The 242,203-nt window shown below is 44.4% G+C and overlaps 1 protein-coding gene across 3 annotated transcripts; it reads right to left on the bottom strand.

The window, feature by feature from the left end:
• Positions 1 to 66,040: 66,040 nt before the first annotated feature.
• Positions 66,041 to 213,478, bottom strand: ccdc50a (coiled-coil domain containing 50a). Of its 3 annotated transcripts, XM_073041727.1 has the most exons (13): positions 213,383 to 213,478; positions 174,530 to 174,592; positions 153,697 to 153,826; positions 144,738 to 144,828; positions 141,565 to 141,664; positions 137,895 to 138,458; positions 111,651 to 111,775; positions 104,065 to 104,109; positions 103,737 to 103,874; positions 101,441 to 101,515; positions 93,052 to 93,131; positions 77,447 to 77,547; positions 66,041 to 70,991 (listed from the first exon to the last, which is right to left on the bottom strand). In XM_073041727.1, the coding sequence occupies exons 1-13, from the start codon at positions 213,429 to 213,431 to the stop codon at positions 70,972 to 70,974; spliced, it is 1,581 nt and encodes a 526-aa protein (XP_072897828.1). In that variant the 5' UTR covers positions 213,432 to 213,478; the 3' UTR covers positions 66,041 to 70,971. The 3 variants fall into 3 exon arrangements, with proteins under 3 accessions (XP_072897828.1, XP_072897829.1, XP_072897830.1); XM_073041728.1 differs by lacking the exon at positions 101,441 to 101,515; XM_073041729.1 differs by lacking the exon at positions 137,895 to 138,458.
• Between the last annotated feature and the right edge of the window lie 28,725 nt (positions 213,479 to 242,203).

The raw sequence follows: 242,203 nt of genomic DNA, 5'->3' as shown, positions 1-242,203 counted from the left end.
GAGGTATCGTTGGAGAATTTACATATGGAGCGCTGCCCAGCCACAGTCATGTGTTTGGAGGTAGCGCGGGGGAGAGGCACACGGCCTCAGGTTCAGACCTGACGGTGAGTCCAACCCTGACAGAGATATTAGATAACACAGTGCCGAGGGAGGGACCACAATCCTACCCTACATTCCTCCCTCCCTCCCCTTCCCTCCTACCACATATCACACTCCGTTTCTCCTCCCCCTCAACAGTCCCTCCCTTCCTCCCCATTGCTCCCTCCCTCCTCATTTCCCCTTCCAGCTCCTCCTCCTGCCCTCCCTATTTCCGATCTCCCCTTCCCCTCTCCCTCATCTCCCGATCCGTCCTCCCTCAGCATTTTCCCTTTCACTCTCCTCTCTCCCTCCAGCCTCCCCTCCCCCTCACCTATCTGCTCTCCCCTACCACCCTCTCCCACTCTTCCTCTCTCCCTTTCTCCCTCTCATTCCCACCCTCACACCCTGTCTACTGCTCCCAACCCATCACCCTCCTTCCCTCCACATTCGTCTTCACCTCTACTCCCTCCATCCTCTTCCCCTCTTTGTCCCTTCCTCTTCCCTCCCGACCTCCCCCTTCCCTCCCCTTTCTCCCCCTCCCTGTTCCCCTACCCTCTACCCCTCTGCTTCCCCTACCCTCTACCCCTCTGCTTCCCCTCAACACCCTCCCCTCCCCTCTCTCGCCCACCCCTCTCCTTCCTCCCCTGCCCCTCCACTCCCCCTTCCCCTCCCCTCCTCACCTCTCTCCCTTTAACCACCACTCACTCTCCAAACCCCTCTCCCCATTCCCCTACCCTCTCCAACTCTGTTTCCCTCCCTCTCCTCCCCTCCACCCCCCCACTCTCCCCTCAACACCCTCCCTTCCCATCATCACTCTCCCTTCCCCTCCCGCCCTCCACTCCACTGCCCCTCCAATCCCCTCACCTTCCCCCTCTCCCCTCACACTTCCTCACCCCTTAACTCACTCTCTCTGACCTCATCTCACCTCACATCCTCCCCTTCACATCTGCAGCCTCCTCTCTCCTTCTCCAGCATGTCCTTTCTCCCCTTCCCTCTCCCCTCCCCTCCTCCACACTCACCTGCCCAATCCCTCCTCCCCTCCCCTCCACTCATGCCCTCCCCCTCTCCCCATTACTTTCCCCACCTGATCCCCTTCCCCACCTGCTCTTCCCCATTACCTTCCCTCCCTTTCCTTCGCCCCTCCCCTCCACTCTCTCCAACTCAGCCCTCACCTCACCCCATCCCCCTTACCTCATTCCCCCACTGACCCTCTCTCCAACCCCTTCACTCTCCTAACCCCACTCCTCTGTACTCCCCACCCCCCTCTCCTCATACCCGCCCTCCCCCTCCCCTCCCTTCCCCTTTCCTCCCCTCCTTTCCCCCTTCCCTGACCTCCACTCCTCAAACCCCATCTCACCCTGGCCCCTCCCTTCACCCCTACCCACTACCCACTTTCCTCCCCTGAACCCTTACCCTCCTTTTCCCTTCCTTCCCTCCCCCCTCCCCACTCCCTTCCACCTCCGCTGCCCCATACCTTCCCCTACCCACTTCCTTCTTCCCTCCCCTAAACCCCTTTACTCCCCAACCCCCTCCCTTCCCCCAACCCCTCAATTCACACTCCCTCCTGATCTCACCTCACCCCTCTTGCCCATCTCCTCATGCCCTCCCTTCTGCCTCTCCCCACCCTCCCCTTCACACCTCCTGCTCTTCTCTCCTCCTCTGCTTCTCCCCCTCCCCTCCTTTTCCTTTTGCCCCACCCCAGTCCCCTCCCTTTCCCCCTTTCCCCAACCCACTGCCCTACCCAACCCCTTTCCCTCTCACCCTGCCCCCTTCTCAGTCCCCTCTCCCCTTCCCTCCCCAAACCCCTCGACACCTTTCTCTTCCTCTTCTTACTCTTCTGTCCCCTTTCACTCACCCTGCCCCTCCCTTTCCCCTTCCCAATTCCTCTTCCCCTTCCCGCCCACCCTCCTCTCTACCCTCAGCCCACCCCATTCCCTTCTGCTCTCTCCCATTCTCCTCCACCATTCCCCAACCCCTCCTCTTCTTCCTCCCCTCCCCCCACACCACCGTTTCCCTTCTCATACTTCAATCTCCCCATACCCTCTTCCCACTGATCACCTCCCCTCCCCTCCTCTCTCTCTGCTCACCATCCCCCTTCCCTCATCTCACCCCAATCCCCTCCCCTCCTCCTTCTCTGCTCACCATCCCCCTTCCCTCATCTCACCCCAATCCCCTCCCCTCCTCCTTCTCTGCTCACCATCCCCCTTCCCTCATCTCACCCCAATCCCCTCCCCTCCTCCTCCTCAGCTCACCATCCCCCTTCCCTCATCTCACCCCAATCCCCTCCCCTCCTCCTTCTCTGCTCACCATCCCCCTTCCCTCATCTCACCCCAATCCCCTTCTCTCCTCCTCCTCTGCTCACCATCCCCCTTCCCTCATCTCTCCTCAATCCCCTCCCCTCCTCCTTCTCTGCTCACCATCCCCTTCCCTCATCTCTACCCAATCCCCTCCCCTCCTCCTTCTCTGCTCACCATCCCCCTTCCCTCATCTCTCCCCAATCCCCTTCTCTCCTCCTCCTCTGCTCACCATCCCCCTTCCCTCATCTCTCCTCAATCCCCTCCCCTCCTCCTTCTCTGCTCACCATCCCCTTCCCTCATCTCTACCCAATCCCCTCCCCTCCTCCTTCTCTGCTCACCATCCCCCTTCCCTCATCTCACCCCAATCCCCTTCTCTCCTCCTCCTCTGCTCACCATCCCCCTTCCCTCATCTCTCCTCAATCCCCTCCCCTCCTCCTTCTCTGCTCACCATCCCCTTCCCTCATCTCTACCCAATCCCCTCCCCTCCTCCTTCTCTGCTCACCATCCCCTTCCCTCATCTCTACCCAATCCCCTCCCCTCCTCCTCCTCTGCTCACCATCCCCTTCCCTCATCTCTCCCCAATCCCCTCCCCTCCTCCTCCTCTGCTCACCATCCCCCTTCCCTCATCTCTCCCCAATCCCCTCCCCTCCTCCTTCTCAGCTCACCATCCCCCTTCCCTCATCTCTCCCCAATCCCCTCCCCTCCTCCTCCTCTGCTCACCATCCCCCTTCCCTCATCTCACCCCAATCCCCTCCCCTCCTCCTTCTCTGCTCTCTGTTGCTTGGATTTCCAACATCTGCAGATCTTCTCTTGTTCGTGATTAAAATCCATCAGCTCATTTTTTTCAGCTGATGCAAATCCCACTGCAAACCACAACAGCCTTCCTTGCTGTCCATTACACCCCCAATCTTGGTGACATCCGCTAATTTGCCGATTCAGTTCACCACATTATCATCCAGATCATTGATACAGATGACAAACAAAGGACCCAGCATCGAACCCTGTGGCACAGGCCTCCAGTCAGAGAGGCAGCCATCTACTACCACTCTCAGGCTTCTCCCACAAGCCAATGTCTATTTTAATTTACCAATTCTCCTTCATCTGTCCTGCTTATTATTTCTTAAAGAATTCCAACAGATTTGTCAGGCAACATTATCCCTTGAGGAAGCCATGCTGACTACGGCCTATTTTATCCTGGGCCTCCAAGTACCCTGAAACCACATCACCTGGTCCTGATGACTTACCACTTTTCCGTTTCCCAAGAACCTCCTCTCTAGTTCTGGTAACCTCACACACTTCATGCCCCCGACACCTGGAATTTTCACCAAAATGCTCGTGTCTTCCACAGTGAAGTCTGATGTGAAATGGTTATGCAGTTCACCCACCAGTTCCTAGCCCACCTCCCCTTTACTGCCTCTTCAGCATAATTTTCCAGTGGTCAGATATCCACTCTCGCCTCTCTTTTACACTTTCTTTATCTGAAGAAACTTTTGGTATCCTCCTTAACACATAAACACTCCCTCTCTATTTCCCTTATCCCTCCCTCCATCCATCCCCAGCACAGAGCATCTCTGTTATCTATGATGTGTGGATCCTTGCCCCAGTTATTCAAGCAGAACCTCCTCTATCCATTACCTCTATGCCATATAAACCATTAGACCATAAGACATAGGAGCAGAAATAGGCCATTCAGCCCATCGAGTCTTCTCCACCATTCCACCATGCCTGATTTATTATTCCTCTCAATCCCATTCTCCTGCCTTCTCCCGGTAACCTTTGACACCCCGACAATAGACAATAGGTGCAGGAGTAAGCCATTCGGCCCTTCGAAACAGCACCACCATTCACTGTGATCATGGCTGATCATCCACAGTCAGTAATCTGTTTCTGCCTTCTCCCCATATCCCTTGACTCTGCTATCTTTAAGGGCTCTATCTAACTCTTTCTTGAAAGCATCCAGAGAATTGGCCTCCACTGCCTTCTGAGGCAGAGCATTCCATAGATCCACAACTCTCTGGGTGAAAAAGTTTATCCTCAACTCCATTCTAAATGGCCTACCCTTTATTCTTAAACTGTGGCCTCTGGTTCTGGACTCCCCTTTACATTGGGAACATGTTTCCTGCCTCTAGCATGTCCAATCCTTTAATAATCTTACACATTTCAATCAGATCCCCTCTCATCCTTCTAAATTCCAGTGTATACAGGCCCAGTTGCTCCAATCTTGCAACATATGACAGTCCCGCCAATCCGGGAATTAACCTTGTGAACCTACACTGCACTCCCTCAATAGCAAGAATGTCCTTCCTCAAATTTGGAGACCGAAACTGCACACAATACTCTAGATGTGGTCTCACCAGGGCCCTGTACAGCTGCAGAAGGACCTCTTTACTCCTATACTCAATTCCTCTTGTTATAAAGGCCAGCATGCCATTAGCTTTCTTCACTGCCTGCTGTACCTGCATGCTTACTTTCAGTGACTGATGAACAAGAACATCTAGATCTCATTGTACTTCCCCTTTTCCTAACTTGACACCTTTCAGATAGTAATCTGCCTTCCTGTTCTTGCCACCAAAGTGGATAACCTCACATTTATCCACATTAAACTGTCATAAGGTGGGCATAGACAGCGGACCCAAATGCAAGACACAGACACTGAAGTACTAGGAACAGGTCTAGGTGTGCCAAGAAAGCAAGGGAAGTGGGGAAGAACAACACTGGACAAGTCACAGGCCCTGGATGAGAATAGGGTACAGGGCCTGGGCTAGGACTAGACTGGGAAAGCAGGACCTGGACGAGGAACTTGGAACCTGGACAAGGACTCTGAGCTGGAGATCGGACAAGGACCTGGAACCTGGGTCTTGACTCAGGCTCGGACTCTGGATCTAGGCAAGGACAAGACATGGCAAGGCAACAGGACCGGATGTGGGGGCAGGACGCAGAACTCCTGGCTGGATGAGGACATGAAGTTCCAACTTGGTCTTGGGAGACAGGAATGCGGAACACAGAGCCAGGACCCCTCCTTGGGAACAGGACGTAGGGCCAGGACTCATACACAGAAAGCTAAACACGACAAGACAGTTCCCAACACTAAGTAGCGGCAAACAGCCATACCTACCTAGTGAATGTGAGGACACAAAGAGACAGCTCCAAACAACAAAAGACAGTTCCTTATCTGGACACAGCAAGGCTCCAGCAATAGAACTTGACAGCAAGAATAGGCAAAGACACAGGCGAGGCTCCAGGTGCAAGGTAGCAGGCGAGGCTCCAGGCAAGAGCTACAGAAAGAAGGGGAAGGGAAGGGAACAGTCCAGCCTCAGGGTAACAGCAAAGACGGCCTGGCTAACCCAACAGAGGTGAGGCCAGGATACTGACAAGACAAACCAGCACCTACATGCAAACCCAGGGCCATTTATATTCCCAGCTCCAAGACGAGCATCAGGTGCCTGTGATTAAGCCCAACTGAAACAAGGGACAGCCGGTAGACCCGGAGACCAGAGTCCACGGACCGGACCATGAACCGGAACGCAGACTTCATGGCCCGGACCATGACATAAACTGCATCTGCCATGCATCTGCCCATTTACCCAACTTGTCCAAGTCACCCTGCATTCTCATAACATCCTCCTCACATTTCACACTGCCACCCAGCTTTGTGTCATCTGCAAATTTGCTAATGTTACTTTAAATCCCTTCATCTAAATCATTAATGTATATTGTAAGTAGCTGCGGTCCCAGCACTGAGCCTTGTGGTACCCTACTAGTCACTGCCTGCCATTCTGAAAGGGACCCGTTAATCCCTACTCTTTGTTTCCTGTCTGCCAACCAATTTTCTGTCCATGTCAGTACCCTTCCCCAATACCATGTGCTCTAATTTTGCCCACTAATCTCTTATGTGGGACCTTATCAAAGGCTTTCTGAAAGTCCAGGTACACTACATCCACTGGCTCTCCCTTGTCCACTTTCATAGTTACATCCTCAAAAAGTTCCAGAAGATTAGTCAAGCATGATTTCCCCTTCGTAAATCCATGCTGACTCGGACCGATCCTGTTACTGCTATCCAAATGTGCCGCTATTTCATCTTTTATAATTGACTCCAGCATCTTCCCCACCACTGATGTCAGGCTAACTGGTCTATTTTCTCTCTCCCTCCTTTCTTAAAAGGTTGGATAACATTAGCTACCCTCCAATCCTCAGGAACTGATCCTGAATCTATAGAACATTGGAACGTGTCCATGATTTCTAGAGCCACCTCCTTAAATACCCTGGGATGTAGACCATCAGGCCCTGAGGATTTATTAGCTTTCAATCCCATCAGTCTATCCAACACCACTTTCTGCCTAATGTGAATTTCCTTCAGTTCCTCCGTTACCCTAGGTCCTCTGGCCACTACTACATCTGGGAGATTGTTTATGTCTTCCCTAGTGAAGACATATCCAAAGTACCTGTTCAACTCATCTGCCATTTCCTTGTATGCCACAATAAATTCACCAGTTTCTGTCTTCAAGGGCCCAACTTTTGTCTTAACTAATTTTTTCCTCTTCACATACCTAAAGAAGCTTTTACTATCCTTTATAACCATATAACCATATAACAATCACAGCACGGAAACAGGCCATTCCGGCCCTCCTAGTCCGTGCCGAACTCTTAATCTCACCTAGTCCCACCTACCCGCACTCAGCCCGTAACCCTCCACTCCTTTCCTATCCATATACCTATCCAATTTTACCTTAAATGACATAGGACTACTGAGTGAGCTCCAACTATTGTGCACAAAATGTTTAATAAGATTGACATCCTTTTTCTTGTATATTTTGTTTCTCTGCTAACCATATAGCCAAAGTAAGAGTTATAAAGCTTAATCGTTTAATCGCATATTGTGTACTGTTTGTTATTTCGGGGTACTGATTTGTAACAGGGGACACATTGTGCAGCATCCGCCCAAATGAGATTTATTAAGTTTGGCCGGGCAGGGGGAATATCACCCCCTAGATTAAGCTGCTAGGAGAAGCGGGTGTTACAAAAGCAATTCTACTCACTCTCCAGTTCAGTAGGGGGCGGTAATGCACCTTTTTAGTTGGTCTGCAAAGCGCCGATGGAAAGCAATACAAGACCAGTTGCACTCCCGATCTCCGAACTCACACAAAATACTGGACGGAAATACGGGCCGAAACGTCGACAATACTCATTTCCGTCGATGCGGAGTTCCTCCAGCATTGCATGGATTTCCAGCATCTGCAGATTTTCTCTTGTTTGCTCCCGGTCTTGTGTTTTAATTAGTTTCATGTTTTGAAATGACAAAAGATTAACAATGGCGACGAGGTATCTTTCAGACGAACCCGGAACGACTATAGAGCTGTTGAGCGCAGAGGAGTTTGCCGGACCATTCGTGGACACACATGCAGCTGCAAAGCGGCCAGAGGTGTTCCCAATATCCTTCACCACAGCCTGGCACACTGTCGATGTGTGGAGAAGCCTCTGCTGGTGTCCCAGAACATTCCCGTTATCTCTTGTGCAATCAAACAGGTGCATCTTTCCAAGCAAACACAAACCCGGCACCTCGTGAATGTGGGTCTGCTTTTCCGATGGAGCCAGCCATTTCTACTCTTTCCTGTCTGATTATTAGCTCTTGTTTATTATTCTCCTCTTCCGTGTTACGTCCTTTTTGATTATCTTTCCCTTTGCGGAGGAAACGTGCTGCGTTCTTTTAGCACAACGGTGACAGGCTGCGCTTCAACCGGTAGGTAGCCGTCTCGGAATCAGAATCAGGTTTATCATCACCGGCATGTGTCGTGAAATTTGTTACCTTAGCAGCAGCAGTTCAATGCATAATATAGAAAAAATAATAAATGAATAAATCAATTACAGATTTGTATATTGAATAGATTAAAAATCGTGCAAAACCAGAAATAATATATATTTAAAAAGTGAGGTATTGTCCAAGGGTTCAATGTCCATTTAGGAATCGGATGGCAGAGGGGAAGAAGCTGTTTCTGAATCGCTGAGTGTGTGCCTTCAGGCTTCTGTACCTCCTACCCGATGGTAACAGTGAGAAAAGGGCATGCCCTGGGTGCTGGAGGTCCTTAGTAATGGACGCTGCCTTTCTGAGACACCACTCTTTGAAGATGTCCTGGGTACTTTGTAGGCTAGTACCCAAGATGGAGCTGACTAGATTTATAACCCTCTGCAGCTTCTTTCAGTCCTGTGCAGTAGCCCCTCCATACCAGACAGTGATGCAGCCTGTCAGAATGTTCTCCATGGTACATCTATAGAAGCTTTTGAGTGTATTTGTTGACATACCAAATCTCTTCAAGCTCCTAATGAAGTATATCTACTGACTTGCCTTTTTTATAACTGACAATAGACAACAGGTGCAGGAGTAGGCCATTTGGCCCTTCTAGCCAGCACCGCCATTCACTGTGATCATGGCTGATCATACACAATCAGTACCCCGTTCCTGCCCTCTCCCCATATCCCTTGACCCCGCTATCTATAAGAGCTCTATCTAACTCTCTCTTGAATCCATCCAGAGACTTGGCCTCCACTGCCTTCTGGGGCAGAGCATTCCACATATCCACCACTCTCTGGGTGAAAAAGTTTTTCCGCATCTCTGTTCCAAATGGCCTACTCCTTATTAACTGCATTGATATTTTGGGACCATCTTAGGTCCTCAGAGATCTTGACACCCAGGAACTTGAAACTGCTCACTCTGTCCACTTCTGATCCCTCTGTGAGGATTGGTATGTGTTCCCTCGTCTTGCCCTCCCTGAAGTCCACAATCAGCTCTTTCGTCTTACTGACGCTGAGTGCCAGAGGTCCGGGTTCTGCAACTTCTCAATCAGGATTGTGGGAATGATGGCATTAAATGCTGAGCCATAGTCGATGGACAGCATCCTGACGTAGGTGTTTGTGTTGTCCAGGTGGTCTAAAGCTGTGTGGAGAGCCATTGAGATTCCATCAGCCGTTGACCTGTTGTGATGATGGGCAAATGGCAATGGGTCCAGGTCCTTGCTGAGGCAGGAGTTCCGTCTCAAAGCATTTCATCACTGTCGATGTGAGTGCTACCTGGCGATACCCAATAAGGCAGCTCACACTATTCTTCTTAGGCACCGATATAATTATTGCCTTTTTGACATTGAAATACCCCTCCGCAAATCGTACCTGGTTTTCTGGTACAGGCCTGGGTGACAGACGACGTACCTCCTGGTTCACCCATGGCTTTTGGTTTGGGAATGTACAGTAAGTCTTTGTAGGCACGCACTCATCCACACGGGTTTTAATGGAGTCAGTAACAACTGCAGCATACTCAACCGGATTCGAAGATGAATCCCTGAATACAGTCCAGTCCAGCGATTCAAAGCAGTCCTGCAGGCGCTCCTGTGTTTCCTTTGTCCGTACCTGCTTGGATCTCACTGCTGGTTCTGCAGTCTTCAGTCTCTGCCTATACTCAGGGTTATAGGTTGTCGTGGGTTCGACCTGGTTCAGCTCGCTCGATGTCCACTGTGACTGCTGGCAGGTCGAACTGGCCCCAGACAGCCTTCTCTGTTGGTTTGGCCTTCATAACAAGGGGAGCCGCTGGGCGAAGTTCCTGGGTCATTTGGTGAGCGCGGAAGGAGAGGCGACGGACCCTGAGAAAGAGGCGGCGGTCTAGGAATACCCACACCCCTGCCATGTCTCTGTTTTGCAGTTTCCCGAGACTAGCACCATGTTACCGACGGTTTGTTAAGGACTTCGCCACTACCGCCAGCTCCCCGCACCAGCTGCCGTCTTCACCCAGGCTCCAGTGCTAGCGTGCCCCGATCCAGGACGCGCCCTCACAGATGGAGGAACGCGGCGAGCGGTGAGCGATCCGGTGCTCAGCGGATGACTGAGCGTGGGACGGCGGCCGGGATGGGGGAGATCTTCGCCCTGGATCCGGAGTGGGGCACGTTGTCGTGTTGTTGTTCCGGCGGTGGCAGTTCCCCGACGGCGACAGACATTTCCTGCCGCTTCGCGCCACGGTACTGCAGTCGGTACCCGGGCTGGTGGGGTCTGCAAGGACGTTGGGCAAACCCATTGCGCTGAATGCAGGTGGGATGTGGAGCTGTTGGTCCCAGAGGGGGCCGCTCAGCCAGTCTCGGGTGCCAATGCCGGAGTACCTGGTGAAGGCCCCAGTGGAGCGCGTGGGCCTGGACATCCCGGGCCCCTTCCTCCCCACTGACGCCGGGAGCCGCTACGTTCTCGTGGCCGTGGATTACTTCACGAGGTAGCCAGAGGCGTCCGTGGTCCCGGACCAGAGCGCCATCGCCACCACCGCTCAGAGACTCGTGGAGGAGATCTGCCCTCCACTCTCTCCGCACTAACCCCAACCTCACCATCAAACCTGCAGACAAAGGTGGTGCCGTAGTAGTTTGGCGGACGGGCATCTACCTCACTGAGGCCAAACGGCAGCTCTCCGACACCTCCTCGTACGTACCCCTGCTACAGGACCCCACCAAAAACATCAATCCACTGTCTCCCGCACCATCTCCACCCTCATCAACTCCGGACACCTTCCTCCCTCAGCCAAAAAACTCATAATTCCCACACCCTGCACAGCTCGGTTTTACCTCCTCCCCAAGATCCACAAGCCTGACTGTCCCGGTAGACCCATAGTTTCAGCCTGCTCCTGCCCCACCGAACTTGTGTCTGCCTACCTGGACTCCATTTTATCCCCCATAGTTCAGTCTCTCCCCACCTACATCCAGGATACATCCCATGCCTCTTCAATAACTTCCAATTCCTCGGCCCTGACTGCTTCATTTTTACCATGGATGTTCAATCCCTATACACCTCCATCCCACATCAAGAAGGCCTCAAAGCCCTCCGCTACTTTTTGTATAACAGACCCCACCAGTTCCCCAGCACCACCACACTCCTCCAGTTGGCGGAGCTTGTTCTAACTCTCAACAACTTCTCCTTTGGTTCTTCCCACTTTCTCCAGATCAAGGGCGTAGCCATGGGCACTCGCATGGGCCCCAGCTATGCCTGCCTCTTTGTGGGTTATGTGGAACAGTCTATGCTCCAAATCTATACTGGCACCACTCCCCAACTTTTCCTCTGCTACATTGACGACTATATTGGTGCTGCTTCCTGCACCCGTGCTGAGCTTGTCAATTTCATCAACTTTGCTTCTAACTTTCACCCAGCCCTTAAATTCACTTGGTCCATCTCGGACACTTCTCTCCCCCTTCTTGATCTCTCGATCTCCATCTCTGGAGACAGACTATCCACCGACATCTTCTACAAACCCACTGACTCCCATAACTATCTTGACTATACCTCTTCCCACCCTGCCCAATGCAAAAATGCCATTCCCTATTCCCAGTTCCTCCGTCTCCGCCGCATCTGCTCCCAGGATGAGGCTTTCCGTTCCAGGACTTCTCAAATGTCCTCTTTCTTTCAGGATCATGGTTTCCCTTCTGGTGTCATCAAAGATGCCCTCGCCCGCATCTCCTCCACCTCCCACACTTCAGCCCTCAACCCATCCTCCCGTCACCACAACAGGGACAGGGTTCCTCACCTTGTCCTCACCTACCACCCCACCAGCCTCCGGATCCAACACATTATCCTCCGCAACTTCCGCCACCTCCAAAAGGACCCCATCACCCAGCACATCTTTCCCTCCCTACCCCTCTCAGCTTTTCGCAGGGATCGTTCCCTCCGCGACTACCTGGTCCACACATCCCTCCCCACAGAACTTCCACCCAGCACTTATCCCTGTAAGCGCAAATGCTACACCTGTCCCCACACCTCCCCTCTTACCACCATTCCAGCCCCCAGACAGTCCTTCCAGGTGAGGCAACACTTCACCTGCGAGTCTGCTGGAGTCGTCTATTGCATCCGGTGCTCCCGGTGCGGCCTCCTCTACATCGGCGAGACCCGACGCAGATTGGGATACCGCTTCGTCGAGCACCTCCACTCCGTCCGTCACAATAGACAGGACCTCCCGGTTGCCACCCACTTCAACTCTGCCTCTCATTCCCATCTAGATATGTCCATACATGGCCTCCTCTACTGCCATGATGAGGCCAAACTCAGGTTAGAGGAGCAACATCTCATCTACCGTCTGGGTAGCCTCCAGCCTGGAGGTATGAACACTGAATTCTCCAATTTCCGGTAATTCCCTCCCCTCCCCCTCCCCCTATCCTAGGTCCCTCTCTGCCTCTCTCCCCTTTCAACTTTCTGCTGCTTTATCTCTGCAGTTCTTTCATGCTTATCCCCTCCCCCCTTTATCCTTCCTCTGATTGGTTTTCCACCTGGCACCTCTAGCCCTTCCCCCTCCCCTATCTCTATTACTGGGCTTCGGCCCTCTCTTCCCCCCCATTCCTGATGAAGGGTCTCGGCCCCAAACGTTGGCTACTCTTTTCTCACGGATGCTGCCTGGCCTGCTGAGATCTTCCAGCGTTGTGTACGTATTCTTTGATCCGCAGCATCTGAAGTTGTATTTTTGTGCGTGGAGGAGATCTGTCGCGTCGACGGCTCCGAGTCACCCACAGTGACCGGCGACTTCTGCAGGCGGCTGGGAATCAGCAAATCGCGGCCTACCCGCAGAGTGACGGTGGAGTGCTTTAATCGCACCTTGGCTACGCAGCTTGCCATGCTCGTTCGCAAACACCAGCGCGATTGGGATCTCCAACTACCCCAGTGTCGTGGGCACATCGGACGGCAGTTCAGGAGAGCATCGGGTGTGCTCATGTTCAGGCGGGAGCTGTCGACGCTGGTGGATCAGGTGTTTGCCCTCCCCTCCGAAACCGAGCCGGAGATTCCCGGGAAGGCCGGGTTGGAGTACCTGCAGCATCTCAGGGGGCTCCTGGGGGCTGTTCATGATGTGGGTCGGCAGCACCAAGGCGCAGCCAGCGGCCGCCAAGAACGGGCGTGATGCCCGAAGTACTTCACTGGTGGGGGCGAGAATGGGTCTGCTGTCCCTCCCGGAAGAAGGGACTCTCTCCTAAACGTCGGCCACTGGGAGGGGCCCAGAGAGGTACCTGACCGCATCTCCGAAGTGGCAAAACGGGTGGCAGTCACGCTGCATCGGGATCAGCTCTTGGCCACCACCGTCCCAATGGGGCCGAAGGAAGGAAGTGACGCTCCCGGTAGCCTGCCTCTTGTCTCACCAAACAGTGCCCCCCTTCGGGGTTCCAGACACCCCCAGCGCCCCAGGCGGCAGTGGCGACGACCACCAGAATTCTTGGACTTCGTTGTGGACTCTGAGGTTGACCCCTCAGGTGGGGGCAGTGTGGCGGTTGGGGTTTAGGTCGGCCAGCATTGCTATTTAGTGTTCTTATTTAAAATGCGTTCGTGGGATTATGGTGGGACGTTCAAGTTGCCGCTTGGGATATGTAGTGTATTTGTGGGTCACGCTGACGGTAACCGGGGCGTGTAATAATCAGCCCGTCTGTATGTGACTGAGTGGTTCCCTCCCCGGGTCGGAGAGCCCGGTCTGTTTTTGTGCTTGTCGCTACAAAGAGGTCAGCTGAGATAAACGAGCTTTTCTCTCTGTCATGGTCCGAATGGTCGCCACGGTACATAACAGTGGCGACGAGGTATTTTAAAAACGAATCCGAGACCTACCGCGGGAGATTTCCGAGATCACTTTGGTAGCGGTATAACAATGTCAGTCAGGCTTTAGATGATCTGAACAATGGGATCAACATGCACGAAACAGCGCTCCCCAACGCCTTCACCATCGTTTTGGGGGATTTTGACACGGCCAGTCTGAAATAAAATCACTAAGCAACTACCATCAACAGATTACTTGCAAAACCAGAGGAAACAACCCACTGGACCATTGCTACACCCCCATCAAGAATGCCCACCGTGCTACTGTGTGCCCTCACCTCGGGAATAGTCTGATCACCTGGCTGTGTGACTACACCCCGAGTGTGGGCAGAGACTGAAGACTACAACACCAGTAGTGAGGACCGAGAAGGTTTGGACAAGGGAAGCACAGGAGTGCTTACTGTCACACTGTTTGAATACGGCCTAAGTGAGAGACACTGAAGCAGGTCGATAGTTCACAGACTTCAATGCAAATGGTGTTAAAGCAGAAAGAAAACAATAAACTCTAGGCCAAACAGGTCCACTAACTAAAACTTTCAAATGAAAAAACGAAGCCTACACTGCGGCTGAAAAGAGCAACTAGGAATAAAACTAATACCGCTCGTCTTCAGAGTCCGTTGACTCGACAGTCCAATTTCTCAGGCAAGGCCGAATGCAAACAGGCAGCGAAACATTGCTGTGCCGTGTCCAAGTCTCGACAAGCACTACGACAAATATGGAGTTAAATACTATCACAAAGAAATAATAATTAGCTGACACATACATATTCACAAGCACAATTGCCATATCTATTGCGCTGCTGAGTCTGTGGATGTGACACTTATAGAACTGCTTTGAATTGGTGAACTCGACTGTATTCAGGGATTTATCTTCAAACGAGGTTGGAGATGACATTGGATGCTCAGCAACTCTGGCAGGGACTGCAAGACATTACTTCCTACAAAGCAAAACCCAATTGCATGAATGGCAGCGATGCTTCACTATCAGAAGAACTCAACGCCTTCTATGCCCGCTTTGAAAGGCAGAATATAACTGCATATCATATTATTACTGAGTTAAGTATTGTATGTAATGAGTTTTTGCTACAACAAGTGTATGGGACATTGGAAAAAACGTTGAATTTCCCCATGGGGATGAATAAAGTATCTATCTATCTATCTATCTATCTATCTATCTATCTATCTATCTATCTATCTATCTATCTATCTACAGCTGTGAAGATCCCTAGTGCACCTGATGACCCTGTGATCTCTGTCTCAGAGGCCGATGTTAGGCTGTCTTTAAATAAAGTGAACCCTCTTTAAAGGCGGAAGGTCCCAATGGGGTACCTGGTAAGGCTCTGAAAACCTGTGCCAAACAACTGGCGGGAGTATTCAAGGACATTTCAACCTCTCACTGCTAAAGGCGGAAGTTCCCACTTGCTTCAAAAGGCAACAATACCAACACCTAAGAAGAAGAATCTGGGCTGCCTTAATGACTATCGCCCGGTAGCAGTCATATCTACAGTGATGAAATGCTTTGAGAGGTTCGTCATGACTAGACTGAACTCCTGCCTCAGCAAGGACCTGGACCCATTGCAATTTTCTGAGCACCACAACAGGTCAACAGCAGACACAATCTCAATGGCTCTCCACACAGCTTTAGACCACCTGAACAACACAAACACCTACATCAGGATGCTGTTCATTAACTATAACTCAGCATTTAATACCAACATTCCCACAATCCTGATTGACAAGTTACAGAACCTGGGCCTCTGTACCTCCCTCTGCAATTGGATCCTCGACTTCCTAACCAGAAGACTACAATCTATGTGGATTGGTGATAACATCTCCTCCTCGCTGACGATCAACACTGGCGCACCTCAGGGGTGAGTGCTTAGCCCACTGCTCTACTCTCTATATACACATGACTGTGTGGCTAGGCATAGTTCAAATTCCATCTATAAATTTGCTGATGATACAACCATTGTTAGTAGAATCTCAGGTGGTGATGAGAGGGCGTACAGGAGTGAGATATGCCAACTAGTAGAATGGTGCCACAGCAACAACCTGGCACTCAACCTCAGTAAGACAAAAGAGCTGATTGTGGACTTCAGGAAGGGTAAGACGAAGGAACACATACCAATCTTCATAGAGGGATCAGAAGTGGAGACAGAGGGCAGTTTCAAGTTCCTGGGTGTCAAGATCTCTGAGGATCTAACCTGGTTCCAACATATCGATGCAGTTACAAAGAAGGCAAGACAGCAGTTATACTTCATTAGGAGTTTGAAGAGATTTTGTATGTCAACAAATGCACTCAAAAACTTCCATAGATGTTTTGTGGAGAGCATTCTGACAGGCTGCATCACTATCTGCTATGGGGGGGGGGGGGAGGTGGTCGGAACTACTGAACAGGACCAAAAGAAGCTGCAGACGGTTGTAAATTCAGTCGGCTCCATCTTGGGTACTAGCCTACAAAGTACCCAGGACATCTTCAAAGAATGGTGTCTCAGAAAGACAGCGTCCATTGTTAAGAACCTCCAGCACCCAGGACATGCCCTTTTCTCACTGTTACCATCAGGTAGGAGGTACAGAAGCCTGAAGGCACACACTCAGCGATTTAGGAAACGCTTCTTCCCCTCTGCCATCTTATTGCAGGGCACCGCTCTATGCAGCAGCCTCCACCCCAGATCCCCAAGGTGCATGAGAGTAACTCCCTCGTAAAGGGACTTCCAGTGGGGACCTCCCTCACCTCCAGGTGGAAAGACCGACTGCTATGGCGTGTTAGGATGGAGGACAAGTGCTAGGAAGTGGAGGGTGTGGAGCAGCAGCCCAGACAGGTACCTCTACTTGCATCCTGAATGGGACTGTGGGTGTCGAGGGGAGACGGCTCAAGTTGTGTGGACTCGGCCCTCGGATAAGGTTGTGGGGTCTGGGCCCGACAAGCAGCTCAGTCTGAGTTGGTCCACACATCTGAGCCGCACCGACATCCACTGAGGTAGGGCAAGGGTCGGCCAGGGCTCCGCCCTCCGCCAGAGGAGGGGATTCCCAGCCTGAGGCAACCATGTTCCAGACTCTCAGTAGGTCCTGATAGAAGCCGGGCAGACTCCGCAAAACAGCACGACTGACGCCCGCCGGTGGTAGCCGCATATCCTCGTGAAGACAGCAGCCCCTCTGGAGGAAGAAAGTTGCCAACACGTGCCACCTGGGAGGGTGCTCGGCGTCCAGGAATCTCTGCAGAGTCCTGAGGCGGAGAGCCGCCAGTCACGTTCGAACGCACACCAGCGACTGTCCGCCCTCTCCCACTGGGAGACTCAAGACCGCTGCAGAGACCCAGTGTTTACCCGAGAAGAAGAAGTCCACTAACTTCCTCTGCATTCTCGCTACAAAGGGGGCAGGAGGGGCCAAGGTGACCATCCGATACCACAACATGGAGGCCACCAGCTGGTTTATGACCACCACCCTGCCTCGATAGGAAAGCACCCTGAGAAGGCCTGACCTGCACCCCGGCTGGGCCATGACTTTCGTCTCCAGGTCCTGCCAGTTCGCCAGCCAGGTCTCCCCAGAAGGACTCAGGTAGACTCCCAGATAGTGGAGACGTCTAGTGCTCCACTCAAAAGCTCTCATCTCCTCCGGCAGGGAGTCCACCTGCCACTAACCCACTAAGAGTCCGGAACATTCCGCCCAGTTGATCCTAGCGGAGGATGCCGCCGAGAAAATTTCTTGGCACTCGCGCATCCTCCGCAGGTCACTGGGATCTGTCATCATGAGGAGTACGCCGTTGGTGTAGGCCGACAGGACTACCTCCATGTCCGGTTCACGCAGAACCAGACCTGTCAGCCTTCGCCGTAGGAGGCTCAGGAATGGCTTGACACAGATCGCGTACAATTGACCGGACATCGGGCTCCCCTGACTCCTAAAGGGAATGGGCGCTGCCAGTGATCCACAGATCTTAACAAGGCACTCCGCGGCAGAGTATAGGAGCCGTACTCGGGCTACAAAGTGTGGTCCGAGCCCAAAGGTCTGCAGAGTGCCCACCAGGAAACTGGTCTACCCGGTCAAACCCCTTCTCCTGGTCAAGAGAAAGAAACGCTGCCCGGGACCCAGTCTCCTGCTGCAGGTGGATCAGGTCCCGAACTAGGTGGACATTGTCCTGGATGGAGCCGCCCGGGACCCAGTCTCCTGCTGCAGGTGGATCAGGTCCCGTACTAGGTGGACATTGTTCTGGATCGAGCGGCCCGGGACCCAGTATCCTGCTGCAGGTGGATCAGGTCCCGTACTAGGTGGACATTGTTCTGGATCGAGCGGCCCGGGACTGTGTAAAATAGGTCAGGATGGATCACCTGTCTCATTACTGAACCAAGACGGTCGGCCATTGCCCAGGCGAAGATCTTGTAGTCCGCGCACAGGAGGGAGACCGGGCGCCAGTTCATTAGCAGGCGGAGGTCTCCCTTCTTGGGCAGTAGGACCACGACAGCTCTCCACCATGAGAGGGGCATTTCCCCGGTGGCTAGGTTCTTCCCTAGGACAAGGCTGTAATCATCCCCCAGGACATCCCAGAAAGCCTGATAAAACTCTACACTCAGACCATCTAATCCAGGGGACTTACCCCTCCGGAGTCACCGAAGGGCAGTAGACAGCTCCTCCCGAGTCAGGGGAGCGTAGATGCACTGCGTCCTCTGGGCTGACCCTAGGCAAATCTTTCCAGACCTCACTGCACGCATCTGCATTTGACGGATCTGGTGAGAATAAGGATGGATAGAATGAGCGGACTTTATTGATTTCATCAGGGTCCGTGACGGAGGAGCCACCAGCAGCCAGTGACTCCACTGAGTGCTTTTGGATCCGTGACCTCACGTTCGCGCCTCGGGACTGCTGGAGCTGCAGATTCCTCAGTGCGCCCTTCTCCTGGTATTCCTGCCGTAACTGTTCGTCCCCGACGGTCGGACCAAGACGGGACTCTAGGTCAAGCAACGCTCTCTCAAGCCGCTCAGATCCCTGCCTCTTTGTCGACCCCCTAGCGTACTCCCGACATAAAAACCGGATGTGGGCTTTGTCCGCATCCCACCATAGCTGAAGGGAGCAGGACCCTCTCCGTCCCTCTCTCCAGGTGACCCTGAACGCTCGGAACAAATCCCGGAGTCGGCTGTCCTCCAGCAGCCGGTTGTTAAAATGCCAATATCCGGTTCCCACCCGAGGGTGCAGGGGAGTACACGGCAGGTGTAAGCCCGAGAGGCCTACAGGCGGTCTGTGCGGGAACCTCCCCCTCTAGATCTTCTCGGAAGACGCTAGAGTCGGGGTGCAGATTCCGCCAAGTCAAAGTCTAACTCCTTTGCCGATGCTGGGTCGGATGTTGTACACTGAGAGCGGGGGGGGGGGGGGGGGGAGGCAGTTAAGCTGCATCGTATCGGCCCTTGGCCACCAGCGAGGCTGCCTCTCAAAACGTGCCTCTCCATGGGGGGTGGGGGGATACGGCTGGTGTCGTCGACCATCACCAGGACTTTAATGTGGACCCTGGGGTTGCCAGGGAGGGCAGACCCCTCAGCTGGGAGTAGTGCAGCCTGGGTGGGGGGTCGACAGCCCGTCCCAGCATTTCTAGTGGCTATTTATTATTGTTGATTTAGAATGCTTTCGTGGGAATATGGCGGGATGTTCATTTATTTTTGTATTTTAGCTTGGGTTTTACAGTCATTCACATGCGTGTTTGTGGGCCATCCTCACTGTAACCGGGGTGTGTTGTAATAATCTCGGAGGTGACTGAGTGGGCTCTCTCCCTAGGTCACAGCACCTAACCAGTATCTGTGTTTGTCGGAATAAGACGGCAGTTGAGATAAATGAGCTCTTCTCACGGTCCGTCATATTGGACCGGATGCCCAACACAATATTGTAACTCCGAAACATTAAATTAATTGAAATAAAAGCCAGGGAGTCCGGGATAACAGATATAACTCCGTGTCTGGGGCGGAGGTTCGTCTTTACCGAAAGAGGAGTAAGGAACTCCTCTCCTCCTCCAGCCTCCAGGTCGCAGGGTGTTACCGCTGATGGACTGCGCTGAATCCGCTAGGCTTTTCCGTTTTGGGGCACTGGTGTTCCCATACCAGGCCACGACACAACCAGTCAGGATCATCTCCACCGTGAATCTACAGAAGTTTGTGAAAGTTTTAGATGACGTGACTTTGCAATGTTCTGAAACGCGGAGGCGCTGCAGTGGTTTCATGGGCGCCGGCAGATTCTCCCACATGGCTGCTCCACAGCTGCTGAAGACATCGCTCCACGGATGGAAGTTAACCCACAATACAGTGAAGATTAGTTTTATCTCAAATAAACTCTTATTGGGCTTCCAGCCAGGCCCAGGTATTGATTATATCCAGAGTTGCGATGACTAACGGAGATGCCTGATTTTTTTTTAGTTTTACCTGTCACGTGTGCATGGAAACATTCAAACATACATGAAATGTGTCGTTTGCGTGATGTGTTGTGCCAACGCAGCATGCCCACAGCTTACTAACTTCAACCCGTACGTTTCTGGATTGTTGGGGGAAACTGGGGCACCTGGAGAAAACGCTCACAGATGGGAGAATGTGCAATCTCCTTTCAGACAGTGCGGGGATTGAACCCCGATTGCTGGCGCTGTAAAGCCGCTACGCTGCTATAGAATGGCAGAATAGAGCATGGAACAGACCTGCCAGCTCTAAACAATTAAATTGGTAATGAAGTGGGCTAAACTAAACCCTTCTGCCAATAAAATGTCCACATCTTTTCATTTTCCTCACATCCATGAGCCTATCTAAACGTCTCTTTAAAGCCTCTGCCACCACCCCAGGCAGCACGCTTCAGCCTGTGTAAAAAAACCACCTGCCCTCACACCTCCTTTAAAGTTACCCCTTCACCATGTGCATGCCCTCTGGTATTAGGCATTTCAACCCCAGGAAAAAGATGCCGTCTGTCTCTCATAATCTTCTAAATCTCTGAGATCTCCCCTCAGCTTCTGGCTCTCCAGAGAAAACAACCCGTCTGTGAAAGCGCTGGTTGTAGCTCATGCTTCCTAATCCTAGTAACACACACAAAATGCTGGTCGGACTCAGTAAGTCAGGCGGCATCTATGGAAAAGGGTAAACAGCCGATGTTATGGGCCAAGACCTTCATCAGGACTGGTAAACCTCTAGTAAACATCCTAGTAAACTTTTTTTTTCTCCAGATCTTCAGTAGGTTTTACTGAATACGCTTTATCTATCTCTCTAATTTTATTAGTAAGCACTGACAGTTCCACTTTTGTTTTCCTTCTTAAAGCTGCTGAGTATGAAATTATCTGTCCCCTAAGAAAGGATTTCATCGTGTCCCATATAACCAAGTTTGACAATCCTTCAGTTATATTAAATTAAAAAAATATAGAAATTTGTTCCTTAATAAAACTGACAAAAGCTGGATCCTGTAACAATACGGGATTCAATCTCCACTGTGACATTTTCAAAAAGCTATCAGAAAGCTTCAGAGTTACTTCTAACGGCGCGTGATCCGACAACGCAATGATGTCATACGCACACTAAACAACGGAGTGTAACAAACGTGTGTCTAGAAAAAAGTATCAATTTTAGAGTACTTATGATGAATGTGTGAAAAAAAAAGAAAAATCTTTGTCGTTAGGGTGTTTATATCTCCAGATATCGACCAGGCCATATTCTAGTAGAAAAGAATTAATACAAGCGGCTGCTTTATTAGGAAGCGATGGATTGGTTGATGACCTGTCAATCGCCAGGTTCAGACAATTAAAGTCACCGCCCATGATCAACTTATATTCATTCAATAGACAATAGGTGCAGAAGTAGACCATTTGGCCCTTCGAGCCTGCACCGCCATTTTGAGATCATGGCTGATCAACTACTATCAATACCCGGTTCCTGACCAGGCTTCCACATCCTTCCTGTAGTGAGGCAACCAGAACTGAGCACAGTACTCCAAGTGGTGTCTGACTAGGGTCCTATATAGCTGCAACATTACCTCTCAGCTCCTAAATTCAATTGCATTTGCCATGAATTTGCCCACTCACCTAACCTATCCAAGTCACCCTGCATCCTCTTAGCATCCTCCTCACAGCTAACACCGCCGCCCAGCTTCGTGTCATCCGCAAACTTGGAGATGCTGCATTTAATTCCCTCGTCTAAATCATTAATATATATTGTAAACAACTGGGGTCCCAGCACTGAGCCTTGCGGTACCCCACTAGTCACTGCCTGCCATTCTGAAAAGGTCCCGTTTACTCCCACTCTTTGCTTCCTGTCTGCCAACCAATTCTCTACCCACATCAATACCATACCCCCAATACCGTGTGCTTTAAGTTTGCACACTAATCTCCTGTGTGGGACCTTGTCAAAAGCCTTTTGAAACTCTAAATAGACCACATCCACTGGCTCTCCCCTATCCACTCTACTAGTTACATCTTCAAAAAATTCTATAAGATTCGTCAGACATGATTTTCCTTTCACAAATCCATGCTGACTTTGTCCGATGATTTCACCACTTTCCAAATGTGCTGTTATCACATCTTTGATAACCGAGTCTAGCATTTTCCCCACCACCGATGTCAGACTAACTGGTCTATAATTCCCCGGTTTCTCTCTCCCTCCTTTTTTAAAAAGTGGGGTAACATTAGCCACCCTCCAATCCTCAGGAACTAATCCAGAATCTAAGGAGTTTTGAAAAATTATCACTAATGCATCCACTATTTCTTGGGCTGCTTCCTTAAGCACTCTGGGATGCAGACCATCTGGCCCTGGGGATTTATCTGCCTTTAATCCCTTCAATTTACCTAACACCACTTCCCTACTAACACGTATTTCCCTCAGTTCCTCCATCTCACTAGACCCTTGGTCCCTTACTATTTCCTGAAGATTATTTATGTCCTCCTTAGTGAAGACAGAACCAAAGTAGTTATTCAATTGGTTTGCCATGTCTTTGTTCCCTATGATCAATTCACCTGTCTCTGACTGTAAAGGACCTACATTTGTCTTGACTAATCTTTTTCTTTTCACGTATCTGTAAAAGCTTTTACAGTCAGTTTTTATGTTCCCTGCCAGCTTTCTCTCATAATCTTTTTTCCCTTTCCTAATTAAGCCCTTTGTCCTCCTCTGCTGGACTCTGAATTTCTCCCAGTCCTCAGGTGTGCCGCTTTTTTTTGCTAATTTATATGCTTCTTCTTTGGACTTGATACTATCCCTAATTTCCCTTGTCAGCCACAGGTGCACTACCTTCCCTGATTTATTCTTTTGCCAAACTGGTATGAACAAATGTTGTAGTTCATCCATACGATCTTTAAATGCTTGTCATTGCATATCCACCGTCAACCCTTTAAGTATCATTTGCCAGTCTATCTTAGCTAATAGATAGATAGATAGATAGATACTTTATTCATCCCCATGGGGATCTCATACCTTCAAAGTTACCGTTCTTTAAGTTCAGAACCTTTGTTTCTGAATTAACTATGTCACTCTTCATCTTAATGAAGAACTCCACCATATTATGGTCACTCTTACCCAAGGGGCCTCGCACGACAAGATTGCTAACTAACCCTTCCTCATTGCTCAATACCCAATCTAGAATAGCCTGCTCTCTAGTTGGTTCCTCGACATGTTGGTTCAGAAAACCATCCCGCATACATTCCAAGAGATCCTCTTCCTCAGCACCCTTACCAATTTGGTTCACCCAATCTATACCTAGATTGAAGTCACTCATTATAACTACTGTTCCTTTATTGCACGCATTTCTAATTTCCTGTTTAATGCCATCCCCAACCTCATTACTACTGTTAGGTGGCCTGCACACAACTCCCACCAGCGTTTTCTGCCCCTTAGTGTTATGCAGCTCTACCCATATCGATTCCACATCCTCCAGGCTGATGTCCTTCCTTTCTATTGCGTTAATCTCCTCTCTAACCAGCAATGCTACCTCACCTCCTTTTCTTTCCTGTTTATTCCTCCTGAATATTGAATATCCCTGGATGTTGAGCTCCCATCCTTGGTCACCCTGGAGCCATGTCTCTGTGATCCCAACTATATCATATTCATTAATAACTATCTGCACATTCAATTCATCCACCTTGTTATGAATGCTCCTCGCATTGACACACAAAGCCTTCAGGCTTGTTTTTACAACACTCTTAGCCCTTATACAATTATGTTGAAAAGTGGCTCTTTTTGCTTTTTGCCCTGGATTTGCCTGCCTGCCACTTTTACTTTTCACCTTACTACTTTTTGCTTCTACCCTCATTTTACACCCCTCTGTCTCTCTGCACTTGTTCCCATCCCCCTGCCACATTAGTTTAAAGCCTCCTGAACAGCAGTAGCAAATGCTCCCCCTAGGACATTGGTTCCAGTCCAGCCCAGGTGCAGACCATCCTGTTTATACTGGTCCCACCTCCCCCAGTACTGGTTCCAATGCCCCAGAAATTTGAATCCCTCCCCCTTGCACCATTTTTCAAGCCACGTATTCATCTGAAATATCCTCCTATTTCTACTCTGACTAGCACGTGGCACTGGTAGTAATCCAGAGATTATTACCTTTGTGGTCCTACTTTTTAGTTTATCTCCTAACTCCCTAAATTCACCTTGTAGGACCTCATCCCATTTTTCACCTATATCGTTGGTACCTATGTGCACCACGACCACTGGCTGTTCACCCTCCCATTCCAGAATGTCCTGCAGCCGCTCAGAGACATCCTTGACCCTTGCACCAGGGAGGCAACATACCATCCTGGAGTCTCGTTTGCGGCCGCAGAAACACCTATCTATTCCCCTTACAATCGAATCCCCTATCACTATAGCTCTCCCACTCCTTTTCCTTCTCTCCTGTGCCGCAGAGCCACCCATGGTGCAATGAACTCGGCTGCTGCTGCCTTCCCCGATGAGACATCTCCCCCAACAGTATCCAAAACAGTATATCTGTTTAGGAGGGAGATGACCTCAGGGGACTCCTGCACTACCTGCCTACTGCTACGCTGTCTAGTGGCCACCCCTTCCCTCTGCCTGTGTAGCCTTTACCTGCTGTGTGGCCAACTCACTGAACGTGCTATTCACAACTTTCTCAGCATTGCGGATGCTCCAGTATGAATCCAATTGCAGCTCCAGATGCTCAATGCGGTCTGCCAGAAGCTGCAGTTGGACACACTTCCTGCACACATAGTCGTCAGGGACACTGGATGTATCCCTGATTTCCCACATGCTGCAGGATGAACAAACCACGGGGCCGATCTCAGCTGCCATGACCTACCCAATACTTGCCTCAACTTTTGAAACTTTCTCCTTTGAAAGGAACTTACCCGACCTTACCTCACTTGGAGTGAAGCTAGTCCGCCGCCTCTTCTCGTCAAAGCCTCTCGAGTCAAAGCCTCAAATCTCCACTCCTTCACTGGCCCACTCACTCACTGGCCACTTTCCACTTTCATGTCTAACTGATCTTTGAGAGTTTTTCGAGGAAGTTACCAGGAAAGTGGATGAAGGCAATGTCGGTAAGACCAAGGAATTGATTGTGGGCTTCAGGAAGGGGAAGTTGAGGAAACACACACCAGTCTCATTGAGGTATCAGTAGTGGAAAGGGTGAGCAGTTTCAGGTTCCTGGGTGTTACAGGTTTCTGAGTGGACAATGAGCCCATGAACACTACCCCACTTTCCCTCCTTTTCTTTGAGTGTTTATTTTGTAACATTTAGAAATTTGCACGGTTGTGTAGTGGTTAGTATAACCCTTTCTATACCACCACTGAGTGTCACTGTCTATAAGGAGCTGGTACTGTGTGGGTTTTCTGCTGGTCCTCCCACCGTCCAGGGATGTACTGGTCAGGATCAGTAAGCTGCGACTACGCAGTGTTGGCACGGGGAGCTTGGCGACACTTGTGGGCTGCCCAGCAGAATCCTCCCGAAATGGGATAAAGTACAAACATGAAAATAAAAGACAGAAAGGTGTTCATTAAAAGCAAGGTTAAATAAATGGGTTTTGGACTGGTGTTTAAAAGTGTCAACTGAGACTGCATCCCTTACAGTTTCAGGTATTGAATTCCACAGTTTAGGAGTGTAGTTCAAAAAAAAACAGAACTGCCAATTATCTTTTGAGGGAGATTATTTAAATTTAAGAAACCGGCGGAAGAAAACCTGAGAGCTCAAGCAGGATTATAAAACAAAACCGATTCTGTGATTTACTCTGGTCCCAGACCATTGAGAGCTTTAAAAACAAGTAAGAGAACTTTAAAATCAATTCTAAAAGGTACAGGAAGCTAATACAGAGTAGCTGGGATGGGAAGTGATACATTTCTTTATTCTGGTTTTGGTTAAAAAGCTAGCAGGTGCGTCCTGAGCTGTGTCACCAGATTGCTTTGGAAGGCCATTAAGCGTAGGATTGTTGTCATGACAACATGCCAGAAGATGAGAGACAATAGCAGTCTGGCTTGGGATAGCAGTAGACATGAAGCTGGGACACAGTTTGAGTTCAGAGTGACCAGGGCTGTGGTCCGAACTCAGTCTCAAGCAGCTGATAGAATGAACTGGCGAGAGAGTCACTGGGGTCCCCCTCCCTCCTGTGTGACATTTACCTAGAGCTCTGCAGACAGGGGCCCGAAGTACTGTTGAGGATCCCTACCACCCATCCCTCAATCAGAATCAGTATAAGGTTTAATATCAATAGGTTTCAATAGGTACATTTAATTCTTTATAGTGTGTCACACCAGACAGTCAGCCATTCTCGTCTGGTTCGTGGTGTCAGGATTGGTCTCCTTTTGGATTAACCGGGTCACAATATGAATGTTCCTGACTCGACCCTTGTTTTTTTTACGAGGCCGACTGGAATCTCTACATCCTCGTTGTGGACCGACGAAGGCATTTGATACCGTCAGTCTCACCAAGTTAGGCTGCTTGACCTCAGCACTGTTGATGTAGAGAGGAACATCTGCACCAACTCCCTTTCCTGAAGTGAATGACCAGATCTTTGTTTTACTGTTATTATTAATAATAATGATAACTTATTAATAAACACATTTCATACAGATGCTGCAGTTCAAAGTGCTTAGGAATGGGATAAAAATAAACATGAAAATAAAAGACCAAAAGATGTTTGTTAAAAACGAGGTTAAATAAGTAGGTTTTGAGCAGGTGTTTAAAAGTGTCAGCTGAATCTACATCCCTTATAGTTTTAGGTGTTGAATTCTATAGCTTCAAAAAAGCTGAGCTGCCAATTATCTTTTGAGGGAGATTATTTAAATTTAAGAGACTGGTGGAAGAAAACCTGAGAGCTCGAGCAGAAATATAAAACAATAGACAATAGACAATAGACAATAGGTGCAGAAGTAGACCATTCGGCCCTTCGAGCCTGCACCACCATTTTGAGATCATGGCTGATCAATTCCTATCAATACCCGGTTCCTGCCTTGTCCCCATATCCCTTGATTCCCCTATCCATAAGATACCTATCTAGCTCCTTCTTGAAAGCATCCAGAGAATTGGCCTCCACTACCTTCCGAGGCAGTGCATTCCAGACCCCCACAACTCTCTGGGAGAAGAAGTTTTTCCTTAACTCTGTCCTAAATGACCTACCCCTTATTCTCAAACCATGCCCTCTGGTACTGGACTCTCCCAGCATCTGGAACATATTTCCTGCCTCTATCTTGTCCAATCCCTTAATAATCTTATATGTTTCAGATCCCCTCTCAATCTCCTTAATTCCAGCGTGTACAAGCCCAGTCTCTCTAACCTCTCTGCGTAAGACAGTCCTGACATCCCAGGAATTAACCTCGTGAATCTACGCTGCACTTCCTCTACAGCCAGGATGTCCTTCCTTAACCCTGGAGACCAAAACTATACACAATACTCCAGGTGTGGTCTCACCAGGGCTCTGTACAAATGCAAGAGGATTTCCTTGCTCTTGTACTCAATTCCCTTTGTAATAAAGGCCAACATTCCATTAGCCTTCTTCACTGCCTGCTGCACTTGCTCATTCACCTTCAGTGACTGATGAACAAGGACTCCGAGATCTCTTTGTATTACTCCCTTACCCAACTCTACACCATTCAGATAATAATCTGCCTTCCTGTTCTTACTCCCAAAGTGGATAACCTCACACTTATTCACATTAAACGCCATCTGCCAAGTATCTGCCCACTCACCCAGCCTATCCAAGTCACCCTGAATTCTCCTAACATCCTCATCACATGTCACACTGCCACCCAGCTTAGTATCATCTAACAAAACCGATTCTGTGATTTACTCTGGTCCCAGACCATTAAGAGCTTTAAAAACAAGTAAGAGAACTTTAAAATCCATTCTAAGAGATATAGGAAGCCAATGCAGAGTAGCTGGGATGGGAATTGATATGTTCCCTCATCCTGGTTTTGGTTAAAAGTCTAGCAGCAGCATTCTGAATGAGTTGAAGTTTATCAATAGGTTGTTTATGAAGGCCAGTAAAAATTGTATTGCAGTAATGTCATCTATTTGATATGAAGGCATGAATTAGTTTTTCAGCATCATTATGTGACAGAAACAGACATAACTTTGCAATGATTCTCAAAGTGGAGAAATAATGTTTTGGTCACTATTTTATGTGGGATTTAAGATCCAAATCTGAATCAAGGAGAATACCCAGGATGATTACTCAAATGAGGTATTTCACTGTATGTTTTGAGGCACATGTGACAAAGCTAATCTAGAACCAGAATCAGGTTTATCAGCGCATGTGATGTGAAATGTGTTAACTTAGCAGCAGCAGTTCAATGCAATACAGAAAGAGAAAAAATAATAATAAATAAAATAAAACATAATAATAAATAAACAAGTAAATCAATTACGTATATTGAATAGATTTTTAAAATGTGCAAAAACAGAAATACTGTATTTTTTAAAAAGTGAGGTAGTGTCCAAAGCTTCAATGTCCATTTAGGAATCGGATGGCAGAGGGGAAGAAGCTGTTCCTGAATCACTGAGTGTGTGCCTTCAGGCTTCTGTACCTCCTACCTGATGCTAACAGTGAGGAAACGTCCTTAATAATGGATGCTGCCTTTCTGAGACAATGCTCCCTAAAGGTGTCCTGTATAATTTATAGGCTAGTACCCAAGATGGAGCTGACTAGATTTGCAACCTCTGCATCTTCTTTCGGTCCTGTGCAGTAATTTGCTTGGCTGCAGCAAAACAATCAATTTCATGTTGTACAAGATGGTGCTGCTAAACATGAATTCTGACCCCTCGTTCGTGCTTCATTAGTATCACAGCAGGAACAACAACCCAGGACTTTGTTTTATTGAGTGGGTGAGGGACATTGTTGGACCTCGTTTTTTTTAACAAAACTACAAAAGTTTATTCACACACAAAATACACACAACAGAGATTTACAAGACTGTTTCAAGTCAAATCATATAACCATATAACTATTACAGCACAGATTCAGGCCATCTCAGCCCTTCTAGTCCGTGCCGACGCTTACTCTCACCTAGTCCCAGTGGCCCGCACTCAGCCCATAACCCTCCATTCCTTTCCTGTCCATATACCTATCCAATTTTACTTTAAATGACAATACCGAACCTGCCTCTACCACTTCTACTGGAAGCTCGTTCCACACAGCTACCACTCTCTAAGTAAAGAAATTCCCCCTCGTGTTACCCTTAAATTTTTGCCCCCTAACTCTCAAATCATGCCCTCTTGTTTGAATCTCCCCTACTTTCAATGGAAAAAGCCTATCCACGTCAACTCGATCTATCCCCCTCATAATTTTAAATACCTCTATCAAGTCCCCCCTCAACCTTCTATGCTCCAAAGAATAAAAACCTAACTTGTTCAACCTTTCCCTGTAACTTAGTTGCTGAAACCCAGGTAACATTCTAGTAAATCTTCTCTGTACTCTCTCTATTTTATTGATATCTTTCCTATAATTCAGTGACCAGAACTGTACACAATACTCCAAATTCAGCCTTACCAATGCCTTGTACAATTTTAACATTACATCCCAACTCCTATACTCAATGCTCTGACTTATAAAGACCAGCATACCAAAAGCTTTCTTCACCACTCTATCCACATGAGATTCAACCTTCAGGGAACTATGCACCATTATTCCTAGATCACTCTGTTCTACTGCATTCTTCAATGCCCTACCATTTACCATGTATGTCCTATTTGGATTATTCCTACCAAAATGTAACACCTCACACTTATCAGCATTAAACTCCATCTGCCATCTTTCAGCCCACTCTTCTAACTGGCCTAAATCTCTCTGCAAACTTTGAAAACCTACTTCATTATCCACAACGCCACCTACCTTAGTATCATCTGCATACTTACTAATCCAATTTACCACTCCATCATCCAGATCATTAATGTATATGACGAACAACATTGGACCCAATACAGATCCTTGAGGCATGCCACTAGTCATAGGCCTCCAACCTGACAAACAGTTATCCACCACTACTCTCTGGCATCTCCCATCTAGCCACTGTTGAATCCATTTTACTACTTCAATATTAATACCTAACGATTGAACCTTCCTAACTAACCTTCCGTGCAGAACCTTGTCAAAGACTTTACTGAAGTCCATATAGACAACATCCACTGCTTTACCCTTGACAACTTTCCTCGTAACCTCTTCAAAAAACTCAATAAGATTTGTCAAACATGACCTTCCATGCACAAATCCATGCTGACTATTCCTAATCAGACCCTGTCTATCCACATAATTACATATACCAGCTCTAAGAATACTTTCCATTAATTTACCCACCACTGACGTCAAACTGACAGGCCTATAATTGCTAGGTTTACTCTTAGAACCCTTATTAAACAATGGAACCACATGAGCAATACGCCAATCCTCTGGCACCATCCCCGTTTCTAATGACATTTGAAATATTTCTGTCAGAGCCCCTGCTATTTCTACACCAACTTCCCTCAAGGTCCTAGGGAATATCCTGTCAGGACCCGGAGATTTACCCACTTTTATATTCCTTAAAAGCGCCAGTACTTCCTCCTCTTTAATTGTCATATTTTGCATAACTTCCCTACTTGTTTCCCTTACCTTACACAATTCAATATCCTTCTTAGTGAATACCGAAGAAAAGAAATTGTTCAAAATCTTCCCCATCTCTTTCGGCTCCACACATAGCTGTCCACTCTGATTCTCTAAGGGACCAATTTTATCCTTCACTATGCTTTTGCTATTAGTATAACTGTAGAAACCCTTCCAATTTGTTTTCACCTTACTTGCCAAAGCAACCTCGTATCTTCTTTTAGCTTTTCTAATTTCTTTCTTAAGATTTATTTTTCATTCTTTATATTCCTCGAGCACCTCATTTACTCCATGCTGCCTATATTTATTATAGATCTCCCTCTTTTTCCAAACCAAGTTTCCAATATCCCTTGAAAACCATGGCGCTCTCAAACTTTTAACTTTTCCTTTCAACAGATTCTGTACCCTCAAAATTTCACCTTTAAATGACCTCCATTTCTCTATTACATCCTTCCCATAAAACAAATTGTCCCAATCCACTCCTTCTAAGTCCTTTCACATCTCCTCAAAGTTAGCCTTTCTCCAATCAAAAATGTCTACCCTGGGTCCAGTCCTATCCTTCTCCATAATTATATTGAAACTAATGGTATTGTGATCACTGGTCCCGAAGTGCTCCCCAACACATACGTCCGTCACCTGATCTATCTCATTCCCTACAGAAGATCCAACACTGCCCCTTCTCTAGTTGGTACCTCTATGTATTGCTGCAAAAAACTATCCTGCACACATTTTACAAACTCCAAACCATCCAGCCCTTTTACAGATTGGGCTTCCCAATCTATGTGTGGAAAATTAAAATCTCCCACAATTACAACCTTGTGCTTACCTCGTGCTTACTAAATCAAGTCAAGTCGCTTTTTATTGTCATTTCGATCATAAACTGCTGTTACAGTACACAGTAAAAATAGTACAACGTTCCTCCAGGACCCTGGTGCTACATGAAACAACACAAAACCATACTAGACTATGCGATACAACTCAAGCCTACACTAGACTACATAAAACAACATAAAAACTACACTAGACTACAGACCTGCACAGGACTACATAAAGTGCTCAAAACAGTGCAGGCATTACAATAATTAATTAATAATTAATAAACAATAGGCACAGTAGAGGACAAATTTCAATAAAATAATAATGATGTAGATGTCAGTCTAGGCTCTAGGTATTGATGAGTCTGATGGCTTGGGGGAAGAAACTGTTGCACAGTCTGGTCGTGAGAGCCGGAATGATACAATACCTTTTGCCAGATGGCAGGTCAGAGAAGGGTTTGTGTGAGGGGTGCGTGGGATCCTCCATAATATTGTTAGCTTTGCGGGTGCAGCATGTGGTGTAAATGAAGAGAGACCCCGATGATCTTCTCAGCTGACCTCACTATCCGCTGCAGGGTCTTGCAATCCGAGACGGTGCAATTCCTGAACCAGGCAGTGATGCAGCTGCTCAGGATGCTCTCAATACAACCCCTGTAGAATGTGATGAGGATGGGGGGTGTGGGAGATGGATTTTCCTCAGCCTTCGCAGAAAGTAGAGACGCTGCTGGGCTTTCTTTGCTATGGAGCTGGTGTTGAGGGACCAGGTGAGATTCTCCGCCAGGTGAACACCAAGAAGTTTGGTGCTGTTAACGATCTCAATGGAGCAGCCGTCAATGTTCAGTGGAGAGTGGTCGCTCTTGGATCTCCTGAAGTCAACAACCACCTCTTTTGTTTTACAATTTCAGATTGTAATACTATCTATAACCACTCAATTCTCAATTCCCTGGGGGCCCACCGACCTTGGATATCCCCTACTGTCTCCATAGTGACCGCATGCTCTCTCCCCAAGGACACATGGCAGAGACCTAACCCCGGAACAGGGGCAGGTAAGGCACTCGACTGCCTGCCGCCTGGACCCATGAATGGCCAGCTTGGCCAGAGCCGGGAGCAGGCCCACCGCTGAGCGAGTCCGCCCACACCTGAACAGGGGCCATTATATATCAGGAGCGGGCCTGAAGTGCAACCACAGCCCGAGCAGCAGCCACTCCGCACACTCAAGCAGGACCTGCGTTCCCCTCAGATGCACTTACCCAGCCTGACCTGTGTGTGGAGACAACATCGCATTCACACTCACTCTGTGAACACCTCTTTCCCCAGAGCTTACATCCCGCCAGGATGTGGATGTGTGTCTCCTGACGAGGGTCAGGTTGGCTTGGGGCAGCCACTTGCGATTCCACAAGTACCCATTTGCACGGGCTGTGGTTTATGGCCACACATACCGTGCAGGTGGTACAGCAGCATAGCTGTTAGTGTAACACTTCACATAGTCAGTGATCAGGGTTCACTTCCCATTGCTGCCTGTTCTCAGCGACCAGGGTTCATTTCCCATTGCTCCCTGTTCTCAGTGACCAGGGTTCACTTCCCATTGCTCCCTGTTCTCAGCGACCAGGGTTCATTTCCCATTGCTGCCTGTTCTCAGCGACCAGGGTTCATTTCCCATTGCTGCCGTAAGGAGTTTGTACATTCTCAGTGACCAGGGATCATTTCCCATTGCTGCCTGTTCTCAGCGACCAGGGTTCATTTCCCATTGCTGCCGTAAGGAGTTTGTACATTCTCAGCAACCAGGGATCACTTCCCATTGCAGCCTGTTCTCAGCGACCAGGGATCATTTCCTATTGCTGCCTGTAAGGAGTTTCTACATTCTCAGCGACCAGGGATCATTTCCTATTGCTGCCTGTAAGGAGTTTGTACATTCTCAGCGACCAGGGTTCATTTCCCATTGCTCCCTGGTCCAGGTGATATATATACTTTCAGTACAATGGGGTGTACAACACCTGGTCCAGGTGATATATATACTTTCAGTACAAGGGGTGTACAACACCTGGTCCAGGTGATATATATACTTTCAGTACACAGGGGTGTACAACATCTGGTCCAGGTGATATATACACTTTCAGTACACGGGTGTGTACAACACCTGGTCCAGGTGATTTATATACTTTCAGTACAGAGGGGTGTACAACATCTGGTCCAGGTGATATATATACTTTCAGTACAAGGGGGTGTACAACACCTGGACCAGGTGATTTATATACATTCAGTAAACAGGGGTGTACAACACCTGGTCCAGGTGATTTATATACTTTCAGTACACGGGGTGTACAACATCTGGTCCAGGTGATTTATATACATTCAGTAAACAGGGGTGTACAACACCTGGTCCAGGTGATTTATATACTTTCAGTACAAGGGGCCGTACAACATCTGGCCCAGGTGATATATATATATATATATATACTTTCTGTACACTGGGGTGTACAACATCTGGTCCAGGTGATTTATATACTTTCAGTACACAGGGGTGTACAACACCTGGTCCAGGTGATATATACACTTTCAGTACACAGGGGTGTACAACACCTGGTCCAGGTGATATATATACTTTCAGTACACAGGTGTGTACAACACCTGGTCCAGGTGATATATACACTTTCAGTACACAGGGGTGTACAACACCTGGTCCAGGTGATATATATACTTTCAGTACAAGGGGTGTACAACACCTGGTCCAGGTGATATATACACTTTCAGTACACAGGGGAGTACAACACCTGGTCCAGGTGATATATATACTTTCAGTACAAGGGGTGTACAACACCTGGTCCAGGTGATATATATACTTTCAGTACACAGGGGTGTACAACATCTGGTCCAGGTGATATATACACTTTCAGTACACGGGTGTGTACAACACCTGGTCCAGGTGATTTATATACTTTCAGTACAGAGGGGTGTACAACATCTGGTCCAGGTGATATATATACTTTCAGTACAAGGGGGTGTACAACACCTGGACCAGGTGATTTATATACATTCAGTAAACAGGGGTGTACAACACCTGGTCCAGGTGATTTATATACTTTCAGTACACGGGGTGTACAACATCTGGTCCAGGTGATTTATATACATTCAGTAAACAGGGGTGTACAACACCTGGTCCAGGTGATTTATATACTTTCAGTACACAGGGGTGTACAACACCTGGTCCAGGTGATTTATATACTTTCAGTACAAGGGGCCGTACAACATCTGGCCCAGGTGATATATATATATACTTTCTGTACACTGGGGTGTACAACATCTGGTCCAGGTGATTTATATACTTTCAGTACACAGGGGTGTACAACACCTGGTCCAGGTGATTTATATACTTTCAGTACACAGGGGTGTACAACACCTGGTCCAGGTGATTTATACACTTTCAGTACAAGGGGCCGTACAACATCTGGCCCAGGTGATATATATATATATATATACTTTCTGTACACTGGGGTGTACAACATCTGGTCCAGGTGATTTATATACTTTCAGTACACAGGAGTGTACAACACCTGGTCCAGGTGATTTATATACTTTCAGTACACAGGGGTGTACAACATCTGGTCCAGGTGATGTATATACTTTCAGTACACAGGGGTGTACAACACCTGGTCCAGGTGATTTATACACTTTCAGTATATGGGGGTGTACAACATCTGGTCCAGGTGATTTATATACTTTCAGTATATGGGGGTGTACAACATCTTTTCCAGGTGATTTATATACTTTCAGTACACGGGGGTGTACAACATCTGCTCCAGGTGATTTATACACTTTCAGTACACGGGGGTGTACAACATTTGGTCCAGGTGATTTATCTTCTTTCAGACCATTCAGTTTCCCCAAGAGCTTTCTCCCTAGTTATGGCAGCTTCATGCCCTCTGACCTCTAATGGTCTGGAACTTCCACCATACCACTACAGTCATCCACAGTGAAGACCAATACAAAATCCTTATTCAGTTCATCCACCATTTACCGTCACCTGTTACTACCTCTGCAGTGGTCCAATATCCACTCTCACCTCTCTGGTACACTTTATGTATCTGAAGAAACTTTTATATCCTCTTTAATATTAAACATAGAACATAGAATAGTACAGCACATTACAGGCCCTTCGGCCCACAATGTGTTGCCGACCCTCAAACCCTGCCTCCCATATAACTCCCACCTTAAATTCCTCCACATACCATATATTATTGGCTAGCTTACTTTCGTATTCCATCTTTAACTTCTTAATGACTTTTCAGTGCCTTCTGTTGTTTTTTAAAAGCCTCCCAATCCTCTAACCCCATTATTTTTTCTCTATTACATGGTTTTTATGCTGGCTTTGACTTTTCTTGTTAGCCACGATTGTGTCATCTTTCCTTCAGAATACTTCATCCTCTTTGGGATGTATGTATCTTGTGTCTAACGAATTGTTTCCAGAAATTCCAGCCATTGCTGCTCTGCTGTCATCCCTACCAGTTTTCTTTTCAAATCAGTTTTGGCCAGCTCCTCTCTCATGCCCCTTTTCTCCACTGTAATACCGATGTATCTGACTTTAGCTTCTCCTTCTCAAATTTCAGGGTGCATTCCATCATATTATGATCACTTTCCCCTAAGGGTTTCTTTACCTTAAGTTTCCTAATCAATTCCAGTTCATTGCACAACACCCAGTCCAGAATAACTGGTTCCCTAGTGGGCTCAACCATGAGCAGCTCTAAAAAGCCATCTTGTAGGAATTCTCAAGATTCTCAAGTCTCACTACACACTGTTTTAGTTTGTAAACCTCATCCTCAGCACCATCACTCTGGATCCCATCCCCCTGCTGAACTTGTCATGTATTTTGGCACAAGGAATAAAGCTGTGAATATTGTCTAGATCGGGAGAAGATTCAGAAATCAGAGGTGCAAAGGGACTTGGGGTCCTCATACAGGATTCCCTAAAGGTTAACTTGAAAATTGAATTGGTGGTGAGGAAGGCAATGCAATGTTGGCATTCATTTTGAGAGGACTAGAATGCAAAAGCAAGGATGTAATGCTGAGTCTTTGGTCGGAGTGCATGTGGAGTATTGTGAAGAGTTTTGGCCCAGTATCTATGGAAGGATGTGCTGACGTTGGAGAGTCAAGAGGTGGTTTTTGGAATGGTCTTGGGAATGAATGGGTTAATGTATGAGAAGCATTTGATGGCTCTGGACCTGTACTCACTGGAATTTAAAAGAATGAGTGGAGTTTCATTGGAATCTATCAAACGTTGAAAGGTCTAGATAGAGTGGATATGGAGAGGATGTTTCCTATAGTGGGGGGAATCCAGGACCAAAGAGCACAGCCTCAGAATAAGGGGACACCCATTTTAAACAGGAATTTCCTTATTTTATTTTATTTAGAGATACTGGCCTTTCCAGTCCAACGAGTTGTGTTACCACAAGTATAGCCTCTCTCTCAGATATTTCCACACAAATTCCCATATTAAGAAAAAGACAAGCAAAGGATAAAAAAAGACACAATACAAAATTAAAACCCAAGATTTTTTCTCTGAGCTCTCCCACTTTGCCACTGAATTCATGATGACTTTTGTATTCACTTTCATAAAGAATTCTGTTACTGTAAGCTCCCTCCCCACTACATGTGACATTTCCTGGGAACACTGTAGATGAAGTGTCCAAAGCATTGGTGAGGATCTGTAACACCCATGCCAGGAGGTACAGGAACATCAGGACTAGGACTGTCAGACTGGGAGCAGCTCCTTCCCTCAGGCTGTGAGACTAATGAATACCCTGCCATCTCAGGGGTCTCATCACTAGGACAGTCAGCTGTTTGCTGTTTACCTGTGCTGTGCACTACATGCACTTTGAATTATATTTCATTAACTTGTTTATGGCAATATATTTGGTTTATGTGCTATGAGTGATAGTTGTGGGTGCACTGTGGTCCAGAGGAACATTGTTTAATTTGATTGTATACATGTGCAGTCAGAAGACCACACAAACACACAATATATATCTAGCAGATCAGTACTCCACTGTAGTCATTTATATTTGTCTATCCCATGATCATTGACCTGAACAGATCTAGACGTGGGGTGCTAGTGTTAAAAAAATGTTCACTCCCCCCCCCCCCTTACACTGTTGAGGATGCTGACCAGGTACAGGTTACGAACATATCCCAGACAGGTCCACAGATGTTGTGACTGACACAGACGGAAGCTGTAACTGGGGCATAGAAAAGTCTTTATATTTATTCGCACCGTCAACCTGCAGGAGAGAGACAGTCCAGGAGAAGCCAGCGGGTGGTGAATCTGTGGAATTCATTGCCACAGATGACTGTGGAGGACTTGAACCAGAGATTATAGGCTCTTTATTAATAAGGGAGTCAAAGGTTATGGGGATAAGGCAAATGAATGTGGTAGAGAGAGATAATTAATCAGTCACGATTGAATGGCAGAGCAGATTCAATGAGCCAAATGGTCTAATTCTGCCCCTATGTTTTATGGTTTTTACAATGTTGTCAATAATATTTATGTAGGCATTTGCCAATTCCCTGAATCCTATGGGATCTTACTTGTGGGTCAATCTCCCTTGTGGGACCTTGCCAAGAGCCTTACTGAAGTTCACATTGCAGACAACATTAACTCCATAACCCTTATGGACACATGTAGTCAAATCCATGAAGAATGCCATGGAACTTGTTAGACAGTATCTCCCCTTTACAAATCCTTGCTGCCTCCCCTGGTACAAATTAGTCCTGTCCCTCATCGAGGGACCAGTGGTAGAATGGGTGTGCTGTTTCAAGTTCCTGGGTCTCAACGTTTCTGAAGATCCATCCCGGGTCCAACATATTCATGCAATTACAAAGAAGGCACAACAGTGGCTGTATTTCAATCATAGCTTGAGCAGACTTGGTCTGTCACCAAAGACTCTCACAGATTTCCACAGATGTACCATGGAGAGCATTCTAACTGGTTGCAGCACCGTCTGGTATGGATCATAAAAAGTTGCAGAAAGTTGTAAAGTCTGCCACCTCCATCGTGGGCATCAGCCTACCAGTATAGAGGTCATCTTCAAAGGGTGATGCCTCATGAAGCCAACATCTATCATTAGGGACTCCCATCAACCAGGACATGCCCTCTTCTCATTACTACTATCAAGGAAGAGGTACAAGAGCCTGCTCAATGTTTCAGAAACAGCTTCTTCCCCTCCACCGTCAGATCTCTGGATGGACAATGAACACTGCCTCATTATTTTTTGCTGTCTTTTGCACTACCTACTTAATTGTACATATACATCTTAGGACTTGCTTCATTGCATCAGTAGCTTCTTCTGTTTTCACTACAGTAGGCCATGCACGTTCTGGGTGGAGACTCCGGAATATCGTCATGCACAGATGTAGAAGGATTCTTCATTGTTGTTTCTGCAACAGTTTTGTTTGAGCAGTCAGCTCTGAGCTGAACTCCCAAATCTGGAGGTGGACCACTCTTAGCCAGGCCTCTATCCTTTAACCTGTTTGGCATAGGACACCCCTACCAAGACCAAAGCACAAAGCCCTGACCCCAGCCAACATAGCTCCTGTAATCCTTCAAACCATGACAAAGTTATTGTCCTCTTGGAGATTGTAATGTACTGCTGCTGCAAAACAACAAATTTCATGACATATGCCAATGATATTAAACCTGATTCTGATACCCCAGATATAAGGATTCATTCAGAATCTCCAATTGCTTCTCTCTCCTCAGATGCTGCCTGACCCACTGGGTTTTTCCGACACTTCACATGATGTTTAATGGCTCCCATCAGTCTGTTCCTCAGAATCTTGGTCCTCTGGTCTCCCAAAGATTTTCAACAATTCAATGTAGTTGTTATCATATCCTGCAGATAGGAAGAACCAATTTGAGAGCAGTTGGTAAGAGATGGAACAACATCTTTAGAAAGAGGTGACATAGGGTCAGAGAATGTTGAATCTTTGTTGGCATGGTTTCTGTAAAGGGAAATCTTGCTTGACAGATCAAGGAAGTAAACAGAGGGTGGACAAAGGAGAGGCAGTGGACGCCATTTACTTGGATTTTCAGGAGGCATTTGTTAAGGTGCCAAACATAAGGCTGCTTAACAAGATCAAATCCTATGGCATTACAAGATGCTGGCATGGACAGAGGAAGGGCTGACAGGCAGGAGGCAGTGAGTGGGACTAAATGTTGCCTTTTCTGGTTGACTACCAGTAACTAGTGGTGTTCTTCAGGGGACCGCTATTGTCAACACTTTTTGGCCCCTTATCTCAGAAAGGATGTATTGTCATTGGATTGAGTCCAGAGGAGGTTCACAAGAATGATTCCGGGAATGAAGGGGTCAAGGAGCGTTTGGCAGCTTTGGACCTGTACTCGGTGCAATTTAGAAGAATATAGGGGGATCTCATTGAAACCTCTCAAATGTTGAAAAGACTAGATAGGTGGATGTGGAGAGGATGTTTCCTATGGTGGGGGTATCCAGAACAAGAGCTTTTAGACAGAGGTAGTGGAGGATTTTTTTTTAGCCAGAGAGTAGTGAATCTGTGGAATGCTCTGCCACAGACTGTGGTGGAGGCCAAGTCCGTGGGTATATTTAAGGTGGAAGTTGAGTTTCCTGATTGGTCAGGGCTTCAAAGGATATATCAAGAAGTAGGTGTATGGGGTTGAGTGGGATCCCAGATCAGACATGATGGAATGGCCAAGCAGACTCGATGTGCTGAATGGCCTAATTCTGCTCCCATGTTTTATGCTGATATGGTCTATCTCTTTAAAGAAAAAACAGTGAGTGGTGGGTGCTTGGAATGCAGTCCTGGGTGGTGATGGAGGCAGAATTATTACAGACCTTTAAGGGATATTTAGACAGACACATGAATGTGAGGAAAATGGAAGGATATGGAAATTGTGTAGGCAGAAGGGATTAGTTTAATTGGTCATTTGATCACTAATTTCTTTAGTTCAGCACAACATTGTGTGTTCAAGGGTCTGTTCCTGTGCCGTGCTGATCTAGGTTCTAACTGCCCCCTCTCCTTCTAATCCCTGCCTGGAAAAACTACCCCACTTGGTTGTTAAATGATTAATGGGGTAGAAAACTTGGACATTTTCTGTAGAGAGGGCTCCACACAGAGAAAGTTATTCCTGATGAAGGGTCTCAGCTCAAAATGTTGACTTTTTATTCCTCTCTGTAGATGCTGCCTGACCTTCTGAGTTTGTCCAGCATTTTGTGTCTGTTGCTCTAGGTTTTCAGCATCTGCAGGATCTCTTGTGTTGATGAATTGCTGCTCCATACTGGGGGTATTTCCTTTCTCAATACTGGAGGATTCTAGCGCTGACGTTAAGGTTTAATTCTAATTGTAAATGATAACAATAAAAAAAACGATGTATTGCAATGTACTGCAAGAAACCACAGAGAGTTGTGGACACAGAATCAGAATCAGGTTTATTATCACTGGCATGTGATGTGACATTTGTTAGCTTAGCAGCAGCAGTTCAGTACCATACATAATCTAGCAGACAGAAAAATATAATAAATACAATAAAACATAATAATAAATAAACAAGTAAATCAATTATGTATATTGAATAGATTTTAAAGAATGTGCAAAAACAGAAACACTGTATATTAAAAAAGTGAGGTAGTCTCCAAGGGTTCAATGTCCATTTAGGAATCGGATGGCAGAGGGGAAGAAGCTGTTCCTGAATTGCTGAGTGTGTGCCTTCAGGCTTCTGTATCTCCTACCTGATGGTAACAGTGAGAAAAGGGCATGCCCTGAATAATGGATGCTGCCTTTCTAAGACAGCGCTCCCTAAAGATGTCCTGGGTACTTTGTAGGCTAGTACCCAAGATGGAGCTGACTAGATTTACAACCTTCTGCAGCTTCTTTTGGTCCTGTACAGTAGGCACTCCATACCAGACAGTGATGCAGCCTGTCAGAATGCTCTCCACAGTACAACTGTAGGTTTTTTCTTTCTTTTCTTTTTCAATCTTTTTATTATTATTATTAATATCAACATAATAAAATTGATACATAGATAATGGGATTACAAACATACACATTTCAACTGAACATGAAAGAATACATAAGCAATGGTTACAGTATAAATGAGTCTTCCCAAATCATGGACGATACAAGTAACCAATAAACAAGGCAAACCTAACTGTAGAAGTTTTTAAGTGTATTTGTTGACATACCAAATCCCTTCAAACTCTTAATAAAGTATAGCTGCTGTCTTGCCTTCTTTATAGCTACATCAATATGTTGGGACCAGGTTAGATCCTCAAAGATCTTGACACCCAGGAACTTGAAACTGCTCACTCTCTCCATTTCTGATCCCTCTATGAGGATTGGTATGTGTTCCTTTGTCTTATCCTTCCTGAAGTCCACAATCAGCGCTTTTATCTTACTGACGTTGAGTGCCAGGTTGTTGCTGTGGCACCATTCTACTAGTTGGCATATCTCACTCCTGTACGCCCTCTCGTTGCCACTGGAGATTCTACCAGCAATGGTTGTATCATCAGCAAATTTATAGATGGTATTTGAGCTATGCCTAGTCGCACAGAGTTGTGTATATACAGAGTAGAGCAGTGGGCTAAGCACACACCCCTGAGGTGTGCCAGTTGATCATCAGCGAGGAGGAGATGTTATCACCAATCCACTCAGTACATCACAGAATCTAGCCTCCCCTCCATGGGCTCTGTCTACACTTCTCACTGCCTTAGTAAAGCAGCCAGCATAATGGAAGACCCCGCTCACTCTGGACAATCTCTCTTCTCCCCCCACCCATGAGACACAAAATACAAAAGTTCAAGTTCAAGTTTATTCTCATCTGGCTGTACATTTCTACACCCAAACAAAACTACGTTCCTCCGGACCATGGTTCACCCGCAAAACACATCATAGGCTGTACATAAAATAAAATAATACCATAAATTAGTTAATATTAAAATGCACCCAATGTGGATCACAGGTAAACAGTAAACAGCTCACTGTCCGAATGACAAGACCTCGGTGTTGGCAGGGTATTCATTAGTATCACAGTCTGAGACAAGAAGCTGTTCCCAGTCTGACAATCCTAGTCCTGATGCTCCTGTACCTCCTTCCTGACATTTGTGGGTCAAAAAGATTGTGGGTTTGAGAAATCAATGCTCATGGCATCAGGTTGGAGGCTATCCAGATGGAATATAGAGTGTTGTTTCTCCAGTCTAAGTGTGGCCTCATCGCTCTCCAACCTGCTGAAGGGTCTCGACCCAAAACGTCAACTATACTCTTTTCCCAGAGATGCTGCCTGGCCTGCTGAGTTCCTCAGGCATTTTGTGTGTGTTGCTTGGATTTCCAGAATCAGCAAATTTACTCGTTTGGAAATGGGAAGTGAGTGTGCTTGGCTATGCCCGCACCTCAGATTTTATGGCTTGAGTTGAGAAATGATAAATCACAACAAATAATGATGAATAAATAAATAAATAATAAATATCAAGAACATGAGATGAGGAGTCTTTGAAAGTGAGTCCTTAGGTTGTGGGAACAGTTCAGTGTTGGGGTGAGTGAAGTTATTCCCTCTGGTTGAAGAGTCTGATGTTTGAGGGGTAATAACTGTTTCTGAACCTGGTGGTGTGGGTCCTGACACTGGCGTGCCTTCTTCATGATGGTAGCAGTGAGAAGAGATCATACCCTGCGTGGTGGAGGTCCCTGATGATGGATGCTGTTTTCCTGAAACAGTGCTCAGTGTAGATCTGTTCAATGATGGGGAGGGCTTTACCCACGATGGACTGTTTTTTGTAGGATTTTCCGTCCGGGGCATTTGAGTGTCCATACCAGGCATACTCTTCCCTACACATCCACAGAAGTCTGTCAGTTTCAGATGTCATGCGGAATGTGTGCACTTGTAATGAACGGTATGCAGGGAAAGATTTTCACTGTAGCTCGGTACATGTGGTGGTAATGGACCATATTTACCCGGGAGAATGCCCATTCGGAATGAAAAGGGAGGGTTTCAACATGCTGCCCTGTCGGGAGTTACCTCGTGCTCCCGGGAGGGAGGAACTTACAGAGAGAAGGGAGTGACGGAAGACGGAGGTGGAGAAACACCTTTGGATCGGAGCGACTGCGACGGGTGAATGCCGAGGGAGCAGGTGAGGAGCTGTCGGGCCGAAGCGGTGCCAGTAAGGGGTGGGGATCCTCAGCCGTCCCCCCTGTATAGTGCGGGACCCCCGGGGGTGCTCCACGCGGACAAGGAACCGGGGTGGGGGGGCGCTCTGTAGAAACAGGGTCCCGGTACGTCCCGGTGTGTAGGAGGTACGGAGCGGTGGAGTTGTTTCGGGGGAAGGGTTGAGGTACAGACAGGGACCACCAGTCCTACCAAACCCTCCCCTTCGTACCGCTGGGGATTCCTCGGCAGAGACTCGCCCGAAGCTGTCCAAACGCCCACCCACCCGGGCAGAGTGGGGGAACAGGACTCCCAGGGAAGGCGGTCAGGTAGATTTGAAGTATTACAAGCCCTTCGGCACCTCGCGTCTGCGCCGGCTATTTTAATCTCACTCAGATAATTACACCCCCGTGTCTTTTTTAAAGAAAAAACAAAACTACAAAGTTTACGCACACGCAAAATACACACATCGGGATTTACACGACTGCTAACAATTTTAAATTAAAATATGGTTACTAAAGTTAACTTGCAGGTGGAGTCGGTGGTGAGGAAGGCAAATGCAATGTTAGTGTTCGTTTCGAGAGGGCTAGAATATAAAAACAGAATGTAAAAACTGACGATGCAATAGCCTCTGCCCTCCACACTGTCCTGTTCCACCTGGAAAATTGGGTCTCATATGCCAGACTGCTGTTTATAGACTTCACTTCGGCGTTCAACACCATCAACTGCCCTCGCCGGGTCTCAACACTTCCTTCTGCAATCCGATACCGTACTGGATTTCTTAACAGTAAGGTCACGGCCAGTCCGTGTGGGCAGCAACGGCTCTAGTCCCATTAAGCTGAGCACTGGCTCGGCCCGCTGCTGTTCACACTACTGACGCATGACTGTGTCTCAGGATCCACCTCAAACCGTGTCATCAAACTTGTACATGACAGCAGTGGTTGGCCTTCTCAAGAACGATGACGAGGCGGTGTAGAGAGAGGAAGTGGAGCGGCTGGTGGATTGGTGTGAGCCTGAACATGGAGAAGACCAAGGAAATCACTGCAGACTTCAGGAAGGTACAGAGAAACAATCCCTCTCTGCGAATACACGGCTCCTCCACAGAGGCAGTTTAATGCACCAAGATCCTGGGAGTTCACATCACAGGTGACCTCAACTGGTCCCTTAATATCACCTCCCTGAACAAGGCACAACAGCGTCTACACTTCCTAAAATTGAGGCAAGCAAGGTTCCACCCCCTCCCCCCCTCACCATCTTAACTGCGTTTTCCAGGAGCACCATTGAGAGCGTCCTGATAAATTGCATCTCCATCTGGTTTGGGAACAGTCGAGCATCGGACCAGAAGCCCCTCCAAAGGACTGCGCGAACTGCTGAGGATCATCGGGACATGTATCAGGAGCACTGTAGACGCAGGGCCCTTAGTATTATCAAGGATCCCACCCATCCATCCAGCATCCTCTTTGACTTTCTACCATCAGGCCGTAGACTCCGATGCATAAAAAGAAGAACGGCCAGGATGAGAAACAGTTTCTTCCCCCGGGCCATTCGGCTTCTGAACACCCTGCCGCATCGTATTCGAAACGTCACTGTTCCGTACTTCACAATATTTAATATTAATGCATTAAAGTTGGTTACTTATGTCTGATTCATCTGGAGGTTTTATCTTTACCTTCATAAGTTATCGTATGGTATGTATACTACCGAGCTTTACATCCTGATTCAGAATCATGTGACCTGAAATTTGTTAACTTGGCAGAAGCAATTCAATGCAATACATAATCTAGCAGAGAGAAAATAATAATAATAAAATAAAACATAATCAACAAGTAAATCAATTACGTATATAGAATAGCTTTTAAAATTGTGTAAAAACAGAAATACTGTATATTTAAATAAGTGGATTCGGAGAAACGTCGTTTCTATATACGTGCGTATCGTTATATGACAATAAACTTGGTTTGACTTGATTTGACTAGATTTGAAATGTAATGCTGAGGCTTTATAAGGCATTAGTCAGACCACACTTGGAGTATTGTGAACAGTTTTGGGCCCTTATATAAGAGAAGATGTGCCGCCTTTGGAGAGGACCCAGGGGAGGTTGACAAGAATTATTCTGGAAATGAAAAGGTTAACCTATGAGGAGCATTTTGATGGCTGTGCGCCTGTACTCGCTGGAGTTTAGAAGAATGAAGGGGGATCATTGAAACATATCTAATATTGAAAGACCTAGATAGAGTGGATGTGGAGAGGATGTTTCCTATAGTGAGGGAGCCAGGACCAGAGGGCACAGCGTCAGAATAGAGGGATGTCCACTTAGAACAGAGATGAGGATAACTTTCTTTAGCCAGAGAATGGTGAATCTGTGGAATTAATTGCCATAGTCTGTTGTGGAGGCCAAATCATTGGGTGCATTTAAAGTGCAGTTTGATAGGTTCTTGCTTAGTCAGGGTGTCAAAGGTTACAGGGAGAAGGCAAAAGAATGGGGTTGGGAAGGCTAATAAATCAGCCATGATGGAATGGTGCAGCAGACTCAATGGGTTGAATGGCTTAATTCTGCTCCTATGTCTTATGGTCTAACTCAAAATGGCATCCAAGAAAGAAATTGGGCATCTGAAATGGAATGATTTAAGATAGGCAAAGAGATTATGCAGATTGTTTCTCTTATGGTTATTGGATTTATTGAGTATGCTGACAAGAAAACCAGTCTCAGGGTTGCATAAGGTGATGCATATGTACTTTGATAATAAAATTACTTTTAACTTTGAAATCCAGAGCAATACATACAAAATGTTGGAGGAACTCAGCAGGTTTTAAAGATTGAAAGTACAATTATTATCTAAGTATGTATACAGTTTATGACCCTGAGATTTGTCCTGCCGCACGGAACCAAGAAACACCATGGGACCTGTTTAAAGAAAAATGTCAAACAGTCAATGCGCAAAAAACAAACAGCAAAAAGTGAGCAAATAACAAACTGCCGAGTCCATGAAATGGTCCAGGAGTGACAGCCACCTAGTCAGTTCAATTTAGCACCGTGAATGACTGCAACCTCGGCCGCAGAGCCAGTTCCGTGCCAAAGTGAATCAATTAAATCATGCAAATAGGAAAAACAAGTAATCAGAAACGCACGGAACACGGACCACAGAGTCCTCAAAAAATGAGTCCACAGAATCAGTGGAGGGGAATAAACAGTCAAAGTTTTGGGCCGTGACTGGAAAGGAAGAGGGAAGATGGTCGAATAGCTTGTTGATAGGAACTTATCACCTGATATTTCTGGTGGTGGATATGGTCAGAGGCAAAGCACATGCTGGGACATTGTTTCTGCCTGCATATGAAAGTTGTCTTGTGGCCTGGAGTTTCATAAATACTCTGACTTTGACAATGTGACAGGGAATAAGGAAATGACAAAGAATTTAAACCTGTCTGTCTGGATCAGATAATATCCCAGAAACCGACAAGCAGAATGGAGAATTGAAAGAAATTAGCATTTGTGAAAGGAGAAGTGTTGGAGAACAGAATGCACTGGAGAACTGGTAAATCCACATCCTGCATCCCCAGGTCTGGTAGTGGTGGCTGTGGTGATGGTGAATGAAATTGAAACCACTTTATCCCATTCCCGTTATAACATGCCGATCCATGGCCTCCTCTACTGCTGTGATGAGGCCACTCTCAGGTTGGAGGAGCAACACCTCATATTCTGTCTAGGTAGTATCCAACCTGTGGCATGAACTTCAATTTCTCCAGCTTCCGGTTTTCCCCACCCCCTTCCCTCTTCTTCAGTTCCCCACTCTGGCCTCTTACCTCTTCTCCTCACCTCCTCCTCCCCTTTCTCCCATGGTCCACTCTCTCCTGTCAGATTCCTTCTTCTCCAGCCCTTTACCTTTTCCACCTATCACCTCTCAACTTCTTACTCCACCCACCTGCTCCACCTACACATTCCAGCTTGTCCTCCTTCTGCTCCCCCACCTCTTATTCTGCCATTTTCCCTCTTCATTTCCAGTCCTGATGAAGCATGTTGGGCCCGAAACATTGACTGTTTATTCATTTCCTCCAGTATTTTGTGTGTGTAATCTAGTAGTTTTGTGATTCCCACAGACTGGAAGGTACAAAATGTGGTCTCACTTCACTGTTTAATAAAAGAGAGAAATGAGGGAAAACATAGTACATTTCAGCATAGTTCAGATCTTTCAACACACAACATTGTGGCCAAATTTTAACCTGACCCCACTCAGCTGAGATTGGCAACAACATCTCTGGTAAGATGGTGGCAGGCTGGAATGCAGAGGCTACAATGGTGCCAACCAAAGGTGTTAATTGTCTTTTTTAAACATACTTGTTACGATCCCAAGTCCCACCTGGACATTAAGAACTTAAGTACTGTAGGTCTACCCCATCAGCCAGTTGCTCTTTGGTGGAGAACCTGAAGGAGCTGGACTTGGTGTGGATCACAGTGCTGCTTCTGACACAGGGACATTGGTACGTGAGGGAGTTGTGCAGTCTAACAGCGAGTGACAGTCTTATTGTTGGACGATGTGGAATGCTCATAGTGAGGACTAGGCTTCAAGCTATGGTGTTGTCTGCTTGCTGCCGTCCAAGGGATGTGTCCGAGTTGGGCGCTTCACGTGAGTGCTAGAGGCAGTGTGTTGTGGCATCCATGCTGGAGTGTGTGCTGCCCCCAGTGTTCACTCAGCAGAAGGCCAGTTGTATTGTATTCTCACTGCAGACTGCTGCAGCATTCATGTGCTCAGGGGCTTGGACTATTTTTTTTGAGTGACTGTATTTTATTGATGCCAGGTGTGCCTTGAGCTCTGTGTGACTGTTGGTACTGTGCTTTGCACCTTGGCCCCGGAAGAAAGCTATTTCGTTTGGCTGTTTTCATGGGTGTGGTTGAATGACCATTAAACTTGAAGTTAACTTGATCTCCTTAACATCACCATCAGCGTACAAGGTTGTAAACTTGCCCCCTGCTCTAACTGCTTTAACACTTATGACTGTGTAGCTAAGCATGGTTCCAATGCCATATTTAAATTTGCAGATGACACCACTATCATAGGCTGAATCAAAGGAGGTGACGAATTAGCATATAGGAGGGAGATTGAAAATCTGGCTGAGTGGTACCACAATAAAAATCTCTTCCTCAATGGAGCTGATTATTGACTTCAGGAGGAGGAAACCAGAGGTCCATGAGCCAGTCCACATCAGGGGAATCAAAGTGGAGAGGGTCAGCAACATTAAATTCCTCAGCATTATCATTTCAGAGGATCTGTCCTGGGCCTAGCAATTACATGCAATTAGGATTTAAAAGGCTTCAATGACATATCCCCTCACTCTTCTACATTTCAGCATGTACAGGTCCTCATAGAGTAACCCTTTCATTCCCGAGATCATTCTTGTGAACCTCCTCTGGATCTTCTCCTCTCCAGAGGAGGGATGACAGATTATTGTTATTTTTAAGAAGTTAGCAGCATCATTTGGACTTGAGCTACAATTTCATTCTGCATCAGGGCATCAGAAAACTCGGGCAGTGTTGGGTCCTTCTCGTTGACTGTCCCAAACTCATCATTGTCATTCGGGCCCTCACTCCCCCCTTGTCCCCTCCGTAACCATGACCAAGGAGATTCAGTCAGATCCAATGGCCAGGAAGGCAGTTCAGCCATGCTCTGTGGAGAGCGAAGGGCATAACAAGGCACAGAAGAAATCATGGTCATCCACTATAACCAAGGAAAACCCCAGTTTATGATGACTACTCGTAGCACTGGAAACATACTTCAGAGGTGGGGAGGGTGAAACTACCCCTGTGCAATGGCTTTTCTACTTTAAAAACTCTCTCATGCAGTTCTCCTGTCATTGTCAGATATGACAGACAACCAACAACAGGCACTTTATACAACGACAAACACTCGGAAGCTAATCCACCCTATTTCTTCAAGGATGCCCGATCTCCTCACTAATCTGACTGATTGCCCCACAGTACTTCAGTTAACCCTTGAAGTTCACAAGAGCCCTTATTGATGTTACAAAGCAGTAATCAGGCCTCCACACTGCACTTGGCGGCCAGTGACGTGGACAGGCGATGAAAGGCATCCAGACTCCTGACCTCTGCTCCGTGTTCGAATTCTCGTGATGTGGACGGGTTTCGAAAGGTATCCGTGTTTGAATTCTCATGATGTGGACGGGTTTCGAAGGGTATCTGTGTTTGAATTCTCGTGATGTGGACGGGTTACGAAGGGTATCGGTGGTTGGTGAATTCTCCCAAGACTGTAGGTCCCAGGATTAGATGTCCGCACAAGAGGGTGGCACAAGGGCCATTAAGTCAGCAAATCTGAGTTCAAGCCTGGAGTCTGGGATCCTGTTATTGGCTAGCCTGGAGGCTGATACCAAAAATCAAATCCGGAAGGTCAGTTGGTAATCTGAAAGTTAAAGCCCAAGGTCTGAAACCTGTCCCGAAGTTGAACATGTTCAAATACGTTTATTATCTAAGTACATACATCCCCATATATAACCTTGTTATTCATTTTTCTGTGGGCACTTACATAAAAACAAACAAAATAACAAACACGAAAAAGTCTGAAGGTGCTGGAAATCCAGAGCAACACACACAAAATGCTGGAGCGACTCAGCAGGTCTACGGAAATGAACAGGCAGTCAACGTTTCAGGTCGAGACCCTTCATCAAGACTAATAAATAACAATAAATAAGCAATAAATATCGAGTACACAAGATGAAGAGTCCTAGAAAGTGAGTCCATAGGCTGTGGGAACAGATCAGTGTTGGAGTGAGTGAAGCTGAGTGAAGTTATCCCCTCTAGTTCAACAGCCTGATGGTTGAGGGGTAATAACTGTTCCTAAACCTGGTGGTGTGGGACCCGATGTTTGAGGGGTAATAACTGTTCCTGAACCTGGTGGTGTGGGACCTGATGTTTGAGGGGTAATAACTGTTCCTGAACCTGGTGGTGTGGGACCTGAGACTCGTGTGCCTTCTTCATGATGGCAGCAGTGAAAAGTGATCATACCTTGGGTGGAGGAGGTCCCTGATGATGGATGCTGCATTTCTGATACAGTTCTCAGTACAGATGTGCTCAATGGTGGGGAGAGCTTTATCTGTGATAAACTGGATCAAATCTACTACCTTTCATAGGCTTTTCCATTCAAGGGCATTCCATACCAGACTCTGATGCAACCAGTTAGTATACTCTCCAGTGCACATCTATAGAAGTTTTGCAAAGTTTTAGGTGGCATACTCAATGTGTGTATGGTGGTGAGAAGGGGGAAAGGGGCTTACTTTGCTGTTGTTGTTTTGTTTCTGGTTGTGTTCTGTGTTTTTCTGCGGAGCATCATGGGCAGGCTATGTTGGCACCCGAATGTGTTGTGACACAAGTGAGCTGGTTGTTAACGCAAACAATGCATTTCACTGTATGTTCCATGTACAGGTGAGAAACAAACAACTCTGAATCTGACTCGGAGAAAATACGGTTCTGTCTCCTGGGAGAGTGGCTGTGGTTATCCCCAAAGTCAGTACGGATGATTTAACCTCCAACAAACTCCAACCTGACCTTCCAAGTCACCCAACAAGTAACCATCAGTGTTGATTCACTAATGGGCGATCGTCAAGGGATCAGAAGTGAAGAGTGTCAGCAACTTTAAATTCCTCAGTGCTGTATTATCATTTCAGAGTATCTGTCCTGGCTCCAGCACCTTAGTGCCATTACAAAGAGGGCACAGCAGCACCTCTACTATGTTAGAAGTTTGCAAAGATTCAGCATGACACCTAAAACTTTGACAAACTTCTATAGATCTGTGGTGGAGGATATATTAACTGGCTGTATCACAGCCTGATATGGAAACACCAATGCCCTTGAACAGAAATTCCTTTAAGAAGTAATGAAACAAGCCAGTCCATCATGGCTAAAGCCCTCCCCACCACCGAGCACATCCGCAAGGAGCACTGTCACAGGAAAGCAGCATCCATCATCAGGGACCCCCAACCTCCAGGCCATGTTCTCTTCTCACTGCTGCCATCAGGAAGAAGGGACAGGTGCCTCGAGACCTGCACGACCAGGTTTAGGAACAGTTATCACCCCTCAACCATCAGCCTCCTGAATCAGAGAGGAAAACTTCACTCAGCCAAACACAGAACTGTTCCCACAACCTATGGACTCACTTTCAAGGACTCTTCATCTCAGGTTCTTGATAATTATTGCTTACTTATTATCTTTTTTTGGAAATTTGCAGCTTTTGGAAATTTTGCACATTCGTTATTTGTCCATCTCTGTCATCTGTGTTTTTTTCATTGAATCTATTGTGTTTCTTTGTATTTACTGTGAATCTCATTGTAGTATATGGTGGCATATTCAGAACTGTGCAAATACACCCAGGCACATAAAAAAAATTCCCTAAAGTAAAGATACTTTCAAAAATAATGAGAAGTTTCTAAATATGAAAAATATTACTATAAATATCATTAAACAGCTATTAACTAAATATTTTGTGTGACCACACTTGGCCTTTAAAACTGCACCAATTCTCTTAGGTACACTGTCGTGCAGTTTTAAATGAAAATCGGCTGGTTGGTTGTTCCGGGCATCTTGGAGCACTTGTGAGTTCTTTTACAGATTTTGATTGTCTCACTTGCTTCTGTCTTTCCAGGGGATCCCAGACAGACTTGATCATGTTGAGATCAGGGCCCTTTGGAGGCCATACCATCTCAAACCATATAAAAATTCTAGGGCACTAAGATTTTTGCACAGTACTGTATTTACTTCGATAATAAATTTCCTTTGACCTTCCAAGTCACCCAACAAGTAACTATCAGAGTCAATTTATTAAAACCAGTGTGGATGAGTGTGGGCCTACAAAGACTGACTGCACATTCCCAAACCAAAAGCCGTGGATGAACCAAGAGGTACATCATCTGCTGAAGGCTAGATCCATGGCATTCAAATCTGGTGACCCAGGCCTGTATCAGAGAACCAGGTATGATTTGCGGAGGGCTATTTCAAGGGTGAAGAAACCATTTTGAATGAGGTTGGAGGTGACATCGGATGTACAACAACTCTAGCAGGGTTTACAAAACATTATGTCCTAGAAAGTGAAACCCAAAAGCATGAATGGCAGCAATGCTTCACTACCAGCTGAACTCAATGCCTTCTATACATGCTTTGAAAGGCAGAATATAACTACCGCTGTGAAGATCCCTGCTGCACCTGAAGACCCTGTGATCTCTGTCTCAGAGGCCCATGTTAGGCTGTCTTTAAAGAGAGTGAACCCTCGCAAGGCGGAAGGTCCCGATGAAGTACCTGGTAAGGCTCTGAAAACCTATGTCAACCAACTGGTGGGAGTATTCAAGGACATTTTCAACCGTTCACTGCTATGGTCGGAATTTCCCATTTGCTTCGAAAAGGCAACAATTATACCAGTGCCTAAGAAGAATAATGTGATCTGCCTTAAAGACTATCACCTGGTAGCACTCACATCTACAGTGATTAAATGCTTTGCAAGGTTGGTCATGAGTAGATTGAACTCCTGCCTCAGCAAGGACCTGGACCCATTGCAATTTGGCTATCGCCACAATAGGTCAACAGCAGACGTAATTTCAATGGCTCTTCACACAGCTTTAGACCAACTAGACACCACAAACACCTATGTCAGGATGCTGTTCATCGACTACAGCTTAGCATTTAATACCATCATTCCCACAATCCTGATCGAGAAGTTGCAGAACCTGGGCCTCTGTACCTCCCTCTGTAACTGGATTCTCGACTTCCTAACCGGGAAGACCACAATCTATGCGGATTAGTAATAACATCTCCTCCTCGCTGACTATCAACACTGGTGCACCTCAGGAGTGTGTGCTTAGCCCACTGCTCTACTCTATATACATATGACTGTGTGGCTAGTCATAGCTCAAACACCATCTATAAATTTGATGATGACACAGCCATTGTTGGTCGAATCTCAGATGGAGACATGAGGGCATACAGGAGTGAGATATACCGACTAATGGAGTGGTGTCGCAGCAACAAACTGGCACTCAACGTCAGTAAGACGAAAGAGCTGATTGTGGACTTCGGAAGGGTAAGATGAAGGAACACATACCAATTCTCACAGAGGGATCAGAAGTGGAGAGAGTGAGCAGTTTCAAGTTCCTGGGTGTCAAGATCTCAGAGAACCTAGCCTGGTCCAACATATTGATGTAGTTATAAAGAAAGCAAGACAGTGATTATACTTCATTAGGAGTTTGAAAAGATTTGGTATGTCAACAAATACATTCAAAAACTTCTATAGATGTACCGTAGAGAGCATTTTGACAGGCTATATCACTGTCTGGTATGGGGGTGAGGTGCTACTGCATAGGACCGAAAGAAGCTGCAGAGGGTTGTAATTTAATTGGCTCCATCTTGGGTACTAGCTTACAAAGGACCCAGGACATCCTCAAGGAGTGGTGTCTCAGAAAGGCAGTGTCCATTATTAAGGACCTCCAGCACCCAGGACATGCCCTTTTCTCACTGTTACCATCAGGTAGGAGGTACAGAAGCCTGAAGGCACACACTCAGCATTTCAGGAACGGCTTCGTCCCCTCTGCCATTTGATTGCTAAATGGACATTGAACCCTTGAACACTACCTCACTTGCTTAATACATATTATTTCTGCTTTTTGCATGATTTTTAATCTATTCAATATATATATATACTGTAATTGATTTACTTTATTATTTTTTTCTTCTTCTATATTACGTATTGCATTGAACTGCTAAGTTATTTCACAACACATTCTGGTAATAATAAACCTGACTCTGATTTAGTAATGTTTGAACTATTCAAATAACAGCCATTTATGAAATTTAAAGCAATTGTTTGCACTGACTTGAATCTTTTTCAGAGGAATTTGCTGTTTGTGCGAGTGTCTTGTGTGAATTGTCCACCCCACCCCAAACAGTGCCTGTGGTGACGTTCAGGGACTTCAGTCATTGTTTTGGGTGGAGTGTGCAAATCGTTACTCTATGACTCAGCCACATCAGACAACACTGTTATGGACTCAGCCACCTTCCCGAGATCAGGACTGAGACCCAGCGTAGATTGGGGGACGCTTTGTTGAGCACCACCGCTCCATCTGCACAAAGTAGAATTGTTTAAATTCCTATCCCCATTCTTGTTCTGACATGCAGGCCCATGGCCTCCTCTTCTGCTATGATGAGGCTACTCTCAGGTCGGAGGGGAATAAACCTTATATTCCTTCTAGGTAGCCTCCAACCTGATGGCATCAACATTAATTTCTCCTTCTGGTAACTTTCTCCCTTCCCCTTCTCTCTTCTTCAGTTCCCTGCTCTAGTCTCTTACCTCTTCTCCTCAGTAGATGCCTGGGGCCAAGACCCTTCATCAGGATTGGAAAGGATTGGGGAAGACGCCAGAATAAGGTGGAAGGAGGGGAAAGAGAATAGCTAGAAGTTGATAGGTGAAGCAGGTGTGTTGGGAAGGGGTGATGAAGTAGGAAGCTCGGAGGTGATAAGTGGAAAAGGTAAAGGGATGAAAAAGGAATCTGATAGGAGAAGAGAATGGGGGAGACGATCTACTGAATCTTGTGCCCTCCTGTACATCGTTGACACCTGATGTAGTTTGACTGTATGCTTCATCAAACACCTTTGCTCTATCTATAAATAATGGGATTTTCCAGTGGCCAACCAATTGAATTGCTTTCATTCCCATCCCCTTTCTGACATGTCAGTCCATGGCCTTCTCCTCTGTTGTGATGAGGCCACTGCCAGGTTGGAGGAGCAACACCTCATATTCTGTCTTAGTAGCCTCCAACATGATGGCATAAACATCAATTTCTCTCCAAATTCCAGTAATTTTTTCCCCTCCCCTTCCTTCTTCTTCAATACTCCACTCTGGCTTCTAACCTCTTTTACTCACCTGCTTATCACCATCCCCGGTCCTTCCTCCACTTTCTCCCATGATTCTTTCCTCTCCTATCAGATTCCTTCTTCTCCAGCTCTTTACTTTCTCCACCTATCACCTCCCACCTTCTTACTTCATCCCCCCTCCCCAACTCACCCGGCTTCATCCCTCACCTTCCAGCTTGTCCTTCTTCCCCTCTCCCACCTTCTAATTCTGGCATCTTCCCCCTTCCTTTTCAGTTCTGATGAAGGGTCTTGGCTCGAAACATCGACTGTTTATTCATTTCCAAAGATGGTGCCTTACCTGCTGAGCTCCTCCAGCATTTTGTGTGTGTTGGTCAGGATCTGATGCTGTTAAGCTTACACCCTGCAAAGGAGGGATCTGCGAAAGAGCAGTCAACAGAATGGGCAGACAGAGTGAGGAAACATTCTCAGCAAGGAGAGGGAATAAACAATCACATCAACAGGATTCATTAAGAGGCTAAATTGAGTAAACAAGGGCTTTTCTTCTCGGAGCACAGGGCAATGGGAGATGACTTGATAGAGGTGTACAAGATGATAAGAGGCATGGAACATAGAACAGAAATCTATAGCACACTACAGGCCCTTCGGCCCACGATGTTGTGCCGACCATGTAACCTACTCTAGAAACTGTCTAGAATTACCGTATCACATAGCCCTCTTATTTTTCTAAGCTCCATGTACCTAAGAGGCTCTTAAAAGACCCTATTGTATCCGCCTCCACCACCGCCGCCGCCGGCAGTGTATTCCACACACTCACCTCTCTGTGTGTGAAAAACTGACCCCTGTCATCCCCTCTGTACCTGCTTTCAAGCACCTTAAAATGATGCGCCCTTGTGTTAGCCATTTCAGCCCCGGGAAAAAGCCTGTAGCTATCCACACGATGAATACCTCTCATCATCTTATACACCTCTATCAGGTCACCTCTCATCCTCCGTCACTCCAAGGAGAAAAGGCCACATACACTTAACCTATTTGCATAAGTTATGCCCTCCAATCTAGGCAACATCCTTGTAAATCTCCTCTGCACTCTCTCTATAGTATCCACATCCTTCCTGTAGTGAGGTTATCAGAAATGAACACAGTACTTCAGGTGGAGTTTGACCAAGGTCTTATATAGCTGTAACATTACCTCACAGCTCTTGAACTCAATCCCATGGTTGATGAAGGCCAACACACCATACTCCTTAACAAAACTGTCAACCCGCACAGCAGCTTTGAGTGTCCAATGGACACGGACTCCAGGATCTCTCTGATCCTCCACACAGCCAAGAGTCTTAACATTAATATTATATTCTGCCTTCAAATTTGATTTACCGAAATGAACCAATTCACATTTATCTTCGTTGAAGTCCATCTGCCACTTCTCAGCCCAGTTCTGCATCCTATCGACGTCCCACTGTAACCTCTAACAACCCTCCACACTATCCACAATACACCTAACCTTTGTCATCAGTAAACTTACTAACCCATCCTTCTACTTCTTCATATAACCATGTAACAATTACAGCACGAAAACAGGCCATCTCGGCCCTCCTAGTCTGTGCCGACGCTTACACTCACCTAGTCCCACTGGCCCGCACTCAGCTCATAACCCTCCATTCCTTTCCTGTCCATATAGCTATCCAATTTTACTTTAAATGACAATACCAAATCTGCCTCTACCACTTCTACTGGAAGCTCATTCCACACAGCCACCACTCTCTGAGTAAAGAAACTCCCCCCTCGTGTTACCCTTAAACTTTTGCCCCCTAACTCTCAAATCATGTCCTCTTGTTTGAATCTCCCCTACTCTCAATGGAAAAAGCCTATTCATGTCAACTCGATCTATCCCCCTCATTATTTTAAATACCTCTATCGTCCCCCCTCAACCTTCTACGCTCCAAAGAATAAAGACCTAACTTGTTCAGCCTTTCCGTGTAACTTAGTTGCTGAAACCCAGGTAACATTCTAGTAAATCTTCTCTGTACTCTCTCTATTTTGTTGATATCTTTCCTATAGGCTCTTGAGGAAATACAGTCTGCCTCAGGAATTGCTGCTGCAATTCTACACTGCAGTCATTGAGTCTGTCCTGTGCACCTCCATCATTGTGTGGTTTGAAGCCGCCACCAAGCAGGATAGAACCAGACTACAGCGCACAGTGAGGACTGCCGAGCGCATTATTGGAGCCTCCCTGCCCTCTATTGTGGACCTTTACTCTTCCAGGTTGAAGAAGAGGGCGGGGAACATCATAAAGGACTCCTCCCATCCTGCGCACGGACTGTTTGATCTGCTTACGTCTGGTAGGCGCTTCAGATCCCTCCAGACTAAGACTAATAGGCACTGGAGAAGTTTTTTCCCTACTGCGGTCACTTTGCTGAACAGTTAACTGCCGGTTAACTGTCAGCTAACTATTACTTGGATTGCACTACCTGTATGTACAATTTATATTTTCATTTATATTTATCATTATTATTGTTATGAGCAGAGAGACAACATCTGCCGGAAGTAAATTCCTTGTATGTGCATAGGTACTTGGCGATTAAAGTCTGATTCTGATTCTGATAATTCGGTGACCAGAACTGTACACAATACTCCAAATTCGGCCTTACCAATGCCTTGTACAATTTTGACATTACATCCCAACGCCTATACTCAATGCTCTGATTTATAAAGGCCAGCATACCAAAAGCTTTCTTCACCACCCTATCCACATGAGATTCCACCTTCAGGGAACTATGCACCATTATTCCTAGATCACTCTGTTCCACTGCATTCTTCAATGCCCTACCATTTACCATGTATGTCCTATTTGGATTATTCCTACCAAAATGTAGCACCTCACACTTATCAGCATTAAACTCCATTTGCCATCATTCAGCCCACTCTTCTAACTGGCCTAAATCTCTCTGCAAGCTTTGAAAACCTACTTCATTATCCACAATGCCACCTTAGTATCATCTGCATACTTACTAATCCAATTTACCACCCCAACATCCAGATCAATAATGTATATGACAAACAACATTGGACCCAGTACAGATCCCTGAGGCACACCACTCGTCACCGGCCTCCAACCTGACAGTTATCCACCACTACTCTCTGGCATCTCCCATCCAACCACTGTTGTATCCATTTTACTACTTCAATATTAATACCTAACGATTGAACTTTCCTAACTAACCTTCCGTGTGGAACCTTGTCAAAGGCCTTACCTAAGTCCATATAGTCAACATCCACTGCTTTACCCTCATCAACTTTCCTCATAACCTCTTCAAAAAATTCTGTAAGAGTTGTCAAACATGACCTTCCACACACAAATCCATGCTGACTATTCCTAATCCGACCCTGTCTATCCAGATAATTATATATACCATCTCTAAGAATACTTTCCATTAATTTACCCAGCACTGATGTCAAACTGACAGGCCTATAATTGCTAGGTTTACTCTTAGAACCCTTTTTAAACAATGGAACCACATGAGCAATATGCCAATCCTCTGGCACCATCCCCATTTCTAATGACATTTGAAATATTTCTGTCAGAGCCCCTGCTATTTCTACACCAACTTCCCTCAAGGTCCTAGGGAATATCCTGTCAGGACCCGGAGATTTATCCACTTTTAGATTCCTTAAAAATGCCAGTACTTGCTCCTCTTTAATTGTCATAGTTTCCATAACTTCCCTAATTGTTTCCCTTACCTTACACAATTCAATATCCTTCTCCTAAGAAATTGTTCAAAATCTCCCCCAACTCTTTCGGCTCCACACATAGCTGTCCACTCTGATTTTCTAAGGGACTAATTTTATCCCTCACTATCCAGGTAATTTATAAAAAATCACAAAGAGAAAGGGTCCCAGAACAGATTTGTGTGGAACATCACTGGTCATCGACCCCCATGCAGAATGCAAATCATCTAGAACCACCCTTTGCCACTGTGAACAAGCCAATTCTGGATCCACAAAGCAAGGTCTCCTTGGATCCCATGCTTCCTTACTCTCTAAATGAGCCTCACATGGGGAACTTTATCAAAAGCCTCACCAAAATCCATATCCACTGTTCTACTTTCATCAATGTGTTTTATTACATCCTCAAAGAATTCAATCAGGCTCGTTAAACACAACCTGCCCTAAAGAAAACCATGCTAACTATCCCTAATCAGATTATGTCTCTCCAAATGCTCATAAATCCTGCCTCTCAGGCTCCTACCTAGTGAACTTGTAATTTTCTAGAACTCTATCAGTACCTGGTTTCTTGAACCTTTTGAATGCTTTTCTTTTCTTCTTAACTATATTTTCTACATCTTTTGTACACCATGGTTCTTTTAACCTACCACCCTTCCCATGCCTCAGTGGAACATACCTATGCAGTCACCATGCAAATGTTCCCTAGACATTTGCCAAATTTGTGCCATGCACTTCCCTGAGAATATCTGCTTTCAACTTATGCTTCCACGTTCCTGCCTAATAGCATCATATTTCCCCCACCCCATTTAAATGTTTTCCCAAATTATCTACTTGCATCCCTCTCCTGTGCTATGGTGAAGGAGACAGAGTTGTGATCATGACCTCCAAAATGGTCTCTCACCGAGAGATCTGACACCTGACTAGGTTCATTTCCCAATACCAGATTAAGTACAGCATGTCCTCTAGTTGGCTTGTCTACATATTGTGTCAGGACACCTTCCTGAACACACCTAACAAACTCCAACCCATCTAAACCCCTTGCTCTGAGGAGATGCCAGTCAATAATAGGAAAGTTAAAATTTCCCATCGCAACAACCCTATTATTATTGCACCATTGTAGAATCTGCCTCCCTATCTGTTCCTTGATGTCTCTGTTACTACTGGGGGGGGGGGGGGATCTATAAAAACACCTAGCAGAGTCGTTGTCCCCTTCCTTATTCTGACATCTACCTGCACTGACTTAATAGATAACCCCTCCATGACTTCCTCTTTTTATGCAGCTGTGACACTAAACCTAATTAGCAATGTCACTCCCCCACCTCTTTTGCCCCTCTCTCTGTTCTTTTTGAAACATCGAAAGCCTGGCACACAACAGCCATTCCTGTCCCTGAGACATCCGAGTCTCTGTAATGGCCACGTCATGATCCACACTCTGTTCATCCACCTTGCTTATGATGCTCCTTGCATTAAAATAGACACATCTCAAACCATCACGCTGAATGCATCTTTGCTTTATCAGCAGCTGCTCACCCTGCCTTTACAGGATATTGTGGACGCATTCAGAAACATCATAAACCGTGGCACCTGGGAGGCAAACTACCATCTGTGTTTCTTTTTTGTGCTCACTGAATAGAGTCCCCTATTACTAAAGCCATTCTCTACAGTTCTCTCCTCTTCTGAGCCACTGGGATAGACACAGTTTCTCCCAGATAGGTCTCCCCCCACCCCCAACAGTACTCAAAATGGATTACTTATTGTTAAGGGGGATGGCCACAGGGGTGCTCTCCACTCCCTTCCCTCTCCTGACAGTCATCCACTTATCTGTCTCCTGTGGCCCCAGTGTGACTACCTGCTTGTAGCTCCTATTGATAACCTCTCACTTTCCCTAAGAAGCCAAAGGTCAATGAGCTGCAGCTCCAGTTCCCTAACTCAGTCTCTAAGCAGCAGCAGCTCAATTTAGCAGGCGCAGATGTGGCCATCAGAGAGCTGGGAAATCTCCAGGATATCCCACATCGGACACCTAGAGCAGAAAACTGGTCTTGCAATCATACCCACCATTCTTAATTTAGAGGAAAAAAAGAGATATGAAAGTAACTTACCTCCTTACCTTGCCTAGGCCTGTCCTTGCCAAAGCCCTACTACTCTGACTCATGCTACTCCGACAACCGTTCCGCTAGGCAGTGTCTCCCCTTTATCCTGAAACCTTCTCAGCGGCCTTGCATGATGAAGAAGTGATTATAACGTCTGCGCACTTCTCCCAATCAAATCTCTCGCTGAAAGAAACTCCTTGATTTTTAAATCTCAGTGGCCTTGCGCAGTGACGATCTACTGTGTCTGCGCACTTCTCCCAATCAAATAGGTTGAGTGGATGGCTAGAGTATTTTCCTAAGGCAATATGAGAGGGCATAATTTTAAGGTGATTGGAGGAAATGATGGGGGGGGGAGGGGTTGGTGTCACAGGTGGGTTCTTTACACAGAAAATGGTGTGTGTGTGGAACGTACTGCCGGAGATGGTGGTGTGAATACCCTGCCACCACCAAGATCTTGACACAAGGACAGCGCACTGTTTACTGTTTACCTGTGCTGCTCATTTCATGCATTTCCAATTATATTTTATTATCTTATTTATGGTAACATTTTGGTTTATGTGTTGTGTTTGATACATGTTATTTGGGTGCACCATAGACTGTATATATGTACTGTCAGATGACCATAAACTTGAACTTGAACTTTATTCTTTGCCTTCTACTGCTGTCATGTGAAAGGCTCTGTCCAGCTCACTTGAGCAGGATGGACATCAATGGGACCCCAGTATCCCATGGGATTTGCCCTCTACTTTCTGTGGAGGCTGAAGAGAGTTGGGAGTTGCACATCTATACTCACATCGTTCTACAGATGTGCAATAGAGAGCATCCTAACAAACTATATTGTGGCATACCGGAAACCAAAAGACATAGGAGCAGAATTAGGCCATTCAGCCAATTGAGTCCACTCTGGGATTTCATCATGGCTGATCCCAGATCCCATTCAACCTCATACACCTGCCCTGATGCCCTGACCAACAGGAATCTACCAACTTCCGCTTTAAATATACCCATGCATTTGGCTTCCACCGCAGTCTGTGGCAGAGCATTCCACAGAATCACCACTCTTTGGCTAAAATTACTCCTAAATTTGATTCAACTTTGATGCTCTGCCCTCTGGATCTCGATTCGCCCACCAGAGGAAACATTCTCTCCACATCTATGTTTCTATGTTATCTATCTTATCTAGTCCTTTCAACATTCAGAGGGTTTAAATGAGAACACGCATTCCTCTAAATTCCAGTGAGTACAGGCCCAAAGCTGCTAGATGCTCCTCATATGTTAACCCCTCCATTCCTGGAATCATCCTCATGAACCTCCTCTGGAATCTCTCCAATGACAATACATTCTTTCTGAGATATGGGGCCCAAAACAATTAACAATACTCCAAGTGCAGCCTGACTACTGTCTCTTAAAGCTTCAGCTTGTTTTTACCTTGTTTTTATATTATATTCTACAATATTATTTAGGAGAAACACTATACAACAGGTAGTCAAAAATGCCAAATGCAACACTGGCACCAGCCTATCCCACCCCATCAGGGCTATATATACAAAAAGTTACCAGAAAAGGACCAGTAACATCATGAAAGAATCCTGCTCACTCTGCTCATGGTCTGTTTGTCCCACTCTCATCAGGGAGGAAGCTATGTAGCATCCACACCTGGACCACCAGACTCAAGAAGTTACTTTCCGCAAGCAGTGAGGCTGATCAACACTTGCACCCGCTAACCCACCCCTCCACACCTCCAATCATTACTACTTTATTATTTCCTGTCAAAGTCACCTTATGTACAGACAGTGTCTATTGTCACTTTATGGACATACAATCAATCTATATAATTTATTATTACTGTGTTCTTGAGTATTATCGGATCCTGAGTAACAATCATTTTGTTTTCCTTTACATTTGTTTTCTGGAAATGACATTAAACAATCTCAAATGTTGCATGTATGCTAACTGGGCCAGGCCACCACAACGGACATCGAAGGGCCTCATGACTAATTCAGCTTCAAACAGCAGTTCATGAGTTTATTGTCAGTAAAACACAAGTGTTGTTGATACATTTAAACATAATTATAAAGATGTACAAAAATAATCTGAATAGCATTAACAGAAATGGTATGTTAGCGATCGGTTATATGGTAATACAGTTGGATCAGACCTTGTAAAGTGTGTGCTCAGAAAAGCACAAAGTAATAATTTGGTATATAAACACTGCTGTCCACTCAATAATATTTGGTCATTTCCGGAATATATTTCTGTAGATAGATACACACACACACACGCGCACGCACACACACACACACACACACACATATATATATTTATATAAAATCAGCTGGAAGGAGCGCAGGAGACTAACACTGAGTGAGAGAGCAGAACACAACAGCCCAATACAACCAGATTGCTGGAGGAACTCAGCTTCTGAATATAAATCTCCTTTCATATACACAAGAGATTCTGCAGATGCTGAAAATCCAGAGCAACAGACACGAAATGCTGGATGAACTCAGCAGTTCAGGCAGCATCTATGGAAATGAATAAACAGTCGACATTTCAGACTGAGGCTCTTCTTCAGGACTGGAAAGGAAGGTGAAAGACACCAAAATAAGAAGGTGGGGGGAGGGGAGGAGGGTAACTAGACAGTGACAGGTAAAGACAGGTGGGTGTGAAAGGGAAAGGGCTGGAGAAGAAGGAATCTGATAGGAGAGGAGGGTGGACCATGCGAGAAAGAGGAGGAGGAGGATAGGCAGATTTTAGAGCAAAGATGCACTCAGCCTGATGGTTTGAGAGGTGTCTATTTTAATGCAAGGAGTATCATAAACAAGGCAAATGAACTTAGAGTGTGGATCAATACATGGAACTATGACATTGTGACCATTACAGAGACTTGGATGTCTCAGGAGCAGGAATGGCTGCTGAGTGTGCCGGGCTTTAGAGGTTTCAAAAAGGAGACAAAAGAGGTAGGGTGTGGCATTGCTAATTAGGTTTAGTGTCACGGCTGCAGAAAAGGAGGAAGTCATGGAGGTATGGTCTACCTGAGTCAGTGTAGATGGAAGTCACAGGAAAGGGGCAATAACTTTACTGGGTGTTTTTTATAGACCCCCCCCCCCAATAGTAACAGGAGTATCGAGAAACAGATAGGGAGGCAGATTCTGGAACGGAGCAATAATTATCGGGTTGTTTTGATAGGAGATTTTAACGTTCCTAATATTGACTGGCATCTCCTTAGAGCAATGGGTTTAGATGGGATGGAGTTTATTAGGTGTGTTCAGGAAGGTTTCCTGACACAATATGTAGATAAGCCAACTAGAGGAGAGGCTGTACTTGATCTTGTATTGGGAAATGAACCTGGTTAGGTGTCAGATCTCTCGGTGGGAGAGCGTTTCAGAGGAAGTGATCACCATAGTGCTGGAGAGGGATAAGAGCAGACAACCTGGAAAACATTTAATCGGGGTAGGGGGAAATATGATGCTTTTAGGCAGGAACGTGGAAGCATAAATTGCAAGCAGATGTTCTCAGGGAAATGCACGGCAGAAATGTGGCAAATATTCAGGGAACATTTGCATGCAGTTCTGCATAGGTATGTTCCACTGAGGCAGGGAGAGGACAGTAGGGTTAAAGAACCATGGTGTACAAAGGATATAGAAAATCTAGTTCAGAAGAAAAGAAAAGCTAACGAAAGGTTAGGTATCTAAGTATCGTTAGAGCTCTAGAAAATTACAAGGTTGCTAGGAAAGCAAACATGAGGAAATCTACAGATGCTGGAAATTCAGGCAACACACACAAAATGCTGGTGGAACGCAGCAAGCCAGGCAGCATCTATAGGGAGAAGAAGCACTGTTGACGTTTCGGGCCGAGACCCTTCATCCTGACAAAGGGTCTCGGCCCGAAATGTCGACAGTGCTTCTCCCTATAGATGCTGCCTGGCTTGCTGCGTTCCACCAGGTTGCTAGGAAGGAGCTTAAGAATGAAGTTAGGAGAGCCAGAAGGGGACATAAGAAGGCCTTGCTGAGTAGGATTAAGGAAAACCCAAAGGCATTCTACAAGTATGTGAAGAGCAAGAGGATGAGCCGTGTGAGAACAGGACCAATCAGATGCGATGGTGGAAACATGTGCATAGAGGGAGTTACACAGCATCGATTCCATGGCCTGCATGGGATGGCTGCATTGCCTCTGAAGAAAGATTCACTTTATTTGTCACATGTACATCGAAAAATACAGTGAAATGTGTCATTTTTGTGTCAATTCAAATCAGTGAAGTTAGTGCAGGGCAGCCCACAACCGTCGCCTGGCTTCTAACACAGCCTGCCCACAACTTACTAACCCTAACCCGCAGGTCTTTAGAATGAGGGAGGAAATTGGAGCAACTGGACCAGGAAACACACTCGATCACAGGGAGAATGTACAAATTCCTTACAGACAGCACTGGGAATTGAAAGTCAATCTTTCAGTTGGCACTGCAAAGCTTTTGCGAGACTCACAGCGGGCACAATCCCAGCTCAGCCTGTTTCAGATGTGGCTGAAGTGCAGGCTGCTTCTCTTTCACAGGGAAAGCTCGGTGTGTGGAGAATCAGGAGTATACAGTACAGCATTGAACAGTTTTCTAGGAAATCTGAGACATATGAAATACAGATTGACAGAGGTTCCTTCTACACCCTGCACTCCACCTTTCTGTGGGTAATTCAATTAAAATAGTCACAAATTACTCTTGAATAAATGGTCTATGGCCTTTGCTTCTGCCACAATGAGGGCACTTTCAGTTTGGAGGAGCAACCTCATATTCCATCTGGGTAGTCACCATCCAGATGGCATGAGCATCGATTTCACCAACTTCCAGCAATTTTTTACCCTCGTGCTTCCCTCTTCTTCAGTTCTTCACTCTGGCTCCCCTTGTACCTCTTTCCCTCTCCTGCTTATCACCTCCCCCCTCCTCCTCCCCTTTCTCCCATGGTCCACTCTCCTCTCCTATCAGATTCCTTCTTCTCCAGCCCTTTACCTTTCCCACCTATCACTTCCCAGCTTCTTACTTCACCCCTCCCCCACCCACCTGACCTCACCTATCACCTTTCAGCTTGTCCTTCTTCTCTTCACTCCACCTTCTTATTCTGCCATCTTCCCCCCTGCTTTCCAGTTGTGATGAAGGGCCTTGGCCCAAAATGTTGACTGTTCAATCATTTCCATTGATGCTGTCTGACATGCTGTGTTCCTCCAATGTTTGTGTGTGTTGCTTAAAGAAATGGGTCAGCTGCTTCAGCCAGACCTCACAGCTTGGCCGTGTAAGGCCTCTGCTCACCCCAACTGCTCAACATAGACAGGGCAGCATGAAACACACACAACATGCACCAGTGGCTTACACTCACTTGACAAGACACACATGCAACATGCAGTATCTGCAGGAGGGCAGCTGCTCCACCAGAGGGGTTGCAGGGGTTGGGAGGGGGGGAATGCAGTTGCCGATGGAACAGCTCTTTCCATAAAAGCCGCACCTTACATTATGACCATTTCCTACACAACCAAGCAAAGTTCGTTTGATGGACAACGGTTTGGAGAGTTTGGGATCTTTGGACATCTGGGGAAAGCAAAATACTGGTTAGGATGAAATCTGCTTGGCAGAGGCTGAGGGGAGGTCTGATAGAGGTTTATAATTTAAGAGAGCCACAGATGTAGTAGAGAGACAATATCTTTTTCCCAGAATTGAAATGCTTAATACCAGAGGGCTTGCATTTAAGGTGAGAGGGGCTAGTAACTTTTCTCCTTCCACAGAGAGTGGGGGGTGTCTGGAATGTGCTGCCTGGTATGGTGGTAGAGGCAGATACACTAGAGACCGTTTAAGAGACGTTTCGATAAGACAGATAGACACATAAATGTGAGGAAAATGGAAGGATATGGACATTGTGTGGGCTGAAGAGATCAGTTTAGTTGGCCATTTGATTGGTTCAGCACAACGTTGTGGGCTGAAGGGCGGGTTCCACGGATGATGCTTTTATCAAAAATATTACCAGTTTTTGAAGAGTGTACATTTTGAACTCACGTTATACTCGGTAAACAGAGCCCAGCAGTTTGCCACTCATTGATATTTCATTCTCTCCAGACAAGGTGGACTGATCCCACACACCTTCAGCAACTGGATTCGCTTAAGATGGCCACAAGCCACCTCTACCTGAGAATTTGCTGAACACAGCCCTGCAGATCTGAATAAATAAAACATTCTTCCACCCAGCCAAGCAGCAACACAGCAGAATGCGAGCAAGTGACCTTGCAAATCCACGAAAAAAAATTGTTCATGCATCCTTTCTTAGCTAGATATGGGAAAAATGATGAGGCTTTGGAGAGGGTGCAGAAGAGGTTTATCAGGATGCTGCCTGAACTAGAGGGCATGCGGTATAACAGGAGGTTGGACAAACTTGGGTTGTTTTCTCCGGACAGGCTGAGGCTGAGGGGAGATCTGATAGTTTATAATGGCAAGGGTAAAAGGACCCTAATGGCAGTTGTATACAGGCCTCCAAACTGCAGCTGGAATGTGGATTGCAAATTACAGCAGGAGAGAGAGAAAAGGCGTGTCAGAAGGGCAATGTCATGGTAATCATTGGGGATTTTAAAATAAAAGTGGATTGGGAAATCCAGGCCAGTATTAGACCTCAAGAGAGAGAATTTGTAGAATGTCTAAGGGATGGCTTTTTAGAAGAGCTTGTTGTTGAGCCCACTAGGGGATCAGCTGTGCTGGATTGTGTGTTGTGCAATGATCTGGAGGTGATAAGAGAGCTTAAGGTTAAGGAACCCTTAGGAAACGGTGATCACAATATGATCAAGTTCACTTTGAAATTTGAGAAGGAGAAACTAAACTCCAATGCGTCAGTATTTCAGTGGAATAAAGGAAATTATAATGGCATGAGAGGGGAACTGGCCAAGGTTGACTAGAAAGGGACACTAGCAGGAAGGACAGCAGAGCAGCAATGACAGGAGTTTCAGCAAAAATTGAGGGAGGTATAAGATAGATATATTCCAAATAAGAAGAAGTTTTGAATGCAAGAAGGACACTACTGTGGCTGACAAGTGAAGTCAGAGCCAAAGTAAAAGCAAAAGAGAAGCCAAAACCAGTGGGAAGATAGAGGATTGGGAAGCTTTTAAAAATGTACAGAAGGAAACTAAGAAGGTTATTAGGAAGGAAAAGATGAATTATGAAAGGAAGCTGGTGCTTAATATCAAAGAAGATACAAAAAGCTTTTTTAAGTATATAAAGGGTAAAAAATAGTTGAGGCCAGATATAGGACCAATAGAAAATGACGCTGGAGATATTATAATGAGAGACACAGAGATGGCAGAGGAACTGAATGCATATTTTGCATCATTCTTCACAGTGGAAGACATCCATCTGCAGTATACCGGACATTCAAGAGTGTCAGGGAAGTGAAATATGTGCAGTGAAAATTACGACTGAGAAGGTGCTCAGGAAGCTTAATGGTCTGAGGGTGGATAAATCTCCTGGGCCTGATGGAATGCACCATCAGGTTCTGAAGGAAGTAGCTAGAGAGATTGCGGAGGCATTAACAATAATCTTTCAAGAATCAATAGATTCTGGCATTGTACAGGATCACTGGAAAATTGCAAATGTTACTCCACTATTTGAGAAGGATGGGAGGCAGCAGAAAGGAAACTATAGACCTGTTAGCCTGACATCAGTGGTTGGGAAGTTGTTGGAATCGATTGTTAGGGATGAGATTATGGAGGCACATGAAGAGATAGGCCCAAGCCAGCATGATTTCCTGAAAGGAAAATTCTGCCTGACTAACCTACTGCAATTCTTTGAGGAAATTACAAGCAGGGTAGACAAAGGAGATGCAGTAGACGTGCTATATTTGGATTTTCAGAAGGCCTTTAACAAGATGCTGCACATGAGGCTGCTTAGCAAGATAAGAGGCCATGGAATTACAGGGGAATTACTAGCATGGGTGGAGCATTGGCTGTTCAGCAGAAAACAGAGAGTAGGAATAAAGGGATCCTATTCTGGCTGCTTGCCTGTTACCAGTGGAGTTTCACAGGGGTCAGGGTTGGAACTGCTGCTTATTATGATGTACATCAATGACTTGGACTATGGGATTAATGGATTTGTGGCTAAATTTGCCGATGATACAAAGATAAGTGGAGGAGTAGGTAGTGTTGAGGAAACAGAGAGCCTGCAGAGAGACTTAAATAGTTTAGGGGAATGGGCAAAGAAGTGGCAAATGAAATATAATGTTGGAAAGTGTAAAGTAAACATGTCTTAAATATCCCTAATGTATCTGCTTCTACCACCACCCAGCCAGCACATTCCAGGCACCCACCTGTCTGTATAAAAAAGTTACCCCTCGCATCTCCTTTGAAATTACCCCCTCTCACCTTGAATCATGTCCTCTGGTATGTTTCAACCCTGGGAAAAAGATACCGTCTGAATATTCTATCTATGCATCTCATAATCTTATACAGGTGCCTCCCCCTTTACAAAGGTAGTGCGTTCCTATGAAACCTTTCTTAAGCCGAAATGGCATAAAGCGAAGAACCGTTAATTTATATGAGAAAATTTTTTGTAAAAGCGAAAATCCTCTTTGTAATGCAAATGTAAATGTTACTAATGTAGGTCTTTTGTAAAAGCAAAGTGGCATAAAGCGAACACTCGTAAAGTGGAGGTCTCCTGTAAATCTCTATCAGATCTCTCCACAGCCTCTGGAGAAAACAACTCAAGTCTGTCCAGCCTTTCATGATAGCTTCTAAACCAGGTATCATCCTGGTGAACCTCTTCTGCACCTTCTCCAAAGCTTCAGCATCCTTCCTGTAGTGGCACAACCAGAAATGGTTTCAAAACTCCTGACCGGACTAACCAGAGTTTTATAAAGTTGCAACATAACCTCTTGACTTTTGAGCTCACTTCCTCGACTAATAAAATCAATCATTCCACCAGCATTGAATCCACTGCATCATTTAATGCAACAATTTGATGGTGAAGCTAAGATGAATGAGGGGCAGTCAAGGGAGGGAGGGTTCTGCTGTAGATGCGAGGTGAGCAGAGTGCTACAAAGACCAGCTGAAGCCCTGGTTAATTGGTTAACAAAAAAATATAAAAGGTTAGTACAACTTAACATTATTAATTTAAAAAAAGATTTCAGAAGGTCTCTCTCCTGCTGTTTGTGCAAACACATTAATGGTGAAGACTAAAGTTGTAAGACAAATTGCTGTGCACTGCCTCACTACATTCTGGTGTGCTGGATGTCCCTGCGTTGATGAGTCAAAGGAAGTACAGGCTGCGTTTTGCCCAGGAATGCTGGCCCAATCCCCAGGCGAAACTCTCACAACCTTAATCCTCTTCGTTTACGAGACTTGCTGGTTTCACTTCAATCATTGCCTGTAATAGGAAACTGAACACAAACTCCAATTAGTAACTGCTCAGCACAAAGTGGTAACTGATAGACACCATCTTGAAATCCCGGAGGTCAGTTCAAGGAAGAATGTTTTTTATTTACAGATACAGGGCCTTTCAGCCCTTTGAGTCGTGCTATACAGCAACCCACCAATTTAACCCTAGCATAATCACAGGACAATTTACAATGACCAATCCACCGAAAAATCGGTACGTCTTTGGACTGTGGGAGGAAATCGGAGCTCCTGGAGGAAACCCACATGCTCACAAGAAGGAACATACAAAGTTGCCTTACAGAGGACACCGGAGTTGAACTCTGACGCTCTGAGCTATGCTACTGTGGCATCCCAATGTTAGCCCTGATCAGAAGCTGAACAACAAATCCAGCATCCAGTCTAAAGGATAAATTGGAAATTTGGTTGAAATATTCCTCTGTGTTTAGTGTGGTCTCATGAGTGCCTTATAGAGCTTCGACATCACATCCCTGCTACACCTCTAGAAATGATGCCAACATTGCATTCGCCTTCTTCACCACCGACTCAACCTGAAAGTCAACCTTTAGGGTATCCTGCACAAGGACTGCCAAGTCCCTTTGCATCTCTGCATTTTGAATTCTCTCCCCATCTAAATAATAATCTGCCCATTTACTTCTTCCACCAAAGTGCATGACCATACACTTTCCAACATTGTCTTTCATTTGTCACTTCTTTGCCCATTCCCCTAAACTATCTAAGTCTCTCTGCAGGTTCTCTGTTTCCTCAACACTACCTACTCCTCCACCCATCTTTGTATTCCAGTGAGTGCAGGCCCAAAGATGCTAAACGCTCCTCATATGCTAACCTCTTCATTTCCAGAATCATCCTTGTGAACCTCCTCTGACTCTCTCCACTGACAACACATCCTTTCTGAGATATGGAGCCAAAAACTCTTGACAATACTCCAAGTGCAGCCTGACGTGTCTTATAAAGCCTCAGTATAATCTCCTTTCTTTTATATTCTATTCCCCTTGAAATAAATGCCACATTGCATTTACCAGACTCAACCTGTAAATTAACCTTCTGGGAGACTTGCACAAGGACTCCTAAGTTCCTCTGCACCTCTGATGTTTGAATTTTCTCCCCATTTAGATAATAGTCTGCACTATTGCTCCTTTTACAAAAGTGCATTATTATACATTTCCCAACACTGTATTCCATCTGCCACTTTTTGACCACTCTTGTCAATTTGTCTAAGTCCTGCTGCAATTGCGTTGCATCCTCAGCACTACCTACCCCTCCACCTATCTTTGTGTCATCCACAAACTTTGTCACAAAGCCATCAATTCCATTATCCAAATCATTGCCAAATAATGTGAAAAGCAGTGGTCCCAATACTGAGTCCTGAGGAACACCACTAGTCACTGGCAGCCAACCATAAAAGGCTCCCTTTATTCCTCTCTCCATGTCAGTATCTTTCCTGTAATGCCATAGGATTTTATCTTGTTAAGCAGCCTCATGTGTGGCACCTGATCAAATGGCTTCTGGAAATTCAAGTAAATGACATTCACTGCCTCTCCTTTGTCCACCTTGCTTGTTACTTTCTCAAAGAACTCTAACAGATTTGTCAGACAAGATTTCCCTTTACAGTAACTATGCTGACTTTGACCTTACTTTATCATTAGTCTCCAAGTACCCTGAAACCTCATCCTTAATAATAGAATCAAACATTTTCCCAACCACTGAGGTTAGGCTAACTGACCTAAAATTTCCTTTCGTTTGCCTTCCTCCGTTCTTAAAGAGTGCAGTGATATTTGTAATCTTCCAGTCCTCCAGGACCATGCCAGAATCAAGTGATTCTTGAAAGATCATGACCAATGCATTTGTCATCTCTTCAGCAACCTCTCTTAACATTCAAGTGAAATGGTGCAGCAGGAGGGCTTAGTTTTTGAATCTGAATTGCAGGGAAGGTGGGACCTGGACAGAAATTTTGAGAGTACAGAGTTTATATGTACCTATCAGAGTAAAAGGCAAGGATTACAGGTTTAGGAAACTTTGGCTTGGGAGATACTGAGGCTTTGGTTAAGAAAAATAAGGAGGTGCATAGCAGGTATGGGCAGGTAGGAACAAATGAGGTACTTGAGGAGATTAAGAAATGAAAGAGAACACATAAGAAGGTGATCAGGAAGGCTAAAAGAAGGCATGAGGTCGCTCTAGCAGACAAGGTGAAGGAGAATCCTAAGGGATACTACAGATATGTTAAGAACAAAAGGATTGCAAAAGACAAAATTCGTCTTCTAGAAGATCAGAATGGTAATTCGTGTGAGAAACCAAAACAGATGGGCGAGATCTGAAATCTCTATGTACTCCGGAGGCAAACAGAAGTGAGGCAAAGCAGCATCAACTTCATGGACCTCATACAGAATACAGAAGAGGAGGTGTTTGCTGTCTTGAGGCAAATCAGGGTGGATAAATCCCCAGGACCATAAGACCATAAGACTGTAAGACACAGGAGCAGAATTAGGCCATTAGCCCAACGAGTCTGCTCCGCCATTCAATCATGGCTGAACCTTTTTTTCTATCTCCTCCTCAACCCTAGTTGCCGGCCTTCTCCCCATAACCTTTGATGCCAGTCAAAAACCTATCAATCTCTGCCTTAAATACACCCAACAACCTGGCCTCCACAGCTACAGGTGGCAACAAATTCCACAAATTCACCACCCTCTGGCTAAAGAAATTTCTCTGCATCTCTGTTTTGAATGGATGTCCCTCTATCCTGAGGCTGTGCTCTCTGGTCCTAGACTCCCCACCATGGGAAACATCTGTTCCACATCTACTCTGTCTAGACCTTTCAACATTCAAAAGTAAATTGAAATTGAGCTCGCAGGCACCACTTGCATTGGTAGCTCGTTCCACACTCTCATGACCCTCTAAATGAAGAAGATCCCTCTCATATTCCCTTAAACATTCATCTTTTACACTTAACCCATGACCTGATTGTAGTCCCACCCAACCTTGGTGTAAAAAGCCTGCTTGCATTTATCCTATCTACAACCCCTCATAATTTTGTATACCTCTATCAAATCTTCTCTTATTCTTCTACGTTCTACGGAATAAAGTCCTAACATATTCAATCTTTCCAAAAATTCGGGTTCTCAAATCCCAGCAACCTTAGAACATTACAGCACTGGAATCCCTTCAGCAGGGCAGAAATAGCCAATACCAGAGGGCATGGGGGTTGAGGGGGGGGGGGGCCACAGTAGCACAGTGGTTAATGCGGCAGCCTGACAGCTCAGGGTGCCGGAATTCAGAGTTCAATTCCGACATCCTCTGTAAGGAGTCCATAAGTCCATCCTATGGAATGTGTGGGCTTTCTCTGAATTCCCCGGTTTCCTCCCAATGTCCAAAGATGTAGCAGTTAGCAGGTTAATTGGTCATTGTAAATTGTCCTGGTTTAGGTTTAATTGGGGGTTGCTAGGTGGCGTGGCTCAAAGGGCCAGAAGAACCTATTCTGTGCTGCATCTCAGTAAATAAATGACTGGAGGAAAGTACTGAGGGATGTCATAGATAAGTTTGTATCATGAGAGTGGTGAATGTGTGACACACACTGCCAGCATGTTGGTAAAGGTAGATACATTAGGGACATTTAAGATAGATGCTAGAAAATTGGAGGATTATGTGGGAAGGAAGGGTTAGATTGATCTTGATGTAGGTTAAAAGGTCGGAACAACAGAGTAGGCCAAAGGGTCTGTACTGTGCTGTACTGCTCCATGTAGAACCACATGTAAAGAATTAAAGACACTGAAACCAACTAAAATAACACAGCTCCATTTACCTCTTTGCTGATCTCTCAATTGAACCATTGTGTGTGTGCCAGGTTTAGTCCTAGTGCTGGCTTCCTGGCCCAACAGCTTGGGAGTTTGCACCAGGTCATACTGACTGGTTGGACTCCAAGGGGAATCTGCCTGTGCAGTTGGCAGATCGAGGATAAAACGGAAACCAGGACTTGTGAAGGGAAAACATTAGCAAGTGCCAACATCATTACTGGCAGATGATATGACGACCCAAGTCCACTTATTTTGCTTATTCTTACACACATCTGTGCTTTTCATCTCAAATACTCAATCATTTTCTACCACTTTCTGACACTGGCAATTATTTTTGAGACAGATATAACCCAGAACACAAAGCAATACAGTGCAGTACAGCATATACAACCTTGAGATTCATTTTCTTGCAGGCGTTCATGGTAAATATGAAGAGAAAAAAAGCAATAAATATCACCAGGAGAAGAGGCAGAACAGAATAATGATGGTGCTAAACAGCGACTCCTTTGCTTCCATCTTTAGAAGCAGTTCTATTTCCATCATTAATATCTTTATTTTTCCTTTTCAGGGTTCTTTTGAAGACCCTGACCTGGAGTTACATGCTGACTTCGGTTCTTTGCGGGAATGGGAGCTGCTCCTGGGGTTTTATAAGTGATCGTTGTTGTTTGGCACACCAAGGGCTCGGCCTAAGAGTCCGGCTCGGATTTGGAAGCCTAGGATCTCGGGGCTCTGGAGAGGGGTGGATTGAGGGTCGGTGTCACGGCAGGAGACCTGTGTGTTATCGGGGGAATCGGATTATCTGTGGCAGTGCGCTCAGTGACCTGAGATCTTTGAGATCTTCTGGCACAGAGCTTGAAAAAAACGACGCAATGGACTTTTAACGTCATAAACCAGTGAGCTGTTTGTTATGTCTCCCTGCTTGCTGGGAAAACGGAGACAGTCCCATCTCCCTTATTAGTGAGAGAGAGAGAGAGTATGTTGTATACTGGGTGAAACGCAAAGTCTTTGGGGTTACTGCAAGTCTGCGACTTTGCTAATGCTTTGCTCACGGTGAGTGCTCGCGAAGGGTGCTGATGCTTTTTTTTTGCCGGTGAGGGGAGGGGGGGGGGGATCGTTGCTTGCTGCCGCTTACGCACGGGAGAGAGGGGAGCTGGGGTGGACTTTGGGTTTCTAACATTTAACTGTCGTTCATTCTTCAGGCCATTCCTCTGTTTTCGTGGATGGTTGCGAAGATAAAGCATTTCAGGATGTATATTGTATACATTTCTCTGACATTAAATTGGACCTTTGAACATGAGATGAAGAGTCCTTGAGAGTGAGTCGATAGGTTGTGGGAGAGTTCGGTGTCGGGGCAATCATTCCTTACACCAGCAACCTACAGGCCATGACACTCAGGCTCGGGCTATAGGTTATTTTGTTGTGACTGTGTGTTTTACTGTTACCGTAATTATATGTGGTACATGCATGTGTGACTACTGGTACTGTATTTTACACCTTGGCCCCAGACGAATGCTGTATCGCTTGGCTGTATTTATGAATGGTTGAATGATAATTAAACTTGAACTAGTGGTTACAGTTCTTTACATGATTCTGGAAGCTTCTCTAGCATCACACTATTTAAATCGTGCCTGGCTATCTTTTATCTACGTATTTGATGGAATGTTCTGCATCTATGGGGTACAAGAAGGGCTAAACCGCTATCTTATAGTCCTTATTCTTTTGCTGCTCTTTGCTACTAGACTTTCACTAACTCTCCATTTCCAATTCTCTTTGCTCTACTAGTGCTTAATAAAATGATCGTGAAGCAACAAGTTCTCCACGAATAGCCTGGAAGATGTGTGCCCTCGAGGCAGGGAGGTTGGAAGTTGGGGACTGGCTCAGTGGGTGACCCGATTCCTCACCGCTTTCACTGACGAAGACTAAAACATTGAGACCGGGACCAAGACAGCAGGCAGTGTGGCTGCTGATCGCTGGCTACAGTTGAAGGAAGGCCCCTGTACTCGAGCGATCCCTCTCTCACTCTCTTTTGATGGAGAGAGAGTTTGTTGGTCTTTCAAACAGGGGCAGGGGGCTTGGAGAAGCAACGTGGAATACTGAAATATTGGAACAGCTCCCACTGTTGCAGGAGCAACCTCCCTCTCCGTCTGTCTTTCGCTGGGGTGAGAGGGCACTGTTTGAGATACTGAAGAGCTCGTTTGTACTGTCTGATGGACTTTGGATCAATAGTCTTTGGTCTTTCTGTTGCTGTATTGTGGGGGAGTCAGTGTTTCTGCTGACATGGGTGGGGGTGGAGTAGGTGTGTCAATGCTTTTTCCAACGGTTGGGGAGGTCGATGCTTTTGCTGCTGCTGCTCGTGTGAAGGGAGGGGGCTTCGATGTTTCTATCATTCTACGGGGATCTTTGTTTTCTGGATGTCTGTGAAGAGGATGAACTTCAGGTTGTATACTGTGTACATTGAAACTTTGAAGTTTTATGCCTCTTTCCAGACTTCTGAAAGAACCTTGGATTAAAAAGATTAGAATCTGACATGTCCAGTGTTGGTATCATCCCCACTCCTGAACGCAGAGCTTCAATACGACAGAACATTTGATCCCAACACCAGCACTTTATTCCCCCCAGCTGAGGATCAGCACTGTGCGGCTGTACGGTACCTTTCTGTGATGACTCAGGGGGCCGTGAGGCTGGACGTGAAGGACGCTGTGAGCTTGGCCTCTGGTCCAAGTGATCCGAGCCTGCTCGGTAGGCAGGAGGTCTGCAATAAAGAAAACTGCAGCATAAGGCTGACTGGAAGATGCCAAAGGAAAGATCGCCCAACTTCTTCCCCAACACTGCCAGTCTTCCAACAGATTAACATTATAATACCAATGAAAGGCATCAGGTAGGGAGGAGAGATTTCACCCTCCCCCCTCCCCTATTCTTCAATTCTCCACTCTGACTCGCCTCTTGCTTCTCCTCTTCTCTTCACCTGCCTATCAGCTTCCCCTTTCTCCTCTATCAGGTTCCTTCTTCCTTTGCCTTTTCTACCTATCACCTCCCAGCTTCTTACTTCAACCGTCCCCCCACCCCATTTCCCCTCATTTGGCTTCACTCCTCCTCCTCCCCCTCACATCTTCTTATTCTGATGCCTTCTCCCTTCCTTACGAGTTCTGCTGAAGGGTCTGGGCTCAAAACGTTGACTATTTATCCTCTCCGTAGATGCTACCTGACCTGCTGAGTTCCTTCAGCATTTTGTGTGTGTTGCTACTGAGGGGAGTGCAAAGAGTCCTACAAGAGGAAGCTGGAGTACAAGCTCCAGCAGAATGTGGTCGGCATGAAGCAGATCACTGGCTTCAAGGTTAAGGAAATAAATATCGAGGACTACCTGGATAAGACCAATGAATTGAACTTGTTTTTCAAAAGGTTCAGTACGGGACCTCCTGCTGTCCCCTCCTGCACTCCACCCCTCCTTCCCCTCTGTGTTCCAACCCCCTCACTTTAGAGTATCCTGCCTCGATGGGGATGACCATCCTTCCCCACATGACTGTGACTACATCAAGGCAAGGCTGCTGGACCAGATGGTATCAGCCCCAGGGTACTGAAAGCCTGTGCAAGCCAGCCATCTGGTATTTTGCAGCACCTACACAATCTGAGTCTGAGTCAGGAAAAGATACCAGTTCTATGGAAGACTTTCTGTACCGAAGAAGGCGACTCCATCAGGACTTAATGACTATAGACCATTTGCCCTCAAATCTCGTGATGACCATGCTGGAGAGGCTGGTCTTGACTTGGACCCTTTACAGTCTGCCTACCAACCTCATGTGGGAGTGGAAGATGCCATCATCTACCTGTTGCAGAGAGCTCACTCCCACCTGGATGATACTGGTGGCATTCTGAGAATCACTTTTTTTGATTTCTATAGTCCTTTAATACAATCCAGCCATTTCTTCTGAGTGAGAACCTGCAAAGGGTCAACATAGACAAATCCCCTAACTCCTGGATTACTGACTACCTGACAGACAGACCCCAGTTTGTATAGCTGGGTAGTTCTCTGTCTGAGATGGTGGTGAGTGGCACTGGAGCACCACAAGGGACTGTCCTGTCTCCACTTCTGTTCACAATGTACACCTCATTCTTACAGTAGAACTGAGTCTTGCCACTTGGAGAAGTTCCCTGATGACTCCGCAATGGTTGGCTGTATCAGAGCTGGGCAGGAGCTTGGTGGACACGTTTCTGGAATGAATCACCTGCTCCTGAATGTGGCCAAAGGCTGGGAGATGGTGATTGATTTTAGGAGGAAGAGGACTGTGATGAGTCCTGTATACATTCTGGGAGAAGCTGTTCTGGTGGTGGAGGAGTACAAATACTTGGGTATTCACCTCAACAATAGACTTGACTGGAAAACCAACAGCAGGGCTGTTTACAAGACAAGGACATAGACTCTATTTTCTAAGGACGCTGAGATCTTTTACTGTGTGCAGCAGGATGTTGGAGATCTTTTACCAGTCTGTTGTAGTGAAACAAACTGTTATCCATTATGGACAACCAGGCACATCCTCTCCATGACCTACTGAATAAGCAGTGAAGCACCTTTTCGAACAAACTCCACTGTCACAAGGATCGTTATAGGAAATCTTTCCTACCAAGTGCATAAGCATATACAACAGTTCATCTCTGAGCAACAGGAGAACACACATCATAGTACATAGTCTCTGTTTTATTATTTGGCACGTTATTATTGCACATTAGCACTGTTTATTCTAATTCTGTACTTTATTATTAGTTAAGTGTGTTTTTCAACGTTGCTGCTGTAACAAAAAAAAATCCACTTGGGATCAATAAAGTACTTATTATTATTATTTACCTTTTGTGTTAATTAACCAAAGTAGAAAAACATGCAATGTCACAAGCTCCTCTGTATATGATAGGCCCACTTACAATACTGAAGAGGCATCTCGGCAGGAACTTGATCCAACAGAAGAGGGACATGGATTAGTGTAGATAGAATTGATGGGCAGCAAAGATACTTCGGGTCGAAGGGCCTGTTTCTAAGTCAAACAACTGATTCTGAACAGAATGGACATAACCGCAATGGAGCTTAAAGTTTTCCACTGAGGTTGGATGGAACTACAACCAGAGATAATGGGTTATGGGTGAAAAGTTTAGGGGGAACATGAGGGGGAACTTCTTCACTCAGATGGCGATGATGATGATGTGCCTAGCGTCAGGCGTATTCTTTTGTGTGGCCATTATACACAACATCATGCTTAGAGTGAGCAGTCTTTAAATAGCTTCCATTGTGTGTGTTTGTGTTCAAAAAGCAGTGAACTTTGTCACTGATAGTTGTTGAGAAAGATGGCTGAATCAAAGGTGATGATGAATCAGCATCCGAAAATCTGGCTGAGTGGTGCCATAACAACAACCTCTCATTCAATATCAGCAAGACCAAGGAGCTGATTATTAACTTCAGGAGGAGAAAACTGAGGTCCATGAGCCAGTCCTCATCAGACGATCAGAGGTGGAGAGGGTCAGCAATTTTAAATTTGTCAGAATTATCATTTCAGAGGATCTGTCCAGCGCACAAGTGCCATTACGAAGGAGGCACAAAGAAAGCTTGGCAGCGCCTCTACTTTCTCAGAGGTTTGCAAAGATTTTGCATGTCATCTAAAGCTCTGACAGACTTCTATAGATGTATGGTGGGGATTATATGTGACTGGCTGTATCACAGCCTGGTATGGAAATATCAATACCCTTGTATGGAAAATCCTACAAAAAGTAGTGAGTACACTCTGGTCCATCATGGGAGAAGCCCTACACACTACTGAACAGATCTACAAGGAATGCTGTCACAGGAAAACAGCATCCATCATCACTCAGGACATGCTCTCCTCTCACTGCTGCCATCAGAAAGGAGGTACAGGAGCCTCAGGACCTACACCTCCAGGTTCAGGGACAGTTATTACTCCTCAACCATCAGGCTCTTGAACCAGAGGAAATAACTTGACTCGCCTATCACCGAACCAGACGAAATTTCAAGGACTCTTCATCACATGTTCTCAATATTTATTGCTTGTTTATTTATTTATTTCTAAAAATCTTTCTTTTTGTATTTGCATAGTTTGTTGTTTTTTTGCACATTGGTGCCTGTCTGTCCTGGTGGGTGTGGTCTTTCACTGATTCCATTATGTTTCTTGTATTTAGTATATATGTCTGCAAGAAAATGACTCTCAGGGTAGTATATGGTGACATACATGTACTTTGATAATAAATTTACTTAGGACTTTGAAATAAGCATGAAAACAATTCAGAACTGTTTTCCTCACTGCGGTTTCAAACATTCAGGCTTGGAGATACCAGAAATGGCCATGAGTGAAAATGCAAAGGTTTCACTACTTCAAGTTTGGAACTATGAAGAATTTGAAGTTTTTCATCTTGAACATTGCAATTAAAATGAATAGTTGGAGGATGCAATCATCAAAAGTATTGTACGAAGACAGTCCCTTATCTGCCCTAACCTGTAATTTCAGTCTCTGAGGTCAACATAAGAGCATCCTTCAGGAGGGTGAACCCACAGAAAGCAACAAGCCCAGATGGGGTACCTAGCCGTACTAAAGACCTGTGCCAATCAACTGGCTGGAGTGTTCTCTGATATCTTTAAGCTCTTGCTTTGGTAGACTGCGGTGCCCACCTGTGTCTGGCAGGCTTAAATTATACCGGTCTGTAAGAAGCATGTGGTAACTTGCCTGGATGACTATTGCCAAACTGCATTTACATCCACTGTGATGAGTGTTTTGAGAGGCTGGTGATGATCCTGTCTGATACGCAACTTGGATCCACCCCTTTTGGCTCAAAGGTTCAACAGCAGATGCCATCTCATTGGCTCTTCACTCAAACCTGGATCATCTGGGCAGTGGAGATGCATACATCTGGATGCTCTTCATTGACTACAGCTTGCCATTAAGTACTATCAACAGCTCAAAGCTAATCAATAGGCATCATTACCTCCTTAACTGGATGCCTGATCTCCTCACTTGCTGACCCCAGTCAGTTCAGATTGGCAACCACGATCTCCCTCAGCACAGGTGCACCATAAGGAACTGAAGAGATTTGGTATGTCAACAAATTTGCTCAAAAACTACTATAGATGTACCATGGAGAACATTCTGACAGGCTGCATCACTGTCTGGTATGGAGGGGCTACTGCACTGGACCGAAAGAAGCTGCAGAGGGTTATAAATCTAGTCAGCTCCATCTTGGGTACTAGCCTACAAAGTATCCAGGATATCTTCAAAGAGCGGTGTCTCAGAAAGGCAGCGTCCATTATTAAGGACCTCCAGCACCCAGGGCATGCCCTTTTCTCACTGTTACCATCAGGTAGGAGGTACAGAAGCCCGAAGGAACATACTCGGCGATTCAGGAACAGCTTCTTCCCCTCTGCCATCTGATTTCTAAATGGACATTGAACCCTTGGACACGACTGCACTTTTAAAATATATATTATTTCTGTTTTTGCATGATTTTTAATTTACTCAATATACGTATACTGTAATTGATTTACTTATTTATTTTTTTTCTACATTATGTATTGCATTGAACTGCTGCTGCTAAGTTAACAAATTTCATGAAACATGCTGGCGATAATAAACCTGATTTTGATTTTGAGGATGTGTGCTTATCCCCTGCTCTACTCTACACAAAGTTCAAAATAAGTCTATTATCAGCGTACTCCTCAACCCTTTGCTCATATAAATGTTACAAACTGGAACTTTGATCAATTTAACTCAGAATTTTTCATTTGTGAATCACATGATTCTTTTTTTCCCTAAAGTAGAGCCTAAAAAACATGGAAAATTGTAAAGCATGAGAAAGTGAAACTTCAAAAACTGAAACGTCAGCAGTTCAAAAGTACTCATCCCCCTTTGCCTAGTACTTAATTAAACCACCACTCACACCCAGTGGTCTTCTAGGTTGTCCCTATCAGCTTTGCACAACACGATGGAGCAAGATTTGCACAATTGCCCAGGCTGTGTCAGGTTAATCGAGGAGCGGCGTTGGACAGCAATCTTGAGGTCTTGCCAGAGATATTCAATTGGGTTAAGGTCAGCATTCTGACTGGGCCACTCAAGGACTTCAATTTTCTTCATTTGAAGCCACTCATGGTTGCTCTGGCAATGTGCTTTGGGTCGTTGTCCTACTGAAAGACGAACCTCCTCCTAGTTTAAGCTTTTTAGCAGAGGCTAGGAGGGTTTTATGCAGGACCTCTCTGTAGTTAGCAGCATTCATCTTCCCACCAACCCTGACCAGATTTCCAATCCCTGCTGCTGAAAATCATCCTTAAAGCATGATACTACATCCACCATACTTTACAGTAGGAATGGTGCTATCTGGCTGATGTTCAGCATTTGATTTACATCATACACACCACTTAGTGCTGAGGCCAAAAACACTTTCCAACCACAAGACTTTCTTTCACATCTGTACAGTAAGTGATTTTTTGCAAAGTCTTTACAGGCAAGGATATGCTTTTTTTTAAAAAGTGGTACATGTGCTGTAAATCTGATCCTGCCATCAATTAGGTAACACCATCCCTACTTGTATAGTGGAGGTAGCAAAAACGGCTTCGGAGGTAGCAAAAACTCCCTCCTAAACTGTGCCCTTTAATATTTGATTCCTCTTCTCTGTGAAAAAGACTTTCACCTTGTCCATAACCCTTATGATTTTATACACATCCATAATATCACTCTGTCTGCTACAATCCAAGGAATAAAATCTTAGCATACACAACCTCTCCCTATAACTTAGGGAACATTCCTGTAAATTTCAATTCTTTTTAAAAAAGGTGATGCCTCAAAAAGGCAGCATCATCATTAAGGACTCCCATCACCAGGACATGCCCTCTTCTCATTGCTACCATCAGGGAGGAGCTACAGGAGCCTGAAGGCACACACTCAACGTTTCAGGAACAGCTTCTTCCCAACAACTTATTTAATTTAATTTAACACTACTTATTCAATTTAATTTTAAAAAATATTTCTTATTGTAATTTATAGTTTTTAAAATTATTATGTATTGCGGCATACCGCAGCTGCAAAACAACAGATTTCATGACATATGTCAGTGATATTAAACCTGAATCTGACTTGGATTCTTCTCTACATTTTTGGATTTTCAAATGTCATGGAAAAAGGAGAACAAGACCAAAGGTTAATATCCTGACCTAGAGAAAGGCCAACTTTGAGGGTATTAGGCAGGATCTAGCTGGGATCAACTGCATGACTCCACGTAAAGGCACAGAAACAGTTGGCAAGTTGGCTTTTAAAAGTTCAAAGTTCAAAAATAAAATTTTAAAAAAGTTCAAAGTTCAAGTAAATTTATTAACAAACTACATACACAGTATGTACCATATACCACCCTGATATTCCTTTCCTTGTGGGTGTTCATAGTAAGTAGAAGCACAACAGAATCGATGAAAAAAGTAACCAAAAAAAAAGCAATAAATATTGAGAACATGATTTCCAGGGACCAATATCCTGGCAGGGAGGTTTGCTAAGGCTAGTGGGGAGAGTTTAAACTAGAATTGCTGGAGGGTGGGAACCAAAATGAAGAGATGGAGGAAGGGGCCGTTGGCTCACAAATAGAAACATAGAAAACTTACAGCACAATACAGGCCCTTCGGCCCACAAAGCTGTGCCGAACATGTCCTTACCTTAGAAATTACCTGGGGTTACCCATAGCCTTCTATTTTACTAAGCTCCGTGTACCTATCCAGGAGTCCCTTAAAAGACCCCATCGTATCCGCCTCCACCACCGTCGCTGGCAGCCCATTCCACACACTCACCACTCTCTGCGTAAAAAAACTTACCACTCTCTGCATAAAAATATAGAGAAAAGTTTGTAGAGAGTGTGAGAGGGAGGATAGGCAGGTGATAGAGAATGGATGCGCTCAGACTGATGGTCTGAGATGTGTCTATTTTGATGCAAGGAGTGTCATGAAGAAAGCAGATGAGCTTAGAGCGTGGATCAGTACTTGGAGCTATGATGTTGTGGCCATTACAGAGACTTGGATGGCTCAGGGGCAGGAATGATTACTTAGAGTGCCAGGCTTTAGATGTTTCAGAAAGGAAAGGGAGGGAGGCAAAAGAGGTGGGGGCGTGGCACTGTTGATCAGAGATAGTGTCATGGCTGCAGAAAAGGAGGAAGTCACGGAGGGATTGTCTACTGACTCTCTGTGGGTGGAATGTAGGAACAGGAAGGGGTCAATAATTTTATTGGGTGCTTTTTATAGACCACCCAATAGTATTATGGATATCTAGGAGCAGATAGGGAGACAGATTCTGGAAATTTACAATAATATCAAGGTTGTTGTGGTGGGAGATTTTAATTTCCTCAATATTGATTGGCATCTCCCTACAGTGAGGGGTTTAGATGGGTTGGAGTTTGTTTTGTGTGTTCAGGAAGGTTTCTTGACACAATAAGCCTAAAGAGGAGAGGCTGTACTTGATCTGGTATTGGGAAATGAGCCTGGTCAGGTATCTGGTCTCTCAGTGGGAGAGCATTTTGGAGATACTGATCATAATTCTATCTCCTTTACCATAGCATTGGAGAGAGATAGGAGCAGACAAGTTAGGAAAATGTTTAATTGGAGTAAAGGGAAATATGAAGCTATCAGGCAGGAACTTGGAAGTATAAATTGGGAGCAGATGTTCTCAGGGAAATGTACGGCAGAAATGTGGCAAATGTTTAGGGAATATTTGTGTGGCATTCTGTATAGGTACATTCCAATGAAACAGGGAAGGGATGGTAGGGTACAGGAACTGTGGTGTACAAAGGCTGTTGAAAATCTAGTCAAGAAGAAAAGCTTACAGAAGGTTCAAAAGCTAGGTAATGATAGAGATCTAGAAAATTATAAGGCTAGCAGGAAGGAGCTTAAGAATGACATTAGGGCCAGGAGGGGCCATGACAGGGCCTTGGTGAGCAGGATTAAGAAAAACCCAAGACATTCTACAAGTATGCGAAGAGCAAGAGGATAAAACATGGGAGAATAGGACCAATTAAGTGTGACAGTGGAAAAGTGTGTATGGAACCAGAGGAGATAGCAGAGGTACTTAATGAATACTTTGTTTCAGTATTCACTACGGAAAAGGACCTTGGCGATTGTAGGGATGACTTACAGCAGACTGAAAAGCTTGAGCATATAAACATTAAGTAAGAGGATGGGCAGGAGCTTTTGAAAAGCATCAAGTTGGATAAGTCACTGGGACTGGATGAGATATACCCCAGGCTACTATGGGAAGCAAGGGAGCAGATTGCTGATCCTCTGGCGATGATCTTTGCATCATCAATGGGTACGGGAGAGGTTCCGGAGAATTGGAAGGTTGCGGATGTTGTTCCTTTATTCAAGAAAGGGAGTAGAGATAGCCCAGGAAATTATAGACCAGTGAGTCTTACTTCAGTGGTTGGTAAGTTGCTGGAGAAGATCCTGAGAGACAGGATTTATGAACATCTGGAAAGGCATAATATGACTAGGAATAGTCAGCATGGCTTTGTCAAAGGCAGGTTGTGCCTTATGAACCTGACTGAATTTTTTGAGGATGTGACTAAACACATTGATGAAGGTAGAGCAGTAGATGTAGTGTATATGGAATTCAGCAAGTCATTTGATAAGGTACCCCATGCAAGGCTTATTGAGAAAGTAAGGAGGCATGGGATCCAAGGGGACCTTGCTTTGTGGATCCAGAACTGGCTTGCCCACAGAAGGCAAAGAATGGTTGTACATGGGTCATATTTTGCATGGACCAGTGGTGTGCCTCAGGGATCTGTTCTGGGAGCCCTTCTGTTTGTGATTTTTATAAATGACCTGGATGAGGAAGTGGAGGGGTGGGTTAGTAAATTTGCTGATGACACAAAGGTTAGAGGTGTTGTGGATAGTATGGAGGGCTGTCAGAGGTTACAGTGGGACACTGATAGGATGCAAAATTGGGCTGAGAAGTGGCACATTTTGATAGGTCAATATGATGGCAGAATATAGTATTAATGGTAAGACTCTTGGCAGTGTGGAGGATCAGAGGGATCTTGGGATACGACTCCATAGGACACTCAAAGCAGGTTGACTGTGTTGTTAAGGAGACATACGGTGTATTGACCTTCATCAATCATGGGATTGAGCTCAAGAATTGAGAGGTAATGTTGCAGCTATATAGGACCCTGGTCAGACCCCACTTGGAGTACTGTGCTCAGTTCTGGTCGCCTCACTATAGGAAGGATGTGGAAACTATAGAAAGGGTGCAGAGGAGACTTACAAGGAGTTTGGCTGGATTGCAGAGCTTGCGTTAAGAGAACAGGTTGAGTGAATTTGACTTTTTCTCCTTGGAGTGACGGAGGATGAGAGGTGACCTGATAGAGGTGTATAAGATGTGAGAGGCATTGGTCATGTGGATCGTCAGAGGCTTTTCCCAGGGTTGAAATGGTTAACATGAGAGGGTATAGTTTTAAGGTGCTTGGAAGTAGGTACAGAGGAGATGTCAGGAGTAAGTTTTTTTACGCAGAGAGTGGTGAGCACGTGGAATGGCCTGCCGGCAACGGTGGTGAAGGCGGATACAATAGGGCCTTTTAAGAGACCGTTGGATAGGTACTCTTAGAAAAATAGAGGGCTATGGGTAACCCTAGGTAATTTCTAAAGTAAGTACATGTTCAGCATAGCAGTGTGGGCCGAAGGGCCTGTATTGTCCTGTAGGTTTTCTATGTTTCTATGATTTGTAGAGTCCTCAAAGGTGAGTCCATAGATTGTGCAGTGATGGGCTGAGTGAAGTTGAGTGAAGTTATCCCCTCTGATTCAAAAGCCTAATGGTTGATGGGTCAGAACTGTTCTTAACCTGGTGGTGCGAGACCTGAGCCTCCTGTATCTCTTTCCAAATGGCAGAAGTGAAAAGAAAGCATGACTTTGGGCAGTATATTCCTGTTAGGATGAAGGGTAGAAAGACCAAGTTTTTCCGGAGCTGGAGTTCCTACATTGAGTTCAGTGCTGACTGGCAACTCCTGTAATGCTGTTGGTGTCAAACTGTATCGGTCTCTGCCGTTTCTTTAGACTCACTGGCTACATGGAGGACAACCCGCTCTCCATATCCCATTGCACTGGCTTGTATTTCACACAGACAGCTGGGACGCAACATCCATGGCCGACCTCAAAGGCCGCAGCTCTTTCTCTAACCCCGTTCCCACAGAGTGAGTGACCAGCTGTGGAGAATTGTGTGCCTACTGTGGGCAGGAGGAAACATGATGCACAAACAAAGGCTTTTGGCTGCTCAAACCATGATATGAATGTGGCTTATTGCCTAGGTTGATTCTACAAATTAAATTTAGCTGCCAAATATAATTCTTGGGGAACTGGCAATACTGGACCAGCCGGTTTGAAAGGTGTAACTTTCCACTCCTGCTGCCTTAACCCTTCAAGAGCAAACTTATAGAAACATAGAAAACCTACAGCACAATACAGGCCCTTCGGCCCACAAACTTGTGCCGAACGTGTCCCTACCTTAGAAATTGTTAGGCTTACCTATATTTTTCTAAGCTATATTTTTCTTACCTATATTTTTCTAAGTTCCATGTACCTATCTAAAAGTCTCTTAAAAAACCCTATTGTAGCCGCCTCTACCACCGTTGCCAGCAGCCCATTCCATGCGCTCACCACTCTCTGAGTAAAAAACTTACCCCTGGCATCTCCTCTGTACCTTCTCCCCAGCACCTTAAACTTGTGTCCTCTTGTGGCAACCATTTTAGCCCTGGGAAAAAGTCTCTGACTATCCACACGATCAATGCCTCTCATTATCTTATACACCTCTATCAGGTCACCTCTCATTCTCTGTTGCTCCAAGGAGAAAAGGCTGAGTTCACTCAACCTATTCTCATAGGGCATGCTCCCAAATCCAGGCAACATCCTTGTAAATCTCCTCTGCACCCTTTCTATGGCCTCTACATCCTTCCTGTAGTGAGGTGACCAGAGCTGAGCACAGTACTCCAAGTGGGGTCCGACCAGGGTCCTATATAGCTGTAACATTACCTCTCAGCTCCTGAATTCAATTCCATGATTGATGAAGGTCAATACACCATACGTTTTCTTAACCACAGAACTGTGGTTATACTATGTAACTTGAGTGTTTATTAATATTATGGCCAATACAATTAGCCGTTAGGACAATTGGAGGAAAGTACGGGGGGATGTTAGAGATAAGTTATTTTAACACAGAGTGATGGATGTGTGGTGCATCATGGTGGTAGAGGCAAATACATTAGGGACATTTAAAAGACTCTTAGGTAGGCACATAAAGAATAGAAAAACAAAGGGCGATGTGGGAGGGAAGGGTTACATTGATCTTGAAGTGGGTTAAAAGACCACTGGGGCACATTCTGCACTGTGCTGGAATGTTCTATGTTGTGGATTCTTCAGACTGTAGGTGGATTCCAGCATATCTTTAGGTGTGTTAGTCGTTGACATTAATGACATACTTCATAATATGTTTTGATGTACATGTGATAAATAAATGAATCAGAATGTGAATGTGATGGGGCAAACAGGGCAGTGATCTTTAACTGATCCTTTGTTATTTCATTAAGAGTGTGTTGGAAAATTGTTATTTTCTTTGCAGCTTAACAACTTGTGTCTGCCAGCATTTTTTATAACTACTTATAAACATGTAACTGTTCAGCATGTTTCCTGGTGGTCACAGTATGTATAAGCAATTGTTTAGTGTCCCCAGTGTTTAGGTTTATATGAGCTGGAAGCTTCACTTGGTATTGCATTACTTGAATAGGGATATCTGACTGGTTAACTCTTATCTAAAAATTTGAATGGAATGCTTCTTTGGTATAAAAAGAGCTGAATGCAAAAACTCACCACCTTTATTTTTCCTTTCTATTCTCTTTATGCTTTTTAGTCCTTGCTTCTTGTTCCCCTTTCTCTACAAGCCCTCTGCAACTGTCCTTTTTCAATTGTCTTTGCTAATAAAACAATTGTGAAGCATCAAGTTTTGTGCCTCTTTCTTGACCTCTGAACCTTGGATTATAAATATAAAAATCCAATAGGTGCATGGGCAAACAATAAAAACATAGACTTAGTTTAGTAAAAAAAACACTAGTGGGGGGAGTTTGTAATTTTAAAGAAAAAAAGCCAATGGTGTTTGTGCTGCCTTTATGGCAGTTATTTAGTTTATAATATTTTCGCTTAGTAATTCATTTGTTAGCATTTTTTAGTTAAAGTTAGGATTGTTTAAGTAAATTCGTTGTCTGTAATATATCGCGGCATGCGATGACGTCACATCCGGTTTCGCCGCATCTTGTGGGAAAATACCGGTTTGGGAAAAACGGAACGGAGGGGGCTCACACGTGTGAGACCAGCGCAAGAAAGTTGTCTCTCTATGCATTAGAAATCACAGTGAAGCAACGCTGTAAGTTCATAGATAATCGATATGTTGAATTAAAATGTTAATGCCGATTCCGTTAAAAGTAATGACGGTTGATAAGGTTTATGTTTTCGTTAGTTAAAGAGTTGCGGATAGTTGTGTTGAAGTGTATTTAAAGCAGTCAATGGCGTAAGTAGATTCTGACTGTATGCTGCACTTTAATGTAATGTAGTTGTTGTAGTTTTACCTTTGCAAGTATTCACGATGTAAATGTGATATATAGAAGGAAACAAATACTGTACAAATCTTGTATTGTTTTATCAACAGTTTTCACCATACGTTAATGTGGAAGAGTGAACAGTAAATGGTTAATCTTACTGCGACCCTGTTTTCATTAACGACGGTTTACCTCGGTGTTTAGTTCAGCGTTAGCTTACACCTGAGCGAGAACACTACAGTGTTGAGAACTTTTGCTAACAGGGCAGTAGTTAGCTTTGTGTGACAGGGAAGGAGAAGTCAAATGAAGTAGAGTTTAATGTCTTGCACAAGTATGGTGAGGTATAATACAAAGAAAATATTGCCTGCAGCAATATTATGGGCATGAGAGGCACAGGCAACACAGACTCTTGGCCTCACAATCTACCTCGTTATAAGACCATAAAACATAGGAGCAGACTTAAGCTATTCTGCCCATCGAGTCTGTTCCATCATTCCATCATGAGTGATTTATTATCCCTCTCAATCCTATTCTCCTGCCCTCTCCCTGTAACCTTTGATGCACTGACTAATCAAGAACCTATCAACCTCCACTTTAAATGTACTCAATGACTTAGCCTCCACAGAAGTCTGTGGTTATGAACTCCATAGATTCACCACCCTCTGACTAAAGTATATTGCAATCAACACACACAAAACAAGCAGGCTGTATACCTTCAACAATGCACCTGTTAGAACTTGGAATATTTGCTGATATGCCAAACTTCCTTAAACTTCTAAGAAAGCAGAGGTATGTTGTGCTGGGCCGAAAAAGGTCTTTAATGAGACAGTTCAGCCAATCCGCTAACACCCAGAAATCTGAGTTGCTTATTCTCTCCACCTCTGACCCACCAGCATGAATTGGTACGTGATATGCAAACATCCCCTTTATGAAGTCAACAATTAGCTTCTTAGTTTTGTTGACATTAATTGTGAGGTTGTTAATTAGAACATAGAACAGTATAGCACAGGAACAGGCCCTTCGGCCCGCAATGTTGTGCTAAACAAATTAAATTAGGTTAAAAATTAAAGGTCCAATTGAAGGTTGCTGAAAAGTTACTTGACCTCAGTAAAGGTGAGGTGAAGGCCTCTGTCGGTCAGAGTTGGCCCTGGATATTGTATCCTAGCAGTCTAGATATGCAAGCCTGGGCGGTACGGTATGGAGAGCAAGCTGTTGCCCATAGCAAGCTCCCCCTCTCCTCGCATCTGATGAACCCAAAGATTCCTTCTCCTAGCTGAGCTGCAAGCCTATTTGCTCGGTGACTGGTTTTAAGACATCAGTAACCCACCTTTGCCCCTTCTCCTGTCAGTAGAAAAGTCCACCGGGCTTTGTAGTTAAGCTACACGTGAAGGCCAAGAGCTGGACTTGGTTGTCAGAAGCTATCTGAGGTGACAATGCAACACAAATCCATGCCTACTTCCCAACACAAGACAGGTTAGAACTGTAACACAATTGCCAACTAGGTAGCTTCCAATCTAATAGCACAAACATCAACTTCTCTAATTTCCAGAACTGTTTTCCACCTCTCCCTTCCCTCTTCTTCAATTCCCCACACTTGCCTCTTACCTTTTCTCCTCACCTGCTTATCACCTTCCAGTGGTGCCCCTCCTCTTTCCCTTTCTCCCACTCTCCTCTCCTACCTTTTCCACCTATCACCTCTTACTTCATACCCTCCTGTCCCTCACACATAGCTTCACCTATCACCTAGTTCTTATTCTGGCTTCTTCCCCCTTCCTTTCCAGTCCAGATGAAGGGTCTGAGTCAGAAATGCTGCCTGTTTAATCCTCTCCATAGATGCTGTCTGAACCGCAGAGTTCCTCCAACATCTTGTGTGTTACTCTGGATTTCCTGCATCTGCAGAATCTCATGTATTCATTAGTTTGCATTGTGATGCTGACATTTGAGCGTGCTTGACAATGAGTCATACAGACAGATATAGGCAGTCTTCAGAGAAACATCACCAAGAGTAGCCCTCACATTCAGGAAAGATGAAGATGAACATTACACAAGATTATAAAACTGCTTTTAGAAAATGCATCTTTATAAAACTCAAGTTCCGCCACATCTGGAGTATTGCCTACAGTTCTGGTCACCCCATTACAGGAAGGATGTCGAGGCTTTGCGGAGGATGCTGCCTGGATTAGAGGGGATGTGCTACAATGAGATGTGAGACAAACTTGAGTTGTTGTCTTTGGAGCACCAGACGTTGAGGAGAGATATGATAGAGGTTTATAAGATTATGACAGGCATAGTTAGAGTAGAAATACACTACCTTTTCCCAAGGTTGAAATGTCTAATACCTGAGGGTGTGCATTTAAGGTTAGAGGGAGTAATTCCAAAGGAGATGTGAAGGGCAAGTTTTCGTTTACACACAGAGTGGTGGGTGTCTGGAATGTGCTGTCTGGGGAGGTGGTAGAGGCAGAAACATTAGAGACTTTCAAGAGAAGTTTTGATAGGCAAAAGAATGTGAGGAAAAAGGAAGGATATGGACATTGTGTAGGCAGAGGAGATTAGTTTAGTTGGTCACTTGAATACTAATTTAACTGGAACAGCACAACATTGTGGGCAAAGGGCCGGTTCCTGTGCTGTACTGTTCCATCTTCTATTAAAGAGTTGTCCTTGTTTTTACCTTGCTGGTCGTTCAGGTTTCCCCGTTAGCGATTCCAGCTCATCCCGTGGTCTGGCTCTGACATACTCACTGCCGTCGTACTATACGGAGAAGATAAAAATATTAGAATCAGAGTTAAAATTAGAATCAGGTTTGAAAATCTCTGGCATATGTCGTAAAATTTGCAGTTTTGTAGCAGCAGTACATTGCGATATATAATTAAAATAAACATTACAGTAAGATATATATTTATAAGACTGTAATGTAAAGGAACAGGCCACCCAGCCCATCGAGTCTGCTCCTCCATTTCATCATGGCTGATCGGTTTTTCCTCTCAGCCCCAATCTTCTGTCTTCCACCCCACATCCCTTCATGCCCTGACCAATCCATAATATATCAACCTCTGCCATAAATATACAGAAGATACAAATGAATATATATATGTACACACACACACACACACACATAAAATTAAATTATTAGTGCAAAAACAGAGTAAAAAAAACTAGTGAGGTAGTGTACATGGATTCATTGTATATTCAGAAATCTGATGGTGGAAGGGAAGAAGCGGTTCTTGAAACATTGAGTGTGTGTCTTCAGGCTCCTGTATCTCCTCTTTGATGGTAGCAATGAGAAGAGAGCATGTCCTGGGTGATGGGGGTCCTTAACGATGGATGCCACCTTTTTTAGGCATTGTCTTTTGAAGGTAAAGTTGCAAAAGTCTGCAGATGTTGGAAATCCAGAGCAACACACAGAAAATACTGGAGCAGCTCAGCAGGTCAGGTTGCTTCTATGGAGATGATTAAACAGTCGACATTTCAGGCCAAGAAGCAGCTCTTCCTGATGAAGGGTCTCTGCCCAAAACATCGGCTGTTTATACATTTCCATACATGTTGTTGACCTGCTCAGTTCCTCTAACACTGTGAATGTCGCCTTTTGAAGGTGTCCATGACGCCGGGGAGCCAGTGCCCATGATGGAGCTGGCTGAGTTTACAACTTTCTACAGCTTTTTTCCGATCCTTTGCTGTGGCCCCTCCAGACCAGAGCGTGATGCAACCAGGTAGAATGCTCTCCACGGTACATGTAGCAGGTTGATAGTGTAGAGGGCAGCATGGTAGTGTACTTTGCAGTGATCAGAGTTCAGTTCATACCACTGTCGGTATGGAGTTTGTACATTCTTCCTTTGACAGTGTGGTTTCTACCGGGTGCTCCAAACTCCCCCCACACTCCAAAGATGTACAGGTTACGGTTCGTAGGTTGTGAGCATGCTATTTTGCTGCCAGAAGCATGGCGACACTTGCAGGTCCTCGGACTGTTTTAGTCTATAACACAATTAACGGATTCCACTATATGCTTCGATGTTTGAATGTTCAAAGTACATTTAATATCAAAGTACGTATACTATATACACCTCGAGATTCATCTCCTTAAGGGCAGCCACAAAACAAAGGAACCAAATAGAACCAGTTAAAAAAACAGACCGTCAAACGCCCAATGTACTGGACCCTCAGGTCCCACGCCATCAGTTTCAGGAACAGTCATTACCCCTCAACAATCAGGCTCTTTAACCAGAGGGGATAACTTCAATCAATTTCACTCACCACAACACTCAACTATATCTGTGACCTCCGGGTTCAATTTTAAGGACTCTTCAGCTCATGTTCTTGATGTTTATTGCTTATTCATTATTATTATTTATTTCCCCTTTCCTTTTGTATTTGCACAGTTTGTTGTCTTTTCAATATTGATTACTTGTCCTGTTCAGTGTGATCTTTCATTGACTCTATTGGGTTTCTAAGTATGCCTACAAGAAAACCAATCAGGGTCATATGTGGTGACATATATGTACTTTGATAATAAACTTACTTTACACTTTATAATCAGGAGGAAATAAGGAAACATTAATGAGAACTACCGTGTCTGATGTGCATTGCACCAACAGTCTGATTACAACAAATACCAAGAAACAGAGTGTGGGATTTGGCTAATTATCTCAGCAGTAGTCTCCACCCAAGAACCACAAGATTGAAGTTTAACCTGTTAACATTAATCATCCTAAACCATGCATGAAACTGAAGGCTCAAGACAGTTGTGTCACTTAGCAGGCAAGCTAGCACAGGCCCACACTGGTGGGTGGCAACCCTGCTCCTTCTGTGAATAGCGACACACACAAAATGCTGGTGGAATGCAGCAGGCCAGGCAGCATCTATAGGAAGAAGCACTGTCGACGGTTCTGTACATCTTTCTATAGATGCTGCCTGGCCTGCTGCATTCCACCAGCATTTTGTGTGTGTTGCTTGGATTTCCAGCATCTGCAGATTTCCGTGTGTTTGCATCCTTCAGTGAATGTTGCAGGATTTGCCTCCTAGATCCTCCTAAGGATGTAATGCTGAGGCTTTATACGACCATAAGACATAGGACCAGAATTAGGCCATTTGGCCCATTGAGTCTGTTCTGGCATTCTATCATGGTGGATTTATTTTCCATCAACCCCATTCTCCTGCCTTCTACTCATAACCATTCATTGCCACAGACGGCCATGGAGGCCAGCACTGGATATATTTAAAACAGAGGGTCATAGGTAATTACTAAGGGCATCAAAGGTTATTATATCTTAACGTCAGACTCCCTGCATAACAACAAACAAGAATGCATGAAGTAGAAACTGGAATTGGCAAATTTGAGGTCACTCCACCATTCATCACAATCAGAATCAGGTTTATTATCACTGGCATGTGACATGAAATTTGTTAACTTAGCAGCAGCAGTTCAATGCACTACATAATCTAGCAGAGAGAGAAAAAATATAAAAATAATAATAAATAAACAAGTAAATCAATTATGTATATTGAATAGATTAAAAAACATGCAAAAACATGAACACTGTATATTAAAAAAAAAAAGTTGAGATAGTGTTCAAGGGTTCAATGTCCATTTAGGAATTGGATGGCAGAGGGGAAGAAGCTGTTCCTGAATCGCTGAGTGTGTGCCTTCAGGCTTCTGTACCTCCTACCTGATGGTAACAGTAAGAAAAGGGCATGCCCTGGGTGCTGGGAGTCCTTAATAATGGACACAGCCTTTCTAAGACAGCGCTCCCTAAAGATGCCCTGGGTACTTTGTAGCCTAGTACCCAAGATGGAGCTGACTAGATTTACAACCTTCTGTAGCTTCTTTTGGTCCTGTACAGTAGGCACTCCATACCAGACTGTGATGCAGCCTGTCAGAATGCTCTCCACAGTACAACTGTAGAAGCTTTTGAGTGTATTTGTTGACATGCCAAATCTCTTCAATTTCTGATTGACCACTGTGCTCTATGCTGGTAACCCTTGGTTCCTTAATACCCTGAAGTCCATTGATCTGTCTTGGACGAACCAAATGAACTCAGTGAACAGAGTTCCCATTGCCCACTGTGCTGCAGAAATGCAATGCCCCTGAGAATTTAACAGGGTACAGTAACCATTTCCCCTCCCTCCACATCTTATTCTGGCATCTTCCTCCTTCCTTTCCTGTCCTAATGAAGGGTATCGGCCTGAAATGTCAACTGTTTATTAATTTCTATAGATACTGCCTGACCTGCTGAGTTCTTCCAGAGTTTTGTGTTTGTATTCATATGCCTCAAAAGTTGAAAGTAAATTTATTATCAAAGTACAAACAGTATATGTCCCATATAACCCTGAGATTCTTTATCTTGTGGGCATACCCAGTAAAGACAAGAAACACAACAGAATCAAGGAAAGACCACACCCAACAGTTCAGACAAACAACCAACATGCAAGAGACAACAATTGTACAGAAATACCGAATGAGTAAGTAAATAAACAAACAAGCAAGCAAGCAAGCAATAAATATTGAGATCATGAGATGAAGAATCCTTGAATGTATTCCACAATTTGTAGGAACAGTTCAGTGCTGGGGTGAGTGAAATTGACTGAAGTTATCCCCTCTGGTTCAAAAGCCTGATCATTGAGGGGTAATAACTGTTCTTGAACCTGGTAGTGGGCCCTGAGGCTTCCTGATAACAGCAGCAAAAAGGGAGCATGTCCTGTGTTGTTGGGGTCACTTGATGATGGCTGCTGCTTTCCTGCAACAGCACTCTATGCAGATGGGCATTCAGGGATTCATCTTCGAATCTGGATGAGTATGCTGCAGTTGTTACCGACTTCATTAAAAGTGGATGAGTGCCTACAAAGACTTACTGTACATTCACAAACCAGTAGTCGTGGATGAACCAGGAGGTACATTGTCTGCTGAAGGCTAGATCTGTGGCATTCAAGTCTGGTAACCCAAGCCTGCACCAGAAAACCAGGTATGTGACATCAAATGTACGACAACGCTGGCAGTGTTTCCAAGATATTACTTCCTAAAAGCAAAACCCAATCGTATGAATGGCAATGATGCTTCACTACCAAATGAACTCAACACCTTCTATGCCCGCTCTGAAAGGGAGAATACAACTGCAGCTGTGAAGATCCTTTCTGCATCTGATGACCCTGTGATCTCTGTCTCAGAGGCCAATGTTAGGCTGTCCTTAAAGAGAGTGAACCCTGGCAAGGTGGAAGGTCTTGATGGAGTACCTGGTAAGGCTCTGAAAACTTGTGCCAACCAACTGGTGGGAATATTCAAGGACATTTTCAACCTCTCATTGCTATGGGCGGAAGTTTCCACCTGCTTCAAAAAGGCAACAATTATACCAGTGCCTAAGAAGAATAATGTGAGCTGCCTTAAGGACTATCGCACAGTAGCAGTCACATCTAGTGATTAAATGCTTTTGAGAGGTTGGTCATGACATGAACCCATTGCAATTTGCCTATCACCACAATAGGTCAGCTGCAGATGCAATCTCAATGGCTCTTCACACGGCTTTAGACCACCTGGACAACACAAACACCTACGTCAGGATGCTGTTCATCAACTATAGCTCAGCATTCAATACCATCATTCCCACAATCCTGATTGAGAAGTTACAGGACCTGGGCCTCTGTACCTCCCTCTGCAATTGGATCCTCAATCCTCGATCTGTGCGGATTGGTGATAACATCTCCTCCTCACTGACAATCAACACTGGTGCACTTCAGGGGTGTGTGCTTAGCCCACTGCTCTACTCTCTATATACCCATGACTGTGTGGCTAGGCATAGCTCAAATACCATCTATAAATTTGCTGATGATACAACCATTGTTGGTAGAATATCAGATGGAGACAAGAGGGCATACAGCAGCGAGATATGCCAACTAGTAGTGTGCTGTCACAGCAACAACCTTGCATTCATTGTCAGTAAGACGAAAGAGCTGATTGTGGACTTCAGGAAGGGCAAGACGAAGGAACACATACCAATCCTCACAGAGGGATCAGATGTGGAGAGAGTGAACAGTTTCATGTTCCTGGGTGTCAAGATCTCTGAGGACCTAAACTGGTCCCAACATATTGATGCAGTTATAAAAAAGGCAATACAGCAACTATACTTCATTAGGAGTCTGAAGAGATTTGTTATGTCAACGAATACAGTCAAAAGCTTCTATAGATGCACCGTGGAGAGCATTCTGTCAGACTACATCACTGTCTGGTATGGGGGGAGGGGCTACTGCACAGGACCGAAAGAAGCTGCAGAGGGTTGTAAATTCAGTCGGCTCCATCTTGGGTACCAGCCTACAAAGTACCCTGGATATCTTCAAGGGTGGTGTCTCAGAAAGGCAGCGTCTATTATTAAGGACCTCCAGCACCCAGGGAATGCCCTTTTCTCACTGTTACCATCAGGTAGGAGGTATAGAAGCCTGAAGGCACACAATCAGTGATTCAGAAACAGCTTCGTCCTCTCTGCCATTCGATTCCTAAATGGACGTTGAACCCTTGAACACTACCTAACTTATTTAACATATTATTTGTTTTTGCACATTTTTTAATCTATTCAATATATGTATATTGTAATCGATTTATTTATTTTATTCTTCTTATACTTATTATTTTTTTCTTTCTTTTACATTATGTATTGCATTGAACTGCTGCTGCTAAGTTAACAAATTTCACGACACAAGCTCGTGATAATAAACCTGATTCTGATTCTGTGATGTGCTCGATGGAGGGGAGGTTTTTACCCTTAACGGACTGGGCCACATCCACTATGTTTTTGTAGGATTTTCCATTCAAGAGCATTGGTGTTCCTATACCAGGCCATGATGCAACCACTCAATATACTCACCACCACACATCTATAAAAGTTTGTCAAAGTTTTAGGTATCGGGCTGAACCTTCACAAACTCCTAAGGAAACTGCAAGGAAATTAAAGTTGCTGACACTCTCCACCTCTGATCCCCTGATAAGGACTTGCTAATTGATCTCTGGTTTCCTCCCCCTGAAGTCAACAATTAGCTCCTTGGTTTTGCTTACACTGAGTGAGAGATTGTTGTGGTACCAGTCAACCAGATTTTTAATCGGCTTCCTATATGCCTGTTTGTCACCACCTTTGATTCAGACGACAGTGGTGTCATCAGCAAACTTAAATACATCATTGGAGCTGTGCTTAGCCACTCAGTTTGAGGTATAAAGTGAGTAGAGCAGGAGTGAGTAGCGGAGAGGATGTTTGTTGTCAATCTGAACTGACTGTGCTCTGCAAGTGAGGAAATTGAAGATTTAATTACACAAAAAATATTGAGGCCAAGGTCTTAAAGCTTATTGATGAGTTTTGAGGGGATGATGGTATTAAATGGCAAGCTGTAGTCATAAAAGAGTATCCTGATGTATGCATCTATGCTGTCCATAAGTTCCAGGCTTGAGTGAAGAGCGATGGCTGATTTATTATCCTCTAAACCCCATCCCTTCTCCTCTTAACCTTCGACACACTGACTAATCAAGAATCTATGAATCTCCACTTTTAATATACTCAACGATTTGACCTCCACAGCCACCCGTGACAATGAATTCCACAGATTCACCACTCTCTGGCTAAAGAAACTGCTCCCTCATCTTCATTCTAAATGGACGTCCCTCCACGCTGAGGCTATCACCTCACCTATCACCTGCTACCTTGTACTCCTTCCCCTCCCTCCACCTTCTTATTCTGGCTCTTGTCCCCTACCTTTCCAATCCTGATGAAGGGTCTTGGTCTGAATCGTCAATTGTTTATTCATTTCCATGCATGCTGCCTGACCTGCAGAGTTCCTATAAAATTTTCTGTGTCTTGCTCATAAAATGATTCCTACGTCAGTCCACGGATCCTTCCCTGATCACGGCGAATGCCAAGGAAAGACTAGATAGGACACAGCCTGACCAGCTTCACGTCATAAACTTTAGATGTGCTGTTTACGATCTGTGGTAATTCAAACCAAGGTCAGGCTTACCTGCTGAATGTATATGGCCCTCTAATAACTTGCTTGTTCTGAATACAAAGTATAACTCTGGACACGGACCCAGAAAGGTGCCAGGAAAAGGCCATTAACATCATGAAAGATCCCACCAACCCTGCTCATGGACTGTAAAGCTGATCGACTCCTTCACCCACTAACCAGATTCAACAAGATGGCCCTGTGTATGGCAGCTGTGTTGCACCAACTTTACAGTGTACTGCTATTCTCTGCAATTTCCTTTGCATTTCCTGTTCAAGAAGCTGATAGTCACATCAGATATGATGGGCTGACTCTTCTGAACATCAGGAAGGAGGCACTTACCTAACATGTGCCACCTTTTCTACATTGGGAACCGCTGGTTACGCAATCCACGGGACGCTCATTTATTACACTGCAGCTACCTCAGAAGTGGCGCTGGAGGCAAGGGAGAAGGGCCAGCGCCTGGTGAGGTTGAGACGGTGCGCTGTTCAGCTGCCGCTCCCCAGTATACTCCTGGCTAACATTCATTCCCTGGACAACAAGCTGTGTGAACTGAGAGCCAGAATCTCCTATCAGCGGGAAACAGGAATGTAACGTTCTGTGCTTCGTGGAGACCTGACTGATGGAGGAGATACCGGATTATGCCATCAAGCCCTCTGGGTTCTCCTGTTCCGGGTGGACAAGTCTAAAACCTCTCTGGGAAGAGTATAGGAGATAGGGTATGCTTCATGGTCAATAATGCTTGGTATGACCCCCGGAACGTGCATGCCCTCAAATCATTTTGTTCCCCGGATCTGGAGTACCTTGTGCTGCTGTGTAGATCTTTCTGGCTGCCTAGGGAGTTCACGGCTGTTATCATCACAGCTGTGTATATTCCACCGCAGGCTGATACTGACCTGGCTCTCGAGGAACTGGACGAGACTATCAACACACTGGAGATTGCTCACCCAGAGGCTGCCTTCATCATCGCCAGTGACTTTAATAGAACGTCACTGTCTAAATCTCTCCGAAGTTTTGTTAACATATCCAAGTGAGCACACAAGAGAGATAGCAAACTCGACCACTGCTACACTCCCTTCAGCAACACTTACAAAACACTCCTCCGTCCGCCGTTTGGAAAGTTGGATAACTCCTCTGCCATGCTGCTGCTGAAGTACAGGCAGAAGCTGAAACAAGAGACGGCCATTGTTAAAACCGTCCGCTGTTGGTCCGACCAATCAGTGTCCATGCTACAGGACTGCTTTGATTATGTCAACTGGAATGTCTTTCGTGATGAGTTCATGGAAAGGGTCACGAACTTCATCCAGAAGTGCATCGAGGATGTTGTCTCCCAGAAATCGGTCAGGGTCTACCCAAACCAGAAACCCTACATCAACAGTTCTGTGCGAGCAGCATTTACCGCATTGCCAGTGATCAGCAGGAGCTCAAGACATGCAGCTATGATCTGCGCAAAGTCACCAAGGCAGTAAAGTGACAACACGGACAGGATCCATTCACAACTCTCCACCAACAGCACACACAGTTTAGGTAAGGTCTGCACACCATCGGAGATATCGCATGCCTCTCTCCCAGATAAGCCATCAATTCCACTATCTAAATCATTGACAAATAATGTGAGAAGTAGCGGTCCCAGTACTGACCCCTAAGTAACACCACTAGTCACTGGCAGCCAACCAGAAAAGGCCCCCTGTATTCCCACTCGCCTCCTTCTGCCTGTCAGCCATTCCTCTATCCATGCCAGTATTTTCCTGTAACACCCAGAGGATTTTATCTTGTTAAGCAGCCTCAAGTGAGGCTCTTTATTAAGTGCCTTCTGAAAATCCACTGCCTTGCCTTTGTCCACCCTGCTTGTTACTTCCTCGAAGAATTCTAACAGATTTGTCAGGAAAGATTTCCCTTGACAGAAACCATGCTGACTTTGACTTATTTAATCATTAGTCTCCAAGTACCCCAAAAGGTCATCCTTAATAATAGACTCTAACACTTTCCCAACCACTGGGGTTAGGTCAACTGGTCTATAACTTACGGGTTTTTTTGTCTTCCTCACTTCTTAAAGAGTGGGATGACATTTGTAATTTTCCAGTCCTCTGGGACCATGCCAGAATCAAGGGATTCTTGAAAGATCATGATCAATGCATCTGTTATCTCTTCAGCAACCTCTCTCAGGACTCTGGGATGTAGTCCAACTAGTCCAGGTGACTTATCCACTTTAACACCTTTGAGTTTACCTAGCACTTTTTGCTTTGTAATAGCAATGGCACTCACTCCTGTTCTCTGACACTCACAGACCTCTGGCATACAGATGGTGACCTCCACCCTAAAGACTGAAGCAAAGTACTTATTAGGTTCATCTGCCATTTCTTCCCCCACCCCCATTACTACCTCACCAGCATCATTTTCCACTGGTTCAATATCAACTCCCACCTCCCTTTTATTCTTTATATAACTGAAAAATACTTTTAGTATCCTGCTTTATATTATTGGCTAGTTTACCTTCATATTTCATCTTTTCCTCTCTTATAGCTTTATAGTTGCGTTTTGTTGGATTTTAAAAGTTTCCTGATCATCCAACTTCCCATTCACTTTTGCTACCTTATATGCCCTTTCCTTGGCTTTTATGCAGTCCTTAACTTCCCGTCAGTCGCAGTTGCCTAGCCCCACCATTTGAGAACTACTTTTTCTGTGGGACATATTTATCTTTGCGACTTGCAAACTATTCCCAAAAACTTCAGCCACCTCTGCTCTGCCGTCATCCCTGCTAGTATCCTCCTCCAATCCACCTGGGCAAGCTCCTCTCTCATGTCTCTGTAGTTCTCTTTATTCCATTGCGATACTGATACATGTGAGTTCTGCTTCTCCCTCTCAAATTGCAATGGTCACTGCCTCCGAAGGGTTTCTTTACATTAAGCTAATAAAATCTGGGTTATTACACGTCAGCCTGCCCCGAGTAGGCTCAAGCACAAGCTACTCTAAAAAGCCATCTTGTAGGCATTCAACAAATTCCTTCTCTGGTGATCCAACACCGACCTGATTTTCCCAATCCCCTTGCATTAAACAATTTTGAATCTTGAAACTATATGATAGTTACCAGTTAACTAGCTGAGTTAATTTTCCTTGACAAGTCCAAACAAAAGCCCAGAAGCAAAAAGATGAGAAAATCTGCAGATGCTGGAAATCTAAGCAACACGCACAAAATGCCGGAGGAATTCAGCAGGCCAGGCTGCATCTATGGAAAACAGTAAGTATTAGTTTTGGACTGAGACCCTTCACCAGTCTTGATGAAGGTCTCGACTTGAAACGCCAACTGTTTACTCTTTTCCATAGATGCTGCCTGGCCTGCTGAGTTCCTCCAGCATTTTGTGTGTGTTAGCCAGAAGCCAACCTTACCTTCCTCTCCATGTCCGGCTTCCTCCAGTCTGATGACCCCTTCCTCCGCTCTTCCTCTGTCCTTCGTGAAGAATCTCTCTCCTTGGATTTTCTGAGGACTTGCTTCTTCTCTTCTTCCATGAGTAAACGAGCAATCTCCTGTCATTTGTATGAACCAGTTAGATTTGGCTACAAGACTGACAGCGAATTAATTACATCATGGAATGAAGGACACCTGATGCAGAGAGATGACTCAGGGGGAACAATCATCCCTGGAGTATTAATTGGAACAATGCTTTTCATGACCCAGAACTATTTGATTAATGTAATCGCTGAAAAGTAGTCTTACCTCATCTTGCGCCAACTGAGCTGCTCTCTCAGAACTCTGTGTAGCCTGGATCAGGGAAGAGAAAACAATGAACAGCTGTCATTCTACGCAATGTCTGTTGTTTCACAGGTCAGAGTCAGAATCAGGTTTAATAACACTGGAGTACGTAGCAAAATTTGCTGTTTTGCAGCAGCGGTACAGAGAAGTACATGATAATAAAAACACTTACAATAATACATATAAGATCTTAAGACATAGTAGCAACATTAGGTCATTTGGCCCATCGAATCTTCTCCCTACCCAGGGGAAAGTGTCACTGTCCACGTTACCCATGCCTTTGTTGGTTCTAAATATTTCTACAATGTTGTCCTTCATTTTTCTACATTCCAAGAAATGAAGTCCTGGCCTGGCCAACCTCTCCCAATAACTCTGGCTCTCTAGTCCTGGCAACATCCTTGCAAGTTATTTCTGCGCTCCATTTGATTAATCAATCTGTTCTCTTGGTTGCTTGCAGTAACAACGGGTCGTCAAAACTGCTTAACTCATCACTGGCACTAGTCTACCTGCCATCAAAGACATTATATAAAGAAAGATGCTGGAAAAGGGCCAGTAACATCATGAAGGATCGCACCCACTCTGTTCATGGATGATTTATCCTGCTTCCATCAGGGAGGAGGCTACGCAACATCTATGCCAGGGCCACCAGACTCAAAAACAGCTACCTCCCCGAGCAGCAAGACTGATCAACACCTCCACCCACTAACCCACCCCTCCACACCCCAACCAACACTACTTTATCATTTCCTGTCAGTCACCTTATGTACAGACACTCCTGTGCCTAGCATCACTTTATGGACATACAAGCAATCTGTGTATATAAGTATTTATATTTACTGTGTTTTTTGTGCTGCACTGGATCATGAGTAACAATTATTTTGTTCTTCTTTACCTTTGTTTACTGGAAATGACAGTCTTCAATCCTGAAAGGTAAGTATTGGTCCACAAGTACCTCTAGTACAGGAGTTTCCAACATTTGTTTTATGCTATGGACCCTACTGTTAACAGAGGGAGTCTATGGATCCCAGGTTGGGAATCCCAGCTCTAGAGGCAGAGAAACTCACTATCTGGAGGCAAAGGTTAGGGATGGAGCATAAATCTTCCAGAATGCTGCTGGGCCAGGAATCAGGTTTAATATCACTAGCATACATCATGAAATATGTTGTTTTGTGGCAGCAGTACCATGCAATACATAATAATAAAACATTATAAATTACAACAAATATCTTTTAAAAATTAAATTGAATAAAAATAATGAGGTATTGTACACAGGTTCATTGCCCACTCAGAAATCTGACGGCAGAGGGGAAGAAGCTGTTCCTAAACCCTGAGTGTCTCTCTTCAGGCTCCTATACCTCCACTCTGATGGTAGCAATGAGAAGAGGGCATGTGCTGTAGTGATGGGGGTCTTTAATGATGGTATCTTCTTTTGAAAACGTCCTTGATGCTGGCGAGGCTGGTGCCCATGATAGAACTGGCTGAATTTACAACATTTTGCAGCTTTCTCTGATCCTGTTCAATGTCCCCCGCCCCACACCATGAAAATGCAGCCAGCAGCCAGTTGGAATGCTCTCTATGGTACATTTGTAGAAATTTGAAGAGTCTTCGGTGACATACCAAGTCTCCTCAACTCCTTATAAAATATAGCCACTGTCGTGCCTTCTTTAAAATTGCATCAATACATTGGGCCCTGGATAGGCCTTTAGAGATGTTAACACAAAGGAACTCGAAACTGCTCATCTGTTCCCGTGCAGATTCCTCAGTGAGGGATTGATTGTGAACTTCAGGAAGGGGAAGTCAAGGGAACACACACAGATGTATGTGTTCCCTTATCTTCCCCTTCCTGAAATTCACAATCAATTCCTTGGTCTTACTGATAGTCAGTGCAAGGTTGTTGTTGTTGTATCACGGCCTGGTATGGAAACAAAAATGCCCTTGTACGGAAAAGCCTACAAGAAGTACTGAATATGGCTCAGTCCCTGATGGGTAGAGCCTGCCCCACCACTGAGCACATCTACTCAGAGCACTGTCGCAGGAAAGCAGCATCCATCAGAGACTCCCACCATCCAGGCCATGCACTCTTCTCGCAGCTACCATTGGGAAGAAGGTACAGGACCCACACCAACAGGTTCAGGAACAGTTATGACACCTCAACCATCAGGCTCTTGAACCAGAGGGGATAACTTCACTCGTCCCAACATTGAACTGCTCTCACAACCTATGAACTCACTTTCAAAGACTCTTCATCTCATCTTGATATTTATTGCTTATTTATTTATTCTTAATGGTTCCTTCAGGTTATCAGAGCCAGATGTGGTAGTGGGGATAAGCTCCCACTACCTATTAAATGGTCCCAATGGCATCCATCTAAAATAGCCTCTGACAACCGTCCAGCTCCTGCCCTTCACATGTGGCTTAGCTACTGAGCCCGGTGGAACCGTTTCTATTGACGGAAGGGGCAAAGGTGGATTACTGAAGCTTTAAAGCCAGTCACTTTGGGCAGATGGGGTTCCTCAGCCAAGACTGGCAGTTCATCTAGGAGAAGGAAAACTCTGATCTCAAATCTCTGCTGCCTTGCGGCTATACCCACTCATGGGGAATGTAAACCCCTGAGGAAAAATCTGGAGCTGGAGTCCCTCAGGCAGTCCTACATTGAGTTCAACTGACCGGGAACTCCTGCGATGCCGCTGTGCCGAACTGTATCAGTCTCTGCCAATCGTTTGGATTCATCAGTTGCCTTGAGAGGGGGAGCCTGCTGTATGGGCAACAGCTTGCTCTCCATATTGTACTGCCCTGGCTTGAGTACTGCAGTATTGCCTTGTATATTGCATAGACAGTTGGGACACAATATCCACAGTTGACCCCAAGCAATGGAGGGTTTCTATTATTATTGCTAGTGTATTTGCACAGTTTGCGTTTTTTTTTGCACACTGCTTGTTTGTCTGTTCTGTTGGGTGTGGTCTTTCATTGATTCACTTGTGTTTCTGTATTTACTATGAATGCCCACAAGAAAATGAATGAGAGTTGTAAATGATTACAAGTATGCACATTGATAATAAGTTTACTTTATATTTAGAACCACTCAACCAGCTGATCTACTTCTACCTGCAGATGGCTTCAGTGTCTCAGTAACATTTCATTGTATTCGGGAGCCACATACCAGGGCTTGGCGTGTGTATTCTTTGAAGGACACATTGAAGGTTCTATGACAACGTTGCAGACAAGGGAGTGTGAAGCTTCCTGTTTCTTTGTGTAAGAACAGAACAGAACAGCACAGGCCCTTCAGCCCATAATCCTCTGCCAACCCTTCAACCAACTCCAAGATCAATCTAACCCTTCTCTCGTACACAGACATCCTTTTTCCATTGTCCATATGCCTATCTAAAAGTTTCTTAAATGTCATTAATGCATCTGCATTTACCCCCTGGCAGGGCATTCCACACACCCACCACTTTCTATGTGAGAGTTGACAAAGTTGCAGGAACCCGATATGTCATTTCATAAAGTTCTTAACAATGACAGCAGGATGTATCAGGATTAGTCAGAGCATCAAAGGTTATGGGGTGAAGGCAGGAGAATGGGGTTGAGAGGGATAGTAAATCATCCACAATGTAAGGTGGAGCAGACTCGATGGGCTGAATGGCCTAATTCTCATCCTATGTTACATGTTTCACCTGAGGCACACCTTCCCTGCTGGAAACATCAAAAGGAATTGCACACACTTTTGATTCGTAATAAAAACAGAATTTGAAGCTGCTACCTTGTCCCCTTTAGGTCAGGTGCAAACCATCTCTTCTGTCCAGGTCCCACTTTCCCTGGAAGAGAGACCAATCATCCAAAAATCTGCTGCCTTCTCTCCTACACCATCTCCTCAGACAAATGTTCAAGTGTATGAACTCTGGAGGTCCTGCCCTTTCACTTAGCACCTAACTCTCTGAACTCACTTTGTTGGATCTTGTCATCCCTCCTATCTATATCATTGGTACCGGTATGGACCAGGATCTCTGGCTGCTCACCCTCCTTTCTGGAAATGCTTTGGATTTGACCCAAGATGTCTTGGACTCTGGCATCTTGGAGGCAACATACTCTCCTGGAATCTCGTCCGTGTCCAGTAACTTGTCTTGACGAAGGGTTTCGGCCCTAAATGTTGACAGTGCTTCTCCCTATAGATGCTGACTGGCCTGCTGCATTCCACCAGCATTTTGTGTGTGTTTCTTGAATTTCCAGCATCTGCAGATTTCCTCGTGTTTGCCAGTAACTCAATGGTCATTGGATATATTTAAAGTGGAGGTTGATAGATTCTTGATTAGTCAGGACATCAAAGGTTATAGGGAGAAGGCAGGAGAATGAAGTTGAGGGGGATAATAACTCAGCCAGGATGGAATGGTGGAGCCGACTGGATGGGTCAAATAGCCTAATTCTGTTCTTTTGTCTTATGGTCATTCCATTCCCATGTGTCCTGCTCTACGTAACCCGCTGAGCAAAGAGTCTGAATATCTTACGCAAACTGTTTTCAACTGCTCCACTAAGCCAAGCGTGTTTAAATTCCCCCACTGGCACTTTTCTCAAATGTAACAAAAAAGCATAAACACAAGAGATTATGCAGAGTGTGGAATCCAGAGAAACACAGACAAAATGCTGGAGGAAGTCAGCGGTTCAGGCTGCATTTACAGAGAGGAATAAACAGTCGACGTTTGGCCTGAGACCCAATAGATGTAAGGAGAAGAGGACATGTCCCAGATGGTGAGGAATATAGACAAGGATTTAGCCTCCACAGCTTTCTTAAGCAAGTAATTCCAAAGACTCAGAACCCATAGAGAAGTACAGCACTGAAACAGGCCATTCAGCCATCTAGCCAATGCCAAAACCATTTAAACTGCCTACTGTCATCGACTTGCACCAGGAACATAGCCCTCCATACCCCTACTATCCATGTACCTATCCAAACTTCTCTTAAACATTGAAATTGAGCTCACATGGACCACTTGTACTGGCAACTCATTCTACACTCTCATGACCCTGAGTGAAATTTCCCCTCATGTGGCCCTAAACTTTTAACCTTTCACCTTTAACCCAAGACCTCTGGTTGTAGTTCCTCCAACCTCAGTGGAAAAAGCCTGCTTGCATTAACCCTATCTATATCTTTCATAATTTTGTATAGTTCTATTAAATCTTCTCTCAATCTTCTACATTCCATGGAATAAAGTCCTAACCTATTCAATCTTTTCTTATAACTCTAGTCCTCCAGACCTGGCAGCATCCTTGTAAATTTTCTCTGTACTCCTTCAATCTTATTTACATCTTTCCTGTAGGTAGGTGACCAAAATGAACACAATACTCCAAATTAGGACTCACCAACATTTCATACAACTTTAACATAACGTTCCATCTCATGAACTGAATACATTGATTTATGACTTTCTTTAAACCCTATCTACCTGTGACAGTACTTTCAATGAACTATGTACCTGTATTCCCAGATCCCTTTGTCCAACCACACTCCTCAGTGCCCTACCATTCACTGTGGAAGACTGGTCCTACCGAAAAGCAAAACTTCACACTTCTCTGCATTTAATTCCATCTGCCATTTTCAGTCCATTTTTCCAGCTGATGCAGATCCCTCCGCAAGCCATGACTACCTTCCTTGCTGTCCACTACACACCCATTTCTTCTTGTGAGAAGAAATTCTTCCTGTCTGAAATGGTGCACTTTCTTCAGAAACCATGCTCTCTTCCCAACAATTAGCCTGATAAACAACCACAGAATTGTAAATATTTCAATATTGCCCACGTTCTTCTGAGCTCTATTGGATAGAGATCCAACCTATAATGCGAGGTTGGACAAATTTTGGCTGTTTTCTCTGGAGTGGTGGGGGCTGAGGGGAGATCTGATAGCGGTCTATAAAATTATGAGATAGAGTGGACAGACAATATCCTTTTCCCCCCCAGAGTTGACAGGTCCAATACCAGAGGGAGTCAATTTAAGGTGAGGGGATAATTTCAAAAGAGATGTGAGGGGCAAGTTTTTTTCCCCCCCCAGAGTGGTGGGTGCTTGGAATGCGCTGCCTGGGGTGGTGGTAGAGGCAGATACATTAGAGAATTTTAAGAGGCGTTTAGATAGGTACATGAATGTGCAGATAATAAAAGGATATAAATCAGCCATGATAGATGGTGGAGCAAACCCAATGGACCAAATAGTCTATTTCTGCTCGTATGTCTTATGATCTTATCTACCATCAATCTTCAGGCCATGCCACTCAGGGATTTGTGCCAATATTATTTTGTGATTGCATGTGCTATCGTAACTATACGTCCTGTGTGTGACTTCATGTACAGTGTTTTGTACCTTGATCTCAGAAGAATGATATTTTGCTTAGCTGTATGTGTGTGTACGGCTGAATGAAAATTAAACTTGAGCTTGAACCTCCTATGTACTCTTTTGTTCACTAGGTCCTGAAGAAGGGTCTCAGCCCCAAACAGTGACCGTTTACTCTTTTCCATTGATGCTACCTAACCTGCTGAGTTCCTCTAGCATTTTATGTGTGTTTATTGTCATCTGACTGTACATATATACAACCAAATGAAACAGTGTTCCTCCAGAACACAATGCACCCACAAAACACAGCATATAAATGAAAATATTGTCATAAATAAGTTAATAAAATATAATTCTAAATGCATACAGTGTGCAGCTCACTTCACTGTCTTAATGATGTGACCCCAATAGTGACAGGGTATTCATTAGTCTCACAGCCTGAGGAAAGCTGTTACCCAGTCTGACAGTCCTAGTCCTAATGCTCCTATACCTCCTTCCTGACGGTAGTAAATCAAAGAGATTGTGGTATGGGTACGAAAGATCCTCAACAATGCTTCAGGCCCTCCTTATACAACACTTCCAGTAAATACCACAAATGGCAGGGGGGGGGGCGGGGGAGCTCCCAGTAACACCCCACCACCACAACTCGCATTTGCCAATGGTAACTCCACATGTAGGCAGAAACATTCTGAAATTTCTTACCTACAGGACAGATGTCAATAAGATTGAAAGAGTGCACAGAAAAGTTACAAGGATGTTGCTGGGACTTGAACCCCTAAGTTATAAATAAAGTTGAACAGGTTTGGACTTTATTCCCTGGAGGGTAGGAGAATAAGGGAAATTTGATAGAGGTGTACCAAATTATGAGGGTACAATTAAAGTAAACGCAAGCAGGCATTTTCCACTGAGGTTGGGTGGGACTACAATTAGAGGACATGGGTTAAGAGTAAAAAGTGAAATATTTAACGGGAACATGAGGGGGGGGGGGGGGGGGGGACTTCTTTACCAGACAGCGAAAGTTTGATTTCAATACTTAAGAGAAGTTTGGATAGATAAATAGATGGGAGGGGTATAGAGAGCTGTGTACTGGGTGCAGTCTATGAGACCAGGCAGAATAACATTCAGCATGGAATTGATGTGCTGAAAAGCCTGTTTCTGTGTTGTAGCATTCTTTAACAAGTTGCACAGTAATTGGACGTTATATAAATAGCCACAAGACAATTTCTTTCTCTCACCCTGATCTCCTCTTGCTGGAGTTTCTGTGCCAATTCCGCGTCCTTCATCTCCAACTCCTTGGTGGACATTCTCGAAATGCCATGCATGGCTTCCGTAACTCCATAGTCCATCTTGCCCTTCAGCCCTGAAGGAGGGAGGGAAATTCACAGGTCAGCAAACACAATGAAACAATCCTTTCCGTAACTCCATACTCCATCCTGCCCTTCAGCCCTGAAGGAGGGAGGGAAATTCACAGGTCAGCAAACACAATGGAACAATCCCTTTCCCAACCTACAACGTACCAGTCTTCCAGCTGCTAGCCCACGCTTGTGGAGTGAGCACGTGTTCAATCTCTAGAACTGTACTTAACATCGCAGGAGGCTCACATTCTGAATCAGAATCAGGTTTAATATCACTAGCATATTTCACGAAATTTGTTGTTTTGCAGCAGGAGTACATTACAATATACAATTAGAAAGCTATAAATTATATCTATATATAAAATTTACAGCCATATGATTGAAAGAGTGCAAAGAATTAGGGATGGCAAAGGGGAAGAAGCTGTTCCTGAAACATTGAGTGTGTGTCTTCAGACTCCTGTACCTCCTCCCTGATGGTAGTGTCACGATACGAGACCAGCAACAATGAATATAGAATTGAGTCAAGTTTTATAAACAAATAAACAATTTATTAAACTCTGCTGAACAAAAATGAAAAGTAAACAAACGACTAACTTAACCGGAAGTTAACTGCTATACGGCAACTCTGGAACATTTCTTAAAGTGGTAAATGCGAAAGTCCAAGTGATTTATACAGTCAATTAGGAGAGACTTTCCTGAAGTAACAAATTCCTCGACGGCGTGACGTTACTAATCCCAGCCAAAATATGCCTTGTCCGAAGGATTCACGACGAAGGAAATAAAAACGGTTTAAAGGAACTGACCTTTTACTTGGCGAATGAACACTGCACAACCCTTTCTACTCTTACAGGTAGGGGTTATCTCAGATGCAGGTCACTATTTCCTGGACGAAGATTCAATAAGGTCGATCCTGTATTAAACCGCCGAACTTTACTCGATCCTTTGGGTTCCTGTATTTCGGTAAAGTCTTCACTCTCCAATACTTAAACTTTAAAATTAAATCAAAGATATATCAACAAAACTGGCAGCGATTGGCAAAGGTGCTGGCACAACGATTCTGTACCTTACTGTAGGAAGTAAAACTCCACTTTAAAACGAAACTGCGTCATGAGAGAAATATGCAGCATAACTGAGTGACGAATTAAACGACGACACAACACAAAAACTCCTGTGTCACAGCAGGCTTTCCCGTTTTATACCTGTTGAGAACATGTCATCACGTGACCTCAACATTACATCATGCTCACCAGATACTCAATTACATCATGGTCATAAGACAGTCACAAGATACCCACGGGGTATGTAACAGTAGCAATGAGAAGAGGGCACATCTTGGGTGCTGAGGGACCTTAATGATGGATGCCGTCTTTTTGAGAGATTGCCCCTTGAAGATGTCCTCGATGATGGGGAGACTGGTGCCCATGATGGAGCTGACTGAGTTTACAACCTTCTTCAGCTTTTTCCAATCTTGTACAGTGGCCCCTCCATACCAGATGGTGATGGGGGTCCTTAACGATGGATGATGCCTTTTGAGGCAACTTCTTTGGAAGATGCCCTTGATACTGGGGAGGCAAATTTCTGCCCCTTCATACCAGATGGTGAGTCAACCAGTTAGAAGAATAACTCTCCATGGAACATCTGTAGAATTCAATATCTTTGGTGGCACACAAAATTTCCTCAAAGTCCTAATGAAGTGTAACAGATGTTGTGCCTTCTTTGTAACTGCATCAATGTTAGGCCCAAGGTAGACGTGTTGACATCCAGGAAGTTTCTCGCAGGACGGCGACATTTGCTTAGAAGGAGAGCTTCGTGGGTGTTCAGACGCATTCCTATGGCCCAATCAGCGGCAGGAACAGGCCCACAGCAATGAGGTTTCTCTCATGTTGGCAACACTTGTTTAAAAGTACAAAAAAGACCATTGTTGGGAGTATGCCAGTGGTGAGAGTAGCAGTGCCAGTCTCTGGCTCAAAGGAGACTTCCACTTGAAAGAGGCATTGGATCTGGGTAAGTTTCTGCTAAAAGTTCCCTTTTTCTCTCTCTCTTACTGTAGCTGGTGTAGTAAATGGCTGTTGTGTGTTCTTCATGCTAGATGCTGGAGTCCTGGGAGACTCCAGGTCTCCCAAGAAGTGCATCCGGCTGCAGTTCCTTGAAGACTGCGTTAGGGATCCGGAGCAGCAGCTGGACCTTTGGCTTGTACAGGAGAGTGAGGAGATAATCGATCACAGGGAAGTAGTCACCCAGAAGGAGGTGAGTAGCTGGGTGACTGTCAGGAGAAAAGGTAATGTGAATAGGCAGTTAGCACAGAGCACCCCTGTGGCCATTCTGCTCAAAAACAAGTATACTGCTTTAGATACTGTTGTGGGTGATGACCTCCCAGGGGAATGTCACAAAGGCTGGGCTACTAGCACTGAGCATAGGTCAGTGCTGCAGAAGGAAAAGAGGGAGTCATAGGGGGTTCAAGAGTCAGAGGAACAGACAGGAGATTCTATGGATGTAAACAGCACACCCAGATGGTATGCTGCCTCCCAGGTGGCAGGGTCAGGTACATCTTGGATCGGGTCTACAGCATTTTAGAAAAGGAGGGAGAGCAGCCAGATGTCTTGGTACGTATTAGTACCAATGACATAGGAAGGAAAACCAAATAGATCCTGAAAAGAGAACTTAGAGAGCTAGAGAAACACACACAAAATGCTGGAGGAACTCAGCAGGCCAGGCAGCTTCTAGGAAAACAGTCAACATTTTGGGCTGGAACCCTTTGAGGACTGGAGAAAAAAAAGCTGAGGGGTAGATTTAAAAGGTGGGAAGAGGGGACAGAAACACAAAGTGATAGGTGAAAAAGGGAGGGGGAGGGATGAAGTAAAGAGCTGGGAAGTAAATTGGTAAACAAGACAGAAAGCCATGGAAGAAAAGGGGGGAGGAGCACCAGGGAGAGGCAATGGGTGGGCAATGAGATAAGGTGAGAGGGAAAAGGGGATGGCAAATGGTGAAGTGGGGGCAGAGGGCATTACTGGAAGTCTGAGAAATCGATATTCACGCCATCACATCAGGTTGGAGGCTACCCAAACGGAATATAAGGTGTTGCACCTCCACTCTAAGCGTGGCCTCATCACGAGAGTGGAGATGGTCATGGATAGACATATTGGAATGGGAATAGGAAGAGGAATTAAAATGAGTGGCCACTGTGAGATCCCGCCTTTTCAGGCAAACAGAGCATAGGTGCTCGGCAAAGCGGTCTCCCAATCTACAACAGATCTCACCGATATACAGGAGGCCATTCCAGGAGCACCGGATACAGTATATAACTCCAAAAGACTCACAGGTGAAGTGTCGCCTCACCCGGAAGAACTGTTTAGGGCTCTGAATGGGAGTGAGGGAGGAGGTGTAGGGGCAGGTGTAGCACTTGTTCTGCTTGCAGGAGGGAAATCAGTGGGGAGGGACAAATACACAAGGGAGTCATCCCTGTGGAAAGCAGAAAGTTGGGCAGAGGGTAAAATGTGCATGTTGGTGGGATCCCGTTGGAGGTGGCTGAAATTTAGGAAAATTATGTGCTGGACGTGGAGACTGGTGGGGTGGTAGGTGAGGACAAGAGGAACCCTATCCCTGGTAAATTGGTGGAAGGATGGGGTGAGAGCAGACATGCATGAAATGGAAGAGATGTGGTTGAGGGTAGCGTTGATTGTGGAGGAAGGGAAGCCCCTTCCCTCTTTCTGGAGGCAGAGCGGAGTAATGATGGCGCTAAATGATGACTCCTTTGCTTGCATCTTCAGAAACAGCTCTAGTTTCATCCTTAATATCTTTAGTTTGCTCTTTCAGTGTTCTTTTGAAGACCCTGACCTGGAGTTACACAATGACTTTGGTTCTTTGCGGGAGTGGGACCAGATCTCGGGGTTTCACAATCGGCCATTGATCGGCACGCCAAGGGCTCGGCCTAAGAGTCCGGCTCGGATTTGGAAGCCTAGGATCTCGGGGCTCTGGAGATGGGTGGATCAAGGGTCGGTGTCACAGCACGAGACCTGTGTGTCATCGGAGGAGTTGGAATATCTACAGTTGTGTGCCCAGGGACTTATCTTTGGGGACAGAGCTCAAAAAAAGCAATGTGATGGACTTTTAACATCGTAAGCCAGTGAGCTGTTCGGTATGTCTCCCTGCTCGCTGGAAAAATGGAGACACTCCCTTCTCCCTTATGTTGAATACCGGGTGAAATGCGAAGTCTTTGGGGTAACGACAAGTCTGTGCCTTTGCTCACGCTTGAGCGCTTGGTGGTGGTACTGATGCTTTTTTTTTGCTGGTGGGGGGAGGGGGGATTGTTGCTCGCTACCGCTTACATGAGGGAGGGAGGGGAGCTGGGGGGGGGGACTTTGGGGTTCTAATTGTCGTTCATTCTTTGGGGCACTCCTCTGTTTTCATGGACGGTTGTGAAGAAAAAGCATTCCAGGATGTATATTGTATACATTTCTCTGCATTAAATTGGACCTTTGAACCATTTGAACCTTTCTTTGAAAAGGAGGTAATCTCCTTCATTCTGGAATGAAAAGCCTCATCCTGAGAGCAGATGCGGTGGAGACAGAGGAAGTGAGAGAAGTGGATGGTGTTTTTACAAGTAGCAGGGTGGGAAGAGGTATTGTCTAAGCAGGTCTGAGAGTCGGTGAGTTTATAATAGGCATCAGTAGATAAACTGTCTTCAGAGACAGAGACAGTGAGATTGAGAAGGGGGAGGGAAGTGTCAGAAATGGACCTGGTAAATTTGAGGGCAGCATGGAAGTTGGGGGCAAAGTGGATGAAGTCAAAGAGTTCTGCATGGGTACAGGATGAAGCTTCGATGCAGTTGTCAATGCAGCGTAGGAAAAGGGATGGTCACCAGTGTATCCTTGGAACATAAACTGTTCCACGTAGCCGACAAACAGTAATAATTTCAGGATTGCTGCCTGTGCCACGCGCTAGTGAGGGTAGGAACAGGATGATCTGGCAAATTAATGTGTGGCTGAGAAGCTGGTGCAGCGGGCGGGCTTCAGGTTCTCGGATCTTTAGGATCTCTTCTGGGCGAGGTATGACCTGTTCAAAAGTGATGGTTTGCACCTGAACCCAAGGGGGACCAATATTCTTGCAGGCAGGTTTGCTAGAGCTGTTGGGGAGAGTTTATACTAATCTGGCAGTAGGTGGGAATTGGAGAGAAAGGGCTCCAGATAGGGCAGATGATAAAAAAGCAAAGATAGCATGCAGTCAAATAGGACATAATTGCAGCCAGCAGTACAAGTATCAGTGCATTAGGGGTGCAGAATCGAAATGGGTAGCAAATACAGTACTCAAAGTGTTGGATCTCATTTCACAGGGTATAAGAAATAAGGTGGATGATCTTGTTGCAGTATTACAGATCGTTGGATATGATGTTGAGGCCATTACTGAATCGTGGCTAAAGGATGACTGTAGCTGGGAGCTGAATGTCCAAGGTTACACATTGTATGAGGAAAAGGAAGGTCGGCAGAGTGGGTGGTGTGGCTAACCTGGTAAAGAATGGCAATAAATCAGAGAAAGATGTGACATATGATCGGAAGATGTTGAATCTTTGTGGGATGAGTTAAGAAACTGCAAAGGTAAAAGGATCCTGATGGCAGTTTTATATACAGGCCTCCAACACTAGCTGGGAATTGGACCATAGATTACAACAGGAAATGGAAAAGGCATGTCAAAAGGGTAATGTTATGATAATCATGGGAGATTTCACTGTGCAGGTTGACTCAGGTTGGAAATGGATCTCAAGAGAGTGAGTTTCTTGAATGCCTATGAAATGACATTTTACAGCAATTTGTCATTGAGCCTACTAGTAAAGTCTGAGGTAGCAGTATTTCAGTGGAGTAAAGGAAATTACAGTGGTATGAGAGAGGAAAAAGGTGGTGGTAGAGATTGTGGAGGCATTGGAAATGATCTTATAAAAATCATTGGACTCTAGCATGGTGTCAGAGTTCTGGAAAATTGCAAATGTCACTCCACTCTTTAAGAAAGGTGGAAGGCAGTAGAAAGGAAATTATAGACCAGTTAGTCTGACCTCAGTTGGTTGGGAAGGTGTTGGAGTCAATTGTTAAGTTTGAGATTATGGAGTACTTGGTGACACAGGACAAGATAGGGCAAAGTCAGCATGGCTTCCTTCAGGGAAAATCTTGCCGTACGAACTGTTGGAATTCTTGAGGAGATTACAAGTAGGATAGATAACGGGGATGCAGTGGATATTTGGACTTTCAGAAGGCCTTTGACAAGGCTGCTTACCAAGTTAAGAGCCCATGGTATTGCAGGAAAGTTACTGGCATGGTTAGAACATTGGCTGATTGGCAGGAGGCAGCGAATGGGAATAAAAGGATTCTTTTCTGGTTGGCTGCCAGTGACTAGTGTTCCGCAGGGGTCAGTGTTGGGACCACTTCTTTTTATGCTGTCTATCAATAATTTAGATGATGGAATAGATGGTTTTGTTGCCAAGTTTGCAGAGGATACAAAGATTGGTGGAGGGGCAGGTAGTGTTGAGGAACCAGGAAGGCTGCAGAAGGACTTCGACAGATTAGAAGAATGGACAAGAAAGTGGCAAATGAAATACAACATTGTAAAATGCATGGTCATGCTCTTGGTATAAGAAATATATCTGCAGATTATTTTCTCAACAGGGAGAAAATCCAAAAAAATAAGATGTAATGCGATTTGGGAGTCCTTGTGCAGTGTAATCTAAAGATTAACTTGTAGGTTGAGTTGGCGGTGAGTAAGGTAAATGCAATGTTCGCATTCATTTCAAAGAGGTCTAGAATACAAGAGCAGGGATGTGATGCTGAGGCTTTATAAGGCACCGGTGAGGCCTCACCTTGAGTATTGTGTACAACTTTGGGCTCCTCATCTTAGAAAGGATGTGCTGGCATTGGAGATGGTTCAGAAGCGGTTCACAAAGATGATTCCAGGGTTGAAAGGGTTATTATACGCTAGAATTTAGAAGGATGAGTAGTGATCTCATTGAAACCCATCTGATGTTCAAAGGCCTAGACAGATGTGGAAACGATGTTTCCCATAGTAGGGGGGTCTAGGACAAGAGGGCACAGCCTCAGGATAGAGGGGCTTCCAATTAAAACTGAGATGCTGTTTAATAAAACAGAAATTACTTTAGCCAGAGTGTGGTGAATTTGTGGAATTTGTCACCACAGGCAGCTGTGGAGGCCAAGTTTTTGGGTGTATTGGACACAGCATCAAAGGTTACAGGAGAAGGCTACCGAGCGGGGCTGAGGAGGGTGAAAAAGGATCAGCCATGATTAAATGGCAGAGCACTCTTGATGTGCCAAATAGCTTAATTCTATTCCTATGTCTTTTGGTCATATGGTCTTACTCTGGCATTCTTCCCCTTCCTTCCCAGTGCCGATAAAGAGTCTCAGCTCAAAACATCGACTGTTTATTCCTCTACACAGATGCTGCCTGACCTGCTGAGTTCCTCCAGCATTGTGTCTAGCATCCTCAGTACTGTACTGGGGTCAAGAGATGCACTTTGGTCTCAGAAGCAAGTATGACCCACTGAGTTGAAGCTGTTTTATTGTGGTACAGTTCAGATGCTGGACACCTTAACCATGAAAAGCTTAAGAGCATGAACCGCAGCTCAAATCCGAAGGGGTAAAACAGAAGACTGCCACTGGAGGGCTCCAGTGAACTTCAGAAAACTCCAGGCACTGACAACAACTCCAGTGCATTTCAGGATTTAAGAGCGTTTACTGTCATTTCCAATACACAAGTGTAAAGGTGAACAAAATAATTGTTACTCTAGATCCGATGCAGCACAAAAAAAACCCACAATTAGATAAAGATCACAATAATAAATACAATAATAAAATCACAATATAATTACAGAAGATAGCTTATATACATAGATTGATTGTATGTCCAGAAAGTGACAATAGACACCGGAGTGTCTGTACATAAGGTGACTGACAGGAAATGATAAAGTAGTGGTGTGGTCCTGGTGTGGATGTTATGTAGCCACCTCCATGAGTCAGGTGGGTGGGATCTTTCATGAAGTTCCTGGCCCTCTGGCGGTACCATTCTGTATATATATCCTTAATGGCAGCTAGGCCGGCTGGTTGACTATCTGTCGTAGAGCCTTTCTGTGCTCCGCAATGCAGTTCCCGTAGCAAGCCATGATGCAGAGCGCAGGAAGGCTGACAGTGTATATCACCGGATCACAGTGATGCAGGACATAGGAAGGTTGACAGTGTATATCACCGGATCACAGTGATGCAGAGCACAGGAAGGCTGACAGTGTATATCACCGGATCACGGTGATGCAGGACACAGGAAGGCTGACAGTGTATATCACCGGATCACGGTGATGCAGCGCACAGGAAGGCTGACAGTGTATATCACCGGATCACAGTGATGCAGAGCACAGGAAGGCTGACAGTGTATATCACCGGATCACGGTGATGCAGAGCACAGGAAGGCTGACAGTGTATATCACCGGATCACGGTGATGCAGAGCACAGGAAGGCTGACAGTGTATATCACCGGATCACAGTGATGCAGAGCACAGGAAGGCTGACAGTGTATATCACCGGATCACAGTGATGCAGAGCACAGGAAGGCTGACAGTGTATATCACCGGATCACAGTGATGCAGAGCACAGGAAGGCTGACAGTGTATATCACCGGATCACGGTGATGCAGAGCACAGGAAGGCTGACAGTGTATATCACTAGATCACGGTGATGCAGAGCACAGGAAGGCTGACAGTGTATATCACCGGATCACGGTGATGCAGGACACAGGAAGGCTGACAGTGTATATCACCCGATCACAGTGATGCAGAGCACAGGAAGGCTGACAGTGTATATCACCGGATCACAGTGATGCAGGACACAGGAAGGCTGACAGTGTATATCACCGGATCACGGTGATGCAGGACACAGGAAGGCTGACAGTGTATATCACCCGATCACAGTGATGCAGAGCACAGGAAGGCTGACAGTGTATATCACCGGATCACAGTGATGCAGAGCACAGGAAGGCTGACAGTGTATATCACCGGATCACAGTGATGCAGAGCACAGGAAGGCTGACAGTGTATATCACCGGATCACAGTGATGCAGAGCACAGGAAGGCTGACAGTGTATATCACCGGATCACAGTGATGCAGGACACAGGAAGGCTGACAGTGTATATCACCGGATCACAGTGATGCAGGACACAGGAAGGCTGACAGTGTATATCACCGGATCACAGTGATGCAGAGCACAGGAAGGCTGACAGTGTATATCACCGGATCACAGTGATGCAGGACACAGGAAGGCTGACAGTGTATATCACCGGATCACAGTGATGCAGGACACAGGAAGGCTGACAGTGTATATCACCGGATCACAGTGATGCAGAGCGCAGGAAGGCTGACAGTGTATATCACCGGATCACAGTGATGCAGGACACAGGAAGGCTGACAGTGTATATCACCGGATCACGGTGATGCAGAGCACAGGAAGGCTGACAGTGTATATCACCGGATCACGGTGATGCAGAGCACAGGAAGGCTGACAGTGTATATCACCGGATCACAGTGATGCAGGACACAGGAAGGCTGACAGTGTATTTCACCGGATCACAGTGATGCAGAGCACAGGAAGGCTGACAGTGTATATCACCGGATCACGGTGATGCAGAGCACAGGAAGGCTGACAGTGTATATCACCGGATCACGGTGATGCAGAGCACAGGAAGGCTGACAGTGTATATCACCGGATCACGGTGATGCAGAGCACAGGAAGGCTGACAGTGTATATCACCGGATCACGGTGATGCAGAGCACAGGAAGGCTGACAGTGTATATCACCGGATCACGGTGATGCAGAGCTACAGAATGATGTGAGTATGGATGTGCAAAGTGCAGCTCTCTTCAGCCTCCTCAGAAAGTAGAAGCTTTGGTGAGGCTTTTGGCTTTGTAGGGTGTGTTCAGAGACCCCAAGTGGTTGTGTAATGTTAATTCCCAGGAGTTTGAAATTGCTTGCAGTTTCCATTGATGTGCTGCCAATATAGAGGAGGGTTTGAAGCCAATAACCATCTACTCTGACACTGAGGAAGAGCTTGTTTGTCTAGCACCATGGAACATGGAACAGAACAGACTTTTCGGACTACCATGTTGTGCAGACCATTTAACGGAATGCTACATCTATCTAACCCTGCCCTCTGCCAAAACCCTGGATTTTTCCTTCATCTGTCTGCCTAAGAGTTTCTGAATCAGACTGTACTCTTGGATCAAGCAACATCCATCATCAAGGACACCCACCATCCAGGCCATGTTCTCTTCTCACTGCTGCCATCAGGAAGGTGGTACAGGAACCTCAGGATCTACACCACCAGGTTCAGGAATAGTTGTTATCCCTCAACCATCAGGCTCATTCACCCTGACACTGAACTAATGCCATAACCTATGTTATTATTTGAAGGGCTCCCCATCTCACGTTCTTGATATTTATTGAGTATTTATTTACTATTATTAATATTATTCTTTTGTATTTGCACACTTTAGTGCTTTTTTGCACATTGGTTATTTTTCCATCCCGTTGGGTGTGGTATTTCATTGATTCTATTGTGTTTCTTCGATTTACTGTGAATGCCTACAAGAAAATGAATCTCACGGTTGTATATTGTGACATATACTGTATGTACTTTGAACTTTATCTATGAGTTTCTGAATGAAACAATACTGCTCTCTGTTCTAAAAGCCTGCAGCATCAAGGGGAGTGGAGCAGCACTTGGAAAGGGATTTAACTGGAGTTTGTGGAGAGGGATTCTCCAAAGACAGGAGAGGGAATCATTTTCATGAACCTCCTTTGAACCCTCTCCAGTTTCTGCACATCCTTTCGAAGATAATGGGCCCAAACATGCTCACAATACTCCAAATGAGACCTCACCAGAAACTTTATAAAATTTCAACATTATGTCCTTGCTTCTATATTCTAGTCCTCATGTAATGAATGTTAACATTGTAATCGCCTTCCAGAGACTCAACCTGCAAATTAACCTTCAGGGAATCTTGTACAAGGACTCCCAAGTCTCTTTGTGCCTCAGTTTTATGTATTTTCTCTCCATTTAGAAAACAGTCAACCCTTTTATTTCTTCTACCTCACTTCCTCACACTGTATTGCATCTGCCATTTCTTTGTCCTAATCTGTCTAAATTACGGATTACGGCTGCACAGGTGGAAGGTCAACTGAGGAAGATCTGTACCAGCAAGGCGGCTGGACCGGATGGAGTTTCCCCACGATTACTGAGGGCCTGTGCGACTGAGCTGGGAGAACCACTACAGCGCATCTTCAACATGAGCCTGGAGCAGAGAAGAGTACCCAGACAGTGGAAAACATCCTGTATTGTCCCGGTACCGAAGAAACCACAACCAAAGGAGTTGAATGACTTCAGACCTGTTGCCTTGACGTCGCACGTGATGAAGACCATGGAGCGGCTGATAATACAGAATCTGAGGCCACAAACCAGGCACGCCCAGGATCCTCTTCAGTTTGCGTATAAGGAGAAGGTGGGAGTGGAGGATGCTATCATGTATTTGCTGCACAAATCACTCTCTCACCTAGATGGGGCCAGTTGTGCTATGAGGATTACATTCCTTGACTTCTCTAGTGCCTTTAACACCATCCAGCCCAAGATCTTAAGGCACAAACTAAAGGAGATGGGAGTAAGACTCTCACATGGTGGACTGGATAGTGGACTACTTGACAGATAGACCTCAGTATGTGCGGTTGGGAGACTGTAGGTCTGACACGGTGGTCAGCAGCACAGGAGCGCCGCAGGGAACCGTACTCTCTCCGGTCCTGTTCACCCTGTACACATCAGACTTCCAATATAACTCAGAGTCCTGCCATGTGCAGAAGTTCGCTGATGACACGGCCATAGTGGGGTGTGTCAGGAATGGACAGGAGGAGGAGTATAGGAAACTGATACAGGACTTTGTGATATGGTGCAACTCAAACCACCTGCGTCTCAATATCACCAAGACCAAGGAGATGGTGGTGGACTTTAGGAGATCTAGGCCTCATATGGAGCCAGTGATCATTAATGGAGAATGTGTGGAGCAGGTTAAGACCTACAAGTATCTGGGAGTACAGTTAGACGAGAAGCTAGACTGGACTGCCAACACAGATGCCTTGTGCAGGAAGGCACAGAGTCGACTGTACTTCCTTAGAAGGTTGGCGTCATTCAATGTCTGTAGTGAGATGCTGAAGATGTTCTATAGGTCAGTTGTGGAGAGCGCCCTCTTCTTTGTGGTGGCGTGTTGGGGAGGAAGCATTAAGAAGAGGAACGCCTCACGTCTTAATAAGCTGGTAAGGAAGGCGGGCTCTGTCGTGGGCAAAGTACTGGAGAGTTTAACATCGGCAGCTGAGCGAAGGGCGCTGAGTAGGCTACGGTCAATTATGGAAAACTCTGAACATCCTCTACATAGCACCATCCAGAGACAGAGAAGCAGTTTCAGCGACAGGTTACTATCGATGCAATGCTCCTCAGACAGGATGAAGAGGTCAATACTCCCCAATGCCATTAGGCTTTACAATTCAACCGCCAGGACTTAAGAACTTTTTAAAAGCTATTATTAATGCTTTTTGAGATAGTGATTTAGATGTATATCATATTTTTTACTGAGTTAAGTAGATAGATAGATAGATAGATAGATAGATACTTTATTCATCCCCATGGGGAAATTCAACATTTTTTCCAATGTCCCATACACTTGTTGTAGCAAAAACTTATTAGTTTTGCTACAACAAGTGTATGGGACATTGGAAAAAAAAAGTTGAATTTCCCCATGGGGATGAATAAAGTATCTATCTATCTATCGATCTATCTATCTAAATCATTCTGTAGCCTCTCTACTTCCCCAAAACTACCTACCCCTCCACCTATCTCCACATCATTTGCAAACTTTGCAGCATAGCCATCAATAACATCATCCAAATCAGTGACCTATAACACAATATATAAGGCCTTATGTCTTACAGTAAAGAGAACCGGTCCCACACAGACCCCTGTGGAACATCACTTGTCACCTGTAGCCAACCACAAAAGGCTTCCTTTATTCCCACTCGTAGCCTCATGCCGATCAGCCACTGCCTTATCCATGTTACAATCTTTCCTGTAATGCCATGGGCTCGGAGCTTGTTAAGCAGCCTCCTGTCAAAGGCCTTCTGAAAATCCAAGTACACAACATCAATCAATTCCCTTTCGTCTATCCTGCTTGTTATTTCTTCAAAGAATTCGAAGATTTCTCAAGCAAGACTACAGCCTATTTTATTATGCACCTCCAAGTACCCTGAGACCTCATTCTTAACAATGGGCTCCAACATCTTCCCAAACAGAGGTCAGGCTAACTGGCCTATAGTGTCCTTTCTTCTGTCTCCCTCCCTTCTTGAAGAGTGGAGTGACATTTGCAATTTTCCCATCTTCCGAAACCATTCCAGAATGTAGGGATTCTTGAAAGATCATTACTAACGTCTCCAATATCTCTTCAGCCACTCTTTCAGAACTCTGGGGTGTACACCATCTGGTCCAGGTGCCTTGTCTACCTTCAGGCCTTTCAGTTTCCAAGAACCTTCTCTCTAGTAATGGTAACTTCACACACTTCATGCCCCCTGACGCCTGGAACTTCCACCATACAGCTAGTGTCTTCCACAGTGAGGACTGATGCAAAATATTATTCAGTTTGTCTGCTATTTTGTTTTTCAGCATTACTACTTCTCCAGCATAATTTTCCAGTGGTCCAATATCCACTCGCACCTCTCTTTTACACTTTTATGTGTCTGAAGAAACTTGTGGTATCCTCTTTAATATAATTGGTTAGCTTACTTCTGTACCCATCTTTACTTTCTTAATGATTTTCTAGTTGCCTTCTGTTGGTTTTTAAGAGCTTCCCAATCCTCTAACTTCCCACTAGTCTTTGCTCTATTATATGCCTTCTCTTTGGTTTTTGACTTCTCTTGTTAGCCATGGTTGCGTCATCTTTCCTTTAGAATACTTCTGCCTCTTTGGGATATATATATATCCTGTGCCTTCTGAATTGCTTCAGAAATTCCAGCCATTGCTGCTCCGCTGTCATCCATTCCAATGTTCTTTTCCAATCAACTTCTCTCTCATGCCTCTGTAATTCGCTTTACTCCACTGTAAAATGAATATATCTGACTTTGGTTTCCTCTTCTCAAATTTCATGGTGAATTTGATATTATGATTACTTGCCCCTGAAGGTTTCGTTTTACCGTAAGCTCTCTAATCAATTCTGGTTCATTGCACAACACTTAATCCAGAATAGCTGATCCTCCAGTGGGCTCAACAATGAGTTGCTTTAAAAAAACCATCTCATAGGCATTCTAGAAATTCCCCCTCCTGTAATCTAGCACCAACCCAATTTTCCCAATCTACTTGCATACTGAAGTCCCCCATGACAATTGTAACATTTCCCTTTTGGCAACTCTCATCAGGCTCTTTTAGATAGATAGATAGATACTTTATTCATCCCCATGGGGAAATTCAACTTTTTTCCAATGTCCCATACACTTGTTGTAGCAAAACTAATTACATACAATACTTAACTCAGTAAAAAAAATATGATATGCATCTAAATCACCATCTCAAAAAGCATTAATAATAGCTTTAAAAAGTTCTTAAGTCCTGGCGGTAGAATTGTAAAGCCTAATGGCATTGGGGAGTATTGACCTCTTCATCCTGTCTGAGGAGCATTGCATTGATAGTAACCTGTCGCTGAAACTGCTTCTCTGTCTCTGGATGGTGCTATGTAGAGGATGTTCAGAGTTATCCATAATTGACCGTAGCCTACTCAGCGCCCTTCGCTCAGCTACCGATGTTAAACTCTCCAGTACTTTGCCCACGACAGAGCCCGCCTTCCTTACCAGCTTATTAAGACGTGAGGCGTCCCTCTTCTTAATGCTTCCTCCCCAACACGCCACCACAAAGAAGAGGGCGCTCTCCACAACTGACCTATAGAACATCTTCAGCATCTCACTACAGACATTGAATGACGCCAATCTTCTTAGGAAGTACATTCGACTCTGTGCCTTCCTGCACAACACCTTCAGTCCTGTATTCACCGTTCTTGATTTTGTCGCACCATGCTCAACCTTTTGATTCCTAACTTTGAGGTCTTACCAACATCTGCCTCCACAACCTCTCCACTAACTGTTCTGACACTCTGGTTCCCATCCCTCTGTAACTCTAGTTTAAACCCCACCATGCAGCATTAACAAGCCTTCCCACGAGGATATTAGTTCCCTTCCAGTTCACATGCAAACTGTCCCTTCTGTACAGATCCCACTTTCCCTAGAAGAGAGTCCAATGATCCAAAAATCTTAGGCCCTCCCCTCCTACACCAACCCCTTAGCCACGGTACTAAACTGCAAAATCTTAGGTCTGGCCACCTTAGCAAGTGGCATGGGTAGCAATCCTGAGATCACAACCCTGGAGATCCTGCCCTTTAACTTAGCACTTAATTCCCCCAACTCCCTCTGCAAAACCTCATCACTACCCATGTTGCTGGTACCTAGATTGACAACGACTTCTGGTTGGTCACACTACCACTTAAGAATGCTGAGGACTTGATGTGAGATATCCCGGACCCTGGCACCTGGGGGAGGCAACATACCATCTGGGAAACTCTTTCTCGCCCACAGAACCTCCTGTCTGTTCCCCTAACAAATCTCCTACCACCACAGCATGCCTCTTCTTCCCCTTTCTAGTCTGAGTCACAGAAGGACATGACCACTGTGACTTTCATCTGTTAAGGTTATTCCTGACAGTATCCAAAGTGTTGTTCAGGGGTCTCTGCACTGGATCCTTAACCCCTTTCACCTTCCTGTCACACAGTTTCCTGTGCCCTGTGTCTTGGCTGTAACTATCCTTCTAAACGTCCTGTCACCCCTTCAGCCTCCTGAATGATCCGGAGTTCATCCACTTCCAGCCCCAACTCTTTAACACAGTGTGTTAGAAGCTGCAGCTGGATGCACTTCTCGCAATTGTACTGGTCAGGGATACTGGAGGTCTTTCTGCCTTCCCACATCCCTCAAGAGAGGCATTCACTATCCACTCTGTCTTCTCTACCTAGCTGAGCAGATACAGAGAAGGTAAAATAAAACTTGAGCTTCTCTTTCCATTGCTTTCTCCGAGCGAAGCCTCTCTTTGTTGAAGTTTCAAAGAGCTAAAGCCTCAAGATCACCACTCTGACTATATCTACTCAGATGACAGCCGCTGCACTGCCTTTTTAAATTTGCTCTTACCAATTCATCCCAAATATCTTATATATAAACAAGAGAAAATTTGGTTTCCCTTCCTCCACCATCAACGCTGCCCTTAACCACATCTCTTCCATTTCACACGTCTGCTCTTACCCTATGCTCCCACAGGGAGAGAATTCCTCTTGTCCTCACCTACCACCCCACCAGCCTGTTGTTTTCTGGCACACTTAAATGGGAGGACTCCAAAGGTGAAATGTTGAGAGGACAGATTTTGTGCATTCCTCTCATATTAAAAAGGCAAGGATAACAGGTTTCAGGACGCTTGATTTTTGAGAGATGCTGAGGACCTGGCTGGTTTGGAAAAAGGTGGTGCATAGCAGGTACAGGCAGGCCAGAACAAAGGAGGTACTCGAAATGCAAGAGAACACTTAAGAATTAAATCAGGAGGGCTAAATGAAGAGTTTAGAGAAGTGAGGCAAATAGAGGCGAGGTCATGGACTCTACACAGATTACAGAGGAGGAGGTGCTTGCTGTCTTGAGGTAAATTAGGATGGATAAATCCCCCAGTGCCTGACAAGGTGTGTCCTTGGATTCCATGAGAGGCTGGTGCAGAAAATGCAGGGGCTCTAGCCAAGATATTTAGAGTTATAGAGCCATAGAGAAGTACAGCATAGAACTGGCCCTTCAGCCCATCTAGTCTGTGCCAAAGACATTTAAACAGCCGACTCCCATCTACCTGCATCAGGACCAAAGCCCACCATATCTCGACTATCTATTTACCTTTCCAAATTTCTCTTAAACATTGACATTGAACTCGCATGCACCACTTGTGCTGGCAACTCATTCCATACTTTCACGTCCTTCTGAGTGAAGAAGTTCTCCTCATGTTCCTCGTTCACCCTTAACCTATGACCTCTGATTGTAGTCCCACCCAACCACAGTGGAAAAAGCCGGCTTGCATTTACCTTATCTATACCCCTCATAATTTTGTATACCTCTATCAAATCTCCTCTCAATCTTCTACATTTTAAAGAATACAGTCCTAACCTGTTCTATCTTTCCTTATAACTTAGGTCCTCTAGACCCAGCAACATCCTTGTAACTTTTCTCTGTACTCTTTCAACCTTGTTTACGTCTTTCATGTAGGTAGGTGACCAAAACTGCAAACACTCCAAATTAGGCCTCACCAATGTCTTATACAACTTCAACATAACATCCCATCTCCTGGATGCAATACATTGATTTATGAAGGCCAATGTGCCAAAAGCTTTCTTTAGACCCTATCTACCTGTGACACCAGTTTCAAGGAATTATGAATTATATTCCCTGATCCTTGTTCTACCACACTCCTACTGTTCACTGTTTAAGACCTACCCTGGTTGGTTTTGACTGAAGTGCCATTTTTCAGCCCATTTTTCCAGCTGATACAGATCCCTCTTCAAGCCATGATAGCCTTCCTCACTGTCCAATACACCCCCAATCTTGGTGTGATCCACAAATTTGCTGATCCAGTTAACCACATTAGCCTCTAGATCATTGATACAGATGAGAAACAAGAAAGGACCCAACAGCGATCCCTGCGGCACACCACTAGTCACAGGCTTCCAGTCTAGGAGGCAACCATCTATTATCACTCTCTGACAGTGAGACAATGTCTAATGCAATTTACTATCTCATCTTGAATGCCAAGCAACTGAACCTTCTTGACCAGCCTCCCTGTAAAATACCTTAGTAAAGTCCATGTAGACAACTTCCACTGCCTTGCCTTCATCCATTTTCCTGGTAACTTCCTCAAAAAACTCTATAAGGTTGGTTAGACATGACCTACCAAACGCATCGCCATACTGACTATCCTCGATCAGTCCATGTCTATCCAAATACTTATCTATCCAGTCTCTAAGTATACCTTCCAATGACTTCTCCACAGCTAATGTCAGACTTACTGGTCTACAAATTTCCTGGTTTATGTTTACAGCCTTTTTCAAACAGTGGACCATTGCCTATCCTCCAATCCTCTGGTACCTCTCCTGATGATTTAAATACCTCTGCTAGGGCCCCAGCAATTTCTGCATTTACCTCCAGTAGTGTCCAAGGGAACACCTTGTCAGGCCCTGGGGATTTATCCACCCTGATTTGCTTCAGGGTAGCAAACATTTGCTCCTATCCTCTGTCCTGGACCCACTGCAATTTGTCTATCACCACAATAGGTCTACTGCAGATGCAATCTCGATGGCTCTTCACACAACTCTAACTCACCTGGTCAATACAAACACCTTTGTCAGGATGCCGTTTGTTGACTATAGCTCAGCATTCAATACCATCATTCCCACAATCCTGACTGAGAAGCTACAGCATTTAACACCATCATTTCCACAGTTCTGACCAATAAGTTGCAGAACCATGGTCTCTAACCCTCTCTCCACAAATGGATCTTGACTTACAAACCAGAAGACCAAACTCTTCTTAACCAAGATCAAGACCAAGATTGGGAATAATATTTCCTCTTTGATGATGATCAATACTGGCACACCTAAGGGATGTGTGCTTAGCATTCTGCTCTACTCTCTCTATACTTATGACTGTGTGGCTAGATATAGCTCAAATGCCATCTATAAATTTGCTGATGATGGAGTTGAGAGGGTGTACAGGAGCAAGATATACCAGCTAGTTGAGTGGTGTCACAGCAACAACCTTGCACTCAATGTGCAAGACCAAAGAGCTGATTGTGGACTTCAGGAAGGGTAAGACAGGGTACACTTGCCAATCCTTGTAGAGGGATCAGACGTGGAGAGAGTGAGCAGTTTCAAGTTCCTGGCTGTTAAGATCTCTAAGTATGTGATCTGGAACCAACATACCGAAGCTTCTATAAATAAGGTATGACAATGGCTATATTTCAATAGGAGTTTGAGGAGATTTGGTTTGTTACCTAAAACAGTCAGAAATTTCTACACATATACCATGGAAAGCATTCTGACAGGCTGTATCACTGTCTGGTAGGGGGAGGGGGTGGCTACTGCACAGGATTGAAAGATGCTACAGAAAATTGTGAAATTAGTCTGCTTCATCTTGGGTGCCAGCCTCTGTATATTCAAGACATCTTCTAGGAGTGCGTCCTCAGAAAGGTGGTCTACAGCTGTGGAGAAGTTACTGGAAGGTATACTTAGAGACTGGATATAAAAGTATTTGGATAGACATGGGACTAAGGATCCCCATCACCCAGGATGTGCCCTTTTCTCACTGATACCATCAGATAGGAGGTACAGAAGCCTGAAGGCACACATTCAGTGATTCAGAAACAGCTTCTTTTCCTCTGCCATCTGATTGACATTGAACCCATGAATACTACCTTACTTTTTAAACTATGATTTCTGTTTTAGCACTGTTTTAAAGTATTTAATATACATGTGTATACTTACTGTAATTGACTTACTTACTGACTTTTTCCCCATATTATATATTGCATTGTACTGCTGCCGCTAAGTTAACAAATTTCACGACACATGCTGGTGATATTAAAGCTGATTCTGATTCTCTGTAATCTGTACAGGGTCCATGAAGTTGATGCTGTTTTGCCTTGTTTCTACAGACTCTGTATCCCTCTCCGGAGTACACACAGATGCAAAGAATTCATTTCAGATCTCCCCCATCTGTTTTGGCTCCATCCATGAATTACCATTCTGATCTTCCAGAGGATCAATTTTGTCCCTTGCAATCCTTTTGCTCTTAACATACCTGTAGAATCCCTTAGGATTCTCCTTCACCTTGTTGCTTCTGTGCAGCAACTTCATGCCTTATTTTAGCCTTCCTGATTTCTTTCTTAAGTGTTCTCTTGCATTTCTTGTATTCCATAAACACCTACTTGCCCATACCTGCTAAGTACCTCCTTTTTTCTCTTAACCAGGGCTTCAACACCTCTTGAAAACCAAGGTTCTCTCTGCATGTTATCTTTTGTCTTTTATTCTGACAGGCACATACAAGCATTGTACTCCCAAAATTTCATATTTGATGGCCTTTCACTTTCCTAGTACACCTTCACCAGAAAACATCCTGTCCCAATCTATATTTAACAGATCATTTCTGATATCATCAAAATTGGCCTTTCTCCAATTTGGAATCTGAACCTGCAGACCAGACCTATCTCTTTGCATATTTACTTTGAAACTAACGGCATTGTGGTCACTGGATGCAATGTGTTCCCCTACACAAACTTCTGTCATTTGCCCTGTCTCATTCCCTACTAGCAGATCTAGTATTGCACACCCTCTCATTGAGATTTCTATGTACCGATGAAAGAACTTTCCTGAACACATTTGATAAACTAACCCATCTTGTCCTTTTACAGTATGGGATTCCCAGTTAATATGTGGAAGTTAAAATCACCTACTATAACATCCTTTAGTTCCTTGCAATTGTCTGTGATCTTACAAATTTGTTCCTCTGAATCCCTAGAACAGTTGGGTGGTCTGTAATATAGTCCCTTTAACGCAGCCATATCTTTCTTATGTCTCAGTTCCATCCATAACGCCTCACTGGTCCAGTCTTCAGTCGGTCAGTACTGTCATGATCTTCCCTGATGAGTAACAGCTCCGCTCCTCCTTTAATTCCCCCGCCCTGTCACATCTCAAACAACGGAAAATTGAGCTGCCAGTCCTGCCCCTCCTGCAACCAAGTCTCACTAATGGCTATAACCTCATAACTGCAGGTGTTCATCCATGCCCTGAGCTTATCCATCTTTTAAAACATCATTGGCCACAGGTGAAGAGCTCGTTGAGGATTGGAGGATAGCTAATGCTTATGTATATACACACACACACACCTTCCCCCCCCCCCCCACCCGCCGACTGATCAGGAACAGTCAACATGTATTTCAATTCAAGTTTAATTGTTTTAATTGTCATTTAACCGTACATGGAAACAACCAAGATGAGTCAGTGGAGTCAAGGTGCTAAAACAGTCGCACACAAGAACACACTGTGGCTTGATGCCCAATCCTCACACAAAGTCAACAAACCCATATGGAATATCAGTAAAATACAACGATGCAGAATATGCATGTATATAATCCAGACACCCCAGCCCAATATCATCTGACGACCCGCTCTGACATCACAGTTTTAATGCCCAGTCCTCACATATACAAGCACATATAGAATGAGTAAAAATACGACACAGCATATAGACTAGAATTCCCAGCCCACCGAGATCATCGCTTAACCAGCCTCAACTCCCGCCCTGGCACCCGTTAACCGATACTGCAGCTCAGAGGCCAAGTCCTCACATGTAGAATATTAGTAAAAACACAACCTGACAAATAGGTACAGTCGTGCTAGAAAGTTTGTGAACTCTTTAGAATTTTCTCTATTTATGCATAAATATGATCTAAAATGTGATCAGATCTCCACTCAAGTCCTAAAACTAGATCGAGAACTCAATTAAATAAATAACAAAAAAGTATTTTACTTGTTCATTTATTGAGAAAAATGATCCAATATTCATGTATTTGTTGGAAAAAGAATGTGAACCTCAAGGATTCAGTTCATTTAAAGGGGAAATCAGAGTCACGGGTTTCAATCGTGGGATGATGATCAGGTGTGAGTGTGGGAGGTCCTGCCCTATTTAAAGAAACCTGTCAAAGTCTGATCTTCGCTACACAGGTTCTTGATCAAAGGAGATTTTTGAGGACCTCAAGGAAAAAAGTTGTTGATACTCACCAAGGTCGAAAAGGATACAAAACTATTTCTAAAGAGTCCGGACACCACCAATCCAGTCAGGCAGATGGTGTACAAACGGAGGAAATTCAACACAGTTGTTACTCTCTCCAGGAGTGGTCAATCATTAAAAATCACTCCAAGAGCAAAGTATGTAATATTCCAGGAGGTCACAAAGAGCCCCAGGGGAACATTTAAAGAGCTACAGGCCTCTCTTGCAATGGCTAATGCCAGTGTTCATGAGTTGACTGAAGAACAATGGTGTGCATGGCAGGACTGCAAAGAGAAACATAGAAAACCTACAGCACAATACAGGCCCTTCGGCCCACAAAGCCGTGCCGAACATGACCCTACCTCAGAAATTACTAGACTTACCTATAACGTTCTATTTTACAAAATTCCATATACCTATCTAAAAGCCTCTTAAAATACTCTATCGTATCCGCCTCCACCACCGTTGCCAGCAGCCCATTCCACTCATTCACCACTCTCTGAGTAAAAAACTTACCCCTGAAATCTTCTCTGTACCTACTCCCCAGCACCTTAAACCTGTGTCCTCTTGTGGCAACCATTTCAGCCCTGGGAAAAAGCGTCTGACAATCCACAGGATCAATGCCTTTCATCATTTTATACACCTCTATCAGGTCACCTCTCATCCTCCGTCCCTCCAAGGAGAAAAGGCCGAGTTCACTCAATCTATTCTTGTAAGCCATGCTCCCCAATCCAGGCAACATCCTTGTAAATATCCTCTGCATCCTTTCTATGGCTTCCACATCCTTCCTGTAGTGAGGTGACCAGAACTGAGCACAGTACTCCAAATGGGGTCTGACCAGGGTCCTATATAGCTGCAATATTACCCCTCGGCTCCTAAATTCAATTCCACAATTGATGAAGGCCAATGCACTGTACGCCTTCTTAACCACAGAGTCAACCTGCGCAGCTGCTTTGAGTGTCCTACGGACTCAGACCTCAAGATCCCTCTGATCCTCCACACTGCCAAGAGTTTTACCATTAAGCCACTACTCTCCAAGAAAAACACTGCTGCCTGTCTAAAGTTTGCTAAAGACCATGTGGATAAGCCAGAAGGCTATTGGAAGAATGTTCTGTGGACAGATGAGTCCAAAATGGAGTTTTTTGGCTGAAATGAGAAGTGTTATGTTTGGCAAAAAGCAAACACTGCATTCCAGCATAAGACCCGGATGAGGGTTAGGGTTAGGTCTGTGAAACATGTCGGTGTCAGTGTCATGGTTTGGGTCTGTGTTACTGCCTCGGGACTAGGACACCGTGCTATCATTGATGGAACTATGAATACCGAACTGTACCAGCAAATTCTTCAGGAAAATATCAGGGTAGTCCTTGTACCAGCAGAACACTCTAAAGGTTAACTTGCGGGCAGAATTGGTGGGAGGAAGGCAAATGCAATGTTAGCTCTCATTTCAAGAGGTCTAGAATACAAGAGCAGGGATGTTATGCTGAGGCTTTATAAGGCACTGGTGAGGCCTCACCTTGAGTATTGTGAACAGTTTTGGGTTCCTCATCTTAGAAAAGATGTGCTGCGATTGGAGAGGGTCCAGAGGAGGTTCACAAGGATGATTCCAGGAATGAAAGGGTTATCATAAAAGGAATATTTGATGGCTCTGGATCTGTACTCACTGGAACTTACAGGATGAAAGGGTATCTCATTGAAACCTTACAAATGTTGAAAGACCTAGACAGCAGGTGTGGAAAGAACGTTTCCCATAGTTGGGGGGGGGGGGGCAAGGACAAGAGGACACAGCCTCAGGATAGAGGGGCATCCATTTAAAAGAGATGCAGACAGAGGGTAATCTCTGTAGTCAGAGGGTGGTGAACTGTGGAATTTATTACCATAAGTGGCTGTGGAGGCCAGGTCATTGGGCGTATTTAAGGCAAAGAAGCCCAGTAACATCCCAGAGCTGAAGCAGTTTTGTAAGGAGGAATGGCCTGAGATTCCTCCAAGCTGATGTGCAGAACTGATCAGCAGTTGTCAGAAACATTTGGTTTAAGTTACTGCTATACAAAGAGGTCACAACATTTACTGAAAGCAAAGGTTCACATCCCTTTTCCAATAAATATATGTAACATTGCATCATTTTTCTCAATAAATAAATGAAAAGTTTATTTTGTGTTATTTATTTAATTGGCTTCCCGTAATCTAGTTTTAGGACGCATGAAAATCTGATCACATTTTAGGTCATACTTATGTCGAAATAGAGAAAATTCTATGGGGTTCACAAACATTCTAGCACCACTATATATATATATATTTGCACAGTAACTTGTGTCCAACCAATCTTAAGAGTTTTTGGAGGAAGTTACCAGGAAAGTGGATGAAAGGTAAGTCAGTATGCACTTTAGCAAGGCATTTGACAAGGTCCCGTATGGATTGTTGGTCAAGAACGTTCATTCACTTTGCGTTCAGGATGAGGTAGTAAATTGGATTAGACATTGGCTTTGTGGAAGAAGCCAGACAGTGGTGGTAGATTGCTGCCTCTCTGACTGAAGGCCTGTGACTAGTGGAGTACCGCAGGGATCAGTGCTGGGTCCATTGTTGTTCGTCATCAATTTCAATGATCTAAATTATAATGTGGTTAACTGGAAGAGCAAATTTGTGGATGACACGAAGACTGGGGATGTAATGGACAGTGAGGAAGACTATCATGGCTTGCAGTGGGATCTGGACCAAATGGTGAAAGGGGTTGAAAAATGGCAGATGGAATTTAATGCAGACAAGCATGAGGTGTTGCACTTTGGGAGGACAAACCATGATAGGTCTGTATATTGAGCGGTAGGGCTCTGAGGAGTGTAGTCGAACAGAGGGATCTGGGAATACAGAGCCATAATTCCTTAAAAGTGGCATCACAGGTAGATAGGGTCATAAAGAAAGGTGTTGACAGATTGGCCTTCATACTGAGTACAGGGTTTGGGATGTTATGTCGAAGTTGTATAAAATATAGGTTAAACTAGTTTTAAGTATTGTGCAGTTTTGATCACCTACATACAAGAAGATGTGAATAAGATTGAAAGAGTACAGAGAAAATTTAAAAGGACGTTGCCAGGACTTGTGAACCTGAGTTACAGGGAAACATTGCATAGGCTAGGACTGTATTCTTTAGAACATAGAAGATTGAGAGGAGATTTGATAGAGATATACAAAATTGAGGAGTATAGTTAGGGTAAATGCAAGCAGGCTTTTTCTACCGAGGTTGCATGAGATCAGAACTGGATGTCATGTTCTAAGGGTGAAATGTTTAAGGCGAACTTCTTCTCTCAGAGGGAGGTGAGAGTGTGGAACAAGCTGCTGTCACAAGTGGTGGATGCAGGGTTGATTTCAACACATAAGCTTGGTTAGGTACATGGATGGGAGGGGTATGGAGTGCTACGGTCTGGGTACAGGTTGATGGGAGTAGGCACAGACTAGATGGGCCAAAATCCCTGTATCTGTGCTGTAGCATTCTATGACTCTAAAGCAGGGGTTCCCAACCTGGGGTTCATGGACCACTCAGTTAAACGTAGGGAGCCATGGCATAAAATGGACTTGCTCTGAAGGATATGCTAGAATTGGAGAAGTTCCAGAGGAGGTATGAGAATGCTATTGGGAATGAAGTGACTAATGTATGAGGAGTGTTTAATGGCTCTGGGCTTGTTCTCACTGGAGTTCAGAAGAATGAGCGGGGGATATCACTGAAACCTACTGAATATTGGAAGTCCTAGTGGATGAGGAGAGGATGCTTCCTTTAGGGGAGTTCAGGACCAGAGGGCACAGCCTCAGAAGTGAGGGATGTTCATTTCAAACAGAGATGAGGAGGAATTTCTTTAGTCAGAGGTTAGTGAATCTGTGGAATTCACTTTCACAGACCATTGTGGAGGCAGATTGTTTGGGTATATTTAAAGTGGAGGTTGATAAGCTCTTCAATCACAAACAACATAAAATCTGCTGATGCTGGAAATCCAAGCAATACACACAAAATGCTGGAGGAACTCAGCAGGCCAGGCAGATTCTGTGGGGAAAAAAAAAGTACAGTCGACGTTTTGGGCTGAGATGTTGACTGTACACTTTCCATAAAGCACACCTTCCCTGCTGCAAACACCAAGAGGAATTGCATACACTTTGAATAGCAATATAAACAGAAGCGGAAGTTTCTACCTTGTTCTGGACATTGCTCTTCACTCATCTGTAGGTCAGGAGACAGTGAACGCGCTGAGTGCCGCCGTTCCTTCCTCCTCCTGCCGCCATCTCTGTCCTCGCCACGTCGTCCTCTTGGCTCCTCAGGACTGTAGCCACACGCCCCAAGCAGTTCGGGACTACAGTCACGCTTTGCTCTGCATGGTACTCCATGGTCCGATGAATCCTGAGACTCATCCCTCACAGGGACAAACTTGGGTCGAGCACCCTGCCTGTGGTAGCTGGAGGTTGAGCTTGTGACTGGTGGAGGAGGTCTCATTGGTGGCTCCTTCCGAGGAGGGCAGCTCCCAACCTTCTGTCGTCTGGTGCCTGGACAGACGTCATCACACTCAATCTCAGAACTGCTGAGCCTCTCAGTGCGACCACGTCTTGGTGGCTCAACAATCCAGTCATCCATAGGGTCCTTCGAACACGACTCTCCTCGGACTCCCCTCCTCTGGGGGTCCCTTGGCTCTCTGTTTCTGTGGGAGCCATAGGCAAGTTTGCTCTTTCTATCAGGTCTGCGCACCCTAGTTTTCCTATGGTCTGACATGCATGTGGATGACGGGACACGAGAAGTGGTCAGTAAATGTTAGACACCAAATTAAACAACAACAACAAACCATTGATGAAAGATGCAAAAACATAAATCTTCAGGAAATGATCAGAGAAAGCCATGCAGATAAATAACACGCTTCATTAAAAGAGTCCAATTTGGTAGACACAGCTGGTAGCACTGAAGAGACAGATGGAATAGTATCAGAAAGATGCGGTCTTCAAAAACGCATCAGCAGGCTTGAGGACCTGGGAAAAGTTGAATAGGTCATTATTTCCTGAAGAGTAGGAGAATGAGGGGAGATTTGACAGAAGCATACAAAATTATGAGGGGTATAGACAGGGTAAATTCCACTGAGATTGGGTGAAACTAGAACTAGAGGCCATGGGTTAAGGATGAAAGGTGGAAAAAATGTTTAGGGAGAAATTTTTTCACCTAGAGGGTGGTGCGAGTGTTGATCGAGCTACCAGCATAAGTGGTGGATGTAGGTTAGTTTTCAACTATTATATTTGGATAGGTACATAGATGGGGGCAGTATGGAGGTCTATGGTCCAAGTACAGATAGAAGGACTGGGCGTAAGATCAACTATGGATGAACTAGATGGGCAGAAAGCCTATTACTATGCTTTAGTGCTGTGCAGAGACTAGATGGGCTGAATGGCCTACTTTCACTCTGTGTCTCATGACTCCATATACAGCCTACTCCTATGATTGACAACCAACTGCTATTGAGCTGTAAGTATTACCTGACACTTGAGAACTCTGTTCATGACAATACTGGTGACAATATGATATTTAAGACAATCATATCTTACTAACTTGATTGAGGTTTTTGACAAGGTGACAAAGCTGACTGATGAAAGTACAGCTGTGGATATTATCTACATAGATTTAGAGAGGAGTTTGACAAAGTCCATCATGGGAGGCTCATCCAGAAGATTAAGATACATGGGGTGCATCGGGAGTTGGCCATCTGGATTCAAAACTGGTTTGAATAGAAACTAGGAGGAGGTGGTTGAAGAAACTTATTCTAGCTAGAGGTCCATGATCAGTGGTGTTCCACAGGGATCTGCTGCTTGTGATGTACAGTATATAAATGAGCTGGATGAAAATGCAGATAGGTGGGTTAGTAAGCTTGTAGATGCTCTGAAGATTGGTGGAATTGTGGATAGGGTATAAGACTGGCCAAAAAAATTACAAGGCAATATAGATCAGTTACAGATATAGGCAGAGAAATGGCTGACGGAGTTTAATCCGGCCAAATGTGAAGTGTTATGCCTTGGTAGGTCAAATGTAAAGAGACAGTACACTGTTAAGGGCAAGATCCTTAACAGTGTTGAGCAGAGGGATCTTGGGGTCAATGTTCATAAATCCCTGAAAGTGGCTACACAGGTTGATAGGGTGGTTAAGAAGGGATATGCATGCTTGCCTTTATTAGTCACGTCATATAAATTCAAAATTCAGGAAGTTATGTTGCAGTTTTATAAACTGTAGTTAGGCCGCATCTAGAGTATTGCAAACAGTTCTGGTTGTCCTATGATTGGAAGGATGTCAAGACTTTGGAGAGGGTGCAGAAGAGGTTTAGCAGGATCCTGACTGTATTGGAGGGCATGTGCTATGACAAGAGATCGGACAAACGTGTTCTTTTGTCTGGAACAGTGGAGGCTGAGGAGAGATCTGATGGAGCTTTATAAGATTATGAGAGGCATAGATAGAGAAGACAGAGAGTATCTTTTTCTCAGGGTTGAAACATCTAACAGCAGACAGTGTGCATTTAAAGTGAGGGGAGTAATTTCAAAAGAGATATGAGGGGCAAGTTTTTAAAAAAATTCTTTAAAAAAAAGAGACTGGCGGGTGCCTGGAATGTGCAGCCTGGAGTGGTGGAAAGAGCAGATACATTAGAGACTTTTAAGAGACATTTAGATAGGCAAATGAATGTGATGAAAATGGATGGATATAGTGATTGTGTAGACAGAAGGGATTAGTTTAGTTAGCAGTTTGATTACTAATTTGGTAGGCCGAAGGGCCTGTTGCTGAGCTGTACTGCTCTATGTCCTGAGGCTGGCGAGCTTGACAGAGTGTGCAGAAGAATTCCATTGCTTAAAATCATCATCATCTTCTAAAAGAATTCAGCATGCAGTTAATTATCAGCATGAGCAGCCAGTTTTCTTCACTTTGCGACCATTTGACAACTGCCAGCAGAAACCCACCACCAGGCACTTATCACAATACCAACCCTGATCAAGAACGTCAGCACAGAGGGCCCTCCACACCTTCCATTCACCAGACACCACCTCATGAAACAAGCTCAACAACTGCTAGGTCCCACAATGCTTCAAGGATCAATACACCATCACAGGACAGCCTTCGAACTGGTAGCATCGCCGTTTGGTATGGAGGGGCCACTGCATAGGATCAGAAAAAGCCACAGAGAGATGCAAACTCAGCCAGCTCTGTCATGGGCACGAGCCTCCCCAGCATTGAGGACATCTTCAAAAGGTGATGCCTCAAAAAGGTGGTATCCATCAGTGAGAACCCCAATCACCCAGGACATGCCCTCTTCTCATTGCTACCACCAAGAAGGAGGTACAGAAGCCTTAAGACACGCAGTCAACATTTCAGAAACACTTTCTTCTCTGCCATCAGATTCCTGAATGTACAATGAACCCATTAACATGATCTCACTATTTTTCTTCTCTTTTTTGCTCTCTTTTGCATTACTTAATTTCATTTTTTAAATGTATATATTTCTTATAGTAATTTATCATTTTAATTATATATTGCAATGCACTGCTACTGCAAAACAACAAATTTCACGCCATATGCCAGTGATATTAAACTTGATTCTGATTCCAAACTGGTATTTTTACTCCCTTGTTCCAAGGTTTTGAAATGGGCATTTCTAATTATCTGTCTCAAAGACTAAAAATCTTATTTTTGTAGTTAATTTCAAAGCTGAACCTTTGGGTAGCCTCGACTCAGCAGGTTGACTGTGTCCCATTGGCAGAATTAGCTCGATTCATGGCACCAATTTACCAGGCATAGCAACACCCAATCAGTTTTAATCAAGTCACCAGAACATGCTTGAAGCATTACCTCCATTTTCATCAAAGATGGCATCTAATGGTTCACGGTCTATCACCTGGTGCTTCCGTCGCAGCTTCTCCTCCTCCTTCTGGAGTTTACGAGCAATGGCCTGAATGAAGGGTATTAGAAACGCGTGTGAAACTTTAACAAAACAAAAAACATCTGTATCTTCAATCCCCACCTTGAAGATATTGTTGGATCAGCACATTGTGTGTGTTGCTTGGATTTCCAGCTTCTGCAGATTTTCTCTTGTGTGTGTGTGTGGAGGGGAACCAGTTGGGTCTGTTGTCCAGAATGAAGTGGAGAGCTTTTAGGCCCTCCTGATGGGGAATGGAGGTGTATAGGGATTGAACATCTATAGTGAAATTGAGTCGATTGGGGTCAGAGAAGTAAAGTTATTGCCACTGATATTAAACCTGATTGGCATTCTGAATCTGATTCAAATGCAAGTTCAAAAGTGCAGCTTTTCGCTGATGACGGCACAATGTTCAGCAGCATTCACGACCCCTCAAATAACGAAGCAGCCCACATCCAAATACAGACAGAACCTCTACAGTGTCCAAGCTGAAGCTGGTAGTATGATTCACACAGTGCAAATTCCAACCAATGACAATATCCAAGAGGTAATTCAGCTCTCACCCCCTTACATTCAATCATATTACCATCAGTGAATCCCACCATCAATCCCAGGGGTTACCGCTGACCAGACACTGAAATGGAGTCGTCACATACACGATGTGGCTACAAAAGCAAGTCAGAAGCTGCAAATCCTGCAGCAACTAAATCACCTCCCTCCTACATCCCCTCCCACGTCTGTCCACCATCTACAAGGCCCAACTGAAGCTGATGGAATACTTTCCACTCCAAACTGACAGCCAGGAAGGCCGTCCTTCCAGAGTGAGGCAAAACAGAAGTTGTGAAAAGCTGATGTTTCCAATGATGGAAGAGTCTAAGACCAGAGGGAACGACCTCTGGGTAGAGGGACGTCCATTTAGAACAGGGATGAGGAGTAATTACTTTAGCTAGAGTGTGGTGAATTTGTGGAATTCATTGCCACAGGCAGCAGTGGAGGCCAAGCCATTACATATATTTAAAGCGGAGATCTATAGGTTCTTGATTAGTCAGGGCATCCAGGTTTAAGGGGGAAGGCAAGAGATGGTGTTGAGAGGGATAATAAATCAGCCACGATGGAATGGTGGAGCAGGCTTAAAGGGGCTGAATGGGCTAAATTATGCTGCTATGTCTTATGGACATGCATTTAAACTTTCCTTTGTCCACCATCAATGCTGCCCTCGCCCGAATCTCTTCCATTTTGCACATGCCTGCTTTCACCCCATCCCCCCACTACTCTATCAGATATGGGGTTCCTTGTGTCCTCACCTACCACCCCACCAGCCTCTGCATCCAGCACATAATTCTCTGAAACTTCTGCCACCTCCAATGGGATCCCACCACCAAGCACATCTTTCCTTCCCCTTCATTTTCTGCTTTCTGCAGGCATTGCTCCCTATGTGACTCCCTTGTCCATTCGTCCCTCCCCACTGATCTCCCTCCTGGCACTTACCCTTGCTAGCAGAACAAGTGCTACACCTGCCCCTACACCTCCTCCCTATGTCCTTAAACACTTCACCTGTGAGTCTGTTGGGATCATCTATTGTATCCAGTGCTCCTGTGTGGCCTCCTGTATACCAGTGAGACTCAACGTAGATTGGGAGACTGCTTTGGCAAGCCAGGAAAAGCCGGATCTCCCAGTGGTCACCAATTTCATTTCTATTTCCATTCCCATTCCGATAAGTCAGTCCAGGGCCTCCTCTACTGCCACGATGAGGCCACCCTCAGGTTGGAGGAACAACACCTTATTTTCCGTCTGGGTAGCCTCCAACCTGATGGCATGAACATCCATTTCTCCAACTTCCCAATCTTCACTATTGCCATTTCCCTCTCTCACCTTATCTCCTTCTCCTCCTCCTTCCCTTTCTTCCATGGTCTTCTATCCTCTCTGGTCAGATTCCCTCTTCTCTAGCCTTCTAGCTCTTTCACCAATCAACTTCCCAGCTCCTTACTTCAGACCTTCCCCCTCGCCCAGTTTCAGCTATCACCTACCCCCATGTACTTCTTCCTCCCCTCCCCCTACCTTCTTACTGACTTCTCTTTTTTTCCCAATCCTCTTTCCCATGGATGCTGCCTGCCCTGCTGAGTTCCTGGATTGTCTGTTGCTTGATTTCCAGCATCTGTAGATTTCTCCATCTCAGTGCCTAGAACATGCTGTTGGGAAGAAGGTGGAAGCTGATACACAGAGGTGCTTGACAGGCTGCAGATGCTGCCATCAGGAAGGAGGTACAGGAGCGTTAGGTCCCACACCACCAGGTTCAGGAACTGTTATTACATGCCACCCCACCCCGCCCCCATCCATCAGCCTGTTGAATCAGAGGGGATAACTCTGGGGTGCCACCATAGCATAGCAGTTAGCATGATGCTGTTATAGAGTTCGGGGTTCAAAACTGGCATTCTCTGTAACCAAATTTATACGTTCCTTCCCGTGTGACCTCAATGTGGTCCAGATTCCACCCACAGAGCAAACATGCACTGGTAAGCAGGGTAACTGATCATTGTAAACTGCTCCATGAGTAGGCTAGGGTTAAATCAGTGAGTAGCCAATGGTGCAGCTCAAAAGGTCAGACGGATCTGTTCTGCACTATATCTCTAAATATATAAATAACCTTCACTCGCCCCAACACCGAACTGATTCCACAACCTATGGATTCATCTTAAGGGCTTTAAATTCATGTTCTCGATACCGTATTTATTGCTTACTTATTTATTATAAATATTATTACTTTTTCCCACTTGTTTTGTTTTTCCAGTTTGTTGGCTTTTACACATTGGTCTTTGTCTGTATTTGTTGTCTGCATTTTCATTGATTCTATTGTGTTTCTTTGTATTTACTGTGAATGCCTACAAGAAAATGAATCTCAGGGTAGTATATGGTAATGTATATATACGTACTTGGTTAATAAATTTACTTTGAAGTTGGATATTCATGTGAATATGCAGGGGATGAAGGGATGTGGATTATGTACAAGTAAAAAGGGATTTAGTTTAATTTGTTACTGTGTTCAGCACAGGCATAATGGGCTGAAGGGCCTGCCCAGCAAAATGGCTGCCATTTGATAGAATTGTACCTCGTCCTTCTCCTCTTGACGTCGCCTTTTCTCATTCTCCAGGGCCAGCTCATCCCGAATCACCTGAGCCATCTGGTTGTCATGGATCTCTCTACAACATAATCAGACAACAGAAATCAAGACAGATTCAGCTAATGACAATAAGACCAGAAGACCATAGAACATAGGCTAAAGAAATTCCTCCTCACCTCTGTCCTAAATGTATGTCCCTCAGTTCTGAGACTGCCCTCTGGTTCGAGACTCACCCACTATAGGAAACATCCTCACCACATCCACTCTATCTAGGCCTTTCAATATTCAATAGGTTTCAATGAGATTCCCCCTCATTCTTTGAAACTCCAGCATGTACAGGCCTGGAACCATCAAACAATAACCCTTTCTTCGCAGATTCATTCTTATGAGCCTCCTCTGGATCCTCTTCAATGCCAGCACATCTAGGGGACCAAAAGTGCTCATGATACTCCAAGTGAAATCTGACAAATGTCTTATAAAGCCTCAGCAATGCACTCTTGCTTTTATATTCCAGCCCTCTCAAAATGAATGCTAAAATTGCATTTGCCTTCCTTACTACCAGCCCATTCTGCAAGTTAGGGAATCCTGCACAAGGTCTCTCAAGTCCCATTGCACCTCAAATTTTAGAATTTTCTCCCCATTTAGAAAACAGTCCACGCCTTTATTTCTTCTACCAAAGTGCGTGACTGTGCACTTCTCGACATGATATTCCATCTGCCACTTTGCCCATCCCCCCAATTTTCTGCAGTCCTTCTGCAGACTCCCTGCTTCCTTAACACTACCTACCTCTCCACCTAGCTTAGTATAGTCTGCAAACCTGGACACAAAGCCATCCAAATAACGTGAAAAGAAGCTGTTCCAATACTAGTGGAACACCACTAGTCACTTGCAACCAACCAGAAGAGGAATCCTTTATTCTCTCTGCCAGTCAGCCAATCTTCAATCCATGCAATAAGCTGACATGCCTGCAGAAATGCCATCAGAAACAGAGCTTTGCAAACCAGAACACCAGCCAAATTAACTCTTTGAAGAGCATGCTGGCATTTAAAGGTGAATTCTCCCCAAATGAACCCATTAAAGCAAGGTCAAAAAAATTAAGCAAAATATACCAAGGTGGCTGAAACACTGTTTAATGCTCAGTGCCATAAGAAATAGTAGGGTAAGACCTTTCAGTAAGATTATGGTTTCCAGTGATCAATTTCCTCATCCACTTTCCCGCATCAACTCTTGTACTGATTAATGCTCTGTCTCAGCTCAGAATGTGATTAATTATCACTGACTTACACATAATTACTTAATTACTTAATTAGCCACAGCATTGGAACCCGACGTGGTCTTTGGCTGTTGTAGCCCATCCACTTCAAGATTTGAGGTGTTGTGCATTTAGAAAAGCTTTTCTGCACACCATTATTGTAACACATGGTTATTTTAAGTTATGTTGACTTTGAACCAGCCTGGCCATTCTCCTCAGAGCTCTCTCATTAACAAGAACTGCCACTCACTGGGTTTTTTTGTGTTGTTTTGCACCATTGTCTGTAAACTCTAGAGTCTATGATGTGTGAAAATCCCAGGAGATCAGCACTTTCAGAGATACTCAAACCACCCTGTCTGGCACCAACACTGTCAAAGTCACCTGGATCACATTTCTTCAACATTCTGACGTTTGGTCTGAACAGGTGAACCTCTTGACCATGGCTGGATGTTTTTATGCATTGAGTTGTTTCCATGCGATGAGCAGGTGTACCTAATAAAGTGGTCACTGTGTGTATGTCATAAAATTTGTTGTTTTGCAGCAGCAGTATAGTGCAAAAACGTAAAATTACTATAAATTACAACAAATTAGTTGTGCATAAAAGGAATACAAGGTAGCGTTTAGAAACGTGATGGTGGAGAGAAAGAAGCTGTTGAAGTGTGGCTCTTAAGGCTCCTTTAGGTACTGCCCGATAGATGGAACAAGGAGGCACCTCCCAGATGAGGAGGAATATGGACAAGGATTTAGCCTTCACAGCTTTCTGGAGCAAGTAATTCCAAAAACTCAGGACACTTGTGAGAAGAAGTTCTTCCTAACCCAGTCTGAAATAGATGCACCTTCTGAGACCATGCTTTCCTCCCAGCAATAAACAACCGTAGAATTTTAAATATTTCAATAATATTGCCTCACATTCTTCTGAGCTCCACTGAATAGAGGTCAAACCTATAACAAAAGGCTGGACAATCTTTTGTTGTTTTGTCTTTCTGGAACGCCAGAGGCTGAGGGAAGATCTGATAGAGGTTTATAAGATTCTGAGAGGCATAGAGTAGACAGTTAGTATCTTTTTCCCTTTTCCCCACATTTGAAATGTCCAATACCAGAGGGCATGCCTTTAAGATGAGAGGGGAGGTAATTTCAAAGCAGATGAGAGGGGCAAGTTTTTTTTAAATACAGAGAGGGGTGGGTGCCTGGAATGCAATGACTGCGTGGAGGTAGAGCAGAGACACTAGGGACTTTGAAGAGACATTTAGATAAGCCCATGAATATGAGGAAAGTGGAAGGATATGGACATTGTGTAGTCAGAAGAATTTAATTGAATTGACTTTATTTCTTACATCCACATAACTTCAATCTTTACGTTACATCCATGTTTAAATGTTCAATGTGCAATCCTAGTAATTTATAATAATTTATAATAAATAGAACAGTCAATGTAACATAGAAATACACTCAAATCAGCATGAGTTAATCAGTCTGATGGCCTGGTGGAAGAAGCTGTCCCGGAGCCTGTTGGTCCTGGCTTTTATGCTGTGATACCATTTCCCGGATGGTAGCAGCTGCAACAGTTTGTGGTTGGGGTGACTCGGGTCCCCAATGATCCTTCGGGCCCTTTTTACACACCTGTCTTTGTAAATGTCCTGAATCATGGGAAGTTCACATGCGCTGGGCTATCCGCACCACTCTCTGAAGAATCCTGCGATTAAGGGAGGTACAATTCCCATACCAGGCAGTGATGCAGCCAGTCAGAATGCTCTTAGTTGTGTCCCTGTAGAAAGATCTTAGGATTTGGGCACCCATACCAAACTTCCTCAGGTGAAAGAGGCACTGTTGTGCCTTTTTCTCCACACAGCTGTTGTGTACAGACCACGTGAGGTCCTTGGTGATGTGGATGCCAAGGAACTTGAAGCTATTTACCCTCTCAACCCCAGATACATTGATGTCAATAGGGGTTAGCCCATCTCCATTCCTCCTGTAGTCCACAACCAGCTCCTTTGTTTTTGGGACATTGAGGGACAGGTTGTTTTCTTGACACCACTGTGTCAGAGAGATGACTTCTTCCCTGCAGGCCACTTAGTTATTGTTTGAGATAAGGCCAAACAATGTAGCATTGTCAGCAAATTTAATCAGCAGATTAGAGCTGTGGGTGGCGACACAGTCACGGGTATACAGGGAGTAAAGGAGGGGCAACACACACAAAATGCTGGTGGAACGCAGCAGGCCAGGCAGCATCTATAGCATATATGTCAAACTCAAGGCCTGCGGGCCAAATCCGGCCCGCGGTGGAATTATCTTTGGCCCGCGAGATAATATCTAATTACTATTAAAGCTGGCCCCAGTTATCGAAGCGCCTAAGGCGTATGATATGGCTAATGCTGAGTTTATTCAGGTACCAGGTTTTCAGGGTTTTTAGTGTTTATTCGGCAGTCTTCTTCATAAGAAACGGAATTTGTAAAGTGAAACACTTTGTAGTTATAGCAGAGACTGAGACACATGACAGCAGGCTGAAAAAAGGAGGCAACGAAAGCTGCGTTCGCACGCGTCCGACTGATCCGGCCCGCATGAAGCTGCATTTTGCTCAATCCGGCCCGTGACCTAAAATGAGTTTGACACCCCTGATCTATAGGAAGAAGTACAGTGTTTGACGAAGGGTCTTGGCCCGAAACATCGACTGTACTCTGTGAACTAGGGGGTCCAAGTTATTTGGATGTATTTAATGCGGAGGTTGATAGGTTCTTGATTAATCAGGGTGTCAAAGGTTATGGGAGAAGGCAGGAGAATGAGGTTAAGAGGGATAATAAATTAGCTACGATGGAATGGAAGAGCAGTCTCGATGGGCCAAATGGCCTAATTCTGCCACTAGGTCTTGTGGAAATGCTCCTTTCAAGCCAGGGATATTCAATATTCAGGAGGGATAGACAGGAAAGAAAAGGAGGTGGGGTAGCATTGCTGGTTAGAGAGGAGATTAACGCAATAGAAAGGAAGGATATTAGCCTGGAGGATGTGGAATCGATATGGGTAGAACTGCATAACACTAAGGGGCAGAAAATGCTGGTGGGAGTTGTGTACAGGCCACCTAACAGTAGTAGTGAGGTTGGGGATGGTATTAAACAGGAAATTAGAAATGCGTGCAATAAAGGAACAATAGTTATAATGGGTGACTACAATCTACATATAGATTGGGTGAACCAAATTGGTAAGGGTGCTGAGGAAGAGGATTTCTTGGAATGTATGCGGGATGATTTTCTGAACAAACATGTCGAGGAACCAACTAGAGAGCAGGCCATTCTAGATTGGGTATTGAGCAATGAGGAAGGGTTAGTTAGCAATCTTGTCGTGCGAGGCCCCTTGGGTAAGAGTGACCATAATATGGTGGAATTCCTCATTAAGATGAAGAGTGACATAGTTAATTCAGAAACAAAGGTTCTGAACTTAAAGAAGGGTAACTTTGAAGGTATGAGACGTGAATTAGCTAAGATAGACTGGCAAATGATACTTAAAGGGTTGACGGTGGATATGCAATGACAAGCATTTAAAGATCGCATGGATGAACTACAACAATTGTTCACACCAGTTTGGCAAAAGAATAAATCAGGGAAGGTAGTGCACCCGTGGCTGACAAGGGAAATTAGGGATAGTATCAAGTCCAAAGAAGAAACATATAAATTAGCAAAAAAAAGCAGCACACCTGAGGACTGGGAGAAATTCAGAGACCAGCAGAGGAGGACAAAGGGCTTAATTAGGAAAGGGAAAAAAGATTATGAGAGAAACCTGGCAGGGAACATAAAAACTGACTGTAAAAGCTTTTATAGATACGTGAAAAGAAAAAGATTGGTCAAGACAAATGTAGGTCCTTTACAGTCAGAAACAGGTGAATTGATCATAGGGAACAAAGACATGGCAGACCAATTGAATAACTACTTTGGTTCTGTCTTCACTAAGGAGGACATAAATAATCTTCAGGAAATAGTAAGGGACTGAGCGAGGGTCTAGTGAGATGGAGGAACTGAGGGAAATACATGTTAGTAGGGAAGTGATGTTAGGTAAATTGAAGGGATTAAAGGCAGATAAATCCCCAGGGCCAGATGGTCTGCATCCCAGAGTGCTTAAGGAAGTAGCCCAAGAAATAGTGGATGCATTAGTGATAATTTTTCAAAACTCCTTAGATTCTGGATTAGTTCCTGAGGATTGGAGGGTGGCTAATGTAACCCCACTTTTTAAAAAAGGAGGGAGAGAGAAACCAGGGAATTATAGACCGGTTAGTCTGACATCGGTGGTGGGGAAAATGCTAGAGTCGGTTATCAAAAATGTGATAACAGCAAATTTGGAAAGAGGTGAAATCATCGGACAAAGTCAGCATGGATTTGTGAAAGGAAAATCATGTCTGACGAATCTTATAGAATCTTTTGAAGATGTAACTAGTAGAGTGGATAGGGGAGAGCCAGTGGATGTGGTATATTTAGATTTTCAAAAGGCTTTTGACAAGGTTCCACACAGGAGATTAGTGTGCAAACTTAAAGCACATGGTATTGGGGGTATGGTATTGATGTGGATAGAGAATTGGTTGGGAGACAGGAAGCAAAGAGTGGGAGTAAACGGGATCTTTTCAGAATGGCAGGTAGTGACTAGTGGGGTACCGCAAGGCTTAGTGCTGGGACCCCAGTTGTTTACAATATATATTAATGATTTAGACGAGGGAATTAAATGCAGCATCTCCAAGTTTGCGGATGACACGAAGCTGGGCGGCGGTGGTAGCTGTGAGGAGGATGCTAAGAGGATGCAGGGTGACTTGGATAGGTTAGGTGAGTGGGCAAATTCATGGCAGATGCAATTTAATGTGGATAAATGTGAGGTTATCCACTTTGGTTGCAAGAACAGGAAAACAGATTATTATCTGAACGGTGGCCGATTAGGAAAAGGGGAGATGCAACGAGACCTGGGTGTCATTGTACACCAGTCATTGAAGGTGGGCATGCAGGTACAGCAGGCGGTGAAAAAGGCAAATGGTATGTTGGCATTCATAGCAAAAGGATTTGAGTACAGGAGCAGGGAGGTTCTATTGCAGTTGTACAAGGCCTTGGTGAGACCGCATCTAGAATATTGTGTGCAGTTTTGGTCCCCTAATCTGAGGAAAGACATTCTTGCCATAGAGGGAGTACAGAGAAGGTTCACCAGATTGATTCCTGGGATGGTAGGACTTTCATATGAAGAAAGACTGGATCGACTAGGCTTATACTCACTGGAATTTAGAAGATTGAGGGGGGGATCTTATTGAAACGTATAAAATTGTAAAGGGATTGGACAGGCTGGATGCAGGAAGATTGTTTCCGATGTTGGGGAAGTCCAGAATGAGGGGTCACAGTTTAAGGATAAAGGGGAAGCCTTTTAGGACCGATGAGGAAAAACCTCTTCACACAGAGAGTGGTGAATCTGTGGAATTCTCTGCCACAGGAAACAGTTGAGGCCGGTTCATTGGCTATATTTAAGAGGAAGTTAGATATGGCCCTTGTGGCTAAAGGGATCAGGGGGTATGGAGAGAAAGCAGGTACAAGGGTTCTGAGTTGGATGATCAGCCACGATCATACTGAATGGCGGTGCAGGCTCGAAGGGCCGAATGGCCTACTCCTGCACCTATTTTCTATGTTTCAGTACTCCATGCCAATTCTCTGGTTCAAGAGCTAGATGGTTGAGGGGTAATAACTGTTCCTGAACCTGGTGGTGTGAGTTCTGAGGCTGCTGTACTTCCTTCCTGATGGCAGCAGTGAGAAGAGAACATGACAAAGTGAGCTAGTTCTATTCCCCATCTTTGGCCCACAGCCCTCTAAATCCCTCCTATCCATGCAGTTACTGAGATTACTTTTATATGTACCTGGGGACTGAACAAGCTACTACTGAGGCTACATCTAAACTACTGTGTATGTTTCTGGTTTCCTAATATAAGGAGAAATGGAGGTATTTCAGGGTTCACTGGTATAATTTTGCATATGGAAGGATTATCTTCTGAGTGAAGTTTTTATAGAACACAGAACAGTACAACACAGAAGTAGGCCCTTCAGCACACAATGCTGTGCTAAACTAAATAAATAGTAATCAATTGGCCAACTAAACTAATCTCTTTGATGACGTCAACTGGAATGTCTTCCATGATGAGGATGTCTCTGAGATATTGACATCAATGGATCTGGGGTTGAGAGGGTAAATAGCTTCAAGTTCCTCTGCATAAACATCACCAAGGATCTCGCGTGGACTGTACACACCGGCTGTGTGGTGAAAAAGGCACAGCAGCGCCTCTTTCACCTCAGATGGTTGAAGAAGTTTGGTGTGGGCCCACAGATCCTAAGAACATTCTACAGGGGCACAATTGAGAGCATCCGGACTGGCTGCATCACTGCCTGGTATGGGAACTGTACTTCCCTTAATCGCAGGACTCTGCAGAGAGTGGTGTGGACAGCCCAGCACATCTGTAGATATGAACTTCCCTCTATTCAGGACATTTACAAAGAGAGGTGTGTAAAATGGGCCCGAAGAATCATTGGAGACCTGAGTCACCCCAACCACAATCTGTTCCAGCTGTTACCATCTAGGAAACCGTACCGCAGCATAAAAGCCAGGACCAACAGGCTCCGGGACAACTTCTTCCACCAAGCCATCAGACTGATTAATTCATGCTGACACAACTGTATTTCACTATCCTGTTGTATATACTATTTATTATAAATTACTGTAAATTCCACATTTAGATGGAGATATAACGTAAACATTTTTACTCCTCATGTATATGAATGATGTAACTAATAAAGTCAATTCAATTCAATTTATTTGGAACCAAATCATTAAACACAGCTCTGGGAATACAGGTCATAATTCATTGAAAGCAAAGTCATAGGTAGATAGGATCATTAAGAAAGCTTTTGGCACATTGGCCTTCATAAATCAAAGTATTGAGTACAGGAGTTGGGATGTTATGTTGAAGTTGTATAACATGCTGGTGAGGCCTGATCTGGATTATTGTGTGCAGTTCTGGTCAGCTAGATACAGGAAAGATATAAATAAGATTGAAAGAGAAATCTACAAGGATGTTGACAGGACTGGAGGATCCCAGTTATAAGGAAAGTTTGAATTGGTTAAGATTTTATTCTCTACAACGGAGAAGAATGAGGGGAGATTTGATAGAGATTTGATAGAGAAATTTAAAATTATGATGGTGTATAGACAGGGTAAATGCAACCAGCCTCTTCTCCTCAAAGGTTGGGTGAGACTAGAAGTAGGGGTCATGAGTTAATGGTGAAATGTGAAATGTATAAATGAGGGAGAAATGTTTCCACTCAGATGGTGGTGAGAGTGTGGAACGAGCTGCCAGTACAAGTGCCATTTCAACATTTAAGAGTAATTTGAACAGGTACATGGATGGGAAGGGTGAGAAGGGCTACAATCCAAGTACAGGTGGATGTGTCTAGGCAGATTAATAGTTTGTAATGGACTAGATGGGCCGAAGGGGCTGTTTCTCTGCTGTAGTGTTCTATGACCCTATAAGAGCAGCAGACGTGCGAGTTCAAGAGGAAGAAAGCTGAAACAGAGACTCAGTGATCAACCATGAGGTACTGAATGGTGGAACAGGCTCCAACAGGACCCCTCCCCTGCCCTCCTCCATTTTCCCCATCTTTCTGAGTTTACATGCAGTAGTGTATCAGTGCTTACATCTCTTGCTGGTGTCTCTGAAGCCGCATTTGGGCTTTTTTATTCTCCTCCTCTTGCAGTTTCTTGGCCACTTGAAGGTCATGCTGAACTAAACGGTTTCTCTGCACATTGGATGCCAGGTGATGTTCAACTAGGAAAGTGCACAGAACAGATTAGGTTTGAATTGTTCAACAGACGACGCCACTGCCATCACCCTCCACCTGGACAAAAAAGACACATACGTTTGGATGCTGTTCACAGACTTTAGTTCAGCATTCAACACAATCATCCTTCAGAAACTGATTGGAAAGCTGAGCCTACTGGGCCTGAACACCTCCCTCTGCAACTGGATCCTAGACTTCCTGACTGGGAGACCTCAGTCAGTCCGGATCAGAGGCAGCATCTCCAACACCATCACACTGAGCCCAGGGGCCCCCCAGGGCTGTGTGCTCAGTCCACTGCTGTTCACTCTGCTGACCCATGACTGTGCTGCAACACACAGCTCGAACCACATCATCAAGTTCGCCGATGACACGACCGTGGTGGGTCTCATCAGCAAGAATGATGAGTCAGCTTACAGAGAGGAGGTGCAGCGGCTAACGGACTGGTGTAGAGCCAACAACCTGTCTCTGAATGTGAACAAAACAAAAGAGATGGTTGTTGACTTCAGGAGGACACGGAGCAACCACTCTCCGCTGAACATCGACGGCTCTTCGGTAGAGATCATTAAGAGCACCAAATTTCTTGGTGTTCACCTGGCGGAGAATCTCAGGTGGTCCCTGAACACCAGCTCCATAGTAAAGAAAGCCCAGCAGTGTTTCTACTTTCTGTGAAAGCTGAGAAAAGTCCATCTCACACCCCTCCATCCACATCACTAGGGTTGTATTGAGAGCATCCTGAGCAGCTGCATCACTGCCTGGTTTGGAAATTGCACCATCTCGGATCACAAGACCCTGCAGCGGATAGTGAGGCCAGCTGAGATCATCAGGGTCTCTCTCCCCGCCATTACCGACATTTACACTACACGCTGCATCCACAAAGCAAACAACAGTATGAAGGACCCCACACACCCCTCATACAAACTCTTCTCCCTCCTGCCATCCGGGAAAAGGCACTAAAGCATTTGGCCTCTCACGACCAGACTACGTAACAGTTTCTTCCCCCAAGCCATCAGACTTCTCAATGTTCAGAGCCTGGCCTGACACCAACTTACTGCCCTCTACTGTCCCTATTGTCTTGTTTATTATTTATTGTAATGCCTGAACTGTTTTGTGCACTTTATGCAGTCCTGGGTAGTCTGTAGTCTAGTGCAGTTTTTTTCTGTGTTGTTTTTAAGTAGTTCAGTGTAGTTTTTGTATTGTTTCATGTAGCACCATGGTCCTGAAAAACATTGTCTCATTTTTACTGTGTACTGTGCCAGCAGTTATGGTCAAAATGACAATAAAAAGTGACTTGACTTGTATTGTGAACACAAGAGATTCTGCAGATGCTGGAAATCCAGAGCAACACACACAAAAAGCTGGAGGAGTTCAAGTCAAGTTAAGTTTATTGCCATTTAACTATATACATGTATATAACATATATAACCATATAATGTATACAGAAACGAGACGTTTCTTCGAACCAGAGTGAAGATCTCAGTAGTATACATAACACATAACATATGAAGGCAAGGATAAAGTTTACAGATGAATCACACATATATAACAAACTAAAGTGCATTCATTTTAAACATTGGAAGGTATGGAAGATTAACCAGTGATACTTTGAATATGATGTGGCCGGGCATTCAGAAGCTTCATGTCCTGGGGGAAGAAACTGTTTTTCACCCTGATTGTTCTTGTTTTTATGCATCGTAGTCTCCTGCCGGATGGTAGAAAATCAAAGAGCAACAGATCAGGCAGCATCTATGGAATAGTTGTTGTTTCAGGCCCAACACACTTCACCAGGACTGGAAAGCAGAAGATAGCAGGATAATAAGGTGGGATGAGGGACTGGAAGATGATAGGTAAAGCCAGTAGGTGGGAAAAATAAAGGGCTGGAGAAAAAGGAATCTGATAAGAGAGGAGAGTGAACCATAGGAGAAAGAGAAGGAGGAGTGGCACCAGGGGAGGTGATAGGCAGGTGAGGAGAAGAGGTAAGACGCCAAAGTGGGAATCGAAGTGGGAAGGAAAAAATTACCCCAAGCTGGGGACATTCATGTTCATGCTGTCCGGTTGGAGGCTACCTTGACAGAATATGAGGTGTTGCTCCTCCATCCTGAGAGTGGCCTCATTGCGGCGAAGAGGCAGCTGTGGACCAAAATAGGTTTGTATTGTGCCCTGTTCACCACATAGTGATAATTTGGCATAGTAAACACAAAGTTCACTGCAGATGCTGTGGTCAAATCAAGATGGACAATAAAGCTGGATGAACTCAGGAGGTCAGGCAGTATCCGTTGAAAGAAGCAGTCAATGTTTCGAGTCGAGACCCTTCGTCAGGACTAAAGAAGGAGGGGGCAGGGGCCCTATAAAGAAGGTGGGTGGAGGGTGGAAAACCAATCAGAGGAAAGATCAAGGGGCGGGGGAGGGGAAACAGGGAGGGGATAGGCAGGAAAGGTGAAGAAGGAATCTAAGGGGAAAGCACTATGGGTAGTAGAAGAAGGCAGAGTCATGAGAGGTGATAGGCAGCTAGAAGAGGAGACAGAGTAGAGGTGGGATGGGGGAAGGGGGAGGGAGGGAATTACTGGAAGTTGGAGAATTCGATGTTCATACCAAGGGGCTGGAGACTACCCAGATGGTATATGAGATGTTCCTCCAACCGAAGTTTGGCCTCATCATGGCAGTAGAGGAGGCCATGTATGGACATATCCGAATGGGAATGTGAAGGAGAGTTGAAGTGAGTGGCATCCGAATGGGAATGTATCCAGCATATTATCCTCCACAACTTCCGCCACCTTCAACAGGACCCCACCACTAAGGACATCTTTCCCTCTCTACCCCTCTCCGCTTTTCGCAGGGATCGTTCCCTCCGCGACTGCCTGGTCCACACGTCCCTCCCCACAGATCTTCCACCTGGCACTTATCCCTGCAAGCATAAGTGCTACACCTGTCCCTACACCTCATCTCTTACCACCATTCAGGGCCTCAAATGGTCTTTCCAGGTGAGGCAACACTTCACTTGTGGGTCTGTTGGGGTAATCTATTGCATCCGGTGCTCCCAGTGCGGCCTCCTCTACATCGGCGAGACCCGACGCAGATTGGGGGACCGCTTCATCGAGCACCTCCGTTCCGTCCGTCACAATAGACAGAATCTCCCAGTTGCCACTCACTTCAACGTTCCTTCACATTCCCATTCGGATATGTCCATACATGGCCTCCTCTACTGCCATGATGAGGCCAAACTTCGGTTGGAGGAACATCTCATATACCATCTGGGTAGTCTCCAGCCCCTTGGTATGAACATCGAATTCTCCAACTTCCGATAATTCCCTCCCTCTCCCTTTCCCTATCACACTTTCACTCTGTGTCTCCTCTTCTAGCTGCCTATCACCTCTCAGGACTCTGCCTTCTTCTACTACCCGTAGTGCTTTCCCCTTACATTCCTTCTTCACCTCTCCGGCCTATCCCCTCCCTGCTTCCCCTCCCCCACCCCTTGATTTTTCCTCTGATTGGTTTTCCACCCTCCCCCCACCTTCTTTATAGGCCCCTGCCCCCTCCTCCTTTAGTCCTGACGAAGGGTCTCGGCCCGAAATGTTGACTGCTTCTTTCAACGGATGCTGCCCGACCTGCTGAGTTCATCCAGCTTTTTTGTATGTCTTGATAATTCAGTATTCTGCACGTTTTACAGTGATTTTACAGTAATATATTGGATAGGTTCTGGAGCACTTGTTGCCTGCTCCTGAAACGGCGTCACTCGCCAGCACTGCGGGCTCACTATCAGGGACTCTGCAGCTCATATGCTCCGTATTAGTTGTTGGTATTTTTTTATTATTTTCACTATTTGGCTTCTCTTGCAGAGGGTATTTGTTGAAACAGCACAGTAACAGGTCCTACAATCACAACGAGTCTGCGTCACCCAATTGTACCCATCTGACCAATTAACCTTCTAATCCAGAATCAGGTTTATTATCACTGGCATGTGTTGTGAGATCTGTTAACTTAGCAGCAGCAGTTCAATGCAATACATAATGTAGAAGAAAAAAATAATAATAAATAGATAAATACCAGTATATGTACATTGAGTAGATTAAAAATTGTGCAAAAACAGAAATAATATATATTAAAAAAGTGAAATAGTGTTCAAGGGTTCAATGTCCATTTAGGAATTGGAAGGTAGAGGGGAAGAAGTTGTTCTGGAATAGCTGAGTTCCGGAATTCTGTTCCAGAATAGGAGGCTTCTGTACCTCCTACCTGATGGTAACAATAACAATGAGAAAAGGGCATGCCCTGGGTGCTGGAGGCCCTTAATAATAGACACTGCCATACTGAGACACGGCTCCTTGAAGATGTCCTGGGTACTTTGTAGGCTAGTACCCATGATGGAGCCGACTAAATTTATGACTCTCTGCAGCTTCTTTCGGTGCTGTGCAGTAGCCCCTCCCCCCATACCAGACAGTGATGGAGCCTGTCAGAATGCTCTCCATGAAACATCCAGCAAAATCTTTGAGTGCATTTGTTGACATGCCCAATCTCTTCAAACTGCTAATGAAGTATAGTCGCTGTCTTGCCTTCTTTATAACTGCATCGATATGTTGGGACCAGGATAGATCCTCAGAGATCTTGACACCCAGGAACTTGAAACTGCTCACTCTCTCCACTTCTGATCCCTCTATGAGGATTGGTAGGTGTTCCTTCATCTTACCCTTCCTTAAGTCCACAATCAGCTATTTTGTCTTACTGATGTTGAGTGCCAGGTTGTTACTGGGTCACCACACCAGTAGCTGGTATATCGTGCTCTCTCACCTCTATCTGAGATTCTACTAACAATGGCTGCATCATCACCAAATTTACAGATGATATTTGAGCTATGCCTGGCCACATAGTCATGGGTATAGAAAGAGTAGAGCAGTGGGCTAAGCAGACACTCCCAAGGTGCACCAGCATTGATCGTCAGCGAGGAGGAGATATTATCACTAATCCGCACAGACTGTGATCTTCCGGTTAGGAAGTTGAGGATCCAATTGCAGAGGGAGACACAAAGGCCCAGGTTCCGCAACTTCTCGATCAGGATTGTGGGAATCAAGGTATTAAATGCTGAGCTATAGTCGATGAACATCATCCTGACATAGGTGTTGTCTAGGTAGTCTAAGGCCGTGTGAAGAGCCATTGAAATTGCACCTGCTGTTGACCTATTGTGGCAATACGCAAATTGCAGTGGGTCCAGGGTCCTTGCTGAGGCAGGAGATCTGTGTGGCTTTGGAATGTAGGAGGAAACTGGAGGAAACCCATGTGGTTACAGGGAGAATGTACCAACTTCTTACAGACAGCAGTGGGAAATGAATCCGAGTTGCTGGTGTTGTAATAGTGTTATGCTAACCATTACACTACCATACCATGTGAATATGCTTTTTCTGTGGGTTCCATTGTATTTCTTTGTTTTCCTATGGGTGCCTGCAAGAAAATGAATCTCCTTGTTGTAGGCTGGCGGGAGATGTAATCCCGATAGCTGTGGGAGTCTGCAGGGTCAATAAATTATTGTCAGAAATCTATCCTCTATGATGGAGATGAAGGGAAAAGTCAAAAACAGACTGTGTGAAACTGAGTGCTGGGTGACATTGGACAGGAAAGGTGACACACTTTATCCGAGTCGTGCTTGCACTCACAATCAGAAAGACCAAGGAATTGACTGTGGACTTCAGGAAGGGGAAGTTGAGGGAAAACACACCAGTCCTCATCGAGGGATAAGCATACTGATGAAATTGCAAAGAAGGCATGACAGTGGCTACATTTCATTAGGACTTTGAGGAGACTTAACATGTCACCAAAGATTCATATATTTTTTACAGATGTACCATAGAGAGCATTCTAACTGGTTGCATATCCATCTGGTATGGAGAGGACACTGCATAGGATCGAAACAAGCTGCAGAAAGTTGTAAACTCAGCTAGCTCCACCATGGGTGTCAGTGTCACCAGCATGGAGGACATCTGGAAAAGGTGATGCCTCAAAAAGGTAGCATCCATCATTAAGGACCTCCATCACCCAGGACATGCCATCTTTTCATTACTACCATTAGGAAGGAGATACAGAAGCATGAAGACACACACTCAGTGTTTCAGGAACACCACCTTCCCCTCTCCATCTGATTTCTATATGAACAATGAACCCATGTACACCACCTCACTACTTTTTTTCTTTTTCTGCTCTCTTTTTGTACTACTTATTTTAAATAAATATACACACACACCTTATTATAATTGATAGTTTTTTTAAAATTATTATGTATTATCGTGTACTACTGCCACAAAAGAACAGATTTCAGAATGTACACCAGTGATCCTGATCCCGTACCAGTACCAGGGCAGAAATCAAAACCAATGCAGTTATCAAAGTACTAGAAAAAAAAAATGAGAGAATGGCATTGAGTAGAAATGAAACAAGGATTGTCCCACAAAACCCCGGGCATTGCTTAGGGCACGTGGGTTCCCATAACAGAATCTTTGATTTAAGGGAAATGAGAAAGGAGAAGTTGTTCCCTACGAGAATCAGTTCTACCAGACAAACTAGGACGGTGGTGGAGGGTCACCGGCTTGGCTGAAGTTCAAGGAGAAGTGAAAGGCTCAAGCCATCCTGTTGGGGGATACAGATGCAAGAGAACCATAAGACATAAGAGCAGAATTAGGCCATTCAGTGCTTCGCGATTACTCCACCATTCCATTATAGCTGATTTATTAGCCCTCTCAATTCCATTCCCCTGCCTTCTCCTCGTAACCTCTTGAAACCCTGAAAAATCAAGAATCTATCAGCCTCTGCTTTAAATATACTCAATGACTTGGGCTCCATAGCCAACTGAGGCAATGAATTCCACAAATTCACCACACTCTGGCAAAAGAAATTCCTCATCTCTGTTCTAAAAGGACGCCCCTCTACTCTGAGACTGCATCCTCTGGTCCTAGGCTCATGTCCTCTCCACATCCTCTCTATCTAGGCCTTCCAAGGGGGAGGAGTGAAGTAAAGAACTAGAAAGTTTGTTGGTGAAAGAGACAGAAGGCCAAAAAAAAGGGGGTGGTGGGGGGGGGAATGAAGGCATTACCGGAAGTTTGAGAAATCAATGTTCATGCCAACAGGTTGAAGGCTACGCAAACGGAATACAAGATGTTGTTCCTCCAACCTGAGTGTGGTCTCATCACCACGACAGTGGAGGAGGCCTGGATGGACATATTGGAGTGGGAATGGGAAGTGGAATTCAAATGTGTGGTCACCTGCTTTTTCTGGCGTAGGATCTCACCGGGAGCACCGAACATAGTAGATGACCCCAACAGACTCACAGGTGAAGTGTTGTCTCACCTGGAAGGACTGTTTAGGCCCTGAATAGTAGTGATTTCTCAAACCTGGTAATGCCCCCCACACTCCCCTTTACCATTTCCCATCCCCTTTTCCCTCTCTCACCTTATCTCCTTGCTCACCCAGCACCTCCCTCTGGTGCTCTTCCTACCATTTCCTTGTTGCATGGCCTTCTGTCTTTCACTAAACAACTTCCTAGCTCTTTACTTCACCCCTCCCCCTCCAGGTTTCACCTACCACCTTGTGTGTTTGTCTCTCTCCCCCCCCTCCACTTTTAAAATTTACTCACCATTTTTTCTCCAGTCCTGCTGAAGGCTTTCGGCCTGAAACATCAACTGTACTCTTTTCCATAGATGCTGCCTGGCTTGCTGAGTTCCTCCAGCATTTTGTGTGTGTTCCTCAGCATTACATCCTTGCTTTGTATTCTATTCATCTTGAATGAATGCTAACATTGCATTTGCCTTCCTTACCACTGACTCAACCTGCAAGTTAACCTTTAGGGAATCCTGCATGGGATCTTCCAAGTACCTCTGATTTTCAAATTGCTCATCTACAGTTAAAATGAGCCAGTTGGCACTAAATCAAGCACAGGAGATTCTGCAGATGCTGGAAATCCAAAGCAACATACACATAATGCTGGAGGAACTCAGCAGACGAGGCAGCATCTATGGAGAGGAATAAAGAGTCAACGGTTCGGGTCAAGACCCTTGATCACAACACAGTAGGCACTAACAGACTTGGAAAGTTGGGGCAGAATGATAGTGTACTAGTTAGTACAATACTTTATAGCATCAGAAAGCTTTACAAGATTATAAAAGGCACAGACAGAGCAGACAGGCAGCACCTTTCTCTAGAGTAGAAATGGCTTAATACCAGAAGACATCATCATAAAGCATGCCTTATGAGAATAGGATGAGTGAACTTGGCTTTTTCTCCTTGGAGCGATGGAGGATAAGAGGTGACCTGATCGAAGTGTATAAGATGATGAGAGGCATTGATCATGTGGATAGTCAGAGGCTTTTTCCCCAGGGCTGAAATGGCTAACACGAGGGGGCACAGCTTTAAGGTGCTTGGAAGTAGGTACAGAGGGGATGTCAGGGGTAAGTTTTTTAAAAAATGTAGAATGGTGAGTGCGTGGAATGGGCTGCCGGCGACAGTGGTGGAGCCAGATACGGCAGGGTCTTTTAAGAGACTCCTGGATAGGTACATGGAGCTTAGGAAAATAGAGGGCTGTGGGTAATCCTAGATATTTTCTAAAGCAAGTACAGGTGTTCAGCACAGCACTGTGGGCCGAAGGGCCTGTATTGTGCTGTAGGTTTTCTATGTTTATAAAGTTCCAAGGTCAAAATGAAATTTATTATCAAAGTACATATATGCCACTTGTGGGCATATACAAATAACTTATAAACAGAATGAAGACGTATAGGCCCTTCAGCCCACAATTTTGTGCCAAACCATTAACGTACTCCAAGATCAATCTAACATTTCCCTCTCACATCAACACCCCTAGCATCCACATACCTTAGACTTTCTCAAATGTCCCTGAAGAACTCTCAAGATGGCGCTCATGGTGTGAAGTTGAATTAGGCTTCGCTCCAATCCTTTTACTTCTTTTACCTGCAATCACTCCCTAACTGACTTATTTATACTTACACTAAAGGGGTTGATATTTAAGATATATTTTTCGACTTTTTGAATTATACTTTCAACTTGTTAAAATGGCTGGGAGATCACAAGAAACTAAAGAAGCGAGAGCAACTAAAGAACCGTTAACTCTGGACACAATCGGGAAACTTATGGATGAGAGACTGGAGGATAAACTGGGCCCAAAATTTTCCCAGCTTGATGAAACTTTAAAGACGGTCGATGTAAGTCTTCAATCACTTAAATCAGAAATTCAACAACAACAAGTAAGAATTTCAGCTCTTGAAGAAGCCGCCCGTCAGAGAGATTGTAAAATTGAAACTTTGGAACAAAAGCTGTCTTCGACTTCTCAAGTGCTGGAATGCTACAAATCCAAAATTACTGATCCTGAAAATCGATCTCGAAGATAGAACCTGCAGATAATCGGGCTCCCGGAAAATGTCAAGAAGGGAGATCCGGTTGAATTTTTCTCTAAATTCTTAATGGATGGGTTCAGCTCAGATGTTCTGGATACCCCTCCACTGATCGACCGTGCGCACCGCATTTCTCGCTTAAAATCAGCTCCAGGTGAAAAACCACGGCCAGTAATCCTCCGGCTTCACTATGCTCATATTAAAGATCGCCTGATTTGAGCTGCCCGACAGAAGGGCATGGTTTTTAAGTTTGAATATATTTTTTCTTTATATCTTTTATGCTGAAGCATTCAGTCTTTTTTTCAATTTCTCTTTTCAAGTTGTCGTTTCTTCTTCCCATAAGACCTTATTTCTTGGACACGTCACATCCATTCGGGTGCGTCTGAACAAGACTGCTGGTGTCCTATCGAAATATTAGTATAATGCTATCCTGTTTTAAGTTTTGATGGCTTAGTTCTTTTTCTCTCTTAATCTTGTCTTTTTTTAAAATAATATTCATTTTATAGTCTTCCTGTTATATTAACCCTTTGTTTTTTTTGAATATGGGTGGTTTGTGTCTTCTTTTTTCCCATTTTTTTTCAAGCTGCTGTCTTGAGAGATGGGGGTAGAATTAGTGTTAGTTTGCCTGCTGGCCTCTCTCTGGCTTTTTCTTGGGTTTTTGCGGGTGAGGGGAGGGGGTTTCTCTTTTGCTTTTCGTTTAGTTTTTCCTTCATGGGATGACTTGAAACTACCAAAATGTCTGAAGTGTCGTAACTTTCGGTTCCTCTTTGAACCTGCTCTCCTCTTCCAGATTCATGAGTTTACTTTTGCTTAACCTTGTGCGTTTATTACGATAAACATCAGCAATATGGATAAGACTATTAACTTTGTCTCTTGGAATACAAATGGTTTAAACCATCTGATTAAACAGAAAAATATATTTAAAGTATTCCATAGAATGAATGCTCATATTATTTTTGCACAAGAGACTCATGTGAGGAATGGGGATAGTCAAAGCTTTTTTAGATTTTAGAAGGGCCAACAGTACTATTCAAATTCTCAAGCTAAAGTAAGAGGCGTTTCTATTTTTGTAGACTCCTCAACCTCTTTTATACATTATGAAACAATTTCAGACCCACAAGGTAGATTTTTGCTCCTCATTGGTTTACTTTTCAACCAAAAAGTTGTTTTAGTTAATGTTTATGCTCCAAATATTGACTGTCCCGAATTTTTTAAGTGTTTATTCACATCCCTTCCTAATTTAAATGAGTATATGCTGATAATGGGAGGAGATTTTAACTGTTCTTTAAATCCTTCGATGGATAGATCTAAGTCTATTCAGGTTCTTCTGAATAAATTGGCCTCTCTCATTAACTCCTTTATGGTTGACTCTGAACTTTCTGAAATTTGGCAATTTCTACATCCTAAGGATAAAGAATTTTCATATTTCTCTCATGTTTATCATAATTACTCAAGAATTGACTATTTCTTTAGTGATCATCGTTTACTTACAGACATTACTGATTCTATTACTATCTCTGATCATGCACCTTTGAAACCATCTATTAAGACAAACGGATTCATCCTCAATTGTTAAATCATGGCAGTTCAACTCTACTCGACTTCAGGATTCAGACTTACTCAACTTTATTAAATGACAAATTGATTTGTTCTTTTCAACAAACTTTACAGAAGAGATTTCTAGTGAAATATTATGGAACACTTTTAAAGCATTTATCTGTGGACAAATTATTTCATACTCTGCTGGAGTCAGAAAATGAATTAACACTGAAATACTTATGTTGGTTGATTAATCTTATAAAGAAATTGATAAGACTTACTCTGTGACTCCTAGTAAAGAGCTTTATAAAAAGAGAGTTGAACTTCAAATGGAGCACAGTTTGCTATTATCCTCTTCAATTGAAAATCAATTAATTAAATCAAGGACCAGTCTTATATACATGGGGACAAATCTGGTAAATTATTGGCTCATCAATTGAAAACTGCTTCGGTTAAATGTCAGATCATTAAGATCCATAAACGAGATGGTACTCTGACGATTGATCATAAAGAGATAAATAAAGCCTTTCAAGAACTTTATAACTCTTTATATCAATCAGAATTTTCATAAATCCATAATGGATGAATTTTTAAGGAAACTGAATATCCTGAAATTAACAGCCGAGGATTATGTATCATTAGATGCACGCATTCTGGAAACTGAAAATAAAACAGGCTATTTTTTCAATGAATTTAGGTAAAGCCCCTGGTCCAGATGGTTCTACTGCTGAATTTTTAAAAATCTTTTTCTTCTATACTCTCTCCTTGGTTATGTAAAAATTTTAAGGACACATTAACTGTAGGTAAATTACCACAATCTTTTTATGAAGCCTCTATTTCTCTAATTCTTAAAAAATACAAAGGCCCTATTGAATGTGCATCATATCAGCCTATATCTTTGCTGAGTGTGGATTCCAAGATTTTTACCAAAATTTTGGCCACTAGATTGGAAAATATACTACCTCAAATCATTTCTGAGGACCAGACTGGATTTATTAAAAATCATTATTCATCTTTCAACATTAGAAAATTAATTAATATAGCTTATACTCCTTCATCTAGAATCCCAGAATGTGTCATTTCCTTAGACGCTGAGAAAGTGTTTGACAGAGTGGAATGGCCATATTTATTTAATATGCTTCAGAATTTTAACTTTAGCCCGACATTTATATCATGGATTAAATTAATATATTATAAGGCTTTGGCTTTGGCTCTTACCAATAATCAAAGATCTCCCTTTTTTCAGCTGTTTCGTGGCACGAGGCAAGGCTGTCCTTTAAGTCCTCTACTATTTGACACTGCTTTGGAACCCTTAGCCATTGCTATTCGTGACTCACCTAACATTTTTGGTAATACCCGTGTGGAAGGGACATATGAGCTATCACTATATGCTGATAATTTGTTACTATATATCTTTGACCCTGAGAGATCTATTCCTGTTATTTTATGTTTGCTTGCTCAGTTTAGTAGTTTTTCTGGCTATAAACTGAATCTCAATAAGAGTGAATTATTCCCATTAAGTACACAATTTCCAATTTATAAACATCTACCATTTAAAATAGTTACAGATAACTTATTTGGGTATTAAAATTACCAAGAAACATAAGGATTTATTTAAAATTAACTTTTTACCTTTAATTGACCAAATTAAGCAACTGGTTACTAGATGGTCCCCATTGTCTTTGTCATTGGTTGGTCGAATCAATGCTATTAAGATGATAGTTTTACCTAAATTTTTATACTTATTTCAAGCATTATCAATTTTTATTCCTAAATCTTTCTTTGATATTATTGACTCCAAAATATCCTCGTATGTATGGCAGAATAAAAATCCTAGATTAAATAAAAAATATTTACAGAAGCCTAAGAAGGAAGGTGGTTTGGCTTTGCCAAGCCTAAGATTTTACTACTGGGCAGTTAATATCCGATATTTAATATTTTGGACACAGGAAACGGTGGCAATACAAAGTCCACAATGGGTAAATTTTGAGTGTAAATCTGTACAAGGTTCTCTATCTCATTGTTCTCTATCTTAGGATCTTCGCTTCCCTTTGTCCTTTCTAAACTGAGTAAACAAATGACTAACCCTATAGTTAAATATACATTACGAATATGATTTCAATTCCGTAAATTTTTTGGTATGAATGAGTTCATCTTATCAAGCCCTATTATATCTAACTTTCTTTTTCAGCCCTCTTTTATGGACCAAGCCTTTGTGCTATGGAAAACGAGGGGTATAACATGTTTTCGTGATTTATTTTCAGATAAATGTTTTATGTCCTTTGAACAGCTGTCCAATAAATATAATTTGTCTAGAGCCCATTATTTTTTAGATACTTACAAATTAGAATAATATGTTTATAGTCTTTTCCGAATTTATGCCCAATTGATATTACAGAAAAAATTCTAGGTTTAAATCCTTATCAGAAAGGTTTAGTAGCCATCATTTATAATATGATCATGAAAATACAACCAGGAGTGTCAGATAAAATTAAGAATGAATGGGAAAAAGAACTTCAATGTCCCTTATCTACAGTGCAATGGGAGAAAATTTTACAGTTAGTTAACTCCTCTTCTATATATGCCAAATATGCCCTAATACAATTCAAGGTTGTCCATAGGGCTCATATGTCCAAGGACAAACTGGCCCGATTTTATTCTCATGTTTATCCAATCTGTGACAGATGTCACTCTGAAGTTGCCTCATTAACTCACATGTTTAGGTCTTGCCCTTGCTTGCAAAAATACTGGAAAGATATTTTTGTTATCATTTCAACAGTTTTGCGTATTAACTTGCAACCTCATCCTATTACTGCAATTTTTGGCTTATCAATGGTGGATAACAGTTGTTTATCCCCCTCAGCTCGGCGGATGATTGCATTTGTCACACTAATGGCTAGAAGATCTATTCTGCTGAACTGGAAAGAAATTAATCCCCAACTACATTTCAATGGTTTTCCCAAACTATATCTTGTTTGAGTTTAGAAAAAATTATGTGTCATTTTTGACCCTTCCGTCAAATTTGAAGAAACCTGGAGACCATTTATTCAACATTTTCGTATGGGTTAAACTGACCTTTCCCAAACCTTTTTCTTATCACCTTTAGTGATTTGGATAGAGGTGTGGAGTTATTGACACTACTGTGTACACTTGATATGATACAATAGCCCATGTTGGTTAGGTTAGCTTTTTTTTTGTTGTTTCTTTTGGGTTTATTTTTCCATTTTTCCATTTTTTGTAATACACTATGAGTTTGGGAGGTTATTATATTTGACTTATTAACTGTTTGTATTTGCATTCCAGCCTTATTAATTATGTACTCTCAAGCTCTCTGTATTTGCTGTTTTTCTTCTTATGTTTGTTTGAAAATTAATAAAAAGATTTAAAAAGAAAGAAATGTCCCCAATGTATCTGCCTTTACCGTCACCACTGGCAGGGTGTTCAACGCAGCCAACACCCTGGGTAAAAAAAATCCTACGTAAGACACCTCTCCTATACTTTCCCCCAATCACCTTAAGATTATACCTCTTCATATTAGCCATTTCCAACCTAGGAAAAAGTCTCTGGTTGTTAAATCCATCTTGTACACCACTATCAGGTCACCGTTCAACCTCTTCACTCCAAATAGAAAAGCACTAGCTCACTCAATCCTGCATCACCTTGGTAAATCTCTAAATCTTCCATATCTTATCTATCACCAGGCAACCAGAACTAAACACAATATTCCAAGCTTGGTCTTTTCTGTGTTTTATAGAGTCACAACATAACCTCACAGCTCTTGAACTCAGTCCCCCAACGAATGAAGGCCAGCACACCATACACTATCAACCTGTGCTACATCTCTGAGGGATTCATGGACATGAACCCTACAATTCATCTGTTCCTTCACAATGTTAAGAATTTGCCATTTACCTGTATTCTGCCTTCAAACCCGACCTTCTAAAGTAAATAACTTAACACTTTTCTGGATTGAACTCCATCTGCCACTTTTCAGCCCAGCTCTGCAACCAGTCAATGTCCCATTGCAGCCAACAACATACTACAGTATACACAACAACATGGGACAGAATAAAGTGTGACTGTGGAAAAGTGTGAATGGAACTGGAGGAGATGGCAGAGGTACTTAATGAGTACTTTGCTTCACTACGGAAAAAGATCTTGGCGATTGTAGAGATGACTTACAGCAGACTGAAAAGCTTGAGCATGTAAATATTAAGAAAGAGGATGTCTCAGAGCATTTGGAAAGCATCAAATTGGATAAGACACCAGGACTGGATGAGAAGTACCCCAGGCAACTGTGGGAGGCGAGAGAGGAGATTGCTGAGCCTCTGGCGATGATCTTTGCATCATCGATGGGGACGGGAGAGGTTCCGGAGGATTGGAGGGGTGCAGATGTTGTTCCCTTATTCAAGAAAGGGAGTAGAGATAGCCCAGGAAATTATAGACCAGTGAGTCTTACTTCAGTGGTTGGTAAGTTGATAGAGAAGATCCTGAGAGGCAGGATTTATGAACATTTGGAGAGGCATAATATGATCAGGAATAGCCAGCATGGCTTTGTCAAAGGCAGGTCATGCCTTACAAGCCTGATTGAATTTTTTAAGGATGTGACTAAACACATTGATGAAAGTAGAGCCATAGAGGTAGTGTATATGGCATTTGATAAGATACCCCATGCAAGGCTTATTGAGAAAGTAAGGAGGCATGGGATCCAAGGGACATTGCTTTGTGGATCCAGAACTGGCTTGCCCACAGAAGGCAAAGAGTGGTTGTAGATGGGTCACATTCTGCATGGAGGTCGGTGACCAGTGGTGTGTCTCAGGGATCTGTTCAGCGACCCCTACTCTTCGTGATTTTTGTAAATGACCTGGATGAAGAAGTGGAGGGATGGGTTAGTAAGTTTGCTGATGACACAAAGGTTGGAGGTGTTGTGGATAGTGTGGAGGGCTGTCAGAGGTTACAGCAGGACATTGATAGGATGCAAAACTGGGCTGAGAAGTGGCAGATGGAGTTCAACCCAGATAAGTGTGAGGTGGTTCATTTTGGTAGGTCAAGTATGATGGCAGAATATAGTATTAATGGTAAGACTCGTGGCAGTTTGGAGGATCAGAGGGATCTTGGGGTCCGAGTCCATAGGACACTTGAAGCTGCTGTGCAGGTTGACTCTGTGGTTAAGAAAGCATATGATGCATTGGCCTTCATCAATCGTGGGATTGAGCTTAGGAGCCAAGAGGTAATGTTGCAGCTATATAGGACCCTGGTCAGACCCCACTTGGAGTACTGTGCTCAGTTCTGGTCGCCTCAATACAGGAAAGATGCGGAAGCCATATAAAGGGTGCAGAGGAGATTTACAAGGATGTTACCTAGATTGCGTAGCATGCCTTATGAGAATAGGTTGAGTGAACTCGGCCTTTTCTCCTTGAAGGGATGGAGGATGAGAGGTGACCTGATAGAGGTGTACAAGATGATGAGAGGCATTGATCATGTGAATAGTCAGACGCTTTTTCCCAGGGCTGAAATGGCTAGCATGAGAGTGCACAGTTTTAAGGTGCTTAGAAGTAGGTACAGAGGAGATGTCAGAAGTAAGTTATTGTTGTTTATTTTTCATAGAGAATGGTGTGTGGAATGGGCTGCCAATGATGGTAGTGGAGGCAGATACGATAGGGTCTTTTAAGAGACTCCTGGACAGGTACATGGAGCTCAGAAAAATCAAGGGCTATGGGTAACCCTCTGTAATTTCTAAGGTAAGAACATGTTTGGCACAGCTTTTTGGGCTGAAGGGCCTCTATTGTGCTGTAGGTTTTCTATGTTTCTAACTCCAACCTTTGTGTGTTCTGCAAACCTACTACCGCACCATTCCAGGTCCTCAACCAAGTCATTTGTAAAAAATCACAAAGAATAGGGGTCCCAAACTCCGCCATGGAAGGTCACAAGCCTGGCTGCGAAAGGAGGAGGGTAAGGCATGGGCAAGCAACCACATCTTATAAAAACCCAGAGCTACAGAAATGCAACAACAGCTCCAAATACCTCACCCCTGGGAGAGGAATGGTCTTCACCTAGAAGACGCATGAAGTTGTGAGGTGAAAGCAGAAGATACAGAGCTAATCAACCTTCCATTGGCCCAGGACAGAGGACTCTGCCAAGCTGCTGTTGGCGGTCTGTGCCCCAGTAGGGGTGATGGCAGGGGTCCCAGAACAGATCCCTATAGAACACCACGTCACCAACCTCCAGGCAGAATACACTCCATCTACTACCAGCCTCTGCCTTCTGTGGGCAAGCCACTTTTGAAATTGGACCACAAACAAGAGAAAATCTGCAGCTGCCGGAAATCTGAACCACACACACAAAATGCTGCAGGAACTCAGCAGGCCAGGCAGCATCTATGGAGAGGAGTACGGTCAACGATTCAGGCCAAAGCCCTTCAGCAGGACTTACAATTAGACATCAGTTTTTGATGATTGCAGAAAAAGATGCACAGCTAACAGCTTTTGACTAAAATAGATCACAGCTGCTCAGTATTTCAACTTCAACTGTTCACCTGGGTCTCAATAATCGTGCCTTATATAAATATCAATTTCAGGTTTTGATATTTTCAATTAACCCTCCCCCCACTGTTTCACTTCCAATAGCTTCCTTGACACTTTAAAACTGCCAAATGGTTACAGCATTTCACGGAGTTCAGAATACGTGTAACAAGTTCAAGATTCAAAATAGTGTAATGTCATTTCCAGTACACAAGTGTAAAGGAGATCAAAACTCCGGATCTGATGCAGCACAAAAAAAACAATAATAGTAAAAAGCTTAATAAATATAAACACATAAGATAGCTTATATACATTACATCCAGAAAGTGACACTAGGCACAGGAGTGTCTGTACATAGGATGACTCTGACAGGAAATGATAAAGTAGTGTTGGTTGGGTGTGTGGAAGGTGGGTTAGTGGGTGGAGGTGTTGATCAGCCTCACTGCTTGGGGAAAGTAACTGTTTTTGAGTCAGGTGGTCCTGGCGTGGATGCTACGTAATCTCCTCCCTGATGGGAGTGGGACAAGCAGTCATGAGCAGAATGGGTGGGATCCTTCTTGACGTTACTGGCCCTTTTCTGTATACACATCCTTAATGGCAGGAAGGCTGGTGTTGGTGATGTGGTGGGCAATTTGAACTACCCATTATTTAGCTTTCCTGTCTGCCACAGTGCAGTTTCTATACCATGCAGTGATGCAGCTTGTTAGGAAGCTCTCCACTGCGTATCTGTAGAATGAGGTGAGTACAGATGTTCAAGTTAAGTTGTCATTCAACCACACATGAATACCCATGCATACAGTCGAACAGAACAGCATTACTTTGGGGCAAGGTGCAAAACAGAGAACCACAGTCATACACAGAATAAGACACATACAGCACAGAAAAATCAATTAAATACAGTCAGACACAAAAAACATATAGCACAAGACCCTGAGTCCACAAATGTTGCAGTAGTCTGCAGTCGAACACAATACAGCTTATTTTCTGCTGAGAAAACACTGGGGGGGGGGGGGGGGGGTTGCAACGACTCCAGCACGTACTCTGCACTCCGGTGATGCACACTGACTCCCATGCCTCTTTCCTGGGGGGGGCTGCAAACAGGTGACATCGCGGCCTGAGGAATAGTCCTTGCTATGACCAAGGGCATGCAGCCCCCCCACCTCCGCCCTGCTGTTCACCAATAAAGCAATGAATTGGACTTGCAGCATTCCAAACCATCAATGCCCAACAGGGTCTTGCAATCACAACAAAACCAACTAAGGCTCGCTGGTAGACTGCACATTTCCTTCTTCACCGACGTATCTCAGATGCAGGCAGCAACACAGTCTGCACCTAGTCCAGCTCTGCCAACAAGCAACTGGCTGGTGGTGTAGACCTTCAGTAGTTTAAGTCCTTAATATCCAGTAGGGTCTTGCAAACATAAACAAAAATTTTAAAAAAACAATAACACCTTTGGTTGACCCTATAGAAGACATCTGAGTGTCCTATAGATGGCATCTGAGTGCGCTGCCATCTTACCAAATGCTAGATATGTCTTGTCCAGCTCACTTCAGCCTCCTCAGAAAGTAGAGGTGCAGATGAACTTAAAATTGGTAAGTTAGAGTGAAGCTAGTTATCGCCACAGGGAGGCAGAGCCCCATGTATTGAGGGGGTGAGAAAAATATATTTGGTGGTCACATCAGGTTGAATGTTGAATGAGAAATCTGTTGAATGTGGAAGGTGAGGATGAAGTGAAAACCTTCAGGATACAAAGTGAGGTCGGAGGGGTGAAATCAAAATCAGATTGATTATCACTAACATACACTCATGGCCGCTTTATTAGGTACACCGGCTCATTAATGTAAATATCTAATTATGTGGCAGTAACTCAATAGATAATAGATGCAGACATGGTCAAGAAGTTCAGTTGTTGTTCAGATCAAATGTCAGAAAAGGAAAGAAATGTGATCTAAGTGGCTGACTGTGGAATGATTGTTGGTGCCAGGTGAAGTGGTTTGAGTATCTCAGAAACTGCTGGTCTGAATTTTCACACACAACAGTCTCTAGAGTTTACAGATATGTTGTGTAAAACAAAAAAGAACATTCAGTGAGCAGCAGTTCTGTGGGTGTAAATGCCTTTTTAATGAGAAAGGAGAATGGCCAGATTGGTTCAAGCAGACAAGGTAACAGTAATCTAATATCCACATGTTACAACAGTGGCGTGCAAAAGAGCATCTCTGCACTATAGATAAAACAACCCAAGTTTGTCCAGCCTCTTGTTAGGCACATGCCCTCTCATCCAGGCAGTATCCTGGTGAACCTCTTTTGCCCCCTCTCCAAAGCCTCAACATCCTTCCTACAATAGGGTGAACAGAACTGTACACAATACTCCCAATGTGGCCCAATTAGAGTTTTATAAAGCTGCAACATAACTTTCTGACTTATGAACTCAAAGCCTCTACTAGTAAATGCAAGTCCATATGCCTTCTTAACCACCCTACCAACCTATGTAGACACTTTCAGTGAGCTATGAACCTGGACCCCAAGATCCCTTTGCTCATCACATATTTCTGATTAAACTTTGTTTCTTTTGGTAAATAAAAACATCTCACAAAGGAAATGATAACTATCTAATGGAATGGACCCAAAACAGGATTTTATCACTTCGGTTGGCCACCTCAAGCGGACAATTATAAGCTAACAAGGTTGTTGAGGAACTTAAGGTACATACAGGCCCAGACTATGTAAACACTGTACACTTTCTTCCTTAACACAAGAGATTCTGCAGATGCTGCAAGTCGAAAGTAACACACAAAATGCCGGTGAAACTCAGCAGGTCAGGCAGCATCTACGGAGAGGAATAAATAGACAATGTTTCAGGCTGAGATCCTTCATCAGGAGTGGAAAGGAAGGAAGCAGAAGCCAGAATAAAAAAGTGGGGGTGTGGGGAAGAACTAGAATCTGTCAAATAATAAGTGAAACAAGTTGAGGGGAAAGATAGGTAGAAAGTTAGGAGGAAGGAATTATCCGAAACACAAGAGATTCTTCAGATGTTGGAAATCTTGAACAAGACATACAAAAAGCAGGAGGAACTTTGCAGATCAGGCAGCATCAACAGTCCAAGTTTGGGCTGAGACCCTTCATCAGGACTGCTTTCAGAACATTCTGACAACATCAGAGTTTTTTTAAATCTCCAGACTTATTTTTGTACACAGACGGTTCACCTTTGCATGTGTTTTGTAACACTGTGACAACATACATCTCTGGTACTTACTCTCCTGCTCCTGGAGATTGTGTGCCAAACTGTGATCCTCACGAACGGCAAACTGACGGCACACTGAAAGAGAAACAAAATGGTTAAACTCCAAACCCCACACACATATAACCTTGAGTGATGATGGATGTTTTTTAAAAACAGCTACAAACTAAGATTCTTGAGGTAAGATAATATGACATAGAAGCAAAATGTCAGATTGAGTTTAATCCGGCCAAAAGTGAAGTGCTGCCCTTTGGTAGGTCAAATGTGAGGAACAAGACCCTTAAGAGTGTTGATACACAGAGGAACTTGAGGACCATTAGACACAGGAGAATTAGGACATCCAATTCACTGAGTTTGCTCTGCCATTCCATCATGCTGGATTTATTGTCCCCCTCAACCCCGTTTTCCTGCATTCTCCTTATAATGTTTTGACACCCTGAGTCTAATCAACCCCTGCTTTAAATATACCCACAACCGTCTGTTGCAATGAAACCTACAGATTCACCACCCTCTGACTAAAGAAATATTTCCTCATCTCCATCACCCCGCTTCAATCCTTAGCACCACTGAGGTTGCGCAAGACTAGTACTAAAGGTCATGGGTAACGCATGAGAGGTGAAATGGTTAAGGAGGATCTGATGGGGAACCTCTTCACTCAGAGGCTGGTGCAAGTGTGGATGAGCTGCCAGTGAAAGTGGTGGATGTGGGTTTGATTTCAACAGGTGGTAAAAAATTTCACTCCCCTGAAATTTCAATTCCATTGAACTGTTTCCACAACCTATAGACTCTCTTCAAGGATTCTTCATCTCATGTTCTCAATATTTATTGCTTATTTATTTATTAATATTATTTTCATTTTGTATTTCCACAGTTTATGGCCTTTTGCATATTGGTTGTTGGTCTGTCTTGTTGTGTGCGGTTCTTCATTTATGCTATTGTGTGTCTTTGTACTTACTGTGAATGCCCTCAAGAAAATGTATATGGTGACATACAGTTGAAGTCAGAAGTTTACATACACCTTAACCAAATACATTTAAACTCAGTTTTTCACAATTCCTGACGTTTAATTCTAGAAAACATTCCCTGTCTTAGGTCAGTTAGGATCACTACTTTACTTTAAGAATGTGAAATGTCAGAATAATAGTGGAGAGAATGATTTATTTCAGCTTTTATTTATTTCATCACATTCCCAGTGGGTTAGAAGTTTACATACACTTTGTTAGTATTTGGTAGCATTGCCTTTAAATCGTTTAACTTGGGTCAAACGTTTTGGGTAGCCTTCCACAAGCTTCTCACAATAAGTTGCTGGAATTTTGTTCCATTCCTCCAGACAAACTGGTGTAACTGAGTCAGGTTTGTAGGCCTCCTTGCTCACACACGCTTTTTCAGTTCTGCCCACAAATTTTCTATCGGATTGAGGTCAGAGCTTTGTGATGGCCACTCCAATACCTTGACTTTGTTGTCCTTAAGCAATTTTGCCACAACTTTGGAGATATGCTTGGGGTCACTGTCCATTTGGAAGACCCATTTGTGACCGAGCTTTAACTTCCTGGCTGATGTCTTGAGATGTTGCTTCAATATATCCACATAATTTTCTTTCCTCATGATGTCATCTATTTTGTGAAGTGCACCAGTCCCTCGTCCAGCAAAGCACCCCCACAACACGATGATGCCACCCCCATGCTTCATGGTTGGGATGGTGTTCTTCCACTTGCAAGCCTCACCCTTTTTCCTCCAAACATAACGATGGTCATTATGGCCAAACAGTTCAATTTTTGTTTTATCAGACCAGAGGAGATTTCTCCAAAAAGTAAGATCTTTGTCCCCATGTGCACTTGCAAGCTGTAGTCTGGCTTTTTTATGGCGGTTTTGGAGCAGTGGCTTCTTCCTTATTGAGCAGCCTTTCAGGTTATGTCGATATAGAACTCCTTTTACTGTGGATATAGATACTTGTCTACCTGTTTCCTCCAGCATCTTCACAAGGTCCTTTGCTGCTGTTCTGGGATTGATTTGCACTTTTTGCGCCAAAGTGCGTTCATCTCTAGGAAACAGAATGCGTCTCCTTCCTGAGCGGTATGACGTCTGCGTGGTCCCATGGTGTTTATACTTGCGTACTATTGATTGTACAGATGAACGTGGTACTTTCAGGCGTTTGGAAACTGCTCCAAGGATGAACTAGACTTGTGGAGGTCCACAATTTTTTTTTCTGAGGTCTTGGCTGATTTCTTTTGATTTTGTTTGTAAACTTTTGACCCACTGGAATTGTAATATAGTCAATTAAAAGTGAAATAATCTGTCTGTAAACAGTTGTTGGAAAAATTACTCGTGTCATGCACAAAATAGATGTCCTCAACGTCTTGCCAAAACTATAGTTCGCTAATATGTAATCTGTGGAGTGGTTAAACCAATGAGTTTTAAGGACTTCAACCTAAGCGCATGTAAACTTCTGACTTCAACTGTATATGTAATTTACTTTGAGGTTTGTGCTGGGAGCAGCCCACAAATGTCACAGTGCTTTTAATGTCGACAACTCTGCAACCCTGACCCGTGCATCTTTGAAATGCGGGAGGAAACTGGAGCATCCAGAGGAAAGTATGTGGTGATGAGGTGAGTCCATATGTTGTGAGAACAGTTCAGTGCTGGGGTGAGCGAACTTATCCCCTTGGGTTCAAGAGCCTGATGGTTGAGGGGCAATATCTGTTCCCGATCCTGATGGTGCAAGTCCTGATGCATTGAAGCAAACAATGCAAAGTTAATATTTAACCTTAAACTCTAACCTTTAATCCTTAATCATTTTTCTAACCAGTCGACTGCTTCACCTACCTTCTCCATTCAAAGATAAGGGTTATTTGTCACATCTATAATCCAAGTATACAGCAAAATACATCATTTACTTCAAATCATATCAGTGAGGGTTGTATGGCAGGTGGAGATACGTCTCAACCAAAGGAGGCGTAAGGTACTCCTTTCCTCCACTAGCCTGCAGGTCACCCTTGGTCACCTGCTGATCCCTCCCCACCACATCAGAGTGACGTGAGGCTATGGGAGCAGGTGGTGGAAGGTCACATCACAAGTCCTGCTTATGTGACCACAGGCACCAGGCAATCTCTGAAGAGTATTGACAATGGCTGGGGTCACCTATCTCATAAAGACACTGCCCAGAAGGCAGTAATGGCAAACTACTTCTGTAGAATTTGCCAAAAACAATCATGGAAAGACCATGATCGCCCACCTCATACGACACGGCACATCACGATGATGATGATGACGATGATTGTTAGATACGTGGGTTAAGACCAAAGGAAAAATGGCTGGAGTGCTCAGCACTTTAGTGCAAGGGTATTTATTAGGTGTGTCAAAAATCAAACTTGCAAAAATAGTGAAAAGATAACTGCCAATATTTATGAAAATATATCTACCAGACAGCATAATAATAGTTGCATACTATTTGTCCAGGCTCTCTCCCACTGAGAGCACAGAGCTCATTTAAACTGGCACTAGGACAGTATCATATTTAATTCTCAACAGAGCACCATTAAGTCTACCCATGAATTAGAATACCATAGAACACTACAGTACAGTACAGGCCCTTCAGCCCTCCATGTTGTGCCAACCCATATAATCCTTAAAAAAAAGTACTAAACCCACACTACCCCATAACCCTCCATTTTTCTTTCATCCATGTGCCTGTCCAAGAGGCTTTTAAATACCCCTAATGTTTTAGCCTCCACCACCATCCCTGGCAAGTCATTCCAGGCACTAACAACCCTCTGTGTAAAAAACTTACCCCTGATGTCTCCCCTAAACTTCCCTCCCTTCATTTTGTACCTATGCCCTCTGGTGTTTGCTATTGGTGCCCTGGGAAACTGGTACTGACTATCTACACAATAAGATGCACCCCACAATGTAGTTATAATCATATTACAAAATAAACAGAGGAATCTACTTTAAATACAGTATACAATCAACATATACACATTTTACACACCAAAGTTGTGGAATATTGCACCATGTATGGTGGGAAAGGCACCACAAAGCCAAACCCTTCATTAATGGTATAAACCAGGGGAATACATTGAATTGCACTCAGTACGACGACAACAAAATAACAAAGCAACGTTTGCATCTGCGCACTAATGTGCATGTGTAAGGAGTGCATTTACACAGCTCTCCCAGTCACAATGATGAGGATTGTGCTTCTGGCATGCCCCGAATTACTAACCCTTATATAACCATATAACAATTACAGGATGGAAACAGGCCATCTCGGCCCTGCTAGTCCGTGCCAACGCTTACTCTCACCTAGTCCCACTGGCCCGCACTCAGCCCATAACCCTCCATTCCTTTCCTGTCCATATACCTATCCAATTTTACTTTAAATGACAATACCGAACCTGCCTCTACCACTTCTACTGGAAGCTCATTCCACACAGCTACCACTCTCTAAGAAATTCCCCCTCGTGCTACCCTTAAACTTTTGCCCCCTAACTCTCAAATCATGTCCACTTGTTTGAATCTCTCCTACTCTCAATGGAAAAAGCCTATCCACGTCAACTCGATCTATCCCCTCATAATTTTAAATACCTCTATCAAGTCCCCCCTCAACCTTCTACACTCCAAAGAATAAATACCTAACTTGTTCAGCCTTTCCCTGTAACTTAGTTGCTGAAACCCAGGTAACATTCTGGTAAATCTTCTCAGTACTCTCTCTGTTTTGTTGACATCTTTCCTATAATTCGGTGACCAGAACTGTACACAATTATGTACATGTTCCCACTGACAGTCTGATACGCCTGTTTTGAGGCAGAAAATTACATGGTAGTGAGGAAGTCCACCCCTCCTACAAATGACCACGTGCTGTGTCTCACCATGGCCGATGTGCGGAGAACGCTGAGCAGGGTAAACCCATGGAAGGCTGCTGGACCAGACAACATTCCTGGTAGAGTGCTCAGAGGATGTGCAGATCAGCTAGTAGATGATCTCACTGACATCTTCAACATCTCCCTGAGCAGCGCCACCATTCCAATGTGCTCCAAGGCCGCCACCATCGTCCCTGTGCCGAAGAAGTCTTGTGTCCTGCCTAAATGACTACCGTCCTGTTGCACTTACATCCATCATCATGAAGTGTTTCGAGAGGCTCGTCATGAGGCATATCAAGACCCTGAAGCCCCCCTCACTGGACCCCCTGCAGTTTGCGTACTGTCTCAACCACTCAACAGACGATGCCATTGCCATCACCCTCTACCTGGCCCTAACCCCCCTGGACAAAAACGACACATACGTTGAGATGCTGTTCATAGACTTCAGTTCAGCATTCAACACAATCATCCCTCAGAAACTGATTGGAAAGCTGAGCCTACTGGGCCTGAACACCTCCCTCTGCAACTGGATCCTAGACTTCCTGACTGGGAGACCTCAGTCAGTCCGGATCAGAGGCAGCATCTCCAACACCATCACACTGAGCACGGGGGACCCCAGGGCTGTGTGCTCAGTCCACTGCCGTTCACTCTGCTGACCCACGACTGTGCTGCAACACACAGCTCGAACCACATCATCAAGTTCGCCAATGACACGATCGTGGTGGGTCTCATCAGCAAGAACGACGAGTCAGCTTACAGAGAGGAGGTGCAGCGGCTAACGGATTGGTGCAGAGCCAACAACCTGTCCCTGAATGTGAACAAAACAAAAGAGATGGTTGTTGACTTCAGGAGGGCACAGAGCGACCACTCTCCGCTGAACATCGATGGCTCCTTGGTAGAGATCGTTAAGAGCACCAAAGTTCTTGGTGTTCACCTGGCAGAGAATCTCACCTGGTCCCTCAACACCAGCTCCATAGCAAAGACAGCCCAACAGCGCTCTACTTTTTGCGAAGGCTGAGGAAAGTCCATCTCCCACCCCCCATCCTCATCACATTCTACAGGGGTTGTATTGAGAGCATCCCAAACAGCTGCATCACTGCCTGGTTCGGAAATTGCACCGTCTCAGATCGCAAGACCCTGCAGCAGATAGTGAGGTCAGCTGAGAAGATCATCGGGGTCTCTTTTCCTGCCATTATGGATGCTTACACTACACGCTGCATCCGCAAAGCAAACAGCATTATGAAGGACCCCACGCACCCCTCATACAAACTCTTCTCCCTCCTGCTGTCTGGGAAAAGGCACCGAAACATTCGGGCTCTCATGACCAGACTATGTAACAGTTTCTTCCCCCAAGCTATCAGAGTCAATACCCAGAGCTTGGACTGACACCAACTTACTGCCCTATTGTCTTGTTTATTATTTATTGTAATGCCTGCACTGTTTTGTGCACTTTATGCAGTCTGTAGTCTAGTGTAGTTTTTTTTCTGTGTTGTTTTTTTACGTAGTTCTGTCTAGTTTTTGTACTGTGTCATTTTTACTATGTATTGTACCAGCAGTTATGGTTGAGATGACAATAAAAAAGACTTGACTTGATAACAAGAACGTGACTTCACCCATAAGTCTGATTTTTAAAAATTGAGAGATTTCTGGATATCAGCAGATAGTTTTACTGGGATAAAATGTTTTATCTGGTTTGATTGGTGGTTAAGAAGGCATATGATGTGTTGTTCATTAGTTGGGGGGGGGGGGCATTGAGCTTAAGAGCTGAGTGGTAATGTTGCAGCTCTATAAAACCTTGCTTAGACCACACTTAGAATATACTGTTCAGTACTGGTCAAGGATGAGGAAACTTTACAAAAGGTGCAGAGATTTACCAGGATGCTGCCTGGATTAGAGAACATGTCCTATGAGGAGAGGTATAAAACAATGATTTGTCAGCTGGTTAGATTGTAAACAATCCTCACACAGTGCAAAGATGTATCAGTAATAGGTTAATTGGTCATTGTAAATTGTCCTGTGAATGTTAAATCAGTGATGGGTTGCTGGATGGTATCACTCAAAGGGCCTGTTCCACACTCTCTAAAGAATATGTTTATGGAACATGGGAAGAAATCAGAGTACCTGGAGAAGACAAACGGGGGCATGGGGACAACATGCAAACTCCTTACAGGCAACAGCAGGGATCAAACCCCAGTCTCACAGCTGCCACTGTAATGATGTTACACTAACCCCGACATTCCTGTGCCTTCCTACACTATTCTTCTGTCGCTCATTCTCCAACCATTCCCATTCTGCCCTCTGTCACCAATACTATTCCATAAGACCACAAGCTAGTGGAGCAGAATTGGGCCATTCAGCCCACCAGGTCTGCTCCACTATGGCTGACTTTTTTCAGTTCCATATTCCCACATACCAGTGATGTTCAGCACAAGGCAGAATCCGAATCAGATTTATTTTCACTGATATAAGTCATGAAATTTGTTGTTTTGTGGCACCAGGACAGTGCATGACAAAGTTACTACAAATTACAAAATTTTGTAGAGTTTGTATCTACAGGCCGCAGTACCTCCTCTCGAGGGCAGTAAAGCACAGAGAGGGCAAGTCCCAGATGGTGAACTTCTCCAGTGGTGGATGCTGTCTCCTTGAGGTATCGCCTCTTGAGTGAAACAACAGAACTTTCCAACTCAGTACAGCAGAGCTGGAAAAGTTTTCTAATTTCTGACGATAATTCTGCTTTTCAGACAGGTACTCCCCCCCCACCCACAACCCAGACTGATATTTTGCTCTCTTTCCATTCCTGCCCACGTGAGCCTTTCAGTTCTATTTTGCTGTTCTTCATATCTTTCAAAATTCAGGTTTCAAGATTGTTTAATGTCATTTCCTGTACATAAGTGTAAAGAAAAATGAAATAAGTGTTACTCTAGATTCAATGCAGCACAGAAAGAACAAGATAAAGAGAAAAAAGAAAAATACAGTAGTGAGGTAGTGTTCATTTTCCATTCAGAAATCTGATGAAGCTGTTCCAAAAATGTTGAGTGTGCGTCTTCAGGCTCCTGTACCTCCTCCTTGATGGTAGCAATGAGAAGAGGGTATATGCCCTGGGTGATGGGGGTCCTTAATGTTAGATGCTGCCTTTTTGAGTTATCACCGTTTGAAGATGTCCTCGATGCTGGGGAGACTGGTGCTCACAATGCAGCAGGCCGAGTTTGCAAATTTCTGCAGTTTTTTTCCATTCCCGTGCAGTGGCCCCTCTATAACAGTAATGCAACCAGATAACCATCTTATCAAAGCAGATGAAACATTTTTCGATTCCTAGTAAAAGTATCAGCTACTTTGTAGAAATCTCTCTTTATTTTAAAATGCAATTACCTTAGTGAACTCAAGTTCCTGTATTCAGACTATCAGCCAAGATAAATAACATTTCTAGGAAGTACGACTTGTGCTCAAAATTCTCAGTTCCTTCTTAGAATGCTTAGCACAGATTCACTGAATCTGATAAAAGAGTTTACAAACTTTAACACAGGGGTAGGCCAATCTGCCCATCCCGTTCCTGCCAAACCCAGAGTATTCCCCTCTCCTTATTTTTTGTATTTGTGCAACAGTTTATATTTATTCACTTGGAAGTCTTTCGTTTGTGTGCAGTTTTCACTGATTCTATTGTATTTCTTGGCCCTACAAGAAATACCAACAAGAAAATAAATCTCAGGGTAGTACTTAGTGACATTTACTTTAATAATAAATTTAATTTAAACTTGGTTACTTCAACAAAAAATATGCATTAAATTTACTTATTTTTTTAGAGATACAGGGCAGAACAGGCCCTTACAGCCCTTTGAGCTGTGCTGCCTAGCAACCCAACAAGCCCAATTTAACCCAAACCCAATCACAGGATAATTTACAATGACAAATTAACCTAGCCAGCATGTCTTTGGACTATGGGAGGAAACTGGAGCACCCTGGGAAAACCCATGCATTCCTTACAGAGGACATAGGGACTGAACTCCGACACCCCGGGCTATAATAGCTTCACGCTAATTGCTATGCTACCATGGGGGCCAGTAATCAACTACTGTGACAAAAGTTCTTGATTTACTTGTCACATAACCTCAAACACTAGTGAGTTGAATAGTCATGTTGGTTCAAGGAAGATTACTAGACTTGGTGTGCTTGGTGACAAGTGGTTATCATGTTATCAGATAATCTAGAAACTAGACTGAGTCTCATGTCAGCAGTAAGGAAGCTAATAGAGAGGATTCCAAGGGATAGGTTTCATGTGCACTTGGGAAACCATGGCCTAATTAGGGACAGACAGCATGGTTTTATGCAGGGCATGTCTTGTTTTACTCACTTGATAGAGATTTTCCAAGGATGTGACAAGCATGATTGATAAAGGTAGAGCTGTGAACATTTTCTACATGGATTTTCAGTAAGGTATTTCACAAAGTCCCTCATGGGAGGCTCATCCAGAAGATTAAGATGCACAAGACTGTCAGTGATTTGGTAGTTTGGATTCAGAATTGGCTTGCCTATAGAAGACAGAGTAGCGATTGATGGGACTTTATCTAGCTGGACATCCATGACTAGTAGTGTTCTACAGGGATCCACACTAAGACCTCAAAGTTGACAGATGATATAAAGATTGGTGTTGAAGATTGCCAAAGGATTCAACGTGTTACAGATCAGTTGCAGTTCTCCATCAGTTGGGTGGAGAAACGGCAGACGGAGCTCAACCCAGCCAAGTGAAGGGAGCGTACTTTCTGGAGATCAAATATAAAACGATATTACACGGTTAGTGGCAGGACCCTCAACAATGTTGAAATACAGTGGGCTCATGGGGGTCCAAGCCCATAGATCCCTGAAAGTAGCTTCACAGGTTGATAACATGGTAGGAATTACTTATGTTGATGAGAGGTGGCTCCAAAATGTCTTGACCCTCAATGATGACAGGTCCCAGCACAAGCATGTTAAAGACCGCAACCATACTGCAACCTTACTTGGATCAAACTGAGAGGTTCAAAGTTTTTGGATGGACTTGGAGTTGGCTGTGGTCGGGGCTCCCAGAGTGCTGTATTGGCAAGCTGCGGCACGGGAGGTTCATGGCTGGAAGAGTTTTTCTTCCTTCTACCGTCTGCGTGAGATGATGGGCTGTCGGGACTTTGAGACTTTCTTTTAAACTGTGCCATGGACTGCTCTTTATCAGATTACGGTATTACAGTGCTTTGCCCTGTTGAATCTATGTGTTATAATTATGTGGTCTTTGTCAGTTAGTCTTTTATCAATTATGGTTTTGTCTGCACCGTTGAAACTATATGTTAACTATAACTATATGTAACTATGTGGTTTTGTGTAGGTCTTGTAGCTTTAGTTTTGTTTGATGGGTTTGTAGTTCCTTTCCGGGGAACGTGCTAAGACGGTAGCGCGATATCGATACACAGCAGCCTCTCCGGACTCTGGATTGGAGATTACCAAACGTTATGTGGTTTTTCTTGTGTGGTCTGTTTTGTGCTTTTTCGTGATATCATTCCGGAGAACGTTGTCTCATTTTTAACTGCATTGTATTTGTGGTTTATAAATGACAATAAACTGAATCTGAATCTGATAATACTTGCCAAAGGGTTTCGGCCTGAAATTTTGACTATACATTTATCCATCGACGCTGCCTGGACTGCGGAGTTCCTCCAGCATTTTGTGTGTGTTGCTCGGATACATCTCCGCTTGCCCCTGGCAGTTACACCATCACGGAAGCCAATACACCCAACTTTGTGCAATATCAATAACTGGTTGGCGGTACTCAGTACTACGAAGGACCAGACATTGCAGCAGTAGCACTGGAGTCCTGTGTTCCAGTTAGAGTCATGCTCTGATTTAGGTACAGCAACTTGAAAATCTCAGATGAAAGATGGCCCCAGCAATGTGTTGCAGACAGCTTACAAAAATACTAGATAGTCTTCTGCTAGATACACTTCCTCATCTGAACTGCATCTGCAGCCACAGGGCTCCTGAACTGGCTGCACTCATGACATCAGCGTGGCTGTGGGCTCCCTTGCAGAGACTCTGCTGTTCATGCTCTCTGTATTATCTGCTTGCTCTTTTATTGCTTGCACTATTTGTTCTTTTTTCTACATCGGATGTTTGACAGTCTTTGTGGTGTGGGGGACAGGGATTAACAGGGTTCTGTTGTGTTTCTTTGCTTTGTGGACTTCTGCAAGGAGATGAATCTCAAGATAGTATACAGTATACATACTTAGATAATAAATGTACTTCCAACTTAGAACTAACCAAGTTCACAAAAAGCAGCCGAAACAACACACACCATGTTGGAGCACATGTGGGAATGAATTAACAGTCAACATTTGGTTCAAGGCCCTCCATTGGGACTGGAAAGGAAGAGAGAAGGTGTCAGAATAAGCAGGCGGGGCGCAGGGGAAGGAGGACAAGCTCGGTGATAGGTGAAGCCAGGTGGGTGCGTGAGGTAAGAAGCTGGAAGGTGATCGATGGAAAAGGTAAAGGGCTGGAGAAGAAGGATTCTGATACAAGAGGAGAGTGGACCATGGGAGAAAGGGAAGGAGGAGAGGCACCAGGAGGAGGTGATATGCAGGTGAGGAGAAGAGGGAAGAGGCCAGAGTGGGGAATTGAAGAAGAGGAAGGGGGAAGAGGGAAAAAAAATTACCAGGTTGGAAAAATTGGAAGTTCATCCCGTCAGGTTGGAAGCTACCTATGGTCATGTTCCTCCAACCTGAGAGTGGCCTCATCGTGGCAGAAGTGGCCATGGATCGACATGTTGGAACGGGAATGGGATAGGAATTAAAATGATTTGTCACCATTTTTGTGGACAAAACAGAAGTGCTCGACAAAGCTGACCCCCAATCTGCCAAATCCCGCCTGTCTAACTGCTAGTCAGACTACACTCAAGCAAAGCAAAGGGAAGTTTTGTCCAGAATGCTATCAAGTTACTCACCAATAACTTGCTCTGCAGTGTCCAGTCTGGGTTTCCCCTGGACCACTTAGCTCCTTATCAGAACTCTGGTCCTAACAAGGACCAAAGAAGCAGAGATCGAGTAGACAGCCAGAGACTTTTCCCAGGTCATTACTTCATCATTTCTTGTCAGTCATCTTATGTACAGACACTCCTCTGCCTAGTGTTACTTTATGGATGGTGCCGCATCAGCTCCAGAGTAATAATTATTTTGTTTGCCTTTACACTTGTGCATGGAAATGACATTAAGCAATCTGGGATCTTGAGACCAAATCACAGTACATTATCATTGCTACAAACCTCAGCATTGTGATACCCATCCAAATCCTGGCATCGATCCAGAGGGGCAAAACAAGCAAACAGTCCCAGAGTGGGGTGGGTGTGAGGCCACTGGCACTACCCAGGACCGGTCACAGTGCCAGCCCACACCAATGCCATATCATCACTGCTCAAACCATCCCACACACTTCACTTGTGTATGGAAATGACATCAAATGTTCAAAGCAAATTTATCGAAGTACATATATGTCACCATCTACAACCTTCAGATTCATTTCCTTGTGGACATAGTTAATAAATCCATAATAGAATAATAACTATGGTAAACAACTTTGAACAATTTTAAGGGATTGCAGAAAAATATGGGGGGGGGAGGGGGGGGAGATATGTCACAAGTAGGTTTCTTACACAGAGACGAATGGATGTGTAGAACACCCTGCCAGGGATGGTGGTAGAGGCAGATGTACAGTATTAGGGACTCTGAGATAGGCACATGGACAATAGAAAAAGGAGGGCTATGTAGGAGGGAGTAGGCGAAAAGGTCAGCACAGCATGGAACCTGGACTGTACCATTTGATGTTCTAAAGAGCTCAGTTCTAGGTGAGGTGAGGATGAGTGCCTTTGAAATCACATCATTTCACTGAGTGTGACATCAAAAATGTCTTCACTCAGTTTATTTCCTTCATTAACATTAGTGAGATACAGAAAACTGTCAAAGTTTTTGCAAACACTCCAATTACACAATCGTAATCTATAATTAAACCTTATTGTATTTGCACACATACCACACCTTAAGCAGTCAATAAACCCCGTGGTGCTGCCCAGAAATTAATGATTTGACAAATCAGTGTAGGTATAGAACATAAAAAGTTCAACACAGGAACAGGCCTTTCGGCCCACAATGGTGTGCCAGACCAATTAAATTATTAATCAAATGGCCAACTAAAGTAATCCCCTTGGTCTACACAGCATCCATATCCTTCCATTTTCCTCACATTCATGTGCCTATCTTAGCATCTCTTAGAAGTCTCTTCAATGTATCTGCCACTATCACAACATTGTGGGAACAGTTCAGTGTTGGGGTGAGTGAAGTTATCCCCTCTGGTTCAAGAACCTGACAGTTATTCCTGAACCTGGTGGTGTGGGTCCTGAGGCTCCTGTACTTCCTTCCTGATGACAGCAACTAAAAGAGGGCATGTCCTGGATGGTGGCACAAGCCTATCACATCTCTTAAAAAGTATCTGTCTCTACAACCACAGTTTAGTATCCTACCACTCTCTGTAAAAAAAAATCTTGCCCCTCACATCTCCTTTGAAATTACCCCTTCTCACCTTAAATACATGTCCTCGGGTGTTAGACATTTCAGCCTTGGGGAAAAGATACTATCTATCTACACTATCCTTTCCAGGGTAAGATTTTTTTCCCTTACATACAGAGTGGTGGGTGCATGAACCCACCATGGGTAGAGGCAGATACATTAGGGACATTTAAGAAACTTCTAACTAGACTCCTGGATGATAGAAAAATGGAGGTGTATGTGAAAGAGAAGGGTTAGATCGATCAGAATAGGTTAAAAGGTCAGCACAACATCATAGACCACTGTGCAGTAGTGTTCTACTGTACGTTCTACGATTATCTCACAGAGCAGTCCACACTTACACTGTAGACTTCCACTGAAAAGAAAAAATAATTTTCACTATCCCCATTCCCATTCTGACATGTTGAACCATGGCCTCCTCTTCTGCCATGATGAGGTGACTCTCAGGATGGAGGAGCAACACCACATATTCCATCCGGGAAACCTCCAAACTGAAGCCATGAACATCGATTACTCATCCTGGCAATTTTCTTTTTCTTGCTTTCTTTACCCTTCCTCTCTGAGAATTGCAGCTTTTTTTAAAATGTAGTCAGTCTCAAAGTACAGAGGTGGCCATTTGGAATTAAAATGAGGTGAAATTTCCTCACTCTAATGAAGGTGAATCTGTTGACTTCACTCCTCCAAAAAAGCTGTGGTTGCCCAGTCCATGGCTGCATTATGAACTGAGATCCACTGATTTCTCGATGTTGAGGGAGATCAGCTACGATTATGCTGAATGGCAGGGTAGGAATGTGGGTGTAATGTCCTTATGACACATCTCTTAGACTTCTAAAAATCATCTTTGTGGGCAAAACAAAATACCAAAAGAAATTAGCAAGTCAGCAGACATCCATGGAAGTCAATATTTATAAACAGTCAATATTTTAGGCTGAGAGCTCTTCAACAAGATCACGATCAAAGTTCAATATTGTCTAACACCATTTCCAGTACACAAGTATAAAGGTGAACAAAATAATTGTTACTCCAGATCCACAAAAAAAAACACAATGATGAAAAACAAACTAGTAATAAAATAGGCATTTGTTAGTCTCGAGAGACCATGGATTTGCGCCTTGGGAAGTTCCCAGGGTGCAGGCCTGGGCAGGGTTGTATGGGAGACTCATGCTGTAAGTTTCCTCTCTCCACACCACCAATGTTGTCCAAGGGAAGGGCAAGGGCCGATACAACTTGGCACCGGTGTCATTGCAGAGCAATGTGTAGTTAAGTGCCTTGCTCAAGGGCACAACATGCTGCCCTAGCTGAGGCTCGAACTAGCAGCCTTCAGATCACTAGACCAATGCCTTAATCACTTGACCATGTGCCAACACTAAAAACGCAATAAATATAAATACATAAGATAGCTTATATACATAGATTGATTGTATATCCATAAAGTAACACTAGGCACAGAAGTGTCTGTACATAAGGTGACTGACAGGAAATGATAAAGTAGTGGAGATTGAGGGTGTGGAGGGGTGGGTTAGTGGGTGGAGGTGTTGATCAGGCTTACTGCTTGGGGAAAGTAACTGTTTTTGGGTCTGGTGGTCCTGGTGTGGATACTACATAGTCTCCTTCCTAATGGAAATGGGACAAACAGTCCATGAGCAGGGTGTTTGTCCTGCTCATGATTTCCAGCATCTTCAGAATCTCGCTATTTAAATAATCTTCTCTGCAACCTTCTGAAAGCACATTCAAACTGAACACTACAGTACATCTTAAATACAAATTATACATATAAACCTTTCCAATACTATATAGTTAATTTCAGTTCATCACGACACATCGGGACCAGTACATTTTGGCCCAATCAAGTGGCTACACCAGTTCATTGAAATCGTTAAAAAGGTACAAAAAAAGACAATCTACTGTATAAAAAGGACAAACTGAGTAACAAATTATGTATTTAAATGAAATAACAAACACATTAGAACACTATCAATACTACTTTGTTATGGTAAAATTGGAGTTCCTAATAGTTATCGACTGAGGAATTCATCCAGTGTACACTGCATTGACTGTAAATGATCAAAATCAATGCAGACACCTAGTGCAGATACTGGCCTGCCTACATACAATGCTTTCGACAACTGCATCCTCCAAATCTTCACTTTCATTGAAACATTCAAGATGATTGTCATTACCTTCAAATTCTTCATAGTTCCTAACTTACTGAAGCAGTGAAATAGTTTCATTTTCACTCTCAACCATTTCTGGTATTTCCAAGCCCATCCATTGCACACAAACTCACAAATAACTATGGCTGAGCCCCTCACAGCTTGAAGAAGAAGTCATTGTCTTTACTTTCCTTGGGACCTGGAGGTCTCTGCCAGGACCAGCATTAATTATACATCTCGAATCATCTTGTCTTTACGTTACACCCATCATCTACTTGTAAGTCTGCTGGCTCATCTGCAGCTCTATCAAACTGGTTCCCATCCTCCTGCCATAATAGTTTAAACCACTACCAAGAGCTCTAATAAACCTGCCCACAAGAATATTGGTCCCCCTCAGATTCAAGTGCAACCCTTTCCTTTTGCACAGGTCTTGTCTGCCCCAGATGAGGTCCCAATTATCCAGAAGACATCTTGTCTTTTTTTGTACCTTTTATTGAGAATAACATCAGCAAGTTTGCTGATGATACTAAGCTGGGTGGCAGTGTGACATGTGATGAGGATGTTAGGAGAATTCAGGGTGACTTGGATAGGCTGGGTGAGTGGGCAGATACTTGGCAGATGATGTTTAATGTGAATAAGTGTTAGGTTATCCACTTTGGGAGTAAGAACAGGAAGGCAGATTATTATCTGAATGGTGTAAAGTTAGGTAAGGGAGAAATACAAAGAGATCTAGGAGTCCTTGTTTATCAGTCACTGAAGGTGAATGAGCAAGTGCAGCAGGCAGTGAAGAAGGCTAATGGAATGTTGGCCTTTATTACAAAGGGAATTGAGTACAAGAGCAAGGAAATCCTCTTGCATTTGTACAGGGCCCTGGTGAGACCACACCTGGAGTATTGTGTACAGTTTTGGTCTCCAGGGTTAAGGAAGGACATCCTGGCTGTAGAAGAAGTGCAGCGTAGATTGACAAGGTTAATTCCTGGGATGTCAGGACTGTCTTACGCAGAGAGGTTAGAGAGACTGGGCTTGTACACGCTGGAATTAAGGAGATTGAGAGGGGATCTGATTGCAACATATAAGATTATTAAGGGATTGGACAAGATAGAGGCAGGAAATATGTTCCAGATGCTGGGAGAGTCCAGTACCAGAGGGCATGGTTTGAGAATAAGGGGTAGGTCATTTAGGACAGAGTTAAGGAAAAACTTCTTCTCCCAGAGAGTTGTGGGGGTCTGGAATGCACTGCCTCGGAAGGCAGTGGAGGCCAATTCTCTGGATGCTTTCAAGAAGGAGCTAGATAGGTATCTTATGGATAAGGGAATCAAGGGATATGGGGACAAGGCAGGAGCCGGGTATTGATAGTAGATGATCAGCCATGATCTCAAAATGGCGGTGCAGGCTCGAAGGGCCAAATGGTCTACTTCTGCACCTATTGTCTATTGTCTATTGTCTCAATTGCCTCTTTGAATCACTGTAGTACTCTTGGTTAAATGACTTCCAGAGTGCTAGAGAGTTCCAGAACATAATCTGAGCAACAAAGACTCTTGCAAATTTCTACAGATATATCATGGAGAGCTTTCTAACTGGCCACATCACCGTCTGGTATGGAGGTACCACTGCACAGGATCAGAAAAAGCTACAGAAAGTTGTAAATTCAACCAGCTCTGACACTTGGACCAGCCTCCCCTGCATTGAGGACATCTACAAAAGATGGTAACTCAAAAGCTGGCATCCATCATTAAGGACTCCCATCACCCAGGATTGCTGTCTATGTCATGCGACAGTGAGGAGAGGAATAGAATGAGGTGGCAGATAAATGTGTGGCTGAGGAAATGGAACAGGGTCCTGGGATTTAGACTTCTGGATAATTGGGACCTCTTCTGGGGCAGACAAGACCTGTGCAAAAGGAAAGGGTTGCACTTGAATCTGAGGGGGACCAATATTCTTGTGGGCAGGATTATTAGAGCTCTTGGTAGTGGTTTAAACTATTATGGCAGGAGGATGGGAACCAGTTTGATAGAGCTGCAGATGAGCCAGCAGGCTTACAAGTAGATGATGGGTGTAATGTAAATGTAAGGAAGGACAGGCCAATAATTGGGTACAAATGCAGACAAGTGAAGAGTTAAATTGTACCACAGAGGCAAAATTCAAAAGGGTAAAGAATGCAGGACTGAAGGCGCTGTACTTAAATGCACGTAGCATTCAGAATAAGTTGGACAAACTCGCGACGCAATTAGAGATTGGTCAGAATGACATTGTGCTCATCAGAGTCGTGGCTGAAAGATGGCCATAGTTGGGAGCTTAACATCAAAGAATATACTTTGTATCAAAAGGACAGGCAGGAAGGCGTAGGTGGAGGTGTGGCTCTGTTGGTAAGCGACGCAATTACATCTGTAGAAAAAGGTGACATAGGGTCAGTGAATGTTGTATCTTTGTGGGTGAAATTAAGAAACTGTAAGGGTAAAAAAGCCATTATCCTACATAGGTCTCCAAATAGTAGTCAAGATGTGAGGTTGAGATTGGAAAGGGAGCTGGGAAGGGCATATAATAATGGTAATGGCACAATTGTAATGGGGGACATGAATATGAAAGGGGATTGGGTTGGTGTTGGATCGCAAGAGAGAGTATTTGTTGAATGCCCATGAGTTGCCTTTTTCGAGTTTGAGCCTACTCAGGGAAAAGCTATGTTAGATTGGGTGTTGTGTAATAAGCCAGATCTTATCAAAGAGTTCAACGTAAAGGAACCCTGAGGAGGAGGTGATAATAATATGATTGAATTCATACCACAATTTGAGGGGGAACATAAATCACATGTATCAGTATCACGATGGAATAAAGGGAATTATGAAACAAGAGAGAGGAGCTTGCCTAGGTGGATTGGAGGAGAATATTGGGGGAGAAGACGACAGAGTAGAGAAGGCTAAAGTTTCTGGGAATAGTTCAAAAGGCACAGAATAGATCTGTCCCACGGAGGAAGAAGTTCCCAAATGGCAGGGGTAGGCAACCATGGCTGACAAGGGAAGCTGAGGACTGCATAAAAGCCAAGATAAGAGCATATAAGGTAGCACGTGAGTAGGAAGTTGGATGATTGGGAAGCTTTTAAAATCCAACAAAAGGCAACTAAAAAATTATAAGAAAGAAAAAAATGAAATATGAGGGCAAACTAGCCAATAATATAAAGCAGGATACCAAAGGTTTTTTCTTGAGTTATATGAAAAGTAAAAGGGAAGTGAGAACTGATATTGGACCACTGGAAAATGATGCTGGCGAGGTAATAATAGGGGACAAAGAAATGGCAGATGAACTTAACAAGTACTTTACTACATTCTTCATTGTAGAAGACACTATCAGTGTGCCAGGGGTCCGTGAGTGTCAGGGAGCAGAAGTGAGTGCCATTGCTATTACAAAGGAAAAAGTGCTAGGCAAACTCAAAGGTCTTGAGGTGGATAAGTCACCTGGACCAGATGGTCTGAACCCCAAAGTCCTAAGAGAGGTTGCTGAAGAGATAACGGATGCATTGGTCATGATCTTTCAAGAATCACTTGATTCTGGCATCATCCCAGAGGCCTGGAAAATTGCAAATGTCATTCCATTCTTTAAGAAGGGAGGAAGGCAAAAGAACTAAAATTATACACCAGTTAGTAGTTGTTGGGAAAGTATTGGAGTCTATTATTAAGGATGAGGTTTCAAGGTACTTGGAGACTAATGATAAAATAAGTCAAAGTCAGCATGGTTCTGTCAAGGGAAATCCTGCCTGGCAAATCTGTTATTCAGAGTTTTTCGAGGAAGTAACAAGCAGGGTGGACAAAGGAGAGGCAATGAAAATAATTTACTTGGATTTTCAGAAGGCGTTGGATAAAGTGCCACACATGAGGCTGCGTAACAAGCTAAAATCCTATGGCATTACAGGAAAGATACCGGCATGGATAGAGGAATGGCTGACAGCCAGGAGGCAGTGAGTGGGAGTAAAAGGGAGCCTTTTCTGGTTGGCTGCCAGTGACTAGTGGTGTTCCTCAGGGGTCAGTATTGGGACTGCTACTTTTCACATTGTTTGTCAGTGATTAAGATAATGGAATTGTGGCAAAGTTTGTGTATGATATGAAGATAGGTGAAAGGGTAGTTAGTGCTGAGAAAGCATTGCAATTGCAGCAGGACTTAGTCAAATTGGAAGAATGAGCAAAAAAGTGGTAGGTGGAATACAGAGTTGGGAAATATATGATGATGCATTTTGGTATAGTGCGGACTATTATCTAAATGGGGAGAAGATTCAAACATCTGAGGTGCAGAGGGACTTAGGACTCCTTGTGCAAAACTCACAGGTTAAGTTGTGGCAAAGAAGGCAAATGCAATGTTGGCACTTATTTCAAGGGGAATAGAATATAAAAACAAGGGGATAATGCTGAAGATTTACAAGACACTAGTCAGGCCACACTTGAGTATTGTCACAGTTTTGGGCCTCATATCTCAGAAAGGGTGTGTTGTCATTGGAGAGAGTCCAGAGGAGGTTCATAAGGATGATTCTGGGAATGAAGGAGTTAACATATGAGGAGCGTTTGGCAGCTTTGGGCCTGTACTCAGCGGAATTTAGAAGAATGCTTGGGGATCTCATTGAAACCTACTGAATGTTGAAAGGGCTAGATAGGGTAGATATGGAGAGGAAGTTTCCTATGGTGGGGCATCCAGAACTAGAGGGCACAGCCTCAAAAGTGAGGGGCGACCCTTAAGAACAGTGGTAAGAAGGAATTTTTTTTTTAAGCCAGAGAATAGTAAATCTGTGGAATGCTCTGCCACAGGCTGTGGTGGAGGCCAAGTCAGTGTGTATATTTAAGATGGATGTTGATCATTTCCTGATTGGTCAGGGCATCAAAGGATACGGTGAGAGGCAGGTGTATGGGATTGAGTGGGATCCGGGATCAGCCATAATGGAATGGCAAAGCAGACTCAATGGGATGAATGACCTAATTCTACTCCTATGCCTTATCATGCCCCCTTCTTATTGCTACCATCAAGGAGGTGGTACAGAACCTGAACACACACTCAGCATTTTAAGAATAGTTTCTTCCTGACCGCCAGATTTTGAACTGACAATGAACCCATGAACACCATCTCAGTATATTGCTCTATTTATTTAATTAATCTTTTATATGCTATATAATTTCCTTGTTACGATTCATAGCATATATATATGGCACTGTACTGTTTCCACAAAACAACAAATTTCACAAAATCTGTCATTGCCATTCAACCCGATTCAGAACACTGGTGATGTATTTCCAAGTGTTTTTTATAGACTAAAGGAGAAATTGTCTACTAGTGGCAGTGCCGGTAATCAGAGTCCACTAGCATAATAAAGACAAATTGAGCAACAAATTATGTATTTAAATGAAATACAGAACAAATTAGAACACTACCAATACCTCTACAGTACTATCAAACTATATATTAATTTCTAATTTATCGATGGAGGAATTCATCCAGTGTACTCTGACGTGGTCTTTTGATAGACCGTAAATGGACAATAACACTGCAGACACCTAGTGTAAATAACAGATTGCCTTCATTGCCTTCCAAATGAAGTCCAAAAACAAAATGATCAAAAAAGAAATCCCTAAGAATCTGTGTCCGTCAGCCCAAATGAACATCATAACACATGCTCACAACTGATGCTATTCAAAAACTGCTTTTGTTCTTGAAGAGTTATCCCAAATAAGAGCTGCCCCGATTAACCAAAGGCCCAATTAATCAGAATTCACTGTATCTACACATTCACTGACTTTCAAAGATTTGGCAGAGATGTGACAGGACAACTTCTATGTTCCGTTTTGTTGTGTTCTGTGTTGTTCTGCCAAGCATATTGGGCTTGCAATGTTGGCGCCAGATTCTGTGGCCATGGCCACACCTAGGGGCTGAGCCAGCACATTCTGGATATTAATGCAAATGACAGATTTCATCTTACTTTTCAATATATATGTGGTAAGTAAAGTTGAATGCTTTCTGTATTCTATCTTCTATAACGTATGTGGTCCATGGCCTCTTCTTCTACAATGAGGTGGAGGAGCAACACCTCATATTCCATCTAGGTAGTCACAACCTGATGGCATTAACATCCATTTCTCCTTCCAGTAATGTTTCCCTCTCCCTTTCTTCTTCTATTCCCACTCTGGCCTCTTAACTTTACTCCTCACCTGCCTATCACCTTCCCCCGGTGCCTCTCCTACTTCCCTTTCTCCCATGGTCCACTCTCCTTTCCTATCAGATTCCTCCTCCTTCAGCCCTTTACCTTTTCCACCTATCACCTCCCTGCTTCTTACTTTATCCCCTCCCCCAACCCACCTATCTTTGCCTAGCATCTTCTAGCTTGTCCTCCTTCCCCTCCCCCACCTTCTTATAGCAGCATCTTGCCTTTTTCCTTTCCAGTCCTGACCAAGTGTCTCAGCATAAAACTTTGACGGTTTATTCATTTCCATAGATGTTGCCTGACCTGCTGAGCTCCCCCAGCATTTTGTGGTGTGTTGCTCTGGATTTCCAGCATCTGCAGAATCTCTTCTGTTCTATAACACTGATTAATGTTACTTCAGTCATAGCAATGTAGCCTAAATCGAAAAGACTCCTCAAATTAAACATTTAATTCATTCAACTACCAATTAAACCAAGAATGAGTACTTCACAGCCATAGGAAGTAGTGGAAATCCCCTGAGATTTTACAAAAGAGTTTCCTGCTAATCTCTGCATCAGAATATTTCCCTGGGAGATTCAAATGAAGATACCAAAAACCATTTTCCAGTACCTAGATACACTCAGCTACAGAATACAAGGAAAAAAATGGAGTACCCACATCGTCTTGTGAATCGCCACCTTTGGAAGTGCCCTTTAATCTCAAGTCTCAAATGGACAACCCCTGAAACTGCTCCATCACAACCTCTGATCCCTCCACTTCTCAGGAATCCATCCGTTAAACCTCAACCGAAGTCCATCCTTCTTTTAGTAGACAGGCCTAATTATAGAGGATTAGCACAGCTCCAATGCCACGTTTAAGTTTATTGACGACGCCACCATCACTGGCTGAATCAAAGGTGGTGACGAATCAGCCAGTATATAGGAGGAAGATTGACAATCTGGCTGAGTGGTACCATAACAAGAACCTCTTCCTCACTGTCAGCAAAATCAAGGAGCTGATTATTGACTTCAGGAGGAGGATGAAATCAGAGATCCATGAGCCATTCTTCATCAGAGATGTAAAGTGTCAGCAACTTTAAATTTCTTGGTGTTAGTATTTCGGAGGACCTGTCCTGGTCCAAGCACGCAAGTGCAATTAGGAAGAAGCACCACAGAGCCTCTATTTTATTAGTTTGAGAAGATTCAAAATGTTATCTAACACTTTGACAAATTTCTATAGATTTGTGGTGGAGACTATATAGACTGGTTGTATCATAGACAGGTATGAAAACACCAATACTGTTGAACGGAAAGTCCTACAAAAAGTAGTGGATACAAGGCAGTATATGACAGGTGAAGCCCTCCCCACCACTGAGCATTATCTACAGAGAACGCTATTACTGGAAAGCAGCATCCATCCTCAGAGACCCCCACCATCCAGTCCATGCTCTCTGCCCCCTGCTCCCATTAGGAAAGTGGTTCAGGAGCCTCAGGTCTCACACCATCAGGTTCAGTAACAGTATTACCCTCAACCATCAGGCTCTTGAACCAGAAGGGATAGCTTCACTCACCACAACCTACACACTCACTTGATAGGACTCGAAACCTCGTGTTCTCAATATTTATTGCTTGCCTATGTGTGTATATTATACTTGCATAGATTGTTATCCTTCGATGTTTGCCGTCTCTGTCATGGGCAGTTTTTCATTGATGTTTGTGTTTCCTTTCTATTTACTATGAATGCCCACAAGAAAATAAATCTCAGGTGACAAACTTTACAGTGCAAAAGTCTTAGACACATATATAGCTAAACTTTTGCATAGTACTGTAGTCATTCTATGTATTGTACTATACTGCTGCTACGAAAAAAAATAATTTCATAACATATGTGAGTGCTGATGAACTGGATTCTGATATCCGCCTCTACCGAGGACTGCGAGTGGGAAGGAGGCAGGGAGAGGGGAATCACTGTTGGGAAAAGGGGAAGGGGGGGAGGGAGTGGGAAGCACCAGCTGTTCAGAATCAAATGACCTTGCCTGGTGTCTCAGGGCTGGAAGTGTTTGCACCCACGCCTCCTAGCATTCCTTCTCTGCCACCTGTCCCACACCCCTCCTATGGTGCTCCACCCTCACCATTCCTGTCATTCCTCCGTCTCTGCCGCATTTGCTCTCAGGATGAGGCTTTTCATTCCAGGATGAAGGAGATTTCTTCTTTTTTTAAACAAAGGGGCTTCCCTTCTTCCACCATCAACTCCGCTCTCAAACGCATCTCTCCCATTTCCCGCACATTTGCCCTCACCCCATCCGCCTGCCACTCCACTCAGGACAGGGTTCCCCTTGTCCTCACCTACTACCCCACCAGCCTCCAGGTCCAACGTATAATTCTCCGTAACTTCCACCACCTTCAACGGGATCCCACTACCAAGCACATAATTTCCTCCCCCCCCTTTCTGCTTTCCGCAGGGATCGCTCCCTACGCGACTCCCTTGTCCACTCGTTCCCCCCCCCCCATCCCTTCCCACCGATCTCCCTCCTGGCACTTATCCTTGTAAGCAGAACAAGTGCTACATCTGCCCTTACACTTCCTCCCTCACCACCATTCAGGGCACCAGACAGTCTTTCCAGGTGAGGCGACACTTCACCTGTGATTCGGCTGGTGTGGTATACTGCGTCCGGTGCTCCCAGTGTGGCCTTTTATATATTGGTGAGACCCGACGCAGACTGGGAGACTGTTTCGCTGAGCACCTACGCTCGGTCCGCCAGAAAAAGCAGGATCTCCCAGTGGCCACACATTTTAATTCCACGTCCCATTCCCATTCTGATATGTCTATCCATGGTCTCCTCTATTGTCAAAATGAATACAAACTCAGGTTGGAGGAACAACATCTTATATACCAGCTGGGTAGCCTCCAACCTGACGGCATGAACATTGACTTCTCTAACTTCCGTTAATGCCCCTCCTCCCCTTCTTACCCCATCCTTGACATATTTAGTTGTTTGTTTTTTTTCTCTCTCTCTGCCCATCACTCTGCCTGTTCTCCATCTCCCTCTGGTGCTTCCCCCCCCCCTCCCTTTCTTTCTCCCAAGGCCTCCCGTCCCATGATCCTTTCCCTTCTCCAGCTCTGTATCACTTTCGCCAATCACCTTTCCAGCTCTTAGCTTCGTCCCACCCCCTCCGGTCTTCTCCTATCATTTCGCATTTCACACTCTCCCCACTACTTTCAAATCTCTTAGTATCTCTCCTTTCAGTTAGTCCTGACGAAGGGTCTCGGCCCAAAACATCAACAGTGCTTCTCCTTATAGATGCTGCTTGGCCTGCTGTGTTCCACCAGCATTTTGTGTGTGTTGCCATTCCTGTCATGTATTGCTCCTGCCAGATTTACAAACTTGCCCTCTGCTCCAAATTGACAAATACAGTACTGTGCAAAAGTCTTAACACCCTTGCTATATAATTGTGCTTAAAACATTTGCACAGTACTGTATATGGACTTTGATAAAACGTACTTTGAACTTTGAGAGAGTCACAGCCCTGTACTCTCCATTGAACAACATATATATGCTGGAGGATCTCGGTGGGTTGAGCAGCAGAGGGGGTGGAAAGGAATCACTGACATTTATCAGTCAAATTCCTCTATTGGGTCACAATCTAGTTTGGGTTTCAACCTGAAACATCAACAATTCCCTCCCCCTTCCACATATCAGAATCAGGTTTAATATCACTGGCATATGTCATGACATTTGTTGATTTGTGGCAGCAGTACACTGCAATACATAAATATACTATAAATTACAAAAATCATATACACACGCATTTGATACGTGTGTGGTATGGAGGGGGGGGGGGGCACTGCACAGGATCGTAGCAATGAGAAGAGGTCCTGTCGTTAATGACATGCTGCCTTTTTGAAGCTGCTCATCCCATTGTGTTCCTCCAGCAGATTGCGTGTTGCTCCTGATTCCAGCATATGCCCTTCACATACTGCTTACATATAACCCACAATGAATTATGTACAAAAGGCAAGACAATAAACAATACATTTACAATATTACACAAATAATACTGAAATATTAAAAACCCCTTTTCATTACTGCCATCAGGATGGATATACATCCTGTTAAAATTTAGTTTTTATTATTATGTATTGCAATGTACTGTTGCCTCAAAACAACAAATTTCATGACTTTTATCAGTGACAAGAAACCTGATTCTGATATGAAACCTACAAATAATACAGTGGGTTAATAACACAGGAAATGACTGGCTGGAACTGACCGACTCAAATATACAACACAGAAATAACCCGTCAGAAACAATAACAGGAAACTGACCATGAGATCATCATTGCTGATGGTCTAATAATGAGAAAATTACCTCACATCTGCCCCACCTCCATCAATGCCCAACTCTGCTTTGAGACTCCCTTTCTGGTGGAGCTTGCATACTCTGTATTCCTGGTCTTCTGTACTGTGTTCATGTCACCAAGTGTTCAACAATTAGACAATTAAGCATAGGAGCAGAATGAGGCCATTCAGCTCATTGAGCCTACCCCACCATTCCAACATGGCTGATTTATTATCCCTCTCAATCCCACCTTCTCCCCGTAACCTTTGACACATTGACGGTAAACTACCAAGTTCTGCTTTAATTATAAACAGTGACTTGGCCTCCACAGCCCCCTGTGGCAACGAATTCCACAGATTCATCATACTCTGGCTAAAGAAATTCTTCCTCATCTCTGTTCTAAATGGACATCCCTCTATTCTGAAGCTGTACCCTCTAGTCCTACACTCCCCCACTATAGGCAACATCCTCTCCACATCCACTCTATCTAGGCAATTCAATATTCCACAGGTTTCAGTGAGACCTCCCCTCATTCTTCTGAACTCCAGTAATTACAGGCCTAACAGCCACCAAATGCTCATGTTATCCCTTCATCCCTAGAATCGTTATCATTAAGCTCTGCTGGACCCTGTCCAATGCCAGCTCAAAACTGATCACAATATTCTGAGTGTGTTTTCACCAACGTCCATAAAGTCTCAATACTATATCCTTGCTTTTATTTTCTAGTCCTCTTGAAATAAATACTAACATTGTATTTGTCTTCCTGACCACCAACTCAACCTGCAAATTAACATTTAGAGAATCCTGCACAAGGACTCTCCAATCCCTTTGCTCCTTGGATTTTTGAATTTTCTCCCCATTTAGAAAAATAGTGTATGTCTTTATTCACTGCAGCAAAGTGCATGACCACACACTTCCCGACACTATATTCTAGCTGCCACTTTTTTGCCCATTCTCCAATCTGTCTAAGTCCTTCTGCAGACTCTCTGCTTCTTTAACACTACCTGTATCATCTGCAACCTTGGCCACAAAGCTATCTACGTCATTGACATACAACATAAAAGGAGCAGTTCCAAAACTGACCCCTATGGAACATTATTGTCACCCACAGCAACCAGAATAGGGTCCCTTTATTCCCACTCTGTGCCTCCTGCCAATCAGCCAATGTTAGAATCTTTCCTGTAATCTTTCATCTTGTTAATCAGTCTCGTGTGCAGTACCTTGTCAAAGGCTTTCTGAAAATCCACTGACTCTCCTTTGTCTATCCTGCCTGTTATTTTAGCAAAGAATTCAACAAATTTGTTAGGCAAGATTTCTCCTTAAAGAAACCATGTTAACTTTGGCCTATTTTCTCAAGTGCTTCCAAGTACAGTCGGCCCTCCTTATCCGCGGGGGATTGGTTCTGGGACACCCCCCCCCCCCCCCCACAGATACCAAAATTCGCGGATGCTCAAGTCCCTTATTTAACATGTATAAATGCGGTGGTCTTTAGGACCCAGCAGAACCCCAGACTTTATTTAACATGTCTCCGTGCGGTGGACATTAGGACCTGGCGGTGCAGCTCTGAATCCACAGTGTTTCTGTTCACGAAAATAATCACAATCGTGATTGAAAATAAGGTGGAAGTAATAACGCGATCGGAAAGAGGTGAAATCCCATCAGTCACTGGAAAAGCATTAGGCTACAGTCGGTCAACGATCGGAACAATTTTAAAGGAGAATGTGAAAGGCCCTGCCCCGATGAAAGCTACAATTATTATTAAGCAACGCAGTGGTTAAATTATTGAAATACGTATGTTTCTTAAGTGTTTTATATGCATAGAAAGGTAAAATATGTACTATATGCTAAGAAAAACGTTTGACTAACTGACGCTAAATAATACCAGATGTACCTGTTCCGACTTCAAATCCGACTTAAAGACGGACTCAGGAATGGATAACCTGGGGACTGCCTGTACTTTTAAGTCATTTCTAGATTACCTATAATACCCAAAACAATGTACCCGGTAAATGCTATGTACTATGTAAATAGTTGTTATACTGTATTGTTTAGGGAATAATGACAAGAAAAAAGTCTGTGCACGCTCAAGCAACAAGTGCTGGAGAGAGAACTTCTGGGTTTTCCCGATCCGCGATTGGTTGAATCTGCGCATACGAAATCCGCGGATAAGGAGGGCCAACTGTACACCAAAATCTCATCCTAACAATTGACTCCAACATCTTGCAAGTTGAGTCAGTGGTAAGGAAGACAAATGCAATGCTAGCATTGATTTTGAGGGACTGGAATATAAAATGACTTTTGTCCTGTACTCAGAAAGCCACATACTGAAGGATTGGACAAGCTGATTTGGACAATTTGAACATTTCCATTTCCTGAACTTCAGCTCACCATGAAGGAACAAAGGAAGAGAGAGCCAAGAAAGATCTGGTCTTTTCATAGAACACTGCATCACATTACAGGCCCTTCAGCCCGTGATCTTGTACCAACATATTAACCTACTCCAAGATCAATCTAACCCTTCCTACCTTCAATCACTTTTAAATTTTGCCCCTTGTACAAGCCATTTCAGCCCCGAGAAGAGTCTGGCTGTCTACTCTATTTATGCCTCTTATCATCTTGTGCATATTTATCAAGTCACCTCTCATCCCACTTCTCTCCAAAGAGAACATTACAGTACAGTACAGGATATTTGGCAGAATATTTAACTAAGATCAATCTAACCCTTCCCTCCCACAGATACCTGCGTAATTCTTTTATCCATGTGCCTCCCTTCTTAAATGTCCCTATTACTTTCTCTTATATCTGGTTCAACTTCTACCATCCTGGGACATATACGATGCTGGGAGCTAAACAAAGAAATGATTGTGGCCTTCAGGAAGGGGAGGTCGAGGAAACACACACCAGTCCTTGTCTAGGGATTGGAAGTAAAAGGGTGAGCAGTTTCAAGTTCCTGGGTGTCAACGTCTCTAAAGACCTATCCCGGGCCCAATATATTGATGCAATTACAGAGAATTGGAATCAGATTTAATATTACCACCTCATGTCATGAAATGTTGTTAACTTAGCAGCAACAGTACAATGCAGTACACAATAATATAGAAAAAAAGTAAATCAATTAAAGTACATATTTATGTATATTAAATAGTTAAAATTAAAAATAGTACAAAAACAGAAATAATAAAAAAAGAGAGGTGGTGTTCATGGGTTCAATGTCCATTGCGGATGGTAGAAGGGAAGATGTTCCTGAATCACTGAGTGTGTGCCTTCAGGCTTCTGCACCTCCTTCCTGATTTTAACGATAAGAGGGCATGCCTGGGTGATGGAGGTCCTTAGAAATGGATGTTGCCTTTCTGAGGCACCACTCCTTTAAACAACACACAGCAGACCAGACAGCATCTACGGAAAAGAGTACAGTCGACGTTTCAGGTCAAGTCTCTTCAGCAGATCTCCTTTAAGATGCCTTGAATACTACAGAGGCTAGCACCCAAGATGGAGCTGACTAATTTTTACAACTTTCTGAGCTTCGTTCGATTCTGTGCAGACAGAGATGCAGCCTGTCAGAAGGCACCACAGTGGTTCTATTTTATTCAGAGTTAGAAGAGACTTGGTATGTCACCAAAGACTCAGACAAATTTCTACAGGTGTACCATAGAGAGCATCAGAGCCTCTCCAACATCAAGGACATCTTCAAAAGGCAATGCCCCAAAGAGTTGGTATTCGCCATTAAGGACCCCCATCACACAGGCATGTGTTTATAAAATTATAAATGTGTACTGTAAACAGAAACTTGTAATCTGTTGAGATTATGCTTAGAATTCAAGTCAGCTCTTCTATGTATCGTGAAATGAATCTGAAACAAAAATGTAAACTCTGCAAATTTCGAACATACTCATTATTGGCTTACGTGATAGAAGATCAGCTTATGTGGCAATCTCCTTACCTGCCAGCTCTCTGGAATACTCCCATATAACCCAGCCAGATTATTTTCAGTTTTCTTTTCGCTCAACCCCTATTCCTCTAAATCTCCTGTTACAAGTATTTCCCCTCAATACTAATGATCAGTTAGGCAGAGAGAGAGAATCTTAAACACAAGTGACTTTGCAGATGCTGGAAATCCAAGCAACACAAATAAAACACTGCAGGAACTCAGCAGATCAGGCAGCATCTATGAAAATGAATAAACAGATGATGTTTCAGGACAAGACCCTTCATCAGGACTGGAAGGGGGGAAAGCATAAACCAAAGATGTGGGGGTGGGTGTTGGATGAAGGAAGATCCCGATGTAGTACCTGGTAAGGCTCGGAAAACCTGTGCCAACCAACTGATGAAAGTATTCAAGGACATTTTCAACCTATCACCGCTACAGGTGGAAGTTCCCACTTGATTCAAAAAGGCAGCAATTATACCAGTGCCTAAAAAGAAGAATCTGAGCTGTCTTAATGTCCATCACTCAGTAGCACTCACATCAACAGTGATGAAATGCTTTGAGAGGTTGGTCATGACTAGACTGAACTCCTGCCTCAGCAAGGACCCGGACCCATTGCAATTTGCCTATCGCCACAATAGGTCAACGGCAGATGCAATCTCAATGGCTCTTCACACGGCTTTAGAGCACCTGGTCAACACAAACACCTATGTCACGATGCTGTTCATCGACTATAGTTCAGCATTCAATACCATCATTCCCACAATTCTGATTGAGAAGTTACAGAACCTCTGCAATTGGATCCTCGACTTCCTAACCGGAAGATCACAATCTTGTGCAGTTTGGTGATAACATATCCTCCTCGCTGACAATCAACACTGGTGCAGCTCAGGGGTGTGTGCTTAGTCCACTGCTCTACACTCTCTATACCCATGATTGGGTGGCTAAGCATAGCTCAAATTCCATCTATAAATTTGCAGATGATACAACCATGGGAGAAAGGAAAGGAGAAGCACCAGGGAAGGTGATAGGCAGGTGAGGAGAAGAGGTAAGAGGCCAGAGTGGAGAAGGGTGATTGGGGAAAAAAAAGAAAATAAAATACTGGAAGGAGAAATAAATGTTTATGACTTCACTTCTGTCTTAGATCATGAATATTATTGGCAACAACTGGCTATGGTCAAGTGTAGTGTCTTTCTCCACAAGCCACAGTCCATATGGTGACAAGGATCTTAGAATGATTAAGATGGGGGCAGGGTGACAAGTTTTAGATGGAAGTCTCTGGATTTTCTGCTCTTGTGTGGTATATTTGAAAGAGCAACCTTTCAGTAAAAGAGTGAGAAGCTTTGGTAAAAATGACAGACTTTTTATTTCAGGGATAAAGTCTGTCAGATTTATGGAATGGAAAGTTTTTTCCCTGCATAGAAATTCTCCTTAACGAAAGACCAGCATCTCAATTTCATAGCTCAGAATTCAAGTTTGAGGTTCATGGGTGGCATGGTCACTTGTGGTTAGCACAATGTTTTATAGTATCAGCAACATGGGTTCAATTCCTGTTACCTTCTGTAAGGAGTTTGTACATTCTCCCTGTGACTGCATGGGTTTCCTCCGGGTGCTCTGGTTTCCTCTCACAGTCCAAAGACGTACCAGTTGGCAGGTTAATTGCTCATTGTAAATCGTCCTGTGAGCAGGCTAGAATTAAACCTGGGGGTTGCTGGGTGGCACTGCTCAAAAGTGCAGAAGGACCTATTCCACACTACATCCCAATAAATAAAATCTTCTTGCAGGTAGCCAGTAAACAAAGAAACACAATAGAATGCATGAAAAATCCCCACACTACAAAAATACAATTGTGCAAACTTCAAAAAAGTAAACAAATAACACACCAAACATGAACCACAGAGTCGGCAAAATTGAGTCCATAGCCAATGAAGACAGTTCAGCATGAGGGAAATGCAGTTGGTCAAGGCTCCTGCACCTCGCACACTATGCTTGTAGTAAGAAGAGAAGGTCAGAAGCATGCAGACGGGATGGGAAATACCCATGTACTCATTACTTAAAATGCAGAGCCAAAATTCTGTATAAATTCCTGATTAATCAAACAAAACTTTAGAATATCTTACTATCGTTCCTTTCGGTTAGTCCTGACGAAGGGTCTCGGCCCGAAACGTCAACAGCGCTTCTCCCTATAGATGCTGCCTGGCCTGCTGTGTTCTACCAGCATTTTGTGTGTGTTGTTCTTTAGAATATCTATCCATCAACAGGATTCCTATTCTAGTTCACCTCTGTTCAATAACAAAAGCAACAATGTGCCAGGCAGGTTTAAGAACATCTGGAGGTTTGTGTGGTTTGGCTACCCGACAGCACAGTGAGGTAGAACAGGATACTGGATCCATTTTGGACAAAAACTACTCTGCCCAATGGCAGAGGAATTTGCTAAGTCAGGCAGCAACAACAAACGGAAATGAATAGTTGACATTTCAGTTTCCTTCCACAAATGCTGCCTGATCGGCTGAGTTCTTCCATCTTTTTCTGTGTTACCCCAAATTCCAGACCCACAGTCTCTGGTGTCTCTAGTCAGCACACTCATTTAGAGTCATCTAGCGATACGGCACAGAAACAGGCCCCTTAGCCCACCTAGTCCATACCAAACTATTATTCTGCCTAATCCCACCCGGACCAGAGTCCTCCACACACCTTGTGTCCACTGACCTATCAGAACTTCACTAAATGTTGCAATTGAACCTGCATCCACCACTTCCAATAGCAGCTTGTTCCACATTCTCGTCACGCTGAGTGAAGAAGTTTCCCCTCGTATTTCCCTTAAACATTTCATCTTTCACTTCTGGCTCTAGCCTCAACCGACCTCACTGGAAAATGCCTGCTTGCATTTAACCTACCTATACCCCTCATAATTCCATAATTCATAATTCTATCAACTGAGAGGCATTGATCGTGTGGATAGCCAGAGGCTTTTTCCCAGGGCTGAAATGGCTGACATATAGGGACACATTATAAAGTGCTTGGAAGTGGGTACAGAGGGGATTTTGGGATTAAGTTTTTCACACAGAGAGTGGTGGGTGAGCGGAATACACTGCCAATGATGGTGGTAGAGGCGGATACAATAGGGTCTTTTAAGAGACTCTTAGATAGGAACGTGGAGCTTAGAAAAATATAGGGCTATGCAGTATGGAAATTCGAGGCAGTCAATGTTGCGGCCTTTTCTGTTCAAAAGAAGATAATCCCACATTCTCAATCTTTCCTAATGGCTGCAGTACAAGTCCTGGAAAACCCTGTGAATCCCTTCCAGTGCAATCACACCATTCCTGTAACGTGGTGAGCCAACAGTACACAGTGCCTGAGCTATGGTCTAACCAGTATTGTTGACCTTCCTGCTGTTCTACCCTACACCACAAATAATGAAGGACAGCACACCTTGTGTCTTCCAGACACTTTATTTGTTATTCTTTATGTCCAGGAATGGGCATTTCTAAATGCCTTGGCTCTTCCTTAGCACTCAATGGCACTTTCAACATCCGTAGCGTAATGCTGTGTGGGATCACCATAACCCGACCATTACGAATGGTATGATGGCCCCACCCTCCTCTGATGTAATCTCACACAGCAATACAAAGGTATGATCCCAATTAAAGTCTGAATCAAAATTACAAAATTCTCTTTAGAGGGTCAGCGCAGAAGAGCTCCTTCCAGCCCCTCGAGTAGCACCACTCAGCAACCCCCTATTTAACCCTAAACACAGGACAATTCACAATGATCAAGTAGCCTACTAACTGATACATCTTTGGTCTGTGGGAGGAAAGCGGAGCAACCGAAGCCCTCCCCCGCTTTCCACAGGGAGGATATACAGACTCCTTACCAACAACGTTGGATTTGAACTCCAAACTCCAACGCTATCACTGGTATTATGAGGGGTACAGGTAAGGAGGCCTTTTCCACTGAGGTTGACTGAGACTAGAACTAGGAATCATAGGTTTAGGATGAAAGGTGAAATATTTAAGGAGAACCTGAGGGAGCACTACTTCATTCAGAGAATGTTGTGACCATGGAACGAGCTGCCAGCGGGACCGGTAAATACAGGTTTGATTTCAACACTTAAAAGGAATCTGGGTAAGTACATGGATGGGGGTGTGAATGGAGGTCTATGGGTGGATGATGTGGACAGTATTAGAGTTTAACACTGACTAGATGGGCTGAAGGGCCTTTCTATGCTGCTGTGTTCTATGATATCCATATTTTTCAGCTGAGCAAGGTGACTAAAGGGAAGTTCACTGCAAGGACCAAGCAAATTAACCCAGGCTCTTCAACATGATAGGATGAACAAAAATACAAGTCAGGAAGTTGTTAATCCACAAGATCATAAGATGTAGGAGCAAAATTAGGCCATTTGGCCCATTGAGCCTGCTTCATTATTTCATAATGGCTGATCCAATTTCCCTCTCAGCCCCAATCTCCTGCCTTCTCCCCATATCCCTACATGCCCTGATCAAGCAAGAATCTATCAACCTCTGCCTTAAATATACATAAAAACTTGGCCTCCACAGCTGCCTGTGGCAAAGAATTCCACAGACTCACCATTCCTGGCTAAAGAAATTCCTTCTCATTGCTGCTCTAAAAGGATGCCCCTCTATTCTGAGGCTGTTCCTCTGGTCTTAGACTCTCCCATTATTGAAAACATCCTCTCCACATCCACTCTATCAAGGTCTTTCACTCTTCAATAAGTTTCAATCAGGTCCCCTCTTATTCTTCTGAATTCATATGAAAACAGGCTCAGAGACATCAAACACTCTTCATATAACAAGCCATTCAATTCTGGAATTATTTTTGTGAACCTCCTTTCAACTCCTTGCCTGCCCCCTAGGCCTGAGTCAACGTAGTAGTAGTCCTTTCAATTCTCTCCAGTTTCAGCACATCCTTTCTAAGATAGGGACCCAAACCTGCTCACAATATTCCAAAGGAGGTTTCACCAGTGCTTTATAAGTTCATTTGCCTTGTTTATACTACTTGAGTTAAAGTAGACACATCTCAAACCATCTGAATGAGAGCATCTTTACTCTATCATCTGCTTATCCTTCCTCACAAACTCCCTACTTGTGCGCCAACTGCCCCATTCTCTGCCTCTTCACTTTGGTCCCCACTCCCTTGCAAATCTAATTTAAACCCTCCCCAACAACATTAGCAAACCTCCCTGCCAGGTTACTGGATATCCTCCAGTTCAGGTGCAACCCATCCCACTTGTACAGGGCATCCCTTCCCCCAAAAATATTCCAACGATCCAGGAACTTGAAACCCTGCCCCCCCCCCCCACCCCCCCGGACCACCTTCTCAGCCACTCATTCATCTGCACCACCTTCCCGTCCTGACCTTCACTAGCTCGTGGCACCGGGAGTAATCAGGAGATTGCCACCTTGGAGGTCCTGCTCTTCAGCCTCCTTCCTTAACTCCCTAAACTTACTGCACAGGACCTCTACCCCTCTCCTGCCTGTGTCATTGGTGCCAACATGTACCACAACCTCTGGCTGCTCACCCTCCCCTTCAAGAACATTCTGCAGCTGCTCAGAGACATCCTGGACCGAGGCACTCAGGAGGCAACACACAATCCTAGCGTCTCTTTTGCTGCTGCAGAATCTCCTATCTGTCCCTCTAACTATCGAGTCCCCTATGACTATTGCTCCGCCTGACTTCACCCTCCCATTCAGAGCTGACCACAGTGCTATTGGTCTGGCTGCTGCTGCCTTGCCCAGATAGGTCATCAGTATGCAAAGGGGGATACCTGTTGCTGAGGGGAATGGCCCCAGAGGGACCCTGCACCGACTTCCTTCTCCCCTTACCTTCCTCAGTGTTCACCCTGAATTCCCTGAATTCTGCACTCTGGGTGTAGCCACCTGCTTAAAAGTTGTACCTATCAAACGCTCTGACACCCAGATGACCAAAAGTTCATCCAACTCCAGCTCCAGCAGCTTAATGCAGTCTTTCATGAGCTGGAGTTGGCCTGTACTGTGCAATGGGCAACTAAGATCAAATCTTCTAACCGATGTCTTTGGCCTCAGCCTCTTCTCATCAAAACCTCTTGAGTCAAAGCCTGACACTCCCACTCTCCCTGCTGGTCCACTCCCAACAGTGGCCGCCCCACTTGCCCCTCTGTATTTCTACTGAATTCACAGTGCTCTGCTTCCGATGCTGATTGGGCCTCTGGATTGTCCGAACACCCGTGAAGCTCTGCACTTGCTCCTTAACCCCTTTCCCCTTCCTGACTGTCACTCAGTTTCCTGTGTCCTGCACCTCGGGTGTAACTACCTCTCTATCACCCCTCAGCCTCCCGAATGATCCAGAGTTCATCCGGTTCCAGCTCAAACTGCTCAACACGGAGTGTTAGAAGCTGCAGCTGGACACAGTTGTAGCTGTCAGGGTCACTGAAGGTCTCCCTGCCTTCCCACATCCTGCAAGAGGAGCATTTCACTACCCTGCCTGTCATTTCTACCTAGATGAGCAAAAATAAAGGGAATGAAAGAACTTGAGGTTTTCTTTCCTTGCTTTCTCTCAGTGAAGCCTCTCTTCGCGGAAGCCTTGAAGAGCTAAAGCCTTAAGATCACCACTCTCACTATGTCCACTCAGATGATAGTCGCTATGCTTGACCCTGCCTTCCTTTAATTTGCTCTTACTAATTAATCCCAAATGCCGAAATGCTGGTCAAAGCTCTACTACGCTGCCATGAACCACTCCTGCCTTTTATCCTCGGGCAGTGGACCTGATTGAAGTCCCTTTCTCTCCAAACTTCCAATGTCTGGAGTGGGCACCAGTCAAAGCTCTTGTTCCTATAACGTGACCCTTCAACAAGGGATTTTACACCTCTGATTTCCGAATGTTAACCCCATCTGCGCAAGCTGTACACTAACTGAGCTCTACTAAAACATTATGCTGCATACATTTTATTTTTGGATGGTTATGAGGAAGCGTGAGGGAGAGACGTTAGGTCTGGGTTTCCCAAACAAATTTTTCCACAACCACATTAAGCCATCTGGATCATTTCAAAATAAATTCATTATCAAAGTACTTATATGTTACCATAGTTCCTGAAGTTGTTTTAGCTGGGGGGAGGGAGTGGGGATAAGCTCCCACCACCAATTAATGGCATGCGACTCAAATAGCCTCTGACAGTAGAAACTGTAGAACCGTTTCTACTGACAGGAGAAGGGGTAAAGGCAGTTAGTGTCGCCTTAAAACCAGTTTGGGCTTGTCAGCCGTGGTTGGCAGCTCATCTAGGAGAAGCAAGACTCTGGCCTCAAACCTCTGCTGCTTTGTGGCTATACCCACTCATGGGGAAGGCTTCCCTGAGGAAAAATCTGGAGGTGGAGTCTGTTAGGCAGTCCTATGTTGAGTTCCACATTGAGTGGCAATTCCTGTGACACCGCTGGCGCCAAACTGTATCAGTCTCCAATGTTCCTTTGGACTCATCTGCCTCGTGGAGGAGCGGAGCTTGCTACATGGGCAACAGCTTGCTCTCCATATCGTACTGCCCTGGCTTGTGTATCACGTAGACAGCTAGGACGCAACGTCCATGGTCAACTCTGACGAACGGAGGGCCTGTAAGCACTAGTCTTCAAGGTCAAAACTGGAAACAAATTTGTGAAAAATGACAGCATGCAATTATCACATTTTGATAACAAACTGCCCCATATTTAACTGGGTTACTGCGTCAGAACAGCTGATGTCTCAGGCAGACTCTGTCCTTTAACACAACTGTAACCAATTGAAATAAGCTTCAAGTTCAAGTTCAGTTTATTGTTAGACGATACACATGAACATCATCAAATGAGACAAAACTCCTCCAGATCAAGGGGTACAACACAGTACATATAACTCACACATATGAAGTAATTTCACCACAAATAAATTAACAAATAATCAGGTGCATTTACGACACACGTTAAGAAGTAAACTGCATAACGCTACTGGTGCTTCATACGTAATGAGACTGGGTGGTGGCAGAGAGTTTCGTCTCATGGCCCGGAGGAAGAAGCTGTTTGCCGTTTTAACAGTCCTTGTCCTAATGCTCCAGTACCTCCTGCCTGATGTTGGGGGGGGGGGGGGGTCAATCAGATTGCTGGACAGATGGAGGGGATCATTAACAATGCTGAGGGCCCTGCGTACACAGCATTCCTGGCAGTTATCTCTGTTGGGTGAGGGACATCCTTTTGGATGTGACCAGCAGAAGCCCACATTTGGTTTGTGCAAGACCTCCCACAATGCCAACATGACAACCGGACACTCTGCCAGGTGCGTGAGACGGGAGTCACCTACATGATGAGCCCAGACACAAACACTGATTGTATCCCTATAACAGATAGCACGTCCAGTTCTAGATTTTTAAAAAATCCTCAAAATCGGCAAATTTGAGCCGATATTTTGTTATGGCCTGTAGGAGGGTGGGGAAAGAAGGGAGGCCGAGGATACAAGTGGCAGAGGGCAAGGGGACGGGCTGATGGAAGGACAGGGAATGAGGGCGAGGCCAGGTGGTACTGGGGGGGACAGGCAGAGGGGTGAGGACGAGGGCAAGAAAAAACTGAGAAGGGGTTGAGATGTGGGGAGACAGAGCCAGGGTGGCAAAGATAGGGAGGAGGATCGGGAGTGGTGTGAGTAGAAGGAAAAGGAGGGATGATCGGGAAAGTGGGGGATTCGGGCAGAAGGAGACCGTGGGAGGACAGGGAAAATGGAGTGAGGAGAAACGGGGGGTGGGGGAAAGAGGGATCGTGGTGGGGAAATAGAGAAGAGTGACCGGCGGACGAGGAGAGAGGACCTGGGGTGAGTGTGTGAGGTGAGGTGAGGTAGAGGGGGCAATGGATAGCTCCTACCTGCATTGACAGCGGGCAGACTGCTCTTATCGATGCCCAACTCCGCCATGGCGCCGCACACCACCGTCAGCCCGTGCGTGGCCCCGCCTCCCCCCCCCCTCCCCGCACCACGTGCGTGGACCCGCCCCTTACCTCCGAACGTGCATCCCAGGCATGCGCTTCGCAACGCTCGGCTCCCTGCCGGCCCTCCGGTGCCGGCAGCTAATAAGGCGCCTGCGTCTTTTCCCGTCAGCCGGCCGGGGCGGCCAGAAGAGCCTCATAATAAGAAATGACGACTGTACTTTTTTGCACAGATGTTGCCTGGGCTGCTGAGTTCCTCCAGCATTTTGTGTGCGTTGCTCGGATTTCTGCATCTGCAGATTTTCTCTTGTTTGTGAACCTAATAATAATTTGTTTATAGATACAAGCGATATAGTTCAAAGTGCTTTACAACGGGATAAAGTGCAAGCGTGAAAATAAAAGACAGAAGTGGAGAGAGTGAGCAGTTTCAAGTTCCTGGAATGTCAAGATTTGTGAGGATCTAACCTGGTCCCAACATATCGATGCAGCTGCAAAGAAGGCAAGACAGGGCTATATTTCGTTAGGAGTTTGAGGAGATTTGCTTTGTCAACTAAAAAAAGCAAAAACTTCTATAGATGGAGAGCATTTTTGACAGGCTGAATCACTGTCTGGGGTGAGGGTGAGGGGGGGGGGGGGAGGCTACTTCACAGGACCGAATTAAGCTACAGAAAGTCTTTAAATTAATCAGGTCCACCTTGGGTACCAGCCTCCACAGTACACAAGACATCTTCAAGGTGCCGTGCCTCAGAAAGGCAACATCCATTAGTAAAGACTCTCACCTCCTAGGGAAGGCCCTCTTCTCATTGTTACCATCAGCAAGGAGGTACAGAAGCCTAAAGGCACACACTTTGCAATTCAGGACACACTACCTAACTTTTTTTTAAAAGTATATTATTTCTGTTTTAACACTATTTTTAATCTATTCAATACACACATATATACTTACTATGATAGATTTAATTTTTTCTTTCTATATAATATATTGCATTGAACTGCTGCTGCTAAGTTATCAAATTTCACGACACATGCCGGTGATAATAAACCTGATTCTGATTCTGATTGTGATCAAAAGAACAGGTAGGTAGGCAAAGGAGGAGGAGTGGCTCTGCTGGGAAAGATTGAATGAAGTCTTCAGGTATAGGATCAGAAGATCTAGAATCCGTGTGGGTCGAGTTAAGAAACTGCAAGCATAAAAAGACTCTGAAAGGAGTTATTTATAGACCTCCAAACAGTAGCCAGGATGTGGTCTACAAATTACAACAGGGGGTAGGAAGTGCACACCAAGCAGGCAATGGTAAGTTTATCACGGGGGATTTCAATATGCGGATATATTGGGAAAATCAAGTTGATGCTGGATCCCTAGAGAGAGAATTTGTGGAAGGCCTCTGAGATGGCTTTTCAAGTCAAGTCAAGTCACTTTTTATTATCATTTCCACCATAACTGCTGGTACAGGTACAGTAAAAATGAGACAACGTTTTTCAGGACCATGGTGCTACATGAAACAGTACAAAAACTACACTGAACTGCATAAAAAAAACACAGAAAAAAACTATACGAGACTACAGACCTATCCAGGACTGCATAAAGTGCACAAAACAGTGCAGGCATTACAATAAATAATAAACAAGACAATAGGCACAGTAGAGGGTAGTAAGTTGGTGTCAGTCCAGGCTCTGGGTATTGAGGAGTCTGATGGCTTGGGGGAAGAAACTGTTACATAGTCTGGTCGTGAGAGCCCGAATGCTTCGGTGCCTTTTCCCAGATGGCAGGAGGGAAAAGAGTTTGTATGAGGGGTGTGTGGGGTCCTTCATAATGCTGTTTGCTTTGCGGATGCAATGTGTAGTGTAAATGTCCATAATGGCGGGAAGAGAGACCCCGATGATTTTCTCAGCTGACCTCACTATCCGCTGCAGGGTCTTGCGAGCAGTTTGTGGTTGATCCCCAAGGGGATCAGCAATTCTGGATTGAGTGTTGTGTAATGAACTGGATATGATTAGGGAGCTTAAGGCAAAAGATACCTTAGGAGGTGTTGATCACAATATGAGAGGATTCACCCTCAATTTGAGAGGGAGAATCTAAGGTTAGTGATGCACCATCAATAACTCTCGGAGACGGGAGGTGAACGATAGGCTTTTAATAGCAGCAAAAGAGACCATGACATCCTGGAGACTGAGGGAGGAGCAGTGCCTCCAATCGCCTTTATACAGGGGTCTGTGGGAGGAGCCACAGGAGCAGTCAGCAGAGGGGTGTGTCCAGACAGGTATACATAGTTTACCACAGTTAGATGTATCAGTATTACAGTGGAGTAAAGGGAATTACAGAGGCATGAGAGGGGAGCTGGCCAAAGTTGATTGGAACATTAGCAGGGATTATGGCTGGAGTCCTGGGAGCAATTTGAAAGGTGCAGGATAGATACATCCCAAAGAAGAGGTATTCTAAAGGTAGGATGTTGCAACCATGACTGACAAAGGAAGTCAAAGCCAACAAAGAAGCCAAAGAGAGGGGATATAATAGAGCAAAAATTAGTGGAAAGTTAGAGATTCGGAATTTTTTAAAAAACAACAGAAGGCAACAAAATAAAAACTTAAGGAGGGAAAAGGTGAAATGTGAAGATAAGCCAGACAATAATATCAAAAATGATCCCAAAAGTTTATTCAGCTATATAAAAAGTAAAAGAAAGGCGAGCGTGGATATTGAACCACTGTAAAAAGATGCTGCAGAGATCGTAATGAGGATAAGGAAATGGCAGACAAATCAAATACGCATGTTGCATGAGTTGCCACTGTGGAAGACACTAGCAGTATGGTGGAAGTTCAATAGTGTCAAAGAGCAGAAGTGTGAGAAGTTGCCATTACTTGGGAGATGGTGCTTGGGAAACTGAAAGGTCTGAAGGTAGAAAAGTCACCTGGATCTGATGGACTACAACAACCCCAGACTTATAAAAAAAGGTAACTGAATAGATTCTGGAGGCATTAGTGATGACCTTTCAAGAAATCAGGGAGTCAGGAATGGTTCCAGAAGACTGGAAAATTGCAAATATCACTCCACTCTTCAAGAAGGGAGAGAGGCAGAAGAAAGGAAACTATAGCCAGTTAATCTATTCTCAATGGTTGAGAAGATGTTGGAGTTGACTGTTAAGGATGAGGTTTTGGGGTACTTGGAGACACATGACAAAATAGGCCAAAGTCAACGTGTTTTCCGTAAGGGAAAACCTTGCCTGACAAATCTGTTGGAATTCTTTGAGGAAATAGCAAGCAGGATAGACAAAGAAGAATCAGTGGATGTTGCATACTTGGGTTTTCAGAAGGCCTTTGAAAGGGGCCACACATGAGGCTATTTACCATGATAAGAGCCCATGTTATTAAAGGAAAGATTCTAGCATGGAAAAAGCAGTGGCTGATTCGCAAGAGGTGAAGAAGGGGAATAAAGGGAGCCTTTTCTGGTTGGCTGCCAGTGACAAGTGGTGTTCCACAGGTTCTGTCTTGGGACCGCTTCACTTTACGTTATATGTCAGCAATTTGGATGATTAAATTGATAGCTTTGTGACCAAGTTTGATGGGTGAAATGAAGATAGATGGAGGGGCAGGTAGTGTTGAGGAAGCAGAGAGGCTGCAGGAGTACTTAGGCAGATTGTAAGAAGGAGCAAAGGAGGGGTAGATGGAATACAGTGTCAGGAAGTGTATGGTCATGCACTTCGGTAGAAGAAATGAAAGGATTCACTTTGGAAGAAGGAATAAAAGCATACAACACACACAAAATGTTGGATAAACTCAGCAGGCCAGACAGCATCTATGGAAAGAAGCAACACGATTGAATCTGCAGATGCTGGAAATAAATAAAAACACAAAATGCTGGCAGAACTCAGCAGGCCAGACAGCATCTATGGAAAGAGTACATTCGACAGTTTTGCCGAGACTCATCAGCAGGACTGGAGAAAAAAGGTGAGGAGTCAGAGTTAGAAGGTGGGGTGGGGGGAAACAAGGTGATAGGTGAAACTGGGAGGGGGGTGAAGTAAAGAGAATGGGAGTGGGAGTGGAATTAAAATGGTGGCAACTGGGAGACATACTCTTTCTGGTGGATGGAGCATAGGTTCTCAGTGAAGTGCTCCCAGTCTGCGTTGGGCCTCACCAATATATACAAGAGGCCACACTGGGATACCGGATACAATAGATGACCCCCAACACATTCACAGGTGAAGTGTTGCCTCACCTGGAAGGACTGTTTGGGGCCCTGAACTTCCTACTCCCATTCCGACACGTCTACCCATGACCTCCTCTACTGTCACAATGAGGCCACACTTAGGTTGAATGAACAATGCCTTATATTCCGTCTGGGTAGCCTCCAACCTGATGGCATGAACATTGATTTCTCCAACTTTCAGTAATGCTCCTCCCCTTCATTTCCCCATCGCCTTTTCCCTCTTTCACCCTATCTCCTTGCCTGCTCATCACCTCCCTCTGGTGCTCCTCTCCTTTTTTCTTTAATCTTCTGTCCTCCCCTATCAAATTCCTCCTTTACCAGCCCTTTAACTCCTTCACCAATCAACTTCCCACCTCTTTATTTCACCCCTCCCCCCCCCGGCCTATTAATTTCCTCCAGCAATTTGTGTGCGTTGCTTGGAGTTCCAGCATCCGCAGATTTTCTCTTGTTTGTGAGTGGGATAAGTGCATAGACTATATTGTAAATGGGCAGTAAATTCAAAAATCTGAGGTGCAAAGGGATTTTGGAGTCTTCTGACAGGATTCCCTAAAGGCTAATTTGCAAGTTCAGTTGGCGGGGAGGAAGGCTGTTACCATTCCTTACAAGAGCACTAAAATATAAAAGCAAGGTTATAAGGTTGAGGCTTTATAAATTACTGCTGAGGCCTCACTTGGGGTATTGTGAGCAGCTGGGCCCTGATCTAAGAAAAGATGTACTGACATTGGAGAGGGTTCAAAGGAAGGTCACAAGAATGGAAGTGTTATCGTATGAGCAGAGATTAGAGGCTCTGGGTCTGCAATCGATGGAGTGTTGAAGAATGAGGAGTGATCTCATGGAATAAAGGGAATTACAGAGGCATGAGAGAGGAGCTTGCCCAGGTGGATTGGAGGGGGTTACTGGCAGGAATGACAGCAGAACAGAGGTGGCTGATGTTTCTGGGAATAATTTACAAGCCACAGGGTAGTTAAGTCCTACAGACAAGGAAAGTTAAGGACAGCATAAAAGCCAAGGAAAGGCCAAACAAGGCAACAAAAGTGAATGGGAATTTGGATGATCAGTCAGCTTTAAAATCCAACAGTAGGCAACTAAAAAAGCTATAAGGGAAAGATGAAACACGAGGAAATCTGCAGATGCTGGAAATTCAAACAACACACACAAAATGCTGGTTGAACACAGCAGGGCAGGCAGCATCAACAGGGAGAAGCATGTTTTGGGCCGAGACTCTTTGTCAGGACTAACTGAAGGGAAAGATAGTAAGAGATTTGAAAGTAGTGGGGGGAGGGGGAAATGCGAAATGATAGGAGAAGACCAGAGGGGGTGGGATGAAGCTAAGAGCTGGAAAGGTAATTGGCAAAAGTGATACAGAGCTGGAGAAGGGAAAGGATCATGGGACGGGAGGCCTCGGGAGAAAGAAAGGGGGAGGTGGGAGCACCAGAGGAAGATGGAGAACAGGCAGAGTGATGGGCAGAGAGAGAGAGAAAAAAACCAAATAACTAAATATCGTCAGGGATGGGGAAAGAAGGGGAGGAGGGGCATTAACGGAAGTTAGAGAAGTCAATGTTCATGCCATCAGGTTGGAGGCTACTCAGTCGGTGTATAAGGTGTTGTTCCTCCAACCTGAGTTTGGCTTCATCTTGATAGTAGAGGAGGCCATGGATAGACATATCAGAATGGGAATGGGACATGGAATTCAAATGTGTGGACACTGGGAGATCCTGCTTTCTCTGGTGGACCGAGTGTAGGTGTTCAGCGGAACAGTCTCCCAGTCTGTGTCGGGTCTCACCAATATATAAAAGGCCACACCGGGAGCACCGGACACAGTATACCACACCAGCCAACTCACAGGTGAAGTGTCGCCTCACCTGGAAGGACTGTCTGGGGCCCTGAATGGTGGTGAGGGAGGAAGTGTAAGGGCAGGTGTAGCACTTGTTCTGCTTACAAGGATAAGTGCCAGGAGGGAGATTGGTGGGAAGGGATGGGGGGGACGAATGGACAAGGGAGTCGCGTAGGGAGCGATCCCTGTGAAAAGCAGAAAGGCGGGGGGAGGGAAAGATGTGCTTGGTAGTGGGATCCTGTTGGAGGTGGCGGAAGTTACGGAGAATTATACGTTGGACCTGGAGGCTGGTGGGGTGGTAGGTAAGGACAAGGGGAACCCTATCCCAAGTGGGGTGGCGGGTGGATGGAGTGAGGGCAGATGTGCGGGAAATGGGAGAGATGCGTTTGAGAGCAGAGTGATGGTGGAAGAAGGGAAGCCCCTTTGTTTAAAAAAGGAAGACATCTCCTTCGTCCTGGAATGAAAAGCCTCATCCTGAGAGCAGAAGCGGTGGAGATGGAGGAATTGTGAGAAGGGGATAGCATTTTTGCAAGAGACAAGGTGGGAAGAGGAATAGTCCAGGTAGCTGTGAGAGTCTGTAGGCTTATAGTAGATATCAGTAGATAAGCCGTCTCCAGAGATGGAGACAGAAAGATCAAGAAAGGGGAGGGAGGTGTCGGAAATGGACCAGGTAAATTTGAGGGCAGGGTGAAAGTTGGAGGCAAAGTTAATGAAGTCAACGAGCCCAGCATGCGTGTAGGAAGCAGTGCCAATACAGTCATCGATGTAGCGAAGGAAAAGAGGGGGACGGATACCAGTATAGACTTGGAACATGGACTGTTAAGGGAAAGATGAAATGGGGGGGCAAACTAGCTGAGAACAAATTGCAGCAGGATGCTGGAAGTTTTTTTCAGTTATATAGAGAATGAAAGAGAGGTGAGAGTTGATATTGGACCACAGGAAAATGATGCTGGCAAGGTAGTAGTAGGGGGAGAAAGAAATGGCAGATGAGCTTAATAAGTACTTTGCTTCAGTCTTTACTGTGGAAGACACTAACAGTGTGCCAGAGGTCCGAGAGTGTCAGGGAGCAGGAGTGAGTGTCATTGCTATTACAAAGGAAAAGGTGCTGGGCAAACTCAAAGATCCTAAGGTGGAAAACTCACCTGGACCAGATGGACTACATCTTAGAGTCCTGAGAGAGGTTGCTGAAGAGATAATGGATGCATTGATCATGATCTTTCAAGACTCACTTGACTGTGGCATGATCCAGGAGATTGGAAATTGTACATGGCACTCCACTCTTTAAGAAGAGGGGAAGACAAAGGAGAGGAGATTATAGGCCAGTTATATAACCTCAGTGGTTGAGAAAGTGTTGGAGTCCATTATTAAGAAGCACAGCGAGATGTTCAAGTTCAAAAAAAGGCAGAAAATGGATGAAATTTATGGGTTTATAAACAGTGAGAATTGGGTGATAATACTATAAATTAAAAGAAAACCAATATGGCTGTCTATATTAGAAAGATAGACACATTTGATTATGCAAAAAAGAACTGGTTCATGTACATTGAAGGAATTAAGCAGTATTTTGAAGCAAATGGAATAGCCAATGCAAAATGCGTTCACATGTTACTGAGTGCAAACGATGGAAAGGCATACAGTTTAAATAGAAGTTTAACTGCTCCAACCAAACCAACCAAAATGAGCTTTGCTGATATTTGAAAGTAATGCAGGAACATTTAGAATAAAGCCTTGTTGACTGAAGAGTGTTTTAAGTTTCATCAGCAGAATCAGAATGAAGGGGATTCCATTTCGACTTATGTGGCTAAATTAAAAAGATTGACTGAGCATTGTCAGTTCAGTGACGGGCTTAATGATGCTCTGAGAGATCGTTTAGTTTCTGGAATCTTCCAAGAAAGTATACAGAAACAAAGCCCATCCAGTTCCTTGTACCATCCTTGATAAAGAAACCATTAAATTAGATTGCATGGGAGGATAAAAGAGTTCTTTCCAAAGTTGAGTGGAGCCCATGGGCAATACCAGTGGTCCCAGTAGCCAAGAAGAATGGGTCTGTCAGGATCTGTGGTGATTTAAGGTCACCATCAACCCAGTACTGAAAGTGAATCAATACCCTCTGCCCAGGATCAGGGATATCTTTTCAAACCTTTCAGGAGGGAAACACTTCAGCAAAATGGACAGCTGACACTTAGAGCTCTCTCACCTAGAGGGGGTCAGTTGTGCTGTGAGGATTACATTCCTTGACTTCTCTAGTGCCTTTAACACCATCCAGCCCAAGATCTTAAGGCACAAACTAACGGAGATGGGAGTAGACCCTCACATGGTGGATTGGATAGTGGACTACTTGACAGATAGACCTCAGTATGTGCGGTTGGGAGACTGTAGGTCTGACACGGTGGTCAGCAGCACAGGGGCGCCGCAGGGAACCGTACTCTCTCCGGTCCTGTTCAACCTGTACACATCAGACTTCCAATATAACTCGGAGTCCTGCCATGTGCAGAAGTTTGCTGATGACACGGCCATAGTGGGGTGTGTCAGGAATGGACAGGAGGAGGAGTATAGGAAACTGATACAGGACTTTGTGATATGGTGCAACTCAAACTACCTGCGTCTCAATATCACCAAGACCAAGGAGATGGTGGTGGACTTTAGGAGATCTAGGCCCCATATGGAGCCAGTGATCATTAATGGAGAACGTGTGGAGCAGGTTAAGACCTACAAGTATCTGGGAGTACAGTTAGACGAGAAGCTTGACTGGACTGCCAACACAGATGCCTTGTGCAGGAAGGCACAGAGTCGAATGTACTTCCTAAGAAGGTTGGCGTCATTCAATGTCTGTAGTGAGATGCTGAAGATGTTCTATAGGTCAGTTGTGGAGAGCGCCCTCTTCTTTGTGGTGGCGTGTTGGGGAGGAAGCATTAAGAAGAGGGACGCCTCACGTCTTAATAAGCTGGTAAGGAAGGCGGGCTCTGTCGTGGGCAAAGTACTGGAGAGTTTAACATCGGTAGCTGAGCGAAGGGCGCTGAGTAGGCTACGGTCAATTATGGATAACTCTGAACATCCTCTACATAGCACCATCCAGAGACAGAGAAGCAGTTTCAGTGACAGGTTACTATCGATGCAATGCTCCTCAGACAGGATGAAGAGGTCAATACTCCCCAATGCCATTAGGCTTTACAATTCTACCGCCAGGACTTAAGAACTTTTTAAAAGCTATTATTAATGCTTTTTGAGACGGTGATTTAGATGCATATCATATTTTTTACTGAGTTAAGTATTGTATGTAATTAGTTTTGCTACAACAAGTGTATGGGACATTGGAAAAAAAGTTGAATTTCCCCATGGGGATGAATAAAGTATCTATCTATCTATCTACTTGCATATGGAGATTGAAGAAGTGTCCAAAATATTCTCACCATAAACACTTGCAAAGGACTTTATTTCCATAACAGGTTTATTTTTGGAGTAGCACATTTCCCTGCAGTCTGGCAGGAAGCTGTGGACCTGCAAGGCTGCTCAGGCACTCTGTGTTACCTGGATGACATCGTTGTTACTGGTGAGGATGACAAGGAACATCCTTTAAATCTCAAGGCCACATTAATATGAGGGCAAATGACCCAATAATATAAAGCAGGATTCCAAATTATTTCAGTTATATAAAGAGTAAAATGGAGGTGTGAGTTCATATTGGACCACTGGAAAATGATGCTGGTGAGGTAGTAATAGGGGACAAAGAAATGGCAGATGAACTTAATGGGTACTTTGCATCTATCTTCACTATGGAAGACCCTAGCGGTGTGCCAGAGGTCCGTGATGTCGGGGAGCAGCAGTGAGTGCATTGCTATTACAAAGGAAAAGTGATAGGTATACTCAAAGGTCACCTGGACCTCCTTACTACGATGCTATGTTTGGAACGGTAAACTAGGGGTCACCAACCTTTTTTGCACTGCGGATCGGTTTAATATTGACAATATTCTTGCGGACCGGCCGAGTGGGGGTGTTAATCACGACTGGAATATAGGTGATAAGTCAACTATAAGTCACTTACAAATGGCTAATACACTCAATTTCGTTTCTAAAAGGGTTTATCTAACGAATTTAATATTAAACACACAGCGCATATTTTCCTCGCATGAATATAGTGATGTCAATTATAACTGGCTTATAAGTCAATAGCACCATAATATTTTAAGCAACATTTGGATATTAGACACACAGTGCATATTTTCCTCGTATGAACATATAAAATCATTGCAACACACCAGTGAGAGCACAAGGTCAGGGCCGGAGGTCCCCGTACCAGGGCCGCGGCAGTCGCAGTCTGGAGAGAGCGACCGACCGAGCGAGGAGTGCGACAGGGCGCGCGCCCACTCTCCCCTTGTAGGAAGGTAGGATCTATCGGCTGACAAAAGTTTGGCTCGAGTGATGACTTTCAGTAGATCGCAGCGAGGTAGCTGCTCTGCTACTTTCGAAACCCTGAGCCCAAATTAGGTCGTCTGCGAATATTTTAGCACCGGGTTCCCCACGAACACTTGGTGTGCTAAACAGGTTTAGAAGTGGTGCCCATCTGTCCACGCTCCAGGCCAGTAGCAATGGCACTTCTCGCTGGCCGGTTACCTGAGGCCAACCAGTGATCCCTGGCGCGAAGGTATCACTGTGTTTAGATGACTGATGACCTCGCGTGCGTTCAGGTTCAACGGTGGGCATGACAGGGAATGACGAAAGGTGCAGCTGACTCATATCATTTCATATCGTTTCATATCGCCAAATCATATCGTTTCCTTGCATGCTTTGCGGCCCAGTACCGGTTTGCGGCCCGTTGGTTGGGGACTGCTGCGGTAAACGACCCAATATAAAGTGCTCAGCTCCACAATTCAAAAAGTCGGATGGGGGATTGGCATGTCCAAATTTTAAATTGTATCACTGGGCATTTGTATTAAAAAGTCTTAGCCATTGGATGGAGGAGGATAAAGTTTCGTCATGGAAAAATATATAACAAGAGCTAACAGCACCAATAAGGTTGAAGGACTTTCTCCTTAAAGGTATGTCCACCAAAAAATGTGATTTGTATTACGGTCCAATTTTAACCCATATGCTACAAGTGTTTAGAGCAGCAGAAAAATTCATAAAATTTAAAAGCATATGGTGCAAATCTTCTCCATTATGGAACAATAATCATCTTCTATCTGGGGGGAAACCATTCACTAACAGAACTTGAGAGGATAAAGATGTTATTACTCTTCAAGATATTAATGGGGCAAAGGTATCCTTAGCTTTCAAGAACTGATATCTCGATATAATATTGATAAACACTCTCTTTTCTACTTTAGAGTAAGATCAGCTTGTAAAGCCTTCTGGGTTCCTTGGGAGTCAGATTTAAAGGACCATCCCATTTTAAGTTGGATACAGAGAGCTCCAGGACAGATAGTGTCATATATCTATGATAAATTAAACTCCCAGAATTGTATGCCCACATCAGGAATGAAAGCCTGGGATAGGGACATATCTGAATTGGCCCAAGACTTAGACTGGGATGCGATTTGGGATAATGCTGCTGGTGCCTCGAAAAACCCAAATCATCAGTATATACACTTGAAATTTTGTCATAGAACATATTTCACACCGATAATTAGACATCAAATGGGACTGGTTCCTGACCCATATCACTCATTTTGCCCCCACAGAATCGTTGGCTCTTTTATACATGTTGCATGGGAATGTACAGGGGTTTTCGGTCTGTGGGGGAAGGTTATCAGCACTCTTACAGAACTAATGGGGGTACAATTACTAATGGACCCCACTATACATCTTCTAAATGATGACTCCCACCTTTCTCTTATGGCAAAAAACACACAAAGTCTGGCTGGCAGGCCTGACTGCAGCTGAGAAGATTGTAATCCAGCGTTAGAAACCTTCCCGTGATATTACAAGTACTCACTGGCTTCAGAGCTTCTTGGACATTTCTTACCTGGAATTATCATCAGTAACAGTAAATGATGCACGACCAAACACAATCTTAATGTGGACAAATTTGCTATCTAACTTAAAAGATCTTCTGTTAAAAAAGGAATGCTCTGTAAGTGTATGCACTACTATTCAGTTGGTTGGTGGGGCAGAGAGGGGTGGAGAGGGGTGAGGATGAGGATGAAGGATGGGGGGGCTGATGATGAAGGTTGGGAGGTGGCTGGTTTAAACAGTCAAAATGTAATCGGCAACTAGTTGTATTGAATGTAATTTGTTGGTGTTTCGATAAATATTAGTGATAAAAAAAAATGTCACTTGAACCAGATGGACTACATCCCAGAGTCCTGAGAGAGGTTGCTGAAGAGATAACGATGCATTGATCATGATCTTTCAAGAATCACTTGATTCTGGTATGGTTCCGGAGGACTGGAAGATTGCAAATGTTACTCCACTCTTTAAGAAGGGAGGAAATTATAGGCCAGTTAACCTAACCTCAGTGGTTGGGAAATTGTTGGAGTCTATTATTAAGGTTTTGGGGTACTTGGAGATTAAAATAAAATAAGTCAAAGTTGGTGAGGTTTCTGTCAAGGGAAATCTTGCCTGACAAATCTGTTAGAGTTTTCTGGTTGGCGGCCAGTGACTAGTGGTTTTCCTCAGAAGTCAGTATTGGGACCGCTACTTTTCACATTGATTTAGAAAACGGAATTGACAGCTTTGTTGCAAAGTTTGCAGATTATACAAAGATAGGTGAGAGGTACATAGCACTGAGGAAACAACATGATTGCAGCAGGACTTAGACAAATTGGAAGAATGGGCACAAAAGTGGCAGATGGAATACAGTGTTGGAAAATGTATGATAATACATTTTGGTAAAAGGAGCAATAGTGCGAACTATTATATAAATGGGGAGAAGGTTCAAACATCAGAGGTGCAGAGGGACTTAGGAGTCCTCTGGTTAGATTCCCAGAAGGTTAATTTACAGGTTGAGTCTGTGGTAAAGAAGGCACATGCAATGTTGGCATTTATTTCAAGGGGAATGGAATATAAAAGCCAGAAGATAATGCTGAGCCTTTATAAGACAATAGTCCGGCTGCACTTGGAGTATTGTCAACAGTTTTGGGCCCCATATCTCAGAAAGGATGTGTTGTCATTGGAGAGAGTCCAGAGGAGGTTCACGAGGCTGATTCCAGGAATTAAGGAGCATTTGGCAGCTTTGGGCCTGTACTCACTGGAATTTAGAAGAATGCGAGGGATCTCATTGAAAACTACAGGATGTTGAAAGGTCTAGATAGAGTGGATGTGGAGAGGATGTTTCCTGTGGTGGAAGTATCCAGAACTAGAAGGTACAGCCTCAAAATTGAGGAGTGACCTTTTAGAACTGAGGTAAGGGGGAATTTTTCAGCTAGAGAGTAGTAATTCTGTGGAATGTTCTGCCACAAACAACGGTGGAGGCCAATTCCGTGGGTTTATTTAAGGCGGAAGTTGACAGTTTCCTGACCCAAAACGTCGACTGTACTCCCTACAGATGCTGCCTGGCCTACTGTGTTCCACCAGTGTGTGTTGCTTGAGTTTTCTGATCAGTCAGGGTATCAAAGGATATGGTGAAAAGTCAGGTGTATTTGGTTGAGTGGGATCTGAGATCAGCCATCAGCCTATGGCAGAGCAGGCTCAATGGGCTGAATGGCCTAATTCTGCTCCTATGTCTTATGGTATAAAACGATCAGAAGTTAATGGGCTCAGAACACAACACTGCAAGTGTTCATTACTTAATCCAAGCATTACTTACTACAGTCACACTAACAAAGCACAAGATGTGCTGAGAAAATTCAAGTAGCAGTGAACGCCCCATGGCCAAAGGACATGTCACAGTTGTATACCACAGATTGCAACAGGAAATAGAAAACACATGTCAAAAGGGCAATGTTATGATAGTCAGGAAAGACTTCCCAGACTTCCACATGCAGGTCAATTGGGAAAATCAGGTATGAAATGAACCTCAAGGGAGTGCATTTGTTGAAGACCTACGAGAGGGCTTTTCAGAGCAGTTTGTTGTTGAGCCTACTAGGGGATCAGCTATACTGGATTGGGTGTTATGTAATGAACTGGAGCTGATTGGGGAGCTTAAGGTAAAAGAACCCTTAGGAGAAAGTGATCACAATATAACTGAGTTTAGCTTGAAATTTGATAGGGAGAGAGTAAAGTCTGATGTAGCAGTATTTCCATATAGCCATATAACATATAACATTTCAGTGGAATAAGGGAAATTACAGTGGTATGAGAGAGGAGCTGGCCAAAGTAAATTGGAAGGAGCTGCTGGCAGGGATGACAGCAGAGCAGCAATGCCACGAGTTTGTGGGGAAAATGAGGAAGGTGCAGGGTAGATATATTCCAAAATGAAGAAATACTCAAACAGCAAAATAGTACAAACAAGGCTGACAAGGGAAATCAAAGCTATTGTAAAAGCAAAAGAAAGGGCATACAACAAAGCAAAAATTAGTGGGAAGACAGAGGATTGGGAAGCTTTAAAACCTGACAGTGTGCAACTGAAAGAATCATTAGGAGGGAAAAGATGATAAATGAAAGCAAGCTAGCAAATAATATCAAAGTGGATAATAAAAGCTTTTTCAAGTATGTTAAAAATAAAAGAGAAATGAGGGTGGATATAGAACCACTAGAAAATGAGGCAGGAGAAATAATAACAGGGGGCAAGGAGATAGCAGATGGAGTAAATGAGTATTTTGCATCGGTCTTCACTGTGCAAGACACCAGCAGTGTGCCAGATGTTGAAGAGTGTGAGGGAAGAGAAGTGAGTGCAATTACTATTACAAGGTGCTCAAAAAGCTGAAAGACCTAAGGGTATATGTCACCTGGAGCAGATGAACTGCACCCTAAGGTTCTGAAAGAGATAGCGGTAGAGATTGTGGAGGCATTAGTAATGATCTTTCAAAATTCATTGGACACTGGCATGGTGCCAGAGGACTGGAAAATTTAAAATACCACTCTACTGTTTAAGAAAAGAGGAATATCACAAAGGATATTATAGACCGGTTAGCCTGACCTCAGTGGTTGGGGAGATGTTGGAGCCAATTGATAAGGATGAGGTTATGGAGAACTTTGTGACATGGTTTCCTTAGGTGAAAGTCTTGCCTGACAAAGCTGTTGGAATTCTTTGAGGAGATTACATGTAGGATAGATGAAGGTGATGCAATGGATGTTGTATATTTGGACTTTCAAAAGGCCTTTGACAAGCTGCTATTCATGAGGCTGCTTACCAATTTAAGAGCCCATGGTATTATAGAAAAAATACTGGCATGGTTTGAGCATTGGCTGATTGATAGCAAGCAGTGAGTGGTAGGAATAAAAGGATCCTTTTCTGTTCCGCAGGGGTTGGTGTTGGGACCACTTCTTTTTATGCTGAAAATCAATGATTTAGATGATGGAATAGGTGGCTTTGTTGCCACATTTGCAGATGATATGAAGATTGGTGGAGGAGCAGGTAGTGTTGAGGAAACAGGTGGGCTACAGAAGGACTTAGATTAGAAGAATGGACAAGAAAGTGGCAAATGAAATACAATGTTGGAAAGTGAATGGTCATGCACTTCAGTAGTAGAAATAAATGTGCAGACTGTTTTTTTCCGAATGGGGATAAAATCCAAAAATCTGAAATGCAAAGTGTCTTGGGAGTCCTTGTGTAGAATACCCTGAAGGTTTACTTGCAAGTAGAGTTGGTGGTGAGGAAGGCAAATGCCATGTTAGCATTCATTTCAAGAGGCCTAGAATACAAGAGCAGGGATGTGATGCTGAGGCTTTATAAGGCACTGGGGAGACCTCACCTTGCGTATTGTGAACAGTTTTGGGTTTCTCATCTTAGAAAAGATGTGCTGGCATTGGAGAGGGTTCACTGGAGGTTCACAAGGATGATTTTGGGAATGAAAGGGTTATTATACGAGGAACACTAGGCAGAGTAGATGTGGAAAGGATATTTCCCATGGTGGGGGAGTCTAGAACAAGAGAGCACAGCCTCGGGGTATTACATGCTGGCATTGGAGAGGGTTCACTGGAGGTTCACAAGGATGATTTTGGGAATGAAAGGGTTATTATACGAGGAATGTTTGATGGCTCTGGGTCTGTACTCATTGGAATTTAGAGGATGAGGGTGATCTCACGGAAACCTTTTGAAAGTTAAAAGACCTAAACAGAGTAGATGTGGAAAGGATGTTTCTCATAGTCCAGGACAAGAGGGCACAGCCTCAGGATAGACGGGCAACCATTTCAAACAGAGAATCAGAGAAATTACTTGAGCCAGAGGATGGTGAATTTGTGGAATTTATTGTCACAGGCAGCTGTGGAGACTGGGTCGTTGGGTGTATTTAAGGCAGAGCTTGATAGGTTCTTGATTGGACATGGAATCAAAGGTTGCAGGGAGAAAGCTGGGGAGTGGGGCTGAGGAGGGGAAAAATGGGTCAGCCATGACTGGATGGCAGAGTTGACTATATGAGCCAAATCTCCTAATTCTGCTTGTATGTCTTACGGTCTTCTAGTGTTACGTTAGTAATGGAAGTAAAAACCCCATGGCCTTTGAATTACATTTCCTTACTGCCGCAGAGAAAAATTATGTACAGATCGACAGAGAGACCTTCAAACTGGTTTGGGGAGTAAAATGTTTCTACCATTATGGAAGTGTGTTAACCCTCATTACTGATCATCAACTGCTAGTGTCCATTTTCAATCCACAGAAGGGTGTGAGTTCGGAGATGGGCTCTGTTTCTAGGAGGACACAGGAGGACAAGATCAAATTCAAGAGGATGACTAATCATGAAAGTGCTGTTGGCTTGTTCTATCTACCCTTGGAAAGGGAAATAACTGAAAAATTTATAAAAGAGGACACTCCTCTTGACACAATCTCCTTCCTTCTTCTTGTTTTACTGCAGTTGGCACCCAGCTTAATTGTGCATTACTGCCACCTTCTGCTCCGGAGTGTGGATCAGAGGATCAGATGATGGACTTACATTCTAAATCCCTTCACCCATTTTCACACACACACACACATTTCCACCCTAATCTATACTTTATATACTATACTTTCTTCTTTGGCCATCCTAGTACCCTATTCCTGCTTATCCATCATATCCTATTTAAAAAAAAAACCCTGTATCCCTTAAAGCACTTAAGACACACTCTCCCTAAAGCAAATCAAAACTTTCCCAGTTACAGCTGAGATGAACGAAAGGGAAACCAGAAGAGACCACACAAAATGGCTGGAATATGCAGCGGAAATCCCAGCCCCCATTTTTACCAGTACAGCGATGATCTTGCCCTTGACAGAGGTTATCTTATGAGGGGATTGAGGGTTGTTGTACCATCCAAGCTGATGCTAAAGTGTTAGAGGAGCTATATGCCAATCATCTAGGTGTGGTGAAAATGAAAATGTTGGCTCAAAGCTTTGGTTACCTCAAGTCAAGTCAAGTCAAGTCACTTTTTATTGTCATTTCGACCATAACTGCTGGTACAGTACACAGTAAAAACGAGACAATGTTTTTCAGGACCATGGTGCTACATGAAACAATACAAAAACTACACTGAAACTACGTAAACCAACACAAAATCTACACTAGACTACAGACCTACACAGGACTGCATAAAGTGCACAGAACAGTGCAGGCAGTGCAATAAATAATAGGCAGTACAATAAAGGCAATAGGCACAGTGGAGGGCAGTAAGTTGGTGTCAGTCCAGGCTCTGGGTATTGAGGAGTCTGATGGCTTGGGAGAAGAAACTGTCACCTGTGGTTAATCTGCAGATTGAGCAAATTGCTATGCACTGTTTTGGATGCCAACGTGGCCAGAAGATACCAAGAGCAGTGCTTCTACATCTCTAGGAATGGCCTGGCAGAGGATTCATGTGGAATTTGCTGGACCATTCTTGGGCTCAAATTTCTTGGTTAAAGTGGATGCAGCAACATAGTGGACAGAAATGTTTCCAGTTCCCTCCACGAGAGCCTTGCAAATTGTTGATGTGTTGAGAAGTCTCTTCTCAAGGATTGGTGGTCAAGACAGTAAATGACAATGAAGAGTTTGTCATGAAAATGGGTGGAATAAGTTATATTAAATTGGTTTGGCAGGAGGAATGGAAAATGAGTGATAGGGCTGATGATGAGCCAGCTGGTGTTCGAACAGAGGACAAAATCGAAAAGTGGTTGAAATTATTTTGTATTTTATAAATGTAATTAATTTAGATCACTCTGAAGAGATCTGTTTTCACTTTGACATGAAAGAGTCTTTTTCTGTTGATGTGTCAAAAAGGCTAAATCAAATCCACTGTGATTCAATGTTGCAAAATAATAAAACATGAAAACTTCTGGGGGGGGGGGGTCGAGTACATTTGATAGGCACTGTACAATTTGAGCATCACTGAATCATGGCTGAAAGAAGACTGAAGTCCAAGGATACACATTGTATTGAAAGGACAGATGGAGGTCAAAGGAGATGTGTAGCTCTTAGACTTAGAATAGTACAGCACATTACAGGCCCTTCTGCCCACAATGTTGTGCCAACCCTCAAACCCTGCCTCCCATATAACCCCCCACCTTAAAATCCTCCATATACCCGTCTAGTAGTCTCTTAAGTTTCACTAGTGTATCTGCCTCCACCACTGACTCAGACAGTGCATTCCACACACCAACCACTCTCTGACTGAAAAACCTTCCTCTAATATCCCCCTTGAACTTCCCTCCCCTTACCTTAAAGCCATGTCCTCTTGTACTGAGCAGTGGTGCCCTGGGGAAGAGGGGCTGGCTGTCCACTCTGTCTATTCCTCTTAATATTTTGTATGCCTCTATCATGTCTCCTCTCATCCTCCTTCTCTCCAAAGAATAAAGCCCTAGCTCCCTTAATCTCTGATCATAATCCATACTCTCTAAACCAGGCAGCATCCTGGTAAATCTCCTCTGTACCCTTTCCTATGCTTCCACATCCTTCCTATAGTGAGGTGACCAGAACTGGACACTGTACTCCAAGTGTGGCCTAACTAGACTTTTATAGAGCTGCATCATTACATCGCGTCTTTTAAACTCTATCCCTCGACTTATGAAAGCTAACACCCCATAAGCTTTCTTAACTACCCTATCTACCTGTGAGGCAACTTTCAGGGATCTGTGGACATGTACCCCCAGATCCCTCTGCTCCTCCACACTACCAAGTATCCTGCCATTTAGTTTGTACTCTGCCTTGGAGTTTGTCCTTCCAAAGTGTACCACCTCACACTTCTCCGGGTTGAACTCCATCTGCCACTTCTCAGCCAACTTCTGCATCCTATCAATGTCTCTCTGCAATCTTCAACAATCCTCTACACTATCTACAACACCACCAACCTTTGTGTCATCTGCAAACTTGCCAACCCACCCTTTTACCCCGCATCCAGGTCGTTAATAAAAATCACAAAAAGTAGAGGTCCCAGAACAGATCCTTGCGGGACACCACTAGTCACAACCCTCCAATCTGAATGTACTCCCTCCACTATTACCCTCTGCCTTCTGCAGGCAAGCCAATTCTGAATCCACCTGGCCAAACCTCCCTGGATCCCATGCCTTCTGACTTTCTGAATAAGCCTACCATGTGGAACCTTGTCAAATACCTTACTAAAATCCACGTAGATCACATCCACTGCACTATCCTCATCTATATGCCTGGTCACCTCCTCAAAGAACTCTATCAGGCTTGTTAGGCACGATCTCCCCTTCACAAAGCCATGCTGACTGTCCCTGATCAGACCATGATTCTCTAAATGCCCATTGATCCTATCTCTAAGAATCTTTTCCAACAGTTTTTCCACCACAGACGTAAGGCTCACTGGTCTATAATTACCTGGACTATCCCTACTACCTTTTTTGAACAAGGGGACAACATTCGCCTCCCTCCAATCCTCCGGTACCATTCCCGTGGACAACAAGGACATAAAGATCCTAGCCAGAGGTTCAGCAATCTCTTCCCTTGCCTCGTGGAGCAGCCTGGGGAATATTCTGTCAGGCTCCGGGGACTTATCCATCCTAATGTATTGTAACAACTCCAACACCTCCTCTCCCTTAATAACAACATGCTCCAGAACATCAACCTCACTCATATTGTCCTCACCGTCATCAAGTTCCCTCTCAGTGATGAATACCGAAGAGAAGTATTCATTGAGGACCTCGCTCACTTCCGCAGCCTCCAGGCACATCTTCCCACTTTTATCTCTAATCGATCCTATCTTCACTCCCGTCATCCTTTTGTTCTTCACATAATTGAAGAATGCCTTGGGGTTTTCCTTTACCCTACTCGCCAAAGCCTTCTCATGCCCCCTTCTTGCTCTTCTCAGCCCCTTCTTAATCTCCTTTCTTGCTACCCTATATTCCTCAATAGACCCATCTGATCCTTGCTTCCTAAACCTCGTGTATGCTGCCTTCTTCCACCTGACTAGATTTTCCACTTCACTTGTCACCCATCGTTCCTTCACCTTACCATTCTTTATCTTCCTCACCAGGACAAATTTATACCTAACATCCTGCAAGAGATCCTTAAACATTGATCACATGTCCATAGTACATTTCCCTGCAAAAACATCATCTCAATTCACACCCGCAAGTTCTAGCCTTATAGCCTCATAATTCGCCCTTCCCCAATTAAAAATTTTCCTGTCCTCTCTGATTCTATCCTTTTCCATGATATGCTAAAGGCCAGGGAGCGGTGATCACTGTCCCCCAGATGCTCACCCACTGACAGATCTGTGACCTGACCCGGTTCATTACCTAATACTAGATCTAGTATGGCATTCCCCCTAGTTGGCCTGTCAACATACTGTGACAGGAATCCATCCTGGACACACTTAACAAACTCTGCCCCATCTAAACCCTTGGAACTAATCAAGTGCCAATCAATATTAGGGAAGTTAAAGTCACCCATGATAACAACCCTGTTATTTTTGCACCTTTCTAAAATCTGCCTCCCAATCTGCTCTGTTGGTTAAAAAATGAAATCAAATCATTAGAAATAAGTGACAGAAAGTTAGAAGGTGTTGAATCATAGTGGATAGAGCTAAGGAACTCAAAGCTGTAATTACCCTGATGGGAGATGCATACAGACCCCTAAACAGTACTAAGGATATGGCCTATAAATTACAATGGGAGATAGAAAATGCATGTCAAAAGGGCAATGTTACAATAGTCACAGGGGATTTCAGTATAGAGGTAGACTGGGAAAATCAGGTTGGTGCTGGATTCCAGGAGGGGGAATCTGTAACTCTGGTTTGGGTGGCAGTGAACTGGAATTGATTAGAGAGCTGAAGGTAAAAGAGCCCTTTAGGGGCAAGTGATCATAATATGATCGAATTCACCCTGAAATTTGAGAAGCAGGAGTTAAAGTCAGATGTATCAATATTACAGTGGAGTAAAGGGAATTGCAGATGTATGAGAGAGGAGTAGACCAGAATTTATTGGAAATTCACTGGCACGGATGGCAACAGAGAAGCAATGGCTGGAATTTCTGGTAGCAATCAGAAGGCACAAGATATATACATCCCAAAGAGGAAGAAGTATTCGAAAGAAAAGCTAACACAACTGTGGCTAACAAGAGAAGTCAAAGCCAACATAAAAGCTAAAGTGAGGGCAGATAATACAGCAAAAATTAGTCAGTAGATAGGAGACTGGGAAACTTTGAAGAACCAACCGTAGACAACTATAAAAGTTGTTGGCCGGAAGAAACCGCAGTCTAATCAAAGACAGGGGAAGCAGACAAGCCAGCTGTCTTCTTACAACAGGAAATCCTAGAATATCGGCTCAAAGCTGAACCTGACCAAAATAAGTTATGACAGGAAATTCTAGAATATCAGCATAAAGCAGAAGCCAAGTGAGATAGGTTAGAAGGAGAACATAAGTGGCTCCAAAAGGAGGTAGAAACCTGAAGAGAAAGGGTTACTGATTTTCAGGGTCAGAGAGGCATGGACTTGATGCATATGAACCGGTTTCAGTTGAAGTGTGAGAAATTAATTAAGAGAAAAGTAAACTCGATGAAGCAGCCATACTGGCAAAGGATGAAGTGGAAGGATTAAGGAAGCTGTGAGGTGATTTAAAGACGGCTATGAATGTGATTCAGAAATCAGCACAGGAAAGGAATAGTAACACTGGTGATCATACAAAGTGTTTAAAGCAGATTCAAAAGCTGCAGGACCAACTTGCTTCACAGTGAGGAATATGTGCTTTTGGATCTGAAAAAGGGAAGGAAGGTGAATATGGAGATATGAATGGCATTATTTAGCAGATGAAGCTACTAGATACGGTTATGATAATTACAAAGCACCATTTCCAGAGGAACTCCCACCAACACCCTACCAACGGGAGCCAGTGTTACCGTCTGCAGGATTGGCACCCCTAGTTACCATCAGAGAGGGAAGAGCAGGGGGAAAATCCAAGCAACTAGTCATCAGAGAATAATACATGACCTAGACGACCCTGAGATTGATTATAATGTGTTTATACCCAAATATACACTGAGCTTTGTCAGATATACAGTGACATGGTGAGGGAACAAATGAGGAACTGAAAACCACAATAATGACTGTTATGAGTGTTAACAGACAGGACTCGGTAAATGCGCTAGCCAAATATTACCAGAGGAGAGGTAAACCGCAGAAAGGGTGCAGAGGAGATTTACAAGGATGTTACCTGGATTGGGGAGCATGCCTTATGAGAATAGGTTGAGTTATCTCGGCCTTTTCTCCTTGGAGTGACAGAGGATGAGAGGTGACCTGATAGAGGTATATAAGATGATGAGAGGCATTGATCGTGTGGATAATCAGAGGCTTTTCCCCAGGGCTGAAATGGTTGCCACAAGAGGCACAGGTTTAGGGTGCTTGGGAGTAGGTACAGAGGAGATGTCAGGGGTAAGTTTTTTATGCAGAGAGTGGTAAGTGCATGGAATGGGCTGCCGGCGATGGTGGTGAAGGCGGATATGATAGGGTCTTTTAAGAGACTCCTGGATAGGTACACGGAGCTCAGAAAAATAGAGGGCTATGGGTAACCCTGGGTAATTTCTAAGTTAGGGACATGTTCGGCACAGCTTTTGGGCTGAAGGGCCTGTATTGTGCAGTAGGTTTTCTATGTTTCTAAACATCCCACTGCATTTGCATCCCGTTTATGGACTGTGTTCCAAGGTGTTTATGGACTGTGTTCCAAGGGGTTTATGGGCTGTGTTCCAAGGGGTTTATGGACTGTGTTCCAAGGGGTTTATGGGCTGTGTTCCAAGGGGTTTATGGACTGTGTTCCAAGGGGTTTATGGGCTGTGTTCCAAGGGGTTTATGGACTGTGTTCCAAGGGGTTTATGGGACAGCATTAGAGAGGGACCATTTATGACCAGAGACCTCAAATAGATGATTGAGGACACCAGTGTCTCACTGTATCGCTGAATCTAAAAAGGCACCAAAGAAATAATCGGTAATCTCATTAGACTCTGTCTGGGTGCCTCATTTAACTGGTTTGGACCAGCCAGAATGTAAAGGCACAAATACATAAGGCTGGATGGGTAGAACCATGAAAGAATGAAGCCATGAAACCCTGGAACTGACCAGTAAGAAGGTGGCCCAGGTAGGGCAGATGACTTTGAGCCAATGGGATGGAGATGGTTCAATTGATAAGGAACAGTATAAGACTCAGGAGCTCCAAACACATGGAGGCGATAACTCTCCAGCAGCCAGAGACCAATCATGGACACGTGGAGATCAGGACCATGAGGAACGCCTGGCCAGCGCAGACTCCTTTCCCGGGTAATACCTTTTCTCTCCATTGACTGTTCATGGAGTGTCAGGGGTTCTAGTAGGGAGCACACAGGTAGATAAGAGTGTGAACCCACGTGCATTTTACTTGAAATAATAAAAGTTACTTGTGGGTAAATACAGCTTCCCTGTACCTCACTGATCAGTATTACAAGGGGCAATTCTTGTAACAAAGGACAAAAACATGGAACATAAAAGTAGGTGAGCCAATAATATTAAGAGGATACTAACAGTTTATTCATATATTGTAAGTAAAGTGTAAAAGAGAGGCAAGGTTGGATATCAGACCACTGGAAAACGATGCTGGAGAGGTAGTAACGGAGGACAAGGAAATGGTGGATGAACTGAATAAGTATTTTGCATCAGTCTTCACTGTGTAAGACATCAGCAGGATGGTGGAAGTTCCAGAGTATCAGGAACACAAGTAAGTGCAGATGTTACGAGGGGTGATGATAAGTTTGTGGCCTAAGGTAGAAGGAGATGAGTTATTAACTTCAAACTTTCTGCATAATCACTCAAAGAGTTGAACAGCACGTGCATGTAACAAGAGGTGAATAACTCATCTCCATCTACCTTAGGCCACAAACCTATCAATCACCCCTGCTGTGGACACTTTCTGCAAGTCCAAGATCTGTATGCTCCACGACTTCTGGACTAAGTGTGTAAATGTAGGAGGGGACTATGTTGAAAAATAAATGTGCTAGGTTTTCTAAAATCGAATCCTTCTACCCCAGGCCATGAACTTACCAATCACCCCTCGTATTACAGACAAGGTTCTTGGAAAACGGGAAGGTCTGAAGGTAGATCAGTCACCTGGACCAGATGGTGGACCTCTTTCAGGGTTCTGAAAGAGATGGCTGAAAAGATATTAATAATGACCTTTGAAGAATCACTGGATTCTCAAATGGTTCTGGAGGACTGGAAAATTGCAAATGTCATTCCCCTTTTCAAGAAGGGAAAGAGGCAGAAGAAAGGAATTTATAGGCCAATTAGTGGTTGGGAAGATGTTGGAGTCAATTTTTAAGGACGTGGTTCGGTGTACTTGGAGGCACATCATAAATAGGCTGTAGTCGGCTGTGGCACCCTTCCTCAAGGGAAATACTAGAATTCTTTGGAGAAACAACAAGTAGGATAGACAAGGAGAATTGGTTGATGTTCTGCATTTTTGATTTACAGAAGACCTTTGACAAGGTGCCACACGTGAGGCTGCTTAACAAGCTCTGAGCCCATGGTATTACAGGAAAGATTCTAACCTGGATAAAGCAGTGGCTGATTAGGAGGAGGCGAAGAGTGGGAATAAAGGGAGCCTTTTTTGGTTGGCTGCCAGTGACTAGTGGTGTTCTACAGGGGTCTGTGTTGGGATGGTTTTTATGTTATATGTCAATGATTTGGATCATGGAATTGATGGCTTCGTTGCAAAGTTTGTCAATAAAATGAAGATAGGTGGAGGGGTAGGTAGTTTTGAGGAAGCAGAGAAGCTACAGAAGGATTTAGACAGATTAGGAGGATGAGCAAAGAAATGGAACATAGAATACAGTGTATGGTCATGCACTTTGGCAGAAGAAATAAAAGTGTAGGTTATTTTCTAACTGGAGATAAAATTCAAAAAATCTGAGGTGCAAAGTGTCTTGCAAGTTTATGTGCAGGATGCCCAAAAGGTTAACTTGCAGGATGAATCTGTGGTGAGGAAGGCAAATGCAATGTTAGCATTTATTTCAAGAGAACTAAAATATAAAAGCAAGGATATAATGTTGAGACTTTATAAAGCACTGGTGAAGTCCTACTTGAGGTATTGTGAGTAGTTTTGGTCTCTTTATCTTAGAAAGAATGTGCTAACACTAGATTAAGGTTGAAAGGAGGTTCATGAAAACCATATGACCACATAACAATTACAGCACGGAAACAGGCCATCTCGGCCCTTCTAGTCCATGCCAAAAACGATTCTGGGATTGAACAGCTTGGCATTTGAAGAGCATCAATGTCTCTGGGCCTGTATGGTGGAGCAGCCATGATGGGCCAAATGGCCTCATTCTGCTCCCATATCTTATGGCCTTAAGACTGTGGGAGGAATCTGGAGCAATTTGAGGAAACCTAGGTGCTCACGGGAAGGAATGCACAAACTTTTTTATGGAAGACGCTCTGAACTCCGACATCCTGAGCTGTAATAGCGTAGTGCTAACTACTACACTACCATGGTGTTTCAATTCACAGATATGCCAATGGGATTGCTGCTCCTCGAGGACTCTGTTTCACCAAATGCGAGCCTGGACACCTGTGCAGTTGCAAAGGCCAACAGGTCGATGCCACATTAATCCTTCACCCATTTCCCTCCTCCCTCACATCCATTCAGGGCCCCAGACTGTCCTTCCAGGTGAGGCAACACTTCACCTGCAAAAGCACTGGGGTCGTCAGCTGTATCCGCTGCTCCTCTGCATCGCTGAGACCTGACGTAGATTGTGGACAGTTTTGCTCATTCAGCAAATAGCAGGATTTCCCAGTGACCAACCATTTTAATTCCAGTCTGCATCCCCGTTCCAACATGTTGGTCTGTAGCCTCCTCTTTGCCATGACAATGCCAGTCAAAGGTTCAAAGGACATTTTATTATCGAAGTATGTTTACGTTATACAACCTTACAATTCATCTCCTGACAGGCAGCCACGAAACAAAGAAGCCCAAAAGCAAACGTTATGTATGTGAGAAAAGACTGTCTAACACCCAATGGCAGAGAATAAAAAAGTACATGACATCCATAAAAAAAATAGAAGAGTAACATGTGCTGGCCTCTGTCGGTCAGAGTTGGCCCTGGATATTGTATCCTAGCAGTCTAGATATGCAAGCCTGGGCAGTACGGTATGGAGAGCAAGCTGTTGCCCATAGCAAGCTTCCCCCTCTCCTCGCATCTGATGAACCTAAAGGAACGGTGGAGGTCGATACAGTTTGGTACCAGAAGCCTCGCAGGAGTTGCCAATCAACATGGAACTCAAGGTAGGACTGCCTTATATGGAGACCAATTCCAGATTTTTCCCCTCAGGGGTTCACTCCTGAAGCCTTTTCCATGAGTGGGTGTAGCCACAAGGCAGCAGAGCCCTGACTCCCTGACCTTTCTGACACCTTGACCTTTTCAATCTGCCCAGCTTCATCCGAGCATTGGGTTCTGCTGCTTCGAGCAGCGATCTGATCCGGGCTGTACCTCGCCTCAGGCCTTGACATCCTGACCTTTTCAATCTGGCCTGGCACTTAACTCTCCGTCTGAACAACAGGTTTTGCTGCTTGGGTACACAGGACTTCGCTGCATCGATTCGGCCTCTCGATCTCCATCCACACATTGTGCTCAGTCCCGTCTGGTATCTGGGCCTGTGACTTTGATTCGGCCTGTCGATCTCCATCCACACATTGTGGTCAGTCCCGTCTGGTGTCTGGACATGTGACTTTGATTTGACCTGCACCTGACCTCTCATGCTCTTCATGCTCTTGGTGACTGGCCCCGCCACCTTGCCCTGCAAAATCAACTGTGCTTCTTCCTACAGATGCTGCCTGGCCTGCTGCGTCCCACCAGCATTTTGTGTATGTTGCTTGAATTTCCAGCATCTGCAGATTTCCTTGTGTTTGCCTTCACAAATCATACCTGGTTTTCTGGTACTGGCCTGTGTTGCCAGACTTGAATGCCACAGATCTGGCCTTCAGCAGACGACGTACCTCCTGGTTCACCCACAGCTTTTGGTTTGGGAACGTACAGTAAGTCTTTGTAGGTACACACTCATCCACACAGGTTTTAATGAAGTCAGTAACAACTGCAGGATACTCATCCAGATTCAAAGATGAATCCCTGAATACAGTCCAGTCCACTGATTCAAAGCAGTCCTGTAGGCGCTCCTGTGCTTCCCTTGTCCAAACCTTCTTGGTCCTCACTGCTGGTGCTGCAGTCTTCAGTCTCTGCCTATACTCAGGGAGTAGAAGTACAGCCAGGTGATCAGACTTCCCGAGGGAGGGTGTGGAATAGCACGGTCAGCATTCTTGATGGGGGTGTAGCAATGGTCCAGTGTGTTGTTTCCTCTGGTATTGCAAGTAATCTGTTGATGGTAGCTGCTTAGTGATTTTTTCAGCCTGAGTCAAAATCTCCCAAAACGATGGTGAAGGCATTAGGGTGCGCTGTTTCGTGCATTTTCATCCCATTACTCAGATCATCTAAAGCCTGCTTGATGCTCGGAGTCCTGCCATGTGCAGAAGTTCGCTGATGACACGGCCATAGTGGGGTGTGTCAGGAATGGACAGGAGGAAGAGTATAGGAAACTGATACAGGACTTTGTGATATGGTGCAACTCAAACTACCTGCGTCTCAATATCACCAAGACCAAGGAGATGGTGGTGGACTTTAGGAGATCTAGGCCTCATGTGGAGCCAGTGATCATTAATGGAGAACGTGTGGAGCAGGTTAAGACCTACAAGTATCTGGGAGTACAGTTAGACGAGAAGCTAGACTGGACTGCCAACACAGATGCCTTGTGCAGGAAGGCACAGAGTCGACTGTACTTCCTTAGAAGGTTGGCGTCATTCAATGTCTGTAGTGAGATGCTGAAGATGTTCTATAGGTCAGTTGTGGAGAGCGCCCTCTTCTTTGTGGTGGCGTGTTGGGGAGGAAGCATTAAGAAGAGGGACGCCTCATGTCTTAATAAGCTGGTAAGGAAGGCGGGCTCTGTCGTGGGCAAAGTACTGGAGAGTTTAACATCGGTAGCTGAGCGAAGGGCGCTGAGTAGGCTACGGTCAATTATGGAAAACTCTGAATATCCTCTACATAGCACCATCCAGAGACAGAGAAGCAGTTTCAGCGACAGGTTACTATCGATGCAATGCTCCTCAGACAGGATGAAGAGGTCAATACTCCCCAATGCCATTAGGCTTTACAATTCAACCGCCAGGACTTAAGAACTTTTTAAAAGCTATTATTAATGCTTTTTGAGATAGTGATTT

This window comes from Hemitrygon akajei, chromosome 3 (genome assembly GCF_048418815.1).
Source record: "Hemitrygon akajei chromosome 3, sHemAka1.3, whole genome shotgun sequence".
NCBI classification, from domain to species: domain Eukaryota; kingdom Metazoa; phylum Chordata; class Chondrichthyes; order Myliobatiformes; family Dasyatidae; genus Hemitrygon; species Hemitrygon akajei.
This window is presented reverse-complemented; position numbering and strand designations above follow the sequence as displayed.

Coding starts and splice junctions, on each gene's coding strand:
- ccdc50a (XM_073041727.1), bottom strand. CDS start 213,431: ATGGCGGAGTTGGGCATCGATAAGAGCAGTCTGCCCGCTGTCAATGCA. Junction 174,593..213,382: donor TCTGCCCGCTGTCAATGCAG/GTAGGAGCTATC, acceptor TTTCTCTTTCAG/TGTGCCGTCAGTTTGCCGTT. Junction 153,827..174,529: donor CAATCTCCAGGAGCAGGAGA/GTAAGTACCAGA, acceptor GCACTTTCCTAG/TTGAACATCACCTGGCATCC.